The sequence below is a fragment of the Centrocercus urophasianus genome, unplaced genomic scaffold, assembly GCF_019232065.1.
Source record: "Centrocercus urophasianus isolate 14NV4802_14NV808 unplaced genomic scaffold, USGS_Curo_1.0 seq_5, whole genome shotgun sequence".
NCBI classification, from domain to species: Eukaryota; Metazoa; Chordata; class Aves; order Galliformes; family Phasianidae; genus Centrocercus; species Centrocercus urophasianus.
This window is the reverse complement of record NW_024885088.1, coordinates 3,949,632-4,228,683: the sequence shown is the minus strand read 5'-3', so window position 1 is coordinate 4,228,683 and position 279,052 is coordinate 3,949,632. Positions and strand designations below refer to the sequence as shown.

Genomic DNA, 279,052 nt, shown 5'->3' with positions numbered 1-279,052 from the left:
GCAATTGGCAACAGCTATCCTGAAATACAGTCTCTCCTTTAGCATACCTCAGTGAGACCTCTGCATTCAGAGTGCAATGGCTCAGAGTTTGACATCAAATTCTGTATAGAAGATGGGAAGAAAGCAGTAGGTGATAAGCTTTATTGGCTAATTTTAGATCAATTGAAAAAGAAGGCTGTAGTGTAATGTCAGCATTTGTAAATAGCTGGATATTTGGGTGCTTATAACATGATACAATTTCTGTTGCAAGAGTTACAAAATAGATGTAGAAAAAGTGCTCTGAAATGTTAAGAGACAAGGGAAATCTCTGTGGGGCACCATTTTTCCTAGCAGATTTTTCTTATACTCTTTAATAAAAACTAGTAATTATAATCTGCTTGACATGACCGTCATTTGAGCACTGTCAGGGTGCTGAGTGCAGTGCCAGGCCTTAGTAGCCCTGACCATCTTCACCAGTGGCCTCCACCCATGCTCCTGGGACCAGAAGCTCTATCTAAGCTCAGCTCTGTGCCTTTACTCCTTGTCTGAGCTGCGTTGCAGCAGTGGTAGGCCACAGTCATACTGGGGTTCTGCTCGTTCTGGGCGTTAATGCATGGGCTGCCTTGATCTGGAACCAGCTTTGTTTGCGTGGACCTGTGTCAAGATCATTGGATGTGATTTTAGCTCTGACGTAAGGACAGAACTTCTAGCTTGACTTTAGATCTGCTTCATCACCATATTAGTGCCTTGAAATCTGGATTCTTTGTGGGATCTGACTGCTCTCAGAGTTTGTTCTGTTCAGTCCTTCAGGTGCTGTGGGGTGGGTCCAGGCAAGTGAGGCCTCTGCCCTAATGGTCCTGGGATCCCCATTGGCTAGTGGTGCACTTGCCTTCTTTGACAGACATGAATTGCAACAGACTCTACCAGAGAGAATGAATTAGGTCTGGGATTTTTGTGTGAGTCATATATGAGTCAGGGAATAAATTTTGAATCGTAGATTTGGGAAACTACAGGAAATCTATTAAATAACTACCATCTCAGTTGGCAGTTCAGCTGACGTTCTTCTCAACAAGAGGCAAGAATTAACATTTTTTATTCCTTCTAAACTTGGAGGAGTGTGGGCTAGTGTTCCTTATTCGTGGCTGAGAGTTAGAGACTTCTGCAAGCCTTCTGCCTGATGCTCCTGTAGAGTAATGACACTTTCGGTCAGTAAGAAGTTTTGAAGTCCAAAAGGGGAAACTGAAGTACCTTGTATTTGCAGGGCTATATTTGAATACAGCTTTTGATAACTGGGACTACATAATACTGATTCTTCTTGTGTGTGAGCCAGGAGTACTTCCCCAGTCTGAGGGCTGTGCTCGGACAAGGCTGAGTCCACCATCCCTCCTACATAACCAATTTCAGATTCAAAGGAAGCTTAGGCATGTGGACTAGGAAAGAGTTTCTCATTGGAGGGATGGGGAATGCCATAGATCAGACTTTTTTTTTTTTTTTTCAATAGCAACTATGCCACTGAAATAAACATTATGTGTTAGAAACCTCTCAAGTCTTGTTTAGTTTCACTGGATCTAATACAATTCCTTAGTTTCTGGCAAATTTTGGAGACTATCATGTCCTCCCCACAGAGCAAATCACAGATGGAACTACTTGGAACTAGGAGTTTGAGTCCCTATCACTGCTTTGTGAAGTCAGTGCTTGTTTTAGCTGTAATAATCACTGAGCAGCTGAATGGTTTGGGGAACTTCCAGTTCAGAAGAATTCCTGAAAATATCTCACTTAGATTTGGACTGAAATCAAATCCTAAAAGCCCCAGCAAACTTCCACCGAACCAAAAATTTAGCTTTTGAACCAGATCTGATCAGAAACCTTAAACTGGATAAACCTTGTATGGGACCTGAGATAGAACTGAAGAGAATGCAAGCGCTATCACTGAAAATAATTTGGGGTTCAGACTTTGAAATATTATCTCCATTAGGCATGACAGTTTTTCCCTACCATCAGAAAATTGAAAAAATATCTGTTGGACTCAACATTGCACAAGCTAGTTCTGTAACAAGGCCTTCCCCCACCCCACCAGGACACAAAGCTTGGGGGCCTCAGCAACTTCCACTCACACAGCAGGCACTGCTCAGGGCCTGTTGTAAGTGATGTCACTGAGTAGCCTGAAAGAAATCTGCATGAGGAGTGGAAAGCTCCAAAGACAGATGCAATGAAGTGTAATTTGTTTGCAAATTGTTTGCACACAAGAACATCCTAATGCAAAGGCATGATGCTGTCTTATCTGTACCTTTTGTCAAGAAGACTCTTTTTGGAAGTGGCTTAAAGCTGTTGGCCTATTCTGATCAGCAGTGATGAGTAAGTAACAGATGTGTTTTTGAGCTGTATTGGTTATGCTAATTACTGCCTTTTACTTCCAGTAAGCTATATGAAGTTGTAAAGCTCCCTCATGAAACTCTGCAGCGGAAGTGTTGGGACTTCAATCCAAAACTCATGGTCCAGGAATCAAAGATACACAGAGCTGCTTGGGAATTTAGAGAGTGCAACCAAGGTCTGTAGTACAATGTTTGAAGGGAGGGCAGTTTGTATGTATGAAAAACACAGAGAAAGCTAAGTGTAAAATGACCAAGCAATGGGAGCATGCTGTTGTTGTAACAATGCTAGTGAAGCATTGTAGGGCTGAATAATGTGCCACATGATTGAGTTATGAGAGTAGACAATTCTCATGCTATTTGACTCCTCCTTTGTCCAGTCAAACATGTTGATGTCAGAGGAAGAGCTGATTCCATTCCAATTTCTTCTCCTAACCAGAGCAACCTGCAATGCCCTCAGCTTGCAAAGTTGCAACTCAACAGGTAAGAGGTAACACATGTATTACTTGCCAGAATAGTTGTCATGTCTTAGTATATATTTCAGCACATACAGCCTTTAATCTTATCAGTTGCAAATGGAGAGTAGTTCGGGGGTCTAGTGGAAATTGTTGGCACAAGGAAAAGTGTATACTGCACACTGAATTTCAGAGTCTGAGGCAAACAGAGGAAAGTCCACAGAAGGAACATTTTTGTTCGGTGCCAGAAGCATGAAATATGATACTATTAGCTTGGAAAAGTCTCATGCCAGTGATGTTAGAACCTCAGAAATAATGTGTCAAATATGTTGGAACATTCAGAATACAAACTCTTACTGTTCCAGAGTCATCTACATGTTGTTCTCACTATTTTCTATGACAAGAGAATTTACTGAGTCAATTCGTCTTCAACATGTTAAATGTACTATGTGTAAGTGGGCAAGCCAATCTTATTTATATAATAATAGAGAATGCTAACTACACACAGTTTTGCACTTCTGAAAACTGTCTTCTAAGAGAAAATACCACATGTATTTCAGATCTGCAGTTCTCATGCCTGACCTAATGTTTCTCAAATAAATTACTTGAATTACTTCATCAAAGAGGCAGATGATCCTACCTGTGGTGTTGAAGTGAAAACTTTGGCTCTTGTTGCTATGCTTAAACTGCTCTCACATCAGGTATTGCTCCATCTTTCGTACAAAAATTATCTCTAAGAGTAAGATCCCAATATTTTTTTTCTTTCTTTTACTGATGCTGAAATACCTGTTCCCATTCTGCTTCATGTGTTACCTTTTAATTTCTATTTTTCAACTGTATTTTTTTTTATTTACAGGGAGAATTTCATTTCTTTATCTACCTTCGCTTATTTTTGCACTCTCCTGTGGTAGAGATAGAGCAAATGAACAGTCAGCACTTTGCATTTCCCTTATCCTTAACCATGATCATTCTAAATCTGTTCTGTGCTCCCATGGGCTTTGTTCTTCAGCTGGCTCCTTCTGCTTTGGTTGCTTTATTGCCCCGGTATAACCCGTGCCATATGACATACATCTCCACCATTGCACTTAGACCACTTGCTTCTGGCACTCAAGTCCAAGTGGAAGTTGTGTCAATCCCTAATCTCATGGTAGCCTCCTAATGCTGCAGCTCTTCACAAATTGTACCTGAGATGGTCTTCTTGCTACTGAATTTAAGTGGCTCTTCTTTGCATATCCTCTTTTCCATTTCTAGCAAAGCAATCATCCTTCGCCTGCTAGCAAAGGTGGGCTTGGTAGTATTTCTAGATGATTAATGTACCCTCGAGTTAGGTGCCTTCCTGTTTTTGAGAGGAATGTCCTATGCTTGACTTCCTTCCCTTTGAACAGAGGTACTGTAGCTGCTTTTGCTAATCATATGAAAGACATTACATGCAGAGACAGGATAACAAAGAAACAGCAGCCAAACTAGTATAAGGGGTTCACAGCTATCAGACCATTGTCTGGCACTTCATTCCTTCTCCTTCCTGCCCATGCTACCCAAGTACAGGGGTATTCTGTCAAATTTTCTTCTCTTGCCATGTCACAAATACTAGTCTGTTCCCTTTCAGCATTTACAAACTCAACTTTCTCCAAGCTAAGACATTAGAAGCCACAGTCCTTGCATGCCAGTCTCGTAATTCAGGCTCTTTTTTCCCTTCCCACTTTAAATCTCTGCTTTTTCCTCATTTCACACCAAGCAGAAACTGACTGCTTATAACTTAGTCACTTGGTACTTCCATTTGCTGATGTATGTCAGCTTGAAATCTGCAGACATCCTACTCCTACAAACTTGTAGGGACCATCTTCCTCCCCTTCTGTCTTCCCCTTAAGCAAACCTGTATGCCCAGACCACTGTTGCGGATGCTGTGCCCTGCAGTTTCACTTACCCTCAGGTCACTCCTCAGTTCCACTCCATTATTTTCTCTATTCTTTGCAACTTTGACATTTGTAACATTAATGTCCAAAACATTGTTCCTTAAATATCGAAACGAAATTGCTGTGGTGCTTTATGGATATGTACATCTCATCATTCACTGGTGTCCAAGGAAGACCAATCTCTGACACAAATATTTTTTGTGGTTTTGGTATGGTCTCTTAGATGGATACTTGACAGCTAAAAAGATCTTACTCTACGTGATACTATTCCTCAGCAGGAGTAATTGTAGGCTTTCAGGTCACTTGAATTCACTAATTGTATGAATTCAGTTCTTCAGTTTGGAACTCCTACCATTTGGAAAATTTAGGGTATTTTGGGAGGGACACATGTATGTGCACCCTGAGAACACACAGTTCTGCACAGGTAAAAAGCCTAAAAAGAAGTTTCCAATGTCTGTAGACACGGTATTTATCTCAAACTCTTAGTGTTGCATAGTTTGTTGCATATTTTTTCTCACTGTGTTACCCTGTCATTTCTGATAACATTGCCTCACCTACCATACCTTTTATGAGGCATCATGCATTCTGCTATAGGCATTACCTTGATTAAGTTTACATGGGTGTAAAGTCATAGGTGGCATCAGGAGTTTTGATCTTCTCTGTTATTCAGACAATCATATGTAAAAATAAGACTTCTGTGAAGAAAGCAATGTAAGTATCCTTTACATATGCAAAATCACATATCTAAACTGTGTTCAAGAAGTTCTACTAGCTTGTGGGTTTGAGGATTTTTTAACTTGCCACAAGAAAATTGATAAAACAATTCTATATCAGTGCATATATAGAGAGAAGCTTCATAATTTTCTAGTTGAAAGAATAAAGGATGCTGGTGGCAGAGGTCACATCTGTGTCTGCATTTTGCATAGTGGTAAGCTCTCAACATATAGTTCTCATGAGTGGCAGACCAATTTGCAAATTAAGGTGCTTTAATAACGTCTAAACACACAACTTAGGCACTCTATTAAAGGTTCTGCAAGGTTCAAACTGTTTGAATTTGGTAGCACAGTTGGTTACTTCATAAAAGCAAGACTAAACAACAAAAAAAAAAGACTCACTCAAGACATGGAACTTTGGATATTATTCAAACCACAAAGCAAAAAGGATGCAGGACAGTACAAAAATGGGTAGCTGCTGAAACAAATCTGTAAGCCCAAGGAATCTACACTAAGAACCACCAAGGCAAATCTTTCAAAGGCAAGAACTCAGTACGCTGCAACTCTCCAAAGCTGTAGCAGGTGAAGAGATTTGAATGAACCCTCTGAAATAGACAAAAAGACATTCGTGTAAAAACATCCTTTCAATGTCTAATTGTTTTTGGGCTTTTAAGTCATACTAAGAAAGTAGAACTAGAAATGGGACTGAGTGTTGAATATTGCAGTCTATGTGCATATTGTAACCTTCACATTGTTTGGATTTTACTGTAATGGATTATAGAATTAGCTTTGTCTAAATTTGGATAAGAGAGATAAGTATATAAAATTTAGGGCTAAAGAAAATCAGATGGAGCTATAGTGTCCATGTAAGCTCCATGGGACAGGATCTGATTCTTCCTCAGCATTTTTACTGTGCTGGGTTAACAAAAGGGCTCCAGTCACGTCTCTGGAGAATTAGAAGATAAATGAATCTTTAAGTTTACCAAATCACAGACATCTGAGAGAAAATGATATAAAACATGTTACAAACACACCACATGCTAAAATTAAATCCACTGAAGGGTAGCTTAGTCAAAAGATCTTACAAAGTTGGGGGCTTTATAAACCAAATCCATATTACATTCTATGTGCATATTAGGCAATAATTTCCAGCTTCTTTGTTATTATTTGTTTACATTTTTCCTTATTACTTCTTAATTTTGTTCCATTACTTCTCACAGTGTTAAACTACATAAATCTACAACATGCATACAACTTACTGCTATCCAAATGGAAGTATAACTAAACTTAAGTCTGCTAATTCTGCAGCTGTGCTGAGGCATCTGTGCTGCAGCAAGGTCACAGCACAGGGCCACAAGTGGGGACTCCTGGGCTCCAGTCTCAGATCTGCCAGTAAGTGGCTCTGAATGCCATCCAGCTTTCACTGATGTTAATGTTAAAACTCACACTGAGTTTAGGGACTTGAGTAGCACAGTCTTTTTATGCCTCGATTTACTTTCACACACAAAAAAAGGGAATTGGATGAAGAAAACTGAATGGTTTTTTGTTCCACAAAATCATATTCTAAGAGGAACGGGAAAAAGAAGGGAAATAAACTACTGGAACAAGCAAAAATACATCTAAATAGAAGAGAGATTCAGTGCATGCTTTGGGTTGTAACACAAAGGACTTCGATGCAATGTTCAGATGTGCCCTTAAAGTGTCTTGTCTGCAAGTACTTGTGGGGCAACCCTTAGTTCACAGCCCACAATGTCTGGCTCTTAGGAAAGTTAACCCATCTTCCATGTTCTGGGAAAAGCTTTGCCTGAAGAGAATTCTCTTAGAAAGCACAGTGGATATGGGTCTTATTTTTCACTTTTTCTCCCCAACTGCAAATGGCAAAGAACAGACTCTATTTGAACAATATTCCTTATGAACCTCACTACTGCTCTCCAAATTCTCATTTTTCCAGAAATGCTCTGAAATAGTGTTTTAGGTAAAACAGAATGTTTCCTTTCACTTGAAATGGAATGCTTTCCCCTTCACTAAAGCCAGAAGTAATTGTAGGTCATACTGAAACCAAAAAGTATATTAGATTCAGCTACCAAAATCATTTATTCTCACAGCTTCGTGGCAGGGTGTTTTTCATGGCAAATTAACAACTGGGGTATGCTTTGGGACCCTTGGATAAAAGGGTCTATAGAAATAGAAGGGATTATTAGGTATATTTAATTTGCCTTTAGTAACGGAATGGAGGAAATAATCAGTATATTAAATATACATGAAACATTTTTGGAATGTATAGTCTTGGAAAGGAATGAATGGTTTATGTTATTAGCTGGGAAGTGAAGTATATATAATACACTGTGTGTGGTTGTCATCAAAGCCCTACCAGGAATGCAAAACTAAACGTACTATTTTTACCTTTTTTTCCCTGCTTTGTCTGTGGCTTTGACAGAACAAAAAGAGACCTGGTTAAAATGAGAAAGATTGTTTTGCATTTATCATGATTCTGTTTGAAGCACTGTCTTTAGCATGAAGGTACAATGAGCTTTCCAATTATTATTTGTATTACAGAAGCCTAGGCTGGCATTAAAACTCAGCCATCCCAAGCACTATGTGTACCCATGGCAAAGAACAGTCACTGCACACAGAGTTATGATAAAGCAGTTATGGCAAATGATAGGAAGTGAACAGGGTCGCAGAGGAGTACTGCTGTTTACCTCTTACATGGAACATAACAAAGTCAGTGTTAAGATTCTGGTCTGTTGTACCCCCTATTCCCTATTCTCTTGAAATGTGCTGCCTTCTTATGGTAGGAGAGTCCTCTCCCATCAGCCTGTGACTGCATAGAAAGTGTCTTCTCTTCTGTCCATGCATTTCAGCAAAAGCAATGGATGAGCGTAGTATGTGATTCATTAGAAGAAGCATGCATCAATACCTGGCTGATTTTAACTCTGTTGTGACAGAAATTTTAAAAACATATTTTTTAACATACATATTCCTTTCATCTCCCAACCCTGACCTGGCAAGAACATTCATTGAAAGAAGCTGGTGACAACACCAAACGAGATTAATCGGAGTTAAATCCTTACCATTTGTAAAAGAAAATGGGAAGGTACAAGCCTAGTCTTATTTTATTTCAGTATTTTAACAACAGATGCAATGCTGCCTTTGTTATTATCTTTTATTCCTCAGACAGCTTTCCCCCTCCTAATTATTGCTTGTCGTCTTCAGTAAGATTGAGAAATGGCATTCTCAGAGCACAGGTAAATATCAAAGCAATCTTACTTGTAATGACATGGCTGCTTTCGCTGGGGAGTGAAGTGTAATGAACTAAAAACGGAATTTAGTATGCTTTCCAAATTAAATAATGTATTAATTTCTTCCAACAGCAGTCCCCAGCCCCAGCTGAAAACAATGGTGCTTTTAAATAACTCCAAAGTTTGCAGGCATTTTAGGGAACAGCAGCCAAGAAGCAAAAGGCACAGGGGCCACTTCCTTCAGTGCAGCACTCTGTGGGGAAGAGCTGGTGATGGCCTGTCACCATGAGCTGGTGACAGAGGTCACCAGCAACACAGGGCAACACTGACCCCTGTCTGTCTTCTCTTCCTTGTTTTGTTTTGGTTTTTTTTTGTCCCTTCAACTGCAGCTACTGAAGCCTGGTAATGCCACAGCTTTTGCTGAGCATCCACCATCTAAGCATCCCCTCACAAGGGCTGCCACCTCATCACAATACATAGCATTTTTTCTTGTAGCTTCAGCTCCTGGAATCGTTATTATGCCCCCTCAAAAAAGGCTGGTGTTCAGCTTTTGTGATTGCAGAAAATAGTTTGGATATGTAAATTCTAAAGGTTCAAAAATCAAAGGCAAGTTAAAAAGCAGCCTTGATTCTTTAGTATCTCCCTTTATGCAGGTCTCATTCTTTTGTTTTAGGTATATGATTAGTTAAAAGGAATGGGGGAAGATAAACTCATTCAACTCACTGTTTTTAATCTCTTGGATGATTCTTCAGGATTCTGCTGTAAAAAAAAAAAAACAACTGGTACTTTGGGTGATTTTTCTGTCAACATTTTTTCTCTTTTAAACACCACTTTTTATTTCAGGAAAGGTATGAAACAAAAATTCCAAGTAGTTCTATGCAGAATTTAGCAATTACTCTTTGCAGAGTGGCTTGAAGTCATTAAAAGTAGTGCTGCTTGAAGCTAGTTGGAGTACAGGCATGCTTTGCTATGCTGCAATGGAAGCATAGCCTTAATGTAGCAGAGAAATAAGATAGGAACCAGGAGTTCTTTATCTACCCATCTCAGCTAAGCTCCTTGGACCTCTAATCTCACCTGCACACACAGATGTATAGATGGAAATGTACTGCTGGAAAAGCAGAGAAACTAAAGAAGCCTATGTTCCACCATGCTGTTCAAAATAACCATTTTCACAATTGATGCATTCTTATTTAGGCAGAAAGAGACAATAATGCTAAGAAATAACAGAACATTCAGTGAAACTGAAACATTACATTGCAAACTATCACATTCAGCAAAACTGGTGGGACTGACCAGAAATGTGCCACTTGAGAGCTACTTCCAAAACAAAAAAAAGCTAATACTGTTCATTAAGTTCAGGTTAATTTTATTTAAATTGGAACTTAATGAATGATTTTCTCACTTTGGCAAAAATGCAAGGATCTGCTTCATAGGCTTATTTTACAGATTCATAGAATGGCTTGAGTTGAAAGAGACCTTTAAGATCACCCAGTTCCAACCCCCTGCTACAGGCAGGGACACCTCCTTCCAGACCAGGTTGCTCAAAGCAACCATCCAGCCTGGCCTTGAAGCTTTCACGGAGGGTGCATCCACAACCTCACTGGGCAACCAATTCCAGTGTCTCACCACCTTCACAGTAAAGAATTTCTTCCTAAAACTTAGCATAAATCTACATTCTTCCAGTTTAAAGCCATTTCCCCTTGTTTCGTAGCTACCCATCCCTCCCCAGCTTTATACCCCTTTCCATTTTTCTGTGTATCATTATTTCAAAACAAGTCAGAAGCGCTCACAGAACTTGTTTCCTGTTTCAGCCTGGTGTCAAAATGTCATTTCTTCATTAAAACATAAACAAAAACCTGTTTCAACCAGAACTCAGAAATAGCTGCTCTTAATTATTTCTGAAGTAAAGCAGAATTTCATCTCCTGCAGCACGGTGGCAACTCAGGAAGTCTTCACGTTATACATTCTTTCTAATGCCCTGGATTAAGGCAAAACTAAGAAAAATCCATAAATAAAACTCGTTTAATTAAGGTATTTCCCGTCTTCTGCTGTTCAGGGTATTGGCGTTCTTTGTTGTTGCTGGTTTGGGCAGTTCGGTTTTGGGATTTTTTTGAGGGGCTGGGAGGGAAACAAACTCTTCAAGGTATTTAGCTGGGAGAGAGGCACTGAAACGGTATTTTCTGAGAGGTCCTGACGATATTTATTTTCTGTTGTGACCCAGGAAGCATGCGTGTGTGTATGCAGAGAGGGGGCGGGCAGAAGCTCCTCGACACGAACACCTCCGTCTCTGCTTCCAGCTCGGGTCGGGCAAGCCCGGCTCGCTTCTTCCTGCTGCCATGAGGACCAGCGGGGGCACACGGCCTCCTGCCCGAGGGGCTGCACCCGCCATTCCACCGACACCCGCCCGGATGGGTGCTGCAGCTAACGGAGAAGCTCCTTCCCCTTCGGCCCGCCGCCTGCCAGCGACGACTGACGTTAACAAGCGCCAAACACCAGAGAAGCCGCGTCGCCTTTTCCCCCCGGGGGCCCGGGAGATCGTCGGGGGCCGCAGGGTCGAGGCGAGCGGCGGCAGCGCCCCCTGGCGGCGCGCTGAGGGGGGAGATGCGCCCAGCTCCTTGGGACATAACAGCTCATCTACCGCTCAGGGCATTGGGAGCCCCAGCTCGTACGCCTGTTATTACGAATAGTTGGGTGAGAAAGCTAAACAGGCGGTCTGTTCCGTCAGCCACAGGTAGATAGCTGAACACATTGTTCAGTAGATTGATCGAGCAGTCATTAGATGGGAATTTCTTCTTGGTCTTTTGTTAGTTACTAGTGATGCATTGAAAAATGTAGGGAATTGTTACTTTAGTTTTTGAGATGGCTTTCAAGCGTTTTGAAAAAGAAAAAGCCAAAGAAACCTTTGACTCCTCAAAATAGTCATGTTATTTGGCAAAGGAGGCAGAATTCCTGTTTCTTAACAGTATCCTTTTACTTACACAGGTGTAAAAGTGAGCAATTGAAAACATCAGAAAGCATTTTTCTTCATGGTTTATCTTTTCACTTATAAAAGGGATTTGCCTCCCTTGTTTTACCTGAAATGTGAGGGGAAGGTTATGTTCCAGCTCCAGCTTTTATTTGTTTGGTAAAGGAGAGAGAGTGAGAACAAAATAAAGGAGGGGGTTTTGCTCTTAACTTTGTTACTGTTTGATTCTTCTTTTTCTACAGAAGAAGAAAAATGGTGACAGAACATTTCTTCCCACACACTCTATTTCAAGTTCTATGTCTTTTTTTTTTGAGAAGAAGGGGTATAGAGAGTGCAGAACTGGAATAAACCCCTTCTAAAAATCCAGTTTTTTTCACAAAGCATTTTCCTTCTGTAAGACAGATATAAGATAGCAAATAATGCTAAAAATGTTTGCTTTTAAAAGTAGTACTAAGAATGGTAGTGGTGTTTTTCCTAGGTTTTCAAGTAACTTTATCCTCCCCTGAAGTGTCTGCTCTTTTGTGGAAGTTGTTTCATTTTTTAAGTCAAAATCTGCAAACCAAAATTTTCTTTCAGCAGAAGCAAAAAAAAAAAAAGTGAGAAGCTTGGCAGAAAGGAAGAAAAAAAATCCTGCCAACCAGCTTCCATAGTTACATGAAGTGAAAAACGGAGCCATTGCTGGAGCTGCTGTCTCTTGCTCAAGTGACATCTGGTCTGGATGGGTAAATTTGCATAATCAGTACAGGGTGTAAATCAGGTGAGACCCCATGTCCTGTGTGCACTTTTGGTAATTAGGAGCTAAACAGGGCTATGAAGGAAGTCTTTGGTCACTGGCTAAAAACTCTGCTCCGGGACTGACCAGATCTGCCCTGACATGTAGCCACCCAAGAGAGAAAAAGTAGCTCACTGTGAGAATGTGCCACCTTCATAGGATGGAAGAACAGATCAGGGAAAGGGAGAAGCAAAGAGGGAAATTGATGTCTGCCCATCAGCACAGTTAGGTATGACAAGGAGTTAAGTACAGACTGAGGCTCTTTGTGCCTCTGCTCCAAAAAAGAAAATCTTATGTTCCTAGGAGTTGATAACTCTTTGGCCTGCTGCAGCCCTTAAAGCTAATAAAACAGTAGATTGTAAAATATTTGAAGGTGAAGCTCCTTCTGCAGGGATGTTGCTGTAATGTCTCCTTCATTGCTTTCCAGACTGGGTATCTCATGATCTGTGTTCCTGATCTATAGACCAGAGCATTCCCTTGTATATTTAAAGCCATATGAGGAATATGTGGCAGAAATTTTCTGTGGGGAAGTATTGGTAACACCAGTTCCTAATGGTATTTTATTAACTGTTGGCAAAATGTGCATTAGGGTCTTCTCCAGTTCTGGTGTCTTCATTGAGATTTGTTGGAACGCTTTGAATATGAGGCAGCGATCTCAGTCAGTTGCAGTCCCTGGGCTAGGGCTGAACAGCAGGCTGTTCTCTAGGCAGGGGAAAACAGTATGGCTTTCCACTGGACCTGAACTCCTGTGGGCTGGCTGTATCGTGGTTCCTGGGAAAAGCTTCATAGAGAAGCTAATGCAGTCAGTGGCATGATGTCCTAGGTATGCTCTGTGAGTCAGTACACTGTTGCCAGGCTTCTTGTGTATCAGGTTGCTATTAGTCCCCTCTAATTAGAGGTACATAAATCAAGAAGCTTCCTTTATGATAAGTGGGGAAAAAGTCTTCCCTCAGGGGAATTTAATTTGTAAGTAAGGAGAAGTTCTTCTTCAGAGGATAGTTGGACTCAAGTGGCTCAGATGAGGTGGAATCTCATCATCATCTCTACTTTCTTCCTAGTGGAAAGACCAGTGAAGACTTTGTTGCAATTGTGTTGCTGAAGAAATTTAGGAAATAGACATGTGAGACAAGGAGTAGCAAAGATCTTGTGGAAAGTGATCAGTCCTTCCAATGCTAAAGGACAGGGCAATGCTGGCCTGCTGACATGACCTTATTCTGGCAGGCAGTGCTTGCTGAATCAACAGTGGCTCATATCTCCTGGAATGATTCCCAAGAAGCGCAGCTGATGCTCCATCTTCTTTCCCTTCTGTGGTTGCTATGAACTGATCATTCCAGGACAGGACAACTTCACTCCCCACAGAAGGCTTCAGCTCTAGATACCCTTCCACTGTAATACCAGAGGACTTAATCGTCTTCTTTTTTTTTTTTTTTTTTCCCCTATAAAATGAGTATTGTCTTCCATTCTCAAGAATCCAAGTTACTTGTCTACATAGTTTTTCCCTCGGAAATGGCATGGAACAGAAACATTTCTGTGCCCTACAGGGATAAGGGAAACCCAAACTAGAAATTACATTTTTATAGCAGTTGGAGCCCATCTAATTCAGCACTGATGCCAGCTTACTGCTTCCCTTGGATCCACACTTACCCTCTAGCGAGCAAGTTTGGGGTTAAATCAGTAGAAATATATACATTTTTTTATTCTTAGTGCTCACTCAGACTGCAGCCCTAACTCCTAGTCCAGCACCAGGTACTGAGCTCATGGACTGTGCAGCCACCTGTGACTGGACTATGCCTCCACGGTATTTCCTCTTGTGGGCTGGCCAATATGTTGATATCCTTCAGCCTTCATTTGTATTGATGCACTGTAATGTTTGTACTCGTTAACCAGACATATAATTAAAAATACTCTTGCAACTTGGGATGAACTAAAGAAACGTTCTTATGCTTGATGCTGGTTTCAGGAGAAATTGTAGATGAAGGCATCCCAGCCTCCACAGGGAGGCAGCAGAATACCTGTTAATTTGTCTGCAAACTTGAAGTGACACGATTCCCTCCCTTCCCTCTCCCCAGCTCCCACCCCCTTTTTTTTTTTTTTTTTTAAGAACTCTTTTACACAGCATATATAAATATATGTGTATATGTATTTTATGTATCTTAGGTTCAGATAAAAATTCTTTTTTTCTTGCCAAGACAAAGATTGCCAATGTAAACATTCCCCTTATTTCCCTCTGAGCTGCCACCAAAATGATTTACAAGTTATGTAAGAGCTGATTTTGAAAGAAATATGCATTTAATTAGAAGCTAGAAATCATTATGTCTCATTTGAGACAGTATAGTTAAAGTTCTGTCAGTATTTTCATTATTTGAGGGGATTTATCACCCCAGGACAAGAAAGAGTTCTAGTTTGCTGAAGCTTGGAATTTTACGCCTCAATAATATAAATATAAAATAGGTAGGAAATAATAGTACTATAAAGTTCAGCATTTTCAAACCAGACATTCAAATATCATGGAGCACACACACTCAAAAATTATGTGATTGGCTTAAATACCATGACACTTAAAAATTAATAAGCGTAAGATTCATTTTGTGTGTTGGCTTGTGAGATTTAATTCATATTTTTGAAATGTTTCTCTGCATAATAGGAGCTAAAGACTTACTTCTTTTTGCTTTTTCCATTTTCACATAACCAGATGACCCTGAAAGTTGTGTTGTGGGGAAAAAAAAAGCAAATATTGAAGGACATTTGAAAAGCCACATATTCACCAAACTCAACTACATGTAACTTCTGTACTGCAGGTATTTTTAGAGAAGCTCGCTAGAAACCAGAGGCAGAAATGATTTAAATAAAAGCAGTACAGAAGAGTCAGGAAGATTTAGTCAGGAGATTAATTAAAATACATCCTTCAGAGAAATGTGAGAATTTCCCTTTCCTTGTTTTTTAAATGCAACAGAATTTGTCATTTTCAACTGTTAGTTTTATCTACAGAAGAGGCATCTCATCACTGGGAACAGCATTTATTTCTTCCATTCTATTCCAAAATAGGTATCAGCCTGCCTCTGAAATTCATTTCACAAGAGGAATCCCAAGTAAGATTTCTCAGCTCCTTTGCAGAATCATTTATCTGCAAAAACACTCCTTTCCTTTGAGAAGTCAATTAATAGGTTCAGTGTGGCACATCCAACATTCCTGGTAAGACAAGGGGATTTTCAGCGATTTGTTCTCACAGGTTCGCTTGCTCAACGTCTAGTCTTGTGGGGAAAGGAATGGAAGATCTTGCACTCTTCTTGGTGCCTCAGCTGAGATTTTGTGCCCACATCATTTCTATCTAGAATTTTTTTTTTTTAATATTTTTTATCCCTTGTAAAATTCTGTTGAATGTAACAGCCTTAAAAACTATAGTGCATTTTTATTACCAGCATAGATTTTTTTTTTATCCCCTTATCAAGAGAATTCAAAATTGATCTGTGTGAAAAGCTTCCAGATTTTTGATAAAAACACTCTTCTTTAGGAAACAAGTCAACCAAAACACCTGCCAGAGCCCTGAGAAGGCTAACAGACTCATTTGCTCCAGGGCAGCACCTGAGCATTATTGGCCCTGACAGGTCTTGCCTGGAGCCCCCTCCATGCACCCACTGCCCACTTCAGCTCCAGCTGGGCCTTCAGACCAGGTGCTGTGTTGTTGTGCAATCTGGATTTCCTAGCTTGACCTTGGACCTACCTGGCCTGTTGCCTTTCCTAGTGCTTCCTAGGTAGTTGCTGTCACCACCCTTCTCTGCTTGCTTGTGTCCAGCACTGCGAGATTGCCTGATTGATAAGCTCATTGCCCACCAGGTGCTATGGCTGCCCTTTGCTCCTGGTCTTTCTAGGGAAATAGGCGACTCTCAGTGCACCTTAACAATGCTATTCTGTTGAGAAATTTTCATACTAATTAAGAGAATTGTCCTGCACCTATGGGCAACTTTCAGTCTTAACCGAGGGAGTTAATCCATTCATCCTGTAAAGCTGTGGTGAGTCACTGACTTCTTTCTCCAACATTAGCATTGTTTTTTTTTTTGCTTTGGAGATGCTTATTTGCTCTGCCAGCAGTTATGGTGAGCAGCTTTGGGGTAAGATGGAGTGTACAGTCTTGTGAAGGAACCAAAGGAGAGCTCCAGCTCCATGGTCAATGAATGATAAACATCTTGGGCACAGCATACCTAGCAGCATATAGGAAGATGTATTAGAACACAAATTCTGCAGCGACAGCCGAAAGTAACCACCAAACTGTTGGCCATACTTTATGACCATGTGGATGTTCTTGGAGTCTTTTAGGTCCAAGGATTTGAGTTTCCAGACTCTGGTGGAACTTGTCCAAGTTTCACACTGCAGTCAGAGAGAGGAGCCAACCCACAGCCTCTGCATGGAGGCTTTGGTGAGGCCATGACACTATAGTTTAGACTGAAGAACAGCTGCTATGTACAGAGACTGTGAGCCTTCCCGAGCCTTTGGCTCCTCCTATGAACAACTGATTATCTTTACAAGGCTGCTGTGAGGATGAATGCATTAGTGACTGCAATGCACCAGAACTACTTGGGATGTCCTATTGGTACTGTTGCCAGGTAATTTATTATCTGTTTTTCCTTCTGTGTTGCCTTATCTTCTCTGTTTGGAGTTGATAGCATCATGCCAAGTCCTCCTGCTGTTTGCGATTATATTTTTTAAAATGGTATTATGATTAAAGGACAAATGCAGAGAGCTGCTGCACAGGATCACTGTGTTTCAGCAGTAACGGAGAGCCAGAAACCTGATGCTGGGGCATCACTGAAGACATGTTGTGATTCTATAAAATAAGTGGGCTTCAAAGGCTCTGATTCTGGCTCAAGAAATGACAATTCATCTGCCTTTAAAATTAACAGATCTTTTTTTTTCACATCATTGCTGCAATATTTCTGTGTTCTGCCCTCCCTTTCACTTCAGATGTAACCACATTTCAGTGACATATGAAGTTATTCCTATATATAGCATGCAGAACAATTTGGGATCCTTCCAGTGAATAAGTCCTGGTTATATATCAGATATTTATTAGCGTAGCACTTCACAGTAGGAATCAAAGTCAAGTGCAAAGCTTTGGAACATTTCTGGCTTCAGTCTCGTAAGCCTAACTTACTGCTTGGCCAGGACATTTGAATATTAGATATGCTGAGAAGAAAAAGCGATTTTGTCTGCATCTTTGTTATGGCAGTGATCTCCTCACCCTGGATTAATTGCATTTTCCAATGATGTTGACAGTTCTGCCCATTTCCATAGGAAAGGAAATATCAAAGAGTAGGCTCAAAGGAGGCCTTTCCAGGAATTTAGGATTTGCCATTCCTATCATGTCAGATATCCTGTTCCTAGCAGCTGTCAGGACATTATGCTTTAAAGGAAGTTGGATAAGTTGACCTAGCCAAGGCATGACTAACTACCGCTGAAGAGAACTGAGGTAAGCATCACTTTAGGTGGCGCAGGACTCAGCTTTCTGCCTGGAATGTGAGATCTAATTACGCCTGTCTTTATAGGTTTTACAGCTGTAATGTTGCCGGCAATCACATTAAGGCTTCTACAGTTCTGCCAACATTTTTGATTGTCCCTTTCCATTACCTGTTCAGCATCTGCTCTGCTTTCTCAAAGGTTTTGCAATCAGAATAAGGGAGGCACCACGTAATTTTGTGTGATCAGTAACATGATTATTCTGCAATGTATTCTCTGCTGAGTCCTGATTTTTTTGGAACAGATGGGTAGTGGGCAGAGAGCTGAAAGCCTTAGGACCACTTAGCTTCAGCTGCTTTTCTGCCCACTGAATTACAAGATCAGGCCTTCCTTAACAGTTCTAAGAAGTGCCATATGCTAGAGACACCACCAGTCCTTTTACTATTCATTGACATGTCTGTTGACTTCACAGAGCAGTCATCTTAAACTAACCTTTATCGAGTGCGACACTGAGTCTGTATGACACAAAATATTTCATTCCATCTATTCTTTCGATGTGTTTTGTCTTTTGAAAAAAGGGACACTATTGACAGAATCCACTATTGACAGAATTTTGTCATCTAGAGCACATTAACTTGAGATATTCTAAATTCTCTGAAAATTGAGATCTTACTTCATTCAACTTGCTTTCTTGTCATCTGTCTTTCCCCCCTCCTTGGGAGTTATAGGCATATGTCGTTGTGCTGTAGTGCTACTTCCTTGCTTCTAGGAATGACTGACTAGAAATTTGATTGGTACTTTAAACATTGTTACCTTTAATTAAATCTACAGGAGAATTCTTGGAAACATTTAGTAGGCAAGTAGAGCAGAGAAGCAGAAGCTTATTTTGTACTTCCTAAACCTATATATTTAATTTTCTGAAGTGTTATTTACACTAAAAGGAGAATATTGAGTTTTTTGGGGAAAATGTAAAAGACTAAACAGTCTTTACTCTTCCAAGCAATTTCATTTTTTTTTGAAATAGAATTCACCTTCTCTAAACCTCTGGAGAAACCATATCCTCTAAAATCAATATATAGTAAGGCTCCTGTTCACCTTCCCCTGATCAAGTGCATTCAAATATTAAGTGATAAATGGGCTAATTTGCACATCTACAAAACAGGCACTCATTTTACTGACTCCTAGCAGCGTCATGAGGTTCAATTAACAGCTGTAATGCCGTCCCACTTCTTTGGAATAAAGGTATGACTTTTTACATTTGAAATTATGTAAATCCATCAGCTGCTGTGCTTGTAATAGCTGTCTAGCAGTCTGATAGCATTGCAGATACACTGCTGTGCTCTGCTGCTTTTTGCTAGCCTGATTATTTTTTTTTTTTTTTTTTTTTTAAGCTTGGTACTGTTAACTTTCAGAGACTGAAACTAATCCTAAATTTGTATTCATCTGAAAGACGCACCTTAATTAACTCTTCAAGGCAGTTTCCTTGTGTTTTAATAACAGTAACTCAAACTGTGTCAAATTAATGCAAGTGTACAACATTAGTCAGGAAACTTGTGGTTTTAAAGTAGCTATGAAAACGTGTTCACTGTACTCCCTGCAGCCTTGTTTAGACAACACAGTGAAGAAGTAAGCTGTCTTCCAACTGCAGCGTCACGAGGATGGTCAACCAGATTCCAGCCGCAGGACCAAGACTGCGTGCACTGACACCTCTGCTAGTAGTCTTATGAATACAATGGCTGAAGTGACTAATCAAAATATTTGTGCAGTTCTTTCTGAAGGCAATTTCTAAAGTTAGCTGAGTGTGTTTTTATATGTTACTTCCTGAAAAACTTAAAACTGCACAGAATATTTCAGTGAGGTCACCAATTTTGATTAAACATCATGATAAGAATGTCTTATTAAGGCATAATGGATTTTTTTTTTTTTTTTTTTAACTCCCTACCTGTGCTCCACTCTGTCAGTCTCTACCCATAGGAACATCCTTTTTTTGTGGGTGGGTAGAAGGGGAAGAGATAGCGATGAATGCCTGGCCTTATTAAGTTCAGCCTCAAAATTCTGCAACCCGGTCAAGTACATATTAATTTTGGCTTTTGCTGTTTGGAGTGTTCCAGATGATTTACTATTGTTCACTTGTTCTAAAAGCAACATCAAAAGGCATTTTCCTACCATTAGGTTGAAAACAAAGGGAGACAGATACAAAATGTAATTGCCTTGGTCACTGTGAAAGTGTCAAATCCCCCCACTCACTTGAAGCTATTGTATTCTTTCTTAAAATAGGAAGTCACCACAGCTCTGCAGCTGAGCCCCAAATAATCCACTGCATTGTCTTGTGCCTTACTCCAAATGGACTCAATGGTCTCCTGAGGCTGATGCAAACAGAGCTGTCAAATGCTGTCAGAATGAGAAACCACCAGGTAGGTTTTTGAGTTTTCTAATTAATGTATCTATAGAATTACAGAATATTATCTACAGATCAAACAAGGGTATCCTGGCCCATGCAACCAACAAGTGAATTATTGTACTTGCAATAGGCTGTGGGTTCTGACAGCATCAGATAATTAACTCAAATTTGCATTACACATTCTTTATTGTGCTACTGACCTCAAATATCTGAGACTACAAATTACAGCCATCTCTTTTTATTTGTATTGGAAGCATAAAGATCAGGAATACAGGAGCACATCTGTCTAAAGTGTTTGTTTTTTTTCCTGACCTTTCCTTATGATAGCTAATTTATGTTAAGTTTTGTTTATAACCCAGCAATTCTCTGGCATGCAATGCTAACCAAAAATAATTCTTTCTTGATCCAGATGGTGATGTGCATTTTGAGATCCATTTAGTCACTTTCTGAGATGAAGATGACGTTTGAGATATATTTTTTTAAACAGCACGTTTTGCCTAGAGAACTAGAAAACAGTCTTGCAAATATTATTATCTTTATGTTAGTGTTGGAGCAGGGTGCAGTGCTGTACCAGTGCTTGTGAAGCACAGAAAAGCCTAAGATGGACTATGGAGCTCTAATTACTTAAGAAATAATGCTTCACAGCAGGTCAGCAACACACTGCAGTCACCATCATTCTATTATTCTGATTTTAAATTGTTTCGTCTTCCTCTGAGAATTATGACAGAAAACTCTGATGAAACATTTTATGAGCCATGTGTGACAGCAAAAACATTCCATGAAAGATAGAAATCTCATTGTTGGTGAATTTAATCACTGTATCTTGGAAGGCCGTGAGTTATGCCTCTGCGGAATGCTGAAAGTTAAAAATGAAATTACAGGTAGTACCTAGGAGTATCAAGAAAGAATAAGGACAAATAGAGTGTAGTTTCATGGCTCTTTTATATGAAGGAGTGTGGCTGAGGGGCTGACATGTCTTAAGGACAAACACTTTGAGTCCTTCTGTACAGTTCTTCAGCCCCTCTCATCACTGCCATCCCTGTGGGGTGGTCTTTAACTCCTGTGGCTTCCTGTTAACAAGATAGTGATGTCAGAGCTCTGTGCCAGCCTCCTTCCATCAACAAGCGATCCCCAAAAGGGAAACTGAGGCTTTGGTAAGGCATCCTATAAACCCTCTTGTTTTCTTTGAGTGGGAGCAGTCAGAAGCCAGCAAGAGCCCCTCACTGCAAGAAAGATATTGAGGCCCTGGAACGTGTTCAAAGGAGGGCAACAAAGCTGGTGAGGGGTCTGGAACACAGGCCATATGAGGAGAGGCTGAAGGAGCTGGGAATGTTCAGCCTGGAGAAGAGGAGGCTCAGGGGAGACCTCATTGCTCTCTATAACTTCCTGAAGGGAGGTTGTAGTGAGCTGGGGGTCGGCCTCTTCTCTCGTGTCATTAGTGATAGGACCAGGGGGAATGGCTTCAAGCTACGGCAGGGGAGATTCAGGCTGGACATGAGGAAGTATTACTTTTCAGAAAGGGTGGTCAGGCACTGGAATGGACTGCCCAGGGAGGTGGTGGAGTCACCGACCCTGGGGGTGTTCAAGGAAAGGCTGGATGTTGTGTTGAGGGACATGATTTAGTGGGAGCTATTGGGAATAGGTGAACGGTTGGACTGGATGATCTTTTAGGTCTTTTCCAACCTTGGTGATTCTATGATTCTAAGAGCAGAATATACCAGTGGGCAGCCATCACTTTTTAAAGTTGCTTTTCAGGAGCCCCTTGGCAGGGAGGCAAGTGCTGCAGCCATCACTGTTCTGTTCAGTTCCCCAGGAAGGGGCAGAGTTTCAGCCTCAGTGCTGTAGTGGTGGCCCAGGTTAGTCTTGTCCAAATAATCCATTTGTACAACTGAGGAGAGGAATAACTGTAGACATTTGAAGGCAGAGAATGAAAGATTGACTTCATAAACAGAGTTCTACCATCATGTTGTAATATATCCAGAGGGTCTCTATGCCTCCTTTGTGCTGCCACCCACAAAGTTTTAGGGACTCCTTTGTTTGTAGCTGTGTGGTGCAATCTGCAGACCAAATGAAGGATGTGCCATTCCATTGAAATCTGTTGTTTCGTGGCTTGAAATTACATCTTTTGTTTGACATTAGACCACATTCCTACTTCCTGATTTTTTTTTTTCGTTGTTGGCATTTCAAGAATTGGACAGTGTTTCTGAGTAAAAGCAAATCCGTCTATCTCGGCTTCTCTGTCAGGAGCACTTCCCTTTTAGGTAAATAAAACGAGCTGTATCGTTCCTTGTCATCTTTGTCCTTCAGTGAATTATTCTTTAATCTTTATTCAATTTATTCTTTTTACCTGAAAGAAACAAACAGCCCTGATTTTAAACTCAGCACGTTCCTGGCTTTCATTACTAATACTGACTTGCGTTTCAGTTTCAGTGGTAAAGCAAGAGACCAATTTGAGAACAAACAGCTTGGAAAACTAATGTGAAACCACTGCATTAGCAAAAAACAGGTAAGAGATTGTGTGTGGCCTCTGCTTTGTACAATTCCAGATAGTCGTATTCGGATGTCACTTCTCAGACAAGCTGCAGCAATATTAACAAAATACTTGTCTCCAATGCCTTGAACAGGTAAAAGGGAAGTCCATTTTGTTGTGTTTGTGTGAGATGTTAAGCTCTTGACTTTTATCAGCTGTGGATCATGACTCCTTCCTTGCTGTTAGTAAGATTTTTACAGGCATAACTCTTGAAGAAGATCTGTGTTACTCCCTTTCACTGTCCAATCAAGGGTTGCATTTCATCAGTGCAAACACTGGTCCAGGAAGAGAAATAAAGTCATAAACACTAGTTGGGCAGTTTAATATGGTGTCACGGCTCAGCCCTCCAGCCAGCCACTGCATGGGGAGCAACAGTGTGTGAAGTGCCATGTACCTGCAGACCACTTGCTTTTGTGGTGATGTGATTTATAAGATAGCTAACAAGCTTCCATTCTGGACAGAGGTGTCACTGTGTGTCAATAGTGATTCATCTGAAAAATAATACCCTGTTAATTGCAGTTCTTCAGTGTGATTTTGAAATAGTGTAGAACACAGCAGGAGTCATCTGGTACCTCTATAATGCAAGGAGAATCCAGCCTGGGATGCTCTTAAAAGAGTTAGAGGAACCCTGACCGGTCTCTGCATTTAAACTGCTATTCAGTTCTCACGTCCAATTTATGTTAAAACATTTTATGTCTGTAGTTTGGAGACAAAAAGTTTAGTCAGACACTGAATGCCTCATTCAATAATATGTCACTGAGTGCTCTAATTGTACTGTGAGAACAATTTTATTGTACTGGCACCAAAAATTTCAGCAAATGTCAAGCAAGCTGCAAATGAGGCAATTTCAGACTGGACTTTTATTGAATTAAATGGATTATTTCCTTGGTGCCTTCAAAGCCTTCAAATATGTCTGGAATCTCTTACCCATTTATCTAAGTCTGCCTAAACCAGATTATTAAATGGCCCATTTTCCCTAATATCAGTCTAGATTTTTATCATCAGTCCCCTGATTATTATAAATTGCAGGGTATGATATTTCAGAAGATTAATATTCCATCTGCCTGACACACTGCCAGGAGATCAAAATGATTGGCTGCTTCAGCTCAGAGCTAATCAACATGATGGGCTTTTAACACCCTGCATGTTCGTGGTGGGCTCAGCTACATGGGTGGCTTATGCTTGTGGAAAGCTGACTGCATCTGTATCAAGAGCTCTGTGCCACACATCATTGGCAAAATGCTTTGGAGCTTCTAATTCTGTCGAGATTAGTAGCACTGTCACAGGGGAATAAATGCTGTTGAGTATCAAGAGAATTTCATCAATGCTGCCATGTTTTGTTAGCTGTCCAGTTACCTTCCCATATGGATGCCCTGAAGGTTCCCACTTACTCCTGGCCATCTGCTGCAGCATGTTGTTATACAAGAAAAAACAGTTACTCTCCATGGTAAGGGAACAAGCAGTATTGGAAAGGTTTGTGGGATTCCTACCTACAAGCCTGAGTGCAGTAAAAAATAAATTCCTTCCTCTCCAGACTAAAAGAATACATGGTAGCCAACAGTTTGCTTCAGTGGGATTACTGAATTTAGGTTAATATGACATAGTACAGCAAATAGTCTTACTCTGATGTAAATCTATTTGTGTAGTAACATTCACATTTTTGTACAATACACAGAATGGACTTCACTTTCCACATTGGTTTATGAAGGCTAGTGGAATGCTAATTTCTATATTTGTAACGCAGAAGGGAGTAAAATTCAGCCCTCCACTGCATCAGTTCTGGCTGAAAGCAGTGTGCTTCCCTAGGCTGCTGTTGTGAGGCTGATGTTGCAGTGCTACCCACACAGGAGCTATTGACTGCCCACAGTTCCTGACCGTGGGAGCAAAACCTGTTTAAGGTGGTGTTTACAGGAACCCTGTGTTGTCCCTACAGAGGAAGAGGGGATTTCAGGAAAGCCGCTGTCATCCTCTGTCAGAACTTCTATAGCAGTTTGGCATACTCTGAAATATGAGGCATATGTCAAGCAGCAACCAACTGTCAAGTCAGGAGGTAGATGAGGAAACCTGTCCCTCAGTATACTACCGTTCTCACTCACTTCCTTTTTCCATGTCCTGTCCCAACACCACAATCTGAATAACCTCGTTCACGAACCATTCAGTGCCAGAGGCTAAGGGGAAATGATATTGGCTCAACAGTGAGCCAGCAATGAATTACTATTATGTGGCAGTTTACAGTTTTACATTGTCTGTGACAAAGGTGAGCCATAGAGAAAAGTAATTCTGGTACTTTTTACACTCAGAGCTGATAAACAGTTGCACAACAAAATGTCACTTAGACTAAAGGCTTTTAATTCTTATTCCTTCATATTTTTATAGTTGCAACCCTTGCTGACAAGCTCTGTTCCAGTGTATTTTTGGTCAGTGTCGCCCAAAAGGAAAACAGTCTGAGAAATCTAATTGTAAGTACTTTCATGATGTTGATTGTACATCTATGGATTTCTCACTCAGCAGTGTCTGCATGTTGTAAATTCACCTCTTGGTATAACCCGTTGAAGTACTATAATGCACCAGGAATTAATTTGGTATATTGTATCTAAGTGGTTGCTAAACTCATGGTCTGTAGGGTGTTTAATCATACTTTAACATCATCCTGAGCCAAACTCCTGAGAGTAATCTAATCTCTCCCCAACTCAAGAGATTCTCAGCGCTAACAGGCATTTTTTAGAAGCTGTTTCCTCATTCTTTTTCAGTCCTTGCTAATAACAACCACATTTAAACTGCTAGAAGACATTGAGTGTGAACAAAATCATACATATTATTTTTGTATAACCAAAACTATCAAGGCCAACCAAAATTAGTCATGCTGGATGTCATACGTGCTATGTGCAAAATAATCTCTTTCCTGACAGTTTTGTTGTGAGACAAAATAAACTTCTCAGAATGCAAAACCATGCCAACCCAGGTTCTAAATCAGAGATGCTTCTCTCCAGCCAGGTCAGAAACTGCACAGAGAGTCTTGCATCTGTTTATCATCACCAGATGTCTAATGTCTAATTTCAGTACTCAAAGCAGTGAAGTAAAGATTATGCAATATACAAATGCAGTGATAAAGTATAAGGCTTATAAAGAGACATCTCTCAAATGGCTAAGGAGCAGGTTTTATGGTACCTCTACTATTTGATTCTATTCTCTTTCAACTATTCCATTTTCTCTTTTTTTTTTTTTTTTTTTTTTTGACAGTTCTTTTTCCTTTTAAAATAGAATCTATTTTCCTCCAGATATTTTTCTAAACAAAGGGTTTTACAAAAACCTTAAGCTATGGCTCAAGTTGTGACTCTGCTCTTGACAGCAATTGGACAGAGAGCTCAAGAGATGTGAGGGGATGGATGGAGCTTGGATGGAGAATGTCAATATCCAGCAAATGACTAATACAATTGAAGTCCCACATTTTTTAGGCATTGTCTTAAAACTTTCAGGTTTGTGCTTTTCAGTCAAAAATGGGAAATGATCACTGCAAACAGATCATTCTCACAAGAATCATCGTTGTGCTGAAAAAGTAGCTTTCAGTAGTATAAAAGAATACCTTTTTCATCCACCACCAGCTGCCCCAGAAGTATTCTGTATGATGTTCCACACAGAACCAAGAAGCATCAGTATCTCTTGAGTGGAGATATTCTTTGACTTCAATTGGCTTAGGTCTGCACAGGGAAAGGCACGTAGCCCTTTAATGCTACTTGTGCTTATTTAACTATCAGAACTGTTATTTAATGGATTTGACCCCATTTCTTCGCTTTTCCTAAAGCTGTTGTATGGAGCCAGGCAGTACAGCTGTAGGTGTTAAAGCACCCATAAATGCAGTTAAGATATCTAACTATTTCTTGTGCTTGCTAAAGAATGTCCAGTCGAAGTAAAAATATAAACAAAGTTTTCATTCTCTTTTTATGTTTGTAGACAAAGGGTCAGTCTCAACTGGTGAACACTGACTTAATCTGTGTTAGGCTGTCAGTGCAACTTCTACAATCTGATCCACTCTTCCTCTTCTGTTAGCTCAGCCCACCCAGATGGGACAGAGCCTAGTCACTTATTCTGACCTTGGGAGCTTATGGCTCATTCCTAGACTTGGGTTTCAGTCTAGTGTTCTGTTCTGTGACCAGAATTCAGAGCCTAAGACCTCCCAGACCATTACACAAATTTCTCTTAGCACTACTAAGGCTTTGAGAGCTTGAACTTCTAATTCAACCGGGCTGGAAAAACACAGATAGAAAGAACATGGGCTTTTACAGTAGAAATTTTATTTCTAAGGCACCTGGCTGTATAGACCTTGGAAAGCAACTTAAGACCAGATGCATAGTTCCCTTGATCCCAACTTACTACTTCTGTAAGTCTAAAGTTTTACCATTATTTTTTGATAATTCCTTCTATACTTTTTCCCTTGCAAGTCACTGTGTGTGGCAGTGATTGACCACACTGCAACATTCATCACATCAGTGAATTCTCCATCTCTCTTCCATGTTCCTCACTAAGACACCACTCCTAGAGTCGCTGTGCCCCAACTGTGACCTTTTGCACAGGAAATATCCAAGTGAATCAGGATGGGCCAGCAGCAAAGATGCACTGGGTTGTTGTCCCCATCATCTCTAAGATTTTCAGCGTGATGGTCCTTTGGAGGCTAATTTTACTGTGCTGAGCAACTCACTAAAATTGCACTACTACTGACTGCAGACCCTGTTCTTTTTTTTTTTTTTTCTTTTTTTTTTTTTTTTTTTTTTTTTTACATTTGAAGTTAGAAAGCTGCAGTGAAATAATCTCTGAGAGACACAAAGATGCCAAATTGAACCACATAAATACTCAAGGTATGTTCAGGCCACTTTGCACCTCTAGTGTGAGTAGCATCAGGTTTTGAAGCAGATATTTTTATCAGAGAAGATAAAGCCACGAAGTGTAGAAGTAATACTGAAAAAAAAAGATCTAGATATTCCAGTTGAATGATGATGGATATTTTTTAAGGCATGCTCTGTAATGCTTTGTATTATTCTTCATGTCAGTGCCAATCATTGTCATCATGCTCTTGAAAGATGGGACTCTGTATTGTTGAATGTACAGCCAAACTGACAGTCCAGAGTGCAAACTGCCCCACTGCTTTCAGAGAGGTAGCTACTGTGCTCCAGAAAGTAATTTCCTTCTGGATCTTGGGACAGCCAAAAAGGATCCATTTCTGTGTCCCTGAGAGACTCCCACTGAAAGGTGCCTTATCCAATGGAAACTATGACAAAACCTGGTCATAACAAAAACCAACTTTTCCATGAGAAAAAAATATTAACAAGCTGAATGAAATTACCCAAATCAACCTTTTACTCCATTTTTTTTCTAAAATATTTAAAAAGTGGACTGTGAGAATCAGTACTTTGCAGAACCGGGTTTGTTACATGCTAGCTGTTAACATGACATAAGTGGAGAGAAAGCACATCCTGAAAAGTAATCAGTTTTCAAATTTGAATACAGAATAGTAGCATTCTTTACTTTTACAGAATTGTATCTTTAATCCGAATAGTTCAAAGCATTTCTCAAATAATTTATTACATCTCACCACCTTCTCTCTGAGGCATTTAAATATTACTTTCTTCATTGTGGAAGATGGAAAAATGGAGAAATCAGAAAATGAAATGACTTTCCTACGACCACACAGTGAGTCAGAATCAGAATGAAGAAAAGAAGCCCAAAGTGATGACTTCTGCTCAGCTGTTCCAAGCAGTGGGTAATACAGTTTGTCTGTGATATGCCCTCTACTGAGAGGTGATAGTTTCCTAAAGATCTGCTGTAATTCAAGATGGAAGTTACTGGGACAGATGTGTCTATTACTGGGTGAAATACTGTGACCTAGCTATTCAAAGGTCCGACTAGATGGTCAGAAAGCTCTTGTCTAGTCTTAAAATACAAGAGTCATTACCACCATACAAACTTACTGGCCCCTTCTTTCTTTCCAACAAAAATTGGCAATTAGTCTTGTTTAAAAGCTTGCTACGAAACTGCATTTTTCAAATCCAAGGCATATTATGCCAGAGGTTAGCAAAAATAGCTTCAAAAACCCTGAAAAATTGACAGGTTGAATCAATCAAATCCATTTTTAATTTTATTTTGACAAAAATTCACACTGGGGCTGACAGCTCCTTGTGAAAACAACTTTGCTCGCTGCAGTTTGAAACACACATGCTATAAACTCTGAGAACAGGATTTATAATATAAGCCTGGCAGTCTCCTAACTCAAGCGGTATTATCACCATGTGTGTGACAATAATATATTAGGTCCATACTTCAGAGCTCCTTCATTAGATTCTGACATATGGATGAGAAAGGAGAGCCCGAAAACTGGGGAGGACATAGAGTGCAGCCTCAGCTGTGCATATTTATCATCTAAATCAAGTGAAGGCTATTTATTGACTTATTGATTCTAATTCAAAATTAGAACTTAATTAAAAGTTTAGTCCATTACCACACAATTACATGGCCCTCAAGACATTTCCAGGCTAGTAAAATACATACTTAATCATGTGGTATATTGGGAAGGCTGGATCTTCAGTTGTTATAAATCAGACATTAGTAGTACCATGCTAATTTACACCATCTGGGGACAGGGCCTATTAGTTTTCTGTGCAGGAGGCAGTTGTTATTGTTTTAAATGAAGGAGCTAAAATGTAATGTTGTCCTTTGCTGAGCAATAGCATATGTTAACTTCCCACCACAAGTCAAGTAGCAATGAGAAATTTAGTCTCAGTACCGTGTGTACTACATACATTTACCAGACTCAGAACAGAAGCGCTCAGAAATAGCATAAAGAACCGTCTGCCAAAACTTTTAATACCAAGCCCTGGAGAAGCTGTCCTGCCTTGGAAACACATTGTAGTGACTGCTAAGAGAGCTTGTAGCAGAGAGCAAACTTTCCTGCCAGTTTCTCCTCAGAAGAACCACAGTACACACGCGTCAGCATGCAGGCAGCATTGACACAAAGATGCTTTTCAAGCTCTGATGTTCTTTCTGGTTCTTGAGCTCCCTAGTTCCAACCTCATGGCTGGTTGTGCCTTTTTCCCTCTGCACAGTTAGTGGAATGCTTTGTTTTTGCAATCTTGGCTTCTGAGGACAAGATTCTTTGAATGCTGCTAATTTAGGATTTGTCACAGCACAGGTTCAGAGTCCGGGCTATTTTTGCAGCTCAGTACACATTTGCTGGTGTGAGCAGTGTGGCAGCAACAACAGAGCTGGATACACTGAAGTGACAAAGCTCTTGAAAACTGGTACATTGAGGGCAAGGAGTATCCACAAAAGAGAATTGACTGGGGAACAGTCATTTTAATAGCTGCGAACTGGGTGCACCTGCTACTACTCAGTGCTCAACCCAATAGTATTTCCCAACTATTAATCAAGCATATCCCTGAGCTGCTGAGGAGGAACTGGTTTTCCACAATGCCAGATGACCACAATGGCTGCTCTTCATTGCTGTCTTGGACATTTCTGGAACACAGAGACATGGACTAAGGTGGCCTCTGCTACCTTTGGTTACGTTTTCTCCAGCTGGCAAGATCCCATGCTTTGTCCTTTCCAGTTTGGTTAATAGTTTGTGCCTTTCTAGCACTTGGAGCTATCACACTGATTTTGTGGCAATGGCTGCATGAAACAGCTGAAATGTCCTGCTGTCTCACATCCTACCTATTGCTACGTGATTTGTTGTTGTTTTTTCTCTCCTAGCTTGGACCTAAGGTCCATTTTAATACATTGAGATTAAGCTGCCTTTTTGTGTGTGGCCAATATATATTCCTGGAATGGACAGAGCCGTAAGTAAGGATAAAAGAGTTTGCCTTGCAGCTATGGTCTATGTTGTAGCTTGTAAAGTGGAGTCATTTTCATTTTCCTTCTTTGCTTCTAGTGTGTGTCTGTTTGTTTTTTCCATTCAAGAAAAAAAAAAAAAAAAAATCATGTTTTTGTTTAGTTCCCTTGCAGAACTTTTGGCATCTAAGTGAGAATTTCTCTGACACCTCATGCATCCCACTGAAGCCTGAAATTAGGCAGTTGAGGTTGAGCAGACATGTTTATAAAATTGCCATCAGTAGGTCTGTTAAAGCAAAGCAACCAAGCAGTGTATCACTGCTCTTTAGGCTTGCAGAAACTGGTCTGACAGGGAAGAGCTCATGCTAGGTAAATTTTACATTGATTTCAGATAGAGTCCTAGTAGTGAGGGTCACAGAACCTTGCAACAATAGTCCAAGGGGACAGCGTGATTAACATCACTTGGAGACTTAAGGAGGCATTTTGGATATCCTTTCCGAAAGATATTCTTTCAAACTGGCTTTGGCATGAATGGTCCCTTCTGGTCAAGCAGTCTGTCCAGAATGTATCACTCATTCAGCTCTTTCCTTCACATGTAACAGGCTGAGTAAGTCCTCAGAATGATCGTCATTTGCATAAAGAATTTGCATAATGGTTGTAATAAAAGCTTGTGCTTCAGGGGTTTAGCTGGGTAACCACTGGGGTCAAGAAAGATTTTTTTCTTCCACTATACAATTAGCCAGATGTACTCCGGGTTAGTGTTTGCTTAGCTCCTCTGAAGCACTGGAAATTGGCTGTGCCTGGAGACTGACTTCTCCCTGGTGAACCTCACTGTGGCTGGGCACATCCTGGGTCTCCTCTCCAGTACTCAGGGTCTGGCTCCTTTGCTCTGAATGCAGAGCATCTCCTGAAGCATGAGCACTGCTAGCTGGGTGTACCTCACCATCAGTGCCTCCTCTCCATATATTGCAGTACCAGAGAAGCTTCAGAAAGGCAAAAAAAAAAAAAAGAAAAAGAAAAAAAAACAACAACAACTGCAATAAGGAATAGATTAACTTGTTTGTTTCTAAACTTTTCTGCTTGCAACACTGCTTCTGAGTTGTTTGTGTGCTCAGGGTATCACTTGGAGAAGCCATTACCAAGACATTCTTGAAACTGGGAATATCTAGATCAGATAACCAGCTATCACCTTTAGCCTTCACTTCTGCTGCATTGATACAGCCTGTGGATGTGTAGCCCCTTCTCCCCAGCTCACCTTCAGGTGCTCAGATAGAAGGTCTGCAGGTGTGTGAGCCCTGGCACAACAGGGAGAGCTCGCAGCAGCTCAGGGAGCTGTGTGGCTCCAAGCACACACTGAGCACCCAGCTGGCAGTTCCCAGACTGTCTGCACAAGGAGAAGGGCACACAGCCTGCAGCACCATGGTTGCTCCCTTTTATTTTGGAGCAGTGAAGGCAGACTGTGAAACTGGAGATCAGAGGTGAAGGTAACATGGCAGTCTTATGCTTTCTTTCAGGGATGCCTTTCAGGCATCTAACCTCTGTTAATTCATGTGTGCAACTCGCTTGTGCCTGATGAATTCCTACCTTGTAAGCTCTAAGAACAACCTGTATTGTTGAGATTCTTAGAAAATAGTAATCTCTGGGCTGAATTTTACCCATGAAAGTAAACAGTTCAGCATAAAGAATAAATGCTGCAACAGATCCTTAGGCAATACAAAATAGATTTGATACTGCTTCTTTCTTTGCCTCCAGTGGTTTTAATAGAGCAGGAAGAAGCCTAATGAGATTTGCCAGGAGGCATTACTGAGATCTGGTGGCTGTGGCAGCTGAGTGCTGTATAAAATGTGCAACTGTTCATATGCTGCAGAGCACTTGAGTTGAGTCATTGCCCTTTTACTATGGTTCCTTTGGCAATAAAACTTCCATCCCTGTGACAAAGTAGTCACAGTGATTTAATACACGTGCATTTTCTAATACAGGGCTCCTGCAGCTCGGGAATGGCTCATAATCCTGCAGCCACAATTGCACCTATTTCCATTATTGTAAACAATTGTTTTGATTTTAGCAGAGCCTCTCACAGGAGTGCATCTGCTGTTAATTGTGCCCAGTTCTGGAAAGTATTACTTTCAAACACTTTTTACTCAAAGTGTACCTTATTATGGTTACTCTACTGCATTGTTTCTCGGGTATAATAGACTTTGGCCAATGAGTTAATTTTTTTCCCTTTGCTTGTTGTAGCTTTTCTCTGCTAGTTTTGCTAAGATCTCCCATGAAGTTGGATCTTAATGATATTTTCAGTTGTTGAAACCAAGGCTAGCGCAATACACCTAAGGTACCTAAATTCACAGAACACCTTGGCACAGAACGTGGTCTGATTTGCAGTTCTCCTTTCTTATTGCTACACACTGGCAATACGGTTGAAAAAGGGATTAATTTATGTTTAACTGAAAATCTGTCTTGTGTATGGTGGAAGGCATTGCATTTCTTGGAACTGAGTGCCAAAAGACAAATACCTGCTCTGAGGAACTTCCTTTTGAGCCACTCTTTCAGTATTTTCACATGTTCTTCTGCCATGTAGTTAGAGTGCTGTTTTTTCACCAATAGTCCTAAGTAATGCTGGATTTGTACATTTGATTTTTACTTTTTTTTTTTTTTTTTTCTTATTTGGAATTAATAGCAACACTGCTTGGGAGTTTTCAAAATCCAAGCAAACAAATTTTTTAGAAATATTCTGCCAAAGACTTCTTGTTTTCAGCCCTTCCGCAGAGCGCTAGAAGTCCATGAAACCTCTTTTCACTATTGAAATTCATGAAGTCTAATTGTACTTCGTATTTTGGATGTTTACCAGTTTCTTCAGTCCCTTACTGGACCTTGGCACCTGATTTACCCACCAAGGTACTTTCTTTAGAACTCTGTCACCTCTCAGTGCCTAAGGTGTGCAGATTTTTTTCCACTGCTTCTTGGTGGGACCAGACATTCCAGCTACAAGCCCATTTTATTTAACCACAGTAATTCAAATAGATATTGATTCTCAGACCTGCTTTGCCTAGAGACGTCCTGGTGCGTGACACTGGGAAGAGCATTTGCTTAGCAGCAGCCAATATGTCAGTTTGGGAATCATACGCTTCCTTTTGCAGAAACCTCACAAAAAAGGGAAATTTAGTTAAAATATGAAGTGTTGCCTTTAAAACATACTCACAGCTGTTTAACATTAAACCAGTTATAATTCCTTTTTATCAGAAAATTTGAGTTAAGGTACAATCCGCTCCTAAAACGAACTTACGCTTTTCGAAGCATTACCACAGTTTTCCTTAAGTGAGCCGTATTCATTTGTAAAATTCTGATCAGAGTTGCAGCTACCACTTTCTGCAAGGTCTGAATGTGTTTGCCCCACTATCCGAGCACATCCGTAAACACAGGGGACATATAGAGTTAGTAAAAGGAAAATGGTTATGCTTTGATCAGGGCAAAAGCGGCAGGGGAAGGGTTTTGTTTTTGATTATTTTTCCCTCATGATTTTACAGTTTATTAGCAGCAGGTTAAACAAACTAATGGGCGCAAATTATAACAAAATAATGGCAGCGGTCTGTAGAGCCACTACAGAGGAAATAACTCCCCCTTCCCTCCACCCCCTTTTTAACCTTTCATCTTAGTCTCAATCTTATTTGTGGGCTACCCCTTTGCCCTCCTCTTCCCCTTTGCTTGAAAAAATAAGCAGAAAATACAATTTATGTTACGCCTGTACACACTTCTAGTTTTTTTGAATACATCCCCAGAGGAAAGAGGATAAATAAATACACATTTTTCAATAGATGTAGAGTATTTGTTTAGTGCTGGCTAACTCCCCAATAACTTGCAGAAGATCATACACGCAAATCTAATTTTCTAGCTAACTTAAATCTCTCTTGGGAATTTTGGTGGCTGCCTGCAAACCCTTTCCTCGAATCAGCAGTATCAGCAACGATTCACTATGTCACTAAAATATATAATGTAAAAAGTGAACTAAAATATGGAGGAAGATTGAGAAAGCAGGAGGAGATGGAAAAGGGAAGTACTATAAAGGGAAGGGCATCTATAAAGACAGAGGAGTCTAAGCCTTTTACAATAGAGGCAGTCTGAAATAACCATGGTTTCTTCTTTGAATCGTGAGAATAGCTATTTTCTTGTTTAAAAGCTTAAAGAGCTATTAAGTTGGGCAAATCACTGGTAAAACAGCTGGAAATGTAAATAGCAATTTAAACAGTCCATTGCCCCTCAATCCAAATGTGGAATGTGCAGATCTACTTCAAAAAAGTTCCTCTGGTTTTATTATATTGTCAACGGTAAGAGGATTGAGTAGGCACCCTTTCTCAGTGGGCTGAATGGAGACGGTGTGCTTTATTTAGAAAATCCACATTTAAAAAAACACTTTCCTCCTTTTTCTCCTTTTTTCCCCAATTTTCTCTTGTTTTCCTTTTTGAAAATTTATTTCTTTTTCTCTTTTTTCTCTCTTTCTTTCTTTCTTTCCTCTTTTTTTTTTTTTTTTTTTTTTTTTTTTCCCAAGTGAGCAGACGGGTCTCTAATTTTCACACCATTCTCCCTTAGAGACCTCCTTCAATTGCACCATTCTTTCATTATGTGGAACTAATGAAGTGCTCTGCAACCTTTAGGTCTCCAAAGAATCCATTGCTCTAGGAATACAGTCCTTAAATAAAACATGTTTCATTGGCTGACTTCAAAACACTATTCTTATGGGGGGGAGGAGGGGGATAAATAATTGTCCTGAAATCACTGTGTGAAAAAAGAAGAAATTACATCGAACAATGCTTTTAATTTATAGTTACAGTCAAAGGATACATTCAGCAATGTCAGTTTTGGTTCTTTTCCTAGTATGTTGCCAAAAATCAGAATATAATCTTTAAGAGTCCCAAATAACACGTTTTATTTAATGCCTGTCTTTTCAGTGCCTGTGTCCTATTGAGTAACTACTGGGTTTTGTGGTGCAAAAAATAATGCAATGCCAGATCAATAAGGCTAATAATTCAGCAGCTGAGTTTGAAATCTGGCTGCCTTGGGTGTCTTAAGAATAACACCTCACATTTTATATGTTGCTTTTTATCTTCAAAGTACTCAGCAAACACTAACTCAATGATGCAGCATGTTTATTCAGCTTGTGAAAGCACAGATCTGTATTATCTGTGATGTATCAGATGCCTTGTTCTCCCGTGGATATTTGCTGTTGTTATTGTTGTTATTTTTGTTTTCCATTATGGACCTCATAGAAGACAGCTATTTCAAATTTGTCAAAGTCTCATCTCTTCCTAAGCAGTCTTTGCCCTCTGGCATTTTTAATTGATTTGCCTTTCTTCTTTAAAGCTTTTAATTGGTCTGAGCCCTGTTTTCCTTCCCCCATACTGAAACCAGTACATTTAAACTGAACATGCTCTCTTGGAATACCTTTGTCTGCAAAATCTGTTTTTAAATCAAAGTATAATAATTAAAAAAAAGAAGAAGAAAAAAAAAGAGGAGTGGAAGCAGGATGAAAGGAAGGTACATTAGACGTAAGATTGTTTATACATGTCCAGCTTGTGTCTGAAATCAGCAAAGAAATGTAAACGCTTCTTTTTTAAAGAAATTATTATTCATTTATTTTGGTGTTGCTTATCTTTTACTTAATTTTATTTGGTGCTTGAGCTAATTTGTAGCATATTGGATTTTGGCTTTGGTAAACTGAAATAGCACTATCAGCATGATTATTGTTATAATACTGGCATGAGAGATTTGCTGGCTTAATGTCAGTGAAAACTAGAACAAACTGTAATGTCTGTCCTTGTAAAACAATTTATATTTCTAGAAACTGTTGTAATCATCTATTTTCAGTGAAAAGATTTCTTGGAGAATAACTACTCTACAAAACCCAGGACTTATCCCAAATGTCTAGCCTATAAATAACATATTTAAGCCCCATTGAACAGATTAGAAAACAAAACAGTGTTTAATGAATGTGGAAGCTTCATTTCTTGGGTGACTAAGGATAAGTTACTGTCTTTAATTAGATCCCCCTTTATCTTGGTAGGACTGTGTTTTGTGGAACTAAACACTTTGGAGCGGGAGTCAAGAATATGGACTAAGTTTTGCCAAGGTCATTAGTAGCAATGGCTGGCTAATTGTGGACCCTCTCAAGTGGCCTGATTTCAAACACTCGCGGAGCTTGCAGTTACTGCATTAAGCCACTCCAAGTTGTATATAATGGACATACCTGAAGTCCCTTTGAAAATTTCTGTTCTAATTCTGGACTTCCAAACTTCCCATGTGAACTTAAGAAAATCACTCATCCTATCTGGATATTCTTTTACTTACCCTTAGCAGGGGAGAGTAATGCTCACATTTTCTGTGTTATGAGACCTAGTTCATAAATACTGATTGATTCTTTGTACAATACTAGCTTCATAATTCTTTTTGAAATTGCACATTGGGAACCTGCTGGAGTTTCCATATATCGGTACAGAAATCATTCTTTAACTCTGTTCTCTCAGTGGCTTTTGGGGAGTAGTGTCTGTGTAGCTTTAGTACTAGATAAAAGTCCCTATTGCACTTCCTTCACAAAACAGCATATCTGACAAGCCATGGCCAGCAAGCAATGAAAGCACAGAATCATAGAATCATAGAATGGCTTGGGTTGGAAGGGGTGATGAACAGATGACTGTGACCAGCACAGCTGTCAGTGCTCACAGTCATTGCTCAGCCACTTGGGGTATCCTTCTACTACAGACACAATTATGGGTTCTCCTAGACATTCCTTATGTTCAATTGGAAGGGGGAAGTGCAATGCAAACTTTCCACGGGGTCAACATTACTGTTTTGATCCCTTATGTACTGTTCACCTTGTCATTCAAATCTGTTTGCAGCCCCTTGGTGCAAACTGAGGGCTGAACGAAGCTGGTAGAAATATCTATTTTTTTTCTGAGTTGTTGGGTTGAATGTGCAGAGGAAGAAAGGAAGAACTGACACCTTATACAAGCATTTAATCATAGGCTAGCTGAAGACAAAACCTATAGGGAAAGTGGTAGAAGGTAGATACTGACATGGTCTGTGCCTGTTCAATGAGCGCTTTCATTCAGATTAAGTTGCCTAAGAATAGAGAGGAACCTGATATAATGTGTATAAAGCATGTTCTGAACATCCACTGAACCTTACAGGTGCTATGCTGATATAGCATGAAATCTTATGAAATCTTTCATGTGGTTACTGATAACACACCGTTAAAAAAAAATAATAAAAATAAAATTAAATACTAATGTGTTTTCTTCAAGCCATTTCAACAGTGCAAAATGGTGAGGAAGACAGCTGACTCACCTAACCAGCTAAGAATGCTTCCTATTTGAGAACTCATCTGGAAATACACAGTCAGTATGAAACACACACCACTTCTTTCCTAGTAGAAGTAGGCCAGAAGAAATCTCTGTCTTGGCCTTGACCCGTCTTACATACACCTAATTTGGTATCCAAAGATTCTCTGTTTGCTTCGAAATTGGTGGGACAAGTATAAATTTCAGTTTTCTATAACTATACTATGGATATTTGATTGATATTCCATCAAATACTGTAGATAATTAAGTAAAGTATGATCAGTTCAGGCATGATGAGAATTTACCAGGGAGGTCTCAAGCAGTAGCTTTCTGTATTTGCTCTTAGTGAAAGTTTTCTTTTTTCCTGATTTCACTAGCTTTATGAGCACACCTTTGTGAACCAGTCTTAGTGTCCTGTTCTCTTACCAGCTGCTTTCATTGTAATTTAATATACCTGTGCTAATCCAAGCCATCCCATATGACATAATAATAACAAACTGCAACGCTCTACATTGTGCATTTCACATAATTTGAGAAGAACAATGGTAAGCATAAGAGACCAAATCCTGCTGTGCTTATCCCTAAAGTTAGGCACATTCAGTTGAACAGGATAATATGCAGAATTGAGGTGAGTAGGCTTTACACTTTTTATATGGAGGCCTCCTGAGGATGCTGCATTTAATTCCATTTAATAATCTTCTCTTTCATTTGCTATTTCGCACCACCTGACACTGCAGCTGTCTGTCAGGAATTGAGTTAGTCTGAGCTTGAGCTGTCTCATAGGTAGCTTAGCACTCTAAAGCATCGGCTCCTCTGGAGAGCCCTTGGGGAGAAGAAGTCATTTAGCAGAAAATGATGATAGGGTTTTTCAAATGGTTCTGAGGTTGTCACTTTATATTTGAATAGGATGGTGCATTTTAAAAGCCTCTGCAAGTATGAAACAGAGCAGGCTGTGCTTTTAAGGATGAGGTATGCTACTAGACGACCCCAGTTCCTGGTTCCTTTAAAGACAGTTACAGGGAAAAATATGTGAGATTAGAGGAACAGAAAGCTTTCTGTGTGAGGGATTTGTGGAGAGATGTTTGCTTTTTGTTCTGAGATAAGGGATGACTTCTGAGCCCTTCACAGCAGTCCTGGGAAAAGGGGTTGGTGTCTGCATGAGCCTGGGCTTCCTGACAACGATTTGAATCACAACTGTGGTTGGAATAGGCCACTGAAATATTATTCCAGAACATGAGGAAAAAAAATGGTAAGAGGAGTGAAGATTTGCTTTTTGTTTTAACAAAGTTACTGCAAATTCAGGTTAGAAGAATGGCAAGTATCAACACCGAAGTGTAGACATTATTTTGGGGGTTGAATAGAAAGAAAGGAGGGTCTTTTCTTGATGCACTAAAAAAGCCTGAGGGAAAGATTTGGGCTTGGATATTTCCTGTAATATCTGTGTCAGAAGATTGCCTTCAACAATGATTGCGTTAGTTTCATTCCATCATTTTTATCTGGTGTGTTGAGAAGAGCAGCATGAGCCTAATCAAACCTTGCCTTTTGTCTGTTGCTGGTTAGTCCTCTGAGAACTTAGCTTTATTTGTATTGTATCTATCAAAACCCTAAGCATACAACTGTGTTCTTAGGCATAGCTTATTTTTCATGTACTTTGGCTATTCTTTTGGACTTGAATAGGGTCATCTGCCCTTTGCAATGCTCACAGTAGTGCTCAGCATCATTGTTTTAAGTGCATGAATACTGAAGTGTGGGGACTACAGCTTATCTTTCTGTAAAAGGAGCTGCTTCAGTCTTTTAAAATGTGAAATAATGTTCCAGTAGCTAAAGAAACTTCATTATGGTATTTTAAAAAATACTATTTTAAGATAAGGGCATCTCTTTTTTAGAATACACTGAGAAAAATCATCCTTTCCTTGATTTAAAGACTTCTCTGTTCAGAAGCACAATTCTGTTTACTGGGAAGCAACTGAAACATACTGGCTGTCACAGCCCACAACTAACCTGAGCATTGCTATAGATAGCAATGGCGTTGCTTACGATAAGACAGTAGGAGACAGGACCTTGCTTGTTCTAATCTAGAACCTCCATCTACACTTCTCCATTTTAAATGTAGTGAAGAACGACTGTCCTGCGGTGCTGCTCTACTAGTTATATTTCACCAGCTGAGCACCTTTGCTCTCATGCTACAGGACCATAGATCTAAGTCTTCATTGCCAGCTACCTGGTACGCTCACTTGTGTTTCCAGCTGGCAGTTGGAATTTTTCATTCATGTGACACAGCTGAAGAGGCTGAGGCTACAATCAAAGCAGGGAAGATGTAGGCTCTCCTACCAAGACTGATCTCAGATCAGCTGTGTTGGATGAACTGAAAAGCTAAATTAAAATGTGTTTAATTACAATACAAAGTATTACACATACAGTATTACATGTGTTTTGCATTTCTATGCAGGCACCTGCTTTGGTCATCATTTAGGATAAAAAAATTATTACTGGCAATAGATAATTGAATAGACTTTATTCAGTGAAGCCAGACTTAGTCTGTGACTCCTCTTTAGCACACTCCATGCAAGTTCATATGTCTTGCTCAAGATCATGTTTATATATCAACAGGCTCTTACACAATCTGGATTACATGCTGTAAAGACTACAGCTAAACAAAGGAGTAAATACATACATACACCTGCATGCAAGTAAGCTTTCTGGTTTTTAGAAATCTGTGTGCGAATCAGCACCACTTGGATAATCTCCCACTACATAGCTAGCTAGGTTGGGTTTGGGTTGATGAACCTCATCTAGTCTTTGGTCCTCTAGATGTTTTTGGTGGAAGTTTTTCTTGCAGTACACTAAATAGATACTAAAATACAAAATTTGCTGTCCTCTCTTATTATAGCTGATTAGAGAGAAGGACTTGACATTTACTTCTGTACAGTGGTCCTCCTAACCAACGCAGAGTTTTGAAGGAGTACACAGATTTCATTCTGACTTTTAAGTAGAAGGGTGGTTAGGTAAGGGAGGAAGAAATTTGCAGGAGTGTTATATATATTTTTCTTCCCCATCTGCGTGACAAACAACCTCAAGATTATTTTTGGAATTGGGAAAAGTTTTGGTTAAAGAACTTCTCTTGAAATTTCCTAGAGTCTTGTTGCTGCTGTTAATGTAGGAACTGAAACATTTTATGTTTAGGAAAGACCCCAAAAAACAAAAGGCCCCAAAAAACTGAAGCAGGGGACTGACAGGATCCCACCACAGTGTGGCAAGGCGTTCTGCCAACTCACCCACCTCTGCAGCTGCTCTCCTGGGCTGCAGTTGGAGCTTGCCGCTTCCTGAAGTCTTGGGGCTTCTCTGAGGGTTTTTTGGGGGCAGGCAAGGCTCTGAGTTGGAAGAAAATCAAATTTCACAATACTAAGTCCTCTAAAGTGGAATCAGCTTTTCCTCTGAACTGCTGTCATGATATGTTCTATAGAGAAGAAGAGACAGCTCATGTGGCTTAGAGCCATGTTACTTTCCACATCTGGTTTTAAGCTAAGCTGAAGGATAAAGGGACTGTGAATAGAGGTCATGGCCAGTTTTCTTTATCTTTCAATGTATGATTCTGATCCTGCTGGGACAGTCTTAGCAGAAGTCCACATGCAAGAGTAGTTCTGCTGATGAATATGAACGTGCTTTGGTGTTCCTTATGTGTTCAGGGCCTTGATTAAACCAGAAAAGCACATGGATAACTCACTGCAGATCTTGGATAGCAGTAAGAAAAGAAACAACAGAAAGTACCTCTGATTGAATGCCCTAATTGGGACTTTGAAGAAGAAATCAGAGCCAGCTGTAGCCACTTTTGAAGGAGGAGTTCACTTTAACATGAGTTATCATAAAATTTTTTGAGGACTTGCATCTCAGAAAACAACTCAAAAGCTTTCTCAGCTGCTGGATTACTACTTGCTGCTGTCTTGTGCAGTCAGAGCAGTTAATGACTATCCCGGATTTCAGATTAAAATTGACTGGCGTAGGTCTAAAATACCCATGAGAATACCTTTGAGTTGCTTGACCTTTCTGGACTGTGCAAATCTGCGAGTTCAAGAGGGTAGCATGTTAAGAGAGTGGCAATACAATATATTTGTATGCAACCACAATAATGAGTAACATTCATTTTGAGAATAACTGAGCTGACAATGATAAAAATGTGATGGCAAGCAATCCATATCAGATGAGGAGCCAGAAGTTGTACTAGCAAAAATATAACTGCTTTGAGGGCTTCTGTAGAGGACTCATTGAACTACAGTCCTAAAAAGTGGGTAGGTGGTGAGTTTCATAAGCAGCAGCTTATTTGGTCATTACTTCCAATATTATGTTATATAACTATAAACAGGCAAAAAAGCACAGCTTGAAGTGGAAAAGTTGAAATTCCACAAGTATCCCTTTTTCTAAGGTGTGGCCATTAGCAAGGAAAACTGCTGAAATGGCCCTCATGGAAATATTTAGCCTGGTGCAGTAGATCATGTTCCTTATTGTATGCGATCACTCTATCTTAAGGTTCTGGACATTGCTTGAGAATACAGCCACACTATTTTCACACTGATTGATTGATTGATTGATTCATTTATTGAGGAAAAAAATTAAAGCTGATGCGCAGCTGATGTGAAGGATGCTTAGCTTTCAGTTGCATACCCCTTTTGGAGTATACAAGGAAATACTTGGATAGCATAATAGATCTGGATCCATCATAGAATCATGGAATGGCCTGGATTGAAAAAGACCACAATGATCATCTAGTTCCAACCCCCCACTATGTGCAGGGTTGCCAACCACCAGACCAGGCTGCCCAGAGCCACATCCAGCCTGGCCTTGAATGCCTCCAGCGATGGGGCATCCACAGCCTCCTTGGGCAACCTGTTCCAGTGTGTCACCACCCTCTGTGTGAAAAACTTCCTCCTAATGTCCAACCTAAACCTCCCCTGTCTCAGTTTAAAACCATTCCCCCTTGTCCTATCACTATCCACCCTCGTAAACAGCCATTCCCCCTCCTGTTTATATGCTCCCTTCAATATTGGAAGGCCTTTTCCTGAATGCCAGATGGACAGTGCTAGTGATGCGCAGAATGCATTGAACTGGGGAAGATGCAAGACAACTGTGGTCATTCCTATAGGAGTAACTTAATATGACACTTCCAGTGCCTGCTAGAAAGAAAGTCACCAGGGCAACTGGAGTGTTTTGTTGCTCTAGCAAATCTTTTTATTACAGGGTGACTCTGAAAAAGTTTAGATCGTTCATTCTTATACAGTTCAAGTGAATTCTTCCCTGGAAAATAAGCTTTTCAGGCAGTCTGGCTCAATGAAGTAGCATGGTTTAATGAAATGAAATCACAAGGCAAATGAGGTTTTCCTAACAAAACAAAGAAGGAATCTAACAAGAAGTCTTAGCCTTATTTTTCATTCAGGCAAAACTCACACTTACAAACCCTCTGAATAAGGGGCCCTTCCAAGGAAGATCGGCACACGGTTTTAGGAGTGTAGAGTCCCTATCTGAGCCGACCCAACTTCGGGAGATACGGCTCCAGCTACAGCGCTCCGTACGGCTCACTAGGTGGAGCTCTAAGGTACCAGGTAACCCCGCTGGGATCCACACGGAAGGACTGCTGTGTACCCAGGGCGGGCTGCAACACACTGCACCTCGCTGCGTTAACACGGCAATAAAGGACTGGAATTGAAGGGTGGCACCGCCCCACCCCTCGGGGATGTGCGAATGGCCAAAGCCAGCGGTGTGGACACTCAGAAAGCAAATAGCTCTTGCTTTGTGACGGAAAAAGCAGTGCGTTTAGTGATGGAGAAGCAGCTTTCTTACATTTCCTTCCCGTTTGTTCAGGCTTTAGGACGCTTTGCGGGCCGGCTTGCTGCAGCGGGACATGCGGGCACCGGGAGGAAGCGGGCAGAACGGGGCCGGGGCTGTGCCGGGCGTTGTTACCTATGGGGCGCTAACTAGTGTGTCCTGGCGGCGGATCCGCCAACTGCTACAGCCCTTTAAAGCGATAGGTCCGGAAGACCGCAGAGCCGCGTTCTCACCCTCGGAGGGGAATCGGGTCTAACACGGAAGGGTTCCTCCTTCGGGGCGGCGGTGACAGCGACGCTCATTGCCCAAACGACCCCAAACCCAGCGAGGACCACTCCCTTTTCCCCGGAGCTTTCGGCCCTCAGCCGGCCCCAGGAGCCCTCCACGGGCTCCCCACCTGTCGGGGCCTACCCCGCCGACCTCCCCCTCCCCACCGTGCCGGCGGGGCCGAGGGCAGAGCCGGGGCTGAGGGCGGTGCGTCCCTCCCCGGCCCGCCCCGGGCGCCGGCCCCGCCCCCGCCGCGGGAGCCGCGGCGAATCAGCGGGGCGCTGTCAGGGCGTCAGCGCCGGCGGCTCCGCGCGGCCGGCCCCGAGCGCGTCCCTTATCGCAGACGGGCACCGGGGGCCGGGACCGCATCATTACCATGGGCACTGTTTGCTTTGCGCGGCGCTGCTGTTTGCTCTTCGCCCTCGCCTGGGCCGGCAGGTTGGCGGCGGGCAGCGGGAGCGCAGGTAAGAGAGTCTGCCGCGTACCGCGTTTCCCACCCGTGGCTCCGGGACGCCGCAGCGCTCCGGGCCGCCCGCCAGCCTCTCCCGCTTCGGGGTGACGGGGAGAGGCCGCTCCTTGCTGCCGGAGGCGTCCTCGCTCCGGAACCGAGGAAGGGAGCAGGAGGGCAAAGTTAGCCAAGAGCCCGTGAGGTGAATCCGCGCTGAGCGCCGGGCGCTGTGCGGGGGAGCGCCGGCTGCGGGAGCTCCGTGGTGCTTCCCTGCGTTAACCCCGAGAGCCCATATGTCTGAACAACCGCGCTCTCGGCTGTGCAGTAGCAGTAATGATAGCAGCAAGCCTTTGCTCTGGTGTTAAAAATCTGCTTAGGAATGCTGTAAGCCAGCGGTAATCTCTTAAAGATGTGCGTGCGGTCCCCAAAGTTGTGTGCTGGCAGAAACCTTCCAGGTAAAACGGGGGGTTGGGGGAGGGAGCAGAGAAATCCCCTTTCCCCCGATACTGAGTCGAAGCGCAGCAAAATGTACGGAGGCGGTGTGGAAGTTCGTGAAGTGCCCGAAATGCTGCGCGGGGGTCCCGTGGGGCCGTGCCCTTCCCTTGGGCTCTGTGCCGCTCCCGGCCGCCTCTCGCTGCTGCTGCGCGGTGTCCCCGCTGCCCCGCGCGCTTCGGTTGTCCGACGACATTGCGAGGAGTGCTGCTGTCACCCTGCCGCTCTGAAGCGGCGGTGAGGCCGCTTGAATGACTTAAAAGCATGAAACGACGCTTTTCTTTTTTTTTCCTTTTTTTCTTCCTCTCTCTCTTTTCAAATCCTTTTTGTGCTTGACTGGGGCTGTGTCTGGGTCGGGCAGCAGCCTCGCACGCCCGGAGCGCACTCATGTAAACCATAGCGAGTTCTGAACTGGCCTGGGAGGGCAAGAGAGAAGGAAGAGGCGTGCAGCAGCCGCGCGTTTCTCGAGAAAACGCAGCGCTGCGTGTGGCAGCGGAAACTCTTCTCTCCTTCCCAGAGCAGCCCTCGGGTGCGGGCTGGCAGCCGGAACCCGTCCCGCACCTCTCGGCAGTGCGGCGGTATCTGCGCCCTGACAGAGCCCTCCGCGCTCTCTGGCTCCGAAGCGCCTTACCGTCGGGAGCGGCTGAGCGAAAGCTTCTCAAAGGATTAGCGTTAGGATTTCAAACTGCTTGACTTTGGTGCATCTTTTGAGGGGATCTGCTCATCGGGTTGGCATGAAACCAGCTGCACGTGTGTCGTTCTGGTTGCCCCCTCCCATCGCAGCAGAAGTCTCCCCTCTCCCCGACGGCTCAGGGCGGGCCGTGCCGCGTCGTGCTCAGCCGCTGTGCCCCCGCCGGGCACGGGCTCCTCTGCCCGCCTCCCCGTGGCGAGGCCGTTCGGAGCTGAGCGAGGGGCTCGGGGCCGGCAGCACGGGGCGGGCCCCCACCGAGGCGGCCCCTCGTGAGGGGGACGAGGAGGACTGGGACCTCGGGGGGGCAGGGCAGGTTAGCAGGGCTGTAAATGTTCCCATGTTAACAGCATACCCCGTCCGTGAATAGGTCGGAGCTCTCTTTTTTTTTTTTTTTTTTTTTTTTTTTTTTTCCCTCGTCTCCTATGCTCACTTCATTAACATTCCCACGACTACCAAATCTCGCCTCTCTCTCATCCTCCTCCCTCCCCCCTCCTCTTTAAATCCGGGGGAGAAAACGAATGCCCGCCGCTGAGATGTTTGTAAAGGCTTCCTCCCCTGAGAGAGAGAAAAGCGCTCCGGTCCCCTTTCAGAGCCCGCCGCGTTAGAGGCGGCCAGAGGGCGGCCGGCACCGCTCCCTTCCAGGCGATGCTCGGTTGATGATGCTGGTACAGGTCGCTAACTTACCGAGAGAGGTTCTTATTGTTTGCCATTTGCTTGTATTTTGCCGTTTAACAAAAAGGATAAAGGCGGTTTTGCTGTTAGCTGTTTCATTTTTCTCATTCCTCCATCAGCATAGCTGAAATAAATAGGGAGATATCTTTCTAAATTAACATATATTTGCGACAGTATGCAAATAATGCAAATAGGCTTGCTATCTCCTCATTTAAGCTCTCACTTGTTTCAACTAACCATGATGGGGATCTCTCCTGCCAGACCTATCCAACAGGCACTAATTTCTAGTAAGTTTAATGATTCTTGTTTTAATACAGAAACATGGGACCGAGACCCCTAATTTATTGGAGAGAAAAAGCCAGCACTTAGATTTTGAGAGAGTTAACTCGCTGGCTGGTTTGATTATGTCAGATTACATGCTCTCAATTCCAGGATGGTGCTAGGAAGGAAGGCAGGTGAGCAGCTTCTGCAAGTAGTGTGTTCCTTTCTCAGGTCTCACATCTTCCTTGGGTTTATTCTGTATTCCAGATGTTGATGAGTGCACAGAAGGTACAGACGACTGTCACATCGATGCCATTTGCCAAAATACGCCGAAATCCTACAAATGCATCTGCAAGCCAGGCTATAAGGGCGAAGGGAAACAGTGCGAAGGTAAGGACAGCTGGGCTCCCTTCCCATCTCTATGCCCCTCCCCACTCTTATTTGTTTGCTCTTTAAAAGCTTTTGTAAATAGCTGAATTCCTGGCACGATTAATGCAGATTTACAGCTGCTTAACCTCAAATCTTGGTGTTTATTGGCAAGCATCCCCCTGCTGCTTTTGCTAATTGTCCTCCATCACAAATGGTTGTGTCCTCCAGCCTATCTGGGGGAAAAAAAACAAATAATAATAATAATAAAAAGGAGCACCGGTCCCCTGTGATGCTCCTGCCTTGGCCCATGGCGTGGTGCAGCCCCGCCCCCCCAGGTGCAGGGAGCTCACACCATGTTCCCTTGGTCCCATCACAGTGGGATTTTTCTGTACAATTTCAACAATGGCCATGTTATGAACTTCATCTCATCCTCAGCAGAGAGATTATCCTCTGGTGGAAAGAATGGATATGGTAGTCACTGCAGAATGCCATGCAAATAAAAAATGTGACGTTATTATTTTTTTCCACTTGTAAATGCTCAGCAGCAATATAAATTCTTCCAAATCTCTCTGCTGCAGACTGAATCTTTTTCAAAATGTACGTGGCCAGTCTATAAAAAAGATTAAAGGTCTAGAAATGGCTTTGCTGAAGTCTATAAAAATTGGAGACCACATTATTATTCCTCATGGACTTCCAAAGTGTTTGTTCTAGAGCCCTCATAAAGCATTTGTTTGGTTGTCTTATTTTTTTTTTCTCTTGGGCTTAAACTGACAGAGGTCTATTCCTCCTGTCCACCTCTTGGTGCTGTAGTGTCTCTGAGGTGCTGTTCATTTGGAAGCCAGGTTTCCCTTCTTGCAAAGAAGGAAAGACAGAATAATCATTCAGCACCGCTGTCGTCCCCTGTTCATCTCTTCCAGGGAAGGAACTCTGTAGCAAAAATGTACTCTGGGCCACAACTGTAGAGGTTGCAGTGCACTCATGCTTCTCATTGCGTTGGTTTTCCACACTGAAAGTTTCCGTAAGCTTTAACCATTTTTTAGCTATTCATCTCTTTTTAATAGTAAGCCTAGGTTGTACTCCTACGTGTTTACTGTATGTATTTATTTTTGCCTAACTTGCTTTGGTGCATTTAAAAAAGGAAAAAGAATTCTGTAAGTAGTAACATTCATATTTCTCTGCACAGTGATGTACAGAATCATGCAATTTCTGTAGCTGATGTCATACTGCTGTGTCTGATGGCATTTAGTGTTTGATGGGCTTGAGATTTACAGTAAGCTGGGACTGACTGCAACATATTCTATGTGGACACTGAATTGTTCAGCATTACTCGGGTAAATTAATGTAAGGTGTTTAAATCAGATATTGCTCTGTGTGATAGACAACTTTTCTTACAGTAATGGTTCTAAAGATTTTGTGACATCTCTATATCTGAAGTTAGTGGTTAATGTCAGACTTTTGGATAAGCAGAAAGCTTGTCAGCTTCCTTTCAGGTGCTTGTTGTAGTTTACTTATGTAGTCCCTTTTAATTTGATTCCTGAGCAGTTTGAAAATTCGTTACTGAAGTAATGTACCTTCAGTGGCAGACAAATATTTGTATAATTGATGTCCTTCTTAAAACCGTAGAGGTGAAGGAAGAAGAGTCACACAAGCCAGTGGCAGACGTAAGCTCTTCCTCAGGTCTGCTGTTCATGTAGCGTGGGTTTATTTTGCATCGTAAGGTCAAGTACTCCAAACTGACAGAAATAAACAGTCTGGCAGCGTATGGATTGAGATGTAATGTTCCATTACGAGACTACACAAGTAATCAGCCTTTACAAATTATCTTTTAAGATAGAAATGACTGTGCTTGTAATAGATCAAACAGTTTTCATCGTGCCAGTAGCAAAGCTGGGTCATTACATGATTCCAGGTCTTCATAACAAAGCTTTTCTAAATGAGATTTTTAGTTAGTCACCTATGGGAAAAGGATGTATTCTGTACAGATTATGTGCCATTTTAACCAAGTTCTTGCTGACATTTATGGAAAACTACTGTACTGCTTTGTATCAGGAGAGCATAACCAACTCCCCTGTAGTGAAGGCTGTCCCTTACAGCCAGGTTACACTAAACAAACAGAATAACAGTTTGTGTGCTACATTGAGCATTAAGAAATGACCCTGTATGATCACATTCAATTTAAAATTTTAAAATCTAAATTTTATTAGCATCTTCTGAGATATTAGAATTAATGTAGGAAGGTGTGCATGTTAACTTTCTTTAAAGATCAGTCTTAAATTTTGCTTCATTCAAACTCAGTTTTTGGAGAACAGGATAAAGTATGGGAGCTAAGATGACTTGGATGATTTTTAAGCTTTAAAAAAGCAGTGTAGCACATACTCAAATATGTCTGGAACGTAAATATGTATTTTGTGTACTCTTGTGCATTTATTTATACTTTTTTATTCAGAGAAGGTGAACGGTTTAAAAATTGATTCCTTGAAGCTCACGTGTGCCTCTGTTGTGACTGGAAATATATAGCATAGCCCCTTGTGCAGCATCATGTGTATTTTGCTGCTCTGACCCAAAAGGTAGGAAGAAGTACACAAGATAGTAATAGTAATAGATAGTAACATTCTTTCAAGTACGCACTGGCAGCTGTAGCAACAATTATACTTGAAATGAAACTTTTTCCTGACAGCATGTTAAATTATTTTAACAGAGAATTTGTTTCTGGGTTTTGCATTTCCCCCAGAGTATCTTTGGACTGGGTTTTTCCAGATTTTCTGATAATTAAGGATGACTTTTTAGTTTCCAGGTCTACCCTTTTTGTTTTTATTTTTATTTTTTTCTTTTTCTGGAGGGGAGTGTTGTGATAGGTAGCCTCATCTGCTTGATCCATCTGACAAGTTTCTTTCTGCAGAGTACAGTTGTTTGTCTTGACAGAAGAGTTGCTAATTCTTCTTGTGTCCTGTTTCTCACTTCCCTTTGTAGATTTCAGGTTACACTTGTGATTTTTATTTTTATTTATTTATTTATTCATTTATTTTAATGCCCTGTCTGCTGTGCTTTTGTCAAGCTGTGTGGTCAGCATTGCCATAATAATATTTCCCCATATCATATAATATATAAATATTACCTCAGAATTTGACCACAAATTCTCCAGTTGACATTTCCATGGAACAGAATAGTGTGTCCAGCCCAGGTAATCTTTAAAAAAACAATTTACTTCCACCTGCTTGTTTTTATTCAACATACAGAATCTATGTCATATAAACTGAAACTAATTTAGTGTCTGTGGCACTGACAGATCTACTGTTATCTTTGGGCATCTTCTTTGTTAAGGCTTTAGTCAATATCTCAAACACAGCGGCCTTATTTTCTCTGATTTAGCTTTTGGTCTCCACTCAAGTGAGTATCTCACTGAAGTTGTTAGCTGCAATATTATGTCAAAACAATGGAAAAATCCAGAAAACTCAAAGGGATTTCAAACCCTGATGCCATTGTTATGTGTTTGCTGTTGTAGGTTGCTTTATTGTTGAACAATCTATGAGAGGACTTAGCTCTCAAACCTGGTTAATTTTTTGCTCCCACTACTCAGATGAAGTTGAACCAAGTCCTCATGCCATTAGTGGTTAAAAAGCTGTATGATTTTTTATCTGGATATTTTATATACAGTTAATGGGTTGTGCTGGTTCTCTATTTCAATTCTTTTTTTTTTTTTTTCCCTTCAGCATACTGATGATGATTTCAGTAGGTTGTTCTAGTTGTAGTTTCTTTCTTTTTTGGATGATATCTTATAGATGGGACCCTTTACATAGAGAAAATGATTGGGTGGGTGTGATTTTTTTTTTTTTTTTTTTTTTTTTTTTCCTGAAGATGTTTACTGGGACCTTTTGCTTCTGGGTTGCAAAACTGCAAAACCGAAAAAAAGTATTGAGTATTTCTCGTTATGCTTTTTCTGCTATCTTCCATAGTACCAGTGTAATTATTCTTCAGTTATTGTACTCAATTTTACATGGTTGTCGTCTTCTTGAACTCTGCACAGAGGAGTTCACTCACCAAATGGAATCTTTCAACTATCCTTCTCCATCATGAAGTTTCATGGTGTTGCTGATGGGCTTCTCACTTAGGGCAATAAGTCTACCATGACAAAACATCTTGTGAGGGTCTGCCTCAAGAGGCTGATTTTTAGCTCTCTGCTTGTGTTGGAAATTTTTGCTAACAGCATTATACTGTGTGATTGATAGTGGGGTATGCCTGTACAGTTGTAGTCACGTATGTTTGTTATATGTTGATATATTTCGAGTCCCTTTTCTACTGTAAGTAGTCATTCCAGGTGAACAGGTCATGGTAATCTGCAAAGGGAGCTGTTACTCTTGTTTACTCTGATGATAGGAGCTCACATTTCAGGGCACACATGTATTTGGTAATATGTATTCATTGTCCATTCTGAACACGTGGGTTCATCTGAGGGCTGAAGGAATCTTCTGGGGAAATATGCAGCTAAGCAATGCTCCTCCACATCTGGGGCTGACACATTGCTCACTGAAACCACTGCCATAGATCCTAATGTTCATCTATGTACACAGGAAGTTCTTGATGAGTGGAAAAATTGGATGAGTGGAAAAACTTATGTTTATATATCTAGGTCTTACCATTTCCAGTAATATTCTGTGACACTTGGTGTTGGCTTTGACACAATCTGTTGTTGCAGACAGAAGAGCAGGGAATACTGTAAAGGTTATCTCAAAATTGATAACTAAAGGCTATCTTTGGAACTAGTAATTCTAAGATAGTAGAAACCACAGGGCAGTGAATTTTTTATTTGAGTAAATGTTTGAGATTTTTGAGACTGTCACACTCAACTCTGTTTTCATGCTGAAGGCGCAGCCAGAATTTAATCTACTTGTGGTGTGCACAGTGATACGCTAAAGCTTAATGTGAGTAGTTAATTCCATTTATAAAGAATCTGAAAAAATATAGATAAAATCTCCTTATCATCTTCAGTAATGCTGTGGGTGAGAGACCAAATTTCTTCTTATACATCATTTGTTTGATCTATTTCTAAGGAATTAGACATTTCTTAGCAAACAAATCTTAGCAATGGGGAAAACATATGTAAAATGTATTTCCTCATCACTCTTATTTGAATACTAATGGTTGTTTCTCCAGACTTGACTTTGTATTGTTCTTACAATTTTGATCTTGTTTGCTCATTTTATCTATCTTAAAAAGCTGGTTTCACTCATTGGATTTTAACTGTACTTTAGTCTTTTGGATATCTATTGTATTTTTTTTTTGCTCTTCAAAAATGAATCCAAATACTGTCACAAAGCTCATCTGAATCAGCCTGGCAGTAGCACAGAGCACTTCAGAGCTCTTTTATGAGCTTTCAGTACAGTCTCTTGCTCTGAAACTTCCTCCTATCTGGAGGGATAAGTAAGCATGGGCCTCTGGATGTCCTTCGATGATCCCTTTTTTTTTTATTTTTTTATTTTTTTAAGTGCCGCATGTTCCATCAATTCACTCTCAGCAATTCTTTCTTAAGTGCATCTTCTTTAGCAGTGAACCCATGGGAAGTAAATAACATTGTTTGTTGTCTTTCAGTTTCTAAAACCAATGCGACTCAAGGCCTGCACTATAGCGGGCTTAGGCTTGCGTTATCTCTTGCATCACTCAGTGGAATAACAGTGATGCTACTCAATGAGGCAGCATCAGTGATTTCTTTCTGATTGATTGGCACTAATTGCAACAGAAGGTGAATTTATTCCTTCAAGAAATGGTCGTCTTCTACGATTGTGAAAATATCGACACATTACAGATTGAATATTAGCACTACATTCATAGTCTCACTGCTTGTAAGTAGATGCTCTGTGAAGCTGGTTTGGTCAGATTGTGGCACTGGTAATATCCCACTATATATGTTGGAAAAACAAAGGTTTTTTTGAACACATACATCCTCATCCTTTGCTTTTTCTGAAAAGCTGCAGGAATATTGCATGTGTTTATATATTCCTAAATATTGTTTCATGCTTGATTTATACTATTATGCAAATTCGGTCATGTTTTGTATAACCATTTTGTGACTTGATGTCTGTTTAGTACTTGAGTCTTTCACACTAATCTAATTACTTTTCAACAGGTTGCACAGTATTCTTTAGGTCCATCAGTAACATTAGGTATCAAATCTGCCATGCTTTCCAGTTTTTGAGCTATAATACCTTAATGCTAGCATTAACATTAATTCACATCGCCCTCCTATAATGGATATGTTGTCTTGATGCAATCTCGTTCTAGAAGCCTGTGATGTCTTTTTTATCCCATTGACTTGCAGCAGCCTATGTAAGCTCAAAGCCACCTTCCAGTTTTGTGGTGATGTTTATTTCAGCATTAGATCTTCCCTATTGCACTCGCACAGAGAGTAACTTTCTGTATGAGCTTTTGTGCTGAGTTCATTGAAAGCAGCTTCTAAAATGAAGAACTACATGTTGTCAAAGAGTAGGGGAGAATGTAAACCAGCTTCTTTGATTTGAGCTAGTAACTAAATATTTTTTCTCTCAGAAATTGTGTACTCATTTGACTGGATAACTTGTTTAGACTGATAAAAGCATCTCCCAGTATCCATTTCTGAGGTATTCTGTGTCTGTGCTCCTTTTCTTTTTTTGGTCTTGTACCATTTAATACTTGATTCCCAGCTTGCCAGTTTCCTGAATTACTAGTAGGGAATGGAGTTTCTTAGGGGATGAGGTAGCAAGCAAGAAAATACTCCTGAGAACACTGTGTAATAAAACAGAGTTTTATTACAGCCTAAGTGAATTAACAGCTTATGGTAACTCTTCCTTTCTCCTTCAGTCTTTCTCTTTTCCTTGAATAGGGCTCTTGTTTTAGCCGGGGTTGAGCCTTGGATTATTTTTTTTCCTTTTAGATTGATTTGTTTTTCTGATTTAGTTTAGCAGTTTACCCAATAAAGCCCTTCGCTGTGATGGCACGACCTGTTTAACTTCTCACCATGCCATCTGTCTCCATGTGTCACACGCACTCTTGTTTTCTCCCTTTATTCCCTGGCCTGTCCTACCTCTCAGAACTCTTTTCTGGCAGCCCATAATACTGCTTTAGTGAACAGCTCCCCCGGTGGTCCAGTTTGGAAATCTTCCATTTTTAGTTAGGAAAAGAACATTTGCTACTTTTTTTTTTTTTTTTTTTCCTTCTAGAAATGCTTTTTGGATACAAATATCACTATATTTTGCATAAACAAATACCATGCAGCTAGAAATATGGCTGAATTCTTCAGAATTGCATGTAATTCTTGATTTTGAAAAAGATATGTTTCTTTTTTCCAGGGACACTTCTCTAAATAGTTGATAAGCTCTCTGTCTGCTGGATGGTCTGAGTACTCTGGGAACTTAAAGATATTTATAAAATTTCATCACTCTCAGCAGTTGCTGAGCTGTACAACCCAGGGAGGCCTCTGATAGTGATATAAACTTAAATTTAACAGGAACTTCTCCTTTCCAACAAATATGCTGTGTCAATTTTTTGCCAGAAATAACAATGAATAAATTGGATGTGTATGATATCAATATAGAAGAGTTGGTATGTCTTTTGTCCTCATTCTTTATGTATCTGTCACCCACTGCCTTGTTTTCCTTGATTTCGCTGGTTCTCTTTACTTTTCTGTATTTTCATACCTGCACCTTTATTTGTGATGTACTCTTACCTTGCAGTTTTATCCCATACCAAGATCTCTGGGCCTTTGGTCTTCTCTCTTTCTTGAGTCACCTTCAAGTCAAAACAGCTACCAACAGCTCAGTTTTCCCTTTTTCTTCATTTTCTACATGGGCTTTTTTTGGCCCATGCTGCCAGCTCTGAGTTCACATATCCCAGCTGTTCCCATTGCCCACAAAGGCTCTTTTCTCATGACTGGAAAGACATAATTGTTTGGCATTTTGCTATCATTTCACAAAATCATGGATTTATAAACTTTTGTTTGATTTGAGGGACTGTTTGCATGTGTGTCTATCTCAGTACCAAAATGCACATTCTTGTGAGTCTGAACTTACACTGATAAAAGAGATGGTCAGGGAACCTTTGATCAAATGGTAAGAGTGGGGAAATTGATTTTCTGCTGCTTTTCTAATCTTTACTCAGACACACTCCTCTAATGTGGATTTTGTTTCCTCTGCGTTTGAGTCAGGTAGCATCTACTCTGATACCACTAGGGCACTGTAGAGGCAATAGGAATTGCAGGTGGTGGATGCAGTCTCTGTGCCTGTGGAAGATGATGGTGAGTACAGCCTGTGTATGCATGGCGCTAGCTTAACCCTATTTTGGACCAGAATGGGAGCCATAACAACAGGGAAAGTCTCGCCTAGCCTCAGGTAGCCCTGGAATGGAGGAAAATAAGGCAGGGAAGTTGTGTGTACATTTGGTTGGGAAAAGGAATAATCTCATGCCTTCCCAACATACTGGATTAGGGATTTCCTGTTCACTTGATTGTGCTTTTTTGAACAGTCACTTGATGTGGGGCTGTACTGTGAAGAATATGACTGAAGCAATAAAAAGTGGAAAGAAAAAAAAAAAAAAGAAAAAGGATTACAGTATGGCATCATAAGCAATTCTACGCTGACAATGAACTGTGCTATATAGGCTGAAACAAAAGGCTAGAGAGTTCATCACCAGCCTCCATCCAGATATAGATCTGTTGACCACAACTTTCTAACTACAACTATGCGGTCATTTCCTTATCCTCTTAATAGTCCACCCTTCAAATCCATCTCTCTCAAAGTTAGAGGTAAGGATGTGGTGTGGGACCATGTCAAAGACCTTGCACAAATCCATATAGGTGACATCAGTTCCCTACTGCTGTCACTCCATCATACAAGATATATATACTGATATATATATATATATATATATATATATATATATCAGTATATTGGTCAGGCACAATCTGCCCTTGCTGGAGCTCAGATCACATCTTTTTCTTGCATGTGCCTTTAATGTAGCTTTCGGGAGGATCTGTGCTATGATCTTCCTGAGGCACAGACATGAAGCTAGCTGTAAGATAAGAAACAGAAGTTTGTCAGCCTCCTTCAAGGCTTTCCTACACATTTAAGATACTCATCAGATTCATTTACATTTTCATCGCAGTTTGATGAGTTATTTTGTTGAATGCTTTGAATGTTCAGAGTACTTTAGTTCAGTATGTGTTTAATCTTAAGTAGATGTTACCCTTAAAAGTAATTCTCTTTAAGTGCTTTGTTAAATTGATGATACCATCTTATTTTGCTTAGTGCAGTGCCCATCTTCTGCAGCTGTAAAGTATCACGGTTTTTCCTTCAGTGTAAAAAGAAAAGGAAAAAACAAGTCCTTAGATCATTTAATAAGCTAATGTGAGACCTTTGTTTTGCAGGTGCTTTGGACCGTTGTTCCCATGCGTTAGTTTGCATGAAGCACTCTGATGTTATTTTTAATAAAGCACCAAGCTCATGAAACATCAACACTTGAAAAAAAAAAAAAAAAAAAAGGGAGTGATGCGTAATAATGATTTGCTGTTTGTTATTGTTCTGGAGAGGATTCTGATGTACAAGGGTGGCTCCAAAGGTTACACCTCCTGTTTTATTACGTTGGCCCACAGATGGATGTTGGTGGAATGGCAGTAGAGGTTGAACCTTCCCACCAATATTCCATTATATTTTGTTGCTGTGTGACAGATGGTGGCAGAGGGGCAGTCTGGCAAAACAGTGTCTGCTATAGTAGTATGGATGAAGCAAAGACGTGTCACTGAATACTTCCATGTGGGGAAAAAATGTCACCCACTGACATTCACCAAGGTTTGCTGACTGTTTGTGGAGAACTAACAGTGAGGTGGTGGGTGATGTGTTTCAGGAGTGGTGACAGTGACAGTGGATTACCTATGCAAGCACAGGTTTTTAGAAGTGTGGCGTGCAGATCTTGTTCATTGCTGGTGAAAAGGCATAGCTAAACGTGGTGACTATGTTGAAAAATAGTGTTTTGTAGCTGAGCATTTGCTTTACCATACATTGTTATGCTCTTTGTATTGTGGTATCCATGAAAATAAACAGGAGACATTATTTTTCAGAGCAACCTATGAAGAATGTACTTCAGGGACCAGAGAATGGGAACCACTACAGAAGTAGTTGTTTTCTGTACCTGTAATTGCTGACAATACGTAACTGCTGTGCATTCAAGTTCTTGCTGCTGTCAGAAGAAAAATTCACTAGATTTCTTTTGTTCTAACTTTGTTATTTGGAAGCTAGAGCTTCCAAATACTTGCTGTTGAAGCAAGTAGTCTCGCCTGTCACGGAGAAGACATACCTGAAATGGGTTATCCTGTATGAGGAGTATGGGTAATACACGTTTAAGTTTTTTTGGCAGCATGTGTGCAGGAGGAAATGTATCTGACTTGATATCTCTAGCGATGTTCATGAATTTTGCTGAGTAGAATTACGCTTTTATTCTTTTTGCATTTTTCCTCTGTTTGCTAAACTTAAAACTCCGTAACAACCATTATTTGGAGATATTCCTTTAATTTTTACTGTGAAGTACCAAATTCTGAGTTTATTCAGAAATTCACGTTTTTCTTAAATATTCCCACCTGTCTACAGATTAAAACTATCAAAGTGCTTATTTCCACCTCTTCCTTCCCGCAATCACTTTCTCTTAAACCATTCTAGTTGCTTTTGTAGCGGTACACTTCACCTGATCCTCAATAACATTCTTGATACACCGTGCACCAGATAGGCACGTGCTCAGAGCTGATTGCTTCTGCTTCCTACTGCTAATGGATTTTACCAAGTGTAATCAGGCACACTGGACAAAGGCAGTACTGCCTGCTCTGTGCTTTAGACTGATCTAAAGCCATAAAGCCGCTTCACTATGGGGGATAAATGTGAGCTATTTGCCTATGGGAGGGCAGAGCCTGTTGTTCCAGGCTTTGTTTAAGTGGAACCTTGTGGCTTTTGCTTGGCTTGAATTCCTTGCAAAGCAAATTCACCTCTGATCAGACTGGAACATGCGGACGTATTCTGAGTATAAGGAATAACTAAGAGAATGTGGGCTGCTGGAGTTTCTCTAACCTGTAACTATTTTGACCTGTAAGAGCTAGCCAGAGAACGTGGCAGGAACAGACAGATATCCTCAGCCTGTTTTCCTGAAATAGAAACCTGAAGACTAAAATGGTTTGTTTGGGAATCATCTTTTTCATTAGGTATAACTGTTCCATTATGCGAAGATGGAAGCAGCTTATTCTGTATGCAAATAGTTTAAGATCTAAGGAGATTATGGCTTCAGAATGGAAGAAGTTTTCTATTGCAGCTCTCTTGAGGGCTTAAACAATGAAAACAACTCCCTCAGATTTTTGTTTATAATATGATTAACCATCCCAGCTGACAAGGAAAAACTGCTTTTTTGTGGCATGGATAAAATCCAAAGTGTTGTCACTTAGGTTTTATGTTAATAGTCACTTCTAAACCTAAATAAAAATTATTTGTGTTCTTTGTGCTTCTAGCACTTTACGTCATTTCACTGTTTCTTTTAAATCTTTTAAACATTCTTTTTCTTCAAGGGTATGTGTGAACTGCATGAAAAATAAAATCATTTGCTTGTATTGCATGTGGTCTCATGAAGCAAAACCCAACAGGGTTTTGTTCCCTGAACAGAGAATACACGCAAATCTGTTTTGAATGTCAGCAGCAATTGCATCCATTTTCTGCAATAGCTTATTCACGTAACTTGAGTTAATGTAAAAGTTTCTTAAGCACATCTCTGAGTGTTTTTGTTGGGCTTTCTGCAACGAAGTGAATGTGTGTGCACATAAGGATACCCATGTGTGCCTGTATTCATTCAGAAATCCTTTACTGTTGTCTGGAGCTATGAAACATAATGCTGAAAGGATTCTAGAAAGGTCAGGAAAAAGTAGTGGTAAGGCAGGGGTAGCGCTTTGTAATGTTATGGTCTCTTTATGTCAGAAATATATTTAAGTATCCTGAAGAACTCCAACTTGTGCAGTTGTGTGTCAGCTTGTATCTGAGTAGAACAGTTAGTAGAACATGTTCCCATACAGCTTGAAAGTAGGTTTTTAGTCATTACCATTAATATTGATGCTATGATTGGACACTGGTGGTAGCTGCAGGAGGTTTCAAGGCAAGTGTTTTGTGATCGCTAAGGAAGGTAGCAGGCAGATGCTGTAGCCTGCTTGGCAGTGGGAGACTGCATCAGTCTTTGTCCTGAGATTACCTGATACGTTGCCTCAGCTAGGAAGAGCCTGGATGTAAGGGTGGAGGTCTGTCTGAAGGGGGTGCTTTCTGAAAGGACCAGCATGTTTCCAGTGAAGTTGTCATTCATTGCAGAAAATCCTAGTGTTTGTAATTGAAGCCACCTAAATGATCCTGTCTACACGCAGTGCATTCTGTATGCCTCGTGCTTGATGAAGAAGGCTCTCTGGTGCCTGAACCACGCTATCTCTTTTATTAAACAAGATCTTTGTGTTTGTGGGGAGTCCTGGAGACTCCAGGTGGTGTCTGAAAGGTTTGCCACTTGGATGTGAGCATTACAGGTGTCCTGCTGGGTGAGAGAAACTTGTGTGGGTGCTTGTCATGTGCTCAGGAGCACAGGGCTCCAGTTCATTCTGCTGATGTAGCTCAAACTTACTGGAATAAATTGATTTTAATAATGAGACCAAGCATGAAGAACTTCAGTTTTTGAAGAACTTGTGAAAGGCAAAAGGTCTGGTAGGAGTGCTTTAAAAGGCTGTTTGTGTAAGTAATGCAAACCACAGGTTGTTTTTTTTTTTTTTTACCTTAGAGAAGTCCACACGGTATACATCCTCAAAACCTTTATGCTGATTATGAACATAACTATTAAAAGGGGGAATAGGCTGCTGGGAAGCATAATACGCATTTCTTATTACTGACCTATACAAAATCAAGGGAGAAAAGCCATAGTAGGAGCAAACTTTATACTGTATATATCAAGTCAAAGGATTTGTGGTTTGTGTTTTTCTTTATAATACACAACCGTGTAAATAAACGAAGTTCCACTGAAAATCTAGTTTACCAATAGATTTTTTTAGCAAACTTTATAATCAACAAGGAATTATAAAACCTAATGGCAATACATGTCTTCTGGTCTGAATTAGTCACCAACATGGTCTTTTCTATTATAATAGTTCAAGCTGGTGGGAGTGCTTTAAATGCTTCAAACCATTTAACCTTAATTGCTCAGTTTTAATAGACATTTGCTAACTAAAGGAACCAAATTATAGCTTGAATTAGGCTTTACTAATCTTAATTAAAAGCTCTCCTTTATAATCAGAAACAGCTTAAGCTTAAAACAGTAAGCCATGCTGAAATGACTTATCTGTAAAAGCTGAAGCGCTTTTGATAATGATTGCTTAGACTGAGTACCATTATTGTCCTTATATTGCATTTAATTAAAAATATGTCCTCCATGTGGTTTTGTTCTTTCTGATAGCTGTAAAATTATTTGGTTGGTGGGGAGTTTACTTTTCCTGTGGTTCTTTAAAAACGTGTTGCTGCCCTTTGTTAAAGAAGTTTTCTGGGGTCACAAATCACAAAACGAACGTGTGAATTAGTATAAATATTAACTTCCTGCCTTCCTCCATCCTCAAGTGAATGTTTGTCAGTCACTCAAATTAAATGGTGTGCTAAGAATTTAATTGCAATGTCTAATAATATATTCTGTAATTCATTTGGTTTAACATTTGAATTGTATTTAGGCAGTTAATTATGGGCTTTATGTTGCACTTATTCATGAGGGCTAACTTATTGCAAAAACTAAAGCCTGTTCACTGAGCATGTGGCATCCTAGTAGAATTTCTTTTCATTTCAAGGGTATATGCAAGAAGCAAACGATGGATTTCATTTGTCTGAGTGTGGATCTCAGGAGTACATACCAATATGCTTAAGATGATAGCCTTGCTTTCCCTACGTTGTTGATGAAGAGAAATGGGAGTTTCCCGAATGCAGTTTGCCTTGTATGAATGGAGCCATGAATAGATCAGATAAATCATGCTTTGAAAATGACAGTCTTCTTCTAACAGGTGTGGACGTCTGCAGCATGAGTGTAGTGAGTGTGTAAAGTTGGATGGTATCTGTGCCAAAGTCTGACATATGTGATGTTTAACTACCACTGAAACTAATGGAAAATATTCTGTACTTAATTGTGCTTTGAATTTGACCAGGACAAGGAATTTTTAGCGTAATCATTCAATCTTATGAAATTCAGCCTTCCAGTTTCTGGTCTACTTTTCAAAAAAATTGAATTTAAAATACACTGCCACCTGTCTAGTGCAGTTATACCCTCCACCGACCCCTATCCAAAAAAAAACCCAAACCAACTAACAATATCCCTACAACCAAAAGCTCTCACTGTTTATTTCAGCATCCATCTCAGAAAGCACTCTAGACAATGTGATGATACTGTTTTAAAAATTGCATAGTTTTTAGTTCCAGTAATTGTGGGCAGTCTGCTTGCATGAACTAAATACAAATTACAGATTCAAATTTACACTAAGCCTGCTAGACCTTAATGTGCCTGCAAGGAACTTGTAAGCAAAGTCACTTGTGCTAGTTATGGAGATGGACAGGCCTTCCAGAATTCCGTTTTTATTTGCTTAGTTGTCAGATCTTCGGAACACCTTTTAAACATTTTTCAGGATTACTCCTACTGTCTTGCTGTATGTTCTGTGCTGATGGAGTATGCAAAGACTGTTAAATTATATCCATTACAAGAAGGTAAAATCAGAGCTCTTTCCAGTAGGTTCAAATAACTCCAGTTCCTATCTGTGCAGCACAGCTATGTGTATTTATCTTTCGATATCTTTAGCGTCTAAGATGGCTGGACAGAGTTAGGCAAAGGATTTGTCTAGGTTGATGTGCAGTCTCTGACAGTGGCCAACAGTTGATGCTTAGGGTAGGCTATTAAAAATTGAACATGGAAGAATGATTGCAACCACTATCTGCACCTAGTGATTTAGAAATTTTTCAAGCCAAACATTTCATTCAATTTCTTTTTTTAATTCATTTTCCACTTGTAATCTGAAAATGAATTAGGTTTGCTTTAACAAGTATTCTTCAAAACTCATTTGTGGATGGATGTTTAGCCTGTATACTGGAAGATAATTGTATATACACCAGTCTCTTGTGAGCTTCCTGCCTACTGTTACTTACGATGAGCATCACAGAAACTGTCTCTCCACTGTGTTGGCCAAAACCTTACAGAACCAGGTATTAATGTTTGTCTTGGCAGCGCACCACATCTTCAGAATGACTGGCCTTCCCCTTTTTCTGAAAATGAGACTTCATTTGGAAAAATCTAATGTCAGTTTTGAAAGACAAATAGATTATTTGAAAAGCTTGATCTAGATGCTGAATCCAACTTTAGAGGATTATGATATTTAAACCAGGAGCCATGAATAAACACCTGAAAACCCTTTATTTCAATTTGAGCCTTTTACTGATGGGTAAAGTCCTCTATTAATCATGGGTGAGTTAGCTAATTAGTGTCCTATTTTCAGTGGATAACTAAGAATGATATTATATGTTCTTTCCTTGACTCTTCATTTCTACGTATTAGAAATGCTGTGAACGTATATCAGATGCAGCCTTAAAACAGAGATTATCTTGAAATACAGGAAGGAGTAAAGAGAAATATAGGGAGCTCATCAAGAGCATTTAAAAAGTGACTTCTCTAATCTAGTTTTATATTTTTGTTGTATTGTCCACTTAAAAAACAGAATGTCTGTTTACTGAGTTGTTAATCCAGTCTTTAGTCAAGAGATTTCTACATTTTCTTCTTACCTGTGCATAGTGAAAGAGCCTTGTTGTAAAAGACATTTCATAATAAATAGTCTAAATGAGAGTGTTGGAAGTAGCTCTACCAGACTTAACCAACATTTGTATCAACTTAGTTTCTTTTATCCCTCTACTGCTGGGGAAGAGAGCAGTGCAGTTATGTTTCTTTGGCTTCCTATTGCATGTTCTGTTAAATGTGTAGTGCTATTTGTGTGCTGCACAGAAGTTTTAGGCCTTCTTTGTTTTTTTTTGCCTAACAACCTCCCCAAAGTAACAAGCGAATATATACATTTATAAAAGCTAAATTTCCAGGCTATGAATAAAAGCCATCTTCAATATTTGATGAATGTCCATGTTACTATTCCTGCTTATTCAGTTTCTTTTTTTTTTTTCTTTTTCTTTTTTTCAATGAGTGGCCTTCAAAGGGCTGGGAGTCCTGGGTGCTTTCTAGTACAGAACATTTGAATAACTGAGCAAAAATAATTTATTTCTTGGCAGAGCTAGTTACTGCATCTGCTTGCTCTTCCTTTCTCTCTCTCTCTTTCTTTGTTTTTTTTTTTTCTTTTTTTCTCTCTTTCTTTCTTTTTCTTTCTTTCTGTCTGTCTTTTTTTCTTTCTTTTCCTGTGTCTTTCTTTCATGTCCAAATATCATATGCATGCACATCTTTTGATTGAAAATATTTGATTCACAGTCAGCAGTGGTGTTTTTCAGTGTTGAATTTTAAATTTCTTCCTTACTACTTTTCCTGGACTTTCTTCACTATGAAATATGTGTTTGTACAGCCTGCCCTGGCCTCATCTAACCCTCACCTCTGCGTGCCAGGGAAAGAGAAGTGTGTAGCTTCATCAGCTCCTTTTCAGAGAGCCCCTGCTCTTGCTTACTTCTCTATAAGCCAATGATTCTAGGCAGTGTTTTGATAAGACTCTAAAGGGTAATTATGGGAAGAGCTGATGGGCTCCGTGCTGATGGTCAGTATCTATAGATCTGTGTCTAGATGATTGTTCCTCATTAATAGGTTAAAAAAAAAAAAAAAAAAAAAAAAAAGCAACAAAAATACAAAGGCTGTTTGCCACAGGTTTTCAGATTTTTCTCTGTTAATTTTTATCTCTGGTTATAAATAGAGCTCTGGCTCACAGAATCTTGTTTCTGAACAGCTTTTAAGAAGGAAAGCCTACGTCTTATCTGATGAGCTCCTTCTAAAGTAAAATTTTAGAAATGTCAGCATGTATCAGTAAAATGGGATGCTGGGTTTCAGGAATAAAAAGCTTGAATCCACAAATTAAATTAGTGTAACATTATTTTGAAAATAAAACAGTGACAACTCTTCTGAAAGAAGTGGAAAGCATTTGATCTGTGCACCTGAGAGTGCTGGTTTGAGCAGTTTGTAAGTCAGTATCAGGTCTTCAAAAGAAAGAAGATCTTTGATCTTGTTTTTGTTCTGTATAGTCTTCGAAGATCCTTTTGAAGCAAAATTATGTATTTGAAGCAAATACAAAATTTAATAAAGTGGTCAGTTCTGATTGTAGTGTTGAATAATAATTAATTAGTAAATAATGAATAATTGTAGTCTTGAATAATTTTACTTAATTTTTTTACTAAAGATGCTGAGTATACTCAGTCTTTCCAAGGACTCGTGAAAACAAACAAATCAATACTTACCATTCTTATGAAAGCATAAATTATATACAGACAATGCATCTGTATCTGGGCTAGAAAACTGAAATCGTTTTTAAAAAGCACACTCAATGCACAGCACTACAGAAAAGAGAAGGAAAATAGGAAATCCCCATTACTATTGTAAGAAAAGTGGAATATAAAATGATTCATATTATAAGTTAGTCAAGTTGCAGGCATTAATAGACTACTCCTGGTGAATTTATTCTGAAGTCTTAAGATATGAGGGTCTTCTGTTTCACTGAGTTTGATGAACCACCCATATTCTTATTTTCAGTAGGTTCTTTATTATAGCTGTTTTACCATCATGTGGACCTACCTAGTGCTAAAGCATCTATGGAATAAATCATTTACAACTGTAGACCTGCTGTCAGAAGACTTAACTTTGCTGTACAGAGATTGGCACCTCTGCTGGAACACATAGTCTCAAATCCAAGAAGGTTGAAAACTGTGTGAGTTGTGTAGCCTCTCATACCTCTTGTGGCCTTAGCTGTCTCAGCCTGGCTGTTAATCTGCCAGGAACAAATGAAGCATGAGCTATATGGTATCAATAAGTCTTCTATTTTCTCAATGAGAGCTGCCACTGATTCTGAAATAAGCAAGGGGGAATAGCTGCCTTCTGTTCCCCTGCATGAAGGTCCTTGGGAAATAAGTTAATATTCATCCAGTGACTGGTAATAAGAGAATCCAATTCAGAGTTGAGGCTAGGGATTGTTTCCTTCTGCCAATGGACAGAAATTTAAAAATGAAATGCAAAGGAATGCTGGAAGTAAACAACTGGCAAATGAGGGAGGTACTCAGAAAGATGTCAGTATGAATCAAGTAGTTTCACATTTTTAAACATCTTCCTCAACATTTCTAGATTAATATTTCAATATGAAGATCTAGGAGTAACATTCTAGTGTGATTTACTGAAATTGTTATTGTTAGGATGTATGCACACCAGTTGTGGCAGTAAGACACACGACAATATTCCCCCATTTGATCTCCAAGAACTTGCAGGATTAGATGTGGAAGCAAACATTTGCCGTTATGTTAAAAGAGGGAATTGTGATGGAAATGGCTGTGATTTAGGAGTGGTGGGAAAAATGCTGTCAAATGTTATGTTTCACATTCATAGCAGCTTGTGAACAGGAAATCTCTCTGCTTGAGATTGTCAGGCATGGCAGCTACTAAATAAAGACAGACTCTAAAATGTTATGTGCTCTGCAGGTATCCATCTTTATTTGGGTATCTCACTTGCAGTTCAAAGAACTTGTGGCCAATCTGTTTAAATATCAATTAGGAAAAATGTCAACCCAGAAAAAACTATAATCAAGAGTTCAAGATACCTAGTGTGGGAAGATATATTTTTGTTTTCATCTAGAAAACTGCTTTAATTAACCATGAATGGGGTGGAATGGTCCCAGATCAGTTCCCACTGTGCTGATTAGGATGATAAATATCGCATAGCGATAACAATAATGCTCAGGTATATAAATGGAAAATGTATTTGTTCCCCAGGGAAAGAACTCAATTACTTTTTTTTTTTTTTTTTTTTTTTTTTTCTCCATATTAAACAACTGTAGCTGTCAAAAGTCTTCGGACTCCTAAAATTTTTAGCAAAAAATGTTTAAGACACTAATGTTAATGCAGTAGGAAAACTTGTCAGTTAAGCAGTCAGGAACTCTACAGAGTCCTAAATGAAGACTATTCTGTAATGTTTGTTTGATATCCTGACCATTGCTGATCCAGGATTGTTAAGTACACCACCATAAACCATATGTGGCCAGCAAATGGCACCAAGTGCATGCAGAATCTGAGCATTCAGTTCATATTCCTTTTTAAAATTATTTTTTTAAAGCAATTTGTAGTCCTCCATACTTCAGTGATAACTTTCATGGGTAAAGTACAGGTACTCTGAAGCAGTAATACTGGTCCCAAACTGCAGGCTTTTTGAAAGAATGAATCAAAGCTGGGAGTCTTTTGTCTGTTCTCAGTTTGATGGGCATCCAAATCAGGGATTTGGATCGCCCAGGGGTGAAGTTTCAGTGTTAAAATCTCCAGCTACTAAAAACTTTCCTCCAACTCTTTGAAGTAGAATTTTAAGGAGGGAAATGCAGAGTAAAGAGAAAAAACTGTGAAGGGGAAAGTGAATTTAAGAAAAATGTAAGGAAGGGAGTCTCCGGAGATTGCGTTTCTTATGAATGAATAAAGAATGTGATGGACATCCATCATTCAATTGTACGTGTAGATTATAAACATTCAGCTACTGCAGAATGTTTGCATTTCCACAGTCTGTTGCCTTGTTCCATTTAACGCTGTGAGTGGAGCTCTGCTAACAGCACTGGGGGCCTGATCTTGTCTAGCATCTTGGGTCTTTGCATGGGACTCTTTAATTTTTCTTTTATATGCCAAGTGATTATTTGAAGATCACTTACAAAAACTTTCAAAATAATAAGTAAAAACACATCTACTGTTTTTTTTGCAGCTGCTAAATTCAGAAGTTCGTGTACTCCTTTGCCTCTTCAGAGGCAATGTCTGTAAGCCTCTGGTTTGCTTTTTCCCCAAAGCAGTCAGTCCAAGTCCTCCCCGAGAAGGGAAGGTGACCCTCTTAAGGCCATCCTTAAGATGGCCCAAGTCTTTGTGACTTTTAATAAATTGCTTTGATCAGTAAAATAATAGGAAAGAAATCAGACACAGAACGTCTATGTCCTCTCTAAGTAAGGAGATAGATAACAGTTGTGGTTAGAGAAAAATAACGTAAATAAATAAATATTTAAACAGTCACAGCCTGCAGCCGGTGATTAAATGGGCTCGTGTCTTATCTATCTTACAAGTGCTTATTAAATGTTTTAGGCAAGATAATTTGAGACTGTTTGCAGTGTAAAAAAAATACATTTGGTATGTTTTAACCAGCTGGGCATACACGTGTGTAATTTGTTTTGTATTTGTTTCCCCTTCTCCTCTTCTGGACAAAAACTTTAACAAGATAGAAAGTACGATGAATTTTATGCCCAACCTACACCTAATAAAAGGAAGCAAGTTAAACTGCAACAGAATACTTGATGTTTTCCAGGAACCGTGTGAAATGGCTTCCAGAAAAACACCCAACAATGCCACAGATTGCATCCAAACCATCTCCATTCAATTGGCATGACATTTTCATTTTTATTGCTGTTTTTATATTGGAAAATAGCGCTTTGTGACATTCTTGAAAAAAGTTGTAAAACTGAGTTTATTTTTTGTTTCTTTGTGAATGCGCTAATGGGAAAAACATTGGAAGGACAATACTTTTAGTACAAGGGCTATTGAGAGATTTATGCTGGGGAAAAAAGCCCTTCCTATTAATCAACCTATTGTACCTGTTCTATTCTTTCTTTTCTGTGCTGAGAAACATCAAGCTACTTACTCTGCTTTTACTCCATTCCTATCCTGCTCACCCTTGACCTTGGTTCTTAGAGTAGTCCTAATGGCTATCACATTTTACAGTTTTCTTGGGCACAAGCATCTTGAAAATATCATGACAACCTGAAAGCCATAAAAACTGCACTGTGTGTTCCTCTTTGATTCATTAGATCGTAATGTTTTGAAGGTCACAGCATCTGAAGAATAAAGATGTTAGCATTTATAAGTATTAAAAAAGTACGTCACTATCTCAGGATGTAATAAATGATAGACTTTAATTGGTTTTCTCTTATGGCAAGAAGTGATTTAGGAAGTTTTTCATGGTAAGGGATTTTTGGAAATGGATTTCATTAAAGTAAAGGTCAAGGATTTGTTTGGAGTAGAAAGAATTTGAATGAATTACATTTTCTTGTTGTTTTTCCATTACTTTTTCTTAAAATTTGGACCTAGAATAAGATGCCAGTTCAACTATTGCAGGGGAGCAGAGTGTCAGCAGGTAAGGTCAGCCTGAATAGAATTACTAGCATTTTCCCTGTTGATTCAACTATTGCAGATGTTAAGAGCAGAACACTGGAAGTTCAAGTAATTTTGAACATGTGGAAATTTGCTGATGATGAACTCCTTGAGAATCTAATCATTTTAGTACTACTGCTCTGGTTGGACGTTTTCCAGGCAGAGCTGAATTTTTGGCAAATTTGGGTTGTGCTTAACTGAAGCAGACCTTAACCTGTGAGATTTTTCTTCTGGCCTTCAAATCTGGAAGTGGTTCCCTCATTATGGAAAGTACAACTTGATGTATGAAATACAACTGCATTAAATAGTTCAGGTTATCCAGGGTGTATGTAACTGCTGAAAGTATATTAAATGTAGGATCTGCCAAAGAATCAGAACATATACAAATACTGCCATGTTGTTTGGTTGGTTTTTTTTCTATTTTAATCATTTAGTTTGGGGACCGCAAAAGCCATTAAAATAAGTAAGATGCTGATTTGATTATGGTTCAGGTCTTGACATTGTTTGTATTGTTGTCTGTCTGCATGTTACTTCATTAGTGCCTGTTTCCTTAAAAGTAAAGTAACACTCTTGATGTTATGTTGCTGCTGCTTCTGAGTTTGGAAGTGGGAACAAGATAATTAATTGCTGATCCTATCTCTGGTATCTCTTTACCGTGAGTCTCAGGAAACATGTCTTCCTGGCTCCATAAAGCCAATGAAAAAACTGCCTCGACTTCTCTGGGGTTGGGATTTCACCTCTGACCATGTCACCTCTAGATACTACAAGATATTACTTCTTTTCACAGCATCCGAAAACAAGGTTGCATAAAAGTACACGGTGAGGAAAAACAACTCTCCTTCTACTCTACTCTTAATCGTATAGTATCTGGAACCTATTTTTCTTTTTATTATTATTATTATTATTATTATTATTGTTATTATTATTTGTGGAAGTGAAGATGCTGTTGTAGTCCTTAGAGAAACAGTGACTGAAACTCAGTAATGAATCCATAAAAATTCTTGAAGGCCTTTCAAGAGGGAAGCCATTAAAAGTGCAAAATATTACCACATGGAAATAAGCGTTCCAGCATTTTGCGATGTCCTTTGCTGCATACCAGTTCTGGATAAGCAGACAACATATGCAACTGCAGAACGGTCATATGCACAAAGTGACTGATGATACAGAATTCTGCAAGTGGTACTTTTTGTCCTCTACAGGTAAAACGGGTGGGCTGCAACCTCTCACCATGCAAGACTTTAAATATGATGTTACTTAATATCTCCCTAATGTCCCTTTGTCAGTGTTTCGTTTAAAGCAGCAAAATGAATAGACGAAGATAAAAGCAGAAATACTTTTCTCTTTAGATGTTGAATAAATATACAAATTTATCCATCAAGATACTCTAGCAAGGAATTTAATATTTATTTTTCTAACTGTTTTATGGATCTAACTCTTTAGGAAATACCCCTCAGCTCTGTAATATATCTGTATGCTAAGTTTTGTTCATGGTTCTCTAATTTAGAAAAAAATTGATGTGAGCAGACAGCTTCCTTTGGCTATTTATTTTAAAATGTCCAAGCACATAAATTATTCCTTTCAAAGTCAATTGCAATTTGTGTTTACTAAATTAACTCCAGATCCTTCCTTACATTAGTCATATTGAAATACTTTCCAATGAACCCATATTTTACCCAGTTCTACCCCTATTTTGAAGTACTACTGTGTGGTGACTTCTGGGACATGTGTCCTTGATAAGTGTCAAGGTAAAGGTTTTTAGAATGCATGCTTTCCCATTTTTTGTAGAAATCTGTAGAGTACAACACTGAAGGCTGAATTTGGCTCGTTGACTTTCAGCGCTCAGCCCTTCTTCCCCTTGCATGCTAATAGCCCTAAGGCTTCTCCAGCAGCTTAGCTGTGACACCAATCCAAAATTTGTCAGTTCCACACAGACGTTTCCTTTGATTTCAGTGGCTTTGCCCATAATGGTCTGTAGCTGTGCTGACAAATACATTTTGTTTTATGTGTTGTAAGGACTTTTGGACATCGAAGAACTTAATGAATGGCAAGTGGTTTCATTAAGACTGGGAAAGGACTTTGCTGGAGGTGGTTTTTATACTTTTCTGGGACAAAGTCTGCGCAGCCTTCTAGCAAAGATTGTTAGTGCTTGGAAAAGGTGGCTAGCAAACAGCAAATTTCATTACATCAGGATGAAACTGAGTAGACAAAATGGAAACTAGCATTTTCCTCACCCAGTTTTGCAGTTTGGTTTGTATTTTGGACAGTAGTTACTGTTACATAGTGATGTGTCTTCTACTTTCCGCTGAAATCAGAAAGCTGAGTTACTGTGTTACCAAAAGCTGAAGAGATCAATTCTTGTTTTATTTTGAACTTTTCTTAGCCAAGTTGTTTGTGCTCCTGGAAGATTTGCTTCTGGAAGTTTATAAATCACAGTGACTTTGTGACATTTCTGAGAGAGCCATCCCTTTGCAGAATACATAAAAGAAACGCATTTCTGTGCTGTTGTGTCTCACTTACAATAATGGAAGAAGACTCAGTTGCTGTGAGATGGATGCAGGTCCTGCCAGACTAAAAGGAATTAGGTTGCATAGTAAAAGGCAACTTCACATTCTCTTCTTGTAAATGAAATGCAGTGTTTGAAAATTACAGCACTTCTGTGTGGTATTAAATGCTAGGATTCTGTCAGACATCTGGCCAAGTTCTTTAAAAAATGTTCTCGAATCCTTACATAATAGTATCATTCCAGATGTACCTTTCAAGTCACACCACTGCTTGTTGTTGATGAAAGAGGACAGCAGCAGTGCATGGAATTACTGCATTCCCTAAAGATGCTGATAGTTCTTTCCCAGCTACAGCAATGAGGCTCACCTCTGCTTTCGAGTAGGATATCTATTGTACTATCCAAGCTTTTTACATCCTGAGAAATAATTGAACCTGTGCAGTTACTCCCAATAAGCGATCTTTTTATTTCTCTCCCCCCACTCCCTGATAACAGTATATTTTAAAACTTTTGAAACAAGCAGTGGATTTACAAGATTTCCCAAACAAGTTCCGGAAAGGTCTTGCTCACCAGCAACTGAAAATGTGGTTGTACACTTCCAGCTTTGGCCTTGGAAGTTGCTATCTCACTTGAACATAGTAAGCCCAACTAGGTTTTTCGCAGACTATATCACTGTTTTAAATATCCCTATACTAAGCCTGGAGTATTTAATGGTTGTTGTTGTTTTTTTTTTTTCTGGGGTCCTATAAGTGCTGCCATTGTAATTCCGTATGAAATGTGTTCTTCCTGGAGAGAAAGCTGCAATACTTTTCTAAGGAAACCTATTCCGACATTTTCTTTACCACAGAATTGCAAAATAGGAGTCTCACCCTCTTGCTTAAATTGGTTCCCTACAGCAGGTTACACAGGAAAGCATCCGGACTGGTTCTGAATATCTCCAGAGAAGGAGACTCTACAGCCTCTCTGGGCAACCTGTTCCAGTGCTCCGTCACCCTCACAGTAAAGAAGCTTTTCCTCACGTCCAGATGGAACTTCTTACTTCCACTTTGTACCCATTGCCCCTTGTCCTGTTGCTGGGCACCACTGAAAGCAACCTGGCTCCATCCACTTGACTCTGTCCCACTAGATATTTATAAGCATTGATCAGATCCCCTCTCAGTCTTCTCTACGCTAAACAGTCCCAAGGTTTTCAGTCCTTCCTCATACGGAAAATGCTCCAGGCCCCTCATCATCTTTGTGTCACTTCACTGGGTTCTCCAGAGGTTCCCTGTCCTTCTTGAACTGGGGAGCGCAGAACTGGATGCAGCACTCCAGATATGGCTTCACCAGGATAGAGAACAGGGGAAGAGAACCTCCCTCGACCTGGTGCCTGTGATCTCTTTAGTGCACTATCAGTCACTCCAAGAGTTGCTTATCTGTGTGGCTAGAATTATCTGGATTAAAAACTTCGAAAGTATTTTGCTAATCTGGTTAAAACTGTTGGCTTCCAACTGAGAGCTAGACTGCAGCAGATCTTGCTAATTCAGCATTGCATGTACTGCTTATTTTGTTCTGTGTTATGGCAGTTCTTTCATGATGAATAACGTTTTAAAGTGACCAAACACTTCAAAACCTTTAAGGTTAGTTGAATCTACAAAACTAATGGAAACAGCTAACTTTCTGCTTAGAGCTGTTTGGAGCCCAGAATTCAATTAACACCCAATTCTGTCAATTACAGGAAGAAAATGGTAATAGGATATGATCTAAACAAAAGGAAGCAAACATAGCTGGCCCCTGGAAATTTTGAGTTTTATTGCAGATAAAATTAAGAGCAAGCCTACCGTCCTTGCATGTTTGAATGCACTCCTTTTGTGTTTATTGCTGTATTAGGCTTACTGAATAAGCCATATCCTGCCATGTCACTTGTAATATTCTGCCTGTGAACTAGTTTTCAACACTTTCACTGATGTATTCTTTAAAGAATGTCCTCTTTCAAGATGGAGTGGTGTTTGTGTTGTTTGCTGGTACTATGTCTGCATTTCTCTTGGAGCAACTGGAGCTTGAAACAAGTTCAACCTTTCAACTTTGTAGGCTTTGTACAGGTTTTTGGTTGGGGTTTATTGAATAATTTTTCTTTAGTGATGGTTTGTTTTATTTATTTGTTTATTTTTAAAGTTTGAAGATCACCAGCCTTATCCTCTTAGTGTTTTATTAACAGTACTGGACATAGCAATTCAAGTCAGCCAACAGATGATGTCTCTTAAATAACATGGAGGGGGAACGTTTAGCTTCACTCCTTGTTTTTAGCCTTCTTGGGGTACAAAAGGGAGAAGTAGTCCTCTAACCCTGTGGGAAAATTTAACATAAGTAGAACTTCTTGAGAGAAAGAGGTAGAAAGAATCTGTCTCTTTAGTTATTTTTTCTGGTTGAGCTATCTGTTAGATTACCCTTTCTGGAATTTAAGTATCAGTTAAGCACCTTGAGTTCCTGATCATGGTGTGGATTTTTAGAAATCAGTATTATATGAAGAAAAAGACTTTACATTACTTTGATTTTTGTCTCTTTGGAAGGCTCTCCTGTCACTTACTTAAAAATATAGTCCTGCTTGATTCACTGTTTGAAAAAAGGAAATAAATTCATCAGGGCTCTGTAGTCTGATGAACATAACAACTGATTGCGCTTTCTTCTGAATTCCTTCTTCTGAAGAATCTTGGTGCTGGATGAAAGTTAAAAGCAAATCTGAAAGTGAAGTTATCTTGGAGTACGCACCTGACATTGAAATAATGTTACATGCTTTTCTGTTGTTGAGTTGGCCCATTGAAACAAGGCATAACTGTAAGTCTCTGCTTTTGTCCTTGTCGAGTGAAAATGATAGGAAGTTTTTGAAAATATTCATGAATGGCAGTGTAAGCTGCAAATATTTGTTAAGTGGAGATGTGTAGAAGGCTCTGGAAATGTACACCCAGATTCACTGGGCTATAAATACAGAAGAGCTTCTCTGAGACTTTGCAACGCTACAGTGCAAATATGTTCAGAGGGGACCAAATAAGCAGTAACTGATTTTATGGTTATCATTTTTAGGAAAAATCACAGAGGAAGCTATTTGTTGTCATACTGGGAGGTAGAGTACATCCACAGGCTGTGCTGACGTGGGTCTTGTACAACTAATGGACGGAAACACTTAGTGAAAGATGGGAACTCTTCAAATCAGAGCAATGATTGAAAGATTAGGAAGTTTACATTTTAGCAATAGGCAGTATTTTTATTAGGAAGAACCTGTCTCCACTTACTTATTTCCAATATTTTTGTTGTGCTGAATGCTGTTTTACAAAAAAAAAAATTCACTGGTTTTGCAGGTGAAGTTAAGTTAGTAATTCTCATTTTGAGCTCCTAAGGAGATTGCAGAGGGAGGCCTTCAGAGCTGTTAGATAGAAGTGGAAGGAGACGTAGGCTACTCTGAGCTCTAGGGAGATTTTCAGGATAGGAGGATCAGGTTGGGGTGGCTTGGAAAGAAGCTGAGGAGAGGACCTTTCTGTTGTCTGATGGACCATGGAATCATTAAGATTGGAAAAGACCTCCAAGATAATCTGGTCCCTAAGTATTACATCTACCTACATCTACGTTAGGTGTTCCTTAAACACCTCCAGGGGTGGTGACTGCACCACCTCCCTGGACAGACTGTTTCAATGCCTCACCACTCTTTCTGAGAAAAAATTCATCCTGATATCTAATCTGAACCTCCCCTGGCACAGTTTGAGGTCATTCCCTTATGTCCTATTGCTAGTTACCATGAAGAAGAGGCTGAACCTCACCTTGCCACAACCTCCTTTCAGGGAGTCGCAGAGAGCAATAAGGTCTCCTCTGAGCCTCCTCTTCTCCAGATTAAACAATCCCTGTTCCCTCAGCTGTTCCTCCTAAGGGTTATGCTCCGGACCTTTCACCATTTTTTTTTTTTGGCTTTCTCTGGGCACACTCCAGGGCCTCGATGTCTTTCTTGTATTGAGAGGCCCAAAACTGAACACAGTACTCGAGGTGCAGCCTCAGCAGAGCTGAGTACAGGGGAACAATTACCTCCCTGCTCCTGCTGGCAACTCTATTTCTGCTACAAGCCACTGGCTTTCTTGGGTCACCTGGGCACACTGCTAGCTCATGTTCAGGTCAGCATTGACCAACACCCTGAGATCTATATCCACCACACAGCTTTCCAAACACTCTGCCCCAAGCCTATAGTGTTGCTTGGGGTTGTTATGGCTGGAGTGCCACACTTGGTCTTGTTAAATTTAACCCTGTTGGCTTCAGCTCAGCAATCCAACCTGTCCAGATTTCTCTGTATGGCATTTCTACCCTCAGGTGGACAGACACTTCCTCCCAACTTGGTGTCATCTGCACATGTACTGAGGGTACGCTCAATTCCTTCATCCAGATCATTAATAAAGATATCAGACAGGATAGGCTAGTACCAACCCCTGGGAAATGTCACTCGTGATTGGTCACCAGCTGGATTTAACTCCATTCATCACCACTCTCTGGATCCAGCCTTCCAGCCAATTCTTTACCCAGCAAAAGGTGTACCTGTCCAAGCCATGGGCTGACAGCTTACCCAGGAGAATACTGTGGGAGACAGTGTCAATGGCTTTGCTAAAGTGTAGGTAGACTACATATTGACATCCTTACCCTCATCCACTAGGCGGATCACTTGATCATACAAGGAAATCAGGTTGGTCAAGCAGGACCTGCCTTTCATGAAACAGTGATGGCTGGGCCTGATTCCCTGGTTGTCCTATACATGTAGTGTGATCTCACTCATGACGGTCTGTTTCATTAGCTTCCCCAGCACCAAGGTCAGGCTGGCAGGCCTGTAGTTCCCTGGATCCTCCTTATGACCTTTACTGAGTCACATTGGCAAGCTCTCCATTTGTCCAAGATCACTGATAGACGGTAGAAAGCACCTTGGCAATCACCTCTGCCAGCTCGCTCAGCACCATTGGGTGGATGTCATCTGGCCCCATGGACTTGTGACAGTCCAGGTGGAGTAGCAGGTCTCTATCTGTTTCTGTCTGAACTGGGGAGGTGGGGGAGGCTATTCTGTACGTCATCCCAGATTTTCAGGTCAGGAGGCTGAGTCCCCTGAACGTAACTGGTCTGATCATGTGTCTCAAAAGACTGTGCAAGGAGAGGCAAACAGGTTCAAGCTAAGGGCCAGAAATGTACAAAGATCCCCTGGGTGACTGAGTTCCAGCTGTCTTTTCAGAAGCATTTGGTTTTCCCAGACTACCTTGCTGTTTTGCCATTGTATCTGGGTATGATGCCAGGTAGCGAATCTTTTGTGGTAACTTTAGAAGTTCTTTTGTATTTCATTTTATTCCTAAAATGTCTGTGTAAACCTAGTACAGAAATACTCTAGTCACCTTTGCAATGAAAGGCACATTTGAAATGCATGACCAGGATAGTTTTAATGTACCAAAAGATGATTTCCTAAGGATTATTTTAACTCTGCATCATGCAGCATGTAACTTAGGGACAGTAGCTAGTAGTTTTGGTCTAGCATGCCATAGATTTAGAGCTGATAGCAGGACAGAAGGCTGTCTGTAATTGTTAATTTTTAGTTGGCTGATGTGCACTGCTGAATGATCCACGTCAGCAATTGTAGTATTGACATCCCATCTGTGTGTCAAAATGTAATTTGTAGAAAGAAGAAAGTTTGCACTTTCCAGAATGAGCGAAGAAGTGATTTTTATGTGAGTCAGGGAAGATCATATAAGAATTGTTTGCATTTGAAGCTGTCACAAGGCTATATAGATCAATCTGTGTCTGTGATAGAGGGACAGCAGGCACACAGGCTGGGGTGGGGGGTGTCAATAGTTCATGGGTCAGTTCTGCCCATGTGGGACCCATGGGCCCATGTCCTGGGAAAGGAAAAGCGGGAAGGATAGGGAGATGGGAGGTGGGCCTAAAAACAGAACAGCAGCAACAATCTGAGGAGGAAAGTTAATTTACTAAGTATATCAGAATGCAAGATAGCACAATATAATACAATATATAATTGAAACTGAGGCTAATAAATCAAATAAAATGAGAGAGTGTCCAAAACCGAAGGCCTTACTCTGAATTGAAGGTGAAATGGCTGGGGAGCACACCCAGTAGCGAGACAGAAAGTGGGTCCTGTGACTTGCCTGAACCTTTATCTTCCCCTCTGAATGCAGAGTCCTTTGGGGTATGAAGTTCTTCTCTTCTGAGAGCTAAGCATTTGGAAAATCTGTGGTTCATGGAAGTGGGGCATTAACTCTTAAACTCCCAGTGCTTTACATGCCCAGTGCATGATGTTATGATGTGGAATACCAATAACAAAAATCATAAAACCACAACAGAAGCAGAATGCATCTTTTGCTATTCATTCTGTTTCATAATATATAAAAATAATTTATAATAGTTCTAGCATACTTGCTAAGAATAAAATTTTAGATTTTGTTGTTGTTGTTGACGTATTTATATTAATATGGAAAATTTTAATAGGACTTGTTTTCTGGGATAGGTGGCAAGAGAGATAAAACTATACCATGTTATCAAGTGCAACTTCATGGTCCTCAGTGGACAGTGACAGCTATTTCAGAAATTGTGCTTTTCAAGATTTATTGCAAGAAAAGCAGCTTTATATTTTGTGAGGAGTAGATCAAATCATTATTATACTGAGAAAACTTTTTTTCTGATTAAAGGAAACATACTTTCATCTTATGTGTTATGCCATGTTAATAGTATGTTTCAGATAGATGTTTTTGCTACCAAGTCAAACATTAGACAAGGTGGTGGAGTTGCCATCCCTGTCAGTGTTCAAGAGGCGTCTGGATGAGGAGCTACAAGATATGGTTTAGTGGCTTGTGGTAGCATTGGTAACGGGAGGACAGTTGGACTAGATGATCTTGTAGGTTCTTTCCAGCCTTGTGATTTCATGATTTTATTATTTTAATGCATCGTCTGCTTGATTATTTAAAATAGAAAAATACAGTTTAAAGAGAAAAATGTACACAAATAACTTAAAAAAATAAATCTGACAACATGTAATTGTTTCCCCTGTTGATGCTGTCATTACTTTGGATGGAATGTCCTATGCTGAAACTTGCTGAATTTAGTCTCATACAATCTGCATTTATTCTGTCAGTAATTCTCTTGGATGAATAATATAATAATTAGGATCATGCTTGTATTCAAACTTACGTTTGATTGGAGAAATTTTTCTCTTAGAATCATCTTTTTACAATTTTTTTCTCCTCCTTTTATATTTTAGATATTGATGAATGTGAAAATGACTTCTACAATGGGGGTTGTGTCCATGAGTGCATCAACATTCCTGGCAACTACAGATGTACGTGCTATGATGGGTTCATGTTGGCCCATGATGGCCACAACTGTCTTGGTAAGTAGCGAATGCTGGAAAGAAAGTTTCGTTTCATGGCTGTGGCAAGAGTCTGATGATTTGGTTGCATTTTATTTTGTAAAAAATCTGATTCAGATCCAATTGAAGAAGTTGAAATGCATCCATTGACTCCAGAGTTGTTTAGACCAGATTCTTAAAGTTGGCACTCATCATCCTATCATACTCCAGTCAGATTATATGTTCCTAACACTGGAGGTCAAGGTGGTGAGGGTTTTTACACAAAGCCTGTGCTGGATACTTGGGTTTCTTTTTTAAAAAAAATAATCTGTCCTATTCACTTCAATATATTTTGCCTATTTCTTCCAAATTTTGTAATTCCAGTCATTTATTTAAAGCTCACTCCCCACCCTTTTTTCCTTCTTAGGGTAACATATTTCAAGGATGTTCTGTATGAACATAGGTTACTAAGCATTAGAAGTGCAAATTTGTGTTGTTTCTTTGTTTGTTTTTATGAAGGAGTACTTGGATAATAAAACAAGGCAGAAGAGTAGTTATTAATAGATGTTTACAAAGGGGATGGACACAGTCCACTAACTTTATAAAAAGAGGTTGAAGATGTTAGTTGCTTCAGCAGTTTTTAGGATTTAGGTACCTGGAATTTTGATTCATGTTCATTGCTTTGTTTTAAATAGGTGGATCTTATCCAACGTACTCCAAAAAAAAACCATGTGTTTTGTTTAAATTTCTTCACACCAATTACCTGGAAATGAACTCTGATCGCTACATCCAGTTTCTCATACCTGCTTGCTGGGTAGTCATTTTAGTTATAGCTTAGTGCCTAGTGACTATCTTTCTCGTTATTCCCAATATAAGTGCGAGGAACACTGTTTGATGCAGTCCCAAATACGGTTTGAGTTAATGTGCATAAAATAGTGCAGAAAAGGGATATTTCATCTGTGTTCTGCAGCACTTTTACTGTGGTAGAAACTGATATTCTTTACAAGAAAAATAAGGCAGTTATATAGCAGAAATAATAATGTCCAGTAACATCAGTCTGCGCTCACTGAAGCTGTGTAACAACTAGAATTTCTGAGCAAATTTCTGCTTAGCCTTTTAATAGATGTATTTCATACTTCGTTCACTTTCAAATGAAGTAATATTTATTCAGATGGATTATACATCCTGACCATTGACAAGTTTTTGACACAAACTTCCAAATTTCATTTATCATAGAACAGACTAAATAGATTTATTTGTGTAAACCTGAGGTGGCCAAATGATTAATTGTGCAGGAGGTATTTCTTACAAAAAGAGCAGCCAGCCATTCATTTTCAAAAAAAAAAAAAAAAAAGAAAAAAGGAAGAAAAACTCTATTTATATTAATTTTCATACATATCTCTCAATAAAACAGGACAGCTATTTGGAATTCAAATAAATGTGTAGATATATTGTTTCTAACAGCTTGCTACTATCAAATTTGTTTCCAGTTATTCCTGTAGAAGTAGGGAAAAATATACTAGCAATTATGAACAGCAAAATGAGTGACCTGATAAAAGACGAACCTTTCAGACCTGTGGGATTATCTTGGACCCATGCTATGTTGTTCTTCTCTGATCATGCAAGACGCAGGCTGGATCCACAGAGATAAATGGATTTCTAATTTTCTTTTCATAGATTTCTACTTAAACACTTGGTTTTGGCACAGATAAGGAAAAGACAGTATAAACCACTGTGTTTAACAGGTGGATCTGGTTCCAAGTATTGGTCCAAAGCTTACCAAGATAGTTGTGAGAATCATATTCACATTCTTGGAGCTAGCATTTTGTATTACTCCAAGAATGTTAGGAACATGTTTCCACTAGAAGAGAATCAGTGAACAGATGAGTGGGAATGACAGCAAAAGACTCTCCCAGCAAGTAACTTTAGGACACTAAAAGAGGTCACAGTTACCCTTTAATTTTGTTTCCTCAAATGCAGATTGAATAGTTTCAACTAATGAATGGTCTTTGACAAAGCATTTGACACTGTCCTGCACAACATCCATGTCTCCACATTGAAGAAAGAGAGATGTGGCAGATGGACCACTTGATGGATAAGTAATTGGCTGGATAGTTGTGCTCAAAGAGTTGCTGTTAGTGGCTTGATGTCCAAGGGGGGTCAACAGGTGTTCCTCAGGGATCTGTATCACTATTTAACATCTTTGTCAGCAACATGGACAATGAGGCTGACTGAACTCTCAGTAAGTTTGTGGGTGACATCAAGATGAACACTGCAGTCAACACACTGGAAGGAAGAGATGCCATCCAAAGTGATCTTAACAGGCTCAGTAGGTGAGCCTGTGCAAACATCATATTATTCAGAAAAGGCCAAGGACACACACCTGGTGTAGTCCCAAATATGAATACAGGCAATGTAATGAGTGGACAGAGCAGCCCTACGGAGAAGGACTTGGGGGTTCTGATGGATGAAGAGCTTAATATAAGCTGTCAATGTACACTTGCAGCCCAGAAAGCCAATCGTGTCCTGGGCTGCATCAGAAGAAGTGCAGCTAGAAGGTCAAGGAGGTGATTCTCCCCTTCCGCTCCACCTTTGTGAGAGTCTACCTGGTGTGCTCTGTCCAGCTCTGGGGCCCTCAGCACAAGGAAGGTGAGGGGCTGTTGGAGCGGGTCCAGACAGAGACTGCAAACATGATCAGAAGGCTGAAACACCTCTCCTGTGAAGAAAAGCTGAGGGATTTGGTCATTTTCAGCCTGGAGGAGATTCTGAGAAGACCTCATTGCAGTGCTTAAAAGGGGCCTACAGGAAAGCTGGGGATAGACTCTTTGTCAGGGAGTGTAGTGATAGGACAAGGGCAATGGTTTTAAACCAAAAGAAAGGAAATTTAGATTAGATGTTAGGAAGAAGTTCTTCACTCAGAGCGTGGTGAGGCACTGGCACAGGCCGCCCAGAGAAGCTGTGGATGCCCCATCCCTGGTAGTGTTCAAGGCCACGTTGGATGGATCCCTGGGTAGCAAGGTTGTCCATGGCAGGGGGTAGGAACTGGGTGGTCTTTGAGGTCTCTTCCAACCCAACCCAATTCTGTATCCCAATAAGATAACTGCATTTCCTTAGAGGCACTGAAAAGAGAGTTTCTCTTTCTTTCTTAGCTAAAATTTGCTAAGGATGAAAGTTTTAGGTCTCGGGCTGGACTTTATAATCTTAACAGTACCTTTGCAAACCCTTGTGTGACATGTTGTGAATTAACTCAGGTTTAAGACATTGTCCTTAGAAAAGAGAGAAGTTCAGATTTCTGCCATTATTTGGTCCCTAGCTCTCTGCTTGTATTATCAGTTATACTGCCTGCTGAGATACCATGCTTATTCCCATGACCTCTTCAGTGTCCGTTTTGAACAGGAATGCATTCTAGTCTTTCCATCCTGTAACAGTTCTATTTCCTTTCGCTTAAACTACCAGAAGGAAGTAAATGTAGATGGCTGTTTTTAAGAGAACCCAGTATGGTTTTAAACCACTGTATTTGCATTTGTGAAATTAGGGTTTCTGTAACCCTTTGGAAAATTCACCCAGCATGCAAAATTTCATTTGTTTATGACAATTAATAGTTTTGGCTTTTTTTTTTTTTTCTCAGTGAAGAAATCAGGAACTTAAATAAATTGAAGCTTTGATGAGTACACTAATCTCCACCTTTTCTCTGAGAAATCACTTATTTTTCATGGGTTATAAGAAGTCGAAGAATTCTTTACAAAATCACTGATAATGTTTGCCATCTTTTATTGAATTATTTTACTGATATCAATTGTAGCAGCTTCCCTACCCTCATCTACCCACACATACACTCTCTATAGGACTTCACAGAACTCTCAATGTGAAGATTGCTAATGAGGTACTATATCATATATTTTGTGTGACAACTTTATTCTATTTCCAAGAAAGGACACGCGATGTTTGATCAGCAAGCTGAAATTAAGTCTGTAGACAAATTAGGTAGTACTGCAGGATCTTGCATAGAATGACTTCGTTTCCACAGAATTTACATAAAAACCTATAAAACATACTGTAGGTTGATTTCGAACACTCTGCCTGAAACAATTTTTCATGTAGCACCACAGATATATGAGCTTGGGTGGAAGTCAATTTTCTGGGTCTGAACCAAGTTATACAATCCCTACTTCGCCCTCATATTTTGGTCTTGGAGACATTATTGTTAGGGTCTGCTCTGTCATCACATGGGAAGCCAAGCAGCAGGAATTGTTAGGGAGAATTTGATTAACTAAGCATAAATGCCTCTGCCACTTGGAGAGTGCTGGACCTGACAAATGTGATGTGGGATCTATAGGAGTAGATCCGGAGTTTGAGCTATTGGCTAGATGGAATAATATAAGGAATCTAAATTGATGTCAGACTCCTGTATTTAGACAGCTGAATTGCTCTCTCAGTGACCTGTGTTGCATTTTATCATGTACACATCACCAGAAATACTGGTTTAAAAAATTTGAGATAGGAGGCCTAGAGACAGGAGTCAGTGGTAGTTCAGTGCTAAGCCTGCAGGCCATCTAGGAACCTTTGTGAAACAGCTTGTAATGGAGAAGATCTGCATTAGGATTTCTTTATGTATTGCTTGACTGAAGTCTGTACAAAATCTTAAACCTTCTTGTTCATGTTTGGATTCCTTTTCAAACATTTACTGGATGTTTTTCTAGTTATGTTAGTATAGGAAGATAATTACAATCTTCTTTGTAAATAACAAATGTGAAGTATTCACAACTAAGTAGATCAAATGTGGTTGACAGGTTAAGTGTTTTTTCCTGAGTTCTTGTTTCAACATTTTTCTCTTTCTTTCTAATCAAGTGAAATTTCTTATTTATTTGTTGGGAGGAAGTCTTTGGTTAAGATTTCCTGGATAAAATTTGTGCTGAAAAATGTCCAAAATCATTCTCGGGGGAACTCAACTTCTCAACTTGCTTTCTGTTTGACATTTTTATTGAGGAATTTCTGAAATATAACATGAAATGACACCATAGGGAATTCAAACTATGATGAGATCCTTGTCTATCTAAAATAATTTATTTTAGCAGTGTGATCACTTGGAATAGCAGTAGTTCTTTCTGGAAATTGCTCTAAATTCTGATCTACAGATGCAAAACTGATATTTGGTCTCATGCAATGGGCTTTCTTTATCATGCATTTGAAACCAGTTGTGAAATAGGTTTTCCTCTCTCATGTATGAAATACTGTTTTTTAATAAACAATTAGCTCAATGGTCCAGACATTCTTTCCTTTTTGACTGTTTTTTTCTCCATGATCTTACTGATAAATTGATTTTTCCTTCTTTGTGTCTTTTGCATGTTGAGATATGCTATAAATTTCCGTTCTCTTTTGCCTTTAGGAGAGGTTATGACTTAACTGATCGTGATTCCTATTGCTATTACTATCAAACACATTACCCATCTAATTTATAGTAAATCAGTTTCTGCTCTCTGATAACTGGTGAAATCTGAATTTGCACTACACAGTATCAGGAGGTAAGACTTATTGCCTTTTAAACTAGTTATTCAATATGTACTCACCTCTGATTCAGGATGACACTGAAAGGTGTTCCTAGTTTGCATAGATTTTTACTTCTTTGATGTAATATTCATTAAGAAGACTGGACTTCTGTATATATCTTAATGGGTTATTAAGTTGAGGCCTCTAGCATCTGGACATACTTGTACTGCATGTTTGTGTCTCATTGGAGCCTCATTGGAGACAGACAGCAGAATTGCTCCTTGACAGCAGGACTGCTAGACAACATAGACTGACACTGGTATTATAAACCTGAGTGCTGTGTGAAGTGAGATATACTACTGGTGGGGATGCCATAGAGGAGGCTTGAGAATTTGTCCTCCTTTTTGAAGAGAATTTCAAGGGACCTTTGTGTAGCTGCGATTCTAAAGGCACTGGAATGTACTCAGGAGGATAAGAGAATTTCCAGTGTTTTTGTTGCTCTTAGTTTATTCTCAAGCTATTGGGAATTTTTATATGGAAAGAAACCCTCTGCTCTTTAAGCAGTAGTAAGTCTTCAGCTCTTGCAGGACTGTTCAGTTTAATGCACTGCAGGTGGAAAAGGCCAGAAGAGAGCAGTGATACTAATGTGTGCTCTAGAAAACCTGGCTGATGTCAAAAGAATGAAATAAAAGCTGTAGTTTGCTTCCATGGAAGAAAAGATGAAAAAAGAAGACACAATAATCATGAAGTCCAAAAAAGACTACTGCAAAGAACTGCAATTTTAATGATTAGTTTTCATAGACATGCCAAAGTGAATGAGGTAGTGTGGTAGTATTTGATTACTCCACGTGGGAAATTCAGAAAGAACACTGAATTATTTTTCCTTTGCCCTAAAGGATTCTCATGTGGAGTACCACTATCTTACATTCATCTCTCTCCTACTGTATGAAAATGTAAGCATCCTAGGAGAGTATTATATGTTATGTTGGTCTGAAGCATTGCCAAAGAAGAGAATTTTAAGCTTATCACTAATAAACCAAGGGATTTATCCAGGAAAAGCTTAATGGAAACATTGCTGAAAGCTGTTCTTGCTGATACTCCCGAGTAAATCTTACAAAGTAATTCAGCATCTGAAAATAGAAAGTAGAAGAGAAGAGAATGCCCTGACTATGTGAGTGAGAAAGCTGAGAGCCTCACTTTGCAAAATTTTCTTGCTGAAGGGCTCACGTATCAGCTGATACTCTAACTGTGCCAGACTGCCTGGAATTCATCCATCTCTGATCAGAATGTGAAAAAAGAAGTGTGTAAGAAGAATCCGTAGAAACAAAAGGTGACTGCCGTTGATTCTTACATGAGAAAAACTTGTAGTACTGCCTGCAAATTCTGCTTTTCTGTCCTTTTTACCTGAAAGCAGAGTTTTGTGTACATACAGTTAGAGAATTCTTCCTTAAACAGTTGACACAACTCATTGTTTTCTGTTTGTCAAGCCAAATCTGGGTGTGAAAAATATTTCATGTTAAAGGATGTTATTGCATGTAGTAATATTCTCCTGTTGCTTGTCTAATCATAAGATACAGATGTGAATAGTTACGAAATACTATTCAGTTCTCTGTTTTTTTGGAGGGGTTTTTTTTTTGTTTCTTTTTTATTTTCTCCTTAACTCTGATTTCTGATTGCCCCTTTTTAATAGGGAGTACACAATGTTTTTTCACAGAATATTTCTTGCTTTTGTGTTCCGCTCATCTTTTCTTTCTTTTGAAGATAAGTAGAGGTCTTATGAAGTCCTCTGTTCTTTGTAACTTCTGTAATTATTAAGTGAGCTTATGAAAGTTTTAAACTCTTTTTATAGGCCATCAAACAAGATATAAAGGAGCTTGAAGAAAATTTTTATCATGATCTATTTACAGATATATTTATTTTGTTTATTGATTATCCCATCATATTAATTGCTATGACGTGGGAGCATGTGTGAGCACTTTACAAATATTAATAGATTTATCCTCACCAACAATAAGAGGAATAACTTTCATTGGTTTTATAGATGAGGAACCAAGGCACATGGATTAAGTGATTTCCTGATCTTTGCACAGGATGTCAGTGTGTCCGCAGCATAGCCAAGTGTAGAATTTCTACCCTTCTCATTCCCTGTTTATACACTTTTATTGCAAATATTCTGTGTAACTTTGATTTCTCTTATTTACAGGAAAGTAACAGAATTACTAAATTTGACCATCTGCAGTGTGATATCTCTATTAATCTTCTTGCATGTCATACTTCCTGGAAATAATTGATTTTGGAGATCCAGTATGGCATGTGTTTCTTCAGCAGTTGATTCTGTGTCTTTGATTCAGAAGAGTCCTAGGAAAAAGAATGAATTTTTGATTATAAATAAGGCCAGGATTGCAAGCTCTGTAGTTTATTATGAATTGCATTGAGTTCACTGCAAGAGCTGAATGTTCATTCTGGTAGACAAGCACACAAACACAGTGCCAGCTTGAATTCAGTAACGAAAATTTCAGTAGCAAGGTCCTGGCTATGTCCCCAGTCTCAAAGATGTGCTTTAGACCAAAGGCCTGATTTTCCAGTCTGAAAAGTGTACTTTACTGTTTTATTTGTCTGTTCTTAGGTAGCATTTTGCCTTTCTTCATGAACAGTAATTGTCATATGAAGTCCCTAGTGGGAAAGAAGTAGGTAGCACTTTTCCTGAGAGCTACCACATCTGTTTCAGGACTGGTACTGATCTGCCAGGTTTGGCAGGTGGGGTAGACCAATAGCACAGCAAGGCATTTGGGGGCCAGCAGCTAAAGAAGAAACCCCTGAGACAATCTAGGAGCAGATGGGCAGGATTTTAAGTAGCATCTGCCTGTTATAAAATGGGCTTTGGGATCCCAGTTTAGAATAAAAACTAGGCTCATGTTTGAATTGATATAATTTATTTTCTTCTGAGGTCTAAAGTTAGGGTGTAGTACCAAGTTCTTGTCTTGCTGTGTTGCTTTGAGATCTGCTGGTTTATTTTAAAAGAGAAGGAATTTCAATCCTGACACGCAAGCTTAAGACCTGGCTGGGCAGTAGTAACAAACAATCTGATTCAGATTATGATAACATTAGTGTTTATGCACGGGTATATATATAACAGAATCACTGAATGGTCTGTGCTGGAGAACACCTTAAAGCCCACCTGCTTTCAACCCTCCTGTTATGGGCAGGGTCAGCTCCCACTAGTCTGGTTGCCCAGGGCCCATCCAACTTTTTGTTTTTCTTTCAAAAACAAAAACAAAACATGAAAAGCCAAACGCACACACGCAAACAAGAACAACAAAAGCTAGCCAACACAACACTAAAACAGTTTGAACTCAAAATCTAATCTAGGTGTTCTCACACCTTAATTTATCTGAGTGTATACAGTAGATTGGGGGATTATGACCTAATGTGCCCATCAACATAAAGTGGGAGGAGAGTTGAAAGTGTATGTGAAATCATTTCTAGATCTTTCAGATGCAAAATATTAAGAAGTGATATATAACTGATTAAGGGTTGCATAATCACTGGTGTGATTAAAGGGACCGCTGCCTTTTTTTTAATTTAGCTTTAATTTTCTTCATTTCCAGACAGCTGCGTGCAGTGTGTTGCTTCCTTGAACTGAAATTGCATGCTTATATTACTGAGGTTTATTTTTCTTTATGTTTCCTAGCAGTTCAAATATATATATTTTTTTTTTAATGTGAAGATTTCTAATAAAAAACTAAACAACTTTTGGAAAGTTAGGGGTTTTTTTTATGTTTCATAAAAACAACTGTGTTAAAAAGAAGCTATGAAACTGTCCGCTTCCTTCTCCATCTATCAGTTTTCCTTGCCCTTCCTTTCTAACCCCAGGAGACTTAGGTGAGTTGACAGTACTGTCCTCCTCTGGAACTTCAACAGGGCTTCTGGCAACTTTATCAGTCACAGACTCTTACAGATTTTCATGGTTGCTAATTTTAAACTTCTTGGCAGGCAGAGGAAGACTGAATAAACCAAATAGCTTTATTTTTGTAACTCTTAATTTTTAAAAAATACATGCAAAGTTATGATGTTGTTTTTTTGTTGTTGTGGTCTGTTTTAGAGAAAGTTATTTGCTTATCTAAATCTTGACTCTCATTTTCAGTGGTTCCAATGAGAGTTTTGCTTGAGCAGAACTTTGGAATTTAGTAGTTTTGTGTCTTAAAAAGAGGGAAGCCAAACTTCAAAATCAGGGCTTAGTGGTTGAATAATACGGGGATCTGTTTTGCACTGGAAAGACCCAGGCACAGGATAAGAATGGGGTCCTCTATAAAATACATCTAAAGAGTGAGTGAAAAAAGTGTTGAAGTGAAAGCTTTAACAATAGAAATATCTGTGTTCTTTAAAAATGTATGCATTGTTTACTTCTGTGGTGAGTGACAGTGACTGGGTCCTTGAAGTCTAATAAAATCTTTAGGATTAGGGGACTCTTGCCATTTATGGCCCAGAGATACAAATCCACTGACCCTCCTCTGAACAGGCTAAGTACCTCCACAAAAAGCCACACTGCAAGTTGCTCAATGTTGATCTCTGATGCATGCTACTAGGATGAAAAACGTCAGTTCATTTTTTATGTTCTTCAGATGTAGGCCTGAATAAGAAAGAGAGTTGCTTTCTGATATGCTTTGACAGGGAACTAATTGTCATTCTATTACTGTTTTCAGTTTCTTTGTAAGTCATACTGTATGTATGTAATGTCTGTACATTAGATGAGGGATAAGAACTGTGATTCATCACAGCAATGTAAACCATCTGGTCTCTGGTACTGTGGCATCATCTGGTTTTATAACGTGTACTGCTGTTCTTTAATGTCTTCTGCTAACTGAATATGAAGTGCCAAGCAAATATTACTAGGTAGGATGATAAGTAAATGTACTATAGACAACTGCAGGAGATTTTAACATACAACTTTTGTATACAGATGTTTACTTCAGTTATTTGGTTGCCTGCATGTTGTGAGAGTCTGGATAGCATAAATGGCAGCAAACAGTCCTAGAAATAAATCTCTTTAGAGGTAGGATTTTAGCTAACATATTAATTACAATGATTACTTACTCCTCTAAACCTCAGACTTACTTTTATGGCACCTTGTAATGATAGAAGTTTCCAGTCTCTGAACTGTTGTAGCTTCCTCCCATGATGGTAGATTCCATGATGTACACGTGATAATCGTTGTCATTGTGTTCGTGTACAAATTAGAATAACATTTAACTGCCATCACTTACTTGAAATGTCCTAGGCTGTGATTTTCTCTAATGGAGTTTAAATCACATAAATGATCAATCTATACTGACTTTGAAGTCACTAGAGAAAAATAGGTATTTGGGGTGTGTGACTGCTCACATCCTGAAGTACGTCTTTGCAAAGGCTGCTCCAAAAGTAATGTCTCCTGTTTTATTATGGCCCATGGTGGCAGAGGTGGATACTGGTGGTATGTCAGTAGAGGCTGAAACTTCCCACCAATATTCAGTTTGATTTTGTTGCTGTGTGACAGATGGCAGCAGAGGGGCAGTCTGACAAATGCCATCTGACATGGAAATGCATATGAAGCAAAGGTGTGTCAATGAACACCTCCACGTGGAAAAAATGGTACCTATTAACATTCATTGATACTTAGTGAACATTTATGAAAAGCCAACAGTGGATGTGAGCACAGTGAGGTAGTGGGTAGTGCATTTCAGCAGTGACAAGCCATGTTCCAAGACAGTGATGGGAAAGACAAGCCATGTTCCAAACAGCCATGCAGTCTCTTGTTCATCACTGATGGAAATGCATAGCTAATAGTGATGACTGTGTTGAAAAGGAGTATTCTGTAGCTAAGAATTTACTCTATCAAATAGTGCTATTATGCTCTTTGTTGCCTAATTTCCATGGAAATAAATACGAAGAATTACATTTAGAGCTGCCTACATACTGTAATTCAGATGAACTGCTCCCCTTTTTTTTTGGCATATACAATTCGGTGGAATTCTGTTAACACTTTTGGAAATAGAATTGTTCTAGGAAGTTTAGAGCCACAAACTGGAAACTAATTTTGAAATTTTGAATGAAAGTTCAGGTTCACTCGAGAAATCTGATAAGAATAAGGAATTCTAATTGTTGGCATTGTTGACAGAAAGCCCTCTGATATCCAAATGTCTCTGAAGCTAGGATCCAAATACACTGCTTTGGTATGAAATCCTGCTTTTTCTATAGATAGCTTTTTTTACTGTTATTTTTAGTCTGTATGAAAGTTTTTTCTCTCCATTTTAATGTTTGATCATCTGGCATTAATCTTTTGTGTTCAGATGACATACAACTTTCTTTACGTGTTAATTTGCAGTATGTTTGCTTTCTTAAGCCAATTGATCTGAGAAGTACTGAAATGAGACAGTATAAATCAGTGTAGACCTGAAGTTTTTTTGTTAGGTATGGGGAAATAATCAAAAGTGTAGAATAAATCTTAGTTGCTGTCAACTATGAAGTTAGATTCTCAGACTGTCATAATAAATTAAGAAACTGGGAGCTATGTGACAGCAACATCAATCTTATTCTCTTGTTTCTGCAAGTCTTCTTGTTGTCTGAGTTTTTTTTTTTTTTTTAATACTCGCTCCCTGGAGGAGGTAATCAATCACCATGAAGATTTCTCTACATGGAACACTCAGGAAAGTGAACAGTAATCTGCTTAGAGTGTGAGGTTAATAGGTATAAGCTGAATCAGTCCATGCTGACATTCTTGTTTGGTCCAATGTAGTTTTAGATAGCTGTATCTTAGTTTAGCAAACAAAGTCAGACTTTTATTCTGGGTTATGCATCCTTCTTTACCTTGTTTGTATTGACTTCATATCTTTTCTTACTTCATCTCAACTTTCTAAAGACATTCTAAAAAAATTTTAAGCTGATATGGCCTATACTGGTGTATACCTGAAGATAAATGCTATGAACTATATTAAAATAAACCAGAACTTTGGGAGCCATGCTGTGTATAGATCTTATGTAAAGCAAAGGTGACTGTACATTCACTAGAAGGTATAGGATTTCAGCCTATTATATATGTCTCACCCCAAGAAATTATGTAGATCCAGTTAACAAACCAAATTCTTATAGACTACAAAAAGAAATCAGACAAAGTGGAGACCACCAAAGTTCTGTGGTCTGTGATTCCAAATACAGTCACTGGTATTATATTGTGCTCTAGAATGGAATCAGTTCTTAACAATATTGATTAATGGAAATCGGCACGATTTAGATTATTTAGATAAAGTCAAGAGATAACCATTGAAAATAATAACTGCATAACTGCTTCCTTTGTGGGTGTCCAACCATTTGCCTTGCCTAGGCTACGCTGAAGAAGAAGAATTGTCTTGGGCCACATATAGGACATATAATATAGTCCATATATATAAGTAACAAAACCTATTTTATTTTTTTAGATTTAGAGTCCCCTATGTTACTGATAGATAACAAAGAAAATCACCCCATTCCTCTGAACATTTCATTAATTTAATCTTTTCCTTAGTCTTTATTGCCAGTGCCGGGGAAGAAAATGCTTCTTTTACAAACCTTGAGAATGTTACCAACTTGAATTGAAAGTAGTTTCATTTTTCATTTAAAGTTATGTGGTTCTTTTTGGTTTGTTTTTGTTTGTTTGTTTGTTTGTTGAGAAAATAAGCAAAACAGAAGTTGTCTGTTGTCTTGGGTTAAATCCAAAGCAGATTATTCTGATCGTGGCAGGGTCTCTAAGTATATGCAAAAAGAAGCAGGTATAAACAGTAGTTAACCTAGAAGAAGGATATAAAATATTGCTTCAGCTCAGACTGTAGCAGTTAATAACGCTCTAGGGAAAGCCCAGAGGCAAGACAAGGTAAGATATGAAAATAGACTGGATAATTTACTCAAGTTGTATCAACATTTCTTCAATTGATCAGGACTGCTGTTTGTTTGCATCTATAATCCAGCATTGAAATTCTGAGTGCCCTACATGCAGCTGAACATCTCTGAGAACTGCTAGCTTACTGCTAAGAGGGCTATGACTGTCCAAGCCTCAGTGATGTCAAGCTGAAGGCTGCTGGCATTCCCTAGAGAGTGACACTGTAGATGAAAAAAATAGGATCAGATTTATATAAAATTATTTTAAAACTGTGTGTTGAAGGAATGAATAACACTTAAAAATAGTTGATGGAGAACTTTGTTGTGTTTAGGCATTGCTGGCAAGAAGCCACAGTGTGCACTGTCTAAAAATCAGGCGTGATTACCAAATAAAAAGACAGAAGCTCCAGGTAAGATGTCACACAAAGAAGGTTGGATGTTTATTTTGGAAATGCTAAAAGCTATGAAAAGGGGCTTTGCTTTCTTAAAATGACAGTGGTGCCCAGCTGTTTGAGAATGGAGTAGGCAAGTGACGTCAGGAGACTTGAACTCAGTGCAACAGTGGCGCAATGTCCATGAAGCTGTTTACTTCTGCTGAGCAAAGGGCAGGCATCACACACGGCAGAGCTGAGTTCCGGCATTACATGAGTGTTCCCTGTGCTACAGATAGCAAATCAGTCTGTTTTACTGAGATGTATATGCAAAATCATGGGTCTTTAGATTCAAATTTAAGATCAAAATACCTTAATATAATAAACCAAATATTATCCCAGCAAGTTGAATGCATTTCAGGAAAACTGAATTATTATTTCCATCTCACATGCAGATTTGGCTGCATTTATGGTTGGTGTAAGTAGTGATTTCAAAGTATATTATTACCAAAGCTGTGGGAACAACATGAAAATATCCTTCAATTTATTGTCTGTAAAAAGCATCTATTACAGCCATGTTTACACTCCGTTTGTGGTGTGAAATTCAGGGAATGCCACTGAGTGGTACGAAATAGCTACAGAAAAAATGTTTCAAGCATTTGATTTCACACATCTGTAATTGCAGAGGCCTAGTCTGTGTGTGTTCAGGTGCTAGGTAATCATGAGATATGGGATTTTCTGGGACAGATTAGGAGCATCATGTTTGGCCTTTTTTACATGATAATAGAATGGTTCTAGGGAAATCTGGTATTTTATAATATCCATTGATCATTTTAGAGCGATTTTAGTATTCATCATCAAAAGTGTTCTTGTTTTTTTGTTCTTGCTTTTTTTTTTTCTGTAAAATGTGCTTTATTTGTCAGGGAAAGATAATTTTCCTCACTTTGTTTTTTTTAATTTGTACTCCAGTAAACACTGTCTGCTGTTGAATCTGCTTTTTTTTTCAAGTAAATTTTTTCTCAGCAAAGGCTCTCTTGAAGTTTTCTTTAACCATATTAATGAAGTACTCAGTTGAGGGGTTGGTGTTCTTTTTCCTTTTCTTCATCATCACATTTTTGTTTGTTTCTGAAGGTGGAGGGCAAAAAGCAGAATTTTTGCCTTTTGTGTAAAAAGTGGAAAATTTGAGATGTGCTTTTAAATTCTTGGTGAAGGCTGATGTCAGAACTGAAGATGCAAATCCATGTGTATAGGTATTGGTGCCTGTTTCTTCTAATGCTCCCCTTAGTGTGCTCATACAGAGTTGATCTAAGAAAGTTGGTTTGACAGTTATTTCAGTCAGCAATGATTCCTGTTTTCATAGTCCCCTCAGCTGATGCAATGTGTCAGCTTCTCATCGTTAACATGTTGCTACATGTGTGATCATTCCAGCAGAAGTGCCTACCTACATCAGCTCACCTGATTGCATGTGCTTAGCACCTGTGTGGCAGATTTACTCTTCAAGCTTCCAGAGCAATCCTGAGATTAGATCTTCCAAGACACCCATTTCAATAGAGCCTCATGGTGCATGGAGGGCATGGAATACAGAAGTGAGAATGTGTTTCATATATTGCTGTCGTTAACATTAATTGCTAGAAATGGTTAGTTTTATATGTAATATACTGAAGTAATTTGAACGATCTCTGCAGTAATATTTTTGTGTAGCTATAGCTTAAGATCGATGAGGTAGACACCATAAGGTCAAGGAGAATCTGTAAGATTAAGAAAGATACAGAAAAGGCAAGTAGGGAATGATTAACTGTTTCTCACCGTAATGGCATTAGGGAACACGCTTGCAGTCAGGCCATAAAACATCAAGTTTGAAGCAAAAAATGTACTGTATGTAACTCAGTTAAATTGCAGGAGTATTTGCCTCAGCATGTTGGGTACAGAAGGGTTTAGAAGAATTCACAGAGGAAAGGTCTGTCAGAATCAATGACCAGCTAGTGGTTTAGGAACATCGGTAGGTACATGATCACTGAAAATAGGAAGGCATGTAAGCTATAGGTGTGTCCCATCTGTATACTTTCCTATGTGTCCACTATAGGGCAGCATTAGAGATAGGATGTTGGGTTAAATGTGTAGGAATAACTATGACTATGGTAAATGAAGGAATGTGATTTTTATGAGATTTTCAGTCTGCTTGCTGATTACAAAAATATTCATATTATAATGATTTTAAACTTTCAAAATTAGATTTTCATGTTTTCTGAGCTTGACATTGCTAGTAATTTCTCTTACAAATACATATATCCTTAATGGTATTTGATTGCTAACTTTTGAGAAAAGTCTGAGAATAGTGCTATCAGTAGTTCATCTCTCTATTGCAGTGTTCTGCTTATTGAAATATTTCAAAGAATCGTGTAAAATTCATAGGATTGGCTCCCTGGCTCATGAGTCCTATTTTCAGAAGTCTCCAAAAAATGCAATGGTAAGTGAATTATGCCATTGCTCCTAAATGCTTTGGAGACTTCGAAGATTAAACTCAGATTTCTGAGGGGCTTGAGTGCTTGAGAATTCAGACATGAAAGAGAAATGTCAGAAGACAGGAAGAAGATCATGGAAGGAATTGGGCAGTGGACATCCTGTTCTTGTCATTTACTCTATATAATGTTACCACTTCTGTATCTTCCTGCTTGTCGTTTTGGTTTCAGGTACCCTTAGCAGACCTTTGTCCCGCATATCCAGAGAGGACATTTGGTCCAAATAGCTTCTTTAGGCCAAATACTGAGGAAAGCTTGGAGCCAGATCAGGGTGAAATACCAGTGGAGCTAGTTTGAAAAGTTCATCAGATAAATTAGATGAGAAACTGAAAGTATTTGTTTATTTAATCAATAAAGCATCCATGTTTATCAGCTGTAATGTTTCCTACTCTTTGATAGTGTTCCACACTACTGTTCTCATATGACTAAGATACACAACACAAGTTTGATTATTTGAAGGCGGTGGGCCAAAAACCTAGAGGTCTTATGCAAATTCAGGTATGTGTTAATTAGCATCATGCTTCTGATCTATCTATCTATCTATCTATCTATACATGCACATATACATTTGTATATATACATACTTCATCTCTCCCATTTGAAAGATAATACTCCTTTCCCAGCCTCTCCCTGAGCTAACCTTACCCTTACTCCTTATTGTCCTTGGTGATGACTGGCCAATTTGAAGTCCAGGTCTCCCTGGTACACTCTTGTTTAAGCCCTGTATATTTAATTCTAGCTTCTGTGCTGATTGCCATTCTAGTTATGTATTTGTGTAGATAAGAAGTAGTTAAAGGCTATAGAAGTTGAGCTTCTGTTTTCTAGATGCGTCCATCAAGTACCATCAGTGTATTTGACAGACACAATAATGGGATGGTTCTTTGAGAAGAGTGTTAAAGAGAGAATAGTGCTTAGGGACATGTATTTACTTTCTCCTAGTTTTTTCCTCTATTTGAGGATGAGAGCTGGGGCATATTATGTAGGATAACCATCTGAGCTCAGCTCAAGTGAGAACCTTTCTTCATCTTTTTGTGAGTCTGGATTAAGGTAGCTTGCAGAAACCTTGTTCCAACTTCCTCTTTGGGGTCATCAGTAGCATTCTGAGATCTAGCTATCCCATAAGTGGTTCATAATGAATTGTGGGAGCCAGTGCACTGTCAGGTGGTGAGGCCAACCTAGATGAGAGAACTTAGGTTTGATAAAGAGCCTAGGAAATGAATTTGATTTTCCAGATATCAGTTTAAGAGAAGAGAGAACTGCATTTACTGCCTCAAGGCTGCTGTCCTCCAGGTACTGGTTCTCAGTAAGATGAGCAGTGTCAGCTGATCTTATGCAAAAGATTGCCAAAGAAAAGATGTCTGCTCTGAAAACCATGTTTTTTTTTAAGGAGTAATAAGGAATGTGAGCTTTGTATTCGTACTCAATTTAAAATTTTTTAAACAGAGTTTTGGTGGGATTTAAAGCAGATGATCAAGAGAAAAAGATTCTGCATCGTCAGAAATGACTTTTTGCTTGTATTAGTGTTAGGCCTTTGGATGCAGGTCTCCAGCAGGTGTAAAGTCTCAGACAAAGTGACAACAACTAAAGCTGCTGAGGATCCACTCTGTTTTTCAAAACAGTCAACAGCCTGATTTGACATCTAGAGCCTAACAAAACTGAAGCCAAAAGAGTTTTATTGAAAAAAAGTTGACTTCTTATTTTGATGTTTATGGGGAACTTAAATTGCTAGAAAGTCTTGTCTAAAATGTAATCTCACATATGCTGCATTACTGGTGTTTACATGTGCTGGGTAAGTTCAGCTGCATTGAACAAGAGTTGCACAAACAATGGAAGAAAGAAAAAGCCTCTTTGGCAGCTACTTCATTTTTGAGCATTGAAGAATTTCAGATACACGAAGGGATTATTCTGCCTAATCTATCAAAGTTTGAGCTCTTTGGAGTCAAGAGAGCTTCTTTCCTAACTTTAGAAGATTTTTTACCCCATTCTCTAAACTGGACTAGTAGAGGGCTGATGTTAATAATTATACTATTTGGAAGAAAGTTTACCTAGAATATAGTTCAATAAATATTTTTCAGGTAGCTATGGCCAGTATATTGCTTGGTATGGTTGATATTATACAGTATTGCCTTTTAAGACTGAAGTAATACAGAGTGCTCCAGAAAGCCTGTTCCTAGTGTAAGACCTAAGAAAAGAAGGCGCTAATCCTGCACCACCACCTGGCCAAGATTTAATGGAAGTCATGTATTACGGAGTTACCGATACGGTAATCCTAGATCCCAGCTGCTCTCTTTCTTCAGCTCCTTCCCTTCATTAAAATAATTTTGAGGCAAGTAAGTGAAAACAATTGGAAGAAATTCTTCATAAAGGATTTTTAAAGAGTTTTACTTGAAGTTAACATTTATTCCAGCATATGGATTTGAGGATTGGTGGTAAATTAAGCTCTCTCTCCATGGAAGTGGTAAATCACTAGCCTTTACAATCAAGAACAGAAAATAATGTTTATAAATCATTGCATTTGTTTCAGATTATTCATCAGAGCTGGAAGACAATAATTCAAGTTGCTTTGTGATACTGTAAACAGAATGCTTGGAATGTAGCATGCTTTGTAGTAAAATTTTGGGATTTGTACATATATCAACTGAGACTTTTTCTTTTAAGAAAGTAAGTATTTAGCTAATCTTCTGGAGAATCTAGATTTCAGTGTGCTCTTTGAAAGAAACTAGTTTGAGTTGTCATTTATGGGGTAGCACTGCCTGCTAATTCACAGATGAAGTCTCAGAAGGTTGTCTTATTTATAGTTTTCTTCTCAATGTGAAAGCATTGTCTTCATGCTTCCTTTTCTTGGTACTGCTTTAATTACCCTAGAGCTTTCTCTGCTTTTGAAAAAGAGCTACAGTTCCTGTCATCTACACGAGGTGTAAGCAGCCCACCAGCACAAACAGCAATAGTAAGTTTAGCTGAGCAAGTTGCCTGAGCTAGTTTATGTTCCTGTATTAGTTACCAGCAAGAGTTTCTCCTGCCCTTGTACTTCCTGACCTTGCCTGGAAGAGTACTAGCAGAAGCAGCTTGGTTTTACCTTGATGTACTGTGGCCAGTCCTCAGGAATTAATTTCTGCAGGAGCTCTGCCAGCTCTTCTGAGGTTTTCAGTGTTGTGGATCGTTTATTCAGCTTTGCTGTATTCCTTTTCCTCCTCCCCCTCTCCAAAAATAAAAACAAAACATACACCAACACATTTGCTGACATGTTGGCACATCTGGTGGAATAACTAACTGGTGGGAGAGTCTCTATTAAAAAATAAAAATAAAAACATGGACTTCTCAGGTGGCAAGTTGCTTTTATCCAAAGAGAAAATTGAAAATGGATGTGATATGTCTTTTACGAGCAAAACAGGAGTTGCAAGGTTGAATGTGAGTCAGATATCATGTAAGTGTCAATGTTTTCCCAATGCCGAAACATATGTCTCTGTTAAACACAACAGCATAAAAACTTTTATGCTCAAGGGACCCTCAAAACAGCCAGTAGCTAATGCTGCCTTTGTGGTTTTATATATTTGCCTATTAAAATGACAATATGGACATGGAACATTTAGATTTAAGAAGCCTTCTTTTCATTAAACAACATTAAACAAACTGACAAAGTAGGGGGTTATGACTCCAGTAATTGAAACATGCTGTTCTGTTCAAGACCAGAACTCTATAAAGACTCTTTTCACCCAGTAATGCCCTTTGTGTTTGCCTGCTACCCCTGCTAGAAATTACTGTAGGCCTGAAGTATGTCTTTCCAAGTGAAGTGGGAATGACAGTGTGCAACACCACATTTGGCAGATGGGGTCGTAGCCTTTTTGGGATGTTAACATTCACTGTGCATTGGAAATCAATTTGTAGCTCAGAGTGCATGGAGTCTTAGCTGGACTCCTCCTCTACACTGTTGTTTTCATTGTTGTTTTTTTTAAATGTTAACTTTAAACCTACAATGCAGGAAAAAGAAGCAGATGAGTCAATTTGGATTAATTGTGTTGGAGTCCAGGTAGTTTTCATTAGCTTAACTTACAGTGTGTCTTTTTATGGATTCCCTTCTCTTCTAGATGCATGTTCTAAGTCTGTTATGCTGTGTTTCTTTTTGCTTTTCTCCTAGACGTTGATGAGTGTCAGGATAACAATGGAGGGTGCCAGCAGATTTGTGTAAATACTATGGGCAGCTATGAATGTCAGTGCAAAGAAGGCTTTTTTCTGAGTGATAACCAGCACACCTGCATTCATCGCTCCATTGGTAAGTGTCTGATTTTGTTCTTTAGAACAATCGTGTTCAATTAGAGTTGCAGAAACTGTTTCAGAGGAGTAATTTTCAGCTCCAAATCTGGTTGTTTGGAATTTGTTGATTCCACTGCTACCTAAACTTAAAGCATAACCATAAATAAGGTAGAGGAAAAGGCTTTAGTTTGACAAAATTATACATGAATCAGACAGCAGGCTCTTGGGACAGGCGGAGAAGAGATTTTCAACTGGCAATTTTCTACTTCTTACTTTCAAGACTCAAAAGCTCATCTATTTATTGCATGGTAGCTCACCCTTTGCCCGTCATGTAACTCATGGCTTCCTTGCAGACTGATGATGGCTGGTACTATGTTGGCATACCGTTATTTGGTTCCGTACCCTATGTAGAGTGGCTTAGAAAACAGCTTCTCTGTTGCCTATGCACTAGCAGTAGGACTAAGGAATCCCTGCTGCTTATTTCAACTAGAGTAAGTAGCTCTGCCTTTTCTATACATGTCAGACACAGAAGACGAGTTTGAGTGGAAAGGGAGAAAAGAAAACAGCATAACTATAAATCTTTGCAATTAAGTGGGCTCTTTATGTGTTCATTCAGACTTCTGGTGACCCTGGCAGCAATGGGAATATATTGTAGCAAACTCATTTACCAACAGGCAATACAGAATGACAAAGTAGCAAGATGAGTCTGGTGATCAACAACGAAAGCATGCTGTAAATTTCAACAAGCCAAACAAATTGTTCCGAGCTGTTTTGAGTCACTAAAATTAATCAGAAAATCCTACTTGAACATAGAGTATGAATATAGTCACCCTGTTTACAAAGCTTTGTAGTCTAGCATTTCAGAAATGTAAATGTATTTCTGGCACTGTGTGCCTGTTTACATAGAACTATGAAGACAAGGAAGAATTTCGATTTTTAGAAATATGAAACTCCACAATATCTTCACAGGTTCACTTTTTAGCGTGACTGTTAAATTTTAAGCAGTTGAGGTATTTTGATTTTGACAAGAGCATGAAATTAAGCACCATCAGCTAGTGTATTTTAAAGGTTGTGATCTAGCAAGCCTTTATTATCTGTTTCAACAAAAATTGTTCAAATTTCTGTCCAGCATAAAGTAACCCTGTCACAAAGATATCCAGCAGAGCAAGGAATAGTAGCTGGAGGCTTAATGAAAACCACTTGCAGAACACTGCGATGCAATCATTATTTCAATTTGCACATTATAAAAATTCCCAGTTGTAATAAAAGAGAGTTTAGTTATCTGAGATGGAAACTAATGAAATAAATGAAAAATGAGGCTCTGAAGGCAAAACTTTTGTGTAAAGAATAGATTTATTGAGGGAAATAGGTGAGTTTTTATTGCAAAGAAGATTTCTAGTTAGCAGGAAGGACTGTGGAAATGTATTTGAAGGTTGAATGCTTCATGCACTTAATAAATATGCAGGGGAATAACATATTTGTGTTAACTTCTTTACAGGGAAAATGTAAAATAAGACATGGCCATTTAATTTGAAGTAATATCATATCATTTAGAGAATTGGAAAAAAACTACTCACCGCCAAACAGACCAATCGTGATCACAAAGTGGTTTATGATCAGAAGTTTTGTAACCTTTGAAAACTAAGTGCCAATTTACAATAAAAGCAAGCATTACATTGCAGTGTCCTGATCTCACATACAAATATATTGGGTAAATGTGCTGGAGGAAGGGAATGAGATGGAATGATCTATTTCAGTTGACAGAGGTGACTGAACTGCAAACAGTAAACATTGCGTGGTGAGAAAGCAAATGGCTTTTTTAATATCAGTGTTTACGCACTTTCATCTGTCTCACTTGTAAGTGCCTCTACAAAAAATGCTGGAGCACAGAAATACCAAAATACTTTCATCAACACATTTAGCTAGATTTGTGCCTTGTGCTAGATTGTATCCATACCTCTGTTGGTAAACAAGGCTGAAGTGGATGCAGGCATAATAAACACATAGCATTGCAATCCAAACATAAATGTGCTGACTTGCCAAAGCACTTTAGCAAGCTTGTTGACTTTGAGTACAATAAGATGTATTAATTACAGTGGGATTACTCTTCTGTCTCTGGAAAATGCATGTGCAGGCACACAATCCCCCAGTCTCTTCAAGGACTTATCTAGTATAAAACAGTCAGCCGCAAGGTTCTTCATTCATCTCACTACCACTTTTTTTTCTCCTGTTTTCGAATGCCTTGGCATATGGGAAGAAGCATCGCAAGGTGCTTAGGATGCCCTTGGGATTGGGATGAGTTCAGAGTGAAAGGAGCAGCACCAACCTAAGCAGTGAATGCCCTGCCTGTGAAGCAGTTCACCTTCCTCCACCCTTAGCAAGGCTACTGCTGCTGACATGCGCTAACAGCTGAGGAAGTAGTATCTTCCAGTATCAGGCATTCTCTTCCTCATTGTCAGATGCTGGAGAGAGATGCCCTGGGCCTGTTCCATGATTTGCAGGGTGTATTTCACCACTGCATGCCTACCCACAAGCTGTGGTTAAAAGCCACACTGGAGTTCATGGTAGGGGTTTTTAATAGCGTCTTTGTGTCCCAGAGGACATGTTTGCTTGCCATCTAGAAGTCTTCTCATTATTTCCTGCAGACAAGAAGGATTAATGATCTGCAGAGAAATACGTGTTTTATACCAACAAGAGGCCAAGCTGACATTAAAGTGAAGACAAACCCTGGTTTCTTAGTATTTGCTCTATTTCACTACCTCCGTTACAGGCCTTCTGATTTCTTATGTTTAGTCTCTGCATCTTTTGGGAGGAGACTATGCCCAGTACAACTTAGCTCATTTATTTTTGTGTAAAATTTAATTTCCCTCAGATTTCAGTACTAGTTTACTTACAGTAATGATGGCAACAACAGGGAGGGAAAATGGATGGTAAAGGATATGGGCAACTTAGCAGTTGTTTATCTTAGTCATCTTAATTACCAGCGTTGTTGTGCAAACTGTGAATTACACCAGAAAAACATTTGTGTTTCCTCATGTCTTAAAAAGAAACCAGAATAAAACAGCTGTTACTGTATCATCTCCAGCTCCAGAGGGAGCATGTGTTTAATAAATGTGAAGATTAGCATCATGTGCTGCAGCTGTGACTGAGTCAGGTGAGTGGCTTACAGCATGTTTTCCCTTCATTTGGTGATAAGCCAAAAGGCCCAGTCCAGCAAAGTCTCAGGGCACATCCTTAAAGTCTTAATGATATTAAAGTTGGTTAAAAATCTGAAATGGGCCTCAATGTATCAAAATGTACGGAGTTTAGTTATATGCCGTTAATGACCCTGAGGTTCAGAATGATCAGGATGTCCTAATTGCATTACAGCTGTTAAAGACATTGTGTTTAAGAGCACGTGCTACAAACTGCCTCTCCAACCAAAATTCTCAGCTGAAGTGATACAGAAGGCCACCACTGCCCTAGAGAGCAAGTCTCTAATGTACAAAGTGCAATTTGCTTATAAGCCAGATACTTCAGGAGCTCTGCGGCTAGGAAGACTTCTGCCTTTTTAAGTTCTCTGCCTTGGATGTCTATCAAAAGTATAGTTATATACTTTTAGTCTTACGTCTGCTAATTGGTCACTGCCAATATTTTTATAAAGCTAGTGCCGAGTATGCTAAAAAGGCAGATGCAATTAGGAGTGGTAATGTTAAGTGAGGACAAGAAGAGGGGAAGAACAACCAGACTATAGGAGTCTGGAAATTCTGATGGTCTGGTCAAGAGGTAGAAAAGCTTTTTGCATGGTTGTTACCATCATTTTCAAGCCTGTTTAAAGCAAAGAAACAAAATATTTGACAAAGAACTGCATATCCCATTAGACTTATGTTCTTAGCAGAGCTGGGGATTTTGACACATAAAGTCAATTTATAGTGATTTAGCTAATTACAGTGCTACAGTCTCAAGCTGTGTCTCTTTCTGCACAAGTGCAACGGTCTAGTCCCAGAAGACAGAGAAGCGTGCAAAATCAAATTGTCTCATGTTTGTGATGGGCTGAATGTACTTACTGTGCTTGTGCTTATGGTAACTTGTAAACTTGGTTATGTGTTTAAACTCTTGTAAATTCTGTAGTTGCAGCATAGGAGTGCTAGGGTAAGCTGATATCAAACTTACACAGTCCTCCGAGGACTATAGATTAACCTTTGTTCAATTTTTTTTCTCTCCTACTTTCCATGATATGTTTTTACTCCTTACCTATTTTCTTAGTTTGGTAGGATTCCACAGCATAGAATAATGTCTTAGGATTCCGTGGGAGGAAGCATGCTCACTGTCCAGTGCAGGAGAGGTCTGCAGTTTGGGTTTCTGAACTTTATTCCTATGTGCTGGTGCCCAGTGAGACTCTGAGCAGAAGGTTATTGTGACTTCTGTGAATTTCTGCAATGTGCTATAGAGGACAGAGGTGCTTTTTCTGCAGAAGCACAATAATCTATTCATATTTAGATCAATGTGAAAGGGTGACTTTAAATAATTATGTGTTGCCAGCACCGTTCCAGACTTTATGAAATACAGCATTTCTCATCTCAGCTATGAAAGCTCTTTCATGATGATGTAACAAGTTAAATTACTCCATTGCTTTCAGTATACTAGCCATAGCTACCTTGAGTACAGGCATCCCATTCACTGAAACAGAGTAGTCTTATTTGTCTTTCAAAATTGGAATCCTAATATGATTGTAAAGTAGAGGAATGTATATAAATTTTAAGGAAATTAATTCATGTGCTTTTAGATAATGTAATAAGAAAACCTTTCAGGCAGGGTAAGTTTTATCTGGACAAACATAGTGTGATCTTGGAATTTGTTTCCTAAAACTGCTGCACACAGCATGACCTGGCTGTAATAGAAGCTCACTTGTTTATATGTTCATATGATGCATTTTGAACAAAAAGTTCAATTGATGAACTGGAATATAAGATGCAGAGTGTATCCAGGAAAGAAAAAGCTTGAGAAAGCATTTTGAATCTCATTGTACCCTGTTAGAAGTGTGAAACCTTATAAAAGTGTGTATAACACACAAAAATTGCTGCACTTTGGCTTCAGAGATTCTCCCTTGCTCTAGCAGTCAGCGTGAAGAACACCTTGCGTTTGCTTTTCTTCATTCCTTTGGAATGGAAGAACTTTTTAATTCGACTGGAGGGAACACGCAACAGCTGACAACACCTGATAAAGGTAAAAAAATCTCACTTAGGCTTGACCTTGTATTTCTTGTGTGTTGGTGATTTGGCACAATTAAGACTAGTAAAGCTACACTGGTATAAACTTAATTTAAGTGCAGTCTGCCTTCTGTTCAACTATGAGGGTAAGCAGTAACTATATAATCATGAAAACAGTATTAGGTGAGAGATTAGGATGAGATGTGAGAGTAAGCAGTCTATCCAGAAAAATGTGCAAAAGGAGGTTTTGTTGTTAAGTATCATAATTGTCACAAACCTGAGGCTGCAGTCTTCTTTCTATAGTTAGGAAAATGGAGTTGTTAACAGCACGGTATCGTCTTAGGCACTTGTGGCTGTGTCTGAACTACAAGATAGATTCACTCCATTAAAGAAGCTGTAGTCCTGTTCATCAGAGCAGTCCAAATGGAAACAAGTATGTGAGGAGATGGTGGAGGGTGTGAAATCACTATGGAGTTTCAGTGTATCCTAAGCTCAGAGTTAATTAGAGCCATGTATGATTTGCTGCAGGCCCCTGTTGAGTTCCTGTGCACAAATTGAGACCTATTTCATCCTTATACTCCACAAACTATGGTGAAGTCTCTTCATACTCTATCTTAGTTTTATAGCTGACTTACCTTCTGACAGAAAAATACTGACTGTTCTTTAAATTTTTCTGAAGCTTTGATTTTGGTTTGATTCGGAAAGATTATAAAATTTTGCTAAGTATTCAATTCCGTGCACTGCTTTGCTTCTGCTGAGGTAGGTTACACTAGTAAACAGATTGATTATCTGGATGCAATGGGATGAACTCATTAACAATGAAAGCAAATAATTCTCCCAACACTTAGGAACACTAGCAAATTCCCAGATGTTGCCAAAATCTGTGATTGAACTTAGAATGTGGTGCAGAAGCTATCCTGCATGTAATAGGTCCCAAATTTAAGTGTCCATGATCAGAACATAAATACTTTTTAAACAAAAAAGATAATAATTAAAATATATAAATTGGTAAGTAATCAAGAAGTTATGTCCAAGTTGCTCGTAGCGTTTGCACACAGTGCTTGAATATCTTCAAAGACAGACACAGCTGCATGTTCCTGACTAAATGATAAACTAGGACATGCAGATAATTCCTCAGTGAACCAGAATCTGAAATAGTGCAGTAGTTGTTTCTGCATGGCTCCATTGCCAGTGCCTTTTGGTATGGAAGGGATGAAAGTAAAGGGGGAAGAGAAGTGTGTAAGAAATAACGAAGCTGGAGATGCAACAAAGTGTGTCTTGGAAAGAGCAGCTGTTTGAAAGATCCTGCAGCAGCATGACAGGCAGTCAGCTTGCCAGGGGGAGCAGGGAATTTCTGAGCTAGATCAAAAACCTTTCCACACCTGTGTGAGAGAAAGTGCGGCAAACAACCTGTGGCTCAGCTCCTGACGGGCAGTGCTGACAAGATGGGAAAGCTACACGCACGACTGGGAAAACACACTGGAAAGTAGTACATTCAAAAAAAAAATCAGAGTGAAAATACGCAAAGAGGGCTTTCACACTCAATCACTCAATAACATTGGAAGTGAACCAATGTTCTGTTCGTACTGTCTGCTCCGGGTATATCAGGATTACACCAAATAAAAGAACTGGTGTGTTTTTTAAAGCCTCTAGCATCCAGTTGACTGAAACATCAGGTGAGAAAGATCTGGGAAGAATATTAAGCCAGAATGTACTGGAAAAATCTTGCATTTGCACGTGCATACAACAAATGGACTCTGTTTTTAGTGCACCATACTTTGAATTTGTTATGCATATCTCTGCTGTGCCATCAGGGATACTGTAATGAATTATTGGCCCAACTCTGAATGCTGTGTAAAGATGCTCATTGTCTTTCGTACCTACTGTAGTGACTTAAGGGCCTCCCAGTATTTCTCTTACTGTTTTTCACTCTGTGGAAAAATCAGCCACAGACCATATTGTAGACACTGTTTTTCTTTTCTGGTATTCATGACATCTTACAGATTTGATCTAGCACGAGCTCTCTAGAGGCTGATACTGCAGTGTGTTTTTGGCTGTAAATCAATAGGAATTCAAGATATAAATGCTAAATAGCTGTTCAAATATACCTCCTGCTCTTCTATACCCTCCTGTATATAGTATGCATACTATGCATTTAATGAGTCCGATTTATTATTCAAATCCATGTACTTAGATTTGAAGTTGCTCTGTGCTATTCTGAAATAATTTAGGAGTTAATGGAAATGAGAAGGGTGATCCTTGCATTTAAAGCAGTGTATATTTTCAAACATAGCAATGCTTGCATGCTTGGCTAAGCTTTACATCCTTGAAGTATCAAGGCAGTGAAATAGTTGTTGCTGTCCTTGATGCTACTTTCATATACCTATGTTTTTTTTATATTTCAGCACCAGTCAAGAATAGGGCCAGACTGTGCTAGAGCTTAAACAAATTTGGAAAATTTACAGCCTGAGTGAATAAAGCAGACATAGGGCAGAGGACGGGACAAACATATAGTCACAGTGAATGCTTTCACAGCAGAAACGCTGCAGTAGCCCCAAGAGATATTTTTAAGAGGGAGCACAAACAGAAGATAGGAGTGAGAAAAGGGCATGTCAGCTAAAAGAAGGGTGAGAGAAGGAGTTAGAGAGATACACAGCCAAATGGGAATAAAGTAAAATGGAGGAGACTAAATCAAGGAAGAAAAGAAAGCTGTGGATCAGTTAGTATAAGGCACTCTCAATCACACTTAAAAAGTCATGGCAATCAGGTGAGATCCCCATTGACTGGAAAAAAAGGGTAACATCACACCCATTTTTAAAAAGAGTAAAAAGGATGACCCCAGGAACTACTGACCTGGCAGTCTCGCATCTGCTGGGGAAGACCATGGAGCAGATCCTCCTGGAAGCTGTGCTAAGGCACACGGAAAACAGGGAGGTGATACGGGAGAATCAGCATGGTTTCACTAAGGGTAAATCCTGCTTGATCAACCTGGTGGTCTTTTATGATGGTGTCCGTGCATCAGTGGACAATAGAAGGGCAACTGATGTCATCTATCTCAACTTCAGTAAGGCCTTTGATACAGTAACCCATAGCATCCTTCTCTCCAAATTGGAAAGATATGGATTTGATGGATGGGCTGTTCAGTGGCTGAAGAACAGGCTGCAGGATCAAGTCCAGAGAGTGGTGGTCAATGGCTTAATGTCTGGAGGGAGATCAGTGATGTGTGGTGTCCCTCAATATCACTGGGTCAGTGCTGGTACATACACTCTTTAATATCTTTGTCAGTGACACTGACAGTGGGGTTGAGTACACCCTCAGCAAATGACTGGTGCTGGTTGCTGGTAACACCAAGCTGTGGGTTGCGATCAACACACCAGAGGGACAAAATGGCATTCAGAGGGACCTAGACAGGCTTGAGATTCAACAAATCCAAATGCAAGATCTTGCACCTGAGTCAAGGCGACCTCCATTATCAATACAAGCTGGGAGATGAGAGGATCGAGTGCATCCCTGCTGAAAAAGACCTGGGGCTACTGGTGGATAGGAAGCTAGAAATGAGCCAACAACATACCCTGACAGCCCATAAAGCCAACTGTATCCTGGGCTGCATCAAAAGGAGCATGGCCAGAAGGTTTAGGGTGGTAATCTGCCCCTCATCTCTTTACTGGTGAGGCTTCACCTGGAGTACTGCATCCAGATGTGGAGTCCTCAGTACAGGAGAGATATGGACCTGTTGGAGTGTGTCCAGAGAAGGGCCACAAAAATGATCCATGGAATGGACCAACTCTCCTACGAGGACAGGCGAAAGAGCTGGGCTGTTCAGCCTGGAGAAGAGAAGGCTGCAAAGTGACCTGATTGAGCCTTTCAGTATCTAAAGGAGAGTTACGGAAAAGAAGGGGACTGACTCTTTAGCAGGGTCTGTGGTGATAGAGAAAGGGGAAATGATTTGAAGCTCAAAGAGGGTAGAATTAGGTTAGATAGAAGGGGAAAGTGTTTTGCGGTGAGGGTGGTGAGGCACTGGAACAGGTTGCCCACTGATGTGGTGAATGCCCCATCCCTTGTAGACTTTCAAGGTGAAGCTGGATCAGGCACTGGGCAACCTGATCTAGCTGTGGTGTCTCTGTTCATTGAAGGGAGTTGGACTAGATGGCTTTTAGAGTTTCCTTTCAACTCGAAGGAGTTTGTGGTTCTGTGATTCTAAAATCTATACATCTTTACCTCCTTAATTCCCTTTCTCACTAATGGCTATTTATTTTCTGTATTCTCTCCCTTAGTTTTCTTTTTGTTTAGCTGACTCCTCTTTGAAGTATATTATAGTCAAACTTCCCAAATCCAATCAGTATATTGAAAAACCTATGTTATTCTCAATGCTCTCAAAGGGTCATATGCTGAGATTGCAAATCAGACTTGACAATCGTGCACAAGTGACAGAATGATAGCCTCTAAGAGTTCAAATCCTTTGCTTTCCAAGGAGCCAAGAAATGCAGAAAAAGTGGCATTAACTGTAACAAGGAGCAAGGCATCATCACGTGCTGTTGGAGTTCATTACCCTCTGAACTATATTTACCACTTGTAAAAACATTGAGCTTGTGCAGTGAATCAATTTACCTGCTTTCTATGCATAATACATAATATGATAGAGCACTTTCAAGAGGCTGTACCTGACTCACCAAAACTGCTGCTAATATTTTTTGTCTTTTGTTTCAATATAAAACATTCACTTTTGAGTAAAACTAACAGCATTCTTGTCTCTCCTGGATGTGAAGCACTTCCTTTAGAAGTTCTTCTGCATGGTCGTAGCCATTTAAAATCACAGAATGTGGTGTGTAAGCCAATGGTATCCAGTACTATGTGGTGTGAGCATTGTGTTATGCTGATGATTTACCCGAGCTGGCAGGCTTTTTCCCTATAGGTAACATGGGCTTAGGAAAATATAATAGCTGCTCTCTTCAATCCATATCAAACTGCAAAGCAGTAGACAAGCTGAAAAGAAGAGCCTCCTTACACAAACATGAATTTTTGACAGAAATTCACATGATCAGTGTTGACATTTCAGTGTTTTGAGTAGTGACAATTGGTTATTTGAACTGACGTTTGGAATGCTAGAAATACCAATGTGGGGAAAACATTATGGAAATACTTCGTATGACATGCATTTCTCATTCTATCTGCATTAGAAGTGAACTGCTAGTTATTTGCTCTTCCATTCACTAATTAATTAGAGGATGTTGAAGGCGTCCACGAAAACTTCCTCAGGATTTTAAACATCCTCTGAAGTAGGAGCTATTGGATCATGGTGCTTTAGGTATGGGAGACCAAAAGTTAAATAGTTTGCCTAGAAGAGATTCAAGAAGGCTGTAGAAATCTCAAGAGCTTTCCAAGAAAGCTCTGAAGGAATCATTTGACAAAATATACCCTTTTACTGGTACTATGTTGATTCCACCAAACCTGTTTTTTTGTAAAACTGAGTTTCTGTTTTTCCACATGCACCTACTACAAACAGGTTGCAGATATCTTAAGTCCTATTCCTTTGACCAATTATGTAATTCCCTTCTTTCATCCTTGGTACACTTTAAAATCAGTGATTGATGAATTATGTGTACATGTTTGAAGATCAAATCCTGTCCTCTTCCGCCTTTCCTTCCCCTACTTCCTTCACCTGTTTGTTTTCCGTTAGCTCAGCACTGTAAACTGAGTGATTACTTATGGTACCTAGCAACTCAACTTCCTGTTGGAATTAGGATCGTAGAATCATAGATCCGTTTGAGTTGGAAGGAACCTTTAAAAATCATCCAATCCAACTCCTGTGCAATGAACAGGGACAGCCATGGCTAGATCAGGTTGCTCAGAGCCCTGTCCAGCCTGACCTTGAATGTCTTTAGTAATGGGGCATCCACCACCTCTCTGGGCAACTTGTTCCCGTGCCTCATTGCCCCTATCATAAAAAACATTTTTCCTATATCCAATTTAAAACTTCCCTCTTTTAGTTTGAAACCATTTCCCCTTGTCCTGTCACAGCAGACCCTGCTCTAAAGAGTCTGTCCCCTTCTTTCCCATAACCCCTCTTTAGATATTGAAAGGCTTCTATCAGGTTTCCCTGGAGCCTGCTCTTCTCCAGGCTGAACAGTCCCAGCTCTCTCAGCTTGTATCCGTAGGAGAGAGACGTTCCATTGCTTGCATCATTTTGGTGCCCCCTCTCTGGACACTCTCCAACAGATCCATGTTTCTCCTGTACTGAGGACTCCATGTCTATACACAGTACTCAGGTGAAGCCACACCAGCACAGAGTAGAGGGGCAGGATCATTTCCGTTGACCTGCTGGCCCCTCTTATTTGATGGAGCCCAGGGTGTGGTTGGCTTTCTGGGCTGCAAGGGCAATACCTGATAACAATCTGCACTGTGCCCTCATTCTGGAAAAGCAGCCACAGTTACATTGGAAAAGTGCAGGTTTTGAGAAATGATGTGGATTACAGCTACCTGAATAGATCAACCATATGTTGTCAACATTGTTTTTGAAAGAAGTGTATTTTTCCACTAAACCAAATTCTGTTCTCCAAAGTAGCTGCTTTTTCTGGAATAACAGTAATTGCTTAAAGCAAACAAACAAAAAAGCCCTCATTTTAAAAAATAAAAATAAATTTGAAAACATTTCAGCCTGGGTTGTGTTGTCCCTTGGCACTATATGGCAGTGTTAGTTAGGCAGCTTTGTCTTCCTCCATAGGCCTGACAATGCAGCTAAATATCATGTGTTTTATTACACTGTAATGTGAATGTTCATGAAGCGTTCGTATCAAGAAAGTAGACAGCAACAAGAAACAGCTCAATCAAGAAGCCTGGTTGGCCAGGTGGAGGGGTATATTCCTGGTAGAATTTCTAAATTGCAAGTTTTCTTTCACAGGTGAAATATTTCAGGGTTGGGGGAGCTTTCCAGATCGAACAAAACCACCCAAAAATGTCCTGCCAGCTCTACCAAAGGGCAGCATTCAAGCTGTGCTTGTGGCGAGGCTGGATGATCCTGCCCTTATTGACAGTTACATGTTTCCATGCATACTCTTCTCTAAGTGCTGTTTCTGCTCCTTGTCTCCAGACAGAATGCTTTAGAATTCCCTCTAGCTTCCCAGGAAAAGCTGTAATTTGTCCTAAGTGCTTCCTTAATGGACATTTAATTACTCTACTCTAATTGGAGTCTGAAACACATATCGTTAAAAAAAAAGCCTGTAATAAGCTGCTTTAAACCCGGATTTGGTGGGCAATACTTTTCCAGGCTAATCTGTGTCTCTCTTTTGAATCCTGAGTAGTGTGTTTACCTGGACATTCTTTTTGAAAAGGATTTGTGTAGATGTCAATGTGGCTTCTTGCCATTTGACTATGTTACCATTTGTCTTCAGCTGGCATTAACTGGAAATACTTTGTGATGTTGAATCTTCAGAGAATTCACAGAAAAGAGGTGATGAGCTGTCATTCCTGAGCTGTCCCTCTGAGAAAGGAGACCACTTATCTACCCAATTAACCCTAATTAATCTGGAGGATTACTTGTCAGGACTTATTGAAATGCTCCGTAAGGCAGATCCATGGTAAAGTAACGTGCCAGAAGAACGATAAAATCAAAGAACACCAGTGGTAATTCTCAGTAGTTAGATCCTTTAAAAGTAGAGCCTTGGTGAGAGCAGGTATGTCCTGTTGTATTTTTTGTGTTACTCTCATCTGTTCTATGCAAGCAGGATGCAAGTGGCTAAAGGAATTTTCCTGTTTTCCACTGGATAAGTTTTGCAACCCACTTCTCAGGCTGTCTAGACCTATCTGTAAATGGTGCAGCTTCTGAGTATCCATGAAATTCACTTCTCACTATCTATTTGCTATCAAATGCTTAAACCTCAAGTGTAAAAATAGCTCCAAGCACTCAGCATTTATGTCTGTTTCATGAGGGTCTTTTGTTTCTTTGTTTCTGTTAAGAACATGGGTAACAGCCTCATTTTCTTTTAGTGTTTCTCGTGACTCACTTCATGGCGTTAATTCTGTCTTGAGCTCTATTCCTTGCTCTATCTGAAAAGCAACATTGTGGTCAGAAGTGTGGCTGTGTTGAATGACATCACGTTCTTCCTGTTCTGTATTTATTCTCTCCTTGGACTTCCATGGTCTATTTACAGACAGAAACAAGATTCCCCTGCCTTCTCATATGATGCGATATCAGATTAAACACTGTCATTTTTTTCTGCTTACCTTGACCATCTGCAAATAGTGCTCAAAGTAAAGTCCATATTTAATATTTAGCTGATGCTTTTCATCAAAGTAGAGAAATTAAACAGAACTGCTTGTCAAGAAAAAATGCTCATTTTTCAGTGTTCACTCTTGCACAGCAGTACTGCCTGCAGTCTACTTATTATTACTAAGTCTTGTTGACTTGTCACAAATGGCTCCAATAGATTCCAAATGATTTTTCTTCTTTATTTTCATGGATTGTTCAACCAAGGGATTGATGCTAACTGGATATTCTGCTGGCAGATGTGATGCCTATTTCCATGTGCAGCTTTGTGAATGTGTCATCATCCTCATTCATCCTGTCCTTTCACAGCTTTGTTCTTTCTAAAGAACAGAATAATAGGTGTATAAATGGAAACAAGGATGAAATAGCTTTGTTAGACCATTAAATCTGTAAAGGCTAAAGACTGCTCTACTCATAGATGTAGTGTTCTCTCAAGTGGAGATCCCCTGTAAGTCTGATCAAAATGGTTCAGAAGTTAACAGACTCGTGAATTTCAGTAGGATCTGCCAACAACAGAGACTGGTGATGCAAATTGTGATTATTTCTTTGAGTGACATCATTGCTCAAGTAAAGTAAGTTGAGAATAACTGTACCATTGCCGTTCTGTGAATTGCCTTAGCAAACTATTTCACTAATCTGCAGAACAGGATTGTCTCTGGGGCCAACACAGAACTTCAAGAAAAGGGATTAAAAAGTGCCAGAAAAAAAACAGTAAGCGATAAGTAAACTAAAGGCAGTTCAGTACTGAAGAATATTCTTGCGAGGCACTTACATAGTCTACTAATCCCCAACACTATTAATGGTAGTTACTGTAGTAAGAAGTAGGTAGGCACTGCAGCAGAGTGGTAAGCAGGTGCTGATATGGTCAGTCACTTTAGCACAGGAGAGAGCCTGCTTGTTTTAAGATGAAGAAGCTATTTGTAGTGACAAATCAGCTTCAATGCACAGAAAGAAGACAATTATATGCGAGCAGTAGGGTGTTTTATGTACACACGGGATGTTTCTCAACCATGCATGTGCCAGCAGAGTGTACAGATTTCTGAATGAAGCATGTTCTCCCATTCTCACGGTGCTATTGCTCTATAAAGATTCCATTCATTTCTGAAGTACAGCTTCTAGATTAGGTTCCTACTCATTGTGTTGGTGATAGCATTTAGTCTTAAACAGCTAATAACATAGAACTGCTATTTCAGGTGCCTCCATGTGTAATCTGATGCTCAGTTCATGGGGAAAAAATTAACTATTTGTGACAGGAATGGGATTACATTGAAGAGTTTGAGGAAAATATGTGTGTGCATGCCCACCCTGTGTTTGTGCTGGATGCTGCTTGTAGATTTAAGTGGTAAAACAAGAGGGTTATTTTGCTGACATAGCAACAGCAGTGAAAGGAGAAGTTATAACTATGCTTTAAATTGGTCCTCTTGTAAATATCCTTGCTGAGATAATAAAGAATTTTGTTGTTTCAGGTTATTGGAAAATGTTTTTTGAGTGCCTTAATGGCACTGTCTGAGTAAATCTGAGTAGCAGGTAACTTTTTTCAAATGCCAGTGTATTTATCATCACCATTCCACACCCATCTTTCCCCAGCTCTGTTCACTTTTCCCCTGACCTAGACCCTGTAACATTGCCTTCCAAACAGTGAATCACTCATCTCATTCCCTTGTGCCCCTACCAAATATTGTCGTCACACTGGCTTGAACCTGACACTTGATTTGTGTGAGCTGGGATTGCTGTGTGTCTCAGGCAGACATTTTATTCATGCTTCTTTAAGGTAAATTCAAGGAAAACCAAGGAACATGTTCCATTTCCACGGAATGGCAGACTGCTTTCCCATAAAAGCATCAACAGTAAAAAATTCTGAAGTTTATTCATAAGTAACTGAGTGTAACACTGTTGTATGTGTATTTAAAGTTTGTATATACAAATACATATGCATTTTGTAAATGCATTTTCCAAAGCTGTCCTTGAATGTGGCTGCTATGACCCCACTCCCTGCCTGATATACCCAAGGGAGGCAGCATTGGTTTTGTTCTCTGGGTTTTGTAGGTTTTTCTGAAAGCAAGGGAGAGGCTTATGCCTACATTGCATTTTACTTTAATGTATGGTCAGGCTTTCAGGCCTTTGTCGTTGGGACTATTCATGGGCTTAAGTGTTTTGCTGGATTGGAGCCACAGAGCAGTTAATGAATTAGTGCACATACCAGAGTATAGCATTCTGTTTCTTCTTTCCAGACAGTTTGCACTTCCAGTATTTGTATAGGATACAGTGACCAGCAGCTTGTTTTCTGTATGTATGAAGTTGTATGTAAAAATGTCTTCTCAGTAGCCAGTATTTCTGCATTGCCTTCTGATACATAAATTCTCGTCCCCTTCCCATGTAAGTCTCATTCACAAACAAAAAAAAAGTCTCTGTGGTGGCCATTGTTGCTGTATTTACTTCTCTTCTATGAAAGTGGCAATGTGTGAGTGTATTTTCCCCGTGGCCTGTTACAGGTATTAGAATTTTGCTGCCAGATAATTAGAGTGATAGTGACAACAGATTCTCAGTACAGGGTGACAGGAGCACCTCTGCAAGCCTTTGCCTAATTCTGAGATGGCTGTCTCCAGTCCTGTACTGCCAGTGCTGTGTGTGGCATGCACTATCAGTCACCATCTCATTTGTGTCACAGCTGTGTTGGGTCCCGATTGCCACTTGTACATTCGATTAATATTTGTGTAAATGCGGTGCTTTTTTCAAAGCAAGGTCATGCCTGGGTAGAGACAACAGCACTGGAGTTCCACCTTGCATGAAGCAGTGCTGCTGAGAGCTTTTTTTTTTTGTCATTTACATTAATTCATGGCCTGTTAGGCTTTTTCTCAGCATCACAATGCTGTCTCCCATGCTTGCTTGCATGGACTTGAAATCCCTGTGTGGACTAGTAGACCAGCAATGATTTTAAGGCAGTTGTATGTCTTGTTTTCTCACCGTGTTGCTTTAGAGAGTTACCTGTTTTAAAATATAGCAGTTTTATGCTGAATTGTCCCAGGATGTTTTACAGATGTGATCCAAATAGTGCCATTGCATCCGGCTGCAGGTGCTTGAAGGTATGGAGGTGTATGTAGGTATATGAATGGAGGTGTACGAAGGTATAAGGGGTGTATGTACAGCATGCTCAGGGCTTTACTGGAAGCAAGCAGCAATACTCTCAGTAGTGATGAACACTAGGATCGAGTAAATAGAAGGAGGAGCTGGGGCTTGTTTTCCCTTTACTATCTCCCCAAAGAACAACTGAAATTCATCAAATAAGAGGTGTCAGAGACAAGTGAAAGCCAAAAGCCTTAAGTTTGATGTTCTGTAGAGTAGATGTAACATCAAGCGAGCGGAGTCAAAGAGTGAACAAAGAGCACATGAGCACATTCCTTGAAAGGTACGAACTTCATCTTAGAGAGAAATAAGGAAAGTGGGGCTTAAGGAGAAAGCGAAGCTGTTCTATTCAGCAAACAGAGGAAAACTGGAGTGGTAACTTGGAAGGGATATTACAGAAGAAAAGAAGGTGTAGAAAGTGAAGGTGGCAATGCAATAGCTGTTGGGCATCACTGCATTAAGGAGGTGGCAAGAGAACTGACACAGAGAGAAAGACGCCTTAGGAGGAAGTAATTAAATGAGGGTCATAGTCTCAAAACCATGTTCAGTTTTTGTGTTACCTGTGATGTCCAGTATACATCAGAATATTGTGGTGAGCTCTTTTAGCTCCACTGGTGTAGAGGAGGGGTGTTATTTATATCACTGACAATTAGGAGAAATTTTTTGTATATCTTATGCTCCTGCTATCTTTACCAGCTTCTGTGTAGCAATTCAGCATGACTTTCATTTATTGAGAGAAGAAGAGGACTAAAAATTCAAAATTATTCTATTGAAATTACTATAAACAGTCTCAGTAGAAAGCAGGAACTGGCAACTGTACCATGTTGTATCTGATTGATTGCTAGATATTTGTTTGTCCACTCAAAATCAAGTGAGGTGTGCAAAAGAAAATGTATCTGGACACAGTAGAATGTATCTGTACTTGTATACAGACAGTGTATTATTATGAACAGATTTATGAAAGTGTAAATCCATTTGTGCAGCAGTTTTGTTCTGTGAATCATTGTTCAAAAGACGTATTGATATTAAGCACGTAGAGAAAAACTGCTGATGTCTTGACGTAGTGAGAAGTTATTCTTTAACACAGTATAAACACAATAAAAAATGTATGTAGTCATTAAACTCCTGTCGTTGGATATGCCTTTTGCTGAGCTAATTCTCACTCTTCAGTATGTTAGCAAATGGGCCTCAGTTGACACTGTCATTATGACCAACACAGATTCTAGGCCAACACTACAGTTTCCCTTTTAGTTTGAGTCTCTGGTTACAAGTGCATGGATTCACTCTGAGGTGCTGTGAAGGAAAAGGACTTTTCCCAGCTTTCAGTCCCTACGGAAAGCATAAAATCACACTGCTTCAAGCATTCCCGCAAGATGAATACAGTGACTGTGTGCAGCACCCTCCTGTGGTGCCTTGTGGCTTTTACTGCTAATTTCGCTTTGCTCTCTCTGAACCAAAATTAGTATCTTGATACCAACTCACAATTTGTAGTCCAAACTGAGGGCAGAAAGGTTTACACACACTAAGGAGAAATTCATGTGATACTGTCAGCTTTTGTCATAGTTCTTATGGTGGTACTGCTGGGTATTACTTCATCTTTTTGCAAGTCTGCCTGCCATCAGAAGTTGAAAAATATTTTATTGCTTTGAATTCCTGATTTCTGAATGTGTTTAGTATAAGATTAAGGTGGTATTTGAAGGAAGGAGAAATATTATGGCAGTGTAGTCATAGTGTGAATAATTACCCTTTGTGACACCCCTCAAAATTTCTCATTCTTTTTTGCTGTTAGCTTAGCTTTTACTCCATTTGTTATTCCTTGCCTGAGCAAGAAATTGTCAGTTATGATTAAAGTTGTTTTAAGACCTCATAGGGGAATATTTATCTAAATGAATAATGTCTTTTTACAAGAGCATACTTCAAGAGATAAACGTATTTCTACTACGTAGATCAAAATTAGTCTGTTGCGATACTGTTCAATTCCATGTATGCTACTGCAGCCTTACCAATTTAAGATACTGCAATATTAATCTGCAGCAGTGGCTGTAATTTCTATCCCTTAGTTCTTGTATGTTTTCTCATATTTTCCACAAAAAGTGTGTAGAGGTCCCACTTTTCATTTCCCCTCTTCCATTCAGCTCCAGGAGTAATGTTTCTCTGTCATAGATGGAATTTACTTTTCTTAAGGAGATTTTCACCTCAACCAAAAACTGTTTTTAGGGGGTTTATCTTATTCACAGTAGGGAATTTGAATTCCTTTGAAAATGATGAGAAACTAGATGTAGAAGTCTTTAAAGATAAGAAACAAGGATTTGATGTCACTTAGGTGATAAGCCAGTGCCAAAAAATTGAGAAGACATCTGATTCAGCTATTCTGGGTGATGTATTGCATGTTTTTGTATTGTAGCGCTAGCATTTCCTAAACACTAAAGGATGTGAGCTTAGGTATATCTCCTTACTGTGATCCCAATGAAATAGGGTAAAATTGTGAAGTCTTAAAGTCAGGACTAATTTGCTAATTAGATTTTCAGACAGAAAATGCAAAAGGTGCCAACTGTGGACTGCTGTATTAGGATTTACTGGGCAAGGAACGCGAAAGTATTCTGTAACAAGGGATAAAAGTGACCAGTTAGCATTCAACTAAAAGAGACTGCAGGATCTGCAGCCTACTGGAAACACTGGCCTGTGTCCAGCTGCATCCTCTGCTGAGCTTCAGCTTCATTCATGTTTTTCCATCCAAGGTCTGATTTCTGCCAGCTGCTGATAGTCTTGTGATCAAGTGCAGTGTAAACAGTGAGCAGGTAAGACAGTGAGGTATCTATGTATTGCATACTCTTGTTTCAGCATAGTTCATTTTGATTCCATGGTGCTTCTATGCATGGATGAGAAAAAAGGTAGGCAAAAAAAGATTGATTTATTTTGCAGCTTCGGAAATGTAAGATCTAGTGTTGATAGTGTTGTTTTTTTCTTGCAACTTAAAGGATAAATTAGTCTTTAAGGAATCAAAGTATTATACTATGTTATCTATGTCCTCCTATCAAGAGATGAGATAACACTATCCAGTGCAGAATCGCAGAGGACAAGGATCACTCAGTGTCTGGTCTCCCATCAGTGGACGTACATCCCTTCTCTACTCATTCCAGCAGAAACCATAAAGTGAAACCACTAGTGTACTTATAGCAGTCTTTTGGTGCTGCTTTGGCTGCTGCATGTCTAGAAGAGGGAAAGCTCCCATGTGGGTGTGGTAGTGGTTGTTTTGGTCACGGTGGTATCAGTTGTTTGTCATAATATTTCACAAGTCAGGAGGGCCTTGGCTGACATTCAGAAGTCCTGGTATGTTGTCTCACAAATTAGACCTTTGAAGCTTTCATGCTTCATCTTTTGAACGTTGAATGAAGAACAGCATGGTGATAATTTCAGATTGACAGCTGAATTACAGCATTAATAAAACCGAATGTTTCCAGTACAAGTAACTAGTCGTGGCTGCATTGTAAACACAGGATTATTTTCAAAGTATGTTTAGTAACTCTTTATTGAATCCTGTGGTTCCTGTTGGTACAAACGGATTTACTGTTTTTGTGAATTAGTCTGCTCTCTCCAGAAAAAAAAGAAAAAAAAAGCAGCAACAACAACAACCAGACGCAGTGGTCCATATGGATCTGACAGCCATACAAAAATTAGGTTGAACTGATAGATCTCAGATTTTTACTACTGTTGAAGAATGTTCCTTCTTTTGTATGATATTAAATTGCCACTGCAGAAACAAGAATATATAGGTGGGCAATAAGAGAAAGGCTGACAGAAAAGCACTAATTAAGTGCTGTTTTGCACAGCCCTCATTGAAATTCATGGCTTGGTACCTTTGGGGACATGAAAGTAGGGGAGATGGAAGGATTTCAATTAAAAAGGTATTTGTATGACTCTGGGAAGCCAATCGTTGCCATTTTAATACAGAGTGAAATATGTAAGTGTCTGTGTAATGTGCTTTACAAACATCAAACATCATGCCTTGGAACAGTGAGTGCTTTAATAGAACAGAGAACAGAGAGCAAGATACGTCAAAATAGACAAAATAAAAATCCCATAGACCTGAATTTTTGTTCAGATCAAAGCTCTGGCTCTTTTCTACACAGATGCAATCTTGATTAATTTCTACATTGATAAACTGGTTAGAAGATTTGAAAAATTTGAAAGGTTGACAGATTTTCAAAAGGAAATGCAGTTGCCTAATAACTACTTCAATTATTTGTACTTAGCTATGGTAATAGTTGCCATTAACATCTTTTTATTATTCTTATGTAGCTTTTAAATTGTGGGGGTGGGGTTTGGGGGCTTTTTTTTTTTTTTAATTCCAGTTGCCTCTGTAGCAGGACACCTTATTGAATTGGTTTCTGAGCAACCTCAGTCAACAAATAACAGGTATATATCAATATATGGCTAGAAAGGCCTACTGTGACTGATAGCTGAAGTCAGTGCAGGGAAGTATGTAAAGAATACTAAGTTTAAGAATGTTCAGAAAACAACTATTCCATGTACAACTAGATACCACAAACCACAAAATGCTTGGCAGCAAAAGTGTCTCAAAACTTGTAGTAGAACCCCAAAAGCCACAACTCTGAGTCAGAAGAAGAAAAATCTAAACCATTCCAAGTCCTTATATACTTCAAATCATGGGGAGCTTAAATGAAATTCCTAGGTGAGATCCTGATGTTCTCTGCCCTGTTATAAAAAACAGCACGTCAGAATATCTCTGTTGGACTCACAGTCAGGTGGAATTCCAAGTCTGTTGGTCAAAATATGAGTCTTTACCAATAAACACTTAAAGATGCTTGGGATTGCTTCTGTAGCAAACATAAAACCTATGCAATATAAGCAGTATTCTTTATCTTCTTGACAAATCACTAGCAGTGTCTCATGCCTTCAAGTCCAAGCAAAGCCAGGATGGCTGCTTCAAAAGTGATGCCTCTTATTTTATTATGTATCCACATGATGGCAGAGATGGACGTTGGTGGTATGGCAGTAGAAGTTGAAAGTTCCTGACAATAATACATTGTTTTGTTCCTGTGCAACATATGGTAGCAGAGGGGCAGACTGACAAAACAGTTTTTTACATAGAAGGGCATATGAAGCAAAGGTGCACCACTGAATTCCTCTATGTGAAAAAATGGGACCCACTGACATTCACTGGTGCTTGGTGAATGTTTACAGAGACCAAACAGTGGATGCAGCATATTCCACAGAGCCATGCAAATTTGTTACGCTGTGAAATGAAGAGACTCGTGATCAATTCATTCATGTAACACAGCCAATGATGGTAACTGTATTGAAAAATACTGTTTTGTAGCTGAGAATTTGTTCTATCAAATAGTGTTATTGTGCTCTTTGTATCTGTTGTAGTGTCCATGGAAATAAAATAGGAGGCATTATTTTCAGGGCAACCTATGTAGTATGTGTTAGAGGGTACCTGTAGCGGAAAGGCTGAGTCACAAGTTGAACCAGTGATTGAGCACCTGGTTGGAAGGCAGGGCCAACCCAGGAAAGCTCAGGTGCGTGTAATGTACCTGAGTGACCATAATGGTGGAGCCAGGAGCCACCTCTTCCCAGACCTCATTTAAGGTTTTGGCAACAAAAAAGAAGCAACAGTGTCTCACTGGAGATTCCTGCATACCTGAGGTGTTCTGAAGGTAAACAGCTTCTTTATTTTTGTGTGTACAGCTGTTGCATTTGAACAAATCTTTATTTCCTGTAGCCTTGGACCTTGCTGCTCTGGTGTCATTGCTTTGCTTTCTATCATGTTACAGTGCCTATAACTGAGCCAATTTGCATAGTAGGGTTCAGGGCAAAAGCAACTTAGCAAAGTGGAACCAAGCCATCTGGATTCTGTTAACTTTCATACAGCACTTCAAACTGCTACTAGAAGCCACAGGAATTGGACTCTCTTGCACTTGCCTGCAGTGAGCAGGATTTCTTTGCAGGTGCATGAATGGCAGCCTAATAGGTCAGTGCCTTTTCGAGGGGAAAAACTGTTCATAAATTTACAGTTTCACTTTATTTAGATTTCTGTAGGACATCTACAATGGTAGTTGAACTCTTTTTCCTGCTGCACAACTGGAAGCAGCCGAGTGACTAACAGGCTTTATAGGAAAAACAAAAAGCAATTCTGGCCATTCTGATAAGACAGAAGATGTCCAAGGAAGATGTAATGGAATGTTTTATTTGAAATTAATGTTTTTATCTGATGCTCCTCCTTGCCAGGTTTTGCTCCCTGTTCCTCTTTTTTCAGAAGTTTTCTGAAAATTTTGTTTGATGGATGAGCTTACATAGTGAAGTACTCTGCTGATTTTACTTTTTCAGAATTACTCATGTGGGTCTGCTCAGGTTAGGTCCATGAAGAACCTTCCTTATAGCTCTGGAGTTTAGGGCCTACTATCTAACAGTCAGCGGAACCGAGGAAGTCCATTTTTCTTACTGGTGTTACTTGCATGTTCTCCCTAAACATGCTCCCAGCCTGCACAGTAACCCCTTGTAACTTTCATTTCTGGCTACAACTGTATACCTGCTGAGGATCCAGTCTTTGAAACCAGAAACCATGTATGCTCTGCCTGGTTTTCAGCTGTGTTTTTTGCTAATTAGTTTTCTTTTTAGCTGCATGCTGGTTGGCCAGATAGTGTGCCGGCTGAAGTGGGGAGATCCTACACTGATGTTGCAGCCTTCCCTAGCTGGCCATACCAGTCCAGTTCTCTCCTATATTCATACAAAGTTTGTATGAATGTGATTATTTTCTTTTATACTGCTCCTTTCTAGATAGGTGAGTTGGGATTGCCCAGGGGGATCCAGAATGACTGAGTGGGAAGACTGATGGATATATAGTGTAGTTGTACAAATGTCATTTCCTTATAAACAACAATAATAAGAAATATCCTTTCACAATAAGATGGGCTCCCAATAATAAGAGTAAATATAAATTCATTTATTTTATTAACTACAACAGCATTTTATTTTAAAGTGATTGCTACATGCGCAGTTTAGATCCAGGTATTGGCTTAAGTTTTTCAATTCTGAGATTTTCTTAATTTCCTTTTAAAGGACGTCTGTATGTGAGTTGGATTAAAAAAAAAAAAAACACGCTCCTTTAATAAGGTTTGGCTACCCAAGCTTAATAATATGTCTGCTCTGCACAACTGTAAATGTCTTATGGTGGCAAATCCTGTACATTGAACACACTGAAAAAGGCCGATTATCACATAAGTGATGAATATTTCAGCTGAGGAGCTGGTATTGAACAAGATGGTGTTATTTTTTTTTTATACCACTAAGATTCTTGAAACACTTAGTTCAGTGTGGTAATTACAATACAAGTGTGGAAATTTTCTGGTGTAATGGGTTTGGGTGGCTCTGTGGTCAAAAAATACAATTAGGCAGCGTTACAGAAGTGCTTGTAGAAAACAAGTATTAGTTTGTATTACAGTGTGTTTCAGATCAGGGTCGATTATGTTAACTGTTCAACCATGAAACCAACGTCCAACGCACGGGTCGCATGCAGCCCAGGACAGCTAGTAATGCAGCCCCACAATGTTGTAAACTTTTAGGTTTTTTTTTTTGTTTTGTTTTTTTTTTTTTTTGTGATAACTTTCATGAGTTGATTGCATACAACTTGAGCATGGACTGCATAGGCCACAGCCCAACACCATGGAGGGAGGGGCACAGTGCAGTGACTGACTCTGTCTCTTGTGACCATTGCACACAGCTGAAATGAAACCCGTGTGTATTGCATGCACTTATGCTACTTGGTGAGTAAAACACAGAGAAAACAGAAACTGAAAAACAGGAAAAATGTGGATGAAGAAAGAGAGTTCCACAAGAAATGGACATTTGACTACCTTTTTGTTGAGGCAAACAATATGGCACTATGCTTAATTAGATAGGAAATCATGTAATTTTTCAAAGATTACAGTTTGAATAGACACTGTAAGCAAAACCATGCCACTGTATTTTATGTATGTCTAAGAATGTTTTGTGAAGTGAAATTGAAAGAAGTCTGTCATCTCAAAAAAATCTTTTAAGCTACAACTTAGACTCTATTTAAAAAAAAATCAAGTAATTGGCAGTACATCTCATTGTAAGAAAATCAAAACCATTTACTGATGGTGAGTTTATTGTAGAAGTGTAGGGAAAGCATGGCAGATGTTTTTTTCATACAGACAAATTACAGATTTTTCTAAATCGGTTTGTCTTGCTGGGCTGTAGCCACGTGAACTGAGGAAGTAAGAAATCTACAAAATAAACTTGGACAGTAGTGTTGCTAATTTCAAATGTTATGCTTTGGTGATAGATGAAGCTACTGATACAGCTCAACTTGCCTTTTCTTTTAGAGAGCTTGATAATGAATATGTTACTGAAGAAATGGCTTCTTTGGTGCCATTAAAAGATGTGATGAAATCTCTTGATTTGTGTGGAGCAGGAAAAACTATACTAAGACTCAGGTGAGCTTCTTGGGCTACCATGTGCATTCATACCACAATGCACAAATCCTTAAACCATTCCAGGCTAACCAAGTTCAGCATAAAAACCTGTGAGTATCTCACCGGGATCTGTGTCAGGTGCAGTCAGTCTAATTGCACTCAGCATTCAAAAAGGAGCAGGTTGCTTCTGATGGAGGAGGACCTGCTGAGAACATAATGCTGTGGGATTTTTAAGTTAGCCTGACATTCAAGGATGGTCATGAGTGGCATAGAGCTAGTTAATTTATTTGCATATGACACCATTTGCATTAAATCAGTTATTGTTTATCAGAATGTGGTCAGGTTTTGCTACTAGCCATATGCTACGGGTTTGGAGGTGGTGAGGCCTGTTCTGTGCCTTTTTTTGCTTGACCTTTCTATTCGGTAGCTGAATTTATTGTTTTCCTCATACAGCACTTATAAGCCTGCCCAGCTTTTATTATGATGAGTAAAAGTGATGTTTCTTCCAAGTTTTGATTCCATCTTTGTTAGGGATGAATACAAAACAATGTAGGTTCATGATAGTGTCTGTGAAGGAGCCACGAGAAACAGTGACAGTTTGCCTGCTTGAAGATTGCATGACATTCATCTTTGCTCAAAAAAAAGTAATAAGGGAATCGCACAAAAAATACAAAACATTAGCAAAGTTTCTAAGGGCTTGTTTAGCAAAACATGGGCTAGATCTGAAGTAAATATTGAGGAGAACTGAAAAAAAAAAAATAGTAACTATATTTCCAGCTTTTAAAAGCGAAATGATAAAAAGATCTGTTTCTTGTGAGTGGCTTGCTATTAAGAATTACTTTTGTTGTGCTTAGCAGTACAAAAAACAAACAGAAAACCCCACGTTTTCATCATATGGAGTCACAGGGGTTGGAAGAGACCTCTGAAGATTGTCTAATCCAGCCCTCTGCTAAAGCAGGTTCCTTTGAGTATGTTGAGCAGGAAAGCACCCAGACGGATCTTGAATATTTCCGGAGAAGGAGACTCCACAACCTCTCTGGGCAGCCTATTCCAGTGCTCTGTCATCATCACAGTAAACAAGTTCTTTTGCACGTTTGTCTGGAACTTCCTGTGTTCCAGTGTTTGCCCATTGCCCCATCCTGTTGCTGCACACCGCTGAAAAGAACCTGGCCCCATGCACTTGACTCCCACACTTAAGATATTTATAAACATTGATGAGATCACCTCTCAGTCTTCTCTTCTTCAGACTGAACAGTCCCAGGTCTCTTAGACATTTTTTTGTATTGAGTTGCTGGAGGCCCTTGATCATCTTTGCGGCCCTCTGCTGGACTTTTTCTAGAAGATCCTTGTGCTTTCTGAATGGAGGAGCCCAGAACTAAGCGCAGTACTCCAGATGAGGTCTTACCAGGGCAGAGTAGAGGGGATGGATCACCTCCCTTGGCCTTCTGCCCGCATACTTTTTAATGCATTTCAGGTTACCACAGACCTTGGTCATAAGGGCATCCTTTCCTTCCATAAAAGATGCTGAAGGTTTCTACCCAAGTGCAACCACCTGGGCAGCTATGCAGCTTTGGTTCTTTCTACTGCTTTTCTTGCTGATAATTATTCCTTGGAGCTATTTCATACTGTACTGTTTAACAATTCCATCTAACATCGTGGTCTCTTTTTCAATATGAGTCCCCCATTTTCTGCAGTATTGTACTTTCCAGTTACATGCTTTCCTGATTACATTAAGTCAATGCAGGTGTGGCATGGTGCAACAGGAAGCAATTAGGCTCAGTATCAAAGCCACAGCTCTGAGCTGATGTGAGGTGGAAAATAAAAGTAGCGAAACTTGTTAATTGTGTCTGGTTGTCTGACTAAGAGGGAAGTGGAATTAAAAAATATTATTAAAAGTGCCACTTTGGGGTGTTGTTTACTTAAGATTAAATTATCCTTTTATAAAGTTACTGATTTAGATGCAGTCTTGCAAACCTTTATAAGCATAATTACTTTTCTTCAATAGAAATAATTCCTGTGAAATCCAACAGTGATTCTTTAGTCAAAATTAGTGCTTTTTTTCTTCCTGTGAAATAAAATCATAAAAAAATGGATGGAGTCATATTCTGATAGTAGTAGCTTAGGTACTAAATAGTATTAAAGATTCTGTCATGTACTCAGTCAGTTCTGAACAAAGAAAATATAAAATGACCTGAAATAAAAAAAAACGGGAAGGCAAGGTAAGGTGTTCTCCCCTGCTTTTTGGTTTGTTTTTTTTTTGTTTGTTTGTTTGTTTTTTAAGGAACCCTGTCTGAAGTGTATATTTCTGATCAAATAAATAGAGTTGAAGAGATTAATCCAGCACTACTTTTATCAGTGCATCATTACATTGAATTCAACATGATTAAATGTATAATCACTGTGAATTTTGCTTTGTTTCCCAGAGAAATATTCAGTTTGTGCTATTGTACTAAAGAGTTTTGTTACCTTCCTTGCTTTACAAATTACTAATGTGCAGTTTAGTTAGGTGTAATGGATTATGATGAGCACACTTCCAAATACAGTATATCAATGTAGACAAACTTTTTTTTTAAGTAGTTCCTTTTTTCTATTGCCTCAGATTTTTTTCCGCTTCCAGATATCGTAAAGCCGGCCTGTGCTTCACAATATCAGCAGTGACATTACCCTCCAAGTAAAGGAGGAATGAGTCTCCTAACCCAGAGCTATAATCTGGGTTGAGGAGTAGCAGGTGTTCCTGAAGCAGACAATCTGAATATAAAGCAAGTAAGCTACTCAACTTTCTGAACAGTAGAAATTTGTCTGAAATTTGATTTTATGTACATGTAAGGAATGCTGTTTGTATAATGTAATTTTGGTACAGTCTCTTCCTGAGAGTTTTACTAGCAATTTCAGAAAAGCAGGCTGAGGCTTCAGAGCAGAGCCACGTGCATTTCTGCTCATCAGGAGTGACAAGTATGCCTGTAAGACTGGTTGGATGAAGTGCGACATTAAATGGGCTGTGTTTCAGGCAGGCGGTTTTCAGTATTTACTGAAGATTAAACTCCTTAAGGTGAAGGTGAAAGTAAGATCCTGAAATACCAAAACATCCATTTCTGAAAGCTAACAAAAAAAAAAAAAAAAAAAAAAAAAAAAAAAAAAAAAAGTTTGAGTCACTGCCTTGGTCAACGGAGATATTTGTACTTGTTACTAGTGGGTGCTGGATCAGACTCAACAGGCCTACAACAGGTGAATTTTGACCTCAAGAGTGCATTTTGTTTCATGAAATTAATGGGAAATATTTGTATTTATTAAAAAAAAAAAAAAAAAAAAAAAAAAAAAAGGTGATACAAGCATATAAAGATCCAAGCTATTTTTGAGTGCTGTCTGACCTTTTGTCTTAACTTTTACTATGCAGTTTTCTAGGCTGGTAAGTGTGACTCAGCTTGGTTGAAAATTCCCTTCCTTTGCAAGCCACCTTCAAATCACAAAAATAAGCTGAAGTGGATAACAGCTCTGGCCTTTTGCTCCCAACACTATTTCTATTAAAGTGTGTTGTTCTAACGGAATTACTTAGGTGGTCTCAGATCCTAGTTGACTGTAGTCCATGTTATAAAAACACTGTGTATAGATTCAGTGGAATTGGAAGTGTTTGCTTGAAATAAATCCAGGGCCAAACAAGCATAAAGAATGAATTATTTCTTGCTTCTAGTGAGGGTCTCTTTAGGTCAGGGTTGAAAGCATTGGCAGGCCAGTGTAGGGAAGCTTCCACTCCAGCTGCCTGCATTGAAATTAGACTGTCGATGAATAGAGGACTACAGTTTTCAGGACTGCCAACTCCTTAGCCTTCGTTAGCACAAATATTTGCTCAGAGTTTATGAATGTTGTATTTTCAATGTCTACTATTGTATTTCTTTCCTAGAGTGATACTCTTTAAAGCAAAATCTGGACAGTTGCTTTTGTCTTTGGTGGGTCTGCAGTGCAGGAGCAAGTTGTACAGGATTCTCTGACTGTCAAAAAATAAGTTTCTTTAGATTTAGCTGAGCATTTCCATTTGTCTACGGATGTTGGGGTATATGGCAGAGAGGGAGCATGAATCTTTCCTTTATAAAATAAGCAAGAAGCCCACAGGGACTTGTAACCTGACTTCAAAAATCTGATTTCTTAAGCCACTCCTTACAGCGAACTAGGAATCCCTAGAGGGTTGGGTTAGTCTGTGGTATTGGCAGAGTTTTCTTCTGGCCCACCAGGTCTGGTATAAGCACAGGTAGTCCTGGGCATAAATAACTCTTATTTTAATGAAAAAGATTTATGTGGTCATAAAGAAAAAGTTTCCCGGTGAGCAAATAACGTACATGGTTAAATACCTAGCCATATATATACAGAGAAATGGCATTATTATTGCTATTCATTTGCCCACATTAACAGTAGTCATAACTTTGAATAAGCTCTTTCCAGAGGATATGTTCACTTACCTTAAGTTTATCAACAGGTGCATATAGATTTAACTTAGTGTTTGGAACACATTAAAGAAGAAGATTGGAAGTGAATGTCCTATACATAGATAAGACATGGAAAAGAAGACCCTTCCTTCTCCAAACTTTATTTTCCTTTTAGATAATTTTGCATTACTAAATCGTGAGTCCTGCAGCATCAGAAATAGGAAAGTGTCAATCTAATACTCAATACAGATGATCAGTTGCAAGTATTTTTCCTTTTCTCACCTGGGGGTCTCTTTCAACTGTGATTTTCATCATGCTGCAAATGGAGCTTAACCACAGGCAAAGGGTTCTTGAGATGTGCCCTGATGACAGCTACCTTGTCAGACTGCCACCATCTGAGGGCCATGCTGTAGCTCCCAGAAATGGCAGCTGGCCGGCACTGAAACTCTCTCCATCCTATTTGAAGCAAAATACTGGAGGATTAAAAATATTGTCAACAGTAAAAACTTAGTTATATTGAAATTTCATCATATTTTGATGATCATCTTAAAGTTGAGGATTTACCTGAATTATGGAGCACTTCAGGGTGTGTTTGCAGATGTCTTGTTAGTACAGTCAGGCTGTTAAAGCTGAAATAGTCTGTACTAATACAAGGAAGATAAGGATTGTCTGAAGAGTTGGTGGGTTGTTGTTTTTTGTTTAAGATTTTTAAGATTTACTTGGTATATATGGAAAGGCTGGTGAGCTTTGAGCATGTAAAATCTTCAAGTCTGAAACAGAAGCAAGGATGTTCAAAGGTTAACATGAATTGAGTGCAATTGTTCTATGTTTGACTAGATGCACTGAAGAAAATGTTGACTGTAGAAAAAAGGGGATGGAAAACTAAAGCATTTATCTCCAGTGAAATAAGAGAGAGAGAGAGAGAATGGTGGTAATTGTTCTCTAAATGATTGTCAGTACCTCCTTCATGCAGCTAACTTCCTTTTGTTAACTAGATTTTTTTTATTTACAAAACTGTGGTGGGCTAGTGACAGACATCACCAGCATGAGCCCAGCAGAAATTCCACAACAAATGGCTGACAGTTTTATTATAAAAGCCTCAGTATTGATTTTTCATATGTGAAATGGCTTTTCTAAACAAAGTATAGCATGGTTCCTAATTGCTGTGATGAGATATATGTACTTAAAATAATAATAATAATAATATCCAGCAATGCATAAGTCAGTGTAACTTCGATTAGCCTTGCTTGGAGCAGGAGCAAATGATCTTTAAAAGTGCATTTCAACCTAAATTATTCAATAGTTTTATGACAGCAAGACTTCCCCTTGCTATATATATTCTCTCAGTCGTAAGGCTGTGCAGTAATGTTTTCTCACAATTTGTTGGTTACCTCCAAGGTTTTTTTTCTTTCTCTCTATTTGCGGTATTAGACAAGTTTATCGAGTCTGATTCACACTTTTTGTCACAGACTGTATGAGCCTACACAGGAGATGGGCTGCCTTCCTTCTCACATGACTGCTTTCAGGTCTTGCAGAAGTGGCTTTTTTTTTTTCCTTCTTCAAAATGATTATACTGTTTCTGTTTTATCTCTCATCTGTGGAATCAGAACTGGAAAGGCCTGTGATATGAAAAGAATTTTTGGGTGTGAGACATAAAACTGATTCAGTTGCTGGCTGTTATCTACCATCATGTATATATGTAGTCACCTTTGAAAAACTATTCATTTTCTATTATCATGGAAAAGTTGTAGTTTGCTGACAAACTCTTCAAAGTTTTGAAGGATGGGGGGAGCTAGAGGGCAGTCACGTTATCTCCTTGTATTTAATGTTATCTGTTCAGGAAGGATTCTGACTCCTAGACAAGTTTCTTTTCTTTTTATTCAGAGAGCGGGTGCTGGATTCCTACTTTAGACTGGAACTATGTGAGATAAATTCTAAGAATACAGACTTCCCACTTTCTTATCCTTTTGTTTCTACAGAATTGCTGCTGTAATAGAGACCATCTCAAAGGTGGACTTACTGTTTATTCATGTAAGATGTAACTGGTTTGGAGATTTCTGGAAAGTGATATTCTTGTAATGAGAATTGGCATTTAGGATTGCCAACTCAACTGACTTTCCTATGAAAACAATGCTGTTTAGCTTTGTTCAGTTTCTTGTCCTTTGAAAACTTTTGAAGACATTGAAAACAGTCAATTATCAAGAACCAGTCTCTACAATGCTAGTAAGCTAGGGCTAAATAAGGTATGTTTCATATTTTGACTTTTTTCTTCGATGCTGTTTGTATAACACTCATTCTTCATGTCACTACATGATATAGGGATGAGTTTATCCCTGTTTCTGCTAAAATAAAGTTTAGCACTTGGGGCCTTTCAATTTGTCCAATAGGGTGAGAAATTACTTAACCCTTCAGTTTTAAATGTCAAAAAGTAGTTATAAGACTAAAGAAGTTGCCAGTATTGACGTAAATTAAATATTTTCTATTGAAAGTAGATCAGACCTCATCTTGTTTCTCTAGAAAAGATGCTTAAGCAACAGGCATCATTAAAAAATATGCATTCACAATTTGTCTAAAATAATCTGACATGGTTTATCACAGTCCTTGTCACAATTTTCAGTGACAGAGATTCTACTGTGTGACAATAAAAATATCAGTGTAACATTTACATAGAAGCAATGGCCATGTTAATCATGCTGCAAGCAGATAGCATGTTTTGTTTGCATCATATTCAAAGAACAATCCTGTAAATTTTCTCTCCATATAGACCATCTCATTTGGAAGTCCTTTCATGCATTTTGATCCGGGAATTCCTCTATTCATCTAGGATGGCTTGTGACCAGTGGTGAAAAAATTTCTAACCAGTTTCCTTTTTGTTCTGACACTAATGGCTTGAGATCCTTGAAACCAAGTCAGTGACAATTATCTTTTTCATGACCCTTTCCTAGTTACTCCATTAATAAGGAAATAAGGTTACTCTTTGCTTGTAATAAGATTTCTGGTGATTATCGCATCCTGCAGTTGGTTCTGAATCTAAAAACTCTTGAAACATCATTAATTCCTTGTAAAGAGCAACAACTCTTCTAAACTATCAGTCTTCAGTTACTCAATGTTTCATTCAAAAACAGTATTTTTAGGGCTTTAAGTACAAATGTTATTTAAGCAGTACACAGTACAAAGCCTGTCACAAAGTACTATTTATTTTAAAAGACTCTGTGGTTTTACCTATCATTAATCTGATTCCTTGTTATTTCTTCACTGATATTTATAAAACTTCCATGCAAGACAGAAGATGTGGAAGGCAAATCAGGGCTGAAAGTAATATGGCAATTCTCACTACTTATGAAATCTGGCAATTACCATCACAAGTTTTTTTTTTAAAAAAAAAAAAAGTACACTGGCTGCCGATAGGCTTTCACAACACTAAATGGAAAGAAGATCTCTGTCATTTTGCTAATGCTGTGGAATTGGAGTTGGAAATTCAGTAGCATCAAATGAGCAGCAGCAGCATTATAAACAATGTAAAATGGTTCACTTATGCTGGAAGGCTCACTGTTTTTCGACTGTGGTAGCATAAATATCAGTTATTAGATGTGCCAGACCTATGAACTTGTGTGTCTTGAATTTTGAAGGCAAGGTCATAAAAGCAGTGTCACAGAAGAACAGCAAGCACAGGGGAAAGACAAAGACTTCCTGCCCCTCTGAGGGGCTTTGGATGTTCTCTTGGTTTTGCTTTCTGGCACCCACAACTTGGTGTGTCTTCTTGATTCTTTGGGTAGAATAAGTTCTACAGAAAAACTTAGGGTACTGCTTCTGATCCAGTAAACGTGCGCATCCTAAAAAGCGCTGTTTTCCTCTGTGGTTGGCCAAGTGAGATAGCTGGTGTTTATTGTGCAAATGTTTGATTTAATTCAGATTTTGATACCCTGTCATTTTTTGAAAATGTGAAGCATGTGTTCTTCATCTCCTTTATTGCTTCTGTATTGTTGAGTCTAGAAAGAAACATCGGTGATGCTCAGAAACAACACATAGCATCTACTAAAATGACAAACAACCCACACCCTGTGGCAGCAGGTCCACTGATTTTATTTTTTTTTTAATTATTTTTTTTTTATATTTTTTTTCCAACGTATGGTGGCAACCCAGCTAATTACAGCTTCTTTGGTAGGAAAAGAAACGTTGTAACATACAATGAACTTAATTTCATAAGCACAGAGAAATGCTGATCTCAATCAGTAAGCAAGCACCTGGAAACTGAAACTTCTGCTCTTGTTTATATTAGTAAACAAGATTTTGCCCAGTTCTTTGCTTCTGACCATATAGTGTTTCCACTGTTATGCTTTGACGGTTATTGATAATGATGGCCTTTAAGCCAGTGGCAGAGAGGAATGCTCGTAATGTTTCCTTGGTCTGATGTCACCCCACAAGCAGCCTGGTTAAACAGGCTTGTGGTGGGAAAGACTGTAGTAGATGAAAGAAGCCTGCTCACAAAGCTCTATTAAAGATGCTGAAAAACACTTATGGTCTCAAGCCAAGGTCTTCAGTGGTACGCAAGCAATTGTAATATGGTCACTGAGGAGCCTGGAATGAAACTGAGTGATATGTACCATTTTCAGATAGGCCTGTTGGCTGTACCTGTTGACTCCCTCTCTCTGCTCTCATTTCCATTCATTTTTCCATTATGTCTTCTGTAGGTTTTTGATGCTTTTTCCCTTTAATTCTGGGCCCCAGTGTTTTAAATTACTTGTCAGTTCAGTGCACTTCTTTCTATATTCACCACTGTTTCTCCATTTCTCTAATTACTGCTTTCACACCAGTTCACTTTCAGGTCTTCATTGAAAAACAGCTTTCCTTTCTATTTTTTTTTCAGCATGGGACTGATTCTCTCCTCGTTACTCCAAACGTTATCGCTCATGTCCCAGCATTATTATCTTCTATGGACCTCTGTCCACATCCTCTGACTTATGTGAAGGGTCAGTCAGTCCTTGCCACCTTGTCTTGACTCCTATCTCCTTATTTTGCTTCTTCCAGAGCATGCGTCTCTTACTCGCTTTTGCATCTGCCCATGCACTCAGTGCTGTTGTTTTTCTCTAAGCCAAGGATCTGGCAAGTTCATTACCAAAGATTTGTCACAAAAAGTCACCTCTATTACCTATGTTGTGATAAAAACAGAGCTGTAAGGTGTACTTTCTAGCTTTTGTTGTAGCCAGAATCAGCGCACCTTTGGAAATGATTAAAAAATACTCTTGTAACTGAAATATAGGAGATGCGCACTCATTTATGGAGAAATGGTTATGATGCAAAGGAGGATGAGTTGTTGTGGAGGCTGTGGAAACAAATTTGTAATTGTGATGTGGCATTATGTAGATTGCACTTTCAGGATAGTTTGCAACAGAAGAAGTCTTGCTTGTTCTAAGTAGCCTCAAAGGCACTCTCTTGGGTTCACCTTCAGGTTTCCATTTTAAATCCCTGAAAAAGATTGTTCTCTTCTGTAAAGCACCATCTTTGTTTCAAATACCTTAGCACAGGGGAGTTTAAATTTTTGTTTTCTTTGCTTTTCTACTGCCAAATGTTATAATTTTACATGATAATGTGGAGGAAGTTCTACCTGAGTGTTCAGTGGACAGATAAAGAGAACAATTTAGGTGATAGCTGATTCTTTCAAGGATTTTTTATTTTTTTTTTTAATTACTGATGAGGAAGAATAATATTGTAAGCAATGGCATGTGTTTTTTTTAAATGTTTTGGGATCTTTTTCCTTCAGAATAAGAATTAAAGAAGGTTTTCTCAAAGATCTGTGCTCACACTGGAGTGACCCTTGGATATTGCATGCATTCTGTGAGGAATTACAAGCAATTAAAATCGCTAGCATCCTTGCAGTAACAGAGTCAGTTAAGAAACTGTTGCTTAACAAAACACATGTACGCTTTCAATACTTACTCCATAAATTAAGCATATAAACTTCCAATGGCCTTTAAAGTATCTCAGAGGAGTTAAGGGAACCCTCACCAATTAAAAGCATTAGTTCGTTGTGCTGACAATCATGCAGAAGAGGGAATTGCAGTTCAACTTTCGGCCTATTGAGTCCAGGAAATTAAAAAAGCAGGAATTTTCTTTCTAAGTCTTAGGCAAACTGAAAGGTAAGGGATTCCTAACACTTTCTTCCAATTATTTGTCTTTTATTCCTGGGGTGTCAGAGATAAATTGTTTGGATGCTGAGAAACAGACTTAAATGATTTTTGTTTTCTAGGGAATTTGGTGAGTAGCTCCTCAGATAAGCTAGCCTTTTTCAAGTCTTTCAACATATCTTTCTAAACAATTGTGTTTAAAAGCTAGACAGAAGATGGAAGCTTTTGCTGTGAAACAGAACCCAGTGTGAGCATTTAGACTGAATTGAGTATGAGCACTTTGAAACTTTGCAGAAGTTCTGAAATAGAAAGGAAAATAATTGTTTCCCATCATTGCAACGTGTTGTTAATCTTTAATAGCTCACAATACTTTTCAGATTTCCACAGTAACTAGTGGTGAGCTCAAGAACCTGTAAAAACAAGCAAGTATTATCTCTTGCTTTAGAGAAGCAGTGATAGTGAGAAGTCAGAGGACAACACAAGACAATGAGTTCAGGAAAAGAATGTAGTGTCTCTTCCTAACTAGCTCGGTGTTTCCATCATAAGTAAATGTGGTTAAGTTGGTTTTCAGCTTCAGAGTTTGGAATTTTATCGTCATACTAAATTCATTTTACGGCTTTTAAGATGACAGTTGTGAGTGATGTCTTCACTATTATTAGCCCTAACAAACATTTGGTCCAACTTTGTGGAACATCTGTGTCTCCAACTCACATGTGAAGGCTACCTTTAAAATTTGTGACACTTCTCTTCCTTTCCTCCACGCTTTTCGTTTACCTATATTCCTTTTGTTACTGAGACAAGAGGACAAGGAAGGAGTAGATTTTCCTAAAGTCATCCTCAATCTCTGGCCCTAGTATAGGTATGAAGAGAAAGGTCTGAAAGATACAAACAGGCCATCACGCTGTATGTTGACCCTCACTGGAAAGCACTAAGGAGCGCATTTAAAGCTCCTGTTTGTGCATTGTGTAACAGAGTCAGAACAAAAGTGTAATATTTCAGGAGGGGTTCTTAATCAAATGTGACATGAATCTTAGAAGTCCCTGCAGTCAAATCTTGCTTTTGTAAAGACTCTGTTGCTTATTAATTGAGACTTTGTGTGGTAAGTGTATCTACTGTTTTGCTTTTGCCTTTCAGGTTTTAAACTTAACAGTGTTTTACAACAGTTTGATAATGCATCTACTGTTGGAATCCTCTTTTCCACCGCTTGCTTCAAAATCAGAATAGACTCCTGTTATGATATTACTTACAGAGCCAAACTTTCCCAGCACAGTCACCTTTAACAAGCCGGCCTGAAATTTATACTGATTCTGTTGCTAATACAGTTGCTTTTGATACAAATCTTTTAGGTGAATGGTAGGTTCTTTAAATTTAATTGCAGCAGATGTTCCTTTGGTTTTTTCTTTTTCTCTCTCATTTTGCTCTGGATTTTAGTTGTTTTTTTTCTTGGAAAGGTACATGAAAGGGAAATCCTTGTATAGTCAAATGTTTGTTTTACCATCTAAAGCTTGCAAAGAGTCCTTAGCCTGGGCTGCTTTCTTCTTAAAGAGCTGTAATTATTCATGGAAAGAAAAAAAAAAAAAAAAAAGGCCTTTGTCACTAATAGGCTTCTTGGTGCTTCTTGTAACAGTCTTTATTATTCTTTTCTACATAATTTTCTATTGATGAGGTGAAAAAAAGGCTTCCTCTGCTGTTTAGAGAGAAAAGGTAATTGTTCTTTTTTCACATTTACCAATGCTTGTTGCTTTCCTTATGTGTTTAAAAGACAAGGATGCAGAAATGATGTTATTGATGGCATCACCATGGCAACAGTTCTTTGGAATAACACATTCTTGCATTGTTATTCTGCACACACAGAAAAGGGGGGACTCTCTTTTAAGCAGAAACAGATTGTGCCCCTTTTAAATGCACCCATGAACTTTGCTTTTCTGAAGATTTACAGACTGGTTTGGGGCAGAAAGGATTCTGACATCATTTACCTCTCTGTGTACATCACATTATGGTGTTGTGTTTTTTTTTGGGTTTTTTTGTTTTTTTTAAAAAGCACTTTGAAAAAGCCAGTGGTTTAAAGAGACACAGTATGGGAAGGATGTAAACATTTCTTTGATCAGAAAGACAAAACAAAAACTTGAAAGAATTTTGAAGTTTATGAGCTCTAGCACCAGATCCACTAAATAGTCAAGAGACAGAGCAGAACGGAGAGAAGATAAACAACTTGAGCTTATTAAATCAGTTATCTAGCTAGAACAATTCTCCAGATAGTTTTGCTTTTACATTCGCTACTAATTATATTTTAAAACATTTTGATAGGAATCCTAACAGTGCATTCACAAGGCAGTTTGCAAACATACGTTTTGCCTTTCATATTCAGTGCCCACAAGAATGAGTAGTCTTGCTAATGTAAAATCTGAGAACCAATAGTGTTTTTTAAAGCATAGTATTTTATTCTTTATTGACTTCCATTTGGACTTGATTACTTCATTTCCCTGACAGAAATCAGTGATGGGTGTGTTGAAATATATGTATTTCATATATATATCTATATATAAAAATTTGAAATCCATTCTGTACTTTGTGATGCACACCAATCACTTTGACTTCTTCAAAAGAGAAGTTGTTTCTTGCACATCAGTGATATTTGTTAAGTGAGCTGTACAAACACTGAGGTTTGCTCCTAGGAAGAACTTGTTGTATGCAAACATATTACTTAAATCTACTCACAATCCCATTCTGAGGAGAAACTGTAGTGGGAAAAATGGCTTCAAAAACACTGTTGGAGAATCATAGAATCCTTAGAGTGGAAAGGAAAACTTGAAGGCTAATAAGTCCATCTCCCCTGCAGTGAACAGCTAGATCATCTGGTTGCCCAGAGCCTGATCAAGCCTCCACTTGAAAGTCTCCAACTAAGGGCAACCAAGACCACTAATTTTTTTTTTGTGTCAAAATATTGACAGTACTGTGAAGTAAATGGAATGATAGCACAGGTACATATGGATGTTGCTTCTCATTGGGCTTTCTAGATCTGAACAGGCTTACAGAAAACTGAACATAAGACTAGAAACTCCTTTGTTTTATATCCCTTATCTTTGAGAAACATGACAGCCTTTGTTCCTTGACATCATGGTCAGTGTTTCATTTTTGTAAGAAACAAAATCAATAGCAGGAATAGCTTTGGATTTTGGTTATTTTTAGCCCTAAAAAAGTGATAGGCCTGATGTTAGATAATCATTCTGTACACTGTATTTACCTATAGAGCATTGGATGGTCTTCATTCCTTGAACAGTAGCTTTGAAGTACAGTACTACTACTATAGAATAGTATCTTTGAACAGTATCTTTGTAGGTTGAAATAGATTATATATACATGCATGAGCACTTGTGGCACTATATATAATTATGTTCCTAATGTTCATAATAAATATAAAACTATATGTATTGTAGTACTTAGACTTCTATATCTTACATGTTATAGATGCTATAATGTATCATTTTGCTAACTAGTTCTACTTTTTTGTTGTTGTTGATATAAAAGGAGTAAAAAATCATTTGTGTTTGTTTGGTTTTTTTTAGCTTTTTTCAAGTTATCGACATGAAGTATTTAGAAATGTCTTCAAGCATTGTGTTCTAATTTTGCTATTTTAGTAATAAGTATCAGATTTTTTTGCGACATCTTCAGAAAACATGGGCTTATTTGAGGATGTATTGTACCTCAGAAAGGTAGTGCCTATGAAGTCAAGGGCACAGGAGAAGGCTACTTCCCTGAATAAGAATTCGAGAGTTGTGAATGTATTTCCTAATGAGGAGCAGCCATTGATGAAATCATTCTTCCACTTGGGATTTTTAACGTAAACCTCACACACGTCCAATACATTCATTATCAGTTGGTTCCGTGTAGAGAAAAATATCTTAGTTAAAATTTAATAGGAACCCAGAATAAGAATCTGTTTCATCCTACTGCTTTATGAGGATTATTTACTTCACAGCTTTCTTAAATAGCAGAATCTGAAAATCAACTTGTGAAGTATCTTGTATTGCTCTCAAAGGTGCTGACGTACATGAGTCTGTGCACATATTTATTTTATATTTTATGTGGTGTTGAAGAAGTTACAAAACTTTCCTAGGAAGAATATGGAATGTGAGGAGTTCCTGCAAAGAGAGATGTTCTTGAAATGTTTACTGCTAGTCTGCCTGTTTGAATATATGCTACGTGCTTTGAAAAAGTGCCTTTGAAATATTTATTTTTCAAATATTTATTAGAATTATTTCTTTCTGGAAACCCAGACTGTTTCATGTCTACTGTTCAAATTTCAGTAGGAAAAAAATAGAAGGTATTAGGGTTCATTTTATTATTCCCATAATCCAATTTCTTCTCTTTTCTTTACATAAATGATAATAATGATCTAAACTTCGGTTAAACCTTGTTCAAATCTCTTCATGAAACAATAATGAAAAGCTGTATATATAATTATATACTTACATTTGTGGAAAGTGTCTTTCAAAGATTATTGTTCTTTTACTGAAGAACTGAAAACTTTGTAATATCTTTTTGGTAAGTTTCATGTGGTAGTTAGTGGAGAAATTTTGTTTAAAAACTGAGTTTTCTTGTGACCAAGGAGAAAAAAAATTCATATTGACATTGTTCCAGTGTCTACGTCCTTAGCAAATTATAAACAGTGGCTTTTTTTATATGTGGAGAAAGCATTTAAAAAATAGTGAGGTTTTTGCATCTTCAGTACACAGTCAGGCCCAAAGACTAGAATTTTCAAAAATAACCTGGGAGCTTTTCATTTTTGAGACATGCTGGACAGAGTAGATGTTGAAAAAGACTGAAAGACTTTGTTTCACCAGAATAGCAGCAGTACAACTTCCTTGATCTTTTTTGATGAATTGTCTTTGATAAATCACATCTATGTGTGAGAAGGTAAATATACTCAGTTTCCCCACAGAGACCATTGGAAAGGGTTTCAGTGAGCACCAGCTACTGTTAGTAGCTCTACAATGTGGGAAACAGACAGGGTTTGCTGAACTTCTTGCAGATGATCCACCAAAAAGTCATCACACAATCACAATAGTCAGTCTCAGCCAACCTAGGTTGAATTTCAGCATGCTCACAGGAATTGCTATCATTTTTGGCAATTTTTGAATCTCTTTTCCATGCATGTCTATTTTTTTTTCTGCTAAATTAATCTTGGTCTCGTCATTCACTTAATTTTTCTGTCCCCTTTTCTGAAACTACAGTACCTTTGCAGAACTGCAAATCTTTGCCTTGACCGCTGAAAGTCGAAGTTGTATTTCTGACACAAACCTTAATATAAAACCTCTCTTGAGGGCTGGATGGCAGATTTGGTTTTCCTTGCTGCCACTCAGAGCAGGAGCATTTTGTCAGAGATCAGACTGCAAGCCTGTCTGATGAAGATGTTGTCCCCAGGCATGTTTTATATCCAAACTGGAAACACATGTAATTGCTAAACAAACTTAAACTTGCTTATTTATACCAACAGCTGTTTTCTTGTATGATGTCCAGAGTTTATCCACCCAACCTACTTAATAGGGGAGAATTTTGCTTTCTTGGGTCAGTTTGCCTACTTTGTTTAGTTTTTGTTTCAACCTTTTTTGAGGTTAGTTGGAATCACCAGAACAACTGGGCTTTCCTAAAGCTCTGGGTGGAACTTAGCAACTTATTTCAGAAATGAAGGTAGAAAGGATGTCCTGCATTCCTTCACTTAACAATATAATAATTTAAACCATGAAATAGATTATTATATTTCTGGCATACTTGATACAAGATTTCTCATATAGTTGCGGTAGTCTGTTCCTAGATGGATGCTTTGTACCCATTACATTATCATCATCTGAGGAAGAGTAGCTGTTCTGATCAGTTAATCTCATCTTCTGCTTTCTTGATCAAGAGAGAAAATCTTGGGTTTTTTTTTTTTTTTTTTTTCCTCCTGTTCTCAAGTAAGAGCATGCTCTATTCTGAGCTGAGAGCATCTTAGGCTGTCACTGGGTAGTCAAGCTCACCAGATGTTCTTTACCTCCCAGAAAAAGGCCCTTATTTGTGAGCCAGAAATGTCCATAAGGTCTGATGAAGCTGTGCAGCAGGAAGGTGAAGGTCAGGTCCAGGCTGTTGAAAAACAGTCTTTGGGTTTGATGGAACCACTATTTGACCATATGTATTTCTTGATGGCGATTGGCTTGATTAGACAAATGTTGATTTTTGCATTGCCCTGAATCGTGCAAGATGCTTGAGTTAAAAGGCCAAAGCAGGAATGCTTTATGTAGTATTATGTAGATGGGGAGCTGCTTTCCACAAGTCAGCAGGAAAGTTAACTGTATACTTATTTTGGATAGTCAACCATATATCAGTATGTATATGACCAAAATTTACATGTAAAAGTAACATTTGGCTTGAAACAGCTGTCTTGCACTTTCAACATCATGTTCCTGTCTTAATCAGAAACGCGCTGTGTTTTGTTTTCAAATAGAGTAAACCAGAAACTGGAAAAAAGTGTTCTCTGTCAGTCTTCTAAATTTCTTGGGCTTTGAGAACGTTTCATTGTAGTCATACTTTTTGTTGTTGTGCTTCTGTTTCTAGTATAAATTTAAAAAAAAAAAAAAAAAAAAAAAAAAGCAACAAAAAAAATTTAATAATTTAGTAAGCAGCTAAAATAGGATGATCTATTTTGTCTCCTTTCATTTCTCTGCAACTGAAGATATATTTCCCTCTTTCTGGTGCCAGTCATCAAGAGAATGACCTTCCTTGTTACATTCTATGTACTATGGGTATGATAATTATATTATGTATTGTTATATTTTGCTTTGATACCTGTTTATTTCCATGAAAGATGCAAGAAGCACAATACCACTGTTTGATAGAGCACACTCTCAGCTACAAAATGCTATTTATAAACATAGCACCATTACCTATGCATTTTCACCAACATTGAACAGTAGCTTACATGTGCATGGGTATGTGGAATATGGCTTGCCTTTGTGTCACCATTACTACTGCTGATACACACCTTCCAGTGCCTCGCTATGCTCACATCCTCTGTTCGGTCTCCATAAAAATCCACTGTTTGGTGTCCGTAGACATTCAGTGAGCATGATGAATGTCTTTGGGTGCCATTTTTCTGTATGGAGACACTCAGTGACAGCTCTCTGCTTCATACATGCTTCCATGTCAGATGCCATTTTGTCAGACTGCCCCTCTGCTGCCATCTGTCACACAGTCTCAGAATGTAATGGAATACTGGGGGGAAGGTTCAGCCTCTACTGCCATACCATCAACATCCACCTCTGCCATCACAATAAAATGGCAGGCACTATTTTCAGAGTGACCCTCATAATACATGTGGATGTAGCTGAACTGCAACAACTGAACCTTATACACTTCATTACTATAATTCCTTCAAAGAGCAGTTCTCTAACCCATACCTGAAATTCCTGACTATCACTAGTAGCAGTCTTCATAGCATCACATGAATCCTCTGCTTGAGCAAAACTATTTATCCATTATAATTAAGATGGATGGAAAGAAACTGACAACAATTGCCTGTTTTTGTTCAAAAGATTTATTTCTTGCTTTAAACTCAGGGCATATTAATCAAAGGTGTGTACAACAAAAAATAATAAAACACTCCATCTTATTTGAGTCCAGCAATTAAGAGGCTTGCATATAACTTTTTAATTGTATTTTAACTCTCATGGAAGCTATTCGAATACAAACGGATTCTGTATGAATTATGTAAATTGTCTACAACTTTTTCATGATTTTTTTAATAAGATTTTTTTTTTTTAATTAAATGAGTACAACTGTAATAATTAGACTTTACTGTGTATCTAGTGCTAAAATTAAAATCTACAAAAGAGAATCCACTATCATTTTGGGGAGTGCATATAAACAATGCACAACTAATGTACATGTCACTGCATTTATATGGACTAAGTTATTATATGGCTTAAGATTTTGTTTTTTGGGTTTTTTAACTACATTCAGCACGTTTACTTTGACAATGCCTTCAAAGTTATTCCTGTATTATATCATTGGCACAATTCAAACTAGTCATTTTCAGGTAGTGTTTGGAAACAGCACAGTTATTTGGAGCTCATTAAAAAAAGAAAAAGTAGTAAAACATAGGAAAAAAAAAACAGAATACATAGAGAGTATGACAATAGAGAGAGCAGTAAATTATGAACCACAAAGTAAAATAATGTCTAGAAGTCTCAATTAAAATGAGAACAGTGTTAATGAAAAGTAATGGCTGATCAGCATATTAGTTGTCACAGTCAGCCTGATTTAAGCACTTTCACAGCCGCTGAGCTGAAAACATGTTTAGAGCATAATACAATGGAGAGGTCATTGTATGAGGCTGAACATTTTGCAGAACAGCACTATTAGGAGATTTGTGATAACTAGATGGCGGACTGGATTAAGGTAGTAGACTCGTACCCAAATCTCTCTAAGGCCAAAAAACAAATAAGCATAGAGTGTGAGTCATCTAACAATGTCTGCTGCTCTTCCATGAACAATCCTTTGTAACTGGAAGTCAGGAAAAAAAAGAAAAATGCTCTAGGAGAGTTTCTCAAGTCATATCTAAAGTACTAAGAGGGGGTTTCGTTTAATTAGATTACTGTTATTCTTTCATAAGTGGCATTTTTCATCCTGTTTGTAATGTATTTTCCATTAGATTCTGTTCTGTTGTCTTTCGTAAAGTTTGAACAGTTTTTGTTTTTTCTGTCAGTACTTTCAAAGAGAATGCACAGATGATTTTCTGAAAGGCTCTGAAGATGGTTCAAGTAGTAGCACGTAAAATTAAAATATTGCTTTAGTTAATGATTAACATGAAAACTATAAACTTTTAAAATGTATGGTATTTTAATATTGGGACAATAAAGTAAGGATATTGTTGTTCAGACTTCTCTTTTATCAACGTTTAGTTTTTCCCTTGATTGAAGAACTGTGTTTTCTTACCTGATGTAGAGTAACTTAAGTTGGAGGGTAGGGATGCCATCCAGAGAGTCCTTGAAGGCTTGAGAGGTTGTCCCATGCGGACCTCATGAACTTCAGCATGGCCTTGTGTAAGGTCCTGCAGCTGGGTCAGGGCAATCAAAAGCACAGATATCGGCTGGGTAGAAAATGAATTCAGAGCAGCCCTGAGAAGAAGAATTTGGTGGATGAAAACATCAACGTGAGGTGACAACGTGCACTTGCAGCCTGGAAGACCAGCTGTATTCTGGGCTGCATTGAGAAGAGAGCAGCCAGCAGGGCAAGGGAGTTAATTGGTCCCCTGTGCTCTGCCCTTTTGAGGCTCCAACTGGAATACTGCATCCAAGCCTGCGGCCCCCAGCGCAAGATGTGAAGCTATTGGAGTGGGTCCAGAGGAAGCCAAAAGGATGCTCAGGGGCTTGGCACACCTTTCTTGCAGAGAAAGGCTGAGAGAGTTAGGGTTGTTTAGCTTGGCGAAGGCTCCAGAGCCTTCCAATACCTAGAGGAGGCCTCCATGAAGGGAGGAGAGGGATTCTTTACTGGTGTGTATAATGAAAGGACAACAGGTAAGAGTTTTAAACTAAAAGAAATTTAGATGAGATGTTAGAAAGAAATTAATTAGAGGCTGGCATAGGCTGCCCAGAGAAGCTGTGAATACCCCATCCATAGAGGAGTTTAAGGGCGGGTTGGATGGGGCCCTGGGAAGCCTGATATAGTTGAGTGATAAACATGCATACAGCACGGTGGTTGAATTGGATGGTCTTCAAGGTTCCCTCTAGCCTAAGCCATTCTGTAATTCTGTGAAAGCTGTGTAGTAAAAGATAAAGTTTTGCAAATATGTCTTGGGCAAGAGTAGAGCAGAAAATATGTTGTCTATTATTTGATTCCAGCTGTGTAGCACACTGGGGTAAAACTGCTGCAGGTATGATCCTGTACTGTCTCGGCAAAGGGCTAGAATAATTCCATAGGTATGTCCACTCTCTTCCATGGTCCCTGCACTGTGTTGGTCAGCTATATGAAGGAGCAATATATGAGTCATGCAGTGCATCTTATGGAGCAGTGGCCTATCTCCTTACTTGTGGCTGAAAGAGAAAAGCTTCGAAACACACTTAAATGAAAAGTGGTATTCCACCCAGACATTCCACTATTGTGTTGTTTTTTTTCTTACCCAAAGGATTAGTTTTCTCTCACTTCTTCAAATCAAGTTGTTTGGCCTTGATTGGGCCACTTGCCCCCAAAGAGAACAGGGCATGTTTGCTGTAGATGTACGCTGCAGCTATGCAGGAGAAAAGCCTCCTAGCTCCCTGCACGTGACAAAGCCAGGATCTGGATGCATGCTGCCCACATCCCCTTTTAGTTGCCTTTCTCTGTTGGGCCAAGGGATGCAGAACACCAAGGCATGTATTGATATGTTTTTTCCATGCCTTTATTCATGCATTATTAGCTCCTTATGTAAAAAGCATGGGAACGTTAGATTGCTCCTAAAGGTAAGGCAGAATTTTGTTGCTCAGAAAGTGAGATGCTAACTCAGATATTTTGCTACTTCTGATAGCATGGTGTTGTGTAGTCAACAGATCAGTTGTTTCACTGCCAGCACTGCAATCTTTCCAGTTTAGGAAAATATGTGAGATGTTTATGCATTTGTTCTTCATTGTACTGTTTGGACCATATCTTGCTAAAGAGAATACCTAACAAAGGAATTTTTGGAGCATCATTCTCTCCCATTCACTCACATTCGCTTATATAGCTACTAAATTAGTATTGGGAAGGTATCTAGCGTATTTCTGTGTACTGTAGTTTGATTTACGTTCAATATCATTGAAGATTCAGTATTGAATTCAAAAGAGACTCTATCTCGTGTCTATCTGATGTGTAAATCTTATGTGTTTATGTGAAAACATATAAAGGACTAAGCAGTATATACATTTTCCTATCAAGGACTAATTAAAATCTTGTTTAGAATTTTTTGTAATTTAGTTTTTCAAGTTTTTGAAAAATGCTGAAATATAATTGGGAAGTTTCACTGTGGATGAATTTCTGAAAAATAATGGCATTGCATTTCACCAGAAAAAAATTCAGTGTCCTGAAACAATGGTTCTCAGGTTTGGCTCCAACTATCTGATGAGTACCATAACTGAAACAATTAGGAAAATAACTGAAATATTCTGATCTTACACACAAACAGTAGTATAAAAATCTTCTTTGCCTTTTATTTTAGGTTCGAAATGCAGTACTTCCACTCACAGCTTTCTCTATATAATCTTAGCAGCGTACGGTTTCTGGGTTATGATTTTAACAGTGGCAGATGTTGAGTATCTGTAGGTAAACACTGAAAATCACTTGCTTCATTACACTTCTGGGCCATTAAATATCTTCTCTTCTCTAATTCCTCTCTTCTCATTGCCTCAGCAATGTGACTCAGTCAGGCATGTATTATCTTTCCCAGATTCTTTTCTGAACATAATATAGTGTGCAGGAATACATTTTGTCAAACACATTGTGTCTGAAAATCTTTGTTGGTAGAAGGGGAGAGAATGAGATAATAAAATGCCTCAAAATCTCCAGTAACGTGGTTCCCAGATTTCTTGTATCTGTTCATCAAACAAAGCAGTCACACCTCACTTTTATGTATAGGACTGTGTAATATAATAAAATGTGTATTTATGTCTTTCAATAGCATCTGTTGTCCAGACTGCAGTTTACAGCCAAAAAATTGTTTTGTGTTTTGGCAGGTTTTTGGACACATCCATGCTTACACGGTTCAGTCTTAGAATACGTAAATGTATCTGTTTATGATCTTGGTTTTCATAGGCAGTGAGTTTTAAGGTTCTGATTTTGTTGTAGAATTGCCCATTCTGACGGGCAATGTGTGTTTTTCATTGCTCTGCTAATATAAACCTCTCTGAAGTAAAATCAAGCAGTTTGGATAACTACTGAAGCTGCTGTCTTCTGTCAAGTTGAGGCAATCCGACTGACTTTCTGTAACATTTCCTTCTCAGAATTTTGTACACAGTTTCCTTACAACTGTTTCACATGTTACTTACATGTGATTAAAAACTATTCTGTACTCTGACAGAGGAACTTTGCCCAAGTCATCATAAAATCTCGAGATGGGAGATGAGCTTCCTTGGTCCCAGCCAGGCAGCTCTGTGCTAGCCAGTGAGGGTGGGACTGAACTTAGCCTTCTTCCAGTTCTGCTCCTGACTTATTCAGTGTATCCAGCCTCTGCAGATGTAGGAGGAAGCCATCCACCTTGGTGAAGTGGATGACAGTATGATCTCAGTCTTTGAGGCAGGTTCTGTGGTCTTGGTGTCTTAGAATCTGGTACTTGAGCCAGTATGAGGGTGGTCCTGTGTAGAGCCAGGAGTTGCACTCAGTGATCCTCGTGGGTCCCTTCCAACTCAGGATATTCTATGATTTCTATGAAGTAAGTGTGAGACCAGCACAGAGGCAGTGTGTGGAGGTGCCAGAAGTGACAGGTGTGCTCATGTAATTTCTGTAAGAACATTGTTTGCATCTTTGGAAGCAAAAACCTTGCAGCCCTGATTAAAATAAATATATATATGTGTGTGTGTATTTAGTACATCATCACTGCTTGTTTTACTTGAACATTTTACATTGAGTTGTTTGGAGAAATTGGCCTAGAGTAGGAAGAGGTAGCCATGATACAAAGTGATAGATGAGCAGCTGAGTCTACAGCGATGCTGCATTCAACAGTGTTTTGAGGAATACATGCTGTTTTCATGGTAATGAGCTGAGTTATGCTGTGAACTCTCTGTCAGTGTGCTCTGAGAGAATTTGTCTCTCCTTTCCAGGTCAGATACCCAAGGGTAAGTCTGGGAGGGCTTTATAATGCAAATTTAGCTAGCCTTCCTTCACACTAGCAGTGTTAGATGCTGACCCACAAGGACTGAGTTCAAGATTTCTGTGAATATGTGGGATTTGAATTAGCACAGCAATGAAAGCCTCTAAAAGCACGTTCAATGTCTGTATCACTTGTATGGTTTAGAAAGCTAAAAATGCCCCTATCATGACAAAGAGAAATCTGATAGGTACTGCTCCTTGGTTTAAACATTATCGGGAACCACTCCTAGCACTTGGATGTTTGTTGAACAGCTGGAAGGTTTTTTTAATATAATCCAAGAGAAGAAGAGTAGTGGGTTTGTTGGAGATTGTTTATGCTTATGGTGAATAACACAGATAATTGAGCTGTCTAATAAATAGTGAAGAAACAAATCCAATCAAAATTGCATACATATAATCTTACACGAATGCATCATCTCAAGAATAGATTCTGTATGTTATGAAGTATACAACATATTCACAGGCAAATGAAAATGCACCGGACAGTTAAATCCATTACATTTATTCATAAAACAAATAACAGTAAGCTCAGTGGAACTCAGATAATCACCTGTTGGACAGATAACTTCCTGAACTACCCTAGACTATACTTTGAATCCGTTATATTTTCATGATATAATAGAATATGGATACTGAATAGGGAAATTACAGGTCCTATGTTTCTACACGTAGCAAAGACACTGTATGTTCCATAGCAATCCTCGCTGTACTTGCCCCAAAGAAAGTATATATTACTAGCCTTCACTACACTGTCAATTTTCTCATACCTCTGTCTTTTCCTTTTGAAATGGGAATTTCCATAAAGTTATTAACAAATACAGCCTATATGTACTTTCCATTATCTTTTCTTCTTTTGCTTCTTGAAATTAATGAGGTTCTTGTAAGCTCATTTCTCCAACTTGTTGAGTCTCACTGAATGGCAGTACAACCCTCTGGTGTATCAGCCACTCCTAGTTTTGTGTCATCAGCAGTCTTGCAGAGAGTACACTCTGCCCCATCATCTGGATTGGGCATGACCAGCCTGCAGCCTGTGGGCTGCTTGTAGCCTGGGACTGCTAGCAATGTAGCCCCACAAAATTGTAAAATTCTAACATGATTACGTGTTTTTTGGAGATATTTTTCATGAGTTGAGTGCATGTAGCTTGAGTACGGACTATGCAGGTAACAACAGAGATGTGGAGAGGTGCAGTGCTGACTTTGCCTCTCGTGCCTGCCTCAAGATAGTCAAATCAAAAGCTGCGTGTATTCCACATTGCACGCTTCTGTGCTGCTTGGCAAGTAAAATCCAGTGATTGCTGAGAAAAATATTTTGGACGGCCACAGAGAAGGTGAAGGGCCTGGTGTATCTCCCACACAATGAAAGACAGAGTAACCTGGGTCTGTTCAGCCTAGGAAAAAGGGGGGGATGTGATCAATGGTTATAAATATCTAAAGGGAGGAGGCAGGTGAATGGATGTGGCCAGACTCTTCTCAGTGGTGTGTAGAGATAGGACGAGGAGCAATGGTGTAATATTCAGATGTAGGTAGTTCCATACAAACATGCAGAAGTACTTCTTTACCATAAAGGTGATGGAGCACTGGCACAGGCTGCCCAAAGAGGTTGTGGAGTCTCCTTCTGTGGAGATACTCAAGAGCCATCTGGATGCCTACCTGTGTGAGTGATTGTAGGGTACCTGCATTAGCAGGGGGGTTGGACTTAATGATCTCTTGAGATCCCTTCCAACCCCCGCAGTTCTGTGACTTCAGCTTGCCTACACATGTATGTGTCTGTGAACATGCACAGTTTTTGTTATTAGGCAGACATTTCAGTTTTCTTATTTAATAATTAAACTTGGGCAAATACAAAATTGCCAAAACATAACCAGTCGGTAAGACTTCTGAACGCAGACTAGTAGAGTATTGTCTTCTAATAACAAATAAAACACATGGTGTTAAGCATGACTTCTCCATTGTGAATTCATGCTAAAAATATAGATGGTGATAATGTGTAAATATGAAATGGAGCTGGAGTTGATCCCAGGCACAGATATTTTGTCCCTCATTACGCTGTTTATGGTTGCATATGTCTTTTCATCTTCATTTCCCTTGTAACAAGAGCATGGTCTAGATGCAAAATAAAAATTAAATGGCAGTGAAGCACTGGATGCGTATAATTAATGATGATTATTCTCCAATCTTATTTCAGTACTGATGCTTTCCATTTTTCTTTCTTTCTTTTACAGAGGGTATGAACTGTATGAACAAAGATCATGGGTGTGCACACATCTGTCGGGAGACGCCCAAAGGTGGGGTTGCCTGTGAATGTAGGCCTGGCTTTGAACTTGCCAAAAACCAGAAGGACTGCAAATGTAGGTAGATGAAGATTAAATTTCAAATGCCCTCAAATGTCTTATTTTCTTCATTGTTGTTGTTTTCCAGAAGTCAAGAAATCAACTTTGTTTTGGACAAAGGTGATTTGTGATTTTAGTAATGTGTCATTTCTGTCAACATTTTACTTGGGGTTGGATAAGAGGGATTGAATAACAGAACTTAAGCAGTGAGCTTTTTAGCAAAAATGTTACCAACTTTTATATCTTCCTATGAATGAAAAAAGTGGTAGATCAGTTTAATCCAGGCCTTCCCTAAAAAGCAAAGCAAGAAAAAAGGATAGAGGATTCTAGCTTTTGGAGGTCCATAATGATGGATGCACTGATAAATCTACTAATTGGTTTAATGATAAATACACTGCAGCTATCAAAATACTAGTGCTATTTTCTTGTTTTTTAAGAATAGAAATTTTTGCTGTAGTTTTGATTCTACTTTACATGGGCTATTTTTGTTTTCTTGGAAATGCTCAACTACTTCATATGTATTGTTCTTAAATGGGAAACTCTGAGTGATGTATTATAGGAACTGAGATACTGACGATGTTCATTAGCTCACAAATTTGGAAGCTAGAATTGTTCTGTACAGGTTAAAATAATTGGCCCTCCTTAACACTTTCATCTGAAAGCTTCTGAAGTGAATAGGTTTCTTTCTTATGGCTGCAGTGAGTATTAGATCTGACTCCAATAGCTTGCCTTTCTATCTGGTAGCTTTGTGAAGTACAAAAAAATAAAAATAAAAAAAATGAGAGTAACAATGAAGCAACATAAAACAGATTGTGTGCTTTGCGTAGGACTAACCTTTTTGTGCTAGCCTTTCTTCTCTAGAGTTTTTCTTCCTGAATTCTCCTCTGTTTAAGCATGCTTAGATAACACTAGTTCCAAAGTATGAATCCAAAAGAATCACCTTTGAATATAATCAAGAAGTCCCACAGGACATTGTACAGCCTGATTACTTTTCAATAGTTGAGAGGCTACACAAGGCACAAAGCAAAAACGCAGAAAAATTGCCTTTATGGTCATTGTCATTTTCAGTGTTTATTAGAAACAAACATTGTATGCTGTTAATTGCAGCGCAATATTATCTCCCTTGGTGAGGTTGGAGAGGATGTTTATTTATGCTGTTTATTGTTTTTTTTTCCACACATTTGTACATTCCTTAGGAATCTTGTTAATTCTTTCCCACAGTGAAATGGTGAGAAGAATTAGGGCCTCCTCTGGAATGGTATTTCTAAATACCATTCTACCACTTAATAGAATGAAATACTTGAATTAACTCAGTGCCCTGTGGTGTTCAAATTTTAGTTTGAATTATCTGAGACAGAGATTTTCAAGGCCACAGAGCTTGCTGCAGAATATACCAACCCCGGAACTCACTGCACATCATGCAAATAAGTTCCAGAGTGGAGTTTAAATGTGCTTCTTGGCCTTCCATATGCAAAGGTGCCTAAAACTGTATCCAGATAGCCTGGTGCAATAACTGTAGGATTGTAAAAAGCTATTTATCAGGGTCTGTATCTGAAACAAAATCTTCACATTTTAAGAAACTAACCATTTCAGTGGAATTTACTTAAATCTTCAGCTGCAGCTTTGCAAGTACTTCATATAGCTATGTTGAAGGAGAGATGCTTGCCTCTTTTCAGCCCAGACAGGGTCTGGTTTCCTTGGTAAATTTAGAGGGTTTCAGACTGATAGTATCTGATATACTCTGGTATAACCTTGTGTGAAGAAGTGGCAGATAACCACTATGTCACTAGATGAATTTTAATTAACCAGTTTGCAATTTCATCAGAATATTTGGAGAGATTTTCAGAAGCCCTAAGTATTATCCCCCAAATCCTCTACTAAGGGAGCACGTTTCTCAAAGGAAAAATACATGAAAGCATAAAAAATTGGTGGGATGGCTCTGTTTTTTTATGCATGTATTGTGTAACTGTATCATTGCATACCATCTACATGATTACTTATCACCTTATCATATAATTATAATAATTATAATTATAATCATACTAATAAGGCAATCACTATTGGCGTCTTGCTTCTTTCATGATGGACATTGCTCATTAACAGGGCTTTTGTTTGATAGTTTCCTTTATAACTCATTGCCATGCCTTGCTTGCTGCACAATGTTTAAACTCTATCTTGAACATAAAGTTTTTAATTTCCTCATGGATTTTCCCATGATACTCATTACAGTGATATCAGAGTGCTACTTAGGCATTGTTCTTGCATTTTTAGAACTTTCTTGTCAAGTTAAAAAGTACTGTTATGCCTATGGGAGAAATGCTAATGTCAAAGTTGTTTAGTATTAACAGCTGATGAACAAGAAATATTCAGAACACAGTTGTGCATTTACAGCACTTAGTAGGATCAAAGCCAAGCTCCCAACAGCTCCTTGCAGTGGAGAAGAGTACAATATTAGTAATCTGTAATAGGTGGGATTCGTGTACCTTGCCAAGCCCAAAGTAGGATTTCCATATCAAGGACAGAAATCAATTAGAGTTTTATAGGGCTCTATTCACTGCCATCCTTTCTTGACAGTGAGACAAGGATTCTCCAGCTGGTTCCACAGACCTTACTTTCCCAGTTGTGCATTGAACACTTTGAATAAAATAGGAATGTTGTCTGCATTTGCAATTAAGGATAGCTATCACAGTACTGTAAGTCTTATGTGCCAAAAGTCTGGTAATTTGTAGCTTTTGAATCCTTAATACTGCAACCTTAGTGTTTTTTCTTAATGTTAATTTTAAACATGCATTTTCTCAGTTACAAAATAGATCTGTACACTACATTAGGAAAATAGAAAGCATTCAGAGAAGTGGTGTCAGAAAGCTATCTAGAAATACCCCAGGCAGAATCATACAGATCCAGACACAATTCCTTAGCAGAGCTTCTTTCTTTAGATTCAAATCATCAGTAAATTACCATCTTCTGTGTATACAAACCATTATAAGAATGTGCTTTGTTAGTGATTCTCTTTGATACCTGCTTGAAGCAGAAACGTGCAATTTTAGGAATAGAAATTTGGTTCCAGATAACATTGGAAAACATTGAAAATTGCTTCCTCTTTCTGTATCTGTATCCATGATTGATTTCAGATCCTGCTAATGAGTGTGATAGCACTAGAATTTTTTTATAAACATTCTTTTTTGTCAAACATGGACAAAACAAGGCATTTTTTATTAATTAGCTCTATCAATTTTGCTGAAACTTGAAGAAGTGGGAAGAAACCTAGAGCAGATACATATGCATGCCAGTTTTAACCTGAAATACGTAGTTCTGGCAGAGTTATAAGCAAGTGAAAGCTGAATCTTTTAATGAAAAATACTGAATAACCTTAGCTACAGCTATTTCTATGTGCTCCCTTTTGTAATAGCATTTAAGTGAGCAGGAGGGCAGTCCTAAGTCATTTCAAGAATCTGGTCTAATATGTTTGCAATAAAATGTTCTGCCACCTATGCCTAGTTGCAGCTTTTCAGCCTCTGTTGACAGTTTCAGCAATTCACTGTCAGTACAAAATTTCCAGAATGTTAAAATGTAAGGCCATGCTACAATGAATAGTGCAAACAATATTGCATGCATAGATTTATCACAAAGAAAGAGACACCCATTTATTTATAGAAATCACACATTTAATGGCCAAATTAGTTAAAAAGTGCTGCGATTCATCTGGAATTGCAATGTACTGGCTCTGTCAATATGCTGGATAGCCATGTTATCATGTAGTTTATTACAAGAACAAAATTTCTAGTTTATTGCAAATCTCTGGCATCTAAACCATGGGATATATTTTATCTACATGCAGACATGATCAGGAAGTCATCGTCTGAGGATTTTTGGGGGGTCGATGGGTATTAAAGACTAGATTTGATATTTGGCCATATACTCTCCACATAGCCATTATGGTGGACGTGCTAGATGAAACAGATGAGAAAAATGATTATATCAAAGTTCAGAGTAGCACTGGAAGCTCAGTAAGTACTAAGATCTAGGCTGTAGAGTGGCTGAATTCTGGTATTTTTTATCTTCCTATTGTTTTAACATGGAAGATGTTAAATTACTCAGGGCAGCCCGTTCCATGCCCACCGCCCTGTGCTGCAGCCCCTGTCCCTGACCCCCAGCTGCCCTCCCCTGACAGCTCCATGCCGTTCCCTTGGCCCTGTCGCTGTCACACAGCAGAGCTCAGCGCTGCCTCTCCGCTCCCTGTGAGGAGCTGCAGCCGCCATCGCGCCTGCCCTCAGCTCCTCTGCTGTAAGCCAGTTCTGCAGAGTATTTCCCTCCAATATGGGAAAGCCATGTGAAGATTTCACCTATTCAGAAATCTGTGTATCAAATATTTTAACTCAGCTATCATGCCATAAAAGCCAGGAGAGGAAGCGCAGCGCCTTGACTGTACTTAAGACAAGTGAATGCTAAACCACTATTGTTCATTCATTTAATTGAAACTTGTTCTGTAGTGTTTGAAAGTGATTTGTACCTGTCGGAAATTACCATTTTGCCTTTTTTTGTTTGCCTCTTCGATATCACAAACTCTGAATGAGCACACACGTAGTCTGCTGCATAGCTGTAGAATCCAAATTTATAGCAAATAATTTTTTGAACAACTCTTTAGGATTTCTCATGAATTCGCTTTAATGGTTTCTGAAGATAACAGAGTAGAGCTGGTTATCCCTTTGCTTTTAAATAGTTTCGTGGGTTTTTTTTCCCTCTAAGCAAGAGAATGTTTTTACTGTGTCACTGTCACAGAATTAAGGCTGGAAGGAAATTGAAACGACGTATTTTACAAATTGATTTTTTTTTTTTTTTTTTTGCCAATTTCACTTGCTGAGCTGCCAAGCTCCAGAATTTTAACTTGAGTCGATTTAAAAAAAAACAAACAAGTCACAGAAGAAACTCAAATCCTTCAGAAAGATAATTTACGAATATCTGTAAGAGACAATTGAAGGAGCAACATAAATTTTATGTTTATTGACTGAGTAGAACTGGAACTAGTTTTACTGAAATTTTAGTATGCATGGAAGCTATAAAACAAGTGTGTGATTCTGCAGGATGTGCTATAAACAGCATCAGAGTAGTGCAGTTTTTCATAGAGAAGCATAGTAAGGAAAATTCCCTTATATTATGAGAATCAGAGCAACCGCGTTAAGATACTTTCATCTCTGCTAGTGGAGGTTTTTAGGCAAGGAAGGCCAAAAATAATCCCTGCAGTCCAGTTGTTTAAAATACACACTTTGATGGCTGTTACACTTTAAAATAGTTAATAAAAATACTGTTGGTTAGAAATGTATTTAAACATATGGCTTAAACTGCACCTTGAAGTTAATTTGTGATGGCAATGCAGTCCAACAGGAATAGAAATACTGAATGAATCTCCAAGCAGTCCAAGAGGCATGCAGGGTCAAGAGGGAGGGGAGGATAGTTAAATGGAAATCACCTTATCCTGGCTAAGCTCTGCCAGTGTGCAGCCATTACTCTGTAAATTGCAAGCAGCTGCTTTCTGTATCATGTACAGCCCCTGTCTGATCACATCCCAAACACAGCCAGACGGAAGAGCAGCTCATGTTTGCATTCAAGATGCAGCCAGCTGATTCCACCACTTCGCTAGCTCTCAGCTAGGCTGCAGAACAGTATTTCATTTACCCCCAGGTTAAGCAAAAAGTGTTACATTATGTTGTACACATAATGTGGCATAGAGAGGGAGACATGAGAAAAAGATGTGTCAAAAATAATTGCTAATCTAAGGATGGACAAAAAGGAGTGAAAGAGGACAGGCATAGTGTTGAACAATGAGCCTCAGTTTAGATTTTCAGATCCCTGATTTTAAAATCCTGTTAACCATTGTCTTGAGTTTACTGAATATTCTAATTGCTGCCCTGGCCCTTGTATAAACTCACTTATCTAGAAGAAAATTCTGCTAAAGATCAGTATGAGGAAGTTCATCTGACTAATAAGAGTAATTATTTAAATTACTGTAACTCTATCAAAACATCTAAGTCATCTGAAATTTATAATATAACTGAATAATGATGCATTGAATTTCCCCTGTATCTGGCAATAGAAGTATATCCATAAAGATCCTAGTCTAAATTGCCTGTACATAAAAAATATATATTGAGTTCAGTTTAGAACTGGTTCATTCAGCATCAAGCTATTTGATTGCAAAAGATTAAATGAAACAGGGGCAAATTGGAGCCATTGTATACCAGCTTAATATTTAAAAGCTATTTTGTCAGAAATGAAATCCATCGTATGACAAAAGAAATTGAATCTAATCTCTTAATTCTTGAGAACTTCAAACGCTACCTGTCAGGAAAATATGCTTGCTTCCATGTAAAGTGTGCTTGCTTTAGTGCTTTTTAACATTTTAATTGCTGAAAGCAGTTTTGCCCTGTATGCTTGTAACTGAAAGTGACCTCTCCAACACTCTGTCCCTAGTTGAGGCCAAGTACACCACAAGGCCATATTTGCACTGTGTTTTTTGTCTAAGAAGAGAAAACTCCTGCAGTATTTTTAAACATTCATGTACTTTAGGAGAACCAGTACTTGAAATAATAGATTTCAGGTCTTATGTGATTCTGTTCTTGCTGTTTGATCTCTGCTTCCTCCACTTAGAAAGCGAAGAAGGAAAAAAGAAAGGCTGTATATAAACTTGAAAATATGTCTGTGTTGGAGACTGCTCATTTCTTTATGCCATATACATTGCAGATAAGAAACATAAAACTTTTAGGAAAAGATGAAATTGGCTGTCCACCCATGCTGAAATTACTAATGCAAATAGACTAGGGGGAAACTAGCACTTCTGTTTTCTTTTCTCTCGTTTTCTTTACTGCATGGATCAAAAGTTGAGGCACGATACAGTAGTGTGTGTAAGAGAATGGAGCTCAGGAAAAGTGTGGAATGTAAAACTGTAAATACAGATGCAATGTTGCCTTATGTCTTGGTTTGTTACTGCTCTTCTGTATTCTGAAAAGTCCTCAAGACTAATTGGTTTCATTGTCATTTTATTTATGTATACATATATACACATTCATTTGGGGCTTAACTAGTAACCTGTAACTATGGGAATGGAGGCTGCCAGCACACCTGTGATGACACTGATACTGGTCCTGTGTGTGGTTGTCATCAGAAGTATGCCCTGCATTCAGATGGACGAACCTGCATTGGTAAGTACTTCTCTGCAGCACGTTGTATTTCACATTCCTCATAGAATACATATGTGCACATACGTGTATGTGTGTGTGTGCGTGCATGTGTGTATGTTTGTATCTCACAGGAATTTAGCACCATTGCCAAGAGAAGTGTGTAACAGCAGTTCCTAGCCACAGGCAAAGCTCATGCTACATATAGAGAGAAGGATTTGTGCGTGTTGTGTTAAAACGTTTGTTAATGGAGTATCCCTTTGTTACTCTTTTGTAATTTGTCATTTCTTTTCATTACGCTAATAATGTTTAAAATAAAAAGGTGGAGAACTTTCATTATGAGTGAAAGTTCAGCTCTTGTATTCATTGTCACGAGTAAGACTTCCTTGCGTAAGTAAGGTGAGGAAGATGGTCTTCTTTTCCTAAGCTGCTACTGGAAAAAAATTATTCACTGTGATGTGCTTTCCTCCGTGTTGTATTTTTTTGTTATTCTAAAATTTGCAGTAGTTAATATGCTTTCACTAAGATTATCAATAGGAAAAAGCTATCCAAGTGACAAAGCATCTTGGGAGATGCTATGCAAACATTTATGATTGTAAAATGGATTATTTGCGTAACAGTTTCTTTCCACTCTCTGCATTTTTTAAATAAAAAGGGGTAATTTTGCATAATGCAAGTTAGAATTTGAAGATTCTTAGAGATCAAAACCTGAAATCCATAATAGATAAGCATTGTGATGTTGCTGACTTTTTTTCGTTTGTTTAATTTCAATTCCTTATAAATTCCCAGTAATTCCCTGAGGTTACAAAAAAATGGACACATATTTATCATCTTTTCTCTCCTTTGTCACTATTGCAAGACAAAGCACTTGATCTAAGCCCCATGGAAATCTGTCAGTTATGTTTAATGTTCTCTTGGTCAGATCCATGGCATGAAACTCAGGGGCTGCATGGAGCCTCACTCACTACTAATGGGTTTGATTGCACCAATTTTGTGATGGGACGAGAGCTGTATTGGCAGAGGTAGAGCTGAGCAAGGTTCAGCGCTGGACTCTGCCGTCCTGTGTTATGCACAAGCTATGGCTCAGCTTGCAGGATCTCTCAGCCACTACTTTTTGTTTAACACAGTGGGCTCAGTCTTACAGGCCCTCTGTTTAAATAACCTTCCCTGAAGTCTGTGGCAGTTCCAGATGCAGAGAATTTGCAGGACTGAGAACCTTAAGAGCAGCTTGTATTGAGTGGATAATTGATCTTCCGTTTCTTAGCATTCACCAATATCCTCAGATTGATGTTTTATATTGTCCAGCATGTAAAAATGGTTTCCAAAGCTGTGTACACTGCACCTGTTTTTCACTTTTTTTTTTTCCCATTTTTGTAATGTAATACATATAACTCCATGTTACATTCCTTGGTCTTGTGATATAAGTCACATATTACTTCCTGTGCTGATTTTCTTCCCTCTAAGTAGTTCTTTCTCTTAGAATGCTTTTTAATATTTATTTTATTTTATTTTACATTTTTATTCCTGCTTTCTGGTGATGGTTCCTGATTGCCTGTCTTGTCTGATAACTGACGTTCATTAATTATTTACAGAGTAAAATAAACAAAAAACTCAAACAAAAGCCTCTATTGCAGCCTGATCCCATCTAGAACTTGTTAAGAACAAAACAAAACAACTTCGTTACCACTCAACCATGTAGTGTTGCCACAAACAAAACCTGCCAGCCTCCTCCTCCTCCTCACTTCAGTGATTCTAGTGTTTGCTGTCTTCAGTGGTGTATATATTCCAGTCATCACTGCAAGAATGCAAACCTCTGCAATACCAGAGAAATACTTTTTGACCCTTTGTCTAACATATTTTGTCTTTGTTTAACTTATCCTTTTATTTTTTATGTTTACTGCATGTGAAAGTCCCCACCTGCACTTTGGTTTTTGTTTTTCTAATTCCTTCTCTGTATAAATCATTTTATTTACCAAGCTGCTGCTTCTCCGTTGCTCTCCTGTATGATAAATCTTTATTTTTATTTCACTTACTGATCATTTCTTCCCACACTTGTGACTGTTTTTGTGTATTTCTAATGAAATATAACCAGACTAAATTCTCATTATGCCATCTGAAACTCTTACATATAGGATACCAGAGACTACCTTGTACAACGACCTTTGCTGACATTGTCTTGCTTACTGCATGCTCATAAAATTACTAAACCCTGTTCTTGCAACATCTTTTCTAGCATTGAATGTTTAGCTAGTAGTGTTTCATAGACAAGCAGGCAACCAGCACTGCCCAAAATTGATCTTTTTTGTGTTTGTTTGGTTTGTTGTTTGTTTATTTTTGTTGTTGTTTTTGTTCAGTTTGCATGCTGTTGTTTGATTCCTCTTCATGATGTGTCAATGTGTATGAGACTGTGTTGCACCCATACCCATCCATCACCGGACTCTTCTTGCTCTCTCTGTCTATATTGATCTTCTTCCTGCCAACTTCAGATCATGGTGTCACCTGTAGTCTAAATCACTTTATGGTGTGTCTTTAATAGTTTGTTAAACTGGCATCCTTGAGTTTTAATTTCCATCATTAACTCCTCTCTGGGGCACTCATGTCAGCTGTCTTTTCTCCCCTAGGAATCTGTCTTCATGTATCTGGTTAATTACTTTGTAGTTGGCCATTCTTTTTCCTCCCCTTTTTCTTTCTCCTTTCCCCAATTTCCCATTAATTTTTTTCCTGGGATCTCAAAGGGAATTAACTCTCTAACGGGGATTTAGTGCTTTCATGCCTTGCTTCTTGGCTTTGGCTGTGCCATGCCAAGAAACTGTCTTAGGCAGTGGAAAATTGGGCTTGTGATTAACCAACTGCTCCATGTTTGTCCCTTACTTGTGTTTTAGAGAAGGATGAGGCTGCAATTGAGAGTTCTGAGTACAATGCCACGTCAGTAGCTGATGTGGACAAGCGGGTGAAACGGCGGCTACTTATGGGTAACACTTTTCTTCCACTTCCTTTGTTGTGCTCTCACTTTTGTCTGTATGTGTGTGGGGGGAGGTTCTCTTTTGGTCTCATTTGGTCTTTTCGGTTTTGGTTTGGTTTGTGTTTTTTTTGTCTGTTTGGTTGGTTGTTTTTTTTAGCCGGCTTTATCTGTGTGAAAAGGTCACCAATTTTTTTTAAGACCTCATCTGTTGTACAACTTCATTTCTTGTTTTTAAACTTTTTTTTTTTCATAACGCTGCAGCTTTAATGTTCAATTTCTTCTGCACAGAAAGAAGCTTTTGCCATTAACCTTACTTACCTTATGCAAGCTACTCCTTATATGTGAATTGTGTGTTTGTGTGTATGTGTTGCTCTAGGATTCCTAAAAAATCTCATGTGTTGCAGACTTGCCTTTTGACTTAAAAGTGGATGATGGTGATATTATAAAGCAATGTTCTATTACATATGTAGTGTTAAATGAACAACTGTATTTGACTACTTAGAATTTGCAGTGCTTTTGATCGAAATGTAAATATTATGACTGGAAATTGATTTATTTCCTTTGTGTAGCTATGTTAGTAACCACTGAAAGATCTTTCCCTCATGACTAGTGAGCTTCTTTATGTTCATGCAAGATTGAAGCACAGCTTGTTTCTCTGTTGTTGGAGCCTGAGAGTGGAGAGATGAGGAAGAGAATTGGACAGTGTAGATAATTCTCTAGCTTCTCTCAGTTAACCCACTGCTCACCACTGTGCTCGTCTTCTTCATGTTACATGCGTGGCCTTTTGGGAACTGAAAGAGTGGCTGCATTTCTGCCAGTTTCTTTTCATGTGACAGACGGCACGGGGTAGCATAGACTGCTGAATGAAGCCAGCATTTTGGAGGCTTCTGAGTGGTTTGTTACTCTGTATTTTCAATTCTGATGCCTTAGACACCGCATGTAATATTTCTATTAGTTTTTAAGCATAGTGAGCATTGGTGAGGCATACCAAGTAATCCATATGCAAGATAGGGGTTCTTCTTCTTCACCCATTGGAGAAATTAGGGCACAACGAAATTCTGCTTTGTTCCCTCCTGGTAGCTGATTCCTTTCTTAAAAGCATTAAACCTATCACAGACTGCCCTTCTAGCTCTTGGCCGGCTGAGCTCTGGCTATAAGCATTTACACCTACCTTGGAGGAGCACCTCTGGAAGACCAGAGCCCAGATTACTGGGCTCATAATTGCAGTAGGTGGCAATGCTAATACAATGCTAATACTCTTATCTTGCCACCTATACTAAACCGTCCACTTAGTTGTAGGTCAGCAGGCAGTCACCATGCAGGAAATGGCAAGGTGTCCTCAGTCAAATATGGTGTTAGATGATAATACTGAAGTAAAATGTTTTCTCTCCTGTGAGTGCCTGGTCACACGTTCCTTTATTTTTAGAATATCTGTAATTGTTAATTAGCAGTTAATTTACAGATCTAGCAAGTGAACAATATCTATTTGCTGTTTAGTGATTCACCGTTTAAATTGATTTAATGTAACAAAAACTGTGGGACTGCTCATCTTGCTTTCTAAAGGTAATAGTAACAATGTTAGCTCTAATTTCAGTAATGCCTGCAGTCTCACATGAAGTCAGTAAAAAAAAAAAAAAAACAAAAAAAAAAAAAAAAATATACCATTGGAAAATCCAGTCCTCAAAGTCTAAGCATGAGATTGCCCTGCCATTACCAGTATGTACAATATGTTTTAGAGAAACTGAGCACCAAAGCACACTGCTTTGGTACTTCAACATCTAATGGAAGTAATTATCCAGCATGAAGGTATGTTCACACTGCTCACAAGAGTTCAGGGAAACAGAAGTAAACAATTATTATGAGCAACAAGATTCTTAGTTACGCTGAGTCTGAAAGTTCTGTGTGGAGTCTGAAAGTAGGTTTTAGGGAGACAATGTAAAAAAAATCGTTTTACAAAATACACTTCTAGGTTTTTGGTACCTCTTTTATTAGCAGGTATCAGCCAACAGCTTAGAGTTTGTGGACAGTTTTAATAACTGATTCCTTAGAAAAACATTAACTGGAGCTGAAAAGAGATTTAATTAGTAAATGTCAGCTGAGTGGGTGGCTTACTATTTAGGGATTTCTCTAATTGGTTTTTTTTTTTACCCTGTTTTCTGATTTTCAGAAAATCCAAATCTGTTTTTTTGACTGTCTTACTACAGTTCGAAAATGCAGATGCTTTCTAAACAGCCATTTTAGAAAGTATTCGAGGGCTCCTTGGGAAACTTTACCAGCTCTTGTAAATGGACTGTGATTTTTGACCGTAGGCAGTCATGGGAGAGTAGGAAAAGTTGATGACTTTATGCAATTTTAGTAAACTGATTACAAGACCTGAGTTGATAACTTCTAGGCTCCTGTCATTTGTTGTATTATTAAAATGACTGTGATCTTCATAACGGTTACAATCAGCCCAGGCTAAGAATAATCTTGCGTGAGAATACTTTGGGAGAGTGGGAATGCTGTCAGACAAGAGAGCCTGTGCAGTTCATTTCGCCGCAGCAAAACTGACTCCTTCTGTATCTCATACTGTGCCTTGAAAAGGTCTGTGTCCTAGTCACAGAGAGGTCCTGTGTCTTGTGGCTAAATCTTAAATAGAGAAAAGTAGATAAAATACACTCCAGTCCTTGCTGTTAGATGTATTTATTTTTTAGATCTTGTGAAGCAAACCAGAAACTGTGAGAAACTTCTCTTTAGAACCACCCAATGATTCGTAGGGATTTTCATCCAGTTTCTCTCACAACATTCAGAAATACAGTAGGCTTCCACATGTCCTTCATTTCCTTGGTCATAGCAGATTGGTTGGGTACAGAGTAAATGGTGCTCTCATTAAATAAAAAAAAAACAAGTCACTGAATGACTTTTCTCTGATCAGTGGATGTGGCACTATCTTGCTGTTCCTACAGCTTGTTTACAATTCTTCCACTTCCAATTCAGTTGCCATTTTAGAGGGAAAATGGTTGTACCCTTAATTGTGTTCTAGATAGACTTCTTCTGATGTGGGCTGGACCAGTTGTGCACCATATTTTGTTTTCTCCCTTTTCTCTCTAGTAGTCAACTTAATTTGGTCTTGAACCCATGTAACTTCAGAACCTTCACAAAAGGCTGCATTTCTTTCCCTCACCTTCCCTACACCTTTCCCATTCTTTTCGGTCACTGTTGCAAGATCCCTTTGTTTGACAATAAAATGCATTTCTTTTGGTTCTGTGATGTGTAGGATTTGTTCCTTCTTGTCTTGAGAAGACAGTTATACAAAGTTCCTTTTATTGTATTGAGGAACAATGGTGCTCTGATTGCATTGATCCTGTCTTGAATTTAAGGAAGTGCAGTAACACTGAATGTTTAAGGTCAGAATAATGTTACAAATGGCAATGATACTGTTGCTACAAATGTCTTCAGATTATCGGAACCGTGCTCTGAAATTTGCTCCTTGCAAGATGTGTTCGTGTCATTGTTAAGTCAGGACATCTCAAGGTTTTGCCACTGGACACTGGTTTCTTGTGTCATCAGTAAGGCAGCATTCCTCATATAGATAGGAGCATAATTCTCTTCCCTTCCCTGGAAGATGGCTCCCAACATCACTACAAACCATTTTGCACTGGTCTGAAGTGCTTATAAAGTGCTTTGGAGCTGTCCTGGACATTGTATCTACAGGAGTTTACCTCTGCCTAGGTTGCTTCTGCAGTGTCACATTGTACATGAGTAGGAGTAGAACTGTCAGCTGCAAGCTGAACCATTCCCTCCAGGAATTCAAGGTGCCTGAATTTTTTAGTGACAGTCCTTCAAAGAGAGGCCAGTTGAAGCACCATTCCTGTTTTTATAGTTTCCCTACACAATGGCTTGTAGAAACTATGCAGCTCTTATCAGTCCTCTACATTCCATGCTTCTGAAAAGTCAAGATCCTCTGTCAGGAAGGTTACATAAGGCAGGAACTCAAGATGACATGCACCTAGTGTGTAATGTCATGCTGATAGTCATAGGAGGAAAGTGGACGGTCACTTACTTGAGACATGTTATCCATATGCACATTCGTATGATAAGCCACCCTTCTTTCTCCTAGTCCAGCTAGATATTCTTGGGATTTCAGAGCTGAGAAGAATCAGTGGTATATGTTGGTCTTAAGGCAAAAAAATCTCAGATCTTAACTTACAAGAATGTATGCCTTGTGTGAGCATGCAAGTGAGTAGCATAAAAGCTTCTGACTTTTCTAATAAGCTATCTTCTTTTTTTTTCTTCTGCCTCTCTCTATGACATATTGCTGTTTTGAGGATTATAGTCTTTTCTACTGAAGACTATAAGCTTGGTAAGTAGCCATTATGGCTTTCGTTTTGTAGGAATCATATAATAACTGTTCTTATGGACTTTTTAGTCTGTTATGCTTACCTGACCCAAGCGGTTGCTTCCTGCCTGGCAATTTATTGTGAATGTCAGGACTTGATCTCTTTGAATCACTGCTTTCCTGCCAGTGGAAACATACAGCTCTATCTTGACTACAGGGAAATAGAATCAGCAAAGTTAACTGGGACTACCAGAGTCTCATTATTAAAGCGATTTTCTGCCAGATATAAAATATCATCATACTGGTATGGAAACCTTCACTGGTTATTCTTTCAGTCATCCAAAGACCTTTTCTCTGATGGTTCACTGTGAATAATTTCTTCAACATCTTGAATTATTTGATGAGTATGACACACAATGATTGTGTGATTCATATAGAAGTCCACAGTTTTCTGGTTTTCTAGATCCTGTGAAAGAGCCAAATTTAGCTCCTTTCTGGCTCAGGAAGGAATACTGCAAAACTTTAGAACTTGTTGAAGCCACATTTTCTTTACCTAAAAACATCTTTCCTATGATAAACATTTTCTGGCAAAAGTCTTTCTTTTTTCCTAAAATCGAGTTTTGTATGAAAACTGTGGTTTTTATATTGCTTTAGCCTGGAATGATCTTCAGGGATAGGAAGACAAAGTGCATGCAGTTCTGGTTAGAACATTTGTTTGGACTGAAGATCCTTTCGTGGTGTTTTACCAGTCATTTTCAAGGGATGCAATTGGGCTGTAAATTGAAGTTGCTCTGTTTTTGGAACCATTATTAATAACTGATAGCTTGATAAGGGCACAACATTCTTGCATTTCAGTAAACATAAGATAATAGAATTGAGAACAGGGTTTCAAACATGCTGTGTAACACCAAATACTGAGCTATCGGAATAAACTGTTATGAACTAAGGTTTTCCATTAGGAAATTTCTGAGTGCCTTAGATTGTTTTGTTCCAAAGGGAAATAATGAATTTTATAGTCTTGATTCTAGATTTTTGATCCTCTTTCAGAATAATAGTTTCCAGATGATTCTATTCTGTATTGGAAGAGCAGGAAGAAGGGCAAACAAGTGTTTATTTTCAAGTGTTCTTTCAAAGCAATTAACTTCTGACTTAGTTACAGCCTACCAAGCATTACTTTAAGACAAAAACACTTTTTCAGGATGTACTTCAGTTCCTAGCTTTGTTGTATTGCCTCCCAAGGCTCTTTCAAGTTACTTAAAATATGTCTTTATTTCTCTGAGTGGCATTTATCTGATTTAGAAATGCTTGCTAACAGAGAGCTTCTGTCACAAAGCCAGATGTGCTGCCCTGTATGCATCCCAACCTTGTGCTTTAATCAATAAAGCATTTAAAGCATAATATTGACAGGCATATTGCTAGGAGAATCTCTAACTTAGTTCCTAACAGTGAGACCAAGACCCCACTTTTAACTCTTTCTGTCAGTTCTGCTTTGCTGTATGAAATCACAGAAAATAGGGAAAGGAATCCCTGAGGTTATTCATGCATTCTCTCTCTCCCAAGGGCAGATCCTTTCATCCTGAGTTATCGTCACTTTTATTCACTGAGTTTGTGAATGGTGTGCTCATTCCTGTAAAAATCCTTTCTTTTTTTTTTTTTTTCCTCATTTCTTTGCTGATGATAAAGTCTCAGACCTTATCCAGAATTCCTTCCAATGCCTTCCATTGTTTTGCTTTTCCATTTTAAATGAAAGGATTTGCCCAAGGTCAAGACATAATGCCCTCTATCAGTGTTCAGAGTATTTCAGTTTTTCTTAAACACAGTTTCTCTATTTGGAAAAGACAGCACAAACAAAATTAATAGTGCTGTTTTTAAGTGGCCAGAATGGACCCATCCAGTGTTCATAACATACCTGATGCGATCTCTCAAGTGACAATACTTATATTTGGACTGTTCCTCTGAAGATGAATAGAAGTTTTCTGAAATGAGAACTGCAGGATTTGTGATTCACTGTGAGATGCACCTAGCCATTTCTTCACACATTCAGAATGTGGTAGTGCAGAATTCTCATCTTATTTTCATGCAAATAAAATTCTACCAATCATGAAATTGCAAGGAAATGAGGAGACAAGCATAACGAAGTGAAGAATTCCACATCCTGCAAGTTACCCTTTCTGTCTCACCTTTTTCATTCCCTGAATATGAAGCTCTTTCAGTTTCTACTTCTTTCTATTCGCAGCTATTTGTTTCTTTCATTATGCTCTTCTGAATGCTTTTTCTCTACCCTTTCAGCAGCACAGGGCGTAATTTGCATGAGAATAACATAGTTCTGACTTAACTGAAAATTCAGTTATTTCAAGCTCTATGTTTAAGTTTCTCCTTGTGCTTGTTGTTCTTTGGGTCTCTGCTTCTATCCTGATCTCATGTCATGTACTGCACATACTGCCACTTGCAATAAAATTCGTTTTATGGAGGGCAGCATGTATCCTCTGTTTCATTTTCTTCTTAGCCAAACCATGTATACTCTCATATTGAAAGTAAGCTCAACTGTGTAGTCAACAGCACATTTTTCTCTAAAACTGCCTCTCCTAAGATTTGTCATCCAAGTTTCAGATTTAAAGAATTTGTGTACTTTTGGTTGGAATTTGAGTGGGGTTTTGAGTGGTTTTTTTAATCTGGTTGGATAGCCTTTGTTAGGCATGGCCACGCAATTCGCCTGCATATACCACTGATGCCATTAGTGATAAAACTGATTCCATAAGATTCCTCTACATAACATAAATGTGAAATGGAGGAGTGTGCTAAACAGAAATCCAGTATACGTGGAATTCACATACGTATGTATTTGGCAGAGATGCTGTGATATCAGTGTGGAGTGAAAAGATAAGATATGAGCACAGGCTGCCTCTTAGCCAGGCTTTTTTTGATGTGAAAGGAGGTAACACATTTTAGCTTACAGTTAAGGGCTCATTTGATTTCACGTACTTTTATGTTTTCAATTGAATTAATTTAGTGTTCTTGAAAGTTAGGGAACCAGTTCCACTCAGCTGAGTGATTAGGCCTTCTCAAAATAAAGAATCTTAAGTATGTACTTTTTTTCTTCTTAAAAAATCACCCAATTTGAGATTTTTGAGATTTTGCTTTATAAATGAATTTGTCTAAAATGTAAGGCAGTATTAACTGACATTCTGCGTTCTCTGTCTAGAACTGGTTCTACAATTTCATGTCTGCCGAGACATACTAAGAATCTATTGGGAATTAGTGCAGGACATAACGCAGATGAGATAAGGATGCCAATTTGTACATTAACTCTTATCTGATGAACATTGATGGGCATTTTTAAGCTTTTCAGTATTCATTATTACTAATTGTCAGACATTTGCTTTCTTCTAAAGATATCTTTCATCTTTCCTCACTTGTAAGAATATACAAGTTCTCCAATCTTGTACACATAGTTTGGGGAGTCAGTTTGTGTTTCACTATAGATTGAATGAGAACAAATCAACTTGTATTTATGTGCTTTAGGATAAATAAGCATGTTATCACAGGAGCAGTTTAGAACAGCTTTAGTTAGGGTGCTGCTGAGGAACAAATTGCCAGTGTGTTAACCCTGTTTGTCTCTCCATGAGGCAATGTTAATTCACAGATTTCTCATTAAGAAAAGTCTATTCAAGGTAATCCATATACTACTTCCTGGACTGGCTGAAAAACAGAGTACCTAGATCTATCAACCTGCTTGTAGTCTTTAGCTTTCAGTCACATTGAGATTAACTTGTTTATATGTCTGAATCCTGAATTTAAGACAGTAATTCTGAGTTTTAAGATACTGTGTTCAAGTCTTCTGCAATATTCAGTCCAAGTATAGAGATAGATATAATTATGTTCTGGATATTACTACTCACTTATCTGAGTATTATTACTCTGGGCAATTAGCCGAGACAAAGCTGGATAACATACTTGAAGTTTGGGGTTCCGGACTTCATGTGAATTGCTTTTTGGCTGACATAAACAGCGACTCAAAATAATATCCTGTAATGTGGTACATGTTTTGGGAGTATAGCCTGAGCAGTCTATTTCTGCTGACCCAGTGAGCTTTAGGCTACCGCAAGCAAATTCCAATTGAAGGGCAGTGAACTGCTTTGACTTGCACTGTGGTCAGTGTTATCATTTCGCCAGTCTTAGGAACTAGGTAGGGAAAATATATCCCTTCATGTCCTCTTTACAGCTGTAGTTACTGCTTACCATTTCAGCCTCAACAGTGTACAGAAATTTGTTGAACTCAGAAAAAATTCTTTGTTTTGAAGGACTGCTGTTTCTTCTTATCCCTTATCTGTCTTAAAGTCAGGTATTGCTGAGATTTATGCTTTCAGACATTATACACCTCAGTAGTCTTTCAAATTTGAGTACCAGCACAAACCCATCTCTCCAAGTGGTGAGCAATTACCTTTAAACTAGTTACTAATTACTAACTAATGAGAAAAGAGGGTATGTTCTTGTGGTGCCTTAACTAGTAGGCAGCTCAGCACTACACAGGTATTCACACATTCTCCCGCACTGGGATGTGGGAAAGAATCAAAAACAGGTGTAAGTGCAAGAACTCATGGATTAAGATAAGGACGGTTTAATGAGGGAAGAAAATAAAATAGAATTTAAAAAATAAAAATAAAAAAGGGGATGCATAATGCAATTGCTCACCACCTACTGACTGATGCTCAGCCAGTCACCAAGCAGCAGCTAACCCTCCTGGCCAGTTCTCTTCATTCTGTTGTTCAGTATAACGCCACGTAGTAAGGGATATCACTTTGGCCAGTTTGGGTTGGATGTCCTAGTTCTGTCCGCGGTCCAGACTACACATGATGTGTTTTCACTGCTGCTACTTTTGACCTTCTATTAAGTCATCTTTGCATGTTCGTACACACATTGTTGAGAACAGTCTTTCCATTTAGTTGTTCACTGCCCTTTCCAGTCATTGGTTTTGCGATCAAGAAGTTGAAAACAGGTCTTTTTAGATCCTGCTGACTGCAAGCTGCTGTTCTGGGTAACTGAAAAGATCAGAGAACCACGTCTCTGTCCAAAGGAAACACCGTGTTGCTAGGGGTTTACTCTTCTTTTAATGCCTTGTGGAGGACAGGCTCTTTGGGAAAGAGCTGCATATTGATGAGAAAAAGGGAACTGACACTGATCAGTAGCACATTTTTACCCTTTTAATACACTCTGGATATAACATGCAGTTAAGTTCATCCTCCGCCATGCAGAAATCCACACAGCATTTCTCTGTCTTGTTCTTGATACTGTATAGACCTGCACTGGTCTACACTGAAAAAGTTTTCTACAAAGATCGCTCTGAAAGTAATGCCTCCTATTTTATTTAGTTGGCCCATAGCATGGGAGCTGTATATTGGTGGTATGGCAGTAGAGGTTGAACTTTCCAACCAATTTTCATTACATTTTGTTGCAATACAACTGATGGCAGTGGAGGGTCAACGTGACAAAATGGCATCTGACGTGGAAGTGCAGTGTGAAGCAAAGGCGTTTCCCTGAATTCCTCCATGCAGAACAAATTACACCCATTGACGTACATTGACACTTGCTGAATGTTGTAGAGATGACAGCAACAGTGAGTTACCTCTGCTGGTGCAGTTGTTTATGAGCACAGAATGCAAGCTCTTGTTTATTTTTGGTGAAGATGCACAGTTAAAAGTGGTGACTATGTTGAAAAATAGATTTTTTTATAGCAGAGAATTTGCTCTATCAAATAGTGTTTTTTGTATCTGTTTTTGTTTCCATGGAAATAAATATGAGGCATTATTTTTGGGGTGACCTTCATACACTGCCTGGTATCTTGGTAGCCTGCACAATGTACAGTGTCTTCAAAATAGCACTTCTGCTTTTAGGCAGTGATAGGACACACCCAAGTTCTAGTCAATCTTTTTCTGAGGGTTGTTTGTGACTACCATCTGGCTCAGCCTTCTTGTGGGAGGAGCAGGATTACAGTAGTTCTTTCTGAAATTTGAGTTCATCAGTTACCTTCTTACCTCCCTGCCGCTTATGTGCCACCCAAAGTTTTAGGTCTTAAAAAAAATGGAGCAATGACATTGTTACTTGTCCCCTTCATTCCTTTTAGCCATGTACAGCATCACTGTTTTTTTAAACCTTTTTGTCTTGTAAGAGAATCTTTTGAAAGTCGTGTGTTATCATAAGCAATTTTTCCTCACACTGCTTTGGCAGGTTGACTGAGTTTAGCATATACGTGCAGGTATGTGCCCACATTCCAGAGCTTATAGGATTAATTTTTTGTGTAGAATATAATTAGAGCCAATTCAAAATGATGGACCATGTTTAGGACAAAACAGAAACATTTTCATCTGTTGATGAAGCATTCTTAAATTAATCCTGTTGCATATTGTACTAATTTAAAGCACTCTCAGAGTGGATGAAAAAGAAGAAATTCTTTTAAGAATTTGTTTTTTTTTTCTGCAAAGTGTTACATTTGACGAGGAATATTATGTAGTCAGGGCAAAAATGAAATTAAAATTGGGCATTGCTCACACTTAATTTTGGTATTACTTGTAGTAATTTCTGTACTATCTGTAGCAATAAAAACAGTGGTGTTTAATGTTTCTCGATCATGTGTACTAATGAATTTCAAAAGATACAAGAAAAACCATCTCTGTTTTACACAAAGAGACTAATACATCACCAAATTTCATGTGAGCTCCAAGTAATTTGCTAAAGATGACACAGCAGCTTGTGGGAAATGTAAGAAAAAAATTACACCTCTGCTTTTGTGTTCCAGCTTTCAGAATTTGAGCATTTCTTATTGGAAATACACAAATATCAGATTCCAAAGAAATAAATGCATAAATGCTTGATACTGGACAGACATGCATTCAGCTCTTGAATTTGACATGATGCTTGCTGTGTTCATGGTCCCACCCTTTTCCTTCTTCTCTTCCAGAAATAAATAATGTGAAGGAAAAGTGAAATTGAGTCTATTCTCTATAGAATAGGTGAATTAGTCTTCTTGAGCTGTAGATTCATGTAAGTTGAAGGGAGTTCTGTCGATCATTTGATCTGATCTGCTCAAGGAAAGGCCAATTACACCCAGTTGTTCATGGCCATGTACTGCTGAGTTTGAATATCTCCAAGGACAGAAATTTCACATCCTCCCTGGATACCTGTTCTGATGTTTGACCACTCTCTTTGTGAACGTATTTTTCTTTATATTAAGTTGAAATTCCAGCTTAAATTTGTTGCTTCGACAGTCCCCGTGATCCGACCCACTCACTGTATTATCCACTTAACCAGTCTCTTTTTTCTTGCTGCAGTCATAAGGATACTACAGAAAATCATGCCAAAGCACTTGCTGAATTTAAGATGAACAGCATCCACATCTCTCCCTTTATTCACAGACCAACTCATGTATAAGGTGATCCTGTTAGCCAGGCATGGTTTGTCTTTAGTAAGCTGTTTTTTAAACATTCTCAAATCTTCCTCTTGTCCTTCATGTGCTTGGAAATGGCTTCTGTTACGATTTTTGATGTGAGGCTCACTGGTCTGAAGTTTCCCAGAGCCTCTCACTTGCCCTTCTTAAGCTGTCTTCATCAGTCATCAGGAACCATACTTCGTGACTTATAAAAGATTCTATAGAGTGACCTCACTAAGACAGTTATATTATATTACTTTATAATCTTCAGATATCTACCTTCTCATTTGCACCATATCTCAGTTTCTAAACCTTGTTTTGAATTTTAGATGAAATTGGTCCAAACTTTAAAAGTCTAGATTTGTCCAATTTTTAGTAATACTCGAAATCACGTTATGTTCTTTTGACTGTAAAGATAAAATGAAAATAAAATGATTGAAGGGAGATTTTGAATGACTTTATGAAATAATTGACGACTTCTAAAAACCAGAGTTGAGTAGAGGCTTACATTTTGAGTGCTTATATTTTACATATTTCATAAAAAATGAAATGGAGGTTATCAGAAATGTTCCCGAATCATGATAAATGTATTCAATTCCAGGAATTTTATAGTATTCAAAGCCAAATAAGTACTGTCTGATGCTAGATCTGTTTTGAAGGAAGTGACCAGGCTCTCTGACCTCCTGATAAAGATTCTGCTTTGGTTCAAAAGGTGCATAATAGAGCCTGGCCCTCATCTCTCTCTGCTAAACCCTTGCAGGCACTGGAGTGACACATTAAAGTACTGAATATCCATGTAACTTCACCTGCTAACTTAGTAAACACCCTTAATCCAGTGCTGGAGGACTGACAGTGCAAGCTTGTACTTTTTAGTAGAATATTTGGTTTATTAGGATATTTAGAAACAACAGGTCCAGTAGTGTAATGGACTGATGTAGTAAAACATAGTTATATTATGCTGGTAATGAATTTGATTTCTTCTTGTTTATCAATCCAGGGAGCAGATATATAAGTCTGTTTCATTATAAAGAGCTGACAGTGGAAAATATAATATATGCTTTCCCACAATGCCTCATATATGTAAATAGATTTCCTTTTGTTTAGATCCCTGTTTCTGTCTGCATTTTCTGGTGGGAATTCAGTAATGATATGAGCATTTTAAAATTCTAGTTAAGGTTAATAGTTACAAATGATGAGCTTTATCACAATTCAGAAGGAGACGAAATATCACTGTTTTGTCTTCCACTTCTTTTCTGCTACTTCATCATAAGAAAAAACATCAGAAAAACTGGAAAAGCAGTGACCTGTAGGATGAATATCATTGTGAATCTAATCCTAATTTTGAACATCTCTTCTTTCCCTTCCGTATAAGTATAGCATCTCTAGCATGATAGCTTGGAAATAAGACATTTATTTCTGCTCTGAAACTTGTTTTTGCATTTCAAATGCATACTAAAGTTTGACAGGGGTGAGAAGGATAGGTTGAAGTCATTTCTAACAGAAACACAAGTGGTGACTTGCTTCGGTTTATGTTGTATATAGGCCTCAGCACTTCTATTTGATGTAGTTTGTAATATCTCTTTCCCACATTCTGCTGTTCACATTTGCTTTCTTTTACCATGTTTTTTTCTCGTGACCTTGATCTTAAGGAATTTCATCAGTACATTTCTCTGGTTATTCAAAATGTTAGTAGGTAATGTCAGAAGTCCTCTCGCTCAATTGGATCTTCATTCTGTATTAGAGTTCATCACGTATTAATGTCAGAGTCACCAGGAAAGCTGAAGGGAGTTTAGCCTTTTTGGTTTGTTTTACTAAATCTCTGTGAAAATAAGAAAAGCTAGCTTGATTCACTCTATTTATACATAGAAATAACTCTTGTTCACTGGATGACCCTTACCCTATAGATCCAGTCATCCATGCCATGGGAAAAAAAAATTGTTGTGTCGATTCATTTTCATTGGATGTCATCCAGAAAACAGAAATATTGCTATTCATGTTCATCTCTTGCTCATGAACTGCAATAAAGGGCTCTTCATATGCCAAAGCTAATCTGCTAACAGAAGATTTACTACTGTTTGCAGTGCCATGCCAAACGTACATCTTTAGCACTTTTGCCTGGTTTTTAACCTTAACTCTTTAACTCTTTACTCCTGATTAGTCATTCCACCGTTAAACTGTACCGAAGGAGGAAAAAAAAAAAAAAAAAAAGCACTTCTAAATGATCTGAAACTTCTTCCTTTGGCATATGAGGATACACACATGCATTCATATACAAATGGAAATTTCTTCATCTTACAAAAGAATTCTCCAAAGAGCAATGTCGGCATCGAAAGCTATTAAGTAGTCCTTCCAAGGGAAGTAAATGAAAATCAAAATTGAAGCAGGTAGGTTCAGGTCCTGCAAGTCCCACCTAAATAGTCTGTGCTCATGCAGAATGGCCCATTCATTTTGTTGGAGAACACAGGTAAGCAAGGACTCTGCCTGAGAATGAAGATGTATAGACGCAAGTCCATCTTTAGAAAGCTGTTGCAAAAACATGGCAATCTACTTACTAACTGTGCTTTCTGGTAGTTGTGTACAAATTCATTTGTATACTGATTCTTTTTTTTTTCAACATGATGTTATTATATAGCATATATGGTATAAATGTATACATATCTAGTACAGCGTGAATGAATGTATATGGACAGCAAAGTTTTGTCTCATGCTGTTAATGCATGCGTGCCCCTTACCCTTCGATTTCAGCTTGGGTCATCAGTGCCAGCAGCTTACTCCAAAACTAATACATAGGTCTTTGCTTGTTCAAAATTGAAAACAAATTTATTTTTGTTTTACTTAGAAGCAGGGAAGTCCCTCCAAAGGGGCAGTCACCTTGAGGGTATTAGCAGAGGCTACTTTAAAATAAAAATGCTTTAGTACCAGTCAGTTTAAAGATAAAGCCTTTTCTGTTCTATGTAAATAATTTTTGATCAACCTACTGTTCTAAGGCAGTTCCTTATTAGCATATCCTATAGTGTATTGTGAGACCCTGTCTACAGAGTACAATTGTGACACAGGCTGTGAATATTTAGCAATAAGAGTCTGTAAATCTGAGTAAGTAGTGACAAAGCCTCTCCAGGGAAAGCCAAAATGAGGTGAACTGTGTAGAATAATGGCATCTTGGGGGGAGCAGGGAGATTATTTTAATTTAATCAAAGCCAGAGTAACTGAAAAAGATACTATTAAAAGGGCTTACTCTCTGAAGTAAATACTTTTCAGATAAATTCAGAGTTCAAACTGACTAAATTGGCATCCTTGCATCCAGCCTATTCTCTGGATCAAAGCAAAGTTAATTGTTTCACTTGCCTTTTATCTATTTTATGGGTGTGTGTGTGTGGGTATGCATGTGTATGTATGTGTAAGGTTTACGCATGTGCTCACACAAGTCACAGAAAGTAATGGCATTGAGGGAGTGTTCTTCACTTTTTTTTTTCTCTTTTTTTTTTTTTTTTTTTTTTAGTGATGAAGTTGAAGATTTTTTTTTTAAAGTGGTGGTACCTAATAGCCATTGCCCACTGTTGTAAAAGTACTGCAGTTTTCCCTTGCCTGTGTTTGCCCAGCCACCCTTCTACATACTACAAGCACTGGGAAATTTCAATGACACAGCTTGGAATGGGTTCAGTGACCTCAATTATGCCCTCCCACCCACTCCAAACTCCTTTCAATTTGCAAAAAGCTTTAAGTGGACAAAACCCAGATGCCTTTTGCTTGTAGTTCAGTAAGAACAGATTGGGCATGTAGATTCTTGTCAAAGTGATATATGTAGTTCATTTTCCATTAACTCTTTCTTAACTAAGGATTTAAAAGTCTCGGTTCCGTGTCTAGCACTCTGCTTTGCTTTCTACTGCTTTTTAAAGTTCATTATGCCTACAACTTCCTTTAAAAAAATGAACCTTAAAAAGCCTTGGCTAGACATTGACTGATATGAAACAGACTGAATGTTTGGTTCTGCTTTTAAAGGCAATCACTTTTTTTTTCTTAAACTTGTTTCATATGCAATAACCCATCCTATCGCCTAAGACAGTTCAAAAGCACAAACTAAATATAATAAATAAAAACACCAGTTTGGAGGAAAAAAGAAATTGTGACTTGTGGAAATGATTTACCAGTCAAAACAAGTATGTGGGCCCTGATGACCTTGAGAGCTTGCTTGAGTTGGCTTGCTTATAATTTAGACGGCTTTCATGATATTGTAATATTGCCCCAAAGAGTTGGTGCCTCTCCCCTCCCCCAGAACATTTCATTACACTCCCTTTCTCCCCCCTCTCTCTCTCTCTTTCTCTTTCATTCTGCAGAAACATGTGCTGTCAATAATGGAGGCTGTGATCGGACTTGCAAGGATACCGCGACAGGGGTACGATGCAGTTGCCCAGTTGGATTTACCCTGCAGCCTGATGGGAAAACGTGCAAAGGTCAGCTTCTGTTTGCTTTGCAATGCATCATTTGCCTTCAGCGGTTTCGGTACAAGATGTAAATATTCAGATATTTAATCAATACTTTTAAGTTAAGGCTGTTACTGGCATAGTGATTGCAGTTGAGTTCATTTGCTTTCCTCATCCTTAATTCTTCTGCATTTACCTACTTCAGTCATTTTTCTCTCTTTTTATTAGAAGATTTTATTACCACAAAGAAACGAGGTACAGAGGTCGAACTGTTTTTAACTGGCCAGATTTAGATGAGTAACTCTGGGCTGCAGAAACATTCAGTTATAAAAGATAGTCTGATACACTTCTAAAAATTCAATCCTGTGATGATCCCTGAATTTTTCTATTCAAGACTGAGGTTAAAAATCTCAACCAAATCTCCATCAACTGTCGATCACCAATTGAGGCTAAGCAAAAGCTGCGGAGGTATTACTGAGAAAAAAAAATCAAACAAATAGTTGCCCATTTCTGGCCCTTCAAAACATTAGAAGTAGCTAGCTGTAAAGGAAAAACAAAGCAGCATTTATTAGTGCACAGTCTAAGTTTTTCAGTTCATGCTTGTCTTTTACTGTTCCAAAGACAGCATAAGAACCTTGGTATTTTATCCTTCGTGAACATGTTAAAACTGAGGACAAGGGAAAGGAGAACAGAAAAGAGCATCTGATACCACTCTCAACATCTGTTCTCAGTTAAAGAGACAGGGACAGTTCTCAAATACTCCTGCAGAATCACGTTTAGTGGCACTATGCATGTAAGTAGTTTTGGATACATACTTGCAGGACTAGGCCCTTCATCAACCCTTTTCCTATTTTTGTACATTTTTCTTTTGAGCTCTGTTAGAAGAGATTAGGGACGTCCAGGAGGACATTGCATATATCGTTGTGGCAGAAAATACTTTTTTGTCACTCAGCAGCAAGAATAAACTGACTTAACTTGTTAAGAAACTATTGGGACTTTTTTCTTCAGAGTAACCAGAAATGTCAGAATATCTTTAGTTCAGGGCCTCATGTAACTTAAAATAGTAAAACCCACAAAAATAAACAGAAAATGTGTGGTTTCCTCTTGCTCCAGGCTAAAAACTTGGGCATGATTCCGTTAGTATGCTTATTTATAGAAATAACAGTCCATTTGCCTGTTTATTTGAAAATAAAACATTTAAGCTGCCATTGCATACAATTTTAATGGTTATGGGTGAGCACACATCAAAAATCGGTCGTTCTAGTTCAAACCACATGAAAATAAACCTTCATTTTTACAGGCAGACTAGCTAAGCCATAGTAGAACAGTATCAGTGACTCCACCGAGTGCTTAAAAAGGAGGCATTTTAATACTGTAACATACACCTAGACTTGATCATAATGTTTATTATTGAAAGTACATCATGAAAAAAAAGGTGAGTTCTAAATTTAGAAGTCTGGCCATAGAACTAACATGAAACAATATTTATATAATAATCAAATCTATAATTAGTGCTACAGACAAAATAAAATGTTCAACTGATCCTCAAACCAAATACCATAGCCCTAAGCGCTTTCACATTTTTCTTCATTTTCCATTTTTTATGAGAAGAAAATGTAAGAAACAGAATCTGTATTTTTATGATGTTGCAGATATCCTTTTACTTAAACAACAAGTTGAAATTCACTCACATGGTTGAACAAACCAACCAGGTTATTTTTTTTTTTTAACCTTAACCAAAATTGACATTTTGGGCAATTAAAAAAACAGTAAAATACATGGTTTACATTTAACTGAAATTAATATTGTTTTTCTAATGTATTACACCACGAGATTTCTGGACTAGATTTTGCTTCCCTGAAGCCAAAGCAACTTCCCATTTAAATCTGTGCATTAAGAGTCATATACTTAAACTGACCAGGAAGCTGCTTCTGTACATAATGCAGGCAGCCCTTAGTCAAGTCTGCTTTCTGAGATGTGTATCTTCTGAACATAAAAGTGAGTGTTTTGGCAGAGTACCTTCTTTGTTCCTCTTGCTAATAGGTAGAGCTGGAATAGTCTGGGGTGGGGAAGTTCAGTGTTAACACATTTTCCTGTGAATTCTATTGAAAACAATAGAATGATCTTCTCAAATTAAAGTTTTTTTATTTTTCTCTTCACTCTGTTTGATTTGATTGGGCTACTGTCTCTTATTGTATGCTGTCCATTGATCTATCTTTAACAACTGCAGCTATGTGGTAAGAGCAATGGATAATCTATTGAATGCCTATTAAAGCACCTTCAGGGATCATACAGCTGCCACATCCGGTCTTCCCTGGGCAGGGTTTCCAAGTCTACCAAATGTCACAGCATCTCCAAATGAGGTTTTTAGTAGAGGCATTATTTTAAGGAGAGCTTGTGTTTTTTAGAAAAAAAAGAGATAGGCTTTTTATCTACTACAAGAAAAGAAAGAGGAAGGACAGCTGAGAAGAAGCTGAGAGAAACTGGAGGGTTAATTAGTGTATTAATAAAAAAAATGCAGTTGTGGTTTGAGAAAAATGATTAATAAGTTTAGGTTATATTTAGCAAATAACGTTGACCAAAAAGAATATTTTTATTGGAAAGACTATGATTTTTCATCCATTTTGGCATCTTCCTCCCTATGGCATTTGATATAGTACAGCTACAAATAGTACAGCTACTATTTGAAGTTATGTATTTACTGAAATTATGGAGTTACTGAGGCTTAAATAAGACTCATAGAAATGTCTGAACTGTTGATACTCCAACGGGGGCATAATGCAATTTGTAGTTCTAGCTCATATGTAATTGATTTCTTCAATAATGTTTTTTTTACCATGCTGGTATTTCATGGAAATCTGTTGCAACTTTCCTTCTTTCCTTCCTTGTTTGTTTAACTAGGGAGTCAGGTAAATTAAACAACAATCCTAATTTTTGAATTTATGAAATAAATATTGATAGAGAGTTGGCTTTTCAAAATTTTGACAGATATTCTGTTTAGTAGTGTGGAAGTTCATTCACAATTTAGTTTAACATAAAGACAAACATACATTTTAAAAAAGGATTTTTTTTCAAAGAGTGTATAACTCTTTAAACGTTACTAATTGGTCCACAGTTTGTTTGCAATAGCATATTTCATATTCTATAGTTTTATCATAAAAGCTGGGATGGATTCAAACTACAGAATACAAAACTGAGTCAGGACTGAAGTTCTGATATTTCTCCTGGCCCTTCCTGAATATAACAGAGAAGGAGGCTGCAGGGAAGCAAGTTCTGAGTAATGCAAAGAATCTATCTTCAGGGTCTTTGCACATTGATCTCTTTCACAGGCTCAATGGGAAATGGGAGTTCAAAGAATCAGACTCCTTAGTTAATGCATGTGCAGTCTGGTCTTTATCAATGTCAATAAAATAGAAGGAAAAATCATTGTGAATGAAGACTTAATGAGGAATACATACAGGTAGCTGCATAACCTGTGAGGGGACTACTGTAGCAGAAGACTGTTTAAGTTTCTGGGAGATGAAGAGGAGAGCTTGAAAACTTTTATCTCCAGTTCTTTCTCCTATATACTCCCATATAACTTACATGGTCTAGCAGTGAAATAAGGGCAAAGGTGCTAAGAACAGACCTCTGCAGCCTAGTTAGAGGGGCCTTCAGTTGTATGAGTGCTGACTGAGGTACAGATTCATCAACGTTTTGCTGTTCTTCTTAAAAGTTAGTTTCAAAAGCAAGTCTTTCCTCAGCGGGGTTGACACAGAATGAAAAAAGATCTTTTTTCCCTTCAGTCTTCCTATCAGCTGTTAGCTGTATCTCTAAATAAGCCAAACCATGCAGGCCTTTGTCGGCTAGGAAAACAGACACATCCCAAACAAAAAGAACTCCACGTCCTCCCTCCAACTCATGCTATTTAATTTCTCCCGCCATTGTAATTTAGTGACCCCAGCTTGATTCTGAGTTGGTTTTGTGCTGTGCATGTCAAAGCAATGTAGTTCATTTCCATGCATGCCTACTGAGTCATCTACAGAAGTCAGCTAATACAAACAGAAAGGGGACAGAGGATTAAAAGACATAGTGGCCCATGATGCTTGCTGCTCATTGTCTCCTACCCACTTTTTAATATCTCCTACTTTGTGCATCTTGGGATTCCCTAGTCTGTAGCTTCCCTGCTTGTTGGTATCTGTACTTCTTTCCTGCTGAGTACCTATCTCACGCATTCAACTATTATTCGCCCTCAGTGAGAAGATTCATCACTTTAGCACTTTAATTATGTTAAATACAACCTATATATAGCAGATAGAGCAGGAGATTCATTTCTGAAAAACACGAGGGGCTCAAGAGGAGTAAAATCAAATGAGTTTATTTTCTGAAGATTGTTCAAGTCCAGCTTCTGAACTGGATCAAACAATAAAAAGTTTGTTTTGGAGGTACTATAAGATGTGGATTAGGTCAAGGGGAAGGATCACAGGCTTCTGGCAACACATAAAATGCAAGACCGTGTGGCGCCAAAGTTCTGTTTCATCACTTCCTTGTGTATTTGACAAAGAAACTGTGCCCCCTGAGGCACTGCTGTGCCCCAGAGCAATGCAGCCTGACAGTACTGTCACAGGGACACAGTCCAATTGTGCAGGTCCCGTACTCACCCCATCTCAAGACTCAGATGGCAGAGCAAGTACAATTTTAAAGCAGAAGAGTAGTGTGTTTCTAGGTGTATGGAGCAAGAGACACTGTGCAAATGTGGCTTTTTGTAAAGCATCTGTAAAGTGCCATCTAACTTTGCATACCCCATGGATGTTTTGTAATAGCAAGATGACTATTGTTTTGTTTAGCTAACTTGCTATTTTGCAGTACTTTCTCAAGTAAGCTTGAGAGTGGGGTTTTGGGGAAGCAGATACTCAGTTGGGACTAAGTGTCATTGGTTTTAGTAGTGGTGTGACCGTACATTGGTAATGTTGCTAAATATAGCAGCATTAATTCATGCACTCAGATGAAACTTTGCTGAGTCCAGGTGATCTCTCAGACATGTATTTAAGACACAGAAAGGCCCCTGGATGTCTACACCTAAGGCTGGGGCATTTTATTTACTGTGCAACGTATACTAAGTAAGCCCTTCTTAGCCCTTTGGCATATTGTTTAACCAGAGCAGTGTTACGCAGAGGTTATGTGACTGGATGCTGTTTGGGCAAACATTTCTTCTTCCTGCTGTCTCATTGTCATGGTTACCCAGAAATGTGATGTGCTCTCTACTTCCTTGAAACAGGCCCCCATCCTTTTGCATTCAGATGCAGCAGAGAAATGTGGCACTTACATGCTTAAATACTTGACTGTGCTGCTGTGGGAGTGCCAGAAATGCCTCATCGTTGACCAGTTTACCCACTAACTCAACTCTGTAACCTTCGCTATCATTAAGCAATCTAGAAATGAAAACCAGGAGCGTGGTGACTAATGAGCTATTTCAGTCAAAGAGCCAAACCAAATTTTATTGAAACATAAGGGAATTATTGCATTGGCTTTATTAGGTTGATGTAGCAAATTGCACTTTTTTCTGATTCTTAATTGCAGCATATTATGAGAGGAGAATGCATTTTAAATTATTTTTTAATACAGAAAAAAAATGAAAACCTGGAAATGAATTCAATTTTGAAAATTGAATTGAATTAAGACTTTGTTACAGAATGAGTTTCAGTGAAGCAAACTGTGTCATGTTTTGGTAAATACAAACTGAAAGGTTTCATTAAACTAAATGCAAAAATTAATGTTCAAATCAATTTGGCATGAGAATATGATTCAGATGTTGAAAACTTTCCTCTCTTTTCATTCAGAACACACTTACACTAAGTGAAAAGCTCAAAATGAGCAGTTTAGCTGGCCAATTTGGCTTCATTTCCTGGATACAGAATATCTGTGGGCAGTTATGGTTCCCTTCCATCATTTCATTAGTCAAAATTACTTAAAGTCTGTTTTTGGTTTTTCCACTAAACTGGATTAAATTGATTGAAGCTTTTTAAATTTGCATCATGTCAATCCTGATCAATTCATATGAAAAACGGAAAATGTTTCCTCTTTTTTCTTTTTTTTTTTTTTTGTTTGTTTGTTTGTGCTGTTGTTGCTTGTTTTGTTTTTGTTAGGTAACCTTTATGTCCCTTCCAACTTGGGCCATTCTGTGATTCTGTGATTAGTTTGGTATGTCAACTAGTGGCTCACTTCAGTTATGATTCTCACGTTGTTTGACTGTGATTGATTGGATAAGTTTCAGGGCAGTATATTTTTTTCTCAGAGTGCCTAAATGAGGAAAGTTTTACAGAAAAAAGATGAACTAAGGTTTTGTTTTGTTAATATGCCTGACTCAACATTCCTTTTGCATACCAGTAGAAATTTGACAGTAAAATACATCCCTTTGCAAGATAAGCTGTGTAAAATATGTGCATCAGTCAAGTTTACGGTGAGGCAGATGCTGGCACGTACAGCCATTCTTTTCACATCATATAGGTGCTTCAAGGCCTTCAGAATCACGTCCATAGGTTTGGTTCAGGTCTCCTGAACTAAGATTAAGAGCCAAATGCAAGACAGACACAAATAAATTCATGTGAATGTTTTGTTTGTTTGTTCGGTCACTGTTCTGGTTTTCTTCCTTAGCTGTAAAGAGACCTTCTTCAAAGTAGTCACCTAAATACAAAAAGTATTTCTTGGGTTAGATTCCCACAGAAAATTGAAAGGTTTCCACTTAAGTTATACCATCATTGTACCAAAGGTATACATAACTTCTTCATAAATGCATAAGCAGTGTTAGAGAAGACACAATCACTAAAATAGTGTGCTGAAAATTACACCTGAGTTTCCTGCTGAAGTATGTAACTTCTATATGGAGGTGCACAGCTATGGGATTTATAGATTTACCTTCTGCATAGCTGCAAGCAATGTAAATTCCCATAAGACCTAAACTTTCACCAGTAATACTTCCATAGTGCCTGAACTTCTGCCGGTGCCTGCCATGCATATTCAGTCGAGTTCCAGTGTCCCTAATCTCAGATCTGAATTACAGTGAAAAATTGCCCTTCTTTTCTTGGTTCACTTGTTTTGGCAGGTATTCCCTTGCCTAGTAAGTCAAAAAGTTTGTGAAAAGGGCAGAAGGGGTTGTTTTCTGCTCCTTTATGACTGGGAACATTACCTTGAGGGGGAGAATGTAGAAACCTGCCTACCGCTGTTAGGAAAGATGAGGTTTGAACCTCAGTCTCTTTCACACACAGGTCTGATGAGTAGGAAGGAAATTCTACTTCTTCTATTGGGGAGAAGGGAAGGCAAATGAATTGGCAACTATAAATAAAGATGACTTATGCCCATTATATATGCATTATATCCATATCCATTAATTCTAACTAAAGGGAGCCACTGTCACTTCAATACAAGATTAAGTATGTGTTATCTGTGCATAACCTTTCTCTATGCTGTCATTACAATATATCCTTCTGATTTTGCTTTGTTGCCTTTAGTAATCATGTTGTAGGTAAATGAACACAGCGAGCAAGGAGATTAAAAGCCTAAGCCAGGATTAAGAATTGCATTAGATTCGCTCAGATATTACGCTATAAAGCTGTTCTTGTCTTCCTTGTTGAATTAATTCACGTACATCAGCATTTTATATTAAAAAGAATTTAAATGATCTCCTCAAGAGTTCAAATTTCTATGGATTGCTTGTAGAGGCAAATTGGCTCCTAACCTAGCCTAGCCTGGAATACTATTACTTGAAATTTGCAGTATACTTTCTGGGAGTCTCCCATTAGCACTCTTGCTTAGTTTCTCTAGCAACATAAACGTAGATAGATCACATTTTTCCACACATGTGAAGAGGTCTGTTTAGTTTCCTCCTCACTGAATACATGCTGCTTTTGCAGAACATATGTATTTGAGCCATTAGCCATAATGGGCCATTAGCATTTTCTAGTGCTCTCTCTCAAAAAAAGTAGAGGAAAATCATATATGCAAATGGTGAGAAAGAGTAAACTAAAATGAAGTAAGCTGCTGTCAGTCATCATCTGCACTGCAGTCAGAGTGCTGTGGCACCAGCAAATGTCAGCATAAATGTCAGGCACAAGATTACAAGCAGCAGTGAGTTTTTTAACAGGACCTCTGCTAAATCCAGAAAGGACAGAGACCTGCTTGCTTTATACCCTTTTCATCTGACTGTATTTCCATTGATAATAGCAGCACCTGAAATGGCATTTACTTCTGTGGTGTATCTTTAAGATAATTTATGTAGTTAATAGAACAGCTGTACTCACGATTTTAGTACTGGTTCATGCCATCAATGCTTAATGCCAGAGTAATTTGATGTACAGCAAATTAAATTTTGCTAACGCTCTGCTGGTATGATGTCTTATATTCATTGTTTGGTTTGGAAAATTGTATATGGAAAATGATGCCTTTGCCTTACTCTCAGTTAAGGTACAATGATGACTACTAAGATCAGTTTTTCATATAGGTTAATAAGTAGCTTCTCTTTACTTGCTGCACATAGACAAAGCTATCTGGGATGGATTGCTCTGAGATATCCCAGAGCAACAGTATGCATGTTCCTCAGAGTCTGTGAAAAGTTAACTGAGGGAAAGATGCGATTGCTCTCAGTAGGCTTTCATTTTCTAGTGGAAGTACCACAATAGTAATAATGGAAAAATTTGCAAATGGAAACAGATCGAGATACACTGAGTGCTCAAACCCTCAATGAAGAAGTTGACTAATGCAGAGGTTGTCATTCTTAGGCTTTTATATAGACTGCACCTTCTGCCATTCTTCCTTTGATCCCCAAGACCATTTTGTCCTTGCTGTGGACCAAGCTAGAACCTCTGTCCTGTCTTCTATGCATTGGCTCTTAGAGTGCACCAGCTTTGATTTTGTACCTTCTACTTCTCTCTGGAATTCCGTGATGTCTTATTTTTTAGAATATGGTCAAAAAAATAGGTGACCCTGTGATAAAATAAACACATCAGTCTAGGTCATTCCTGATTGCATTAGAAGTTCTACACTGTGTGGCTAAGATACCTCCTATTTGCACAAGCTTAAATGTGTGTGCATTCTGAAGTAACATGGAACAGCTGGCATGCTCTGAACACATATCATATTGCAATAACATGCTCATAAGCTTAATCCTTACAGGATAACTATACAGGATATCCACCTTACTTGCCTTGAAAATCTGTTTCAACTGAGTTACGTGTTCCACTTCCCTTCACAGTCTGACCAGTGGGGAATAAAGAGACTCCCTAATCTTATCAGTAGAAACAAAATTTAAGAAAAAAATGAATGTTAATACAGGCCCATGTTCTCTGATCGTATGTGATAGTGCAGGACAAAATTCTTGTCCCTTGCTTTCCTTCTATCTGCTTTGTCATTCTTTCACAAGAACTTCCTACTCCGGAGGAATCAGACTTCCTTGATTTTTATCAACATCAGGCACTAGCTTGTTTGTCAAAAACAGGCCTCAAGCTTGGTATGTGGTGCCTCCTAATAACACTTAAGTGTTTATCAAAGTGGTTTATCTTCAGCTGGTTTTTTTCTGTGATGGCTTTCTCCCTTCTTCTTATCAACTTAAACCTAAGGTTAGTTTCCCATGAGTCAAATCAAGATCTAGTTTTCATAATCCATTATAAAGCAACTCTACTTCCATCAGAGCCCTTGCATGACTCTTTTTTTCAAGCTGTAACAATGTACCTTCCTATTATTTGTGACTAGAAATAAGTGCGCATTCAAATATAAACGCCATTTGAGTTTGCTTCTCTGTACATTTAAATAAAAAGCTATCAGAAAGCAAAAGAGGCCAGATATTATGAGAAGCCACTACAGCTATGAATTAAGAAAAACTTGCCCTTTCCATAATGAATACAAGGCAATGAGAAAGAGCTGAAGCTGAATTTATAACAGAACTTCACTGTTGAAGCAAACCCAAGATCTCTCTGACTTTGTAGTTTAAAGAAGCTCAAAAGGATTGGTCAGATACAGATCTTGTGGCTGATCTTTTTTTTAATAACAAACAAAAGTATTCAATGCAGAAGCCTCTTACATAAACTGTGTGCATAGACACAGAGTGGTGAATGGACAGAGGAACGTGTTTGTGTTGTGTGAGAAGTTAACACCTAAATAAATTGATGAATTATGAATAATGTGAAGAAAAATGGTAATGTCCTCCAGTAACTAGACTAGTGATTTTAGGAGGAAGCAAAATAGTCATTTTCTATATAGTTGCATAGGTTTAAATGTGCAATTCAATGTTCAATTGAAAATGACAGGGCTTTCTGTAAAATGCCTACTGACAAACAATTTCCTAGCATTTTAGAGTGTTTCTGTGTAATGAACCATAAGATCACATGTCATTTCATCTTAGTAAAAACAACAGAAGCTCTATGAATCTCAAAATGCTTAAGTGATTTATGGAAACGAACATATTTCCTGAGTAGATGTTGCACAGCAAAGAATTTCCCTTCCCTTTCCCTTTCCTAGTCCACTGCTTCTGAAAAAAAAACTTTTGGTGAAGAAACTAGAGACACTTGTGTCAAAGAGGCAACCCAAAGGCAGACAGTTGGTGATTTAGGACTATAAAACAATGGATGCAACTGCTGAACTGAAGAAAAACAGTGAAGAAAGACAGTATTAAACTAGAGGAAAGTTAACACTTTCATCATGAAAACAACGATCCTGTTAGGTGTTTGAGTACTGACAAGAATTTCTGAGAGCACACACTTTGTGACATCTTTGGGAAAATAAAGACCATGTTAGAGTGCAACCCAGTAAATGTTTCCACAGGGAATTCCTTTATCTATCCATTAAGCATATGCATTGGCAACACTGTATAGATAATAAGTAGACTTGTGGTTGTTGAAGGAAGACAATGCAAAGGGAAATTTTATAAGTTTGTTATATAGGGAGACAAAAGAAAGGTTAAAACTGAAAAGGAATTTTAAACAACAGAGGCAGTTTTGAAGGACCTGAGCAAGATGTCTGAGAAAACTCATCAAGCTCAGAATTCAGAAAGGGAAAACTGATAGAAGATCAATGCCTGAATTTGAACAAGCTGCTTATTTTAGAAGGGGTAGAGAAGACAAGGAAGACACGGAAATCAGATTAGGACATGAGCTGCCAGATAGCTACAAAAAAAAACTTTCAAAATGTCTCTGTAAATGTGGATTAAAGAAGCAAACATGACATCCTGCCTGCAGTAGTCTCACTGCTGAGGCCACAGCCATTTAATGCGTTTATACCAATGTTATCCAGTCTCAAGACAAAGAGCAAATAAGAATAACCCAATGTGAGGAAAATAGTCACAGCATCTGGCAGGCAGATGCAGTTTCTCAATGAAGAGCTCTGTGTCATGCCCAAAGAGGAGCTATATTCATCTGTCCCAGTATGGCTGTCCTGGAAACAACAGTTTCAAGGCTTTGAAAAGACCGAAGGGTGACTCAGAATCAGAATGCTTTTCTCTTTTCTTTACTAAAGAAAAGAGGGATTGGACTGTTGTCATTGCTAAGAAAAACCTGGCATGTGTCAAGATGATGGTGCATCCGACAGAGGGAGAGGCATGGAGGGAAGAGAAGGATTGGCAGAGGTGATAGTAAATCCATATGTTTAGAGAAGAAGATGGAGAAAGATTGACCAAGAGGAAATGTATGATATTTTGAGAGGACAAGAACACAGAAAATGGTTGGTAATGGCTGGTTACAACTACTCAGACACCTGGAAAAGTGGACATCAGATATTGACTGATGAGTATGTATTTCAAGTGGGCACTAACGCAATTAATTTTAGGTATGTAGACATAGTCTGATCTAGACTTTCTGAGAGAGATGTGAAGTTCCAGGTTACAGTGAGGAATAATGAAATGATAAACTCATGGGATTTAAAAAGTGAGAGGAAATTGAAATTTTAAATAGTAACAGGTGAAATTTGTCAGAAAGAAGAAAAGAGAATAGAAGGGGAAAAAAATATATGTATATTTTTTTGCCTTCTAACTGTTGCTGCAAATTTGTCTCATCCAGACTGTGTGAAACCTTCCACTACCCCTTCCCTTTTTGGGGGAATTGCCTTATTCTTAGGTTGGAGACATTCAATTCATTTGTCAGCTGTAGACTCATTTTTGACGAGGTGAATATAAGATAACAGATTATCTTCCATTTAAAAATTGCAGACTTGGATCAGCTGCCATGTAACTGAGTTTCATTCCTTCCCAAGGGTTCCATCTATCCCCAGAAAATGAATTTGTGTGTACTAACTTAGGTTTTTTTCATGAGAAGGCAATATCCCTGCTCCCTGGAAACTTGCATTTGTTATTAGTCTTTGTGAACCTCCCCTTTGAAAATGTCAAATCCTTTAAATTAATGCTTGGGAGGGTCATATTTTGCATTTGAGTTGTTGAAAAGACCTTGCATTTATTTGACAAAATAAAATTCCCCGAGGATCAGCAACCACAGAAGTGTGGTGTGTTTTCTGTAATTTGGGGGTCAACTACTTGCATAATCATAGCTACCAACATTCAAAACTTACAGTAGTTTTTCTTTTCTTTCATTATTTTTCATCAAATATTTCCCCTTGTTTTTTATATGGCTGTATCCTGCTCTCAGTAATGTATTTGTCTTTCCAGATACAAAATTGATCCCTGGATGGTTGAAGAAATATCTTCAAAAAGTTTTGGAGGGTTAATGTTGGTCACCAGCCAATTTTCTTTAATTCATCAGTTATGAGGGATTTGAATTATCATGAATTAATAGTATTCAACTATCCTTTTCAGCAAGAGTAGCTTTATCATTAAAAAAAAAAACAGTTTTATAATGGGATTTTAGGAAGCATATCAGTGTCTTCAAATGTCCTTATCCAGCAGCAATTTCATTTTTAAATTCTATTTAACTAAATCAAGCACAAGTATAGGCATTTTTAGAAGCAGGATGAGATTCTTGAAAACAAGCACACAGCCTTCCTGAGGAAAGAGTAATTCCAAAGGGAAAAATAAAAATAACTAAAAGGTGAATTGAGTTAATGTGCTAAGTCCAAGGATTCTTGTATCTTCTTCCAGTAGCATCCAGCTTTCTCACTTGCCCTTGTGCTTTTCTTTGAGATTACATGGAGAGGTTGAATACTGTCAGGGCAAGGCACTGTTTTTTAGTGAGAGTTACAACAGATAATGTGCCCAGGGGTATTAGCTCAGCAGTTTTGTCTGATTTTTGCCTTGAGAGCCACTAGATTAACCCCTTTAGTGTAGCCATTGAACATAACTTTCACCAATTCATATAGTTCTCTGCCTCATCTCCTCCTTCATAAACCGCATAAGCATTAAATGTAAAATTATTATGATAATAGTGGCTATGTGAATAATGAAGGTAGGTAAGTATTCAGCCTATATATTTGCACAGTTCAGTACCACCTCTTTAAACACAACCTCTAAGTGTACATGAGCTTAAACTGTCATTATTTCCACTTGAGTTTCACAGAACCTAGTGTACTTAACTTCCCAGATGCTTTGTAAAAGAGACACATTATGTTGTCCCCAAGTCATAACTGCACACTTACTTCTCCCTCTCCAGTGTTTTATTAAAAAAAAACACTTGCATTTCTAAAATCTTACAGTCGGAGGAAAACTAACTTTATTTTCTGGGATCTCTATAGATTTTTTTTCTTTTCCCTTTTTTCTGTAATTTTTTTTTTGCAATTAGCTCTAGACAGTATTAACTATATCACCCTCTCTCTTTAAATCTCCAGTGCACTTCACATTCTGGTATCACAGTCTTAAGACAACTTGCACTGTTTGGGTTGGTAGCATTGCACTAACATGTTTTTAAGTTAAAAAAAGAATTCACTGTTCAGCAAAATTTTTAAATGAAAATCCTTTCTTTTCTCAATAGATTTAGTAAATCCCTTCCCTTTCACAAATGAGAAATCATGGCCTAAACTGTTCTGACAGCATTTCTAAGTTTTTCACTTTCAAAGCTTTTTGTGTTTTATAAATCTAATTAACTGTAATAAGAAAATAATGGGACATAATGTTTGTTTTACGAGGTGATTGATCTCTTGGCAGCCTGGCAGACTCTTTTATTGATTGGTTGGTGGATAATGTCAGAGTGGATATGTCCTGAAGCAGAATAGCTGACACCTAAATCCATATGTGACAGATTACCATCTGTGTTGGAAGACTGGTTTCTTTGTGAAATTGCAAAGATAACAGGTGAAAATGGAGAAAGTGACATGAGGGAAATGTGTTGAAACCTGCCTCAACCCTCCCATGCTATAAGAGCATTTACACAAAGCTCTCCATTTTGTGGGCAGCATGTTTTTGGGATGAGGGAGATTAAATTTTAATTACACTCATTCCTGTCTGCCCAGTCTAGTTTTAGTTCTGTTAATTAGGAAAATGCCTTGCCCCACAACCTAAGCATATAGCTAATTAAATAGATAACCTTCATTTGCTACTTAGTGGAACTTTGGTTCGGTAATGATTATCATACATTACAGTTAATTACCACCATGGGAGGGAAAATGAGGATGTCACTGAAGTGTAAAACTCAAATTAGAGGTGCTATAAAATGTGCCTTATTTCATTTTATAGCTATCTGATGCAAGAAAGTCACGCACTACCCTACCCACCTCAGTTTCACATTTGTTAAAGGAGAAATAATTAAACTTATCTCTCCTGCAGAAGTGTTTGTAGGTTTAATGCAATAAAGTTGATAAGATCCTGGCCTTTGAAATCCTCAAATAGAAGATGCTGCGTAAATAGAATTGTTCCTCTCTGAAATATGCAAAACATGTTAGAGGCAGTGAGCTTCGTTCAGAGAGCGCAGTCACAGATAGAGTGGTGAAAAAGCGCATGTACTTCTTAAAGTGGACTGTGCCTGTATGGTTCTACACATATTCACAATGTCTTTCAGGATAAAATGCTACCAATACAGGCTGTTGTGTCAAAACACTCAAAAGCCCAGACTAAAAAGGAAAAATGTCTGTAATTTGACAGTACTTTTTACAGTAAATGACTTTTTTTCAAAATGCTTTGTTCAATTAAAATAAATCATTTTAAAGTATTTGTCCTGAAAATATCAAGTAATAATTACCAATGCCTCATTATTACAGGGATAAAATAAAATAGGGAGGTGTTAAAACTTGCCCAGACTGCTAAATAAACCTTTTAGAAAACTGGACTAGGACTTCTAACTCCCTGTAATCTACCAGACAGCATTTACATCTAGATTTTCTTGCAGTGCCACCACATCTGTGTGCTCACATTCACCGTTTGGTCTCCATAAACGTTCAGCAAGTGTTGGTGATTGTCAGAGGGTGTCATTTTTTTCTGCTCGGAGAAATTCACTGACACACCATTGCTTCATACACACTTCCACTTGTCAGATGCCTTTTTGCCGGACAGCCCTTTGCTGCTGTTTGTTTCACAGCAACAAAATGTAATGGAATATTGGCAGGAAGGTTCAACCTCTACTGCCATACCACCAACATCTGCTTCTGTTTCAATGGGACAACATAATAAAATAGGATGCATCACTTTCGGAGCAGCCCCTGTAGTTTGGAAAGTGTAATTTAACACATTTAGAGTGTAGGTTATGTTTTGTTAATCCCAAGTTACTTACTGTATTGCAAGTTACTCTGAAAAAATTAAAAAATAAAAACAATTGTAATCTGAGCATTAGGTAGCATTGATAACGTTTATAATGTAGAGCAACATGTGCTTTGTGCAGGCCTGTCCTGTTTGTCATACTAAGTAAGGCAGCCTTGTTGGATTGTTGCATTGAGGTGGTATTCATGTTTGGCAGAGTAAATTTGTTTTTCTGTGCATCTATTTCCCCAGCACTGACAAGGTTAAAGAGTTTTGTGGCCTGTTTTATAAAGTACTTTGTGGTCTGCATGCATCACGGAACTAATACCTGTGTCAACAAGGCAACAATAGTTATAACGGTTAGGAAAGAGTGGTGATTTTTAGAAGCATGAGAAAAGAGAAAGAAAGAAAGGAAAGCAGAGGAAAATGCCATGAGTGGGAATAAAAAGCTAAGAATTGGCAGATTAGCCCACTCTGAAGGAATATGCCTACCAATATCCCCTGAATGTTGGTAATAGCGTAATTAATCTTAACATGCTGTCTTTAGCAAAAACAAGAAGGGCATGACATTCCTGTAATTATTTTTGGTTGATCTTGGAGTATATTATTTTCCTGGAGCTAGGTAGCATTTTAATACTGCAAAGGATTAGACAGACAGAATCAGTTCAAATATTTGTCCAGCCATTGAAAAAAGCAGCCTAACTTCCGCCCGAGATGAGGCTTTGGAAATCTCCATATCCATCATTGTTTAAGAGCTAAGCGAAGATCGCATGTTGATTACCCTTTCAAGTTCTATTTAAGCAGCTTATGTGGAAAGCTAAATTGTAAGTTACTTAAAATCACTACTTTTTAATTTGTTCTCTGACTTGTGTGTGGCAAGGTAAAACTTTCTGAGTTCGTAGCACATATACATTCATGCATTCACTCGCATCCAGATCAGAACTAGTGTCTTTTTAACATGACTTATGCTAAGCAGAGCTTGAAAAGCTACAAAGTGAAACAGGAACAGTCATTCCATCAATCTCCACCAGACTTCTGTGGTTTGTCCTTAGTCTGTTATTGGTCTGTGTCCATTTGTGCAGAAGCTGTCATTTGGTGTTTGTAGCAGATCCATAGCTTGTATGAGCAAGGTATCGTTTAACTATATCAATGCTCTTGCAACATTAAGAGAAGTCCTTTTGGATTTCATTGCTAATGCATTGGCAGCCCATCAGACCCGCTGGTCTGAAATGACCAGAGTGTTGTGTAAACACTGATTATCAGTGCATTTCACATACAGCCCTTGTGGAGAAATATAGCTCTTTATATACTCTTGTATTTCTAGGGATATGGGGGAACAGAGCACTGTGGAAAGTTTGAACCATTTTTATGCAACTTGCATTATCAATTGGAAACAAGCCACTTCAGAGCTATGTGTGAAAATAACAGTTTTATAATTTCTACAGACAGTCCCAATCATAGAAGATAATATGGAGATTTGACAAAGAAATTTCAAATCTGGTAGAGATATCGTGATGGGTTTCCAGTGTGTTTTTCTTCCCCTGCATGGTAGGCAGACATGCCATGGAAGCATACTCTCTGTGAAGTTCACAGGAGCCACCTGACAAAGGTGGGTACCAGTCAGTTTAGAGATAAATGGGCCCCCCTTTCTCACACAGTGGAATCATTTATTTTCACATGGCTCATAACACAAATTATTTATAGCTGTGGAAAGAAAAATAGTGGGGATATAGGCTTGGTGCAATTTCTGTGAACCAGCTAGACATGATGTGGTTGGATACTGCTCTCTTTCAAGTGAAATGCAGCAATGTACTGCTCTCCATAGAGTGAAATAATTTTTACATGCCTTGTCAGTCTCGCTATGGCCATGGAAAGAAATACAGTGAAAGCAGAGACACTGGCGCTGTTTGTGTTATTTAGAATGTTTTTGCAGCTAACAGTTTTGACCTCTATTCTGTTTTGATGGTCCTGGTTTCAAAAGGCCACGTCATGTCATCCAGCGAGAAGAAATGAATTAAAACTTTCTTTTCCTGTGGACTCTCCCAGGTTTTGCATAGATCCTGGTTCAGGATTACTCCAAAGAATTGCTGGTGTAAAGCTGATATGCTGCATTGTCAGTGGAATTGAAATGGATTAACAGCTTCAAACCTACCCTCTGAGGCCAGGAAGGTTTCATTTCTGTCCCTTGTGGACTGCAGAGACCCTGAAAAAGTTAGCGAGACTGTAGTCTGGAATGTAACATGTGAAATCCAAGGGCTATCATTTAAAACATCAATCCTTCAGAATGGTGTTTGACGGCTGCAAGTAATTTCTGCTTCATAGCCTAGAGGTAATGTTGTTCTTACATGGGTAAAGGAGACCTTCCTCATGACAGATGACTGTTCTGTGTGTTCATGATGCACAATATATTAGCAGTTTTAATTTACAGTTTAATTCGTCCAAAAGTTTTGTCATGGCAAGGTACATCTGTGCTGTGAAAAAGGATGGAGCAGTTGTGGTAATCCATCACGAGAAGTGTACCAGAGACCCAGTTAACACTTGTTGGAGCTAAGAGAGAGAACTCACCAGAATGGAAATGGCTGGGGAACTAGGCCAACTAGTCATGTGTTTTCACCACTGACCTGTCCCTGTCCTTGTAATCATAGCTGAAACCAGATGGGTTGCTGCCTATCTATCTCACGCTGTTGTGTAGAGCAGCCTGCAGTGTAATCTTCACTAGGTCAGGCTGGGAGCTAAGGTTATCTGTCCTTGGCTACTCTGTTTCAGTCACCAGAACTTGAGGATCACAGACAAGAAATGACTCCTGCTATCAGCTCACTTTGAGGCTCTGTTACCTGAGACAGAGATTGCATTTGGGCAGTGCACTCAAGGCTTGATACCACCACAGCTGCAGTCTATCATTTTTACCCTCCTGCTTTTAGTAGTATTGAATGCAAAGTCCACTCCTGTGCAGAAGCAGATACAAAACCAATAAAGTGTAGTATTAGTTCTAAGGTTTCATTTCTGTTTTCCATATGTCCAGCTCATTGAGCAAATTTTTTTCATTATACATGCCATTCTTGTTCATTGGAGACGTACACCCTCCTGAATGTATTTTGTTTAGTGTCCATGCAGCAAAGCACCATTTAGGAAAGTGGGCTGAATTTGCTTCTGAGCTATTAAAATTTCTAGATTAACCTCCTCACTCCTCTTGCAGACATATTTGGCTGCTTTTTGTATTCCATGCGTAGAAATGTGGTAAGAGCCTTATTACTTTCTCATTTGTGTAATCATATTTTCAAAAACGAGTGAATAACAGACCCTCAAAGTCATCTTAAATTTAAATCATTCTAAATGCCCCCTTCACTCACCAGTATCATGCTATACTTGATAAATTTCCATCTCCACGTTTTAGTTCCTAGCTTTGTGTTCTGCAGGAGTTGCTTTTTAAATGATCAGCTGTTTCTTCAAAGTTTCAGAGCTTATAGTAAGAAACTTTTCAGTAGCAAAGATCACATTCCACTTATTTTTCTGAAGAATCTCATTTTCTCTTCCAGAAGTATGCACCAAGGCTCTGACATATTGCTTCTTTTGTTTGTATCTCTAAAAAGGCCTATATTTTTGCAGTATTATTCTCCTGAAAAAGTAATAAGTTTGGGTTTTTTTTTTTTTCAGAAAATCTGCATCCACATTTTGGTAAGCAGGGAAGGGTGGAAAAGTGCCCTGCATTTCAAATGAGGTTCTGTGAGCTATCATATCCATGTTACACAAGCTTTTATGGACTGAGCATTCCAGATTTTCAAAACTTTTAGAAGTTATAAGGTGTAGGAGGTAGATTCAAGGTGGACCTCAGGGATCACCAAGCTCCAACCCCCCTGCCACAGGCAGGGCCACCAACCTCCCCGTTTAATACCAGACCAGGATGCCCAGGGCCCCATCCAACCTGGCATTGAACACCTCCAGGGACGGGGCATCCACAGCCTCAGCCTCTCTTGGCAGCCTGTTCCAGCACCTCACCACTCTCTTGGTAAAGAACTTCTTTGGATATCCAACCTAAATCTTTCCTCCCTCAACTTAAAACCATTTCCCCTTGTCCTGCTGTTATCTACCCTTTCAAAGAGTTGATTCCCCTCCTGTTTGTAGGCTCCCTTTAGGTACTGAAAGGCTGCAATGAGGTCACCCTGCAGCCTTCTTTTCTCCAGGCTGATGGAGAGCCCAGCTCCCTCAGACTGTCTTCGTAGGGGAGGTGCTCCAGCCCTCTGATCATCTTGGTGTCTCTCCTCTGGACCCCCTCTAACATACCTTTTCATTTCTTTATATAGTAATAATGGAAGTATTTTGTGATAAGTCAAATGGGTTTTACTTTGTGTTTGTTGTTATTTCATTTTTTCAAGTGTTCTCATGTTTTGAGAGTTTCTGTGTTAGGGGAGATATTAATGTTTTAAGCTGAAGTCTTCTGTTAGGTAGATCACTACATCTACAAAGAATCTTCCCTCAATAGTTTTTAACATCAAAACACCTCAGTTTGGTCATTTACTTTTTCCATTGCTGACAGAAATACTTCTGTCTCCAGAACAATTCAGCCATAGGTCTTTAGTAAGCCTTGCCAGAAATGTTTGGGAACGGGTGCATCCGATGAACTTATTTCCTAAAGGGACAGCAGCCTCCTTGGGAATCTGTGTAAACTCCTATACTCCTGACTTAAAATACTCTTTTTGCAGTCATGAACTAAATTTTTCCCCTTCATTCCTTGCAGATATTGATGAGTGCTTGGTAAACAATGGTGGCTGTGACCATTTCTGCCGAAACACAGTTGGCAGCTTTGAATGCAGCTGCCAGAAGGGCTATAAACTGCTCACAGATGAACGGACCTGTCAAGGTAATACATCATTTATTTTACTCTTTATACAATGAAGTTGTTAATTTCAATTGATGACTTTTTTTTTTTTTTCATTGTCGGGGGAATGTAATTTTATATTAGAGATCTTAATCACACTGTCATAGGAAGTAAAGTTAGAAAATACCTACTAGATTTTGATTTTCTGAAGTTGTTTTAGAATATTTTTGGAAATTTCTTGCTTCATTGTTTTCAGTGTCCTGCTGAAGCAGGAAAATCCCTGTGGTGTAGTGGAATTAGCAGAGGCAAAGATTCTAGTGTTCATGTCCTCTAATTTGCTGTGATCTCTGTGGGACAGAAGTATACCTTATTTGCAGTGAATTCATTTGGAATAACTTACTGGAATAGAGCATTTGAAATAGCTAAAGTGAAAAAACAGTCTAATTTGTGAGCTTACTTTTTCTTGATAAAATTAGTTTATAAAAGGAATTTTGAGAGAATCCAAATGAAGTATGATTTATGTCATGTTTGTTGTATGCTTCATGATTTGTTACCGAAGTCATACAATACTATAAATTCTATGACTAGTTAAGTGTGTAACTATTTTAAACATGTGAATTCTATAGCTTTATGCTGTAGAATCCTCCTCAAAAAGACTACAAAGATGAGGATGCATTATTTGAAATAGAAAGGGAAGAAGGAAATACTCATGGAAATTTTTCTACTGGGATTGCCTTTTTATTCATACATGATTATGTGCATGGGTTTTGAACACATAAAAGTTACAAAGTCCAAAACAGCAGTACTTTAAAGCTTCTTTGTTCATCAACAAAGGAGAAAAAAAAGTCTGAAGATCCATACGTCTTTCCAGAGGTTTTGCACTGCATCTCATTGGTACTTCTGTTGCCTAGGAAGCCTGCTGCACCATGAGTTTGTCAGTGAGAAGTCAGTGCAAGGTTACTTTCGTGCTAGGACATGATGGGAAAAGCTCAGATTGGCAACAGTGAGTTCCACATGTTTAGATAGAAAAAATGTTGAGTCACATCAGAAAGTTGTAAGTTGCCAAGTTTTGATACACCTGCTAAAAATGGAGACAAAATGTTAAAAAGAAATATTCATTTCATGATGCCTTTAGAGATAGTTAGGAATGCTTTCTGTTTCTTGAGTTTCTTATGTTGTAACATGCTTTCACTGTCATATCAGTAAGAGGTTTTGCCACTGAAGTCATTGTGAGTACAACAAGGAAGAACTCAAGACCTGCATTCTTGTTAGGCAGTAGCTAGTACAAAATGTATTTGTTCATGATGCAAAGTCCTAGTAACAGACTTTGAAACCTACCTATAAATAATCAGGTACTTGTGATAATGAGAAACTGGAAGCAGTTCTGTAAACCTTGTTTGTGAAAGTTTTGCTTCTTTGTGTGCCTGGGATGCTTAATGAGTGACTTGTTGGTAACAGTACATACCATGCAATGAATGAAGCAGTAGCTCATCTTCTGCTCACCTTCATGGTCAGACAAGAATTGTTAGCTCAGAAATACAAACATCACCTGGCCATCCTACTTTTTCCATTGTCAGTGGGCAAGGGTGGGCACTCTGCCTCTACAGGGTATGTTGATTGACCTGTCAACTGTAGCTTATCTGTTGGCCCAACAGCATGATTAATGCAGGCTTGGAGAATTCTTAAGGTGGAGAATTTGCTTTGCTCCCAACAATGTAGGTCCTTCAAAGTGTGCAATGGGGAGGACAGAGTTATTTCCTGTTTGAAGCCTGAGGTATTTGGATTCCAGAGACTGATACAGCAGCTGTGGTATGATGCCAGCTTTGTTGAGGGAGCACTCCTCAATAATTTAGTTCCTGTCTGGTGCTTAAGGTGGTAGTAGGTGATTCAGGCAGTCAGAAAGCCTGCTAATAAAGAAGGAAGGTAAGTGAATTTATAGATCAACAAATCATTGATGCATGAACCACCTGTATTTCATTGCTCCTCTGCAAAGAGAATGTAGTTAGTGGAAGTGTTTATAGATATTAATGTCAGGTCTGACAGAAAAATGTGGTTTGGGGTTAGTGATTCTGCTAGCATATAAATCATCCATAGCTTTTTGGGGGGTAACAGCCATTCAATATCAACCATAGAACATTACTGAGAGATTAAAAAATATATATTTTGGCTATATCATCCTTTTCAATGTATGAATCAAAAACATTTATTTTGACTCCATAAAACTTGTGTTATGTCTGTTGTTTTGATTCATAATAATAGAGTTTTTATGACTTACGATTTTGCCGTCAGTATTGCTTTTCTCCTCTGGTTTCCATTTTGAAACTAAAGCTTATTGTCAGTTACAAATCAGTGTTTACAAATATTAATTTAGGACCTTGGAAGTGTATGTTGTTTTGGTCAAAGCCCTATTTTATTCAGATGGCCTTCCTAGTGTATAGGGAGTTAATCTTCAAATGAGTCCATCATTCACATCCAGGAACAGATTCTGCTAATTTTAGACAGAATGCCCTTGCAAACAATTGGTAAGCTTACCCTTTTAAGACCTGCAGAATCCCTGGGTAAGTCTGTGTTTGCGTCTGATTCAGAGCAAAGAGTCTGTAAAGAAAAACAGCCATAGATACACTGTTTGTGTTAGCAATATTTTTCACACTGTTGAAAATACAAATAAGCTGCTGCTACATAATTTTCTTCATGTGATTGTTAACTTCAGCATAAGACAATTTTCAGTGTTTCCATGAAAAGGTACCAGTAGAATCATTGTGAAATGCTAAGGTTGTCCCATGTCACCTCATTTCATTGATGTCTTTTCATTGCAGACCCTCGTAGACTCATCGCAGAGCTGAAGGGCCAACTTTAAGGTTGTAGGGAAATTGTATCAAAGCCTCAGACTTTGTTCTGGCTGTTTGCTTAACTCCCACCCCATTGTGCAAAGTGCCTTACACACATTCATTGTCTCTGTGAAGGGGAAAATATTTCTCTCTCAGTTTTTCAAGCCAGAAGGGTGAAGTCCAGTATAGTAGCTTGCCTCAGATCATATCTGTGAACACCTTGACAGTATGGAGAATAAATTTCAAGTTTTTGTGAATCTACCCTGCTTCTTCATTACAAGACAAAAAAAAAAAAAAAAAAAAAAAACAACTCTCCTGTATTTGTGCTCATACTCTGCAATGAAAAGTCATCATTTTTCAGGAGCTCTGAAGCTTGCTGATTGCTTGGTGCCACTGGCTAGCCATTCCACATGGAGAGTGCTTGTGTAAGCAGTCCTTGCGTTTGTAAAGGGAATTAAAATGTTCTGCATTTGTCTGTTTAGAGCTAAACCATTTTTAGCCCTGGTTGCAAAGAAAACTATTGTCAATCACAGATTACTTCTGCTAGGGAGTGGTTCTCACGCTTACACTCCTTGTTAGACAAGGAGAATGTAGGGGGTTTCTTCCTTTCTCCTCCCCTGCATTCCAACCATTTAAAAGGAAACTTATTTGTAACCCAGAAGGTAAAGAATCCACACTGCCTTGACAGTGATATTGTGGAGGCTAATACAGCTTTCCCAGAGTCTCTCTTTTCATGGAAACTTAAAAATAGATTTTTTTTCACCTTTGATGGCAAAATCACTGTTTGGCAATATCAAATACATCTACTGTATATTGGTTTAACAGATCCCTTAAGCCTAAAGTATTGTAAATTCATTAGTACTGGAAGAAACCATTGGATCTGTTAATATAAGCCTTGCAAGAGGCCTGCAACTTCTTTGAGTACATAACACAATAACTTGGCTGTATTCATAGCAAGCATGTCTTGTATTTATAACCTTTGTGGTAATTAACAGCAGGACAACAACTCAGATTAGTTTTAGAAGCACAGCAGCAACAAAACAGCAAGCAAGACTACTTAAAGCTACAATGAATGTATATAAGTGCAGACATAATTACCTTAATCCTCAGCCATATGAGTTTTAAAGCCAGTTAACTTAATTGCTTATTAAGTTTCTGTTTGATGTGCAGTGATGTTGAAAAAAATTCTACAATAAGCACTCTCTGCTCTACTCAAGTTCAAGCTTCATTAAACACCCAGAAAAATGTGTGAAATTCTATCATAAATAATTTTCTCTTCCTGCTGTAGGAATTGCCTTCTGCAAGGGAAGACAAGGAAAGACAGCAAAACTCATTTGTCATAACTCTCCAGGGAGTGGTAGAGTTGAAAAGATGAGTTGCATTCAGAAAAAAAAAAAAAAGTGCTTTTAGTGGGGATGTGCAGTGAACAGAATGTAAGACTCTGGGCTGCTAAATCTACTGCCATCCTCTGCCCCTTTCCACCTCTGCCGAAATAAAGCCAAATCCTTGCGTACTGTGGAATTTAACCTTATGCAGGAAGCAATTCAGTGCCTCAAAAGTGAGTTTAAGTAGGGCTGGATTGCTAGATCTCACAGTCATCGTGCTCAGCCTTAAAGAAGGCTCTCTAAGTAGCCATTTCACCAACCATTTCAGTTGATACAGGCACTGTAAAGGAGATGATTGTTCGCCAGGCAATAGCACCCCTGTAGCACATTAGGAACTACACACTAGGTTGCAGCATTTTTTGTTTCAATGTATTCCTGTTTGACTGTTGATTATTCTGTAGTACTCTCCTACCAGATTTTAAACAACTGTAATTACTATTTTGTAACCAGGCACTAGAGTGCAGTGCCTCCTAGTCTGCTTTTGGTAGTATTGGTGTCTGTCAAAGGGGAACTCAGTAAATTTACAATGTAAATTTGTACAACACAAAGTCCAAAACAGAATTAGGCTCTCTAGCTTCATTATATACCAACTTCTTGCTCAAGTAAATTTCTATGGGCACATGTTGCTAGATGTTTGTGGTTTTATAGCACTACAGAATAACCAATAAAGCTTGAGTATGGCTGATTTTTTTTTTCCTTCTCAATACGAGAGAAAGACATGAGCACATCCATTGTCAGATTAGTGTATTTGGGCTCTTCTTTCTCTCTTTAAAAACAAATGTACTTCTTATGTGCTCCACTGTATCCTTCCATTCTGCCTTTCCAGCTTTGCTTCCAGACAACTGTTCCTCAGAAACTTGACATGCGTGGAGTAGAACACTGCAAGTAGTGGCCAGAGCCAGGTATTTTGTGAGCAGATATTGAGGCAGTTTCCTTAGTAACTCTGCCATCATATTGCAATGCGAACCTGTAAAACACCTCAAGTATTGCCCAGCAGGTTGTCTTTGTTTCTCAGGTTGTCACTGAGCAGAAGTGAAATAAGATTTGAACCCAACCTCAGGGCTGCTTTGTTATCCCTATCTGAGCCTATGATCAGTATGTTAGAAGTATGCTTCACATAGAGCTACTGATGAATACCTGCTGGGAGAAGCTTCATTCCAGAACAAGAGAAAGAAAAGAGCTCCTTGAAAAATACAGCAAATATCTATTATCCAAAGATCACACAGGTCTGATCTTGAAACACTGTTGGGTTAACTAGATATCTAATCATATCTCATAGCATCTGTCTTTTCACTTACTTGTACAAAATATGTAGTATTAGCCTTCCAAGGTCAATTATATCATGGTATCTTCATTTTGAAAATGGGCATGAAATGAGGGATTAATCGTACAAGGAACGACAGATAGAAAGTGTTTGTGGGAATTATTTTTGGCCTAAAGAAGCCCACAGAGATTAATTACAAAGATCTCTCTATACTCTTCTGTATGGAAGCATTGATGATAAATATGGCTGGACAGAACCAGTTTAATCCCAAGTAAATTGATGTATCCACACCAGCAGCACTGAATCATCGCATTTCTTGGATGTAGAGGGACCAAATTAAAAAATAAGAAGGAGGCAGAGATGATTTTGTCCCCTGTCTTACATAACAGTGACCCATATTTGATCATGTAACCCAGAAAAGCAATTGACTTGGCCCCAGTCAAATAACCTGATGAAGGTCGCAGGATGAGGGTACACCACTTGCATTGATTTATACAGGACAAAGCTACCAGTGTTAAGGTACTTAGCTGAACGCATGGGCTGGAATATCTGTCCCTTTCTCTCTCACACTACATCGTGAAAACGGAGGACAGGGAGAATCCTGTATCCCGTATCTCATTTCAAAAACCTGAGGAAATTCCTTGAAGTGAAGGAATGCTGTAACTCTCGCAGTCAAGCCAAGATACCCTTTTACCATAGCGCTACTCCTGTGACTCTTCATGCTCTGAGCAGTAGCTGAGTATATTCTAGTGCAGTCTCAGTAGCAGAGAGCTGTGGGAAATGTGGTTACAGCTGCACCAAGCAGCAGTAAAGGGACTGATGAAATCTTTCAGCTGATCTGTATCGATGCTAGATCTGATGTTTTATGTACGTTACTTTGAAAGACAATGGGTGAAGCCCAGAACCTTCAGGTTCAATGGGCCAATGTCATTGTTTAGCCAACACAATAGTGAAAAACGTTAAAATGTTTTCGTTTCGTTCCATCCCTTTCTCTCTCTTTCTCACTCACTAAATAAATAGAATAAGCCAATTTAGCCTTTCCTTTCTTTCTGGAGTGGCATCAACAGTATTATTCTGTCACAGCTTCACAGCCAGGTAGGAGGAGCCAAAGAAGATACCAACAGAAATGTCACTGCTTTGCATGGTTTGTTTTCTTCTTAATATTTAAAATACAGTTTTACCTGAACCCACCCATACCTCTCACTCAGGATGTTAGACTCATTGTCAGGACTAGGCTGCAACTGGTGCAGAGTGTCAGCAAGCCTTAAGGGAGCTGCTCCCTGTGTCGCTGCAAAGGAAGGTGATAACAGGGATCACAGAGATCATCTGCATCATGGGGTGAGTAGCAAGCAGGCTTATAAATCCCCTCACTGACTTCTACCTGCGTTGGCGTATGCATTTGCTTCTAAGTTTCATGTCTTCAGTATTCAGAAAAATATACAGGGCTTCATTTAGTTTTCACTTCTATTATTAAGAAAGCTGTGGTACTCAGCAGGCTACTGTGCTCACACTGCAGTCACACTAAGGGAATCTGTTGGTCCTTGTCCCATTAAACCACTCGAACAGAGTAAGTCAGTGCCGTTGCAGGAGTGAGTAGTGAGAAAACAGGATGAAGGGACTCAAGCTATCCTGTATCAATACACATTTGTGTGATGCACATGAAGGAGAGTGATTTTGCATTTATGCACTCTTACATTCATCCACATCGAATAGCCATACTGTAAGATATAAAATACATTTCCTTCCTTAGGCTGATTTGCAGCCAGTTCAGCTGCAGATGTGGGCCAAGAACCAATGAGAACCAGTGGCACACCTGAGGCAATGCTGGGAGCTGCTTCTGGAAACCAGGAAGGAAATTTGAGATAATTTCCCTGTCACTGATCATGTTCACTCCTTATGCAGATTTTCTCCTAGGCATTGAATGTCACTGAGCCTTATAAAAATATCTTACTTATGACAGGCACCATATTGTTGCTAGTGTCAGGTTAAGAAAATACTCTGCTGAGAGGCAACACGTTGCACTGTTGATGAAAGGAGGAATACATCTCAAACCCTTCCTGTTACACATGGTGCTTGCTCTTGGTGTCAGCGAGATTGTGAATAGTGGTAGAGTCTGCCTCTGTGAGAAAAAAAGAGTTGCAAGATCATACCCAGAAACAATAAATGCCTCAGGCATAAATTATATGCAGTTCTAGCCAGTACAGGTTTGTTTGCCAAGTGATAGTATCTCCCATGCTGGTTGTAGCAATTATGTCTGCTGAAACATGAAAACAAATACATTCCCCCCACCTCCAGCTTTCCTCTCTGCAGCACATACAGAGTTATCATAAGTTAATTTTTTTGATTGCTGCTGCTTGAAAGAAATATTAAACCTCACAATCTGGGCTTTAAATCAATTCCTAATGGGATGACACTTACTGTGGGGAGGGCAGCTGGGGCAAATTATTCTACCTCTATTTTCCCATGAAGCTTCTGACACAGGCTACTGTTGGAAGATACTAGATTAGTTTGACCTCAGGTCTCATTCAGTATTGCAGCTCTTACGTTCCCGTGTTAAACTCTCTAACGTATATTGCTATCAAATTGCTTTCTACAGCTTTGTCTGTTCCCCTCCCTGTGGTGTTGTGCGTGGGAAGCCAAGTAAAATGTTCCACTAATGCTTAGAAAGAGAATTTGAGGTATATTTTTCATTTGATGCTGTAGGATTTATTGTATGCATAGTGCAGAAATTATGTTACTGGACTAAAATCGTATGTATTAATGAATTACCAGGATGTGAGTCAGCCTTGGAATAGCTTGAGCAGGAAGGTAGTATTCTTCCACAAACAATAATATGTTGATAAATTGTGCTGAAAGCTGTAATTCAATAGGAGTTGCTTTTAGAAAGAACCACGGAAGGACTGTATGTGTATGTATTCTCCAATATTTCAGTAGTGCACTTTGAGATAATGCCATGTTACAGCTCTCTCTCATTAAATTGCCTTAATTAAGATCAGGAATCCTTTATACTAAATGCTGTGCAGATTTGCACAGGAGTCAGTGGCAGACCATGAATTACAGGCAGGCAATCAACAAGCATGTGGCAGAGACAGGAGATTCTCGATCTCAAGACAAGTTTTCTAAATACTTTCTAAACAAGCCTTTGAACAGCAATTCTTGTATATTAAGTGGCCATCAGGAGCTTGAAGTTAGCTGGGGATGCATGATCAGGACAACAGGAGGTGAAGTGCTGCAACTGAGTTTTTGGTTGAAAACTGAAACTGTTGTTATACTTGCTCTTTCAGCACCATCAAATAACGCTAGAGCATATTTTGACCCAGAGTAGTCCCTTGTTCCTTCAAGGCAGACACTACTCAGCTGTGATGGAGACAGCTTGGCAAGGAGAAGTTTTTTCTTTCCAGATATACGTCTAAAAAGCAAATGTATTGCAGGAGAGAGGGAATATCCTTCACTTGAGCTAAAGCCTTTTTTGTTTGTCTCATCGGGTTTTTAACTTGCTCTTACAAAGCTATTGTGTAAGTACAGGTTTGAGCAGAGTCCTACTAAACATGTTTATGTTTGTAGGAAAACAAATGAACCTGCCTGAAGTTTCTTTTAATGTATTTCTCCTCTTTATATGTGACTTCTCCTACCCCACACACTTGACATTGCAGCATAGTTTATTGCCATAATAGCAGTAGATAACTCAACTTGCCTTTGCCTTGGAAAATGATTGATTTTGGAAAAGGATATGTTTGCTTATGCAATCTTGGCAATGTTTTGATTAAAGTACTTTGTTTCCTTACAAAAAAAAAGTGTTGGGAAAATACTGACTTTAATTTCATTTTATATTGTCCTTGCAAAACAATGGTAAGACGATAAACGTAATATAAGCCAAAGCCAGTTGCCTCCTACTGGGTTCCTCAGATTGAGAAGCCTGAATACAACAAAGCCCTCATGTAATGGGGAGGAGTGGGAGGGGTGAGAAAGAGGTAGGACAGGTAAACATAGACCCAAGAACAAGGATTATGTTTAGGAAGTCTACAGACTGTCTGAGCATTTACACTACTTCAGTCTCCAGTTTTAGAAACTTCATCACACATGAGTCTTTTGCCTTCATCTTTCTACATCTGTTTCTACTTGTATCCCAGCAAATTCTACCCTCCAACAGCCTTGAGGCTGGGAAGCCCTTGTGTTACCCCACTGAGTGGTTGTATCCAACTGTCACATGTTGAAGTGAGTTGGCCTATACAAGTGAGTTGGCTCAAGAGGATTTTTATTTTCTTACTAGAAATAATTCTGTGTTTGAAAAGCCGGTCTCAAACACAGTCTCTTCATAGTCTGGTGAGACCATTAAGGTAATTACACGAATGTCATAAAGATGTTGGGAGTGGCAGCCTGTACATGCACACTCCTTCCATGTAGCAATGATGATGTGATTGCCAAAATGCTCACACAGAGCACCAAGAAGAGCTGTCATCAGAAAGCTATACATTCTGATGCCCACAGTGCTACTACATTGGTGCTAGCATACGTAACAGATTAAAATTACCTGAAAATGCCACTGACTGTAGTTGCACTTGCATTCTCCAAACTAGGCATTCAGAGATAGAGTTTTAACTCAAGCTCATTTATTATAGCTATTTTAGCCTTCATTTGGTTTGTCATCACTGAAAGGATGCAAATGTATTTACTCTATCTTGCTCTGACTCATGGCCCTTCATCAAGCAGTCCCAGCCCTCCCTCATCTAATAGTGGGTAGATTTTGTAGATCATAGGAAAAATATGGAAAGGTGCTTAGCTCAGCTCATTTTCTATTGATTTTAAAAGTAATGGATTCTAAAAAAGCACAGTACTGTTAAAGATGCTTATATATTTCTGATACTATTGGCTTTTTCTGTATTTAGAAGGTTGCTGTGCACTACTCAAGCTCAGATCACTATAAGGCATTTTAAAATCTTTTAACAATCCTTTAGAAGTACATTTAAGAATTGTTATTCACAAGTATAACAATAAACAGACAAAGTAGGATGAAAGTAAGTGCCATGAGCTTGTGGTGAAGCTAAGTGTAGTGAGCTTGATAGTGAAAAACAGTAATTATATTTTAAATCTTCCTTTCCAAATGCCTTTTTAGAACACATCCCTTGGCTCCCTTCATGTCTGTGACCTTGAGCAGTCTTACTAATTTTATACCATTCTGTCTAGTTGCTAGTAGGATTTTTTCCTTGTCTATAAGAGACCCAGCAATCTTTCTCACCTGCAAAAGTAATTCTTTTCTTTTTTTAACTTCTTTAAGTACCTCCAGAGCTGTCTCTGGTGATTGATGAGTCTCTCTGCAAACTCCACTCCACTAGCTGAAGGCTCTTCTGCCTTCTCTGTCTCCTTTCCCCATCCCTCAAGTTTGGTCTTGCAAGGTTCCATTTTAGTGCCAGCTCTCTATAATGTTTTCGTCAGTGGCTTGGATACAAGACTTGAAGGCATATTGGGTAAATTTGTGAATGACACAAAACTGGGAGGAATTGTTGAATCGCTCAAGGGTAGAGTGGCCTTTGAATAGAGCAGTCACCAGTGTCATGAAGTTTAATAAGAGCGAGAGCCAGATTCTGCATCTGGGATAGGACAGTCCTGGGTCTTATACAGTTTGGGGAATGAGATGCTGCAGAGCAGTCCCACAGGATGGGATCTGCGGTTGTGATTTACAGCAAGTTCAATATGACCCAGTAGTGTGCCCAGGCTGTCAAAAGGGACAACTGTATGCTAGTGCGGAGGTTTGGGCACCACAAACTCTGAAGGACATAAAAATATTACAGAGCATCCAAAGGAGGGCTGCAAAGGTGTAGAAGGGTCTGGAGGGCAAGACAAGGGAGAAGCAGCTGAGCCTCCTTGGTGTGCTCAGCGCAGGGCAGAGGAGCTGAGGGCAGCCCTGATGGCAGCTGCAGCTCCTCACAGGGAGCGGAGGGGCAGCGCTGAGCTCTGCTGTGTGACAGCGACAGGGCCGAGGGAACGGCATGGAGCTGTCAGGGGAGGGCAGCTGGGGGTCAGGGACAGGGGCTGCACCACAGGGTGGTTGGGCCATGGGAAGGCTGCCCAGGGCAGTGAGCATGGCCCCAAGATGCAGGAGTTTAAGGACCATTTGGACAACACTCTCAATTCAGGGTTTGAATTTTGGGTGGTCCTTTGTGGAGCTAGGAGCTGGACTCAGTGATCTTCATGGGTGCCTTCCAGCTCAGGATATTTTGTGAATCTATGAAATTTCTTCACTTGTGTTACGGGAGTACTCAATCTAAAGGAGTCTAGAGACTGTCTGTACAGACAGGATATGAGAAGAGTGCCACAGATGTATAGGCAACTTGATGTGCATGCTCCCAGCTCTATCCTCAACTGCAACACGGATCTGTGGTCTCTCCCCAGCTCCAGAAACTCAGATAACCAGCACAGCTGGTCAGTAAATCACATACTAAGTTGACTGAGGTTATCTGTCAAGTGATTTCACAAATTGGGATAGAAGCCATGGCAGTGTTGTTTGAAATATGGTCAGAAACAGGGAAACATCAGGCTAAGGAGAAATGCAGATATGTTCCCTGGTGTGAGTGACAAGGTGAAGGGCCTGCATGGAGGAAGCAAATGTTTCTGATTAGGTGAAAAGCACTGTTGCCTTCTACTCTTGGAGCCTTAGTAACCAGCATCAGTTTTCTCATTCCTCTGTCATTTGTTTGGAGCTGCTGACCGGTTCAGCTCAGCTGAAGAGAAGTGGAAGAAGAGGGAAGCTCGACCTGGCTCTTCTGATGCCAGACTCCTTTTCTAGTCCCATGAGCAGAAGGTTCCACTGCTGTTCTCCAGCTTTCCTTGCAGTACCAAGATTTAGCAAGTAGTTTCATGCTACCATGTTTAAAATACTACAGAAAATTACTATCTGCCAGAAAGAGAAATTACCAGGTAGTCTTCTACCATTATTCTTTGTTTGCTGCTTCTTACAAAAGAGAACATGGTGAGGTCCTTCATAATGCTGCAGAATTTAAAAAAAAAAAAAAGCCAAAAAACTTTGACTTTGCCAAACAGCGGAGAAATAATAATGTAATGATGATGGCGGAGTTGGTTATGTATTTAATTATAGAAATGTAAAAAAAAAATAAAGGTCCAAATCCCACCAACTGTAGTCAAAGATACTCCCAAAGACCCCAAAGTTAGCTGCCAATTTTTGCCTGCCTGAAATTGCCAAATTCTGCAGTTTTTATCCAAAACAATAAATCTTCCCAGCCCCTAAGGCAAATCTTTTGGTGATCCAAAAGCAAGCAAATAGTTCTGTGGCTGATACATGAGGCGGAACAGAACAGTACTTACTGGGAGCAGAATTGTCTCTGCAGTGCTGACAGGAAGAGCAATGTATGGTGGTCAGTTGACTTGGCGCATGCATTAAGGGGAACACATAGGGAACAGATATTCACCGCCTTAAGAGGTTGTCTTGCGGCCCCATTTCTGCAAACACAAAGAGAGTCTTGAGGGAAGCTTGTGGAAGAGAATGAGCTTGTGGACTGTGTGGAAGAAAATTAAATAGGGAATTTTTGAAAGTAATGGAGAGGAGAAGGGAAAATTAATTTGCTGGTATGTGAGATCACATAAAACTCCCTTGGAAAAGTTCCTAAAGAAAGGATTGTATTTACTCTGGAGAGGGGGCAAACAGTTTAGACCTACAATTTTATTGCCAATTCTCGGTGTTTAACCTGCTTTCCTTCTGCTTTTAAACCCCAGAGACAGCACAGCCGTTTCCTGAAAGAGCAACTGGGCTCTTATGATAAGGTGTGATAGCAAAGATAAAGGAAACAAGTTGCCACTTGCCTTTAAAAACTCTCCCGATGGTACGGTTGTGTTCTTTCCAAGTGCAGTTCCTTTTGCTGTAACTTCTGCCTAAACAGTGGGAAACGAGCTGCTCTGATGTTAGTGACGGTGATGAGTTTGTTGGCTTAAGAGTTGTCCCCTTGGTGCACTGCATCAAAGACAGATCTGACTGCTGCAGATCCTCTAACCACTGAAGGAGCTGATGAATGATTACTGTCTTCTGAACTTAGTTGCTCTGATTATATGAATTAAGAGAGGCAGCCAGCCAGCCCAAGGGAACTACTTAGTTGAGTTCTACTTTCTTGTGTGTAACCTCAGACCCAGCAAAATACTACAAGAAATATATTGAGAGGTACTTGCTGGTTTCTGAAAGAATCAGGTATGCATTGCACTTTTTTAAGATAAGTTACTTATTCTTTGCCAGATTTAGCAACTAGAAAGGATCAAACTAATTTTAACTTTAAAAATTAAGCTGATGTAAGTGTCTAAGAGGTTATCTCAACAAAACACCTAGCCCATCCTTTCTGGGATAGAAATACTTTCATAGGTTATCAAGCAAAAATGCTAGACGCTGCTTAAATGCAGGTCAGGCTAAATGAGCATGGTCATCTTGCTGGTATTAAAGAAACTCATTCTATCAAAATAAATGCCTGGTTTCTATCACACATAACTTAGAGGGCATTAGTCAGCTTCAGAAACAGAGTGGAAGTATGAGAACACAAAAAAGGAGAAATCAGTGATGTCCAGGCATTCCTTAGAGCAAAATATGAGTATCTGAAATCATCAGACCAGAATAAAAAACAAACAACTGAGACAACTGTGGCTCCTTAGACTGCTCTTGCACTAAAGCTATGGTATTAATATTACATTTAGGACTGTACAAAGAGAGAGAGACTTAGCCTTTCTTAAGAGTGATATAAGAGGCAGTTTGACAGCCTCAAGAACAGAGATAATGGGTTATTGAGGTTATTATGGGTTACAGATAGCCAGTAAGTGAGGTAAAGACAAGGTGTTTCCAGGATCTCAATGTACTGAATAAAAACAGACATTGAGGGTTATTGAGACAGTGAGGCAGAGCTGTGTAGATGATTACATTTGCAGTCCTTATTGCAGCTATGGACTGGAAGGGGTGGGCTTCGCACTCCAGGCATTGTATGCCACACTGGCCTTAACAAATGGAAACTGTGGTCTGGTTGCATTTTCCAAGGCATATGGCTGCTCAGCAGAGTGCTGCCTTCTTGCTTATGCAGCCTGCAAGAGCTGGCAGGCTCAAGGTCTGTGCAGACCTACTGCTGTGGCAGAAGCTTGGGCCTGCAAGTAGCTTGCAAACGAGCAACCACCTCAGTGTGGTGAACCCAGAGGAATGTGTCTGTTTACTGAAGTTAAGCTGCTGCTGTACTGGAAAGCCTTGTCCTCTGAGACAGCAAGTATCTTCTGTATGTCACAGAGCTGAAGCTAACTTGTACCCAAAGCCCTCCAGTGGGAATGTGTCTGGAGGCACATCTGCAGGTCCTTACTGATTTCCACGGCTCCCATGTGGCAAAAATATGGACCTGCTTATAGCACTGATGCCTAAATCTGTTGCCAGAAATTGGAGACCTGTTGTTTGCTGTGAGTAGAATCAAGGGTTCAATTAAATGCTTTATCCAGACTGGGGAAACATTAATTTGATATGAACAAGTCTTTGGTTCTGATCTGAACCCTAGCAACATGCTTAAATAATGCATGCAGCAATTATCTGACCTGTACTAGAGTGCGAAGGAATCAGAATCTTGCAAAATTTGGTGCCTATCCCTGATGTAATAATAATTTTATTTTCTACTGCACTATCTCCTTTGTGGCATATTTACATGATAAGTCACAGATCTCTAATTATTTATTTAATCTCTTTCTAGTATATTTTGCACAATTTTTTTGCAGTTTATATAGATTTATTTGCTTTATTACCACTTTGCATTCTGAGAAGAAGTCTTCTATAATAAAAAGTGCATTTCCTTGCAAGCAAAATCAATTTCCTTCAGGAATCTCTCACTCCCTGATTAGCATGTTACATTTGGTCAACACTAATCGCATAGTTGACTGTGAGCACTAAAATTCTTAAATAAATAAGTTCAATGTTACTCATAATGGATGGTTTGCACTTAAATTTCTGAAACACAAGATGTTACCGTGCTATTTAGACACTTACATTCACATTGAAGTATAACAATTTAGGCCAGATCTATTTTTCTGTAGGTCATTAGTATGTTATTAACAATTAAGTCTCAGCAGCAAGTTTGATTGCAAGTGAGTAATGCAGTGGGAAGCCTAAATGGGTGTGGTTTCTCAATTATTTTTAAAGGTTTGGGGTTATGGCTTTCCTGTTTCCTTCTTTTTTTCCTTTCCCTTTTTGTTAGCCCACTTCAGAAGCACTCAGTGGGAAAGCAGTGAAGCAGGAGGTGTGTATATTACTAAATCTTTCCATGTTTCCCCTTCATTGGTTTTGTTTTTGTAGACAGTGAAACGCAAGAAGTTAGCTATATGCCGTTCCTTCTACTGGGTGCTGGATGTATACTAGAGTTATATTCTCAGATGGAGGATGTTTTTTTACTAACTGTGAACAGGACTAAGTCACTGTGGATCAGAAAACTTGAGCTATGGTGGAAACCCCTCATGTGGTGGCTATAGGAAAATAATACCTTTCCCAACAGTGAATTTAAGCCAGCATTTGTTGGAGAATGTAGCTTGAATCATGACTCCCTGTGGTCCAGCAACCACTCAGATTAAGATATGTGGTTTCCCTAATGTCTGTCAAGTGCTGTTGGAAACCACTCTGGCTGGGCTGTAAGGTGAACAACATTACATGGGTGGTATGAATTCCCTCCAGAAATCAGAGGATGGAGGGGAGGAAAGGGGAGACAGAAAATAACTTTCAGCCAAATATACATATAAAAAAGCATTAGTGTTTATTTTAAAAACGTCATCTAACAGTTCTTTAGAATTTCTATGTATGTGTGCTTAATGAATGAGAAAAAGGAAAAGCTCTGTTTCTCAGAGAAACCAGTGACTTGGAAGCTGAGAAATGTGTGCACAAATGTTCTGCCTCACCTTGGGCTTGCTTTGTGTGCGTGATCGGTTGAGTGGGGTACTCCATGCTGAGTCTGCACTTGGTTGGGGCTTAAAAATAAACAAGGGGGTGTGAGAAGGCTGAAATAAGGCTGTGTATTATTGTCATTCACACTGCTTTCCCACTGCCCTGATCTATGGCTTTGTGTCCAAATGGGACACAGGACCAACCAGGACCATCGCTTCCAGCCTAGGCATTATCTGAAAACCAGGTATTCCTTGGTTTGCATGTGCTTCACAGCATCCTGGGCAGCACTTGTGAAATATAGATGTCTTTGCTGCTGTAATGAAGGTTACTTTAACTTAGGGAAGGCTTGGGAGCGTATGGAACAATGACTGTGATACCAACTCTAGGTATTAATGTGATACTGTGACCATTTTTGTCAGCATTCAGGGTTATGAGTCACTTTCGCTGATGAAGGAATCAATAGTAGAAGTACTTATTTCCTATTCTTTTTTGTTTTACTTTCTATTTCTGTGGCCCCCCCCCCCCCAAAAAAAAAAATCTATTTACATTGGATTTATTAAATTATTATTATTAAATAATAAATATATTTTACATATATGCTGTAATCCAGCAGGTATGTCTCATCTTGCCTCAGTGAATAAAAGCAAATCAAATATTAGATTGGTTCTTTGCCCATAGTGCCCAGAGCTGTTCCAGTACTAAAACTGTATCATAGCTTTTGATTGTCTCAAAGCTCTTCTTGTCTTATTCTCTATGGCACAAATAGCATCTCATCAAATAATGATTTCCCCTTGCCATGTTCTTTACCAGCCTCATCTTTAAATATTTAGTGTTGAGCACTTTGCTAGCAATGCTAATCCTTTCTGAAATGTTCTGTGTTACACTAAAATTTTCTGGTCTTTGATTTCTTTTAATTACTCTCAAATTTACTGTAGAGAAAAAAGCAATGGTGATTGAGAATATAAGGTACTGAATTTGAGGACTGGAAACAGAGTACAGAAAGAAGCCTTTCACTTCAGAACTGCTGGTAGGAATCCAGCTCAGTTTCAGACTTAGCAAAAATCATTACTGTGTGATGACTTCTTGGTGCCCTGCTCTGTACAGTCACAAATGAGTCAGAGTCCACATCACACAAACCACCAGAACAATTAGTGCTACTGTAATTGGGGTCCTGCTGGCAGCATCAGTGGAAAAGGCAGGAACTGAGCATGGAAACTGAGCAGCTTTCTCCCTGCTCCTTCAGGTCACCTCTGAGACATAACTGTGTGAGGAAGCCTAGAAGAAAATAGCTCAGAGGTATCTCTCCTTTTGGAGGTAAATGGAAGACCTTACTTGTCAGTACTGACAATCCGACACACACAAACGTGTTCAAGAAAAATAAGTATCATTAATGTTGAATGTGTGAAAGCCTGACATTTTATAAAATTTATTATATATCTATATATTATATATGTATAATATATATATGTCTGAAAAACTAACTAAAAAATCCAAAGTTTTGGCTTAAAATAGTAGAAACAGGGCCAAACAAATATTATAAAGCATGACCACCGCTGGCAACAACCACTTCCCTCAAAAACAAAGGAAAATCCTACTCTTTTATTAAACCATTGAACAATCTGTTCAATTTGAACCCCTCCTAGGCAAAAAGGAAGGAGTGCTTGCACTGTTCAGATATTCCAGATATTCTCTTTGGAGATGAAAATGTGGATTGATAGAAGAGATGTTGGATTTTATTCAGAGTTGATTCTTTGATGTCATGGAAGCATTGACTGGAAGGAGAGCGTTCAGCAGCACAGGGTACTATAAACAGAGTACTTCAGGTTGGTCTGGGGCATCCCCGGGGTGCACATAAATCACAGAGCTGTGGAGGTTGGAAGGGATCTTTCAGGTCACTTGGCCCAGTCCCTGAAACTGGCACCTCTACTGTGTTGTCAGCTCCAGTAGTAGGGAGTTCCTCACCTTAGAATGATGTGCTACCACCAGAAAAGCTATCTCCAGCAGGACACTCATCCTGTACTATCAGGGATGAATTTAGCTCTATAGTTTTTACAAGCTTCAAACAGTTAAACTGTGTGGATGTCTCACATATGTTGAAAATAGTGATCGATGTGATTGGAATTTCTGGGTAAAGAAAAAATAAAAAGAATGTGCTGAATTGGATGTCGGACTAGCAAACTAAGATTAGCATTAGCAATTCTGAAAGGTTCTGTGACAGATCAGCCCATTTGTGAATGCATGCCAAATTCAACTAGAATAGTCTAAGAACTTCAAGTTTCCAGTGCAGTTCCTTGAAAAAAAAAAAAAAACGCTTTGACTTTTCATGATAAAATGGTTCAAAAACTTAATTGAATTAATTCTGAGTCACTTTTAAAAGCACCTCAAACCAAGCAAGTTCATTTCTCAGTGTGAGGAATTCACTTTGACCCAATTAAAAAAAAAAAGTTTGTGTGTGTGAGCATGTGCACGTGTTCATGGTGAGTCTGACCACAAAGCCAAAAGAAAACTCATTCATTCCCCCACTGCTTCAGCTGTAACCTGCAACATACCTGCCTTCGTATTTTTGGGCTTCTCTTCAGCAGGTAACACTGACAGATTGCATAGATGTGTTTGTACTAAAGAGCTGAAGATTGGATACCTATGTTCTTTCCCAGTTGTGTGGCATGCACAATTTGAAGCCCAGATCTGTGGATATGGAAGAATAGAGTAATTCCCTGATCTTCAGCCTTATTTATACGGGATATCAGTGTATCGTGGGGGTAGTGGGAAATAAACACATCTTTTCGTGAAGAGAACTATTGCAGGGAACTACAAAGAGGTGATGTCCAACTTCAGAGTTTCTGGGAAACTGAGAAATAATAGCACCTAGAACAAAGATTTCAGAGCTTAAAAAGGGATGAAAAAAAGTGCAAGAGGATTTGAGTATCCTGTATCACACCATGGGTTTCTTTTAGCGGAGAGCATGTGGTGCATACTTTTCCCTTTTCTATGGCCAGTGCTGAATTCCTCAGGGGACTGGTGATTCTGCAGGCACTGCCCTGCGCAAAGCTCCATCCCTGGGCAGCATCAGCCCTGCCCTCAGCAGGCAGGAGCAGAGGGTGACAAGGGCTTGTTGTTAAGCAAGGGAAAAGCTGTGTGGAGGTTTTCCACATCGGATCAGCCAAAGCAAGAGGCTGAGTTTAGCAGGGGCTGGATTTATGAGAACGGTGGCACTGGTGGGATGAGAGGCTTAAATGGCTAAAAAAATCTTTTTAGAGTGGGCTTTGTATTGTAATAAAAGCGTTTGTTTCTGCTAGCCAGTGTAAGCAATGTAGGTTTATGAGCAGCTGATATTTCGTGCAATAATTCATGCAATGGAAATGCATTTGTCTATCTCAAGTGTCTGTTGTTTGGCAAGCAGATGACTGGTCTTATTATTAGACAGACTGCTCTTTACACAGGCAGAGAGGCTACAGCTCCTTGTTAATTTGAAGAAAAACCTGTAAAGTTCTGTGCCGTGATGTATAGCAGCACAAAGCGGTATGTGTGGCAGCAGCACATAAACCACACTGAATAAAATAATACAGGATAAGGTCACTGCTGAGAAATGTGAAATTATCCTTTTTCCAAGGTCCCTCCATGGTAAGTCAGAGGCCAGCAAATTGAACTACCTCTGCAAATTTCTTGCTGTAGTGAACAAGGCTGCATGGAATGAAGCCATGATGTATGATTCAGCTTGTTAGGCAGTAAAAATCCTTTAAAACTGTAACTCCAGTATTCATTCCCAAATGATTTTACTTTACATATTCATTTGGAGAAAACTGAAACAATTTGCCATCAATGTGTATTCAAAAGCCTCATATTTCCAACACTATAAAGGAAACCTTAAAAAGAAATTACTTCCTCAACTTGAATAGCGATACAGGAAAATGGATTAAGAATGAATAGATGCAAAAAAAAAAAAAAAAAAAAAAAGGAGATTCTGATTGTCTTTTTATATCATGTGATCATAGCAAGTGGTCGAGATGCACACCTAAAATTGTATAGTAGATTGTTCTGTTCGTTATGTATACTTCATTTCATGTTACATATTTGCCTGAGCAGTAGCTTTCCATGTTGTGAATTCTTTTTCTGTGCATGTTTTTAAACACTCAGAACTGGATATCATATAAAATATATCTGTTTACAACATTGTAAATTCATGTATAAACTCTCACAAAGCCTTTGGTTTTATGTACACATACATAAAAGCTTGATTTTATAGTTCTTGAAGTTAAGTATTTGCATTTATAATAGCATGAGGGGATCTAGAATGTTTAATTAAACATCAAAATTTTATAAGTAATTCTTGGATATAGGAATGGGGTAGCATACCATTAAGTGTATGTGATTTTCCACATTTTCCATGCACATGCTTTTCTGAACATGTACAGTGTGAAAGTCTCAGTTATGTGAAGCAGTGGTGCTGCTCAGCTTATGTTCTTAATGAGCAACCCTAGAAAGTGTGCGAGCTATTAAAGAAATCCTATTCCTTTCCTTTATCCCTCAGGAGTATTGTAAGAATGTGATTTTTTTGTTTGCTTGTTTGTTTGTTTGTTTTTGAGAGGTACTTCTGATGCCACTGTATTAACTTCTCTGGCCTTTCAACAAAAATTACCTAATGAAGAGGATTTTAGGAATATCAATTGTTTGGTGACAAAATTCACTCGAAGGTGCTGCTATTTTGCTCAGGTTGCAATTTAAAGTACCTTTAATGTAACAGCTTTTGGCAAGTCCATTTTCTGTGAGGACTGCTGTCAAATAAACCTTTGTGTTGCCCTGCTCAGCAAAACCTTTGTACTGTCTTTGAAGTAATGTGCTGTTAATTGCTTTCTTCATAAGCTGCTGGATCGAAGAGTCTGTGTAAATAGGAGTTTCACATTAGTGAGCAGCAATAATTAGAGATGCCTGGCTTTTTGAAGGGGAAGAGGTCAGATTCTCTTGAATTAGGTAGAATGTGGACTTTGGACCCAGATTTCTTGTATCTTTGGTGCAGGGAGTCTGAGCTCCCCAAAAATCTTAATACCCTCACAAGGCTGCTGGGTATTAAGGTTCAGAAGTTAAATGTTGCCACCTAATGGTGAATATTTATAATACAGTCTTCATGTTCACTCTTCTGTTACCCTTCTCTGCATACAGAGTACTTTCTTTATAAGGGACTAAAGGAATGAAACAGATTGTATTCAGATTTTATATGAAATGGGATCTATCAGGAAGAAGAAGATACTGCAGCTGGCTGTGAAATCCCAGCCATTCATTTTAAATGAGTTCTAACTAATTAATGCTTTCTCTATGAATTCAGATATAGACGAGTGTTCGTTTGAAAGGACCTGTGATCACACCTGCATCAACTACCCTGGAAGCTTCGAATGTCTCTGCCATAAAGGCTACACTTTGTATGGGCTGACACACTGTGGAGGTTTGGAAATACTTTTCCGCATCTGTTTGCTTGTTTGCTTTGTGAACTGTTTACTGAGCCACACGTTCTTAAGCTGAATATTTTAGATCAGGAGGTGATAAGATGAACCAAAACAGTTAAAGCTAGAGTAGTTTGAGCTGGGTGTCACTGAAATTTCAGTGTCTCAAATCGGCTGAACTATTCCCTGAAGAATGTAACAAACAATGGCCTAGCATTTTTGTTACAGTGATATACACAGCAGCCTCAGAACAGAATTACAGAATCACAGAATGGCCAGGGTTAGAAGGGACCTCAAGGATCATGAATCTCCAACCCCTTGCCACATGCAGGGCCACCAACCTCCCCATTTAATACTAGACCAGGCTGCCCAGGGCCCCATCCAACCTGGCATTGAACACCTCCAGGGACGGGGCATCCACAGCCTCTCCAGGCAGCCTGTTCCAGCACCTCACCACTCTCTTGGTAAAGAACTTCCTTTGGATATCCAACCTAAATCTTCCTTCCCTCAAGTTAAAACCATTTCCCCCTGTCCTTCAGTTATCTACCGTTTCAAAGAGTTGATTCCCCTCCTGTTTGTAGGCTCCCTTTAGGTATTGAAAGGCTGCAATGAGGTCATCCTGCAGCCTTCTCTTCTCCAGGCTGATGGAGAGCCCAGCTCTCTCAGCCTGTCTTCATAGGGGAGGTGCTCCAGCCCTCTGATCATCTTTGTGGCCCTCCTCTGGAGCCTCTCCAACAGCTCCAACAGATCAGAAGCCTGCAGCTCTAAGCCTTGTTCCATGTGTGCTGCTGTTCTTCCACAGGTGCCAGAGAAAAATGTGGCTAATTGGACTAGGCTTGTGTTTGTTAATTGGTGCAGCACCTAGTATGCCCTGTAACCTAGTCCCTCATTTGGTTCCTACCTGTAGCTCCCATCTGACTTCAGACTGGGTCACAAGGCTCCAGAGCTGGGGACTCTGGAGAAGTGACTAGAACTCTTAAAGCCATCCCTGCAGGCCGTGTAGATTCACTCAGAGCCAGGCATTTGGCAATCGGAGTTCAAGACATGATTCAGGCATGGTTTGGAAAAATAGGCAGGCACTCAGCCTGTCAGCCTTTACAGCCTGACCTGCCTTAGAAATACATGCAGTGACAGTTTTTCTATTACTATCACATTTTGAGGCCTAGCATTAGACTAGAGTCTGAGCAATTAAACCTTTGACATTTTTCTATATAATGTAATATACATTATTGTCCAGATGCTGCACAGACTTTCAAGAATGTTTTGCATCTTGTGAGAACTTCCAAGAATTTCAGTGTAACTAATCCTGACAAGTAACTTAATTGTGTCATTTGGCCTTATGGGAAATGGTCTTAAGTTGCACCAGGGTAAGTTTAGGTTGGATATCAGGAAAAACTTCTTTACAGAAAGGGTTGTTAAGCACTGGAATGGGCTCCTCAGGGATGTAGTTGAGTCACCATCCCTGAATGTGTTTAAAAACCATTTGGATGTGGTGCTCAGGGACATGATTTAGTGGAGGGTTGTTAGAGTTAGGGTAGTAGGGTTAGGCTGTGGTTGGACTTGATCTTTAAGGTCTTCTCCAACCTGAGCAATTCTATGATTCTTTGATTCTGTGTTATGTGTAAATCATTACAGGAATAGGAGCTGTGCATGTGTCTGGGGACAAATGCATGCAAAGCACGATAAGCTGTTTGACAAGACTGTTATCTGCATTACACATTTATAATAGATGTAAACATAGAAGATGCAGTAGGTACAGATATTCTTATGCACACAACTTTTCAATGTACATGTGTGTACAGTATGCACAGAGACACTGTATAGACATTGTTAATATCCTCTCAACTTTATTTTTCAGATATTGATGAATGCAGCATCAGCAATGGCAGCTGTGACTATGGGTGTCTGAATACAATGGGAAGCTATGAGTGTGTCTGTCCACCTGGAAAGAAACTGCACTGGAATAAAAAGGACTGCGTTGGTAAGTGTGTAAGTCACTGACTCAGAGGTGGCTGTGGTGCTGCTCCCATTCTCCAGAAGAGTGAAGAAGCCTGTAACTTTGTCTGAGGAATGCTGCAGGTGGACTGAAGAATGGGAAATATGTTGAATGTGTTGGTTTTTTTTTAAATTCTGTCTTATGAGTCTTGTGCTCACAAATGTTATGAGGTACGTTATTAGGTTACGTTATTAGGTATGTTTTCGTTTGATCCTCTGCTTTTTTATGGTCTTTTGATATTGAACTGCATAATTTCAGATATAACTCTACTTCCCTTTAAGAGTAATTTAGAATATTTAAAATATATGACTGTTTATAAGTAGGATGTTATTCAAGTCAATATATACATTCACAACATCATACCCCTGTTCAAGTTCTCCCCAGAAGTATCCTGTTCATTATAAAGTACCAATAGTAGATGTGTGAGAAGTATTAACTGCAGTTAGTACAATCCCAAGATGACTCAAATGATAGCAGGTACTACAAGTGCCACTAACTTTGTGTCAAATCTGAATACCTGTTCCAGTCGTTGTTGTGTAACCTTTTAGGTCGATTATTTTTTCTTTTAGAAGCACAATTTGAAACACAACAAATATTGGTCATGGCTGCATTTCTGTGAGATTTTAATTCAATTTTCATATTTTTATTGAGAATGGCCTACGTTAGGTCTTTCATAGTCAAATTTAAGTTGTTACTTTTTTTGTTTGCTTCCTTAAACCATGAATATTTTGTGGATACAGTAGGAATTGATGGCTATTACCTAACTGGGAGCAAGACACAAAAATAAAGGAGAGACCTTGTTTAAAAGGGAATCTCCTGACACACTGAGGGAAAGCACTATACTCTGGAGTAGAGAGCACTGCACCAGCCTCTAATATCATGCGATATAAGATTGTGGCATTTTTCCACTTACTTACATGGATAAAGCAGTAATGGAAAGCACTTTATAACTGGAAGGGTTTCAGCTGATGTTCAGCCTTTGCAACTGACTTTCTTTCTACCTACCAGTAAGAACCTCATTTTCCCCACTTGCATTCAGGTACATTACCTTCACTGTTTCTCTACATGAGAACTAAGGACTGTAGAAATAAGAAATGGTTACTTCTTGGGTTTGTTTTTAATTAACTGTCCATTATATCTACCTTGCAGTGTACTAGTTAGCCCTCTGGAAAAGGCTTTGTGAACTAACCTAAAACTAACTTGTAAAACTTTAGTAAAGACTAAAGTTTTCTAAGGTCTGTTAGGCCACAGAACTCTCTCAACCTACTAAGAATGCTTTTGCCATAGTAAGAGCTTGTATTGAAATATTTTCCTAGTTGTGCATTTCTGTTCATTATTTGGAATACTCAGTTGGAAGGTGGAAAATAGAACACTCTTTTCCATTAATGCACACTGTTTTCTTTGATGAATTTAATGAGGCTTAAAATAAGTGTCATCTCCCTGCTGTGTTCTACATTTGCTGTAACAAAATCCTCTTTTGCTCAGAAACGACGCTTTGCACCTGTGTTTGTCTCCTCAGTCCCAAGAAATAGTATCTTTCCAAACATCACCAAAGCAACATTAAAGGCCTTTGGAGGGAGATAAGTAGAGGATGGTTATTGCTGTATTTCAGATGTGAACATTAGATGTGTTTAAAGGACTTGCATGTAATTTATACTTAACCAGCAGTGAGGCTAGGAAATCAATCCAAATGGTGGCTCCTGGGATCCTTCCTCTGTACTCAGGCCAAGCCAGGAAGGCTTGTTCCAGCTGCCACATTTCAACTGGTCTATTTCATCCCAACTTTAGTCAGCTCTTCCCGAAGTCTGGCCAACCCAAAACTGTCCTACAGAATTCAGATGCTACAGCTCTGATCTCTACCTTTCTGTGGTCCAGTGGTGAGGTGAAGGGTAGGAAAAACGGCTCTTCCAACGAGGCCAGTTAGGAGCTAAACAGGAGTCAGCCAGGTCCACCTTGCAGGGTGAGCATGATTGGATGAAGCAGAAAAGACCAGTGAGAGGAAAAGCATATGCACTTGAACATGTGTTTATACAGGGCTGAACCAAGAACTGCTCTACAGACACCTGCCTGAGATTCATCTGATACAGCATGAACTATCTGGTATAACAGGTGCCCAGCACTACAGCCAACAGTCAGTGCAAACAGTAAAACTCTGGAGGAGGTGACTGGAGCAAAGTAAGCAGTGAGGCTGCCTTAGTGCAGATAGTGATGGCATCTACTACTCGGGCTGTAGCTGAGAATGCATCTAGTCATTTATAGGGAAAGGTATATTTAAGTAATACTTGAGTACCAAAAGATATCAGATTACAATAAATGCAGTATCTTAATTATCAGTTGCATACCATCATCTTCAGGTGAAGCACAGAACTGATCCAGCAACTCAGCAATGTCACGTAGGTTCAGCTAAACCACAAATTGTCCCTCACCCAAGTACAAAGAGCAGTTTGTGGGTAAGAAATACAGAATATTCTGTCTTCATCTTGCTGTGAAGCCACAAAGAGAAGCAGGGACATATTCATTGTTGCCTTGTGGGTGCTGATGAGGAGCAGCTGATATTTATGTACCATAGCTTGGGGCAGTTCGACGTTGGCTGAAAGGATTGATGGGACTATCTACTCCCAATCTCAGCACCTGCTGCCTCATCATTGCCCAGATGGGAAGTTTTCTACTTCCAGAAGCTTAAACCTGGCACTGAAATACAAGCCTGTGAGAACTGGAGTGAGAAAAAGAAAATGCTTTCACTGGCAATCTAAATAAACAGAACTTTGTGAGAGGGATTCTTGTGTATATTGTTGTAGTTCCCCAGTGAACCAGAGAGCTGGGCCTCCAAAAAAGGGGGACAGGACTTCTCATGTCATTAATATTACCAATTGCTTCTGTAATGATATTGCGTGTGCAGCATAATGCTCATAATTAGAGATACCTACATTTCAAAGTGCAGCTCTGGACCTGAACAGTCCCAAAAAAAGAAGAAGATAGGAATAAAAGACTCAGATGCTAGACCTAAAAATCTGAAGGAGTTCCATTTCCAAGTCCAAACTCAAGGTCCAAATGTTCTCTCTCCTGTTAAACGCTTATTTCAGAAATGCCTGCACCTGTAATTTTTCTTGGTTGCCATTTCTACCTTTCCTTTCTCACTGTTGTGAACAAGTGAATGCACAGAGTTCTGGTTTGGGCTGCTTCTGATTTTTCTTTTTTTGTCCTCAGAGATGGTGAAATGTCTCCCAAATGCCAAACCAGCTCCCAAGGCTCAACTAGTATGTAGTAAGACAGGAGGAATAGAGAGCTGCTTCCTATCATGCCCCTCCAATACCCTTTTTGTTCCAGGTTTGTACAAAATATCTGTTCTCTGAAGTGATAGAGTTATTTGAATGTGACTTGATGATTCTTCTCTGTTAATGTATACATGACTCTTGCATTCAGTTTTTATGATGGACAACTGTAAGTGAGCAAAGGTTCACTATAAATTAAATTTTGTCCAAACATGCACATGATTAAATACAAGAACTGACTGCCCATTGCATTAAGGGTTTGGCCCTTGATTGTTTAATCTGAGTTATCATTTGGGAAAGAAAAAAAAAAGTCAAACTGAAAAAAAAAATCTTTCAGTTGCCTTAACTAAAATGTGCAAAAGAAAAATTTTGATATGTTAAGTTACTTAGTCAAAAGGGGAGGGAAAACTGAGCAGTTGATTTCTCTGCTAATTGTTAAGCACTGTTTTTCATTATGAATAGAATGCTCTGAGCCCCTCCAGGCATCTGCTTAAAATGGTGGACTCTGCATCATGTCCCAACATATCCTGAAATTGTGTGATCAAACAGGAGTGGAAACAGATTGGAAAATGGATGGTTCCTCCTAGATAATCTGGTTTAGAGAACAAAGCATGAGGCGGGGGCAGGAGAAGAGTGCTGGGACACCCTGAGCAACTTAATGTTGTGGCAGCCCCAGCATACGATCAAACTCTTATGCCACAGTAGCATAAAACTTCCATCAGTTCAGCAAGGGACACCATGGATCAGTGAATGAAGTAGCAACAGCTTAAAACCTGCCTTACTGTCTCACACAGAGTGGGTAAGACTTAATCTGTCTCAGGAGGCAGCGCAGGTAAACCCCTACTCACTATTTGTTGCTTCTGTTCCTGGCAGTAGCTGGGTTTCAATAAATTTTGTTGGCAGTAGTTCATCTGAATGTTACAGAAAATCAGGCATCTCACTGTGTTTTTTTTTCCCCTCCCTTTTCTTATCATTTGCTACATGTAATTTTCATCTACACAGTCTTGCAGGACAGTGGAGTAGGATGGAGGTTGATATTACTTTTTAATGGGTGTTCTCTTTCTACACAGGATTATTTTCCACAAAGATGTCTCTACTTTTCATGTTAGTGCTGGCGTTATATGTAGCAGAGCTGTTCACACGTTATTTTCATTTTAGCAGAGATTACCCGTGCATTTATCTAATTTGCATGCAGCAATAGAGTTCAATCTGTGCAGTATGCAAACTCTTTCATAGTTCTTAGCATGTTAATTTTTGTTTCTGCCAAAAAATGTGTCAATCTGGTTAGCTTTATTACTAGTGTACATGATCTATTTATAAGTAACAGATATGATCAAAGCACAAGGATTCTGCCATGAACATATACAGTAAAATATTTCTGATCTGTGTGCCATGGAATTACTTAATTGTCAGCTAACCTAATGCCAAACTCTTTATGAAATGTAACATTTCAGTGCTGAAAGAAACAAACCATAGTCAATGCTCTGAAGCAGTAGCCCTTGGTAAGCTACTTCAGCCATTTAAAATCCAGGTTCAACACTTTAAATGTCTCATTATTTGGCAGTATTAGAGTGCTCAGACATGACACATTAGTGCTGAGAGAGCTAAGCAGAGCAGGTGTTTTGTGGGGCTGATGCCCTGCGTGCTGACTGTGTGTTCTGCTTCACAGATTCAGAGAACAGCTACACACTGAGCTGTGGTGTTCCTGTCCAGCAAGGCAAGGCTCAGCAGAAGCGCAATGCCACCCTTCCCAGCTGCGCAGGTAGGTGCTGTCCTGCTCACCTTGGCCATGGCCTCTGGGAATTAAATGTGGAGGTCTCCTAAACCACTGAGGAGATGCAAGGTAGACAACTCTGAAGTTACACAAAGCCAGATTTAAGAGTTACATTCAACAAGGGCAAGCTCTGGAGTAAATTACTTTCCATAGTCCAACATCTGACAGTGAGCATGTAAAAATGGCACAGACTAGGAGACGAGAAGCCCAGCAGGAGCACAGCAGCCAAAGGCAACGATGCTGCTTGGTGGTCAGCTACAAAGACATTGCTGAGGAGTGTGGAGGATCTGGGCATTGCATTTCTATAACCAGAAAGGTTACAATATTTTTACAAGCACATTTAGTGTTTCATTCTACTGGTTCACAGAAGTGGCTGAATTATTTTGCAGAGACATTTCAAAATTTCAAAAGCTGATACTTAGTGTAAAATAAACTCAGCTCTAGAAGATGAAGTCTGGCAAAATGAAAAGCAGTTGAAACAGCATCCATTGGAGGGAAGTATCAGCCCATTTTACATATCAATACCTGCCATGCTTCTCTCCAGTCTTCCTGTTCTCTAGCCATGTACTTGTTACACGTTTGGAATGCAATATGAAGTATGTTGCTGTGGAGTTAACACAGCAGCCCATCTGTCTGCCTGTGCCACAGGGGCAGATAACCTCTATAATGCTCTCAGGGTTGCTCCCCACTGCATCACTTACTTGCAACACCCTTTTACCTGCTCCAGTTCCAAGGGGCAGCCTGCAGGAGCAGGAAGGTGACAGGCCATGCCATACCTTTCACACCATGGAATTTGTGAGGAAGTCAGTCAGCAGTTGCATTTTTGAAGCACTGCATATTTGGAGCCTTTAAAGTTATGACTGGCATGGATCTAAAGCTGAAGAAAAAATCTTGCAAGCTCTAGACAACCATCAAATAAAGGTATTTCCTTTGGATGGTTTTCCATTGTCAATAATTTAACTCCATTAAGTCAGTCTTACTACTGCTTGGCATTAGCAAGAGTCAGAGCTACTGCCAAGTAGTGTAGGAAGCCACAGTCAGAAAAAAACGCTATCAGTGAATCTTACTCTTTATAAATGGCAAATTCACCCAATCCCACAAAGATGTGCAGGTGTACTGGATGGAAGGAGTGCATGCAGAGCATGTGCAATACTAGCAAATCCATTCATCTGTCTGGGCTCAAGTGTAAGTGCTTATGGGAAATAATAAACTTATGCAAATGGATCCCTTTCCAAAAGGTGTATAGCTCTTGGTCTGTGTGTTTTCTATGTTGCAAAAAGTCTTTTAAGTCTATTTTTAAAAATAAATTCCAGGCTTCCTTTCATCTGCATCACAAACAATGGGGTTTTTTTTGTTCAACATCAACAGATTCCTTAGCCCCTCCAATCAAGCAGAAAGCTCGCTTTAAAATTAAAGATGCAAAGTGCCACTTACGACCTCGCAGCAAAGAAAAAACAAAAGATGCTGGGAAGCAAGCTGTCTTAGGTATGTGATTTGTTATAACACATAAACAGCTTCAGAATTTTTTTACTTGTTTGTTTGCTTGTTCACGTAATTTGTTTTAACATCTCAGTCTGCAAAAAAGCAATGCTTTTCATATTCGGATTTGAATTTAAGATCAAGTCAAGTTCCACACTCTCACTGAATAGTGCCATAAGTTTGGATACGGCAGTGTTGAGATGTCACCAGTTGTTTTGAAAAATCTTTGTCCAAAACTACATGAATTTGGAATTAAGCTGATCCTTTTTCTGACATTGGTAATGGCAGAAATATCTTGAGACAAAAAGCTGTGACCAGTGCAGTTACAAGAAATGATGTCGGTTCAGTTTGTTGTTTCCAATCTATGTTTGCAAACGCTATTATTCATTTGCATTATATTGGATGAGTACACACTGCAGCAGCAGACAACCCCTACATAGAAAAGTTACAACCAAAATCTGATGTTACGTAGTCTTCAATCATATGTTACACTGGAATTAGTAGTTATGCTGTGAGAAGAAAAATTTAGAAGAAGATTTAGACAAAATTACAACAAATCTGAAATATAAATAAAAAAGGATTTATCAGGCTATACCAAAGCACTCAAATGTTTCAAAAAACTCATGGCAGTAAGATTTGGGACTCTATTATTGCTAATTTTTAACTTCATTTTTAAGGTTAAACAAAACATTTTTCACAGATTTTCATGACATTTATTTCTTGTCCTCCATTCCCTTGATACATTGGAGTAGATTTAACAATTAAAGAATATGTTGGTATTTTTGCTGTGCACTTCTACAGCTGAAATATCTGAAGTTCATTTACTTTTAACATTAACTCAGAATCTTCTGGGCTTCAGTGCACAATACTGGTGAGACTGCAACAGCTCAAGTTCTTGCTTAGAGGAACTTAGCAGCTTACAGAAAATGTCTACTGGTGTTACATTCTCTGTTGTGAGTCTGTCTTACCACTCTTGCTAGTGAGAAGTTGAATGATAGCTGAATAGAAAAGAGATTTTGAGCAAGAGATTGCTCAAAGAGATAGAACATCAGTTAGTAGTTTTCTTGAAGCCCATGCTTGTTCTGGTTTAGTCCCAAGCCTGCTGCTCTAATGAATTTGTGAAAACTGACTCTCTTGCTTGGTATAACCATGAAATGACTGTATGTAGTATTGCAGCTCTTGCCTAATTTCTCTAAATAGTTTCCTCATCCTAACACAGAAAAGATACAGGAAATTATAGGCATTATAGGTAACACTAAGCAGCTGAGCATCACCACACCAGTGCTTTTGCCTCCTGCTTTCACCAACAAAAGGATCAAAGTGTCTAAGTGCATGTGAAATGTTACGAAACCTGTCACTGCATTAATAATAACCCAGCTGAGATATTGCTCATTAGCCTGTCACTTGCTACCTTGCTACTTGATTTCTTTCTTTGTGTGGTTTCTCTCATGAAAGGAGGTCAATTCCCTTGTACAGACAACTGCCACGTGACTTTTGTGAATCTCAAGTGTGATTCCTCCAAGAAAAAGCGCCGGGGCCGCAAGTCACCGTCAAAAGAAGTGTCCCATATCACTGCAGAGTTTGAAGTGGAGATGAAGTCAGAAGAAGTCTCAGGTTTGTCAACGGTCTCTAAGTCTGCAGAGAGAAACCATAATTCAATTCCTCAGTTGTGTTGTTAGAATCTCTTTGATGCTATTTTATCAAGCTGCTATGTGAAGCTTATAGCACAAGCTTCATTCAACAGCCTTTCCAAACTCAGTTTCCAAGTTTTATTGAAAGGAATTGGGTATGAAATTAAGCCAAAGAACAAAGATTGAATCTACAGCAAAATTCCTAGAGCTAAGTCTTGTATTTTAATTTAGTATGATTTTCTCAGACAACAGAAGTGCTAATTGATGCACAGAGAATGTAAGGATTAACTAGAAATTATATTACACTAACCCTAAAAATATCCTTCAAAATGTAAGTTGCTGAAACTTCAGTCTGAGAATTGAGTATTTTTATCACACATTTGATAAATTCATGTATTCATAACAAACTTCAGGAAGAAAAAGAATTGCTTCAAGTTATTCAAGATGTAGGATATCATGCCATAACATTCAGCCAAAGAAAATGTAGGTTGAATTCTATAAACTTGTCAGTCTTCAAAGGCAGATTTCTTAACCTGTGAGGGTTATCTCAGTAGCCAGGAGTTCAAACAGCCAATTGTGCTAAAAAGCACCTTTCTTTGTGTCAGTTATGTATTTTGATCAGGAATGTGGGGAGAATTCCTAATCAACTGAGTGGACTGAGAAAATTCAGAAATGGTGGTGGTGTCTGACAGGACACCTATGTGGAAATAGGATGCAGTGGGACATCCTATGGGACATCCACCCTTCTTCTAATTGTGCACAAAGCACTGGTCACTGCTACTCTGTAAAGCACAGTACAGTATTGTTGCACAGTGCCGTCTTGATCCTTCTGTCTAGACTGGTGATTTCTGTAGCCCTCTCCCTGTGCACTCAGTATAACCAGATTTCTTAATGACTGAGGTACCTGCGCTCCATGCCCACTCGCAAGCCATGCAGCTCAGTTTGATGGACGTCAGGGTACTACTGGCTGGCCCCATAAAAGGCCTGATTTTAAATACAGTGAGCTGCTTCTACAGTTTATATGGAGAAGACAGTGAAACAAACAGAGGAGTCACAGTGTAATGCAAGCTGAGCTTTTTGTTAAGCACCTCTTTTAAGCATCAATCTCAATTGCTTCTAGTTTTCTTATCGTTTCCCATCTAGACACCTGTAACATTGACTGTGTTCGGAAAAGGATGGAGCAGAAGCTGCAAACTGCAATCAAAACATTGAGGAAATCTATTAATAAACAGCAATTTTACATTCAGTTTTCTGGGACAGAATATGAAGTGGCTCAGAAGCCAGCTAAAGCTACTGAAGGGCATGAAGCTTGCAGTACGGGGCAAGTGCTGCAGGATGGAAAATGCGGTAAGTCCCAACTGATTCCGTTCAGCCATACCCCAAAAAACACATTGCCACAATATGTTGGCAACTATTTCCCAGTTACTCCCAGTATCTAATGAAAATACATTTACAGTTCTGTAAAACAATGAAATAGCATTTTCCTAGGTGCTGTGTATTTAGTTTGAATTTGTCTCTCTTACTTTCTTCATCAACAGATAATCTGTGACCTGTATGTATATTTATAATTAACACTCAAAAAGTCCAATTAAAAAAAAAAAAAAAAGAAGGAACGATCTATAGAAATCTATTTTAACTTTATGTCAGATCTCAAATTTCTTTAAACTTCTTCCACAGTTACTAGGCTGTAGTGCTAAGGTGATAATGCCAAACTACTAGTGGCAGTTCTAAGCACTGCAAGGTTTCTAATCACTTGGAGTCACACTTTCAATATTAGCATATCTGTTTTTCCAGCTGCTTTTAGACACCAAGTCATTTACAAGCAAAAAGCAGTTTCAGACAGGTCTGATAGATGCCTCTGATGAGTTGTTTCTAAGGCTGTTTTCATCACGTAGGAACAGTGATTTACAAGCAGTTATTGAAAAGCTGCTGCTGTTAGTATCTAGAAGCTAATTACTAATTACTAATATCCAGTAGAGAAAAACTTTTAATGTAATTGTGACCTGTTACTATAAGAAGAGTATACGGATTCATTTATATACTTAAAATGCCTTCCGTTTGGGCTGAGTGTCAAGAAAAAGAAAACATTACATGGGATACACTGCCCTCAGAGAAATCGCCAGAACTGATTACAGGAGACAGATTTTGTGCCTTCTTCCATAAAACTTACACATAAATGCACATAATTTAAATTTGTTCACATCATCAAACTATTCACATCATTTCCTATACATTATACAACACTGCATTAACTTTATTAACAACTATATCTGGTAGAGCTTCAGCACAGTAGAATGCCATTTAATGGGTTAAACAGTAGAAGAAGGACCTTGATTGCACTGATGTCAATTGGCCGCAGATCCCAGACGGTCCTCTTTACATCAGGTGACAGTCTTTGCCTAATGCATGCAAAAGTGCCACTAATAATACTGGCACTAAAAAGACCCATCTTCTCTAAACGTTCGATATATAGGAAAATGATGTGATCAAAATGAAAGTCCTTATGCAGATTCCTCTTTTCTTTTCTCAGTTACCTGCAGCACGGGCACCTTTTATAGCGGAGAACATAATCAGTGCGTTCCTTGCTCACCAGGAACATACCAAGACACAGAAGGTCAACTTACCTGTGAGCCTTGCCCAAGTAATGATGGACAGGGAGTAGTGGGCGCCCGGAACGTTTCAGAATGTGGAGGCAAGTTTGATGTGATTGTAAAAGGATTAGGTGTTGCCACACAGCCTGTGAGGTGTGGAGGCTAAAAGAGGGCAGAGCCATCCACACTTCTGTCTTGTAAAGGTAACAGAAGAAATCTCTGTGCTCTTACAAGCAAAATGCAAAATGTTTTGGCTCATTCCATTCACTGACATGCTGACATTGCCAACTGAAGGTGGGACCTGCTGCAGCAAGGTTATGGTATGAAAATGAGCAAGCCAAGCAAAGCTCTTTACTTCACGTCAGGTATGGAATCTGAACAGACATACCTCGACTTGTAAGGACTCATCAGGCATATTGCAAGCCAAAGGGATAGTTTACTTTGGGCTGGTATTGGTGAGTGTAATGAACCTGCTGATTTAACCTTTTGCATGGGATGCTGTTTACCTGGCTTCATTGGCAGCAGTTGTAACTTTGAGATAGTTGTGCTGCAAGGGTCTGTACATGGGCTCAGAGGTAATGACTGCAAGTGCCATGCTGTATGAATTTGCTGTAGCTTCTGGCAAATGACACAGCACCTCTGACTTGACTTCGTTATATATAAATTGGATTACGATGGTAATCCCAGTTTCAGAAAAGAGCTGCAAATTTCGGTTTGTAAATGCTTCTATTGTAAGTTGTTCAAGATATATCACTGTTAGTTATTTTATCTACATTATTTCCTGCAGATAAGCAAAATCTAGTAGCTTTTTTTCTTGGAAAAAAATCTGTCCTATCTGCTTTGCCAGTTCTGACTTTAAAACCTATCCGTATAATTTACATTAATGCTTACTTCAAGAATAACTAGAGTGAGCACACAATGAATGACTCTTGAGAAGCTGCCATTTTTCTTCATTCACTGAATTTAAAAAAAGTTTAGTTTAGTCAAACATATGGTAGATTTTGCTGATACCCTGCATGCAGGAGCTATCACTGAAAAAAACTCGAAATGCCTGTACATCTTGGGTTTTGTTTTTTTTTATTTGAACAAAATCCAATAAGAATAGATTATCAGAGTTTAAAAAATGTTGATATAGTGTACTGACCAAAGTAGAACAAGACTTACTAGTTGCTTTATCTCACCTTTAGCAAAGCTTGCATTTGAATTTTTGTTCTGCACAACACAAAGAAATCCTTCTGGTTATTTTTGTGGAGAGTATTGCTCTGGAAATGTTTGCTGTCAGATCACAAGAGTCTTTTTTTTCCTAATCAACTCTCCCCTTTTCTTTTTTTCTGAAAGTGGTGAAAGAATGTACTTGAGACTTCATAAGCCTCCCTAAATTTTTATCAAGAACAGGATAAAATGTTGCAGCACATATGATAAAACTGTATTTTTATGACTTTTTAAATAACAGACTTTGTTAGAAATGTACTCACCATGTGTAATTAATACTATTTTTGCATCGTGTCTTCTGGAGCAGTGTATGTCTGTGTGGTAACAAGTACACTATAATCCAAATCCTCATCCCTACAGGTGAAGCACATGCAGATACCTGAAAGAGATTGCAAGTGGCTGTTGCATAGAACTCTTTTGTAGCTCCAAGTGAATAAGATGCTATGATATTTAAATTCCATGTGATTCTTGCAGACACAAGCCCAAAACACAGTTAGGGAGCCTATTCATTTGGGGCTTTTCTCAGGGAAATCATGTCAGATATGTTTTGTTGGTAAATTTCAATTTCAAATTCAATTAAAAAGGCAAGAAGAAAACAGCTCACTTCTATATACATCCTCAGGTAAGATGTATGAATGCTGAAAACAGCAAACATTTAGCATTATGAAAACACAACGGTACCTATTCCTTAAAAGATATCTCTGAGCCACATTTCACACATTCTTAATTTTCACATTGAAATCCAGACCCACATCCATTCATTAACTACGTTCACATTAAAGTCCAGCAACCAGTTGGACCAGACCAAGAGGATCAGTTTTGCTATAAAAATAAGTGCAGAATTGTCTTCAAATTAGCAGTGTCATGTCTCTGAGTCTGTGTCACATCAACCTACTTGTACACTCATATTCCAGCCAGGTGGGATGGGAGCAAGACTAAATCCCAGAGATCCTGATCCCAACGTTGTCTATAAGAGTTAGATTTTTTGTAGGAACTTTTGCTTGAACTTTTGCTTTAACTTTGCTTTTGCTCAGGATTTCTCGTCCATCCTGAGTGCCAATTACCCAAGATGCTGGACATCCCCAACATTTCCCAATATCAGGGTTTATAAAAAAACCCAACCCCACCTACAGCTCTCAAAACTCTCAGGATTTCAAGCCAGTTTTTTCTGTCTGCTGTTCAGTTCTTAGGGAAAATGAATTGCAAAGTATTGCTATTAGGCAACCTCAGGGAACACCTAACACATCTCAAAGTGCTGATCTCCTGGCTGGACTGCTGTGAAGATATGTAGTAATGCCATAATGTTGAAAAACTTGACATCTTGATTCTCAAATATGTCGTCGAAGAGTAAAGTACACTAGCTAGAAAGAAGCAAGCCAAACAAATGCCTATCAGAAATTACCTGGAGAGCAAGTTTTGAAACTACCTTGTATCTGTCAGTGGGCTCCTCAACGAAGTGCTTTGCTTTTCACAAATGGCCGCTTTCTGGCAGAAGAACTCCTGACAAGCAGTAGTTTTTGCAGCTGCCCAGAAAGCTGCTGGTGTCAGCTATTCTTCCAGACAGGATGCCACACTGTCCCATCCAGATAGTTACCATTTCCATATAATAAAATGAAGATATTAAAAAGAAAACAGTGCTTCACAGATATGATACAAAGATTCATTTTTTCCCTACAGAGAACTTTGTAATTCTCAGGTGAAAGACTCAGTGAAAATATTATAAAAACATCTTATTAGACCCATTCTAAAAAACAAAATTTAAAAAGAAACATGGGTAGCAAAGAGCTTATTAAGAAACTAGTTCTAATTGCTGGCCCTGTTTTTAGGAAGTAGTTACAGGAACAATCCAGATGCAGCAAGTAAGACCAGAATTTGACCTGCAGCTGTCTTGTAGTTACTTTTTTAAGGTAAAAGAAACATTGCCAACTATGAGCTGTTTTTATATTTTGGCCAGAAAAGTAAGCTCACTAACACAGATGATCATTTTCATTTCTAGGGCAGTGTTCTCCTGGCCACTATTCATCAGATGGTTTTAAACCTTGTCGAGTCTGTCCTCTTGGTACATATCAGCCTGAACCAGGAAGGACCCTCTGCTTTCCATGTGGTGGAGGGCTTGTGACCAAGTACGAAGGTGCTGTTTCTTTTCAAGACTGTGAAACCAAAGGTGAATTTCTTATCTTTCCATGATTTGTTTCCTGCTGCTTGCCCTTTTGTTTGTGAGCTTTGATAGTCTCCAAAACAAACATAGTCACTGCATATAGGAACAGTGTATGTGATTAAATTAAATGTTTGTGCAATCTGTAAAATAGTCATGATCTCCCAAGGTTGTGGAGAGGGAGTCTGAACAGGATTTATTGTATTTGGAATTTACCACAGGCACATATAGTATTAGCTCTGCAACTGGGAAGTATAAATCAGCTTCACTGCATGGCAAAAAAATCAAACCAGCCTGCATCAGAGAATGATTTGGCCCTTCATTGCTGCCTGTTTTTATTTTCCAAACTAGAAAAACTAAATATTACAGAAATTATATGAAGTTAAGGATTCTTTACAAATGGGCTGGGCAGCAACTGTTAGTGTGGAACATGTTGCGTGCCCTGTAATGACAACTTCCAGTGCAAACACTGAAGAAGGAATCTGCCCAAACTTATTTTGGCTTACTTATTTGAATTACATGCTGATTCTGGCAAACATAGGAACTCCCCTCTTGCTATTGTGAAAGACGTTTTTGTTGTTGAGGCAGATATGTATCATCTTCCATTTTTTATTAGCTCATAGGAAACCCCTGTATCAAATGTAGTGGGAGGCATATGTAGCATGAATTGCTAGTTCATCAGTCTTCAGAGGAGTATTCTAGTTAGAAGGTCACTTGTAATTGGGAATAGTGTGAGCTTATGTCCTTTTTGCCTTTTTTTGCCTAGTAATTATGCTGCAGTTTGGGAATCATGGGCTATGTCCAAAGTAGAGGGAAGATATCTCTGCAATGAAGATTGTTACTCTCTGAAAATAATATGGCTCATACTTTGCAGTTCATTGCTCTCCTGGACACTACTACAACTCCACAACGCACAGATGTATCCGATGCCCTGTAGGAACTTACCAACCTGAGTTTGGTCAAAACTACTGCATCACCTGCCCTGGGAACACAAGTACAGATTTTGATGGCTCCACTAATGTTACACACTGTAAAAGTAAGTTGCATTTATAGTAGCTGTGAGGTGAAGCATGTCTTTGTTTCTGAACCGCAGCTTGAAGGTTCATTTGTCAGGTTGCACTCTCATCATGTATTTCCCAGTTAGCATATATCTACTGCCACATGGGACAGTAAAAACTGAAAGCAAGGAGAACAAAACCTGGAAAACTATCACTTGATGCATTTAATTGTTTTAGCATTAATGTAATTTCATAGAGTGCCAGCTATAAGTTAAAACTATTGAGCTTTCAAATTCCCAGATCCTGGAAGTTTTGCAGTGATGCATATTTCTATCTCTGTAGAGCACAATATCTTCTATCAGAGTAACAGCTGCTAGTCGTTATAAAATGCTAGCAGATACGGTCATGCATACTGCAAATGCCAGATAATTACTTATGACAGTGAAGTCTCATAGGCTTTTTTGCAGTACTCAGCCCTCTGTCTTAAATTACCATTTTAAACATCTCTGAGGATTGCTGTGTAGTTGTATTTGATCTTTTGTGAGTTACTGTTTCTTTTAGACAAAAGATTTTTTTTCATCCCAACCATGCAAATTTAAGAGAAGTTCTCTATAATAGTTAGGTAATGTCATATCAAATATTTGTATGTACAGCTGCCATAAATTTTTATTCTTACTAAGTCATAATTTCTAATGTAATTTAAGTAAATCAGTTATTCTTAAAGAATTTGAAGGAGTTTGATAATTTTCCAATAAAGTAAAACCCCTTATGTCACTTTGCTGGCTTAGATATTTTCTGTTTTCAGTCCAGCTTCTGACCTTGCAGAATTTTTTGAGTAAGCAAAATATTTAAATGTACATCTAGTTTTACACAGTTGTGTAGGCCTGGAAAGATCAAGTTAAATAACTTAGTGAATCACACGGTAAATTCAGTAGGAATTTTAAAAGCTCAGAAAGTAAAGCTTAAATGCATCGGTTAAGATTCTTTAATAAGTTGTTTCACTTTAAACAAAGCAAAGTAGATCTATAATCAAGATAAGGTTACCTATTAGGATCATCACATGCATTCACCTAAACCAGGTTAAAAACCACATGAAGTTCAGTCAGAAAACGTAGATGTCAGCATGGCCTCAGTGGTAACCACTGCATGAGTGCCTCCACAATGAGATCCTGTTTACTTACCTGTTGGTTTCTTAATCAAATGTCAAAGCTGAATGGAGGGTTACCTTATGCACTGGAGATCAAGGGCTTACAAATCAGTTGCAATCATCTCTGTAGGTTGACTATTGCTTTAAGGGCTTTCAGTGATAAACAAAGAAGCAGCTGAAGAATGTATCCATTTCTAAACCCAGGAGGAGAAGTTTAGGCTTGCTCTTGACAGATCTAGAAAAACAGCTCAAATTAGCTCATCGGCTAACACAAATGCTAATTTCTGTTCCTGCACAGACCAGCACTGTGGAGGAGAACTTGGTGATTATACTGGCTATATTGAATCACCCAACTATCCTGGAGACTACCCAGCTAACGTTGAATGCATTTGGAATATAAATCCACCCCCAAAGAGGAGAATACTCATTGTTGTGCCTGAGATATTTCTCCCAATAGAAGATGAATGTGGTGATGTTTTAGTAATGAGAAAAAGTGGTAAGTTGTCAGACATGGGTTATATAAATATTTATTGCAAACAGTCTGAGTAGGAAGTTCGTACTGAACGGATGATTGTCCTCAACTTTCAGTGTTTTTAAAAGGACTGTTGAAATGGCAGAGCAAGTTAAAACAGAACACTGTACCAATAACAATTAACATATTAATTATTCAAGAGTCCTGGCTGAATCACAAAGCAGTTAATGGGCTTTTGTCTAGCCCAATTATCATGTGGGATAAATCACTGCCAGTCTAGAAGTCACTGCAGTAATGCTAAGTTAGATTAGGAAAGATATCTCCTAACATCTATACAAATTATTCTCTTGCTTATCCTTTGTGAGTAAATGCTGCACAATATACAAATGCTGCAAGTATTGCTAAATCTTTGCCATGGCACAGATTGTCTCCTGACACCTTCAAGAAATCCAACTTTTCCCAACTTTATGTGGAGTGGTATCGTACTCTTTCTTTGATTACTCCTGAAGCTAAGACAGCATTATGATACATTTCTCCTGCCGTCCTTTATAGGCATCCAGCTTCTATTGATCTGTTGTTAAATTTCCAAGAAGCACCAAACCTGAAAAGCAATTGTTGATATGGAACTTCGTTTAAACAGTGTATTTTACTTGGTAAAATGGCATATTTCATTTGCTAAAACAATTTTCGTGACCTTTTTTTTTATCCTTGAGGGCTTGTGTTGGCAGCTCTATATATCAGATGAGTACTAAAAGAAACCTGCTCACTGTAGATAAAATAAAAATATTTCTGTATAGATTTGTTTTTTAAAAGCAAAACAGTGTAGCAGAACAAATTAGTTGTCCTAATCCCAAGCTGTGGTTCCAGCAGTAACTAAAGCCAGGCAGATCAGGGAAATATTTGGTTTTCACTTTAGAGCCAACAGTAGTACCACAATATCAGCACTGAAAAATGAGAGGAGTTTTTCAGATACGTGATTTGCAATTACTATATATTTGGCATCACATAAGTAGTCTTTACAAATATTTATTACATTTTATGGAAAGTCGGCATACAGTGAAAGCAGTGAAAAAACTGATCGCAGATCCAGAGGTACTGTTGGATCCCCTTACTTGTAGTTTAAGAATGGACTCAACCACAATGGTATGTATAAATAATACAGCATGTTCTTGCCAGCGTGGTTATGTTAAGCTGGGCTTCTCCCTGATCCACACTTGCCACCCAGTACTTCACTTATGCACACACAGGCAGATGTGGGCTGAGACAAGCTCCAGCTCTGTGGAAGTATTTGCACAGAGCAGGTAAAAGTCATGCTCACAGTCCTCCAGGGGTTGTCATGAGTTTCCAGTTGCTGAGCGTGCTTTGAATGTGTTCAGCCCAAGTTACACAGTCAATATAAACAGAAAGTGAGCAAGCTTGTGAAATTTTTTCAGTAATCTGATAGCTTTGCTTGTCACCTTAACTCTGCACAATTGTGTATGGTTCCCAAATTATCAGCTCTATTTCAGGATAGATAAATGGTATTTTCTTTGCAAACCTACAGCCAGGTGTTTTACAGTGGTTGGTCCTGGTCCATTATGGTCCCAGTAAAAAAGCACTTAGTCTCTGTAAGATACCATTTTAAATGCTATTTATTGAAGCTAATTCTGTAAGGAGAGAAAAGTATAGGTCTTTTACGTGATAGGAACCCTAAGTGCTGTAGCATCAAATGGGCCTGTGATTCACACAGCATACTGGGTAAACCCTGTGCACAGAAAAGATTTTCCACTTTTCTTCATTCAGCTGTTATGGGATTTTCTTTTGAGGCCAAATGAAGTGCATCTCAGGCTCCTGGAGAAACTTGTTGATGTGATTGCCAAGCCACTCTCTATCATATTTTAAAAGTTATGGCTGTCAGGCAAAGTCTCTGTTAACTGGGAAAAGAGAAACATCACTTTTAAGGTTAACATATTTTGTAAGAAAGGAAGGCATGGGGAACTACAGGCCTGTGTTGTATGTGAAGTGCAGAGACTCAACTACAGTGAGTCTTACCTGAGAAGATCATGGAGCAGATCCTCCTGGAAGAGATGCTAAGGCACATGCAAGATGACAAGAGGATCTGACACAACCAGCATGGCTTCACCAAGAGCAAATCTGGTGGCGTTCCATGATGGAGTTACAGTATCAGTCACTCCTTCAAAGAAAGGGCAACTGATGTCATCTACCTGGAGTTGCACAAGGCCTTTGATGTGGTCCCACAACACCTCCTTACCTCTAGATTGGAGAGATACAGAATGAAGGCTGGTTTATTCAGTGGATAAAGAATTGGTTGGATGGTCACAGCCAAAAAACAAAAAGTTGTGGTAAATGGCTCTATGTCCTGGTGGAGGTTGGTCACAAGTGTTGTCCCCCAGGGATCTGTCTTCAGACCAGTGTCTCTTCAACAACTTTATCAATAGCATCGACAGTGGGACTGAGTTCACTCTCAGCAAGTTTGTTTATGACACCAAGCTGAGTAATGCAGTTGACACAACAGAAGGAAGGGATTCCATCCAGATGGACCTGTACAGGCTTGAAAAGTTGGCCCACATGAACCTAATGAGGTTCAACAAGGCCAAGTGCAAGGTGTTGCACTTAGGTGAGGGCAATACCAGAAGTGTGTATCAACTGGGAGAAGAACTCATTGAGAGCAGCCCTGCAAAGAAGGACTTGAGGGTCTTGGTGGACAAGAACTGGACATGATCCAGCAGTGTGCCTTGTGGCACAGAAGGCCTACTGTATCCTGGGCTGCATCAAAAGAGAGGTGGCCAGGAGGGCACAAGAGGTGACTGTCCCCCTCTACTCTGCACCTTGTAAGGCCTCATCTGGAGTACTGTGTCCACGTCTGGGGCCTCCAGCACAAGAAAGATGTAGAGCTGTTGGAGTGGGTTCAAAATAGAGCCACAAAGATGCTCCAATGGCTAGAACACCTCTTCTCTGAAGAAAGGCTGTGAGAGCTGGGTTTGTTTAGTTTGGAGAGGAGAAGGCTCAGTGGAAAACTCATTGCAGCCGTCCAGTACATAAAGGGAACTTATAAGCAGGAGAGGGACTGACTTTTTACAGACTGATAGTGATAGGATGAGGCAGAATGGCTTGAAAATAAGAGAAGGGAGATTTAGGCTGGATGTTAGGAATAAATTCTTTACTCAAAAGTGTAGTGATGCACTGGAACAGGTTGCCCAGAGAAGCTGCAGATGCCCTATCCCTGGAGGCATTCAAGACCAGGTTGGATGGGGCTCTGGGCAGCGTGATCTGGTGGGTGACAATCCTGTCCATGGCAAGGGGACTGGAACAAGATCTTTAAAGGTCCCTTCCAACCTAAGGTATTCTATGTTTTGTGATTCCTGAAACAACTCTATCATTTCTACTGCCAAACAAAAACAACATTCTTATGAGAACTTATTGCTGCACTGTTAGATAAAGGCAAGGCCAGGCAGGTGGTGTGATCATCCGTGCCAAGTGAGAACTGCCTGTAGGCTCCTCTTCTTCCTGTGCTCTGGCTGAGGTGTTCCTGCAGCCATGGGATTTGCACAGTGTAGCACAGCACTGGCCTGGGCACACTCACATTAACTCTTCTTCAGAGGGTAATTGCTTATTGCTATCAGGTTAATTCCCCAAACAGGGAGTTCTTGGAGCTGCTTATCACATCTGCCTGGGGTGCAGCTGACTTGTTCTGGTCTATCTGGGGTCAGTAGTACACAGAGTGAGTAATATTGATACTAATCTTGTAAACGTTAGAAATGAACTTGTCTTGGGACAGAGGAGAAGGGTTCTTATTACCTATGTTGAAAAATTCCCTTCTTCTCTTTGGCAGATAAAAGAGCCTTCTGTCAGCAAACAAACAAACAAACAAAAAAAAACCTTAAGCTGACAGGTATCTGTAAACTGAGAAGTGTTTTGTCAATTTCACATTTCTGACTTTGAAATTATAAAACTTATTTATTTAATATTTCCTAGCTTCCCCTACTTCAATTACTACATACGAAACATGTCAGACTTATGAGAGACCTATTGCATTTACTTCAAGATCAAGGAAGCTATGGATTCAGTTCAAGTCAAATGAAGGCAACAGTGGGAAAGGATTTCAAGTCCCTTATGTGACGTATGATGGTGAGAGGAGGATTGTTTTCCATCTCTGTGTTGTATGTGTAATGCAGAACACTGGCCTTCAGAATCTGTCCATCATGTGATGACAGGGAGAGAAGAATGAAGACAAAACTTCATGTAACTTTTTCTGTCCATTACTTTCAAATTCTTTACAACTGGTTTTAAATGACACCTGATTTTATATTTATTTCTTTTCTTAATGTTTGAAAGACAGATGGCAAGTTACAGAGAAACTTACACGAAATTCAGTGAGACTCTCTTTAATGGTCTTTTATCATATGCGTAATGAGAAAACTACTAATTGCTGTACACTTCAGGAAGCCCCTTCATCAAGCCCTACTGATAATCAACACAGTCATTAAAAGTATAAATTAATAACATCACAAGTTGAACAGAGAAAAGCAAGGATGCCAAAGGAAATACCCTTTAATTAGCCAATCCAACAATAAATCCAACACGTTTTAGACCATTCTAGCTCATCATACAGAAATATGCATTAAACTGTGTATTTTGGACTTTGGGATGATTTCTGTTTTAACAAAATCAAGACTTTTTTATGATACCTTTGGCAGCTGCCTGTGTTTTATGTAGCCTTTGACAGTTATTTCATATCTGTGGTCTTGTTTCTTCATTTATAAAATGTAGATAATAAAGCACTGTTATGTGGAGGGAGTAGCTTTCTGGGGTAAGTCAATATTTACATAGAATTGAAAGTTACTGTTCAGTACAGAATTCTACATTTTACTGTGATTAGATTAGACCACAGCAGGAAGGCGATCACTGAATAATGAACTGGATATTCAATTTCTCACCTGTCTCTAAGAGGAAGTCTAGATAATGAGTGCCTATCTGTCTGTTATCCTGCCAAAGGATATCACAGTCGCTCACTGATCTTTATTTTTCAGAGGATTACCAACAACTAATAGAAGATATTGTTCGGGATGGACGATTATATGCATCAGAAAATCATCAAGAAATTCTAAAGGTACGAAAATTCTTCTTTATTTGAGGCTAACCAAGGATTCCTTTTACTAAATATTTTTCCAAGGTAGCTCTCATTACCCTCATAGGGTTGTGATATTTAAACCTCCTCTGTGTTGCCGAATGAGATTTCCTCTTTTCAGAGCTTTATGCTGGTATTTGAAATAAAACAAAATCAGTAGCTCAGTTGGGCTAAGCACACATCTACATCCTTTGCTGATGTAAGACCTAAATGAAACATATGCTAACGTGATTGTATGTTATAAAAATGAATAAGCTACTGTTCAAAGAGTCTTCTTCAGCCTCAGTATGGCATATGTTTAAATTAGCTTTTTCAACAATAAATTACAATTTCCTGTGCATTAAAAATTATCTACACTACTATCTTGCCTTAACAAGGCAATAACCCTAATGTAGCATTGTAGGCTGTTTGTGAAAGGATTTTCAAAAGGCGAGATAAATGGTTTTCAAAAGCAGAGAATTGTGGAAAAAGGCTGCTGTGTTGCCACATATAACATATAATTAATTTAAACTTAAATATATGTGTCTGTAAAGCTGCTCAGAAAGCAAATTTTAACCTGCTAAATGTAAGGCTTAGAGCCAGCTCTCCTGGTTGTCCCTGTCTCAACCCTCTGAGCATTCGCTCACTGGATCTTCCAGGTCACTCAGGTTTCAGGCACAGGCTCGGCTGGTTCCCTGAAACAAGGCTCTACCAAAATACAGGAGAGGCTCCTTAAAGAGCTCAGGGTCGCTGAAGATCAGTCTTCTTTCTTTCTTGAGGAAGGAAGGTCCTGAGCAACAGCATTAAAGAGGCTGGAAGGGCCAACAGAGGCAGCTTGCCGTACTAATGCCTGACTTGTACAGCCAGTTTGTGGTTAACCCAACTGCTGCTCTCTCAATTCAGTATCTTCCAGGAACAGAAATTGCAGTGGAAAGGAAAAAAAAAAAAAAAAAAAAAAAAAGGAAAAAAAGAGAAAGGAAAAAAAACCTGAAAACACAGTAGACAAATTCATCAGTATAAAACCCCACTCCAACATGGAGCAGTTTACTTACACTGCTTTAGCCAGAATCAAGTTCTACCAAAAGAAAAAAGCTGACTGTTGTTCATTAATTATGATAGATGAGCATAAACTAAATCCCAACAGTATTCTTATATAATACGTATGTTGTCTCCCACAGGACAAGAAACTGATTAAAGCTCTCTTTGACGTACTGGCACATCCACAAAACTATTTCAAGTACACAGCACAAGAGTCGAAAGAGATGTTTCCAAGATCATTTATAAAACTATTGCGATCAAAAGTTTCCAGATTTCTACGACCGTATAAATAGTGGTATTCAGTTTGAGGTTATTTTGCATTCCTGTTGAATACTGTCTTTCCTCCGTAGTAGAAACATCTGGTAATTTAAAGGCTCTTTTCTGCAGTCTTTATTTTCAGTTGTATATTGAAGAATACCTATAATGTTTTATAATCATTAACCACCAATGTTCTGAGTGAGATTTTTACTACAGAAAAAGTATTGTGGATCCTTGAGTGTGTCTATTTGAAGATCCAAACTTGTGTCTGCACTTGTGTATCTTCACTTTCCATTTGAAACTACGTTATGTAAAAATATTCTTTCCGCTTTTTTTATTTTCCATCAAAAATAATTTTCTGCAAAGCAAAGAGGGCATCTATTCAAATCTGATGAAACTACCTACCAGTAGGTTCTGTTGTAGTAAGAGGTATGTAGTATGAATAAGATTTGGATTTTGAATTGCACTTGAAGTTTAGAAGAAAACAAAACAATTTAAATTTTGTTTCTTCTCATTTGTGGCTTAGTGGAACCTCTGACCAAGTAGAAATCAAAAGGGAAGAAAAAAGGAGGAAAAAAAACCAACAAGAATCAGATGTATAATTTTGTTTTATGAATTCTGTACAATTGAGTCCCCTGTGCTTATGTTTTCATCTCTCCTCTTTTAAACTTCTTCAGAGGTTTGCCACTATACATTACTGCATTGAAATGGATCGAGCTATGGAATTCTATCCATCAGTTGGTCCCTTTGGAGGCAGTTACAATAGAACAGATGAGAAAGGAACAACACCAACAAAACTGGTAGTCTGTTTTTCTTTCCATTAATAGAGCATCTAAATGAGTACTATATATAAATATATAAATATATACTTCTATTTGTGGGTACATTAGTAATGTTATCTTTAGTTACTGTAAATATTATTCATGCTTAAATCTTTACTCCCCCACACACTATTTACTTGTATCTATTTGTAACTTTGCTTAGATGATCCAATGACTTCTCCAAGTGCTTGTCACTTCTACTAACACAAGCCCTTCTGGAGTTTTATAACACAGGATAATGGTTTACTTTTGGGCATCCTCTTTTAATACATTATTCCAAAAAAAACAGCATCAGTTTAGACGTGACTGCTGTCCAGAAAGGGGGCAGTTACTGTCTCTTCCTTGGGCGACCCACACAGCAGACAAACAATTACACCTGAGGACAGCACACTTGTGAGGAGGTCACCAAGGAGGATCTTTTTTTTTAGGTCTGCCATCTCTAAAATGCTGGGGACAAACCTCTGCCACAGGCCCAAACTACAAAAGAAAGGTGCAGGAACACAGTTTTGCAGCCCAGTTTGATGGGTTGGAGGACGGGTCCTGCAATCAGAGGCTTGGAGTCACTGTGCCCATCAACTTCTGGGACTATGCAGTCTGTAAGACAGCATTAACCTTGTAGTCAGGTCCTCCTCACAGTGTGATGAGTACCTGGGTTCTAAGATGATGATAAATCCCATGTTTCCTCCTGTTTTCTGGCACAAGGGCTAATTTCACAGAATCGCAGAATTCAGTGACAGAGTAGCTATTTTTACTGGCATTTCAGCTTCTTTTATTTTTAAGTCCCTTCCTCTTTTGTATCATTTCCCTTCTGATCCCACAAGATTATGATGTGCATAAATTAACTATCATGCCAGCATCCTTTCAGAAAGACATGTGTAACTGCTTTTTTTTTTTTTTTTTGCACATCTATCTTGTAGTTTAAAATGCCTTTGGATGCTCTCAAAGAAAGCATTAAGGGTAGATAAGGCTAACTTCTCGTACTTCTTACACTTTTTTTGTCTTTGAGCAAGTGCTATTTAAATTTACAAAGTTTTCTGTTGGCTTTGAGTGGTTGGCTATTTCATTTCTAAGAGACACATTAAATATTCAGTTGTGTTTTTCTGCTTGGCCATCTTGTATTTTTACTTGCCTTCTTTCCTTCTCTGTTGAAGACCATAATTTTTTTCATTCTGTGCCTGGACAGTTTCAGCTTAGTCTAATTCCTTTTTTGTCATGCATGGATTGTAGGTCTTTGAATAACATTCTCTTTAATCTCTATATATTTATATATTAACCTTTGTTTTCAAATCTAATAGCTCCATGAAAGTCAGAAATGTCCTCTTTTAAAGGTTGGTTTTTGGGTTATTTTTTTTTTTTTTGGTGGTGGTGGTGGGTTTTTTTGTTTGTTTGTTTGTTTGTTTTTGTGAGGATGTTGCAATTACTTTTCTTAAATATTCATGATGGATTATTAAAGGTGGATATTTGAAGGCGACCATGTCAGTACCAGAATCAGTACATGCCCAAAATGAAAGAAGTTATGTGTATGTTTTTCCCTTAACAGAAGGAATTTGTAGAAAAAAATGTAAATCCTAAAAATAAAAATCTTTTTAGATAATCATGTATAAGGCCATAGCGAAGAAACTATTTCAACCAAACAATACCTCATAGTCTGATAGGTCTATCCAGAATGATTAGAACTAGTTCAGAATTTAAGATGTGCTGCTGAAAGATAGTTGGGAATTGTTCAGAATTCTAAGCAAAGATGACTAAATTTTTGAAGAAAGGTAACTTGTTCATTTGTTGAACAGTGAAAAATGATCTGTAGTATTGTTGGCTTCAGTAAGTGAGCTTTGGAAACCTGATGCTGTGCAGTGAGTTTTGTAAAATCCCTGCTAAACTTCTGCTTAGCATCTCATGATTGTGGGCATAACGCCACAGTTGTCATGCAGGCCAAGCTTCCTCTTTAGAAAAGAGCTGAAGGTAATTGCCTTAAAGGTCCATAGACTACTGGTAGCACCATAATAACGTCTTCCATGAGGAATCCAGTGCCACACAGAGACCATGGCACCGACTTGTCTTGGTCATGGCCACTGTTGGTGGGACCTTGGTGCAGCTGTGAGCAGTGAATACGTAAAGGACTGTCTTCAGTTTGCTCTGGTACAGCTCTGGCTGACTTTCAACCACATTAGACAAATATTGAGTTTCATTTGGTTCAGGCAGCCTCAGAGGTGCACGTGAGCTCATGCTCCCTAAAGCCACGGCTGGGCAGGGATTCCACAGTCAGGACAGGGCTCTCAGTGACTTCTGGAGCAAATACAGACTTTGCGTTGCTGTGTAAGAAAGAACAATTTGGCCTTCAAAAATATACAGTTTCGTATGTGATATATTTAGAAAATGAGCCAAGTTTGAATGCTTGCAGCTCTGCATAGAAAAACCATCGGATGTGCAAATTTCTCATGAAAAAAAGTAGTGACAAGTGGTATATAGGAGTGTCTGAACCCATTTCAGCTGATGTTTATGACAGCATATATTTTTTGCATGAGCTCTAAAAGAAAGAAATGTCTTGACAGATCTCATTTAAAAATATCTTACTACTTTCAAAAGGGCACAAGGGTTTTCATACTTGACAGTTAAAGAAACTGGTATTCACCAAACAGAAGGTGAGCTGAGCTCTTCTTTTGTTTATATCATGTAGAATGTTTTCACTCTACAGAGCGAAAGCCAGAGAACATATTGTTACTAAGCAATAACAAGGAATGACTTAGACAAAGTTGGGAATCAAAAAACATACCGGGAGGAATATTGCCTGCTTTAAGACAAAGAGCTTCATGAAATGAATTGGTACATGGCAGAATAGCAAATTTTGGCTTTTAGCCTAAATGTGAAATATTGCATTTAAACACATTCAATAAATACAGACCTGTATCACAAATGCCATGTTGCGTACAGGCCATGTGCAACAACATGTTTGTGTCACTGCAGGAAGGCTGAAGAAGTACCCATTTGCAATTACACAATTCCACATCACAAACAAACCAAGCTTCTCATTTTCAATTTGCAAACGCCTATATACTTAAAAGCTGCACCTGTAGCACTTAACATTTCAAGCCTCTCTTCCTGCTTTAAATACTGCACTTATTTTTAGTGAGGTGATGATGAATCTTACCTAGGTATTCTCATCAAATAACAGCCTGCACACCTGCTGTAATCCAGGAGATTGCAACAATCAGAAATTGCTAATCAAGCCCTAAGTCATGCCTTGAAAGTGCTTGTTAGTGATTGCTGTGGGCAGGGTGTTCCCGTGTGTCATTTGAGTACAGGAAGCACCAAGATTTTCTGCTCAGTAGAAGATTGCCATTTGTATCTCGCCTGCGATAGCAAGATTTATTCTGCTTCAAGATTTAGGTCACCAAAACTAGACTGAAAAAAGACTTCAATAACTTTCAGCCCATTTTTCTGCCAACTTTCCTTCCTCATTATTTAGTAGAATTTTACCTAATGACCAACTTTTCATAAGAAATTTATTTTCTCATGCTTCCTCCGCACAGTAAAATTAAACCACAGTGTTGGGTGTACTGAAAATTTAGACTGATCCTTCCTACACATCAGTTTTGCATTTGTTTTAAGTAGGCTTATCTTAGTAAGCTCATTTTATTTTACTTTAGATTAGTTTTAGACTAGCTTAAATAAAGTCATGTTTGGCTGCAGAGTTTTCAAAGGCTGCATTTTGATTTGCCAGATGGTTTTGAAAGAGCAGAGCTCAGCTGTAGTCCTCCATCTATACATAGAAAGAACAGATGCCACATGAACAAGAAACATGCTTCCATGCACAAAACACTGAAATAAGAAAGTTGACCCCCCCACTCCAGGCCCCCTTGTTAGTGTGCCCAACAGATTCAAATTTGTCAGATTAGTCCTATCTCTAAACAACCCAGTTCTAATCTTCAGGAGCTAAAGCAGTGGTAGGATTCTTCTAAGGAACTACTGCCTGCTATTGGACAGCAAAACCTAACTGGCCTGTGAGAGTACTTGTGTCTGGACTCTAAATACCTTTAAGTGCTCTTAAAAAATGAACTGGAGTGAAATATCCAATAACTAAATTCAGTGGCAAATTTCTCAGCCAACTCAGAAGCCTGAATTTTCCATTTTTTGCATGGTGGGAGTGAGTGGGAGTGAGCAACATGCTGGTATGTGTACCTGTGTCATTATTTTGAGTAGTTGCATTTTTTTTCTATAGTTTAAAACCACTGTTTGACAGGAATGGTAGTGACTGGAGAAGTTCTATAGACTCTCAATACTTTGAGAAGTTAATGAAACAGTTTTCTAGGATGAGAGACTGTCGTAAGCACTTGCGGAAAGAAGAAAGACTTTTGTCTCTGTTAAGAATTTATGGAATTCTGTAAGGTAATAGAAACTTATTCCTCAGTATCCAACTTCAGTTTGGAGAAAAGTCTCATGTTTTGTCATAACACTTTTCATCTGAATAGAAACAAACTGGGAAATAAACTCCTAAGGAAAAAATATGTTATCTGAGTACCTGCTTATGTACAATTCCAGTTTGTTATTTCATTTATTTATTGTTTCATCACTAAACTTTTAATCTATGAAGTTTAATATGTAATATACAAGAGTAAAATGTACAGAAGTACCTGTAGATGTAATAATTTAAACCACCTATATTCAGAAAGCAGAAATAACAAGTTTAAAGATATACAGACAATTGCAATTCAACTTTAGCTGAATTTCTCAGTATCTAGGAAAAGAAGTGGCTTTGCTTAAGTAAATTTTAATGATTGTGAAAATATCTTTTTTTAGTTTGCTCTTGTTACTTTTTTAATTAAATTTATTTTGTAAATATTGTTTTCTATGTTTTATATCTTAGAAAGGCCACTAATTCACACTGACAGCAGCAAATAGCCAACAGATAATTAAAAAGGTACTTACAGGGCACTGGTGTGCGTGTGGTCAGTAGTCAGATTCATTCTGCTGGATGACTGCTCCTGTTGTTTCTGCAGCCACATTGGTGTCATGGGAAGAGTTTTCTGGGACAACTTAACCTGCTAGTTTTCACTGAATTGACTATGAAGTGTCATTCAGAAGTGCTTACCGTTTTCAAAACATACAAAGAATATGTATTTTAAAGTTAGTGGTAGTTCTTACTAGAATAAGAAACTACACCAAATTCAGGAAAAAAAGGGAATTCAGAAATTATGCCCCAATAGAGCACAAAGATAAGGAAAGGCATGGTATCTCTGTGCTCTAGGTAGGTGGAAGTGATAAATTAACATATTGGATCAGATCGTAGAGCCTTTTTTAGGCAAAACTGCCACTGAGGTCTGTGGGAGTTTTACCTGCATTAGGTTCACCGTGATCTTATCCACTGCCTATCAAATAGGAATTTCTGGTAGACTAGATCTTGGAAAAAAATACCCAGATACGTAATATTGGTTACTGTACCAATTGGCTAAATCTGAATAGCGGGCATGAGTGACATTTTGAATGAAACCCTTGTAGATGCTGCTGGGACTTCTAAGCTTTATTATCAATGTAAATTATGTACAAACAGCTATTTCCATATGAAATGTATCATGGTAGTTTAGAACAAAGATAGTGAATAACTGTACAAAATTTGATACTTAGAAAATAAAATACCGTGATCTAAGGCTTTACCAATATTTTAAAAATGCTGTCAGATTCGTAGTAGAAAATGTTGTTGTAAATGTACCTTATAAGAAAATACACTTCCTTTTACCTCTGTATATTAATAGCTTTGTTTTCTATGTCAAAGCTCAAAACGAAGCATGTAATAAAACTTTTGTTAAAATCACTTTCATAATAAACACAAAATGGAATGGATGTCTCTGCTGCCATTTATTCATGTATACTCATATATATTCACATAAGGTTCAACACGCCAGTGTAAAGTGGATAAGAATCAGAAGACAAATCATCTTCTTGATAACATCTATATTTTTGAATCTAGTTTGCATCTTTATGCAACAGAGAGCATTTTCTTTCTTGTCAAACCACGAGTTCAGTGCTGGGACACTGAGGCATGGACAGACCAAAGTGACATGTCAGCTTTCCCCCAGGATTTTTAACAATTTCTTCAAATAATTCTTATGTAACTCTGTTTATCTCATTCAGGTGGAAGAAAGGTCTCTCCAGATGGTGGCCTGATGGGCTCTTACTATCACAAGCTGCTAATGAGAGCAGTGACTTCCAAACATAAGCTGCCTTTCTCTCTGAGGTCTGTGTAGAGAGGAAACCATGCTGGCACCCACAACATTGATTTAAGGAGAGATCAAGAGTGTCTTTTCTCCATTCCAGCCCTGCTGTAGAAATACTGCATTTGCCCAGGTCCTCCTTCTGCTGATTTTTAGATATCATACTTTCAGTTAAGCAATCCATGATTTGTTTGATCCAAAACTGGATGTTAATGGACCAAATAGAATGTAGAGCATCCACAGTGACGTCACTAGCTCTGTTAAATATGATTTAGATCATCTTTTGCAGTCCAAGAAATGCAAGTTGTCATTGAACCAGACAAAAATTGCAGATGTTAATAAATCAGTTGACAAAAGGCGAGGTTTGTCACTCAGCAGCACCTCTTAACAGATCAATGCCATCTGCCATCAGAACATTGTTAGTGGTACAGCAGCCATCTATGTGGGGCAGTCAGGAGACTTGACACACCACCATGGTGCGTGGTATTCTACTGATACTCTCATCTAAGTAGCTTATCTTGTTAACAGAAAGCATTTATCGTATGATAATACATACATTGTTTGTGACATAAATAGTATGACAATGACTATTGGTGTCAGTGTGACAGCTTTAAAGGGCATAAAGAGACAGTTACATTCTGACTGGCTGCACAAATCATTTACTGCTTTTTTCAGCTAATAGCAGTCAATTTAGGTAATAATAGCAATCATTCTAATTACATTCCAAGAAGACAGAGCATCACTTCCATCAGACTGAAGACGATGCCTCATGACGGAACACGTGAGACGGTGATCAGATGTCTTTATCTGCTCCAGATCTTTGATGGACTAATATGAAAAGTCAGCTCCTATCAAAGACAGAAGACTTGAACCCAGAAGTTCCTCAAGGTCATCACAAGTCAAATTAATTATTGGTAACAAAGTACCTGTGTACAAAGGCAAACACCAGTTCCGCAGTTGTGACAATGTACATTTGAGTACAAGATTCTGAAGTGAGCATTGCCTGGTAAGAATTGCAGATCTCAGATCTTCCCAACAAGCTCACAAAGCATAATTTTGACACTTGGCCTGATGAATGGCACTCTGGAGAGACCCAGCAGGTAAATGAAGGCACACTTAGCCTTACTTAGACTTGCTTTCATCTTTGTTCAGCCACCAATCATGGCTGACTCAGAAGGGGTCTGTCCTGTACAATCCTGGAGGACTTTCCAGAGATATTTCCCTGTCAGAGCAAGTCTTTCGTCCTCTGTTTCATGGAGCCATATCTGAGCTCCTACAGCACATGAAGCCAATATGGGTTGCAGTCTGCTTTCTCCTGCTGCCATTGCTGCCTAACACCCCAACAAATTTATTTCTATCATACTGCTAGGTGAGCTTAGAGGGATGCTCTTCCTCTAAGTAGCTACAGACTAGTTTTGCTATAAATGTTGCTGTATTAAAAAAAAAATAACACATACCACACTAGACAAAATATGCAGATGGGCATTTATTTAGTAGCCATTTTGGCTGCTGCAGGGCAGAATATAAATGAGGCTGTAGTGGGCAAGTGGACTGCTGTGACAAAGTGGCACCCTAGCTGCTTGGGTTGGACCCCTGCAGATAATGCTGGAAGGTTGGATCCTGTTACTTCAGACAGGAGTAAAATTAGAAAGGTCAATTTTGTTTGGTTTTTTTTTTTTTTTTTTAACTTCCCTGATTGTAAACACTTGTGCAAAACTTGTGCACTGTCAAACTCAACAAGCACTTTGCCTCAGTAAGGGCTGAGGCATTGTTTGGGTACCGCAAATTAGTCACTATTCCTAAGAAAACAATCAGAATAATATTCTGAGGTAACTTTACAGATATTTCCACTTTACTTTACAGATATTATCAACAAGTACCTGTTTTTGTAATGAGAGGTGACAGCGGGGCTACTGCTTTTTTTTGCATCACAAGCGGTCAGTGATGTGGGGTAGGAATACTTGCTCCTGAAAGCCTTGTTGTGTAGCCCCGCAGCTGAGATGGTGATGTGAAATGACCAAGTGTTGGACTCTGATCCCTGCTGCAGGATATAGATATACTCCTGGTGGAAAAACAGCAGAACAGGCTGAGCTGCAGGCAAATAAAACCTCATTAGATAAAGTAAGGAGATAAATACAATTTACTGTTGCTTCCACATCTCAGAGTCTCACTGCTCTTAATCCCAGTGATTCTGACTGCATTTTATTATTACCTTGAGTTCACCAGCAACAGTTTTGACCTGCCTGACCTGCACAGTCACCCAAACAGCCTGGAACCACAGACAGCTGGCCGGTGGCCAGAAGTCCTGCCCAAAGTGAGGTGAAGGTGCACACAGGCAGTGAGAAAGCACCTGCCTGCACTTGGCAAAAACAAGGTTACGTAAATCTTCAGGATCACATTCCCCCCAGGACAGGACATGCTCAGTGCAGCTCTATTGAACAAGGAAATGAAAAGACATCCTACTTTTCTTACTGGATTTGCTTAAGGAAGAAACAAGTCTTGTGACTTGGTATACACGATACAGGCTGTACATGAGGGTGTGTGTATCCATAATACACATCCTGTAGTGAGCCTATGGCACAGCAATAGCTGAGAGAAGGGTGGTTGTGGGAGCTTTTGTAGTAACCAAGATCCCCGCGAGAGCTGTGAGCAGTCTAGTCCCTGCTTTTTATAATGCAGGGGTGAGATCTCCACCACAGACATCCTTTCTCCAAGCTACAATATTAGCAGAAATATCTACAATCATAGAGACGCGTAGCAGGAACCCAGTTAAGGCAGCTGGTTTTTGACACTGTTGCTCATTTAGGCAGGTCTGCTTAGTGACATGCTGTGAACACGTGGGAGCACATGGTGGGGTGGACAGGGGAAGATCAGCCTGTGTCTTCTATTCAGATAGCCTGGGGATCGTGCTGGAACGGCAGCATATGGTTACAGCATGCATCTCATCTCTTTATACCGTCAGTGTCTGACCACGGTACCACAGCTCTTTGACAGAGATCTGCCTCATGATAACTGATTACGTGGAGAAAGGACTGCTGGGCTAGCTACTCTATATCACACATCAGTCCAGCAACACAAGGCGATTTCTTCAGTGTGACACTAATGTTCATTCTCCACTTAAGGAGCTCCGCGATTTGGACGCTTTCTTGACCAGCAAGTTCCATCGAAAAGCGAACGCGTCCAGCGACACCACGCACCATTGCAGCAGCCCACAGCCGCGCCTCTCAGCGCGATGAGGCCCCACCCGCCACGCGCGCGCAGTTCCCGCTCCGTCTCCCTCCCCGGTCAGGCCCCACCCGGCATGCTCCGCTTCGCGGCGGGGCGGGCAGGGGTACGGCAGCAGTTTGCGCCAGGCTCGGCCATGTCGGGGGACGGCGATGAAGAGCTGGCGGGTTTCGTGGCCCTGCACGGGGCTGCGCTCCGCGCCTCCTGCGTCCCGGCGCGCTACTGGGAGAGCCTGTGCCGTAAGCTGCGCGGAGAGGTGAGTGCGAGACGGGGCTGGGGAGAGCGCTGTGGCCGGGGTTAAGCAGCGGCGGAGCGAGGAATCCCTTTTGCCTCGTGTTTTCAGCGGCTGACCGCCGTTCGATAAGAAAAGAAAGAGGAAATGGGTCGTGAGCGGGACCGCTTTTGTCGGTAGGCACGGTTCAGAATTGTTTAGGATGTGGTGCGTGTGCCGCCAGCCTCAGCGGTGAGGAAAGGTAGCGTGGATTTGCTGGAGCAGTGGAACCGGGAGCTGAGGCGGGAAAGGCAGGACCCGAAACCAGCTGTGTGGAAAAGTGAGAGCGCTCCGGGGAGTCTGGAGGAGTCAGCCTACGGGAGGCAATAAGGGCGAGGTGAGCTCGCTGTCCTGGGGCGGAGTGAGCTCGATGAAGCCTGAGGGTGTGGGGAGAGGGAGGGAGCGAGCAGGGGTTGTGGTTTAGGAGATAGGGTGAGAAGCTGCAGGGTGGTGGGTGAGGAAGAAGAGCTGTGGTTAAGCAGTTGTACAAAGAAACTCAGCTCTGATTGTTTGAGTGCCTTCTTTTTTTTTTTTCCTCATCCCAACTTCACAGTTGAATGGAAGTTTAAGAAGATGTGATACCATCAGAGTGCTTGCAGCACACTCAGGAGGGTTTAAATGCATTTCTGGTTGTTTCTAACAGCTGCATGTCTGGTACTGCAAGTAAGAGGAATAGCTGTGTATTGCAGAGAGAATACATCTACGTTAACTCAAGCAAATGCTCTCTCATAGAATCATAGGGGTTGGAAGGGATCTAGTCCAACCCCTGCTAACAGAGGTTTCCTACAGCAGGTTACAAAGGAAAGTGTCCATGTGGGTTCTGAGTATCTCCAGAGAAGGAGACTCTACAGCCTCTCTGGGTAGCCTGTTCCAGTGCTCCATCACCCTCACTTTAAAGAAGTTTTTCCTCGTGTTCAGATGGAACTGTTTAGATCTCAGTTTCTGCCCGTTGCCCCTTGTCCTGTTGACTGGGCACCTTTGAAATGAGCCTGGCCCCATCCAGTTGTCTCCTACCATTTGACATTTATGAGTATTGATAAGCCACAAACTTCTTGGTTGAAGTTGAGAGGGAAGAGAATTGAATGAGGAAAACCATAGCCATGATACTTCCACAGGGGCTGGCACAGAGAAGGCACATATCCTAGTGTGGCACAGTGCACGCTGTTTCAATATGCTTGCTACAGTGGCTGAGTGTACTTGTTTGTCCAGGGTGCGTGGAGAGAGAAATGTAATGATTTCAGTGTGCTTAAGATAAACCAGGCTGCTAATGGTGCGTGTCTCTGCCATTGCAGCTTCTAGATTTTATCCAGAAGGACAAAAGGATATGGAGAAGACTGTGTAGGAAAAATTACAATGAGGAGTGCAGTGGCCTGGGATGAACTCTTGAAGCAAGCAGGCCCACAGTATCTTGCTCAAAGCTTCAGCAGGAAGGCAGCAGAGGAGGTGAAGGAAAAGGATGAAAATGCTCAGGGACTTTTAAGCGAAGAGTAATTGGGGAAAATAAATCTGTGAAACGCAGACTACAGCATGAGTTCTCTTGTTTCCTGTGTGAAGGTGGAAGGAATTTTTCATCTGTCTTAACCTGTTACAAAGATTAAAATTTTCTAGCGTAGAACTTGGAAAACTTGTATGCATTACGTAGATAAAATCTCCTCTTACATCAGTACATCCAGAACCCAGCCCAGGCAGCTGTTTTCCAGCATGAATTTGCTTCAACATACAGCACCTTACCTGCTGTATGCTAGAGCCTGCAAGAGAAGTGGAGGGGTTTCACTTACCTTGAGAGCTGCTAGAGCCGTTTTGCTCCTGAGAGCCTTGTGTAACCACAAATTACACTGAGTTGCTCATCCCAAATGTGATGTATCTGCTAGGGCAAGAAACCCGCATTTACTTACTTCCTTATTTTGCATTTAGCAAAACTGGCAGGCCCCTATGTATTGCAGTGAGTATTTTTGTGGCCCTGAGAAACCATTGTTCAAACTTGGACAAAAGCAGACCCTTAAGTGGTGTCTTCTACTTAACTATCAGTAGGTGTGCAGCATGATTAGTGTTACCAGACTTTATTTTGCAGAGCAGGGAAGGGCATGCTGCTGCTCACAGGCTGCCTGTGGCTTTCACAACAGTTTGCAGCATGCCTGCAAGGAATTTGCTGAAGGTGCCTGTGCATGGCAGTCCTTGTTTCGCACTGTCTAGTTTACTGGGTTTGTAAGGTTGGAGTTGTACCTGAATGTGAAGGGACAGAGGGCTTGCCCAAACCTGGCTTGCTTACAGCTGCTTCTCTGTAGCTGGCCCTCCTCGCACTGCCAGGCCCTCACCATTTGTTAGGCACAGGCAGCACGTGTCAGGTGGGCTGTGGTACATCACGCTTGCAGTTTTAACTTCCTAATGGCTTCTGGTCATTTCACTGCTGCCTTTAATGATGATGTTGGGGAAAGCTCATGCTTCTTGCTGCCTTTCAGGACTGGGTTTAGTGCTTGTGCGGCAGCCAGCTCAGGATGCTGCTCCAGCTGGGAGCCACCTGACAGAAATGAGCAGAATGCTGCTGGCAGCCACCCGAGAAAGGGCTTTTCCTATGGCTGGAACTTACCTCAGTGAAATCGGCTTAAAATGGCTGTGAACTGTACAGGCAGGCAAGCAGGATCTTAAAGGAAATGTTGGTGGCCCCAACAGCAAGAGATGGCAATACTGCTTGCTGTTGAGTAACATTATCCTCTTCCAGCAAAACTGGAAAACTAGAGATAAATTGGAATCGCTAGCTATTCAGATGCCTACTGAACTATGGGTGATGGTAAATCAGTTACTTATTTCTGTATTTTTAATCTCCAGTGAGGTTGTTTGCAAACTGATTTTATTTACCCTGAGAAAAACATATATGTGAAGTTAGCATGTGCATTCTCAGCATCGCTCTGCACCCCCTAGCCCAAAACAAAACACCATCATCAATCCTCAGGAGGCACTTGCAGGTATTGTCTGCTCTGCTCTATGATGCAGTGCTCTAGGTTAAAATCTGCAGCAGGTGCTCTTTCCCTGCTGCCCTCCCTTCTTGCTGCTAGCTCCCATGGGCAACTCTGCTTTGTCTAGGTGGCCTTGCTTTGCGAATGTGTTGATTTTCTTGCCCTCCAGCTGGGGCTTAGTGGAGATTATTGTCCTGAAGGAACAAATAAAAGCTTGTCTCTGCCTCTGGGATTTTCCAGCCAATAAGTTGTCAGTGTCTAGAGGTAATGACTTGTGATAGTGATGCAATGGGCTAGGTGCTTGACATGTTGAAGGAGTGTCTCTGGAGGTTACGTTTCCAGATGTTACCCTCCCTGCTGCTTACTAACGAGGTTAGATGGAAAAGTGTATTGTTAGGATGGCTTACTCCTCTTTAAAAATGATGTGTGAGAGGACTAATCATTTGTCAGCTCCTGTCTGGTTGACTACGTAGCATGACTGACTTAGCAGAACAGCTCCCTGCAAAAGGGTTTGAAATGTCTTCTGAGACTCTATACTTTTTCCTTCTTGAAATTACATGTTTAATTTGAAATCAGAGAAGTAGCATTGGTTTTCTGCAGCAGGCGTACAAAGCCACCATTAGGCAAGATTTGTGGCAGAAGGGAAACATGTGGTGGCCTTCACCTTCTTAATACGTTTAGATCAAACTGTTGCATCTAGAGTGACAAAGAATGCAAGTAAACCCTTTTCAGTGGACCAATTGAGCTAAGTATAGACTTCAGCTTGCAGCAATGTGAAAAGGCTCCAATCTCATCTGCAGGTGAGCAAACTGTTCCTTGTGTAAGGAAGGAGGAGGAAAATACTCCTGCATCTCTTAACTGACTCAGAACTTGACTGGGGGTCTTAATGTACTTCATCGTGGTTCTGGAACCTGGGTAACACCTGGGTTTGTTGAGCACTGCATGCCATAATATCAGATTGTATTTTGCAGTGATTCACTTGATTGTTGATTTTGGAATTGAACAAAAATAATTGTGATTAGTGGAATTAATGGATGATCGTCAACAGATCTGTTGATGCTAAAGAAACCAACACAGCTTCCTGCTGATGTTAAGCAGAGAAAATTCCCAGACAGCTCTATTAAAAGGTGAAAGAATGAATGCTAGACACCACTGTTGTCAGAATGCAGGCCAAAACTGTCTGTGCCTTGTCAGTGTTGCATTGTGCATACATGAGTACTGCCTCAACTAACTGCTTGTATTCTTACTTTCAACTTCAGGTGTTTGATGCTGGTGACTACTTTGGGATAATGCAAGTAGAAGAGGTAGATGAGGAAGAGGAAGGTGATGAAGCAATGGAAGATGAATTGAAAAAGAAGCCAAATCCTGGAAATGAACCTTGTTTCAAAGTTATAGTAACAAATGAGAATGGGATTCAAGCCTCCAATCCTGATAGGTGAGTAGTGATTTGCAAACTGGTCCTGTGTCCGAGTGGTCTTAAAGCCTACAGTGATGAGGGCAGTTTGTAATAAAACTTGCTTGGTCTTATTCAAAAATGCTCCTTTGTTTTGTTTTATATGTTGTTGTTTTTTGTCTGTCGTTCTTACCATAAGACACAGCTGCTTGTTTCAGAAAAGATAAATTATCTCCTGCTATGAAGCATAACTTGTAAAGAGCCCTAGGAGTGCAGGCATTTTATGTTGCTTCTCCTTAAATCATGGAGGAAGATGCTTATTAATCAGTTTTATGAAACTGAGAGAATAGAGAAGAGGTAACTTTGAGATGTCTGTAGAAATAAAATACACAGATTTGCAGATTCAGTGTGTTTTCTGTTGAACCTCAGGCTCAGGGGATACTGAGCTGCTGTAAGAGATGATACACAGACAGCTGAATTTCCTTTCGGTTGGCTATGATGTAATTCAAGAGTGTTGCCATACAATTGCCTGCTAGGCACATGTTGTATAGATCTTATTTTGCCAGACCTTTCATAGTTTTTTCTTTGGATCTTAGACTTTGTCTATTTACATAAACTTTGTCTTGATGAGTAAAAACAACATAGAGCGTGGGTATCTACCTTTATGTGCTTGCTTTAACCTAAGTCATTGCCTTTCTGAATCTGAGAACACAAATTGTAAAATTCAAAGCAACTCTTAGAAAGTCTTGGAGTTAATTGCAGCATTCAGATGTGTGGTTGTAGAAGCAGAATACCAACATGCTTGTTTGCTAACTGTCTTTTGAAGTAGATTTCCACCTTAGCATTCTCTAGAATCTCTAGGTTTAAAATTAAAGTAAGCTTATGCTGTGTGTAGAATATGATACACAATAATTGTTCAGGGATACTTGGCATACGTGACAGCTGAAATGTTTTTAACTTAATGAAAACTGAGAAGGGGAAATTAATAAGTAGAATTTACAATTCTTTGATGTGATTCAGTGAAAGGATATGGCCAAAGTGTGAAGAATCCTTCTGTTTAAGTAAGTTGGCTTTTGCTGTGAAAATCATGCAGCCAGCACAAGGGTTAAACTTCTCAAGGAGAGATATGCCAGTTGGCTGTGATTTTGTTTCAGATCGGTACTTCTTTTAAACAGTGCATTCTATTTCTGGGGAAGAAAAGAAAAACGGAGCCAAATAAAGAAAAAACAGTCAAAAACTTTAAAGTTTTTGAACTTGCAGCCTGTATAAGACTTCTGGTGATCATGCCTTTCCAACTAGTTCTACAGATGATTGTAGATATTGCAAGATCTCCTGGCTAGAAGGATCTGGGAATGCTTTTCCAAAACAGTACATAGTTTTTCTTCTTCAAGGCCAGGTTGGATGGGGCCCAGGCAGCCTTATCTGGTGTCTGGTAGTCCTGCCCACGTTGGGGGCTGGAACTGGGCAGGCTTGAAGGTCTCTTCCAACTCTAGCTGTTCCGTGAATATCAGGTTGATGTTGTGGAAGAAGGAAGAAAGTCCTGTGTTCCAGGATCCTAAGGAGAGCTGGGCTGGCAAACTGAGTGCACTGTTCTGTTTGTGCCTCATTATGGTAGAATGTCTGACTATTACACAATAAACTTTCTAGAACAAAAAGAGTGCTGTCTTACTGCTGGGAAGTTGTTCCTTACCTGTAATGGTACATGTGTGCTCAGGGAGTTACTTTGCCATTAAGAGAGTATTTAGTTACTGAACTTTCTGCAAGAACATGTAGCTCTTACTGAGAGAGGTATTTGGCCCTTGCATGGAAATATCTCTATACATTCCATTGTAATGCTATCAAAATTCTCTTGAAGCATTTTCCTCATCGACCATGCCTGGACATACCGCATTGAACACGCCCGCCAGCAGCTGCTTCACGTGCCTGGCTTACTTCACAGAATGGCAAATCTCATGGGCATCGATTTTCACGGAGAAATCCCAGATGAGGGCAGTGTTGAGCAAGTGTTGCAGGAAATGTGGAAGTACAATCAGACCTACCAGCTTTCTCAAGGGGTGAGTCTCTGAAGCTTGACTGGGCTGCTAAAAACTTCTGGGCAGCCCTGAGTGAAGCATTCCTGTATAAGGTAGAACAAATATACTTTTTTGACACAAAAATGTTCTTTTATGGGCATTGAACAATAAACTTCTATCTGGAAGGAGAGCAGATGCCATCTAAAGTTAGAATGTGTGGTGGCTTGCTCCCTCATTTCAGATAAGAATTTTGAGGGTTGTTTTTTTTTTCTTGTTTTTCCACACAGAGGAGAAGAGCCTTCTGCAAAGGGAGGACAGTAGAAAGGGGGGATCTGCTTGTGTGTCAAATTTGTTTTTTTTTTCTATTCATATTTACTTACAGTGAAGGAAAGACTCCTTTGTGAATCAAGTGCCTCACAAACAGGTCTCTCAGCAGCTATGCTCACAGCTTTCCTCATCTGTAGGGGTGTTTCACCTGCTGAGGATATACTTATGCTGTCAGATAAGTTAGCTTCCTGGTTTCAGTTTGGCATTTGATTGCCAATACAGTATAAATGTTAGCTCAACCTCAAGTGAGAACCAGCTAGTTTCAAGATGGTGTGCTTCCAGATGTAGCTTATTCCAGATCCTATTTTTAGGTAATGTAGATAAGACTACACCAACTTTGGTCATTCAGATGCAGTACATCTCCATCTTTCTATGTTGTGTTTTGGTTTCCTGTCTTTTTCTCATGAGTGACTCATGAATCGTGAAATTATATGCTCCCACTTGAAAAATGCTTCCCTGGAAGACAATTCAACCTATAGTTGAACTTGGCTTCAGTTTCCCTTTCTGACACTGAACTGCTTTGAATAGTGTAAGTCCAACTTGTGCGTCTCCCCTTCTGCATCTATAGAAGTGTGAGGAAACAGCCTTCTGTTGTGTTTATTCCCTGAGCTGGCTTCAGGGGAAGTGGATTTGGTAAGCAATAGCTTTGTAATAAGAGGAAGGATGGGACTCTGTAGTTACAAGAACAGACTTGCCAGTTTTCACAGTGTCTTGGATGCATGGACAACATTGTAGCGGGTACTGCCAGAACCTTCTGTCTTGTAGTTCTTTCCTATGCAGTATTTCTCACTCTCTAATTGTGCAGACTGCGGAAGAGAAAGTTCCTGTCTGGTATATTATGGATGAGTTTGGATCACGCATTCAGCATTCAGATCAGCCTAGCTTTGCAACAGCACCCCTGTTTTACATGCCTCAACAAATTGCTTACACTGTTCTCTGGCCCCTGAGAGACCTGGAAACTGGTGGTAAGTTGAGTCTGTGTTTGTTTGTTATTGACTTTGCACGTATACCTGTGGTTGGATGCCTCATTCTGCTCCCACCACGTAGAGGGGTAATAGTGTTCAGCTGCACGATTAAACTGTCGTAAGTCAGCTGGTTTTGACCTAATTTTTGCATTGCAAGTAATACCCTTTTTCATGTAGTTCTTTAATTATATCTAATTTTGCATTTTGATCCTGACAGTTGTAGCATTACTAACTGTCCAACCTTCATTTGTATGATGAGGCATGAGGGGGATTTCCGAGCGTAGAATTAAAGACTTCCTGAAAGTCTCTCCTTGTTTTACTGCAGATGAAGTGACCCGTGATTATGCTTACGGGGAAACTGATCGCTTGATCAGGAAGTGTGTTTTGCTACCCTGGCTGCCCAGTGAGGTATTGGATGTCAACTGCTTTACCCCAGAGCCATCAGATGAGCATTACCAGGTAGGGTGTAACAGATGTCATATTTTATCCTTTCAGAGATGGCGTCTAAAGAGCTAATCAAAGAGTTCTGGTTCTGCTTTTTGTCAGGCTTAAAGATTGACTCAGAGCATAGGTACTAACTAAAAAAAAGCATAATGAAATGAGAAATATCTGGCATGTGATATAACTTACAGAACTGAGGCAACAGAAATTGTCTATGTTATTGCGGTATTTCTTCATGTAAATACAGTGCAAGGTCTTTCATATAAGGTACCTATCTTCAGTTCAGTGTTTGAGACATTGTCTAACGTGCTTACCCACTAGATCTATCACTGTAGTACTTCTGGTCTGTCTTGAATTACAGAAGGATTCATCTTAGTACACTGGGATAATTATACTTTTCAGTCTGATTACTCATTTATCATGTGATTTAGAATTGCTAAATATTGTAGTGGAGACAATGTCCTTAATTTGATACCACTGTTATAAAACCTAGAGTCACAGAATGGTTTTTGGGTTGGAAGGGACCTTAAAGCCCATTTAGTTCCAACCCCCTGCCTTGGGCAGTGTTACGACCCACCAGATCCAGGGCCCCATCCAAACTGCCCTGTGCCAGTGCCTCACTATCCCTTCCTCCTAACATCCAACCTAAATCTTCCCTCTTTCAGTTTAAAACTGTTCCCCTTTATTCTATCAATACCAGACCATGTAAAAAGTCAGTCTATCTCCTGTTTATAAACTCTCTTGAAGTACTGGAAGGCTGCAGTGATGTCTCCCCAGAGCCTTCTCAGGTTTTCTTTGTAGGACAGGTGCTCCAGTCCTCTGAGCATCACGAAGGACACACGTTTTACCTACGTTTATTCACTTTTCTCACATTTTTGCTTTAATAAAAATTATGAGAAATTTTGTTACTTCTATACATTAGCTCTAGTATTTATCTTTTGTCTGGCCCAGAACAATTTCTGTTCATTCAAGCTAAAATGTTGGATCCCCATGTTCTGTACCAGCAATCTGCTGCTTTTGATGGAGGATGGTCAGAAAACTCCAAATTCAGCTAGTTATTAACTAGGCAAAAATTAAGCTGATTTTGTTGAATAAATGCATATGACCAAAATAGGCTGTTCTGGAACCACTGTCATATGGGTTGGGATTTTGCATTTTTGAAGAGGGGTGGGCATACTTCCTATTTACAGATGAGAAATGATGCTCATATAGTTCTGATCTTACAGTTCTCTTGGCAAATGTGCCTGGATCTCAGATAAGGCAATATGTTGCTTAGTTCAAGTGTGTGGCAAACAGGCAAATATTATACTCCTTTCCTATCTTGCCTTGAAAACATTTTTTTTTTTCCTCTGGAATATTTAGCTGTAGATGATTGAAGATTTAGACTGGTGACAGATCAAAGAAAAAACTTTGTATGTAGTATAACTCAAGAAGGGAAATACCTATGAAGAGATGCATGTTGCTGAAGCTTCTGGTTGCCATAGCTTAGCATATACAGAGCTGTGTGCGCAAAAAAATCTGACTGTGTCAGATTTGTTCAGTCTTTGAGCCAGCAGTTTTGCAAGGTAGTGTAAATGTTTGCTATCTCTACAGCTTTTGCAGCAGGGAATGCTTTACTACTACACACAAATAATTTGTTGTTTGCTTGGCTGAGTTGTTGGTTTTGCTGAGCTGTAGCTAAGGGTGTTACTTTTGAGGCTCTAATTTTCCTTAAAATAGAAGCAAAGACTCGTGGAGTATTTTGGGTTGGAAGGGCCCTTCTGAAGATCATCTAGTTCCCATAGATCTTACAAGATTTCAGCCCTGCTTAGAAAAGCAGAGTTAATACAGTAATGCTGCAGATGAAATCTCACCTGGTTTTTGTTCTGCTACCTCACTGTATTCTTCAGCACAGACCACAAAGTCTGTGACTTCAGTGGTACTGCCGGTAGTGATTTGGGCACTGATTGCAGAAAGCAGGCTCAGAGGAGACAGTTCCTAATAAAGGCACTTCTAATGAAATGTCTGACTTTAAAGAAGCGATCTCTTGGGAGACTCAAGTAGTTGCAGTTCTGCAGCAGGTCCCTGAATTTGAGCTATTTGAGAATAGATGCAAACAAATCTTCTGGCACCATTCTGAGAATTGTAGTCATCTAATTTGTATTTGTATTGTCCAGCTTGCTTTAGAAGGCAGTGTCTCTGGTTTGGTTTTGCTTACACTTTCCAGTTAGAGGTGATTGTACTTCCTGTAACACCCTTGAAGATGAAGGGCACGTCTGACTGGGCAGATGTTCTGCCCTTTGTTCCTTCTTTATCAGTGGCCTCTTAATTCTGACCCCCTTCTGCCTCTGCTCTTGTACTGATTTATTTTTTTTTAATTATTTTACTTTTATTTCTTGCTGGGCAGCGTATGACACAACGTAAGTTTCTCAGAACGTGACTCTGCAGTTCACTTGAGCCAGGCAGTGCAGTGGTCAGACACACAGACTGTCATTTTTGCTGTGGCTACAAACACACCTGTACACCTGTATTTAAAGACTTATGTGAAGAAAAGGAATTGCATTAAACTGTCTGTAAGGTTTGATAACTTGATAAAACCTCAATAGACATTGATAACATTAATAAAAAACTTGGATGAACATGTAATCATTGAGTATTTTAGTTATCATTTTTTCTTTTAAAATTGTTTTCCAGTCACTTATCTTATAAATATGACTGTGTGCACGTTAAAAGGCAGTTTGGTCTGTGCTGCTGTTCTTATTTGCTGATCCTTGTGAAGTCTGACTCAAGGCTGCCTGTTTACTGTGACTATTATTAATTTCTTTATTTTTGGTTTTTAGGCTATTTTAGCAGAAAACAAGGAGAAACTCCCCATAGCAATCAACCCATCAGTTTATGATAAAGACAAAGTTTTCAAGTATGTATCTGCAAACAAAATGCTTTCTTACCAAGATTAAGTATGATGCTTGCAGTGTGCTGGAGTTACGTGAGAATATCAAATGCTTCGAGACTTTGTTACAGCATTATAAGGCTGTTTTACCTCCAGGTCACCACTTTGAATCCTATTTCCCTCAGCAAGGACTAAAAGTTGCTCCAAAACAGTGGATATTTGTCCTGTTCTTGAGATGAATTTAGTGCAACTTGTTCCGGGCCTTTTGTCTGATTTGGTGCCATACTTCCTTCAGCTGTGCAGGTGTTCAAGAAGCCACATTTTGCAGAAGGAAATACTGGAAGGGCTGTATAAGGATATTAACTTCACCAAGTTTTAGTAGTGGGGAAAGAATTAGGACTTCTTTTGATAAATGCCAGTGCTTAGAATTAGTTTCTTCTAGTCTTACTCTCCAGGGTAAATAGTACAGTGAAGGTAATATGTCTCACACAGAGCTATGCAGGATGTCTGTAGCAATAAACAAAGCATAAGAGACATGCTTCAGATGTTGGGGGTTTTTGAAAAGAGTGTTTCTCCCTGTGAATGGGCTGTTCCAAAAGTTGATCCTCTCCTGGGATTGTATCTTCTGATTGGTTGGTTGCAGAAGAGGAAAGAAGAGTTAATTGATGAGAGCAGGTCTGGAGAGCAGGAAGAGTATTGTGACACCTTAAGAAAAAAGAAAAAATAACAGTTGTTTAATCTGTTGAAATGCTCATTTACTGTTCTAACTGCTTTTCTACGTCAGTCTGACATTGAGTCTTCATGTTAAGCTCTGAAACTGTGCAGGTTTCATATGGATTTGCTCCTTGTTGCTGACAGGTTGATGGTTAGGGCTCTTCCACCAATGAAGGTACTTAGAAGGTATTTCTCCCTCAAGGGCTCTTTCGTGTGTAATAGTGAATTCATGTTAGTGCTCTCCCATCAGGGACTGTCACAGTTCTCAATTGCAAGTTTTGTTAAAGTTGCTGGAGCAAAGCTGTCTTTGAGATGTTTTGTTTCAAAACTTTTTTTTTAATCTGTTCCACAATATTTCTTTTTTTTCTGTAGGTTAGAAGTGTAACACTTGCAGGGAGCCAACATTTAAAAAACCAAAACACTGTTTTCTATTCGAGCAGCAGCTGATCATTTTCAGAAATCAAACTCTCATTTTTCTTCATATCTCTTTTTCTTCTAGGGTGTTCACAGACATCCAACAAGTCCTCAACAGCCTGACACATCCTCGTTTCATATTCACAGACAACGAGGCAGAAGCAGACATCCTCTACAACTTCTCACACTTCAAAGATTATAGGTTGTAAATCTTTTCCTGATAAGGGAAATTCTTTTCTTTTTTCTTTCTTCCTCTATAAGCGATCCAAAAGGCCTTTCCCCTCCTCAGTTTAACAGCTCCTTTGTTGTGCAGGAAGCTGAGTGAGGAAAGACCTGAAGTAATGCTGAATCAGTTCCCGTGTGAGAACCTCCTGACTGTCAAAGACTGCCTGGCATCCATATCTAGACGAGCTGGAGGGCCGGATGGGCCAAGATGGTTGCCGCGTACTTTTAACCTGCAAACAGAGCTGCCCCAGTTCATCTGTTACTTTCAGCAGCGTGAGAGAAGGTGGTTGTTATTTCTCCTACCTTACATCTTGTGCTTTTGATCCCAATTTATTCAAAGATGAGTGTCTTGCATTTGGAGATTTGCAACTGGTTTGTCTGATGTTTAAATTCCTCTTATTTATCAAGGATTGAGCACAAATGCAATGTGCATATAAGGCAAAGGGAAGAAGGCAGTAAGTTTCACAGAAATAAAACCATCTGAAGTTAACACTGCTAACTTCAGCTCAGTTTGAGCTGTTTATCATGCAGCCCGAGCAGTTTCTCAGATTGCTTTATTAACTGAGGAAAGAAGGACATAGTGTCACCCTGTCCTTGCTCAAAAAAATGTACTGAGTGAAGACCAGGATGTTACTTGTTTTCCTTGAGGATGTTTCAAGGAATATTGCCCCCTTTAGGTGACTTAGCACTGGGAAGTGAGATGAGAATGGTATACTCTTCTTTTCTTGCAGTGTGAATTGCTGAGATACGGTCTGATTTCTTCCCCAGGGAGGCAGTCATGGTGTAATGTATTATGAATTATTTGCAGGTGTTAAGAGAATCACCTTAGAAACTGAGGTGATTGCCTGCCAGCACAGCCTCAGACTCTTGACAGAATGATGTCTGTACCGTGGCCTCTGTGTGTTTGTGGTGTTAATGTTCATGTGTTGTTCTTCTCTTTTAAAGTAGTAAGATACACAGAAGGAAATCAGCAGTGAGAATATGCTAATCCCTAACGGAAAAAAGTGAAAGCTACCATTGCCTTTTCTGCCTTTTACACCATTGCTTGAAGCTATCAGTCAGAAGTCCTTAGTTCTTGCACTGTAGTGCCCAGCTTTATAAAGGGATTAAGACATAGGAGTATGTAGATCAGTTCAAGTGAATGTTCAGACAGATGAATGAAGCTTATAGGCTTTGGCTTTCTATCTCTCACAGAGGAGAAGACAATCACTGGATATGCAAACCGTGGAACCTGGCCAGAAGCCTGGACACCCACATCACCAAGAGCCTTAACAATATCATCAGGCATAGGGAAAGCAGCCCAAAGGTTAGAGACCGTGGCTTTGAGTGAGATTTTAAATGGATTTCTGAAAAAGCTGTTACAGGAAGTGGTCTAAGACTAGAAGGAAGGAAACTTATTTTCTTCAAAATTTGTACATTGACCCATCAGCAGTCAGCTTCAGTGAATTCTGAGTTAATTATTCAAATCAGCACCATTTGTTGCAGTGATGGAAGACCCAAAGTGGCTGATGTTTTCTTATTTAAAAAAGAAGTTTTGCCCTGACAGTAATTAATGGTTCAGTGCATTTCTGCTTCAAGGCTAATTCTCAGATAAGATGATCACACCTTAGGTGTAGTTAGCATTGGTCATGAATTTTTGTACACTGTTGCTTCTGTCCCCTGTTGATCATTATTGTTGATCCATAGCTCAGCAGCACAAAACACTGCCAACAACAGAGAAATGATGGAGCTCTTCATTTTTTTTTCCTGTAGTATGCAGTCGTAATGTCAGACTGTCACCTGAGCTTTATTTCTGCTGATGTGTGCACTGCATGTATTTTTCTGGAATACAGGAGTGCCCAAATTGCTTCAGACTTAGACTTCAAGAGGTTAATGCCACTAAAATTGTAAATAAAAAGGCTTTCATACATTCTGGCTGCCCAGCTTTCCCAGGCAGGCTCCAAGGACTTTTATGAAACACCCACTGGCACATATCAGTTATTTATGCATGTTTCTTAAGTAAAACCAAAACATATACAAGGATGTCTTAAATCCTCAATATCTACTGCCACTTTCCATTTCAGTCAAATAATATTTTCCGTGGGGTTTTTTTTGTTTGTTTCTATTAGGTAGTGTGCAAATACATTGAGAATCCAGTCTTATTTCACCGAGAAGACGTGGGGATGGTTAAATTTGACATCCGTTACGCTGTGTTGCTGCGCTCCGTTAAACCACTCAAGCTGTTTGTCTATGATGTCTTTTGGCTACGCTTTTCAAATCGGTAATTGCCTTCGTCTTCCTTGTTTGGCTGATGGGACTTAGCTTCCAAGGGATCACGTTTGGTTCTAAGGAACTGTTTTATTCCTTAGGGCGTTTTCCCTTGATGACTTGGATGACTACGAGAAGCATTTCACTGTCATGAATTATGCTCCTGGTGTAACGTTAAAGCAGGTAAGCAAACAGTCCAAAATATTCCCTTATCTTTGTGTTGTTAAAGAATCTTCCAGTGCCTTCTTTGGTGACTATTCCCCAACACCCTGTGTTGTACCTAGCAGGCAGTCTCTGTTGGAAATATCCCAACAAGTTTTTTTCCTAGACATTTTGCTGTCTGGACCCCTAATAATTTGTGATAGGTAATACAAACCTACATCCTGAATAAGATCCACGTTAATTGAAATCAATAAGAAGAATTATTAAAATGGCAGCTAATCATTTTTAAAGACTGCAGTGTAATCCTTTGTATATAAACGCTAAAACAAGGAAGGGATTCAGGAAGTGTCCAACTCCCTACTTCTCTACCTGCATTTCTATGGATAACAAAAAAAAAAAGTTTGGTATTCCAATGTCATCTGATTGGTCAGTCATTCCCAAAGCAATATATCTTGCTTCTAAACTGTTCTAGGTACACTGTGAAGAATTTGTTCCTCAATTTGAAAAACAATATCCTGAACATCTGTGGACAACAGTACAGGTAAGTCAACAATTTGTCTTTAATTTCATGAGCATCTGTGAATCCAACTCAATAAACTGCCTTTAAGAAAAGTTACTTTTTTCCTCAGAAAACATACTTCGTGTTCATCAGCTTCATAAAGGACAGCAAATGTTAACTTTTACATTGTAATAATTTATTTACTTGGACTAATTCAACCTCAAATGCTGTTTTTAGCATTTGAGAATTTTTTTTCATGGCTGCATTGAGAATTCCCTGCACTGGACTTGGTAATAAAGCCAGTCTTAAATAATGTCAGGCTCTTGGGAGCAGGATCAGTTTTCCTGAGAGTTCTACCTGAGAAAGGATGTCATTTATAAAAGTCTGTGGTTATGAACATTCAGTATTCCATGCAAAACAGCAAGGAAGTCCACAGTATCAAGTGTTAATCATAACAGGTGCTGCTGTTACAACTCTGAAAAAGGTGTTTTCAAAGCTTTCAGTGCTATGCTGTTTCAATAGGGTATTAACACTGAATGTGGGGAGTTGAACCACTGAAATATTCAGGCTCTTGCTTCCGTTGTTCTGAAGGACTTCACAACACAAGAGGCTGCCAAAACAAGTAGAAAACTAATCTTCCCAAATCAGGTTTTGATCTACCTATATTAAGCAGAGCTGTAGGTCTAAAGATCTCCCTGTAAGCTTTCATGTTAGCTCACTTTGCAGGACACTGGAGCTCATTTGCAAGATGAGGATGTGCCCAGCTGTGCCAAAGTGACTGATGGAAATAAGCCTTACCTCAAGGGTGCTGTGCTCAAGGGGCTGCATTACCAGGCTGGATAGTGCAGAGGCTGTATTTACATACTGTGGCAAATTTTTTAAAAAGTTAAGCTGCTCTCTTCTCTTAGAAATAGTGAGTTGGTGGAGGAGGGATTTTTAAGTGAGCACGTTACTCCATTTGTTGAATTACATTTTGACTTGGGTGCTGTGATGTAGGATTTTCAGCTGCAGCTCTAGCTTCCCTGCATTAGCGAGCTGATCTTAGCCCTGTGGCTACCTTTGCACAAGAAAACTGATGATTCCCTAACACTAAGGCATACTTAGGCATATTTTATATGCAAATAAAAGGCTTCCAGTAGTGTATTTCTGAAAAATATGCAAGAAGGCAGATGAGGACATTGTCATTCTTATTCATAAGTAGTGCTTGAAAGAAAAAGCTGAATGTGAAAAGATGATTCAGAAGTACACACGGAACTGAATTGTGCATTCTTCCATATTTATAACTAGTCAAAAGATGCAGAAGAAATGGTGACTGAGTACCGATTAATGTGTATTCTTTCAAAAGTGAATAAATTACCCAGCTGTGGGTTGATTTGCATAAACTAATTCATATCCATTTTAACTAGAACCTCACATCCAAGGAAAGACATTCAGAGCATGACAGGTTTGCAGCATTAGGATTGAAATAGTCTGAAAGAGACTGCAGAGACTGAGAAACAGATCAGAAGAAACCATGCACAGGCTACTCAAAGTAGTGACATGCCACGTGCAGAGTATTACTCTCTTGCATCTGCAGTAAATCTGCAGTATCTGCAATATAGTTTCCATGCTAAGAATTACACCTGTATGTCCTGTTGGCTAATTGCTTATGGAAACACCAGTGTGGTAGACACAAACATACATAAACTTCCAGCACCGTTTATAGATGTCAGTGTAAGCAGGTAGAAAACTTTTCTTGGCAGAACAAAGCTAAGTTAGGTTTGACAGGCAGGGAAGGAAAAAACTTCACCTTTGCACTGCTGGCGTGCACAGAGCTTCCCTGGGTTCTCTCCTTCTCCTCCTTTGTGTAGAAGCGTAGTATTACACCTGATGCTTGAGAGGAAAGTTGATTCTAATGTGTGCCATCATTAGGATTTTTCTTGTACTTATTTGCTCCCAGAACTCCACAGATACCTGCTAAGCACTTGGCCCTTTCACTGTGTTGGTCTTCGTCTCAATGTATATTTTGAAGTCAATGCTGTGCAGATTTTTCTGTTGGCTAGTGTAATTTCTATAAACTCTTCAAAATATGAATGCATTAAGTGATTAAAAGGTGGGTTTTTTAGCTTGCTTCTGTAGTAGGAACTTTGCTTCGTGTTCTGAGACCTTTTTCTTCTATTACTAGGCAAACATTTTTAAGGCATTTGCTGAATTGTTCCAAGTTGCTTCAGCTAAACCTGCACCTCTTGGAATCTGTGATTATCCGTCATCAAGAGCACTATATGCCATTGACTTGATGCTAAAATGGGACACCAGCAGAGATGGTGAGAGAAGTTCGTTTCTTTGCATGTTGAATTCTTCTTTGTGAACATTTTCAGGAATTTATTTCCTTTGCTCAGATTCTTACGGATTTTCAAGCAGCGTAAACTCTGCACTCTGCACCTCCCACTGACATCAAAGGGCATCTGAAGTTGCAGGTCTGTGGAGCTAGATGCTGCTGTGCTGGTGACCTGTGATGGTAGAGGGAGCTGCTAACTGTGCTTGGCTGAGTCCATGCCTCCCTTGGACTCCTGCTATGGCTTTGTTTTAGTTTGCTGAAGCACAGCTGTACAGGGGCAAGTTTTCTTTCCAGTTTGCAGTGGGAGAATCCTTGCCTGTGTACTAAAGCCTTAAAGAGACATCATCCTGTGGCTTGGCCCAGTGTCTTCAGGTTGCAGTGTTATTTAGTTAAGCAGAAAAGGGACCATGTTTACTATTTCAGTGCTGTTGATGTCCATGGGACTGTCACTCAGTTGTCCCTGTGAGAATGTGTATATGGAGATGCTTCATGTTAATGTCACAGTATGGCTGACAACCACTTGGAGCCTTTCTTCCAGCTATTTGTGGATGACTGGTAGGAAAAAAAAAAAAGCCAAATAAGGCAAATTTCTTCTTAGCAGAAAGCTCAGATATGTCTGCAAGTGTGCCCTGTGCACACTTACCTCTTACAGGGGTAGAAAAGAATTCTCAGTTCCCAAGACACAAGCAAAATTCCATGCTTGTGCCTGGCTTTGCTGAAGGAGTGATTAGGAGTGAAACAAAAAAAACCCTGCCAGGTTGGGTCATAAAATATAACTTCTAGCCATTTTCAATGACTTCTAGCTTAATGACAGGCAATGGTTCAGGGTCTCTGTATAGCTTGCATTAAAAGGCAGTGTTTGTGTTCTCTTGGACAGGAAAAAGAATCATGCAGCCTCAGATTCTGGAGGTGAACTTCAATCCTGACTGTGACAGAGCCTGCAAATACCACCCTACCTTTTTTAATGATGTCTTCAGCACCTTATTTCTGGATGAGGCGGACAACTGCCACGTGACGTGCATCGTCTAGCCACAGGAGGCTTGATTCTTTCCTTCACAATCTGCTTAATAGCAATATTTACATTTCAGTTCTATGAGCTGCTGATGCAATTATTTTCCTGTATTAGTAACCCAGGAAAAAAAATCAGAATGCACATATACCTTATACTGTACTGATAATTGTTTTGTCTGCATTTTCCTTGTGTTGCTTCGTGCTGTAAATCACCAATTTGTATTGACCAAATGTCTTGTTTATTGACTATGGGAAACCTCAAAATAGGACAGAACTGGAACACCTGAGTTGTTTCTCAGGTAGACTAAGCTCTTGCTTTCTTGCTGGGAAACGTGGCGTAGTTCCCTGTGTGAACATTAAAATTACAGTTTACTGAATCATCTTGGAGTTTGTATATCATTTTGTTAGCCACTCTTCTGTTGTACAAAGTTCTAAAATTTTTATGTCATTAGGCAGAGTTAAAACAGGTTATTAAAGTTGCATTTGGCAAGTTTATTGAAAATGAAGTATATGAAGCTTGAATGAGGAAGGTGGGGGGAAAGATCAGTAAAAGCTCCTGGTAGTTTTTCAAAAGCTGTTCAGCATTTGCTGAAATCTGTGCATGAAGTTATTGGTCTGTGTTAATTTTGAGTTCTTGGTGCATACGAATGCTATAAAGTGGGAGAAAAAGAAATTTGAACTGTTAGCATCTCATTTCTGACCCACTGAAGAAAGATGAAGTATTCTATTTCGGGGTGCTCTTCTTCAGAAGCCTGCTTTGTTTAGTCAGCTAAAACACTGAGTAGAAGAGTAAACTGTCTCTGAAAGTTTGAGTGGCATTGAATGTTGCAACAGGTGCTTGAGACTGGCTCTGAGAGGATGCTCAGCAGATGCCCGGTGACTTGTAGGAAAGCAAAAGGCACTTTCTGCTTTGGAAGTACTTGAAAACAAGTAACAGAGACTGGATCTAGAGCAGAGGGGGAAGTTTCCTTCATCACAGAGGGGACAGCAGCATCATGTTTAGCAAACCAGAAGAAGTGACACAACAAAAGTAGTGAGATTTGTGTGGTAGGACCACAAGCCCACAGGGCTAAAATACTCTGTTATGCTTTTAGACAAAGATTTTTTGTTTCTTTTATCTTCCTTCCTTTAGGAAGCAGCTGGGTGAATTAAGCATCTCAGATCTTACTGTGTCAGCTACCGTAATCTCAGAGAGGAAAAACCCGTTTCCATTTCTAAGCAGCTTAAGTGAGAAGGTGCAGGTAGGAGACAATTTCAGTGCCTGTGTATGCAGTCTGCCAACAGCCCGGCTTTTTGCTCCACTGACAGGGCTGAATGGTGAGCACAGCACTTGTGGGTGCTCTGGCCAATGCTGCTGGGACTGCAGAGGTATGTGCAGACAGCTGCTGAGTATTTGGGTGCTCTTGGCTTATAAATACTCTGAATTTGCTGTTTTGTCTTGCCTGCTGTAATGCTGAAAAGAGAGGAAGGGGCCCCCTTTAGGCTACAGCATCCTGTTACCTCGCATTTTTTTTTTCTTCTCGTTCAAAACCTTTTTGTAACAAAAACAGTGGAAGAAAAGTAAGTTTACTTGTAGTTTAATGTATTTATCTGACACTTACGATTGTACAGTGCTTCCAAGTGGGGTGGCACAAATTGTGAAAAAGAGCTGGTCTTAAACACTTGCAGAGTACAGTGATCACAAGACACGGAAGCTGCAGTGAGACCATAAGGCACCATGCTTAGTGCTAAACATGATTGATTCAGGCCACAGTGGCACTTGTGGCTGTGAGGAGCAGCATTCTGGAAGCTGGATTTCTTCCTCTAAATGAAGTTGCAGTTAGTGCTTATTTCTGGTAATAGTTACAGTGCTATTTGTGATATAAAACGTGATGCTGCAATACAGAAAACCAGTACCTTCTGATGTGCTCTGTTGTTTAATTTGCTGCGAAACTTCATGCAGGCTTTGAGACTTGCCTACTTGAGGCACATTTGTTTAAAACAAGGATTGCAGCGTCAAATTATAATGTAGTGTAAATAGTTCAGCTAAAAAAGTAGTAAGGCATAACTTTCTTTAGAAAATTCTTGGAGCAAAAAAGTGTTTTTGACCGAAAGCTGTTTATTCAGATTTCTTGTTGCGATTGTCTTTCCAGATCCGGTAATTGAGCACAGAAGCCATGGTCAGCCAAGCTAAATACGGGACCATCAAGTAAGCAGCTGTTCTGTTGATGTGATACCAGGAAGCAGTGGTAGCTGTCGCTGTACCAGTTGTGAGCAGGAGAGTCACCAGCCCCTAAAACACAGGAAGGTGGTTAGTGTCCTTTTCCTCATTGCATTTTCTTAACTAGATGGCATTTGTGTGGCTCTTTCTACTTAGCACTGACACTTCGCAGCTCCCTCTGTGAGCTGACTTCTCAGCACATAGCTAGCAAAAAGATTTTTTTCCTGAGCTAAGAGTTGAACTGACTGATACAAAGATAAAACGGTGAGAAGAAAGGACACTGCAGCTGGGAGCAGACAAAATTCTTCTCATCCGTACTCTTCTTTTTTTTTTTTTTCTTTTTCCATTGGTAGCAGAAACAGCCCCTTAGCCACGTAATCTCACCCAGTGCTTTTCTGCTCTAGATACTGCCTGAAGAGATGTGGTGTGGTTGAATTAATTATGGTTTGCAAAGCATTCTGCTTTTAAAACATTGCTCTTATATTTAGAGAGCCAGGCAAATCATTTTTTAATACTAATTTTTATTTTTAAGGTGAGCTGTTTTTCTTCAGCATGCAGACAGCTGCTCTTGTCTAAACCGGATGCTGATTACGTGAGTAAACGATAAGCTTCTTATCGCCACTGTTTGCCAAAGAGATACCTAGGAACTTTGCTAAGGCATAACTGTTTGCATTTTGTAGTCGCAGAAGGCTCTTATCAACAGGTGTCAGAAAGAGCTACTTGTAATCTGAACATTTAAGGGTGTTGTAAATTCTCACAGGTGGCTGCTGGAATGCAGTAAGAAGAACAGCAGCAAACTTCTGCAAACCATCTTCTGTACTGATGATACGAACCGGGTTCGGTTTCAGAGCGGAAAAAATCACGATGCGAGTTTTAGCCTCACCACCTCGCAGATGACTGCAAAAGCATAGGCTGAAGAAACAAACTTATTCACTTACCCATCCCATTTTGTGAGCTCCAAAAAATATGGGAGTCCATGCCCAGTTTAATGCCAGCTGCCCTGCATACAGGCCCAGAGGAACCACCGCCTTTTCACTGAAGCCCCCCAATTCTTTCCACACCAGGTAGGAGCCGTATCTGAAGAAAGCCAATGCAAGGGATAATCCAGTACGTTGGTTAGAAAGCGGCCGTGTTTTCTTAAACAAATGAATTGCTTCAGTGTCTAAATTCACTTGGAAATGTCCTGGCACTACTTGACAGAATGGCTGACTGTGGGGGGTTGATCATCTGCTGCAGACAGCAAGATGGAAAGAAATATTCTCTGTTCTGTCAGAGTTCTCATTTCTAGGTGCAGAAAAGCAGATAACTTACTGCATTTCAGTCTTAATAGAGAATGCTGTGTTGAAATGGAAGCAAGTCAAAGACTTGAAGGTAAAAGGTAAGTCTCTAAAGAGAGGAAGAAACAGTTGTTATCAGTACTGAGAGAGGATGGTTTAAAAATATCTCTGTTTGGAAGAAACCTTTTTAAATAGATGGAAATGAGTGTAGAAGTAGGAATTGAGACGGGAATGAACAAAATGAGCACCATCCCAAAGTGCATGCGTGAATGTGGATGGTGACTGAGCAGAAAAGGAATCTATAGTCACATTTCAGAAGGGAGAAGGGAAGGGTACAGAAGGTGCAGAGATTTTTAGGACTTCTAGAGAAAGAACTGAAGGCATGTCCAGCACCCTCCCCCCCTTGTGGGGCACCAGCTTATAAAAAGATCTTCCAAAAATGTTCTGAAGTTTTTTAACAGATCATCTTAATGCCAAAGAAGAACTGTTCACCAGAACGATCCCAAAATATAAGCTGATAAAGACAAAAATTCTTTGGATTTGGGAAATGACTACTGTAAGATTTTCTTTTAAACTTTAAGAGACTGATTAGAACAGGGAGACTCTTGTTCATTTAACTTTTCCATTAGACATACCAATGCAGTTGACTACACAGTCATTCCAAGAGTCCCACAGACAAAGTACCAACACCCTGAATTATACGCCTGTATTCAGTTACTAATTCTAAAACAGATTCCACCTTCTCTTATGAGTCTGCTAGGTGTGTGAACTGCACTGTGCACCTGCTGAACAGCAGGGGGCTCAAATGTGTTTCTGTGGTAATGAACTTTCAAGCTGTTGCAGTCTACATATCTCAGTCACGTAAGGAGGATTTCTTCTTCTCTTTGACTCAGATAGTGACCCAGGCTTGCTTTGTGGCCATGTCTTTCATAAAGACTAAACAATGCATCTTTGGAAGCTTTTTAAACCTTGCTTTTAATTATTGATTGCTTTTAATATTCTCGGATTCTGTACAAACGAGAAGTCTTAACCACTCCAAGGTTTATACATGGCAGGTTATGGAAGCAAAAGCCTGATGATAAATAGATTTTCAGTCAGCTAGATGTATATAGTATGTAGCTGAAACCACTTACCTCAGAACATATTGCTTGCTTTTGGTATTACCAAAGCAAGTGATTTTTAAAAGATTTAATGTGACGTCCAGTTTTATGATGAGAATTCAAGAAACAAGTTTACAGATTGCACAGTCAGCTTGAAGAGAAAGCCCCTCAGCTCTTGTCTCCCTGAGATAAGGCATTTTTTATCCAAGGGACAGCAACCCGAATTCTAACTCTGAGCACACAAGAGCAAAGAGCAATTAAATAAATATGCACACATACCCTGTAAGAAGAGGAAAGAAGAAAGAATACAGACAGAAAAGAGCATGTGGATCTGTAAAAATTACAAAGCCTTTATTTCCAGAGAAGTAAACCAAAATGAGAGAATGTTAAATCAGCTCTCTTACGCATTCAGGTATGCGTTCAGATACTGGATCATTGCTGTATTTTGCAACAGGTGTTGTAGTATTTAAATTAACTTGCAGGATAATGACATAATGTTGGAAAGGAACAGGTCTCTCTTATTTAACTGCTTTAAAAAACTTGGCAGAACAGCAATTACTGTCAGAAGAACAGGGAGTCATGAGGCCAAATCCCATTCCCACAGGTACCGAAGGAGACAGCAGAGGGTTTCAGATCTCTAGAACTTAACAGGCTGGCAGTTAAGCTGAAAGGGTGTGTGTGTATTAGTTTTGATTTTGGTTTATTTTAATTGAGCTATGTTAAAACAATTCTGTCCCAATCCTCTCACTCCTCCCTTTTGTTTTTAATTTCCTAAAACCACTGAAGGACATGCAGAGAAGAAATCCCAAAGCTGCCTGGCTTCACTGCTGCCAGCTTGGCAGATCTTCCCCTCAGAATGAATGAGGAAAGCAGATGAATGGCAGCTTTTCCGACTCCTGCTTTTGTAGTGGACAGTTCTACATACAAAGCGTGCCCACACACAGCTTCCCCAGACATATCTGTACCTGCTAGACAGGCAGCTTGGTACAGTTTCTCGCAGACATACAAGCCACAGAAATGTAATAACAGTTTTCTAGTCTAGCACTGTATAATGAACAACCTGGAGATCACAAAAGTGTATTGATACGATGTGAAAAACATACCCCATAGATGTATAGAGAGTTCCCCAAACTGGAGCAAACACCCAGTTAGGGGGACACCAGGATGGCTTCTGCAGAGATTCATACCACACTGGGATTTCCTTTCTGGTTATCTTGCTTCCTAAAACTCCTCCTGCATGAGGCAGGAGCGTGAAACCCACGGCTGAGGCCCAGGCTGGTACCACTTCCATTGAGACTGAATCTGAAACAAACCCAAGAAAGTTGATTGGCAGAGTAAGTTTAAAAGGAAACAACTAAACTATTTCATATTTTTTAGGCAGATTTTAAAAGTATCCAGAGGAAGGGTCTGATTCACAGCCTACTCTTGTCTCTCAGTGCAGCTGAAATTAATGGATCTTGTATTGGCTTCACTGGACAATACTCACCTCCATTTAGGAACCTACCATTTACTTTCTGGCCTTTTTGAGCTTTCATTTCCTTCTAAGCTTTGTGCAGTAAGGGTACTGAATTTTACCTATGTCAATCTTCTCACTTGGGTATACCAGGGGAACAGTGCAGTTTGATAGAAACTTGCATTTCTGTATTCAGCGAGAGCTCCATTCACTCACTGGAGTGGTGCACTTGGGAATAAAGCAGCGTGTCTTGCCTGTGCCCAACCAAAGTAGTTCTATACATTGTGTTGTGTTTCTAGCCTTGGAGGGTGAGCAGTGAGATGGATGTTATAAGCAGCAGATGCTTGAGAAACTGACACAAGATAAAACGCCAGAGAGGATGAAGATGGATAGGAGAATGTAGCACCGGCTTCTTCCTGAAGCAGGCAATCATCTGTAGCCATCTTAGCTGCCAAACACATATGGTCCACAGGATTAAATTTGCCTGCAGAAGTAACACAAAGTGCTGCCTCACTCTGGTAGCCGAGCTGCTTGAGTTAGTGTACGGGCACCAATAAAATGAGTCAGAAAGTAAGCAGGGAACAACTTGGTCACCATTTTTCTGGCCAAAAGTCAAATGCTATAAAAGATCTGTGTTTAGGTTGCTAAAATGCAAATAGATAAGAGGTGTAGTAAAAAGGGCAGAACCAAAACGTGTTGTTTTTCAAATACGCAGTTGTCAAATACACCCCATTCCTGTTAATCTGTTTGGTGGGAGGGCAGGTGGCAGGAAGGAATCACAAAAGAGACTGCAGGAGGCAATGGGAGCCCTGGGCCTTGGACACCCCCAGGAGAGAGAGCTGTAGGGCAGTCATACTCAGAGATGTGCCAAA

At 39.2% G+C, this 279,052-nt stretch overlaps 3 protein-coding genes across 7 annotated transcripts in view; 2 read left to right on the top strand and 1 right to left on the bottom strand.

Annotated features, from left to right (window-relative positions):
- The first annotated feature begins 44,396 nt into the window (after positions 1-44,396).
- SCUBE1 (signal peptide, CUB domain and EGF like domain containing 1) lies at positions 44,397-249,733 on the top strand. 4 transcript variants are annotated; one of them, XR_006171503.1, is made up of 24 exons: positions 44,397-44,484; positions 46,852-46,974; positions 78,104-78,232; positions 98,590-98,724; positions 149,354-149,479; positions 156,541-156,657; positions 159,516-159,605; positions 175,671-175,787; positions 196,067-196,189; positions 217,833-217,949; positions 219,806-219,928; positions 223,151-223,270; positions 224,885-224,977; positions 226,358-226,474; positions 227,924-228,082; positions 229,243-229,446; positions 230,630-230,791; positions 233,899-234,066; positions 234,932-235,093; positions 236,501-236,698; positions 240,650-240,802; positions 241,705-241,784; positions 242,960-243,181; positions 243,755-249,733. XR_006171503.1 is itself a non-coding variant. In XM_042835115.1 (24 exons), the coding sequence occupies exons 1-23, from the start codon at positions 44,397-44,399 to the stop codon at positions 243,110-243,112; spliced, it is 3,057 nt and encodes a 1,018-aa protein (XP_042691049.1). In that variant the 3' UTR covers positions 243,113-243,114; positions 243,755-249,733. The 4 variants fall into 4 exon arrangements, 3 of the variants coding, with proteins under 3 accessions (XP_042691049.1, XP_042691048.1, XP_042691047.1); XM_042835115.1 differs by having other exon boundaries at positions 242,960-243,114; XM_042835114.1 differs by having other exon boundaries at positions 242,960-243,128.
- Positions 249,734-253,445: 3,712 nt separating this feature from the next.
- On the top strand, positions 253,446-272,527 carry TTLL12 (tubulin tyrosine ligase like 12). The gene is made up of 14 exons (XM_042834955.1): positions 253,446-253,585; positions 257,814-257,989; positions 259,803-260,001; positions 261,092-261,251; positions 261,577-261,710; positions 264,512-264,588; positions 265,775-265,891; positions 266,003-266,197; positions 267,109-267,220; positions 268,023-268,174; positions 268,263-268,344; positions 268,796-268,864; positions 270,987-271,125; positions 272,017-272,527. The coding sequence occupies exons 1-14, from the start codon at positions 253,466-253,468 to the stop codon at positions 272,166-272,168; spliced, it is 1,884 nt and encodes a 627-aa protein (XP_042690889.1). The 5' UTR covers positions 253,446-253,465; the 3' UTR covers positions 272,169-272,527.
- Positions 272,528-274,228: 1,701 nt separating this feature from the next.
- The window catches only part of TSPO (translocator protein), a 9,701-nt gene continuing 4,877 nt past the window's right edge, over positions 274,229-279,052 (bottom strand). For both annotated transcript variants that reach the window (XM_042834956.1, XM_042834957.1), the window contains exons 2-4: positions 277,831-278,029; positions 275,289-275,427; positions 274,229-274,422 (exon numbers count right to left, since the gene is read on the bottom strand). In XM_042834956.1, coding sequence (XP_042690890.1) covers positions 274,249-274,422; positions 275,289-275,427; positions 277,831-278,018 — 501 coding nt within the window. In that variant the 5' untranslated portion in view covers positions 278,019-278,029 and the 3' untranslated portion in view covers positions 274,229-274,248. The remainder of the gene's footprint in view (positions 274,423-275,288; positions 275,428-277,830; positions 278,030-279,052) is intronic.

What these genes read in the sequence shown, in the direction of transcription:
- SCUBE1 (XM_042835115.1), top strand. Translation starts at nt 44,397, where the DNA reads ATGGGCACTGTTTGCTTTGCGCGGCGCTGCTGTTTGCTCTTCGCCCTC. An exon ending in GCTGCAGGATGGAAAATGCG is followed by an intron (nt 229,447 to 230,629) that starts GTAAGTCCCAAC and finishes TTCTTTTCTCAG; the next exon opens with TTACCTGCAGCACGGGCACC. An exon ending in CCCTTATGTGACGTATGATG is followed by an intron (nt 240,803 to 241,704) that starts GTGAGAGGAGGA and finishes TTTATTTTTCAG; the next exon opens with AGGATTACCAACAACTAATA.
- TTLL12 (XM_042834955.1), top strand. Translation starts at nt 253,466, where the DNA reads ATGTCGGGGGACGGCGATGAAGAGCTGGCGGGTTTCGTGGCCCTGCAC. An exon ending in TTTCAGCAGCGTGAGAGAAG is followed by an intron (nt 266,198 to 267,108) that starts GTGGTTGTTATT and finishes TATCTCTCACAG; the next exon opens with AGGAGAAGACAATCACTGGA. An exon ending in CTGGTGTAACGTTAAAGCAG is followed by an intron (nt 268,345 to 268,795) that starts GTAAGCAAACAG and finishes AAACTGTTCTAG; the next exon opens with GTACACTGTGAAGAATTTGT.